This window comes from Pogoniulus pusillus, chromosome 20, assembly GCF_015220805.1.
Source record: "Pogoniulus pusillus isolate bPogPus1 chromosome 20, bPogPus1.pri, whole genome shotgun sequence".
Taxonomy (NCBI): Eukaryota; Metazoa; Chordata; class Aves; order Piciformes; family Lybiidae; genus Pogoniulus; species Pogoniulus pusillus.
In genome coordinates this window covers 1,319,110-1,551,175 of record NC_087283.1, presented here as the reverse complement: position 1 = coordinate 1,551,175, position 232,066 = coordinate 1,319,110, and the positions used below count along the sequence as shown (strand labels likewise).

The 232,066-nt window shown below is 48.0% G+C and overlaps 8 protein-coding genes and 1 long non-coding RNA gene across 16 annotated transcripts; 3 read left to right on the top strand and 6 right to left on the bottom strand.

Annotated features, from left to right (window-relative positions):
• The first annotated feature begins 222 nt into the window (after positions 1-222).
• Positions 223-17,151, top strand: CMTM3 (CKLF like MARVEL transmembrane domain containing 3). Its single transcript, XM_064159927.1, has 5 exons — positions 223-339; positions 9,670-9,825; positions 12,208-12,303; positions 13,705-13,822; positions 15,108-17,151. The coding sequence occupies exons 1-5, from the start codon at positions 235-237 to the stop codon at positions 15,134-15,136; spliced, it is 504 nt and encodes a 167-aa protein (XP_064015997.1). The 5' UTR covers positions 223-234; the 3' UTR covers positions 15,137-17,151.
• LOC135184311 (uncharacterized) lies at positions 6,347-12,597 on the bottom strand. Its single transcript, XR_010305959.1, has 3 exons — positions 12,181-12,597; positions 7,139-7,214; positions 6,347-6,551 (listed from the first exon to the last, which is right to left on the bottom strand). It is a non-coding gene; the product is annotated as an uncharacterized LOC135184311 (long non-coding RNA).
• A 2,693-nt stretch (positions 17,152-19,844) lies between the features above and the next one.
• CMTM4 (CKLF like MARVEL transmembrane domain containing 4) lies at positions 19,845-54,411 on the bottom strand. 6 transcript variants are annotated; one of them, XR_010305957.1, is made up of 6 exons: positions 54,001-54,408; positions 35,176-35,352; positions 28,580-28,678; positions 26,385-27,302; positions 26,164-26,189; positions 19,845-21,329 (listed from the first exon to the last, which is right to left on the bottom strand). XR_010305957.1 is itself a non-coding variant. In XM_064159917.1 (4 exons), the coding sequence occupies exons 1-4, from the start codon at positions 54,184-54,186 to the stop codon at positions 27,129-27,131; spliced, it is 636 nt and encodes a 211-aa protein (XP_064015987.1). In that variant the 5' UTR covers positions 54,187-54,408; the 3' UTR covers positions 19,845-27,128. The 6 variants fall into 6 exon arrangements, 2 of the variants coding, with proteins under 2 accessions (XP_064015987.1, XP_064015988.1); XR_010305956.1 differs by having other exon boundaries at positions 26,164-27,302; XR_010305955.1 differs by having other exon boundaries at positions 19,845-26,189.
• Positions 54,412-61,599: 7,188 nt separating this feature from the next.
• DYNC1LI2 (dynein cytoplasmic 1 light intermediate chain 2) lies at positions 61,600-86,341 on the bottom strand. The gene is made up of 13 exons (XM_064159916.1): positions 86,135-86,341; positions 85,089-85,162; positions 84,543-84,659; positions 78,795-79,025; positions 73,689-73,855; positions 73,230-73,323; positions 72,282-72,417; positions 70,982-71,093; positions 70,663-70,722; positions 69,224-69,265; positions 68,674-68,791; positions 67,522-67,638; positions 61,600-64,642 (listed from the first exon to the last, which is right to left on the bottom strand). Exons 1-13 carry the CDS (start codon positions 86,227-86,229, stop codon positions 64,539-64,541), a joined length of 1,467 nt encoding a protein of 488 aa, XP_064015986.1. The 5' UTR covers positions 86,230-86,341; the 3' UTR covers positions 61,600-64,538.
• Positions 86,342-87,377: 1,036 nt separating this feature from the next.
• Positions 87,378-103,896, bottom strand: TERB1 (telomere repeat binding bouquet formation protein 1). The gene is made up of 18 exons (XM_064159915.1): positions 103,863-103,896; positions 102,219-102,329; positions 101,947-102,075; positions 101,578-101,709; positions 101,091-101,151; positions 100,874-100,989; positions 100,625-100,747; positions 99,862-100,014; positions 97,533-97,664; positions 96,042-96,167; positions 95,243-95,400; positions 94,239-94,600; positions 92,722-92,780; positions 91,408-91,500; positions 90,009-90,179; positions 88,940-89,050; positions 88,721-88,816; positions 87,378-87,860 (listed from the first exon to the last, which is right to left on the bottom strand). Coding segments are annotated over exons 1-18 (2,169 nt in total). The 3' UTR covers positions 87,378-87,858.
• Positions 103,897-108,713: 4,817 nt separating this feature from the next.
• On the bottom strand, positions 108,714-124,825 carry NAE1 (NEDD8 activating enzyme E1 subunit 1). The gene is made up of 20 exons (XM_064159914.1): positions 124,730-124,825; positions 122,906-123,009; positions 122,751-122,811; positions 121,268-121,298; positions 120,512-120,583; positions 120,130-120,209; positions 119,293-119,402; positions 118,444-118,553; positions 117,814-117,876; positions 117,505-117,568; positions 116,259-116,350; positions 115,688-115,747; positions 115,470-115,603; positions 113,809-113,884; positions 113,493-113,532; positions 112,066-112,152; positions 110,972-111,064; positions 110,059-110,173; positions 109,927-109,976; positions 108,714-109,002 (listed from the first exon to the last, which is right to left on the bottom strand). Exons 1-20 carry the CDS (start codon positions 124,816-124,818, stop codon positions 108,893-108,895), a joined length of 1,641 nt encoding a protein of 546 aa, XP_064015984.1. The 5' UTR covers positions 124,819-124,825; the 3' UTR covers positions 108,714-108,892.
• Positions 124,826-128,912: 4,087 nt separating this feature from the next.
• On the top strand, positions 128,913-138,170 carry CA7 (carbonic anhydrase 7). The gene is made up of 7 exons (XM_064159912.1): positions 128,913-128,975; positions 130,858-131,055; positions 132,978-133,096; positions 134,069-134,164; positions 134,388-134,450; positions 135,106-135,261; positions 135,506-138,170. Exons 1-7 carry the CDS (start codon positions 128,936-128,938, stop codon positions 135,626-135,628), a joined length of 795 nt encoding a protein of 264 aa, XP_064015982.1. The 5' UTR covers positions 128,913-128,935; the 3' UTR covers positions 135,629-138,170.
• A 4,053-nt stretch (positions 138,171-142,223) lies between these two features.
• PDP2 (pyruvate dehydrogenase phosphatase catalytic subunit 2) lies at positions 142,224-148,382 on the top strand. 3 transcript variants are annotated; one of them, XM_064159907.1, is made up of 2 exons: positions 142,224-142,433; positions 146,285-148,382. In XM_064159907.1, the coding sequence occupies exon 2, from the start codon at positions 146,344-146,346 to the stop codon at positions 147,940-147,942; it is 1,599 nt and encodes a 532-aa protein (XP_064015977.1). In that variant the 5' UTR covers positions 142,224-142,433; positions 146,285-146,343; the 3' UTR covers positions 147,943-148,382. The 3 variants fall into 3 exon arrangements, with proteins under 3 accessions (XP_064015977.1, XP_064015978.1, XP_064015979.1); XM_064159908.1 differs by lacking the exon at positions 142,224-142,433 and adding an exon at positions 143,909-144,189; XM_064159909.1 differs by lacking the exon at positions 142,224-142,433 and adding an exon at positions 145,655-145,670.
• A 67,235-nt stretch (positions 148,383-215,617) lies between these two features.
• On the bottom strand, positions 215,618-219,643 carry RRAD (RRAD, Ras related glycolysis inhibitor and calcium channel regulator). The gene is made up of 4 exons (XM_064159906.1): positions 219,285-219,643; positions 219,041-219,114; positions 218,069-218,273; positions 215,618-216,559 (listed from the first exon to the last, which is right to left on the bottom strand). The coding sequence occupies exons 1-4, from the start codon at positions 219,637-219,639 to the stop codon at positions 216,282-216,284; spliced, it is 912 nt and encodes a 303-aa protein (XP_064015976.1). The 5' UTR covers positions 219,640-219,643; the 3' UTR covers positions 215,618-216,281.
• Positions 219,644-232,066: the final 12,423 nt, after the last annotated feature.

The following is a 232,066-nucleotide window of genomic DNA, read 5'->3' as shown; positions in this document are numbered from 1 at the left end:
CGGGGCAGAGGCGGGGAGCGGCTCGCTGCAGCCGTCCGGGACTCCGCCAGCGCCGCTGCTGCGGGCAGCCGCGGGGCGCCCCACACCCCTGGAGCCGCCCCGCAGATGCGGGGATGCCGAAGGGCTCTCTCCCACGTTTCCGCAGTGTCACGATTTCCGCTTCCCTCCTTCACCAAAAACCCACCCCCGCCCCGCGCCGGCCCCGCCGCTCGCCCGCCCGCGGCCGCTGCAGCCATGGAGGAGCCCGCGGGGGCCGCGCCGCCGCCCGGCCTGCGCTCGCTCCTGCCGCCCCGGGAGCTGCTCCGCTCCCGCAAGGGCCAGCTGCTCCTCGCCGAGGCGGTAAGGGCGGGGGATCGGCGGGGGGAGGTGCGGGTGTGTGGCACGGAGTCGGGGGACGGTGGGGCCGGACCGCAGCCCTCGCCCCGGGGACAGGCTGGGGCAGAGCTGCTGCTGAGGCTGGGGGCTCCGGCCCGGGTCCCCCGTAGCGAGCCGGGGACAGGGGCGGTGCGAAGGGGAACCTTCGCCCCGCTAAGCTGAGACCTCTCGGTCCGTGTGCCCCACCGCGGCGTGGCGGCAGCCGAGGGGAATCAGCCCCACCGCTGTGGGTGAACCTCAGGGCCGGACCTCCAGCTGATTGTGGTCAGTCAGAGCAGGCTTCCTAAACCGAAATACGCTCAGGTTTGGCTTCCAGCACCGTAGCTGTGATCCCCTTTGTTTCAAAAGGGCTTTGATTTCATTTTAACGCCTCTGCAGCGTGGATCCAGTGACCGCTGCTGACCACTCTGCACCTTCTGCAGCCGGGGGGGACGCACAGGGTACCAGCATGTGCAGGAGAGCTCCTGCTCATGCACGATGTGTGGCATGATCTCTCTGCTTCTAGCCCCAGCGTGCTGAAAGCTGTGTCCACCCGCACCTTGGAGGTGGCCTTGAGGAGCCTGGGCTGGTGGGAGGTGTCCCTGCCCCTGGCAGGGAGGTTGGTACTGGATGACCTTTAAGGTCCCTTCCAACGCAACCCATACTTGGATTCTGTGAGTGCTAGAAACAAGCTGAGTCTGGTACTGGAAACACTGCTCCCCCAGAAACACACTCAAACCCAAAGGAGGCCTAAACTTCTGGAGCCCCTATTACAAGAGGGATGTGGAGATGCCGGAGCATGGCCAGAGAAGGGCCAGGAGGATGCTCAGAGGGCTGCAGCAGCTCACCTATGAGGACAGACTGAAAGAGTTGGGGCTGATGAGTCTGGAGATGAGAAGGCTCCCAGGGGACCTTCTTGTGGCCTTCCAGGATCTGAAAGGGGCCTACAAAAAAGCTGGGGAGGGACTTTTTAGGCTACCAGGGAGTGACAGGACTGGGGGGAATGGAGCAAAGCTGGAGGTGGGGAGAGTCAGAGTGGATGTGAGGAGGAGAGTGGTGAGAGGCTGGAATGGGTTGTCCAGGGAGGTGGTTGAGGCCCCATCCCTGGAGGTGTTTGAGGCCAGGCTGGATGAGGCTGTGGAGAGCCTGCTCTAGGGTAGGGTGTCCCTGCCCCTGGCAGGGGGGTTGAAACTAGATGATCCTTGTGGTCCCTTCCAACCCTGACTGATTCTGTGATTCTAAGTAATCACAAATTCCCTGGGGGCATTCAAGGCCAGGTTGGATGATGCCTTGGACAACCAAGTCTAGCTGAGAGGTGTCCCAGCCCATGCCAGGGGGGGCTGAAGTAGGTGATCTCCATGGTCCCTTCCAGCCTGAGCCATTCTATCATTCTGAGGTGAGGGCTGGTGGTAGTGATTGCAGACCTTTGATTTTGGAAAGGAAAGAGAAAGCTTCCTCTCATACGGAGTGAGCATTTGACACTCAAGTTATATTTTGAGAGGAGATCGTTTGATTGAAATTAGACCTTCAGCATCAGTTACACTGGAAATAAGGAGAAACACTGAGCTGTCTGTAATTTCAGCTGGAGTTCTGACACCAAGACAGCTCCAATTAGCAATCAAGTAGAGCACAGTCCACATGTGTCTCCAGCTATCCACTGTGCCAGCTCTGAAAGGAAACAAGGCAACTGAAGCAAGAAAAAAGGAAGGAACTGGCAGGAGGCAGCACTCACTGCCAGGCTCCCTGAGCAGCCCTTCTCCATCGGTGAGGCTGTGGGCACTGCCCTGTGGCAGACAGCACGGGGGACACCCAGGAGATAGCAGGCTGGCCTGGAAGGGAACACCCATCCATTCAGATGAGAATGACACCTTTGACAGGGAACGTGGCCTCAGGCTGGGTAGCAGCAGGCTGTGAGCACTACCAGATGCACTAAAACTGCTGTCAGATTTCCAGCCCCCCCCCCCCCCCCTTTCATGCCTCACAGCAGCTGCAGTTCACAAAGACACACATTTAGGAGACAGCAAGGCCCAGCTGACTTCTTCCCCTTGGCACCTGGCTCTGGTGCATACCACAATGGACTAGGGTTAGACTTTTACAAGCTGACAGCCAGTGAACTGGGACTTCCAGAGAGCCTGGAGCCTGGCTTTTTAAGATCTCCCAATGATGACATCTTTGAGGAATACTCTTTTGGTCATGGGATCAGACTCACCCTTCTGTTGTCATAGAGAAGTACTGATTATGCCTCCTTGGAGTAATAAAAACTGCTCTGTCTTGAACAAAACAGGGATTTATCCTTTGTAAGGCCACTCTGGGCTTTCTGAGGGTTTGGCTGGCTAGAGGCAGCTTTAAAGCCTCATCTGCTGAAGCTGCAGCAGAGCTCTCTGAGTGCTCCTCACTCTGCCAGGAAACGACATCCTGAACACGTGGGCCGAGGGAAGGCAGCAGTAGTTTTTCTCTCCAGTTTTCTCAGCTTCACCAGAAGAAATCATTGAAGACAAAACAGGCTTTAGAATAAATCCTGTCTGTGTACAGTTAGAGAAATGCAGTACCAAATCAAAGAATCAGTAACGCTGAAAAGACCTCTGAGATCATCCAGTCCAACCATCAACCCAACACCACCATGTCCCCAAGTGCCACGGCCACACCTTTCTTGGACACCTCCAGGGATGGGGACTCCCTCACCTCCCTGGGCAGCCTGTGCCAATCCCTGGCCACTTGTGCAGGAAAGAAATTGTTCTTAGTCTCCAACCTAAACCTCCCTAGGCACAGCCCTTACTGTGCTTGTGCTGGTTGCCCAAAATCAAATTAGTTCTCAGGCTAAAAAGGGAAATTCAAGAAGCCCAGCAGCTTCCTACTCCAAAACCCAGCTGAAAGATCATTGAACTTGAGTCCCAAGTCAAAGCTCTCCCAGTTTAAATCTGTGCTCCATCTTTAGCTTTGTGTTTCTTGTCTTGAATGTTTGTTTTTCCTTCTGACACAGCAGTGCTGTGGGGTGGGGTTAGGTTCTGCATCAATGTGTGTAGAATATTCATAGAGTAGTGTCACAGGCTCACAGATGTCATGGGTTGGAAGGGACCCAAGGAGATCATCCAGTCCAACCCCCCTGCCAGAACAGGACCACACAATCTAGCTCAGGGCACACAGGAACACATCCAGACAGGCCTTGAAAGCCTCCAGAGAAGGAGACTCCACAACCTCTCTGGGCAGCCTGTGCCAGGGCTCTGGGACCCTTACAGGAAAGAAGTTCCCCCTTGTGTTGAGCTGGAACCTCCTGTGCTGCAGCTTCCATCCATTGCTCCTTGTCCTATCCCAGGGAGCAGGGAGCAGAGCCTGTCCCCCTGCTCTTGAGCCTCAGCCCTCAGATAGTTATAGACATTTATTAGATCCCCTCTCAGTCTTCTCTTCTCCAGACTAAGCAGTCCCAGGCCCCTCAGCCTCTCCTCACCAGACAGTGCTCCAGTCCCCTAAGCATCCTCGTAGTCCTCCTCCAGACCCTCTCCAGCAGATCCCTGACCCTCTTCAACTGGGGAGCCCAAAACTGAAGGCAGCACTCAAGATGAGGTCTCAAAATGAGGTTCTCCTTGGCCTTACCCAAAGCCTCTCTCACATTATTACTGAGTAGCTTGGTAAGTCATGAGAAGTGCACTTCACTGCTCTGGCTTTAGAGCCTTGCAAACCTTTGGCATGTCTGCAGGTAGCTCAGAGGCTGTTAGCCATGGGAGATGCCTGTAGTCCTGCAGTTAGTGTTCTCTACAGGCAAAACCCAACCTCCCCAGACTGAAAACTGTCTCACTGCCAGTACAGAGCAGCAGCCTGCAGACGTATCTCAACCACGCAGATGGTTACACTTCTCCTTTTTGGCTGGGGCAGAAAGGGCACACAAGCTGGATTCAGCAGATCACTCAGCCCAGTGACTGTGCTGGTTGTGGCCCTGGTGGAAGGAATCCCAGTTAAGAGTTTTGCCCAGCAGAGCAGCTGGCACACAGTGGGTTGAGCAGTCTTCACTTACAGCACACACACTCAGACTCTGTCCGTTCATAGAATGGTTTGGGGCAGGGACACCTCACCAGCCCAGGTTGCTCAAAGCTTCATCCACCTTGGCCCTGTACACCTCCCTAGGCAACCTGTTCCAGTGTCTGCCCATCCTTACTGTAAGCTTTTCCTCTCTACTGTTTTTCAAATCAAGACAGCTGCCAGGCTCACCCCAGCCTGTCCCCTTCCCTTGCCCTGCTGGAGGTGCCTGGGAGCACTGGTGCCCGCAGCACAGCTCCAGGTGTGTCAGGGAAGGTGGGGGAGGCAGCAGGAGCTCAGCACTGCAGGCCAGGGGTGCTTTGGTCGGGCTGAGGGAAGCTGCTGCAGCCACAGCTTCCGAAGGACATTTGCACAGCTTTGGTGGTGGAGGCAGTGTGGATCTTTATGGTGCTGGGCTGCAGGCTTCACAGCAGCATTTGAGCTGCTCCCTGGGCTGTCAGTCAGCGTTCTAGTGCCTCCTCCAGAACAAGTCAGGCTGGTGATGAAGCCAGTTACTGTTGGAAGCCTAATTACCATCTCAAATTTTATTCAGAGAGAGAAGTTCCTCCCCTGCTCATTTTCCTTTTGATCTTCCTGCTCTATTAATTTTTTATTCCACCTGGGGTTAGCTACACACCCACAAAGCTGTAACATCAAGGACATGGATAAGCTCTGCTGTCTCTCTTGATCCTCTTTACCCTCACTGTCTGGTTCCTCCACTTTCTAATCACCATTCTCTGTTTCTGACTTTTTTTTCTCCCCCTTCTCTTTTTCACATCCTATTCTCTCCCCATACCATGACTTGTTCCCTTTTAACTCTGCTCTTAAGCTACTCATTTTTCCTAAGTACTTAAGTTGCAGTCTTGAAGGTCAGCATAGAATCACAGAATCACCTGAGTTGGAAGGGACTTCTGAAGGTCAACCAGTCCAACCCACATTCGAAATCCTTTCCCCTCTTAAGGATGCATGTTTCAGTTCCCTCTGTCCTGTGTTGGGGCCATTTAGCAGCCACTCTCGTGCCTGCCCCCAGAGCAAGGTCCACATTTACACGTTCTCCTGCTCACCTCAGCTGTCTTTTGTTTATCCTGGTGTCTGCTTCAAGTGGCATCTCCTTAGTCCCTGCCAGCAGCATGCAGCGACACGCTCCATGCTCTCAATCCAGCTGTAGCATGTGCAAGGTTGGCCGGTAGAAGGCTGTGTCAGTGACATAAAGGATGTACAATTCACTGTGCCTGGTTTTCTCTTCTCTTCCTGTCTCCTGTCTTTTCAGTCTTCTCTGCACTGACCTTCCTAACTGAAACCTTCAGCTGCTCTGTGTAAAGCCTCCTTGCAAGAAGCATCCCCGTGCCCTCCTTTGGTCTGTAGTCAGAAGGCAATTGAGGGGCAACCAACAGCTCCACCTCCATGACCAGTACGACAGAGAAGTGACAAACGGCAGAGCCCAGGCAGCGATCTGCTCTCTCTCTGCCAACAAGCACGAACTGAAAGCACTCCTGTCCAAACGATACCCACCAGTCACTTCTACAACTGTTTTGGCAAACCTTTTCCACGGAGCAGGCCTCTGGCTGCAGGGAGCAGAGGGCCCTGGGGTACTGGCAGCGTGCAGTGAGGTCAGGCACTGCCCTGCAGCCAGCTGCAGCGGGGCTGACCCTGCACAGGAGACACAGCAGGTCTGCCTCCACCTCTGCCAGCAGCTCAGCCCTCCCCAGGCAGCACAGTGCTCTCCAGCCCCTGCACCTAACTCCTTAGACTCGGCACTGCAGGCTGGTTGTGTGCTGGAGGATCACTTCCTATGCCTGGCCAGCCTAAGTTCAGCAACACCATCTTAGGTAATAACTGCATGGGAAAAAAAGTACTTTTTGAAACACAATAGCACAGAAAATTGCCTTTTAAAAAGTAACATGCAACAGTTCTTTCTCTTTCATGTACTTGCCCACTCCCATAAAAAGGTGCTCAGTGGAAAAATCAGGCTGCTGCTTCTGCCAGGATTTTTTATCACCTTACCACTGCCAGGCTACGAAGGGTCCTGTTCTCTTCATTGCTTCAGCAGAGCTTTCTGCATTCAAATCTTCCTCCAGTGAAGCTGGCAACCATCACACTGACCTTTGAACAGCAGTGCAGGAATAACTCCGACTCCTGGCTGCTATCAGTGTCCAGGATGTAATCCCATGGGAAGAAGCAGCCCCCTGTGTGAACACAGACAGAGTTGATAAAACTCGAGGGCTTGTTTTCTGCCAGAAGCTGCAGTGCTCTGAGACTCTGAAAGCACAAGAAATGGACTTGCAACAGCACTGAGCCTCACAAGCTTCCTCTTTAGGTGTTTGGGTTTTTTTTTAGCACAGAGCTGTTAGAGAAGTGACAAGATGCCATTGATTGACCTTTCTCTGACATCACCTTTAAACACAGAGCTTCAGGGAAGAAGAAAGTGCAGAACAAGTGTGATGTGCAGTGGATCATTTGATGGTCTCCAGGGGGGTCAGGATGAATTCTGAGGGTTGTGCCTTGGATCATTTGCTGGTGGCTAGATGTGGTCAGGGTGAAGGTTGCTTTTAAGTCTGTTGGGTTTTTGAGCAGCTTTCAGTTTCAAAGTCGTGAGGGGTGGAAAAGTAAGCAAGGAGGTGTTAATCATTTCTGGTCCCTGCCTGGCACATTGATGTTTGCACTGGGGGAAGAGAGGCACATTTGTAACAGTGCCACAGTATTAAGTGACACCAAATGCTACAGTTAGTGGCACTGCAATGAAATGGGCAGACCAGATGAGATGTCTACTCACCCTCAGAAAAGCGAGTGATAGTCCAGTGCTGCTCAGGCAATCTGTGCACTCCAGCTGTCAGAAGAAGAAATGAGCTCTAAAACAAAGAGAAATGACAAGCCTTGTCAAAAGCTGACAGGGCTGTCCTCAAGTGACCCAGCAGATCCACCACGAAAATCCACCTCAGAGCCACCACACAGCCAGATACAGAGTTAAAGACTGTTTGGGCTTGATGATCTTAAAGGCTTTCCCAACCAAAATGACTGTATGATTCTTTGGGCCTTTTCAGTCTCTGAATGCCTCCCAAATGAGGACTGATGCTTGACTGGAGATCCATCAGCACACTTCATGTCAGATCATAGAATCATAGAATCAACCAGGTTGGAAGAGACCTCCAAGCTCATCCAGTCCAACCTATCACCCAGCCCTAACCAATCAACCAGACCAAGGCACTAAGTGCCTCATCCAGTCTTTTCTTGAAGACCCCCAGGGACAGTGCTTCCACCACCTCCCTGGGCAGCCCATTCCAATGCCAATCACTCTCTCTGTGAAGAACTTCTTCCTAATATCCAGCCTATACCTACCCTGGCACAACTTGAGACTGTGTCCCCTTGTTCTATTGCTGGTTACCTGGGAGAAGAGGACACCCCCCACCTGGCTACAATGCCCCTTCCCTTTCACTCTCCATTGCAGTCAGGGGACTGCTTGCCAAGGGTTGCTTGCACAAGTAGCTGCCCTGATGACTAGGCTCTCAGACAGACAGTGTTTCCTCCGATGCCAGCTCCTCCAGGTCAGAGCCAGCTGGCAAGCTGGAGTGCTGGCTTTTGCACCTTCCCTTGCACCAGCAGGGATCCCATGGGCGCACCTAGCAAAGCAAGAAGTTTCTGCTTGCACCCTGAGCTGTTACAGGAGGGCCTTGGGCACTGTGCTGCATTCAAACCACACAGGCCTGCCCAGGGCCATCCCAGGGAGGGGAACATGACAGAAACCCTGGATTACCATAAGGCTGATGGTGAGAGAAGACAAAGGCTCTTGGTTTCACCTAACAGTTCATCCTTCTGCCAGCAAAGCCTTTCCTCTGCAGGGAGGCAGGCAGAGCAGTGGAGTTACTGCATCAAACAGAAGCAAGATCAAAGCGACCTCCACTGTGCATCATCAACTCACACATCTGAAAGTGGCCTCCCTTCCCCCCCCCACTGCTGCAGCATGATGCAGCGTTTAGCACTGCATTTAATTCTCTCAGGAGAGACCCACCCAGTTCAGCACAAGTCTAACGTTCTGCTATTGAAAGGGGGTTGGTTGGTGGGACCTATCCTGAACGTCTTTCTGCAGCTGTTGGTCCCTGCATGCTTCTGTCTCCACACACTTCCCTTTAGCCAGAGACTAAGATTTATTTCCTTTCTATAATACCAGAACAAGAGAGGAAAACTGTCCCAGCTCCACGCTGATTTCTTCTAAACCAAAAAAAGATGAAGCCATATCTAAACTGTGCCCCACAAATGCAAGGGAAGGAGATTCTCAAGGTCAGGTCCTTTGGGGTTTGTTGCGTGGGGGTGGGGAGAGAATAGGCAGTGATAGGAAGAAGTCACAGAATCGCAGAACTGTTAGGGTTAGAAAAGCCCTCTGAGATCATTGAGCCCAGCCATCAACCTACCACCACCATGCCCATTAAACCCTGGCCCCAAGTGCCATGCCCACAGGTTTCTTCAACACCCCCAAGAATGGTGACTCCAGCACCTCCCTGGGCAGCCTGTTGCAATTCCCCAACTCCAGGGAAACCTGCACAGGCTCTGCAGGCATTACCCAGGGAGGTGGTGGAGTCACCAGCCCTGGAGGTGTTCAAGAAAAGTGTGGCCATGGCACCTGGGGACATGGTTTAATGACCAAGGTGGTCTCAATGGTTGGACTGGATGATCTTCGAGGCCTTTCCCAACCCAAACAGTTCCAGGTATTGAAACTGAGTGGGAGAACAAATGCCATTGTAGTAGTCTGCAGATAGGAAACCTCATGGAGCTAGATCTAGGGAAGTTCTCCACCTAGCACTCTCTGGAGCAGCTGTCCACACAGAAGAGCAGAGCCAGAGGCTTCCAGAAAAGGCAGAACAAGTCACTCTCAACTCTTTCCTATCCAGCAACAGCAGACACTTATCCCTTTCAGTTCTAAGAAGGTTATAAATGCTGAGCTCCTTTGGGCCATCAGAGCAGTGCTTTGGGTTTCAAAGGAAAACTGTCAGGCTCGACAGCTTAAAGCCCTGTTTGGCTGGCAGTGCCCCACTCCACGTTCAGCATTATGTTGTCAGAACAGTTTACAGCCTGGAGCAAACAACCCACTGCCGGAGCTGCGAATCCACTGAGCTCTCTGCAAAGTCAATTTCACAGCCATTGAGACAAACACCATCACTTGAGATGCATTCCATGCTAGGTAAGCCAATTCCTCTGGCCCAGGCACTGACAGTCCAGCATCACTGACAGGAGCACACAGCCCCAAAGCTGCTGAGCTGCCCGAGGCTCCGCTGTTCCATGCCAATAATGAGAGTTTTCCCTTTGCTCTAGGTGTTGTCATTTATCACCTTCCTCTGCTACATTGCATCTCTAGCTGCCTCTTTCATGACGGCACCACTCCTGGAGTTTCTGCTGGCACTCTTTGTTCTCTTTGCCTACACCATCAAACTGAACGAGAAGTTTAAAAGACTGCACTGGCTGCTGAAGGTAAGTGAGAGGTGCACCACAGAGGGCATCAGGCTGCTGTGCTGCACAGGGGAACCTTCAGACTGGTGATAGGAAGGGGGGAGACACTGGTACAGGTTTTCCAGGGAGGCTGTGGAGCAGAGAATCACCAAATGTGATCTTTAATCACATTTGGTGATTCTCTGCTCCACAGCCTCAGGTGTTCAAGGCCAGGTTGGGTGAGGTCTTGAGCAACCTGGGCTAGTGGGAGGTGTCCCTGCTTATGGATGATCTTTGGAGTTCTTTCCAACCTAAACAGTTCTAGGATTCCATGAACGTGAGCAAAAGGATCTCTACTGGAGTTCAGGCTGTTAACAGCTTCCCCCCCTCATTAGGGACTTGTGCTTGCAGGCTCTGATGCAGAAGGTCCCAAAGCTCTCTGGAAGCTGTGCTGCCACAGCTGACTGGGTGCTGGCAGACACTATGGCTCTAGTCAGGCACAGAACTGACGGCCAGTTCTTGGCAAAGGGCTCGGGCTGGATCTCCAGAAGCAGGCAACATCACAGACTCAGAAAATGGCAGGGGGCAGAAGAGACCTCTGCATCCAGTCCAACCCCCTGCCACAACAGGGGCACCTAGGGCAGGTCACACAGGAATGCATCCAGATGGTCTGGAAAGTCTCCAGAGGAGATGAGTCCACAACCTCCCTGGGACAGCCTGCTCCAGGGCTCCAGCACCCTTACAGTAGAGAAGTTTCTCCTCATGTTAAGGTGGAGCTTCCTGGGTTCCACTTTGTACCCACTGCACCTCCTCCTATCACAGGAGACCACTGCAGCTAGCACCTTCCTGACACCCGGACTTCAGATTTTCAGAAGCATTAATGAGCTCTCCTCTCAGCCTTCTCTTCTGCAAGCTAAACAGCCTCAGGGCTCTTAGCCTTTCCCCATCAGGAGCCTACCAGCAGCCTAACTAAACCTGACCACAGCTGGGGGCTCCTCAATATTGCCTTAAGTAATGCTGCTGCTCTGCCAAAGTTTGCTCAGTTACTCAGATCAGTGCTGTTGGGATGCAGTCCTCCCGAGCCGGAAGCCCTGCAGCTCCTGCCCACGCTCACAAGGGGCCACAGGATGGCTCTGTTGCTTCAGAGAGACATTGTGAAGGGAGCATTTGTCCAGCCACACAAACGCCTCCCAAACACTGCTCATCTGAGCCATCTGGAGTCTCTTCCAGCACAGCCTGGCAGCAGTTTGTCACAGTACTATTTGAACTGGAGCTCCCCATGGATAAAAATAGCATTAGCAAGGCCACTGGAGGATAAGACAATAGCAGTGGCTACGGCAGTGTGGATTTCCAGCTGGAAATCCCAGTTCCATCATTTTCCTGTCTTCTATGTGTGTCTGGTTGCAGAGCCAAGCCAGGAAAGCACTTCCATTCTTATGGCATCAGCACTCTAGCAGAGCCACCACAGCTCACCTCGTCCTGACTGCACAAGCCTCAGGTTTTTGGAGGACTTGTGTTTTGGGACAAGATCTTACCCAGCTGCTGTGAAAAGGCAGAAGATCCAGTTGTGAGCAGAGGTGAAGATGCCATGAGTGAGCCAGGCCCTGGGGATCACAGCTCTTTAATAGCAGCGCAGAGGTGCTCCAGCACATCACTGCCCTGGCACAGGGCATGGCCCCTGCCCAGCAGAGCTACATTCCCAGCACAGAAGCACACATTTTAGTGATAGCAACAGGCAGAATCACAGAATTGTTTGGCTTGGACAAGCCTTCTGAGGTCATCAAATCCAGCAGTCAGTCTAACACCACGGCCATTAAATCACGTCCCCAAGTGCCATGGCCACACCTTCCTTGACACCTCCAGGGATGGGGACTTCACCACCTCCCTGGGCAGCCTGTGCCAACCCCTGACCTGCACTTTGGGCTAGCTGTCAGAGTTCCAAGTGGGCATACCAAGCACAAATCATGGTCTTAAACACCAACCATTGTGTTCAGTTCCTAAATGAGGAGTTGCTAGAGAGGCCTGCTGCTCTGCAGAAACCAGCACATGCCCCTTCCCCATGGCACCTGCTTTGTTCCTCCAGAGCCCGGAGTGCCACAGAGGCTCTGCTTCAAGATGAGATTTAAGGCATTTCAGAGGTTCTTCCAGGAGAGCCCTTGCTGCACAGTGAGGTGTCCATCCCAGAAGACAGCCCCTTTTCACCCTGCCTGACGCAAGTGTGTCAGGAGCAGGATTTATCCCAACACCTGTAGGAGCAGAAGCCTGTGCCAGTATTCTGGGCCCCCTCTCCTGTCTCCCAGAGGACTGATTCAGCCGCTGCAGCACACCAGGCTGTGGCCACACCAAAGGCTGCCCTGGACTTTGGAGGAGTGTGTGTGCTGGGGTCCCCTGACTAACCTGAGGACATGACTGCCTCTTTTGCAGGACTTCCTGCGCTGTGTCACTGCTGCCATCATTTACTTTGCCATTTCCATTGCTGCTGTCTCAAAATACAGCGACGGAGCATCCAAAGCGGCAGGAGTAAGTAGACCTCAGCCTTCCACTTCAGTGTTCTGGTCAACTGCATGTAGAAACAATTTCATTTTGACCCCATTGCAAGGAGTAGAAGTTTCTTCAATTAGCTGAGAATTGGATTTGCCTGAAGCAAGAAAGAAATGGTCAATTATTTGGTAGCACAGGATCTGAACCAAGGAGTTGGTTTTTGTCCTAACAGTGCTGCTCAGTGTTTACTGCTTAGGGAAGGCTCCTGTCCTGCTTTTTCATTTCACTAGCTGTAAAATTAAATCACAGGATCCCAGGTCGGAAGGGACCCCAAGGATCATCTGCTCCAACCTTTCTAGGTGATAGTGGAGCTGACATGAGCTGGCCAATGCACCCTGGCAAGCTGAGGCTTCAAACTGTCCAGTGGAGGGGACTCCCCTCCTTCCCCTGGGAGATGATTCCAATGGCTGACTGTGCTCATGGGGAGAAGTTTTCTTCTGGATAAACTTCTTTTTTCCTGCAAAGAATGTAAAGATCATGAAATGGAGGAAAATAATAACAAAAGAAATCAAATCTGTAACTACCAAGGACAGTCTCAATTAAGTAATTTCAGCCCCCTGCCTCTAGTGCTTAATTTGACTTGGATGAGCTAAAAAGAGCAGGGTCGTTTTACCCTCCAGGGTAAGGCCTGCCCAGGAGAGAGCCTTGGGCTCAGGATTTTGTGTTCAGAAATAAGACACCAGCCTCTCCACCTGCAGCCTGCCTCTAAGCATCAATAATGCATCCAAGGCAAAATCTGCATAATCCTTTTAAAAGCCAGGGAGGAACAACCACAGCAGTGTTAGCCAGCAGCCTCAGCAAACCATCCCAAGGCAGCTAGCTTCAGAGCAAAGGCTTTGTCCTAGGCTTTGTCACTCCATTTAGATGTGGAGCAATCCCACACAGCATCTCCCCTGGCTCCCCAGACTGAAAACATACCTGTTTGTGCCAGGCTGCTGCTGCTGCTTTGACTCTAAATAGGTCACCCCAGAATCAGTTTATCTCAGCCTAGGTTGCTCTGCAATAGACACATCTTCCAAAGCAGGAAAACAAGATTTGCTGAGAAATGGAGCTGGGATGATGGAGGTGCAGCTTATGTTCCCCTGTAGCACAGGGCAATGCTGATGTCTGGAACGTGCCCAGAAGCAGAGAGGGATGTAGGCTGGGGCAGGTCCAAGCAGAGCAGCTGCAGGGATCCACTCTTCATGCTTCCAAGTCAGCTGTAATTTAGTTGATGCCAGGGGGTCACAAAGACTCTTCCCTTCCCTGACTTTTTAGAAAGGCACAGACCAAGAAGCCAATCGAGGCCAAGTTGTCTCAGAAGTTTTCTTGTGTGAGGCTTAGTTTGGTTTGTCCTGGACAGACACAACCTGTCGTTAAAGAGTTCTTCTGCCACTTCAGGTGTTTGGCTTTGTGGCCACCATCGTGTATGCCATTGACTTCTACCTAATCTTCAACGACCTGGTGGCTTTTCTCAAGCAAGGCAGTTCTGATGCCCCTGAAGAGCACAAGTCAGAAGGTAGGTGAAATTCCCCAGCAGGAGATTTTCCTCTCATTTCCATCCTTCACAGGGCAGCAGGAGCACTCACTCCCTAAGAGCAGTTTCTCTTCTTGGCTACCTTGCTTTTGCATGCCACAACTCTGCTGCATTCTGAAGCTGCTCACTCTTCAACACACCAGCTGGAGCTTCAGGGAGTCCCGAAGACAGCTAGCAAGCCAGGAATGGGAGTTTTGCACCAGCTAACTCTGAGAGGCCCCCAATGCAAATCCAATTATAGCCATTCTTGTGCAGCACAGACTTTTGTTCCTTCCACCAATATTTTCTACTTCAAAAGCAAACACAGACCTACCTCTCCTTTAATAACTTAATAAAATAATAAATGGACACCCACCAGTCCACAGCCTCTCATCACCAACTAGCACTCTTCTCTTCACCATCTCTTTAGCATGACTGCCTCTTACGCCAAGTCAAGCTTTGACCATCTGTGAGAAAATAGGGCCACACAGCATAAAACTAACAGGATTGTTACCAAGTTTCTTTGTCATAGATTGCCTCTAACTCAAATCAGAGCAAGCCCCTGAGCCAAAGATCAAGAGATGTGCTGTTGGGCGTCCAAATCCATCTCGAGCCAAGTCAGGACGCAGGTAGCCAGGGGCCCAACTCAGGCATCACAGTACCACAAAATGGTTTGGATTGGAGAGGTGTTAGAGATCTCCAAGTTCCAACTCTCTGCCATGGGCAAAGACCCATCACATTAGCCCAGGCTGCTCAAAGCACGCAGCCACTCAGCCTTGTGCTGCTGAGCTGACTGGGCAGGAAGGGCTTTGCCCTGTAGCGCTCTTCCTCCAGCACCAGACTCATCTTCACACTTAGGGACTCAACGGCTGAGGCCAGAAATTCCTCCTTGCAAGAGGAGTCTGAAGCTTGGGCAAGATGAATTTCTATAGCCCTGCTGAGACTTGATAGCATCTTGAAGCTGCTGGCTTGTAGAGCAGTGCAGAACTGTGACCCACAGCACACAACAACATTCTGCTCCAGGAAGGATGTCCTCAGCAGGCTTCCTTTTGCTGCTCACGCTAACAATAATCTCTCTGCAAGTTCTTTTGACTATGTTGCAGTGGTCTAAGTGCCTCCCAGCAGCATTGCTCAAATCCTCTGAAGCCACTTAAAGCTCCCTTCTGTTAGGAGGAGCTGTCATTGTACAATGACAGGTCCTTCGAAGCAGACACCTTGCATCCAGCAAGAGTTAAAGCTGACATAGAGGTTTCCAGTTCTCACTCTGGTTCCTTCTTTCAAACTGCAGATGAGAACTCTGATTCTGACTCAGACTGAAGAACCAAAGACCAGCCAAGTGTGAAGGGAAGATGATCAAGGACTTTCCTCTGCTGAATGCACTGCCAGCTGAAGCATCTCCCTCACTGTGGCCTTGGCATCCTCTGCCCACCTTGCTGCCTATGGAATCACCAGAGCACAGACAGGGCAGTGATGTGGGACAGCAAACAATTCCCAGTGCCAGCAGACACTCCTCAGAACTACAGATTCTGCCCCACAGGTCTGTATCCAAACAGCACATCTCAGTTCTCCATTGTCCCTCCTTGCTCAGCACAAGGTCCTGAGTCCTGGGGGAGGTGGTATTTAGACACATTAAGTAGAGCCTTAATATGCTTTCTTCATTCCAAGTCTTTTAACACTTAGAGCTTTTGTACTGCCTGCTGTGCCAAAGAAGAGAGGCTTGGAGTGCCTCCACTTCAACTGTATTTTCCTGAATTACCTAACAGTATTTCTTGACCTGAAGTCTGACTGTTCCACTCTCCCAAGCACTCAAGGTGTAGGTTGTAGCTAACCTGTTGGTTTCAATACATTTACATCTCCTGCCTACCTGCAACAAGAAAAAGTGACAACTGGAAACCTGCAGCAAGAACAAAGCTCAGGAGTGTCCTTGTGCCACAGGCTGGCTGGCTCATCATTCATTATCACTTCTGCAAGCTGCTGGGATGGGCTCACATCCCATCTTCTGCAATTTCCATCCCAAATAGGAGGTAGATCATCATCTTAGCCGCCCCCTTCCTACCATTTGCATGGAAGCCCTTGCATGTGTTTGCAGACACAGGCAAGGGAGGTTTGCCAAATAGCAGCTAACAGCACCTGCCCAGCCAAGCCTGCAGGTACCACAGCAGCACTGCTACAGGTACAGACAGCATTGTGTCCTGCTCTGTGTTGCAAACCCTGGTGCAGGAAGGGGAACAGTGCTGGATTCACAAACCAGAGCTGCTTCTGTAAAACTCAGGATACCTGGGCCCCAGGAGGGCAACACATCCTTCCCACTGTGAAAAAGCAAACCACCAACCTCCAGACTAAAGGACGGCTGCAAGGGAATTCACTTGCCCAGCCCCCCTGCTTTGGTGCATTTTGGGTTGATTCTTCCCCCTGGAAGGACATTGCATAGAATTGTGTCAGCTGGAAAAGACCTGGGCAGCCTGCTCTAGGTGTCCCTCCTAGCTGCAGGAAGGGTGGGCAAGATGACCTTTGAGGGTCCCTTCCAACCCAATGCAATCCGTGAATCATCCAGTCCAACCATCAACCCAACACCAGCGTGGCCAACAAACCACGGCCTCACCCTGCTGGAACAGCTCTGGGGATGGGGGCTCAGGGCTGGGGGCTCTGGTGGCAAACTCTTCTGAATTTCCAAGAAGGCATTCTGATGGATAGCACAAGCTACCTTGCAATACTGCTGCCCACCTACGAACACAAACTGCTTGGCAAAGGCAGGGCATGCTCCTCATGCATGGCACCAGGCAGGCCTGTTCCAAAGAAAGCTGGAGATGCTTCCAACAAAACACAGAGCACCAGCAGAGGCCTCAGCAAACAGCAACTGTCATCAGAGCAGGAGGTAGCAACAGAGGGGCAGAATTGCCCCCTGGGTTCCAGTTCCCTGCCAGCAGCTGGCTGCTAAGGGCAGAGCCTGGTTCCTCCTCACAGCCAGCAGGTGCTTGGGAAGGTGCTGGTCAGGGTCAGAGTTGTTTACAGGCAGCTCCTACATCTCCTGTTTCCAGACCACTGAGGGAACAAAAGCCAAAGAAATGGCTGCTTTCAAATGTGACAAATCATCTTTGCTTTTGTGAGGCAGAGCTCTAGGGACCTTTTCCTCTCAAATTCCGCCTTTTTTCCTTCTCTGTTGTCATATTTTACTGACAGGCACTGTGATGCCAGGGGACCTGGGCTCAGTTTCATATTCCATTGGTTTGTATTTCTCTTTTTTTAATTAATTAAAACATGTACTGCATGTCACGGCTGCAAACTAGAGCATGGGTTAGAAACCATGGTGGATTAAAGCTCTTTTAACAGAAGTGGTGGTGTCTGATTTTAAGACCTGGGTTTACTGCTTTGCCTCTGACCAGAGTAACAGCATTTGAAGAAACTCCCTGGAGGTGTTCAAGTAAAGCCTGGATGAGGCACTTAGTGCCATGGTCTGGTTGACTGACCAGGGCTGGGTGCTAGGTTGGGCTGGATGAGCTTGGTGCTCTCTTCCAACCTGGTTGATTCTAGGATTCCATCAGGCAGGATGATGGGGAGGTGGACAACAGCAGAGTCAGCACTGGAAACCTATCCCTCATTCTTACACATCTTGCAGGGAGGAACTTCAACCTAGGCACATAAGCATGGAAGAATTAAAGCACACAAAGCCAAAACGAAGCCACAAAGTTATTCAGCCTGGAGAAGACATCAGGGGGACCTCAGAGCTGCCTGCCAGTACCTAAAGGGATCCTACAGGAAGGCTTCAGAGAGACTGTTCAGCAGGGTGTCTAGAGACAGGACAAGGGGAAATGGTTTGAAGCTGAGGCAGAGCAGGGTTAGACTGGAGCTGAGGAAGAAGTTCTTCAGTATGAGGGTGCTGAGACTCTGGAACAGGCTGCCCAGGGAGGTTGTGGATGCCTCCTTTCTAGGGGTGTTCAAGGACAGGTTGGATGAGGCCTTGAGCAGCCAAGTCTAGTTGAGAGGTGTCCCTGCCCATGGCAGGGAGATTGGAGCTGATGAGCTCTGAGGTCACTTCCAACCTGAGCCATTCCATGGATTGCTTGTAGCACATTTAGCAGACTCTGGAGGTGCAGAGCTCTTTCTTGGCTCAGTTATAAATTCAGTGACATTGTCAACAACCACCCCTTCAGGTTTGCCCTTCACAGGCATGCTGCAACCTCAGATCTGCCAGGGCTTTTAGTTATTTTTTTTTCCCACATTGGAATACTCCTAAAACCAACAGAATAGACCAACAAAATTGCTTGTTAGTTGCTTCAAAAGTACTTCAGCAGGTCGGCAGTGAATTGCCTGTCTAGAGAATTCATTCATCTCATTTATTTCTAAGCAGTTTGCTTGTAAGATTCCAACCTTTTATTTCAAAGGACCTGTCCCCGTGATTGAAATAAAATACACTGCTGTGTTCTGTACTTAGTCACTTCTGATTTGGAGTGGACTGATTCAGCCTCCCCTGCCAGCAGTACTGAACTAAGCTCAGAGTGAGGCAGAGGAAAGGTCTGCTTGGGATTTGGGGTTTGCTTTTGTTTGCTTGGTTTTCCTCGCTTGACAAGAGCAGAAGAGCAGCAGTGCTGGGGTGCCTGCAGCCCAGGATACACCACACAAGCACCTTAACCCTTTGACTTCAACAGCATCAACTACCTTGAGGCCTGACCTCTAAGCAGGTGCAATGGAGGCAACACCGCAACAGCTCAGACTCTACCACAGAGGCAAAAGGAGCTGGCCCAGCTTGTAGCAGAAAAGTTGTACAAGGCTGTGACCCGGTGGAGTCTTCCACCAAAGTTCAGCAGAGCCTTTGTCTACCTGCACACACAACTCACCCCTAAGCAAGGCTCCAGGAGCACCATCCACATTGCCAAGTCTTTCCACTACACCCATTCAACCACCTCCACAACCCCACAGTTCGCACCCATATTGACTCAGTGCTTTTATTACCTTGCACCGAAAACATCCGGAGACCAAAAGTTCCAACTGCAGGGGCAGGGCCTGCAGCCTTGAGCCCATGAGGTAACAGCGTTACCTGCTCTGCAAAACTCTTTCAGTCCAGAACCTGATGCTGCAAACCACAGGATGCTTCATCTCAGCCTCTCACAGCCGGAGCAGATGGAGACGTTTCCACAAGAGCAATCCCACCAAGGCCACTTTGGCAATACAGCAGCTCCATCTGCTCTCTGCTACATAGAACCTCTCAGCAAGGACTTTTCTGCATGGCTGTTCATTAGCAACCTGCCTGGCTGTTCATTAACTTCCACATCCATGAAGTTTGGTTTGCTAGAGCTTGCCACAGCCCAGTCTATTGTCTGAAAACAATGCGTGCAGCAGGGCAGGGCTGATGGTCCCCGATGACTGTTAACACACACAATTACTGCCTCTTAGGGGTTGGAAAGGACCTCCAAAGATCATCCAGTCCAATTGCCCTGCCAGAGCAGGGTCACCTACAGCAGGTCACACAGGAACACATCCGGGAGCGTTTGGAATGTTTCCACAGCCTCTCTGGGCAGCCTGCTCCAGAGTTCCAGCACCCTCACAGGGAAAAACGTTTTCCCTCCTGTTCCCGTGGCACCTCCACTGCTGCAGCTTGCCCTCAGTGCCCCTTGTGCTGCCCTTGGCCACCCCTGAGCAGAGCCTGGCTGCGTCCTCCTCACACTGCCCTGCACATCTTCAGCACAGCCCTGAGGGCAGCCCTCAGGCTGCTGTGCTCCCATCTCCCAGCCCCAGCTCCCTCAGCCTGACCTCACAGGAGATGTTCCACTGCCTGCAGCAGCTTTGTGGCTCTGTGCTGGACTCTTTCAAGCAGTTCTCTGAGGTCCTTCTTGAACTGAGGGGCCCAGAACTGGACACGATATTCCAGATGCGGCCTCTGCAGGGCAGAGTAGAGGGGGAGGAGAAGCTCTCTCAATTCCCATGACAGAGTCAAGCTTAGGACGTGCACTTGCTGGGTTGTCAAATGGTTGGCCCCCAGGACTCAGTCTAAGGAGCTCCTACATTGCCTTTAGAGATGAAGAGAATGTTTCAGTATTTTCATGTCCATTTATTAAACAGGAAGTCCTTCACAAATGATTCCATATCATATTGATTGAGATAAGTGTTAGAAAACTACCATTTCCCTACATACAAAAATACAGACTTTTACCACTATGAAGACATGATCAGAAGAGTACCATGAAAACCCAGACAGCTCAAATCTTCAGATCTCAGAAAGAAAACAAAATAGAAAGACAGCTAAATTAGAAAAAAAAAACGATTTACAAAAGGCATTGTGCCCATATACAAGAGACTGGAAAAGCAAAACGAGGTTGAAAACTGATAAATACACCACTGAAATTATGCTACAACAGGATGGATTTCAAAACCAAGGCTGCTGTCTCCACTGCAAGACAATTCCTCAGCTTGTGGGTTTTGTTTGGCGTGAACACTAAGAGAAGAGAGGCACACAACAGACTGACAAATCATTTGTGGTGTAAGAACAAGTTGGGGGTTCCACGCTGCTGTAGAGCTGCTGTGCCTTTGGAATCGGTTAACATGAACAGCACAACTGTCACCCACAGAGCTGGAAGACAGAAGCTGGAGCTGTGGATGCTGAGCAGACAGTGATCACAGCTGGCAGGTGCTGCTACAGACATCACCTACTCCATCAGCTGGCCCTGGATGCAGCCTAACTTCCCGGAGTCACATCACAGCGTTTCCAGGCTGCACCGTGAACATTTGCTAAGGTGAGATACTCCTGAGCAGGATTTGGTGGGAAGAGGGCACCTGATCTGCAGTCAGAAATTTGCCTGAGGAAGGCCAACAGCCAGGCTCTGCGTTCAGGGTATGCTTGTAAACCTCCCCTTGGCAAAACACCACCATTTCTCTTACTTCAAAAGCCAAACACCAAGGGCAGTTCACAGCAGACCTGTGAAAACTGCACTGCCTCTGCTCAGCCCGGGACGGAATTCTCTCTGGTACCCCTGAGCCTTGGCAGTTACAAATCTGCTGCTGTAGGACCTACATCCCTGAAGGATAAAGTCTTTCAGACCTTCTCAGACACCCTAAGTCACAAATTATGAGCTAGTATCAAAATGTTTACCTTAGGCCTGCTGTGTTTTAACAGAGGACCCAGCAACAGCACCGAGGATAGACATTTCCTACACTGAGCATCTCTGGCCACAAGGACAGAAATCTGGAACACCTCCCAACTTCCACCAGCTTCATCTCCATCTCTCAGGCAGCAGCTGAAGGCAGAGCACAAACGACAGAATCCTTTGATTTGTCAGGAGATGAGACGTCACTATTTAGTGCACAAAGGGAAGGGGGATGAGTGCAGTACCCACACAACTGGGACCAGTGGAGACACAAGCACAGTGACACCAGAGCTGCTTTAGTGACACACGTTACAAAAATAGTGTTTCCTGGTTGAACACATTTACACTTCTGCTTTTGTGAGTGACAAGTGTTGATCTCACACATGGAAGGCACCCTAGGTGAAGCAGTTTTTCAGCACTTGTTTACAATTCTGTGGAAGAAAGAAGACATACAAAGTGTCAACTTGCAAATCAAACTTGAGCTCTGTGAGAAATAAATACATACTTTACTATTTTATTGGGGGTTCCTGAACCCTTACAAACTTCAACATATACAAATAGTTTCCAAATGACACTAACACAGGAGAAAAGTCTAGGCAAGAGATAAATGATCAATTAAGTGATTTGTTCTATTATACCATTAATGTGTTTTAGAAGCACAGAAATCCTTTTAAAACGCAATAAATTTGCCACAATATATAAATCAAAATCTTTTCTCACTCCAGAACTGTGACATTTGAGTTAAAGCTGGATGAGTTGTAGTGCTAGGATATGCTCTCCCTCCACAATAGCCAAAGAGTAGAAACCAGTAAACATTCACAATTAAAGTATAAACAGTAGAAAAATGAAGGTAGCAACTGTTGTAAGAGGAGGGTGCTGGCCAGAACCACTTGAACCTGCTGCAGACATCAGGAGAAAACTAACATCACTAAAAACATTAAGGTAAGACTGCTTTGGGGCTTAAAGGTAGCCAAGGGTTATACATCAGCCTAGTTAAGAGAGGGTCTTTTCTTCTGCACACATGAAGGTTTTAATTCCATGTGCCTAGCGAGACCTTTGTCCAAAGCAAAGACAATCCCCTGCCCTTTCCCACTCTCTCATCAACAGTCTGTGCTGGCCAGCAGAGGCAGGTGGTCAGACTTTGTTCTGTCGCTCACACACAGATGTTAGTAAAACAGCTGTAGGGACCAGCCCCAACCCACAAAGAAGAGAAAGCCCAGCTACCCAGTCATACAGTCTGGCTATTGCTTTTGGAAACACTCCTCTGTCCTCGCTCTAAATTCATCAAGAGAGTTCCTTCATCCTCTCCTCAATGCTCACTGGCGTCTCCAAACCTCCCCGGGGGAAGCCGACAGAGAAAAGCTTTGTAGTAAACAAACAAACAAAAAGCTCTAAGTTATAAATATGTCAATCAAGGTCATTCTGTATATTGCATATACAATTAAATACCTTCTCTTTGCCAAGCACCATTTAAAACAGGAATAGCTGTGGCTAGCTAGTAAAAATATTTCTTAACCCGCAGAGATTAAAGAAGGCAATTTCACTAATTCAGCCAGCACACCTCAGAGAGGGGCACTGGGAGCCTGGAGAGGTAACTTCACCTAATCACATTCTCCTGATAAACAGACAACTTTCATTTCTAGGCATATCTAAGAACACTTGAAAGCTGCACATCCCAAAAGAAAAATTAAGATTGTGCTGTAGACTCTAAATTAAAGGCTACCAGAAATCACAGTGTAAGCAGAACTTCTTCTTTAAGATGATTTTTACGACACAAATGGTTAGAGACATTTTAAAATAAGACAATGTAAAAAGAAGAATAGAACAAAAGGAACCCTTTCAGGTTGGAGAGCATCACTCTGACACTGAGCTAACCAGGTGGCCAAGTGGCTGACAGAGACAGTAACATGCTAGGAAAAGCCCGGGAGTGACATTCAGAGTCCTCCTGACTGTCTGGAGAAACTGGTAACTAACTCCCTCTGTTGAAACAAAGAGAGGACTCTGGCAGAATGCCCACAGAGTTTGTCCCAACACTGCTGGGTTCTCTACCTATTTCGCCTTACTCCTGACACTCGTCTGTTGCTATGGACATTCAGACACACACCATCTCTACCTGCAGAGTCTTTCTGAGCTTTGGTGGCCCTCCAAACAAGAACTGAGAGCCCAGCTGTCAGAAATGCTACATGACAGCTTTATTCATTTCAGTGGGGCTCTTCTTTCTAGAGCCAATGAAGTACAGCCAAAACCACAGCTCCTTCGAGGAGATGCAGAGTGAGACTCCTGTGACAAGCCCGTGAAGAAGCACCTCCACTTTACTGACTGCATTTAAACTCCCATAGGAGAAGCTGTTTCCAAGGCATGCTGATGCTACAAAGCCTATGAGGAATGCAGACTGAAACACAGGCTTCCCATCTTTGTAAAGGTTGGCTCTCAGAGGCAGAGATAGATGAGTGTCCAGTTCTCTCGACCTCTAAGCACATGGCTCCCAGCAGAAGGCTCTCACAAACGCATGCAGCATACAAGCTACCTTCCAGAGCACTAGGGGAAAGAGACAGACTTCCCCCAACACACCCAGCCCAAGCATCACAAGCTGTCAGAAAAGGGAGAGGTACCACACTTAAGCAAGAGGACATCAGGCACAGCATTCTTCTCTTCTGTTGAAGCATCCATTACACAGATCAGTGAAGAGGGCCCAAAAAAACTTAAACACTAAAACATCAGATAGATAAGGTGTGAATTTACTACAGGAACAAGGTCAGAGCAAGGAGGAAGCAACTTTACAAGGGATGAAACTGTCAAAATGAGTTTAGTCACAATCTTAGGACCACTGCAGCAGCATGTGGTAGACTAAGGCTGAAAACCTAGCTTCTTACAACAGCAGACAGCAGTGCTCCTCTGCTCCACTCATACCTCAGGCTTTCATTCATCTTCTGATGACTGTACATAGGCTGCAAAAATTACCTTCCTTCCTACATGCAGAAACACCAGGAGGCCTGCAGACTTGGTCTGATGCAAGAGGCTAAGCAGAAACATCACAGACTCAAGCATCCCACTCCTACAAGGCTCAAATGTCTAGGCTAACTTTAGCTGTATCTACAATGGGGTTTGAGTCCCTTTATGAAGATGAACACTACTCTTCGGGGAAAGAAATGACCCCTATTTGCTCAGCAGTTACAACTGAAACTAACTGGCTGGGAGAAGCAATTTCATCTGGCTTCCTTAAGCAAGTTTTAAAGAACAAATGAACTTTCTAGCCTATTTTCTTTCTCTCTAGCTTTTTTAGGATGACTGCAGTTTGGGTAAGTGTCTTCAAATATCCTCAGCTCCTCAATACACCAGGTACATTCAGCTGGAGGGGGCATGAAACAATCAATGTAACCATGCAGGTACCTGATGATGTTCATGGTTTAAATGCAGCTGTCTAACAGCTCCTTGAATTCCCTTCTATATCATTCAAAAAGTAGATTACATTCCTGTAGAGTTATAAATGCTTCATTTAAATTTTTAGAAAGCACAGACTGTACAAAACTAAAATTCTCTTTGGTCCCCAAAAGAAGGAAATTATAAATGCACATTTTTCTGGTTCACAAAGTCTGTAGTTTTTTGTTTTTAAACTCTTTCGGAATTCCTCCCTGAAAGCTGTGCTCAGCTCAAGCCATGGTGTCAATAATGGCAGACCACCCCAGTCCTTGCCATGAGCCAGCAAACAGGACACACTCCCAACAAGAAGCCTTCTCCATGCACTACCTAATTTCTGTGTCTTGATTTCTGGTAAGGCTTCCACTCTGAAATCATGGCTCTTCTGGAGGACAGTATTCTGCAGAGGAGCTGGGGAACCTGTTTGAGTTTGTCTGGTATGGTGGTTTAGTTTTTTTTGTTGGTGGTTCATTTGGTTTGGGTTGTAGTTTGGTTTTGTTGTATTTCTGGCACAGGCTGCCCAGGGAGGTTGTGGATGCTTCCTTCCTGGAGGTGCTCAAGGCCAGGTTGGATGAGGCCTTGAGCAACCTGGACTAGTGGGAGGTGTCCCTGCCCATGGCAGGGGGGTGGAACTGGATGAGCTTGAAGGTGCCTTCTAACCTAACCCATTCTGTTAATCTATGAACATGTTTGGGTGGTTTTTAAAGCAATCTCTATAGAATCAGCTTTAATGCCAGTACACAATAAAAAGCTTCTCCAAATAACTGACAGTATCTACAAACTCTCCCCACACTATGCCAAGAGCAGGCAGGGTACAAAGCAGCAGCAGGGCTGTAACAATTGCTGTACTTTCTTTCATACTGCACTGGGCACACAACTGTGGTCTGCTTCCCCTGCACTGCACAGCAAACCAGCTGAAACACCACCTCAGGCAGATGTGCCTGTTCTAAAGCCAGCACCGGAGCTCCAGCTTAACTGGTTCGACCTTTCTGAAGCAGCTGCTCCCTTTGCTGTCAACTTTCAGTGAAGCACAATAAAATGCTACTACAGCAACTGGTAAACCATTCTTCATTAAGAAAACGCTAGTGTTCTTTAACCTCATTAAGAGCTCTCTGACTTTCAATCTTAGCCACTAGGATGGAATGCACTGCAGACAGCAGTTAATTGAAAACGAGGAGACATCACTTTTGTCACTGTTTTTTTTTCTGGTGCTCGATTCCAGTGTTGCAGCAGTAGGTTCACACCCGTCACTACCCCAGGCACCTCTACTGATCTTTTGTTTGGTAGAACCTGTCTGCAAGGTTAACTGCTTTCATCCACCCAAGAGCCAAGACAACGCAGCCAAAGGTGAGATAAACGCAGGCATTCATGGCATAGCTCTCCTAGCTGCAAAGACTTCATCAGCTGACACCAGGTAAGAATTCAGCTCTAGAGATCTGCTCCCAGACACATTCTTCATGTAAGGCGCAAGCCGAAGGATGGATCCCATACATAGAAACCAACCCAAAAAATAAAATCATCAGTGGGTATCTTAAGATATCATCTGCTTAACTACATTATGGTATCATCTGCTTGCTGCAGAAGTAAGGAAAATATTATTCCCTTCAGTGGAATTAAAAGGAGAAAACTGCAGTTAGCTAAAATAGTAGGGGGGGAATAAGAAACATCCAATTAAGAAATATGTGTCCATAATAAAGATCAGTTTTACCTACTGTCAACAGTTCTAACTGCAGAAAAAACAACCAACTTTCCAAAAAGGAAAATACTTCTCTTCCGTGAATAGAGCACTGCAACTCTAGAAACAGTCTCTAAGCCCACCATCATTTTGCTTTGCTAGTTCCTGCTTACCCCTAGGCTCCTCCGAAAGGCTGGACCTTTAAAAGGGAAGGGAAAGAAAGAAGAAAAAAAGTCACGACTGGAATGCAAGTCCACTGGATGATAATCCCTTCTTTCCCTACTCTGTCCCTCAAGCCCCTTTTCCCCTCCCTGCCTCCCAAATGTATTTCTTTTCCCATTTCAGAACGAGAAATAAAAGGTACCCCAACATTAGCAGATGATCACAAACTCACACAGGATGCATTTGGTGACCTTTCAGTTCCAGCCTGGCCATGCTCATTCATGAACTGAATACAGCAATTTCACAGCAACCCACAGGGGAACTACCTCTGCTCCACATCCACCAAAGACTGGGAAATCGTTTGTCCATTCAACTCTGGAAGTGCACCAACAGTGAAACTGCAGGAGATCTTGCAGGTGAGGACTGAGTTGCACTGCACGAGGACAGATACAGAGCTTGTTGGACACAAGATATGGCTAAGGTTATTGCTATTTGCACCTCACTTCCTTTTCACCTGTATGGAATTGGGTTTTGGTGGATCTCTCTCCTAGATTAACCAACCAATGTAGTGCTGGTCTTAGTGTTTATGACAGATGAAGAATCAGTGGCAGAACACGCTTCTGAACACGTTGTATGGCAGAACAGGTGTATTAAGAGCTTGCACTTGGGAGAGGGAAGGAAAGTACCGTGCAGTTAATCCAAACCAAGTCTCCAAACCATATATACATTATATATATTATATAAGCTATATAATATACATGTATGTATATGTGAACATCTTAAAGGCATTCTGCTTTCAGTTGACCAACGGCATGAGAACAGCTTCTGACTCAGTGCATCTCTGCACAGAAGCAGGGCTGGGCATTGTTTACCACCATCTGATCTTCCTTTTCTTTAAATAAAGCCCAAAGCCCCAAACCCCTTTGTTCCACTGGCGAGCTGAGCAGCTCCAGGCAGTCCCATCTGGAGGCGGCTGTCACGCGTCGAGCCGCTGGATCTCGGGGCGATGATCCACCTCTCTGGACTCCGTCCGAGCTCGGATGTAGTCGCTGCTCTGCCGACTGCTCTGCTGCCTGCTGCTCATGCGCCATTTTTTAACAGCTAAATACGTGTTCACAGCATACATTGCCATTGCCAAGAAACCAAAGATCTGCAAGAAGCAGAAAGAGCTGTCAGAGGCAGTGCCGGAGACAAGACAATAGTCGTTTCACAATAAATTCCTCACAAGTCAGGGCTTTGCCTTTATTCACACTGACAAATGATCGTGGCCTGTAAAACTGATGTTTTCTTCTGCAAGGAGCTAAAGAATCTGCAAAAGCAACCAAGATCAGTGATGGCAGAAAAGGTTCTCTGTCTACAAGCATGACAAATTAATCCCGCAATGCAAGTTCAATGGAAGAAGCTCTTCTGAAGAAGAATGCAGCTCCCTCAGGGTGCACACAATGGTGAGGCACTGACAGAAGAACAGACACTCGGCCTGCAGAAGGAGCTCATTTGGGGTTCTTCTTGTATGCTTCTGCAGAAGTGCTCTAGGACTGGGGAACAGGCTGGGGAAGCTGGGGTTGTTCAGCTTGTAGAACAGTAAGACTCCAGGGAGATCTCATAGCGACCTTCCAATGCCTGAAGGGGGGCCTACAAGGAAGCTGGGAAATAACTTTCTTTACAAGGACAAGGGGGAAAGGATCTCAGCTGGAAGAGGGGAGACTTGGACTAGAGATTAGGAAGAATTTCTAGATGGTGAGTGTGGGGAGACACTGGAACAGGCTGCCCAAGGAGGTTGTGGATGTCCCCTCCCTGGAGGTGTTCGAGGCCAGGCTGGATGAGGTCTTGAGCAACTTGGGCTCTTGGGAAGTGTATCTGCCATGGCAGGGAGGTTGGAACTGGATGATCTTTAAGGGCCTCTTCCAACCCAAACCATTCTAAGGATTCTTTGATTTTCAGCATCCAGATGTGAAAGAAGAAAGGTTGCCAACTCAAGCACAAAATGATCTGCCTGACTCGCCTGCTGTAGATATAAAATCCTGCAGTACTCCCAGACTTTGTAACAAGCAAGAACCCAGCAAACGACGTGCACAAAGCTCCAATTCCCTGGGAATATTTAGCCCTGTTTTTTCTGTAGCTTGCAACAGAGAGCAGTATCCTCTAAGCTAGCGATGGGAAAAGGGAGCAAGGCAAGTTCAGCTGCTGAAGTGTTCTCTGCAAGGCATTTTTGTTTGTTCTTGCCCAAGCCTTAAGACAAACAACTCTAACAGGACGGCAATAGTTTTAAGATCAGAATTAGCTTACAGCCAACTGTATAATCAGAAGGCAATTGTGATGGGAAAATAAAGAGGAGTATTCAGGGAACACAAGGGAAGTTAGTCTTAGTTTTAATTGAAGAGTCATATATAAAATTTACAAAGTCACATATAAAGTTTAAATTCTTACCACAGCAGCAATTTCTGCTCCAGTTTTATGGTTTAAAGCAGCAAGTACTACAGAGGCAATGAAAAAGAAGAAAGTGCTGAGTCCAGTGTTGACCAGATCCTGATAAAAAGAATAAATTCATTAGCATGACTCAGCAATGATCCTTTGCTTGCTTTTATTACAAGTGATGAAGCAGAAGGTCAGAACAAGAACCGCAGCACTACTGCCCCACTTCCTATGCAGTTTGTCACTCACAGGAGGAGGCAAAGCCGGTTACAGAGGAAGCACAGCAGTGTGCACCTCAGTCTGAGATGCAAGTCACACAGCATGGACACACTGAGCATCAGTGCAGTCCTGCTGGGCTCCTCACAAAAGTGCTGTCAGCAGAAACAAGGAGGAAAGCTGTTCTAACTCAGCTTATCACACTGACACAGAATGGTAGGGGCTGGAGGGGACCTCTGGAGGTAGTCCAACCTGCCTGCCAAAGCAGCGTCACCTAGAAAAGGTCACACAAGACACGTCAAGGAGGCTCTGGAATGTCTCCAGATACAGACATTCCACCACACCTCTCAGGCAGCCTGCTTCAGTGCTCTGCCACCCTCAAACTAAAGAGGTTCCTCCTCACATTTAGTTGAAACTTCTGACATTCACATTTGTGCCTATTCGCCTTTGTCCTGTCACTGGGCACCACTGTCAACAGACGCGTCCCATCCTGCTCACACCCAGCCTTGCAGTATCGATGAGCATCCAAGAGATCTCCCCTGAGTCTTCTGCTGAAGTGACCTTACTACGCCAGCTGAGTGCTGCAGGCACCCCTTGAGCTTCCACAGCACAGCACTGCCCCATCCAGGCACTGCCCAGCTAACAGCCACCAACTTTTCTACCAACCCTTTAAGGCTTCACGCAGAACAGGGCACGTCCTGTGCTGCTTCTCTGGCTAACAGCCACCCGAACCGTGAGAACACACAGGTGATTTCATATTTACTGCATGGATGGATGCTCCAAGCAGGCACTTCAGAACATTTGCACAGCCACACCCCAGGGGCAACTAATTTTTATGCTATTAATAATTGAATCATATTCACACAACAAGGCTGAGTTCTTAAAATGCTGAGACTGACACAACCTTTCATCTCCACAGATCAGATTAGCTGGCTCCTAAGAGCAATGACTCCAACTATCATGGAGCTAACAGTAACATCACAGATAGAGGGGTTTAATCCAAATCTTGGCTCTTACACTTGGAGCAGAAAGACAAGAGCAGCAAAAACAATGGGCTGGGATGAAATGAGAGCAGAAACAAATAGAAGGAACTACAGCAAGAACCCCAGAAGTGAAGGACACTCCCTAAAATAATGTAGCTATTTTCCACGTAAGAGAAAATGAATAACGGTGACAATAAAAAGAATAAACTAATTGAAAAAAGATGAACCACTTCAAATCTGGCCATGATGCAGCTAAAGTTCTTGCTACTATATTTATAGACAAAATAAAAACCACATCAGAGGGAAGAATCTCTGCTGAAATGACAGCAGCCTCAGGAGACAGGGTGCTGAGCCATAAAACACTGTATGGGGCTGCCATCCATCACAGAACAACAGCTATGCACTCAGTCACATCCCCTCTCCAGGCTGCTGCTGCTTCCTTGCTCCCCTCCAAAATCATTTCAAATCCAAGCCTGACTTCTTGTCACTTGCTAGTTACTTGCAAGTCATTCTCTTCTGTCACCAATGGTCCTGTAAGCCTAAAGCAGAGTATTCAAGAACAAAGATTTGCCAGTTCTGTCCTGCTCAGAAGGGACATCTCCAACTAGAGCAGGCTGCCCAGGGTCACATCAAGGGGTTTTATTCTTACTTATAATGATTTTTGAGTTTGGAATATAAGCTCTGCTAGACACAACAGCTCTGCTGCAAATGGCAAATCAAGTTCCTCAGTGAATGCTTCCACAATCTCCACTTCATTCTGATTGCTTGAAGGCCACCTGCCTGTTTCCTGCTCAGGTCTCTCTCACGCTCCTGGCTGCTTTCCCCACCAGCAGTGCCGCGGACAGGCCAGACCAGCAGTCACTGCCACAAAGCAACAACAACCGAACCACGCAGCGTACACTTGTGCGTGTGTCTGACCGAATGAAGCCTCGTTCACACTGTGCTGCACTACAGCAGAACTGTCCCTGAAGAGCACCAACCCAGAGGAAAACTGACCTGACCTTTCAATTATAAGATACTCATTTCTGTCCTTCCTAGGTGTTGCTGTTTTGACAGCAGAGAACACTGAAGGACAATTTCATTTCTCACTCGGCAGCCAAGCAAGCCAAAGCAAGCCAAGATGTTTTTTTTCAGAGCAGAAGGGGAAAACATAAATTTACAAAAGACTGCCCTGTGCAGGGCTTTGATGAACTACAGCTTTGTAATTACACTCTTCAGAGCCAAGGCTGGAACAAGACAGTTTCTCATTCTGGCACCACATCAAATTTTCTGCCAGCTAATTCCAGTATCAGTTGCTTGCACACAATTCCATCACTGCAACAAGTGAAAAACGTCCCAGCCCTGCACAGATGATGCAATCAGTGCCTGTGTTTTGTGCTGCCTGAAAACTTAGCTTTGCTTTCTAAGAGACACACCTGGTTCTTCGGGCTTCCTCCTCCCTCTAGTAGTGCTTCCCTGTGACTATCTCCAGGCTAAGCAGCTGGCAAAACACTTAACCAAATTTCTACCGTGCTCAGTTAATAGAATCACAGAATGGTTTGGGCTGGAAGGGACCTTCAAGACCACCCAGTTCCAACCTCCCTGCCATGGGCGAGGACACCTTCCACTAGCCCAGGTTGCTCAAGGCCTCATCCAACCTGGCCTTGAACATCTCCAAGGAGGGGACATCCATAACCTCCTGGGCAGCCTGTGCCAGTGTCTCAGCACCCTCACTGTAAAGGATGTCTAACAGTTTCTTTCTAACTCCAGTATTCTCAGCTATTTGCCATCACTTCCCCTCCTCCCCAAGTCATCTCAGTTGTCAGCCCCGACAAAAAGGTCCTGCAGCATGAGGGAGGCTCCACTCTGCAGGGAGAGGAATTGTCAGAGCGCCTGGCAAACCAGATGCAAACTTACCAGAACACCGAAGTTAATGCAAACAATTCTGTACTGCCCTACCCCAAACCTACTTCCAGGGGGCATGCACAGATGTCATGCACACACTTGGGCTGCAATAATATCTTAAACTCTCCCTGTAGATCACACAAGATACAAATGATTGGAATAATTTTGCCAAGCAAACTTATGGCAAATAGTCAGTTATTAGCTAAGTCTGAAAACACATTTCATTTCACAGCAGCAGCTTATCAGGCAGACAGGGATCTCTGCTCTAGTTTGCCCTTCACTCCCCTCTGCTACTTGCTAGGCTCCCTGCAGAACAGGCTCCCTTTTGAGCTGGGAAGTATAAAGGAAATGGAAATTTCCACTGACAGGTTCCCCAGCTTTTGCATTTTTGCATAACATTGCTAGCAGTGCACAGCACAGCCAAATGACTGTCCTTTCATCTGCTTCTTACAGCCCTGCCTCCTCCCAGCACATCCCAGCAAGTTTTGTCTCATCTCCATCTTTCATGCCTGTTCAGCTCAGGAAAACACAAAAATTGCTGGCAAGTCTCTAATTAGGACCAAACCTAAGCCTCTTTCCCCCAAGTGGCTAAAAATATCTATATTATTTTTTTAGAAATTGTAGTCCATTTACCTCTCTGTAAGCTGCCTGCCAGGATCTACTCACCCCCTTTGTCATCCAGCCAGGGAGGGTGGGGGTCAGACAATATCCACAATGTGGTAGAAAGAAGAATAATTCCAAAAAGAGTTCCTCTAGGAAGCAGTCCTGTGTTGGCCAAGAGCAGCTGCTGGCCTGGTGCTTGGGTTATCATAGAGTCATCTGACAGCAAATGGTTTCAAATGGTTCCTAGGAGGTTTGCCTGAGTGCTGTGTTTAAAGACTTCTTCCTAAACGTGAGACCTTTGAAGTCTTTCAAGCACAGTAACAACCTCCGCTTCCCACACAGCCTCTAACAGCAAAGTTTGAGACTCCTCACACGGGGAGCATCTATTACAAAATCTTGTCTACTTTTTAACCATGTGTGTTAATGAATTTACACATCAGCAGAATCACCTCCTCCTAAAGCCTTTAGAAAGTCTGTTGGTCAGCTTCTCATCCAGCAGCACCCCTGGAGTCTCTGCAACCACAAACCAGGAGAATGCCTATGACAAACCAACAGGCAAACAAATCAAACAAACCACACTACAACTGGCAGGAGTTTGAAGCCCTCTTTTCTCTCAAGACCTCTAGCAGAGTGCCATACAGACAGGTACCACTGACACTCAATGCAGCAATTCTTCTCACTCTAATGCCATAAATCAGAGGCTGAAGCAGCCTACCACTTACACACTGAGATCTCCTGCATTATTACAGAATCACAGAACCTTAGAGGTTGGAAAGGACCTCCAGAGATCATCCAGTCCAACCCCCCTGCCAAGCAGGATCACCCAGGGTAGTTTGCACAGGAACACATTCAGGTAGGTTTTGAAAGTCCCCAGAGAAGGAGACTCCACAACCTCTCTGGGCAGCCTGCTCCGGGGCTCTGTCACCCTCCCTGTAAAGAAGTTTCTTCTTGTATTCAGGTGAAACCTTCTACGTTCCAGTTTGTAGCTGTAGCTCCTTGCCTTACTGCTGCTGCCCACCAAAAAGACTGTCTCCCCATTTAGTGGGGAAAGGCCACACCACCCTGCAGCCTCTTGAGAAAGTCTTGGTCAAAACACATCAGCAAAACTCTCACAGGTTGTGTGTGACACTGAGGCACTTCACACACTTGTTATGCTCTTCTGCATCCTAACAGTGTGCACAGAACTGGTGGTATGAAAACAGGGTCTTCAGTTTCTGGTATCAGCTGCCACGCTGCTGCAATGCTCATTGAGCAGCCAAACTGGCAACAGACACAGAGACCACCTTCTCTCTGCAGCTCACAACAGAGGTAAGTGGTGACATCATCACCAACACGGAGACAAAAGGAGCAAAGGCAGGATAATTTAGTAACATTCCAGTGGTTCTACGGATTTTTGTCTTGCAAGCCACCTGGATCTCTCCCACCCCAGCTACCTGTTCAGTTCTCAGTCTTATTCTGGCTCTAGATCAGTTATAGGATTTGGCAACTAGAAGTGCTGTAAACCTTACTGATTATCATATCATGGTTTGGGTGCAAGGGACCTTAAAGACAATCTAGTTCCAGCCCCTGTGCCATGGGCAGGGCCACCCACCACCAGGCCAGGTTGATCAAGGCCCCATCCAACCCAGCTTTGAACACCTGGCTTGGAGCCTCCACAGCTCCTCTGGGAGAGCTGCTCCAGTGCCTTGTGACCATCATGGTAAAGAATTTCTTCCTAATGTCTAATCCAAATGTAGCTTCTTCCAGCTTGAAGCCATTGCCCCATATCCTGTTACCACATACCTGTAAACAGTCCCTCTCCTACTATCCTGTAGCTCCCTTCAAATACCGGAAGGCTGCTCTAAGGTTTCCCCAGATGATCCTAGCTCCTAGAAGACATTCACCTTTTGTCTTTGAAATCATTTCCAGTAATACATACAATAATCTGTCTAATCTATCTAGTAAGCACTCCTAGGGAGAGTTCAAGGGATCACACATAGACAGAACACAAGAGAACATCTAATTCCACACTCAATCTCATTTCAGACAAGTCATTTAGGCTTATAATCAGTCACTACAAATGTTCATTCATTCATTCATCTATTATACTGAAAAAGATTACAAAGAAAAAATAAAATATCATGCAGAAGTCTCAAAACCTCAGAGTCTGGTCTCCAAGAGCACTCACAGAAGCCCTGCTCTACAGCAAACCACAACACAGGCACATACGTATTGGTACTACCCCAGAGCCTTGACATAAATATTGTCCTTGAAGCTGACAGCTCTTTTTCTAGAGTGACTTATGTTGATTTTGTGACCCATGTTTATGCAATCCAATCTGAAAGCTTAGCTCACACTACAGTGTGGAAAGAGAGACTTGTACAGAAGGAATGTGCACTGCCAGCAGTTCCCTTCCTGAAACCCCTCCTCTCCGAGGCTACACTAAGCAGTGCCAGTCAACGTACAACAGTTGGGTAAGCAATTCAAAACACCTGATCTTCACACAAAGCACACCGCTTCTTACACTGCTGCCCCATGATTGTATTCATCTGGGTAAGAAAAGCTAGGTAGCATGGCTGCTCTAGCATAGGAAAGAGAACAGGGGGCTACTGTAAACACCATCTGTCAGAGTTAAATAACTACAGGCTGCACATTTATCCACTTCATCCACAAACAGTAATTGCTGGCATTAGCAGCACTTTTCCTTCCAAAGAGAATCTACCAGAAGACAATTTTAGTTCTATTTAACATAGTTTAATCTTGCTACATTTCAAAGCTTATTCTGCTGCTGGCATTCAAAATAACTCTAAGTAAAACATCTCCTTTAGTTAGCATAAAGAACCCTCACACGCAATCGTAAGCAATGGCAGAAAGCAAAGTTCCGAGAGCAGAGCTGAAAAGAGATTTGCAGCTATTTGAAGAGAGTGAGGAATTGTCTGAACTTACAGTAAGATTCCAGTTGATCTGTGGTATTCTTGTGTGCAGATTTAGACTGAACATAAGCAACAGAACTCCAGTCACCACCAATGCACTGCAGCTCACAAACTCAAAGAAATAAAGGCCTTCGCAAGGGGAGCATTCCATGATGGTCTCTATGCAGATGAAGGCAATCAGTGCCAAAACCTAGGAAGAAAAACAAGTGGAAAAAATATAAATAGATTTCCACAGTTTGAAAGTAGCCACAAGTATTCCTGAAATTTCCATTGGGACATGATCGGTTTACGCTCAGGAATGTGTGATTTTGGTTGAGAGCAGGGCACTGTCTAAGCAGCAAACACAAAAGCAAATGCACACAAGACTTTCTGGCTATCTACTGCCCAACAGCCTGGGTTTCAGCAGCATCGCAGGGACGCTGGCACCAGAATGGCTGAGACACCCAGGAAGGCATGGAAGCCTTCAAATGCAAACAGCACCTCAAACACTTCATTTTTCACCCCTGATCTGCCACTCCAGAACTTGCACATGGAATGCATGTGTCTGGTGAGCCAACCTCAACCTCAGTACCACAGCATCCATGTAATGTGACTGGGAAAGACATTTCAGTGAAGCTCCACCAATTCAAACTCTACATCAGCTCAAAACACAGATTCAGCATCTTTATCAGCCTCCATCAAAGCCTGCCTGCATTTTCATGGCTTTTTATCATCATATTTCATAAAAAGATGTATTTTTTCATTCCTTCCTAAGAGAATAAGCCAAGCAGCTGATAGGTGAAGGAAACCACTCCTGGTGCTCCAAATTAATGGTTGACTGTGGGAATTCTGCCCATTTGCTCTGCTCTAGTGAGAACCCACCTCAAATACTGCCTCCAGTTCTGGTGTCCCCAGCATAAGGAGGACACAGAGCTGCTGGAGTGATACACAGAGCTGGACAATCTTTGCTATGAGGATAGGCTGAGGGAGATGGAGGCATTCAGCCTGGAGAAAAGAAGACTCCAAGGGGACCCCAGAGCTGCCTTCCAGCACATGATGGGATTCAACAGGAAGGCTGCAGAGGGACTTTTGCTGAGGGTGTCCAGAGACAGGCCAAGGGGGAATGCTCTGAAGCTGAGGCAGAGCAGGGTTAGACTGGAGCTGAGGAAGAAATTCTTCAGTATGAGGGTGGTGAAACTCCAGCACAGGCTGCCCAGGGAGGTTCTGGATGCCTCCTGCCTGGAGGTGTTGAAGGTCAGGCTGGATGAGGCCTTGGGCAACGTGTTCTAGCTGACAGCATCACTGTCCATGGCTGGGTGTTTTGAGCAGATGCTCTCTGAGGTCCCTCCCAACCTGAGCCATTCTGTGGTGCATGGCCAGTCTGTAAAATGAAGCTCTTCTGCAAAGTGTATTTATTTCTTGTCTGTCACTGCTGAAATCCTAGTTTCAATTTGCATCTGGTTTTCTCAGTGCTCTATTTCACTGTGTATTCTTGTGTTTCTCCCAAAGCCATTCAATGTCAAATATGAAATCTGAAGTCTTTTATCACCAAGTGTCCATTCAGAATTTGTTTGATGTGAATTGCCTGCTCTGTTAGCTGGGAAAAACTAGTGTGGCTTGTGCTGTCTTAGAGTGTGCCAAATGAACTGGGAAAGAGTTCCTACCAAAGTGTGAGTTTTGATTAAAACAAAGAAAAAGAATTTTAATCCGTTTTTGAATTTCAATTAACTACTACATTCTGAAGCATGCAGCAAGCAAAGTGTGTGGGCTGTTGTCCTTTACTGCTGATGTTCATGACCTAAGTGGTCACTTCTTAAAATCCTGTTTCTTCATTTTGCTTGGTTTGGTGTAGGAGGCCAAGACAAAGCCATGGGTGAAGCATGAAAAGTAAAACCTTACTGAAACTGGCAAAGAGAGGTTTAGCAGAATTGCTTTGTGTTGTGGCTTCTGTCAATCCTTTAAACTCAAGTTTTGCTTGTGCAAACCTCTGAAATGATGGAATATTTGGCTCTGGGCAGCCTATCTCCCCAGCGTCTTCACCCTACAGCGTCATTAGACTTTTGCATCAGAGCAAAAAAAAATAAAGTGACTTATTTCTAAAAAATGTAAGTGGGTGGGAAGGAGAGATGTGGTCTTGAAAACCAAAGTAAACCATTCTTAAGGCCTTCCTTGTTTCCCATGGAGAACCCAAAGAGAAAAACCTTAAGCAAGCAAAAACCCAAACAAAGCAAAACTCATCCACACATTTTTTATTTTAACCACTGAAAGAGGAATCAGAAATTCAGACTTGCACATCTGAGCTGCCTACCTGAGGCAGCTGATCAGTGCTAGCTAATGGTCTTCAGCGGGAGCTAACACTGATGTGTGGTAAATTTTTAAGGATGGAGAGCTTCCCAAAGTCTGCTTTTGTGCTAAAACTACTACCAAGATGTCTTTTGAATTCTTAGAATCCTAGAATGGCTCAGGTTGGAAGGGACCTTAGGGATCATCTGCTCCAACCTCTCTGCCGTGGGCATGAACCTCTCTCAACTAGACTCAGCTCTACACCACTGCCTTGCCCTGCTGGCAACACCCCTCTGGATGTAGCCCAGAACACTGCCAGTTCAGGATGAGCTTCTCATGTAATGAGTTCACCTTTTCCCTGAACACGACTCATGACAGGTAACATAAACCACCATTTTTTCAAATAGAAGCAAACCTCTTAAATACTCAAATCTTAGCATTAATGCTTGATCCTGCTAGAAATGGCTAAATGTTAGCTGGCACAACTCACTTTCCCATGTTCCAATAAAGCCTCCACTGCTCTTGCCACTATTTTTGAAATCTGGCATTTCTAAAATATTTAGTCTTTTAAAAGCAAGGATTCTGCAATCCTCTCCAGCACTACGGCAGTACAAACCCAAACAATATCAGGTTCATTTGCTAACAATATGGATGGCTGTGACTCGGGTAACCAATACGAGGCTGAAGGAGCCAAAGTCTCTGGCACATCAATCACTGTACCGGACAGTGTCTACTGAGAAGTGTCCCTGCCAATGCCAGAGGGGTTGGAACCACATCTTCAAGGTTCCTTCCAACCCTGGCCATTCTCTGAATCTGTGAACTGGCTCTTGGCATCTCAGGTCTGTTATGCTGATCAAGATCTTACACTGATGCCTCACCATACTGGGCAGCACTGCTTCTTCAAAGCTAAATGCACCAATCTTAGCAGTCAGTGCTCAAAATGATGAAAGAGTTTCTTACATGGAGCATTTTGAAATAAATTAGGTAAGGAAGAGGCATTTGGAGCAATGAGCTCTCACCATCATGTCTTATGTATATACTCCAAAGCTCAGAATTCATAATTAATAAACTTCAGAGCAGCCCAGAGCCAGGCTGCTGCACTGTTATTTAACAGCGCTGAACCCCCACATAAAGGCTCCATTCAGAGGGAAGCAGCAGCCTCCACAATTTGGGGCCATTTAAGTCCTAAAAGAGAGCCTCCAGACTGGGATCCAATGTCCTTTAATTTAGCCACATTTGCCTCCTGCCATTGCTGTATCCATCTCGACTTTCCTGTTGATTCCCCTGGAGAAGGGCTCTTGATGAAGAAATCATCTGCCTGAGGGCTATGTAAATGGCTTATATATTTACATCACTCTCCTGGCAGCACAGGCACAGCAGACAAACCCCTGAATCCCCCCTAAACAGAGAGAATGTGCCAGGACAGGCAGCGGTGCTGAAAGAGCTTTTGAGGAGCTTGCTAATGGTGTCTTTTCCTTGTCAGAACATGTTGTGTTTTATTTTTTTGAGGAAAACAATCAGACGACTGCACTAAAAATAAGAAAAGAGTTCTGCAATGAAAACGAAGTGAAAAAAAAAAAGGGAAAAAAAAGGGGTTTCCTGTTTATCTAAAATGTTGCCACAGAAAAGCCTTATTGTGTGGTTAAATGACATAATTACAGATGATTTCCAAAAAACCCACAACATGGTCAGCATTTTTTCTGCCTGAAAAATACCCACAGAAATTTAGGAAGAATGTCCTACTACCGAGCCATTTTTACATCCAGACTGTTTAAATTAATGGTACAGCAGAATACACACACGTACAAAACACAGAAGAAATAAACTGCCTTCACACTGCTTCAAGTTTCTGAAGACATTAAACTCTCTTGAACTAACATCTAGATTTATTGTCCTCATTTAGCTGGCCCAGCAGTCCCAACTTAATGTACGAAACCAAGTAGGTCTCATTCCTTGCAAAGCACATGCATTTCCCACATCTGAAACAGCTGGCACAGACAGGAATATTTGGGATCATATGGCTTAAACACAGTCCTGCTTCTCCAGCAGGAAACCATCTTTTACCCTAAGCAGAAGAATGACTGATTTCCCTCCTGTTCCTAGTCTGCATCCTTAAGGCTGGAAGAAATGTGTCATTACCTCTGGTAATTAAGACTGCAAGGAGCCCTCAATCACAAACGAACCTTTCTCACAGGCAAGAGAACCGAGGAAAGCAACACTCAGCAGAGAGGGAAGTTAAAGCACCACCAGCGATTCAGCACCCTGGATAAACAAAGCTGTGCTCTAATGGCACAAAACACAACACTGAGTGAACCCAGAACTCAAGCAGACCTCTGGATTCAGCTTGGACCGAGGGGTTGGTGGGGAGGACAGGAACTAAAGCAGAATATTTCAATTTCAACTCCTCACTGCACCTCTGGAGTTTCCCATGTAGCTGCAGCCCTTGTGTTTGCATTATTTCTCAGTTCATTCTGAGCTATAACATGGCGAAACTTTAGTGCATTAAGTACTACATCACCTGACTTCCAGCAGCTTTCAATAGTCCCTGAAAGAGTCAGCTACTGCTGCCTTCCCTTTCTCCACTCGGGCAAACAGATCAATTCTAACTGCAGAGCACACTTCTGAGGCCAGGCACAGTATGAGAAAGGGTCATATTTAAAAGCAGGGTACTCAGCACTTAGAGGCAGAATGATAGCTGCTTTGAAACCAAGAACAGCAAAACTAACACTTTTTCTTAACAAAAAAAAACCAAATCACAGCACTTAACTGGGCTGAAGTAAGCTGAATAGGAGAGATCTCAATTGGCTAAAAGTGAAAGGTATAGATTTTAAAGGTAAATTTAACCACAGAATCTAGAATGGCTTTCACAAGCTGCAGATGTGAAGCAGTGCCTTACTGCCTGTTAGCTATGCATTAGCAAAGCGTTTTGCTTATTGCTTGGACACACCTACACAGCAAACATTCTTATCTGCTAGAGAAGTGCAAACCCAATTCCAGTCCAAATGCCATTAAACAAATAGTGGTTTACAGCACAGAAGTATTTTATAGTTTGGGTTCTTCCTGTTCTCCCAAATAAAACTAGTTCTTCCTGTTACTCCTAAATAATGAAAGATTTTTCATGTTACATTTATACTGCCCTCAAAGTAAACCCATTGTAGCATTTGAAAGAATAATTGAACATGCAGGCAGCTGTGAAGTCCTGGTTTGCAGAATTCCCATGTGGCTCATGCCAGACTTTGCAGAGTTTATTTACTCACACCCAACCAAAACAGAATCATCTTCCTGATGAAACAAAAATCAAAATAAACCAACCACTCTGATCTGGGTTTAGTTCCAGTTTTACCCAAGCAGATGACCAGAAACTTCTGAACAGAATCTGAAGCCAAGGCATGTCGCAAAGAGGTATTTCTTTTAGGCACATTGTATTGTCTCAGAGGAACTTGAATGAGATTCAACCACATCTTCCAGATGAGCTGAAAGAGGAGTGTAACGTGGCACCCGTCCCATAAACTAACACCCACCAATAGCTCTGCAGCAGCTCCATCCTCTAGGAGCTCATCTTCATCATTTGAAAATCAGAGAGTGCCACACTTCAAACACAGGCAAACAAAACATGCAAAAAGTAACCAGTTTCGACCACCAAGCTCCTCCCACAGAAACCTGTGCTTCCAGTCCCCAGAAAGTACAATTCATGTACCATACTCAAGGTATTTTCATAAGCAACAAATTCTACAAGTCAGTAATGAGCAAAATCCCAACACACTGAGTAACACATGTCTAACTTTGCCACTTACAGGCGGGATTGGTCACTTCACTGCTGTGCAGCCCTGTGAAATGGACCGCTCAGAATTGGAAAGGCTTATTTATTCTGCATCTACAGCAGACTGAACTGTGCCAACAGCTTCACTGAGTGGACATACAACAGTAAATCAGAGGAGGAGGGGTCTTTTCCTGCCTTTTCATCATATCCTGACATTGGAGGCTTAATTTTCCCATTTACTGTCTCACTCCTTTTGACAGGCATCTGTAAGCTGCTCTTTTCACAGCCATTTCTCTCCCTCCAATTCCCAACCATCACAACCATCACCAGCTTCTCCAGCCATGCTGCCTGCTGCAAGACTTGGTAGGTTCCTCACGGCAGCTGCAGCTCACAGAGGTCAGACAGGAACACTCTGTGAACACCTACTTGCTCAAGCCCCTGCATACTGGTGCCTACACCAGGGGAGCAGAACACCTCGCAAAGCAAAGGCAGCTCCTGCAGACTAACCACTGCCACACCTCCGCAAGAGGATCCAGAACAGCACTCTGGAGCGCTGCTAAAAACCACAATAAAATCATGCACAGAAGTGAAAAGTGGAAATTCTTAAACAGTAGAATTACTCAGCTATGTTTCTTCAAGTCCCACTTTACCCCAAACTGCCTAGCATTTGCATACCACACTCTGACAACAGCTACAGAAATCTAGGTCAGAAAAACATCAGAGATCTCGTCAGTGCTGCACTACATTTTGTATACATGCCCTGTGCATCTTCCTCAGCCACTGCCAGCTGCACATAGCAGAGGCAGAAGGATGGGAGGAAAATACATTTTTCCATTAGTCTCATTTGCTGCTAGTCCTACTCGTGCAGGCTTTACTACAGCGACCCAGAGTAAAAACTGACTGCAGGGCGAAAACCCAACCTAGTTTATCAGCTGGGTTCAAGAAAGTTTAGTAACCCTCACTTCCAGTCATCAAGGACAAAGAAGATACAACTGCTGGGAATTTGGGTAAATTATCTTTAAGATAGAGTTTTACAGTGGCATTTGCTAGTTCCAGAACTCTGCAGGATGCACCCAGGAGAGGAACCTCTCCGTGCACTGTCCATCTTGCCACGGCCAAACTTCGAGCAAGGATCCAGCATCCTCTCTCCAGTCCGTTTCCTAGTGCCTCCTAGCAAGTCAAGCTGTGAGAACTCTTCACTGCTCCCGTCTTTGCTGTTCAAACACAATGGCTAGAAACAGCTACCCTGAGTGGCACACACACAGGCTCTCTTACGGAAGCGGGCAAGATCCTGAGGCTCTCTTACGGAAGCGGGCAAGATCCTGAGGCTGTGTACGAGGTTTAAACAAAGTGAACACATAACTGGCTATTGCTTCACTTAGGAGAATTCTCTACTCAGTTCTTAAAACAGAAAGAGAAAAATCACTTCTGACCTGGTTTTGTGCTCCCTTTCACATTCAAAGACCAACCTCTGTCAGAAATCAGGCTAGCCAAAACAACACTGAAACACGGCACTGTAAATCTAACAAAAATATAGGGAAAGCTGGGTTTGAGGAGTACAGGCAGAGTCATAAAACCTGTCAAGTATCTGCTCTGTGCAGCCTCCTGTTTAACTAGCCTGTCAGGCTATTTTTAAAAGTGAAAGTTCCTTTTTAAGACTACCAGAATCAGCCTGCATCCTTCCAAACCCCATCTAATCCCAATTATGAGTAAACATCAAACATCCCACAAATACTAAAACAAGAAAGGAATTTTAATGAGAAAACAATCAAGGATTTAAAGCAGTCCTAGCGAAGCCATTAAAAGGTTTGGGGGTTTGTTTTTGTTTAAAGGAAATGGTGCAAAACGTCCTCGCAGTCCCAACGTTCCCAAGATCGCAGTCTGAAGGCCCCCTTAGATGCCATGCCTTAAAAGGCAAAAAGAGGCTAGACACAGTGGTAAAACCGAGCATGGGAAGAAGAGATGGAGGCCAGCAGGCTAAAGAGCACTGCCAGCTGCACTGGGGAACGCACCAAGCCTTCCAGCCTTGCTGTTTGGGCTGTCTCAGCAGCGCTGCACAGTAGTACTGCAACTCCAACTGAAAACAGCCCACAAGCTTCCATTGCATCACTGCAAATCCACCTCCTCGGCATTTTATAACTCAGGAACAGCTCTGCCCAAGGACTGCAAACAAACTTGGCAGACTGTGAACAGAGGGCTATAAAAGGCTGTTAACAATGCAAAGGCCCCAAGACTCTGGCAGCAGGGCCTTTGCCTCTCGGTGGTGGTTCTCACTGAACTGCCACCATGAGCTGAACAACCTGAACACAGAACGGCTTAGATTAGAAGGGACTTCAGAGATCAGCTACTGCAACCTTCCTGCCATGGGCAGGACACCTCTCAACTAGGCTCAGCTGCTCAAGGCCTCATCCAGCCCAGCCCTGAACACCCTTAGGGAGAAGGCATTCACAGCCTCCCTGGGAAACCTGTTCCAGCCTCACCACCCTTATACCGAAGAGCTTCTTCCTAAGATGCAATCAAAACTTACTCTCCCTCATCTTCATATCACTTCCCCTTGTCCCTTTTATGCTGAGGACACCAGAACTGGAGGCAGCATTCAAAAAGTGGGGTCTGAGCAGAGCAGAGTCAGGGGGCAGAATCCTCTCTCTTGCCCTGCTGCCCACACTCCTCTAGATGCAGCTCAGCATGCAGCTGCCTGTTGGGCTGCTCGAGGGCACTGCCAGCTCATGAGTTTCTCAGCAACCAACACCCCCAAATCCTTCTTCAGAGCTGCTCTGAACCCACTCTGCACCCAGCCTGGATTTGTGCCTGGGACTGGTCTGACCCAGAAGCATCCAAATATTTAGCAGATGACCCTGGAGCTCTCGAAGAGCACTTCTTCCAAAGGGCTTTTTAAGTGCTTTTAAGTGATAACATTATCTAAGATTTCCAAAAGACTTCAAAACTGTTTCTAGGTGATATGCTCACCTAAAACTGAAAAATCGCCTTGCTTAATACACATTTTCATTAAGTATGTTACTGTGCATTAAAAACAACAATTCATTTCTTTTAGAAGTGGATATGATCAAACTACTTATTTTATTAACAGCATTCAAGTGGCAATATCAGTTCTCAGCATGAAAATCATCTTGCAGAACAGAAGTTATTGGAAAGTGACCAAAGAAAAGGCTCAGGGCAGACCTTATCGCCATGGACCAGCACATAAAGGGTGCCTACCAGGAGGATGGAGACTCCCTTTTGACAAAGAATCCCATGGAAAAGACAAGGGGTGATGGGGACGAGCTCCCACTGGTGACATTCCCACTGGACTCCAGGAGAAAAGGTTTCTCCATGAGCACAGTCAGACATTGGAATCATCTCCCAAGGGAAGCAGTGGATTGCCCTCCATTCACTTAGTGCAAGCTGAACACTTCGTGCATGTACATACTGCTTTCAATTTTTTTTAGCTTGTATCACAAGCAAGCCACTCAACCATCAGCACCTGAATATCAAGTGACCCACTGAAACAAGCTGAGGAGCAGGCAGTGCTGAAGACACTTGTTTTGGTGAAACTGCATCATATCCTGCCACAAGCTAAGGCATGAAATGCCCAAGCCTTCAGTACAATTCAAGTCAGAAAGCAATACTCAGGGTTCTAGTTCTCAGTTTAATTTGCACAGAGTGATAGTAAAACGTTACAAGTGACTGCTTCCCTGAAGCCACCTTTCAGGCGTGATGAAGTAACTCCAGTCACACAGCAGAGCATGAGTACAGATTTCACCCTGGATATCTACTAAATAATACAATACCTGAGACCTGTCCCTAGGAGGAATACATTACTTGGTTCATGCTGCTGTGCACTGCAGGGGCAATTGCTGCACCAGCTCTAACACCTCTTTGCCCATAGCCAGTAATATTTTTGACCCATCTTTCTTCTCCTCGTGGCTGTGTGTTCTTATGTCTATTCCACATCAGGTTGGTGTTATCGAGCTTCCCATATTCTGAAGAGTTGATGACAAAAGTTCCAGAGAAACCTAAACATGACCTGGATGTTTTGGAAGCCACTGACTACAGAAATCAGCTGAGAATTAGGTGTTTATTTTTATTACAAGTCAGAATGCAGATTTTCTTGATCCAGCTCCAATTTAGAATTAGCAACTGCTACCACTACAAAGTAACAGCTGTTAAGGAGCCTGTTCACAGTGCACTGTTGCTCTGTGTAGACAATTATTTGTTGAGGTCTAGAAGCAAGACACACTTCTGACAATTTTGAGCACAGGATGACAATTATCAGGAAGTGTGAAAGCTGATTTGCCAAAGTGATGCATTCCCTTGCGTCAGAAAGGACAGAACCAGGGCACATAGTCTCAAGTCGTGACAGGGGAGGTAGAGGCTGGATGTTAGGAGGAAGTTGTTGGCAGAGAGAGTGATTGGCACTGGAATGGGCTGCCCAGGGAGGTGGTGGAGTCGTTGTGCCTGGCTGGGGCACTTAGTGCCATGGTCTGGTTGACTGGATAGGGCTGGGTGCTAGGTTGGGCTGGATGAGCTGGGAGGTCTCTTCCAACCTGGTTGATTCTATGACTCTATAATTCCTGGACTGGTTATGTCGCAAGGAAAGCACCACCACTGCCATTGCTAGGCACAGAATCACACAGCTGTTTTGGTTGGGATAAAACCTCTCTAATATCAAGTCTATCAGCTTAACTCCACCAAGGCCACTAAACCATGCTCTGAAGGGCCATGGCCACCTATTCCTTGGCCAGTTCTCTTTGTTTTCTGATGTGAGAATGATAACGAAATCACAAGAGAGGCTCATCACCAAAAAAGTATGTCAAGGCAAGAAGGCAGCTTCCCAAACCATACCACCAGAACTGTACTTCTTACGGCAGCACATGCAACTAGCACAGTGCAGCCACCACTGTGGCACTGGTTCATAATGGGAGGGGAAAAAACAGAGCATCCTGATTAGAGAGCATAGACATCTCTGCTGAAAGGGGAATTTGAAACAACCCACCACCTCAGAGAGAAACACCAAACAGGCATTTGGAGCTAACATGTGGACACCAGCCCATGGCCAGATGGCAGTGAAGAGGCACCACGAGAGAGACCAAGACTCATGCACCTTCCTGTGGGAAGGCAACACAGCCTCTCCTTTAGCTGCACACAGAAATAATCCAAAGCAATACTAAACCACTTCTCATCATTCCTCCCTCTATGGTAAATGTCAGAACAAAAATATCCCCCCAGTGGCAACACAGATCTGTGGCTTTCAAGAGAAATCCTTCCAAAAAGAGACTGAGTTTCAGAGACACTGAAGGGCCACAGCTCACCTAAAAAAAGGTTTCTAAGTACATCCGTATATTACAAATTCAGTCCTTTTAACAGGATGTTCTAACAGGCTTTTGGCAAGACCGAACGCCACAGATCACCAATACTGACTGCCATAATCCACGTCCCCTCTGAACAAGCAGCTGCACCACTGAGAATGGAAGCTCAACCAACACAGGTGGTGACAAGGACTTCTTACACAAACTCACACTTGTTTGAGAATTACGAGACAGCAAGAGACAGAAGATAATCACAGAATGACTATAAAATACTGATGCAGTCCTAGGGTGCAATAGGAGAGGTATCTGCAGCAGAGGCTTGCAAAGTGACATGTTTCCATACAGCCTGGCACGACACATTTGAAAGGTTACCCAGTGCTCAGGCTGTACCTCCTGAGCAACAATCCCTCCAGGCAGGGATGGTGCAGGGAAGGGCCCAGGAGCAGAGAGCCCCTCTCACAAGCAGAGTGCAGCAAGATGAAGGCTGGCTGGGCAGGGACAGGAGTAAGAAGCAATGCTAGCGCAACAGCAAGTGGCTACCAATCTGCTAGAATAAAGTCCCTACCAGAGATGAGGAAGGTTTCCACACCTCCAAAGTGCAGCCCAAAGGAACAAAAGCTGACTCTAAGGTGAAACTATCACTCAATGGAAAACGTGTCAGGTACAGGGCTGCCTGTGACATTGAAGCTGCCTTAGAAGGCTCAGATGTCTCCTGCTGTGCTTTGCTTCTCAGAGACCACTGAATGCTTTATGTCAGGACCTGACCACCACAGAACAACCTCATCACAAAGAGAATAATCTGCTGGCCTCTATTAGGCACAGTCTGGTTTTCTGTACCTTAGTTAACACCCCTTACATAAACCCAAACTTTACAGCAGCTGATATGAAAGAGTCTTCATTTAGTCACATTGCATTATATGGCCAACTGCTATCTCCTGCCACCCAGAGAACGGCAAGCGCCTGTAAAGCAGCCAGCTCCCTGCTCTGACAGCGCAGGAGCACAGCACATCAGAGGGCACTGCACAGGAGTGCTGCAGAGACACCCAGGGAGAGAAGAGCAGGGAAACACTGCAACAGGCTGCCCAGGGATGTGGTTCAGGTCACACCCTTGGAGACATTCAAGCTCGGACTTCATGTGGTCCTGGGCAGACTGCTCTAGTTGGAGATGTCCCTGCTGACTGCAGTGGGGGTGGACAAGATGACCTCTGAGAATCCCTTCCAACCCAATGCAATCTGTGAATCTATGGAAGGGAACAACATGCCAGACTGGGGCGGGAGCATGGGAACTGCCTCTAATCCTCCTCCCAGAAGTGATCAGAATGAGATGCTGAGCTGAGGGCACAAGAAGGCCGCGATAATTAAATATGAGATTCCTGAAAACCTCCTAGTAGTTTTCAGCCAGATTCTAATAGCTAGCAATTAACTCACTCCACCAAACATGAATGATATTACTCTAATTTTTTAACATAATTAACAATGAGAATTCTCAGCAGCCTTACTCCCCACGCAGGCTTGTATTACAGGCTGTCTGAGTTGTCTTCTTCAATGCAGTAGATCCTGATAGCACAGAATTTGACTGCAGTCCTAGCCTTAATCCAGATCTGGAAATGCAGAATGACAATAAGCCATGAAACAACTTTTCCCAACATTAAGCTGCTCTCCCTCAATGAAGATGGAACTCTGCATTCTGAAAATTGTGAACATATGAACTGCTATTCCCACCAGATTTCATCCAGCCCAAGATCTTGCCTGCACTGACAGGCAACAGCACATGCTATAGAGAACCAGGCGAGAGCAAGCATGCACTGATACTTCCCAGTACACTCATCAGCCACTTCCAGCTCAGAGACCTCCCAAGCACAAGTATTATCTGCTTTACTAGGAGTCTCTGATGGATTTTTGCAGTATTTGGAACAGACACATGAAGACAAGAAAGCCAAGGGCTGTCTGAGCCACGGAGGCCAGCACCAACCACCACAAACGCCATTCTCTTTCAAGCTAGTATGTGATAAGGTTTTTCTGACACAGCAGAGGGTTGCTCTAGGGGCTGCCTGCTCCATGCCTACCTACTGACAACATCACAACAACTGCCCACGCACAATTTTTCACATCAGTTTCCCAACTGTTAAAAGGTGATATGGGTTACTCCAAATCTATCACCTGCCAGGATCTCAGTGAGAACCAAGGAGGTCCCAGTAGGACCCTACCTGGTTTCCTCACAGCTCACCGGGTGGCCTGGTAACAGCCTACCTGAAGCTTCAGTTCCCAAAGAAACCAGGAAGCAGACCATGGGAATTTCAGGGGGAAATGTGTCTCTGCACTCAACATTAGCAAGCTCCGTGAAGGTGCAAAACTGTAACAACCAAGATAAAATACTAACACATTGAGAAACGCTGAAGGGACAAATGAGGGACAGAAGAACCCAGACCACCCCATCAAGTGAAAGAATTCTCAGAAAACATATGGTACCTGCTGAGTGGTCTGTGGCTCTTGGCTACAGGATTCCTCACACAGCAAACACCTTTATTCACCAAACACAGAAAAGGAGAAACTCTCCCAGAGAAATTCAAGGGAGTGGGGAGAAGTACTAAAACGGAACAAATCATTTGAGGAAGTCCACAGGGAAATACTCTGTGGCTATTTGAGTGCTGTACAGTAACCTCCATGGGAGAAACTGAAGCCCCCAAAAAGCATCAGAAATATTAAACCATGCCAGAGAGCAATGAAAATAAACTCTAAAGAGCCTTTCTGCTCCAGTCTCCAAGGACAACTCTCTCATCTCTCTCATCTGCTACATGGAAAGGTACTCCTCCATCCAAGTGCTGGCAGCCAGCTAAGAGGATTTCAACCTCCCCAAAGGAGGTACTAACCAAACATTTATTTGGTTAGTACACAAGGGTGCTGGCTTCCCCTGACTCCCATTTCAAGTTCAAATCCTCCATTTAAAATAAAGCACAAACCCAAAAGTGGCAGCATCCTACCACAGCACCCTCAAAGCCTCCACCTCACACATTTCCCTTCACACTCTTCACTTCCCGCCTGCCTGATGAGCTTCCAGCAGGTATAGCTCAGCCAGCCCAGTAGCCCTGAAAACTCCTTTGTTGCTATCATCCAACACCCACCACCTTCCTCCAAACTTCTTTAACAGAGGCTTACAGCCCCAGCAGTACTTACAGCAGATGTTTCCTCACAGATGCAAATAAACAGGCAGGCAACTCTTGCAACAGAACAGCAAGACGCAGGCAAAAGCTACTTTCTGAAAAGCTCACCTAGCCAGCAATAAAACCTTCAAACAGAGGAAAATGGCTTCAACACTAAGCTGTTCCACATGGGTATTTTTTATTGCTTCCTCACTATTCTTCGTATTGAATACTACTGACCATTAGCAGGCAGATGTACACACTGCAGAACTGTGCAACTCCACCTTAAACATAGAGCCATAGAAAGGTTTGGGTTGGTAGGGACCTACAAAGGTCATCTGGTCAACCCTGATGCACTCAGCAGGGACATCTTCCACCAGATCAGGCTGCTCAGAGCCTTGCTGAGCCTGACCGTGAGGATACCTCCACGGATGGGGCCTCAAGCACCTCCCTGGGCAACCTGCTGCACCCTCATGGTGCAGAACTTGTTCCTCACATCCAATCTCAATCTACTCTTCTCTCATTTCAAACCATTGCTTCTCGTCTTGTCCTTGCCGGCCTTTGTAAACAGTCCCTCTGCAGCCTCCTTGTAGCTCCTTTCAGGTACTGGCAGGCTGCCTTTAGGTCTCCCTGGAGCCTTCTCCAGGCTGAACCACCCCATCTCCCTCAGCCCATCCTTTGAAGACAGCTCTTACAGCCCCCGGGTCATCTCCACGGCCTCCTCTGGGCCCACTCCATTAGGTCCAACACTTTTCTTAGTTCACACACCCTATCTAAAAATTAACAAAACCACCATAATGCAGGCCAATCCTCTCTGGGACTCAAGGGAGAGGAAACCAAAGTGAGACTCAAAGCCAGGCTGCACATGAATCATTATCATAACCCATTGTGTGGCTGCCTCTTGAAAGGACACTTTGGGGCACGCTCTCCTGAAATATTAGTAAGGAGTTAAAACTCTTCTCCCCTTTAGCAGCACTGAGATCACTCCATGTGCCTAAAATGCCAGACTGTTGTCTAGCTCATAACAACTCCTTTAACAATGTTTTGAATGGATAAAAGACAAAGCTACAGCAAACCAGCCCTACAATCACCTGTTTTCAGTCTCTTGGGCTCGTTTGTATGTCTCCCTTCCCTGTCCCTTCTGCTTTTCTCCATAAATGGCGATTTGGAAGCAGAGCCATCTCAGTCACAACACCCAGCAGTCGGCCCTCATCCTCAGCACCACCAACTCGCTTGTGGCAAGACCTTCAGCGGGAGATTAGAAAACCCAGCACTGTTTGTCTGCAGCTGATAATTCTGTCTGCCAATCAGCAGTGTATTTTAAGACAAATTCTGAAGTCCTCGCACCGTAATCTTTCCTGTAGGCTTTTTCACTGGAATATATTTAGAGACCTTTTCCTCTCACCCAGCACTTGTCTTTTTCATTATTTTTCTTTAGCTTTTCCTGTGTGGAGTTCCTTCTCATTTTCAAGAGCTACAGCTCTGTTTTCTGCACTTGAATACATTCTGGTTCCTCCACGACTTTTGGAAGGCAATTACTAAGCAATATAATTAAAATAATTATACTTGGCAAATAAGCAAATTAAGTGCACTGTGGATTGTGCTTCTCTCTTTCCTTTTTCTTCCAGAACTGCTCAGCTTTTCATCCATTGGCAAAATTCCACAGTCTGCTCTATAAGTCACAGACACAGAATTGGTGCAGTTAGAAGAGACCTTTCAGACCATCCAGTCCTACCATTCTCTAACTCTCCCACATTCCTCAGCACATCTCTGCCTCTTTTAAACACCTCCAGGGACAAAGGAGACTCAACCACCAACCTGCACAGCCTGTTCCTGTAGTTCAGAACCCTTCAAAGCTTATTCTAGAAGTCTGACACAAACTTCCCCTGGTGCAACCTAAGGCCATTTCCTTTCATCCCAGCACTCGTTACCTGGGAGAAGAGCCCAACTCCCACCTGGTTCCAACCTCCATTCAGGGAGTTGTAGAGAGCAATGAGGTCTGGCCTCAGCCTCCTCTTCTCCAGGCTAAACAGCCCCAGCTCCCCCAGCTACTCCTGTTCCTCCAGTCCCTACAGACAGTAAAGAAACAAGCTTGGGTTGGGTTTTTTTTTTTTCATTCTCCTCAATTCCCCTCTTAAAGTTTATCATTACTATGAGATAGAGCTTCCTTAGAGCACAACTGTGCAGAAACCAAACACATCCAGATGGTCCATAGGCTATGCTACCTAACAATTTGTTAAGTTCTGACCCACGGAATTCATACTGTCCATAGGAACTGCATGCAATAGCTCAGCTCACTCTCAATCAAAGGCCATAAACCATCACTCAGCTCCCCTGAGGACACTCCTCTGTCTTCCCATCGATGACCTAAAAGTTGGAACAGGTTGCCCAGAGATGTAGTTGAGACCTGAAGACAGTCAAGGTCAGACTTGATGGGGCTCTGAGCAATCTGATGTATCTGAAGGGGAGCTCACTACAGGGGGGTTGGACAGGATGACTTTCAAGGTTCCCTTCCAATCTGATGCGTTCTGTGGAGTGGTGAGGCCTTTCCTCAACATACACAACACTTCCCTCACCTGCAGCTCCAGCAGCAGAGGCTTCCCCTCCATCTTTCTCTACACGACTAATTAAGATGTACTTCACCTCATCTTGGAACTTGTCCCAGGCAAATCAGAGTTTAGTAACAAAGGATTTGCCTACTCATGATCAGTAATCATTCATTTGAATGACAAGCTTTTCATGTGCCCTGCCACAGCTATTAGACTACTACAGAAGGGATCAGCAGCAGGAACAGAAACAAAAATCCTGAGGGCACATTATTTCAGTGTATGAGGCAGCACCACCCCAGGATTTCTGCCACACAGGCAGCTTTCGACAGCTCAGAGACAGGTAGAGGTTGCTCAGTGATGACAGATTCTTTGGCTCCAGTCCTGAGAACACAAAATGCAAACACAGCTACTACTCCTTGTCGTTAGACTACTCAGGTGATACACTCGTTGCTACCACTGGCAGACCAGGTTCTGTTCTACACTGAAGAACACAAATCACTCTTGCAAATCCTGTCTTTCTCACTAGGTATTGGTAAAAAATAATAACAGATTCACCACTGCAGTCCTCTATAAACTTGCATCACTGTGGAACCTTGGATGCTTTGAATGGATCTGACACAGAACCTGCACATGCAGGCTCAGTCTTGTAGTAAGCAGCAGTGGTTTGAAATGCTGCAGTTCCATAGACGAAAACACCTATTTTTAAGCAGCCTGAAAACACATACTTGTTGATTTTAAAAGTCATTCATGTCCAAGTGACACGGAAAGCAGACCACACGAACAGCACCGTCAACACAAAAACACAACCCCCGCCTCTTGCGTTCCTACACCCTTAGCTACTGCGGTGCCCCAGAACTCCAAAGAACCATCAAACGAAACAGCTCACCGGGACGTGAAGAAACACGGTTTGCACTTTATGTCCGATCAGAAAAACATGGGGTGGTTGTGCTTTGTTTGGGTTTCCCCAAGGCTCTGCGCACGTAGGAGTACCTCAGCCTGCTACTCTGCTGGGTCCTTTGCAGGCACTGGAACGGTGGCCCTAGGGTCATTCCGCGCCTGCAGCTCCTCACCTGGACACTTGAGGTAGCTTCCCCCACTACACTGCGGCCCTCATCGGGGTCATGAGAGCCGCCACAGGCCCGCCAGGCCCCGCGGGCGGCACCTGGGCCCGGGGTCACCTGCCCGGGGTCGGTGCCCGCCTCCGGCCACAGCCGCACTGCTCCTGTCCACGGTCACTCCGCCACAGCCACCAGCACCGAGGATTTAAGCTAAACGCTGACGTGCCGAGAAGCTGACTTTGGGGATCTTTTTAACCCGTACAAAGCCTGCAGCGGAGGTTTGTTACCCCTGCGATCTTAGCGCACAGACAGGCCCCGGCACGCAGGCTGAGGTGAAACCTTTCCCTGAAGTCACCCGGCAGGGCTGGGCACCCCCACAAGCCCCCGGCACGGAGGCCTCAAGCGGGCCGTTTGCCGCTGCACGGCGGAGCCACGGTACCTGACGGCAGCGAGCCGGCACCTACCCCCGCCTCTCGAGTCGGCAGCAGGGCAGCGCGGCGGGAGCCCGGACGGCAGGTCCCGGGCCGAGCCGAGCCTTGGCACAGCGGGCTGACACGGCCCCGGGCCCCCCCGGCTGCCTGAAATGGAGGACGGCTGGGCCGCCGCCAGGCGCCGCGCCCGCAGGTACGCACCTCGCCGCCGGGCCGGCGCGGTGGGAGCGCCTTCGACCGCTTCCCGCCCGCACCCGCACGGAGAACCAGCCCGCCTAAGAGACTCCCGAGCGCAGGCGGCCGCGGGCCCGCTCCCCGCCGGCGGTACCTACCACCTCGGCCAGCTTGATCTTGCCAAAGGTGCCCCGCAGGTAGTCCAGGTCGCAACGGAGACCGCCCAGACCACGGCGCTGGCTGACGGGCTCCGTGGTGGGCTGGTAGGGACTGCTGGCCCCAGATATCATGGAGGTGCTGGACGCCTCGCCGTCGAAGCCCTCCAGGTCATCGCCGTTCCTCATGGTGCCGGTGCCGCCGCGCTGCTGAGGGACTGGCCGCGGAACTCCAGCCCAAGCCGAGCCGCGCTCACCTACCGGAGCGCCGGCTGCATGGCTCGCTCCGTTCCTCGTCAGGCCAAGCGGAGCCGGGGGGCCGGCGACAGCAGCATGGTGCTGGGCCCCGGCCCGGCCACCGCCTCAGCCCCTGCCCCGCGCGGGCGCAGCCAGTACGAGCGGCCTCGCGCCCCGCCGCTCGGGGGCGCCCTGGCCCCACACAGGGGCGCGGGAACCGCCGCGTCCCGCCCGCGCCGGGCTCGGCTGGGCTAGCGCCGCCGGGCCCCCACCCGCCGCGACGTGGCCACCCGCGCGTCGCTCCCCGGCCCCGGCGGGGAAGCTCAGCTCCGACTGAGAACGCCGCTGCCGCTGCTGCCGCCACCACCGCTGCTGCTGCCGCTCCTCCCCTTGCGCTCAGCGGAAAGGGCGGAGAGAAGTTGCCTCGGAGGGCGCCGCCGCGGCCGGGCGGTGCCTCCACCGGCCCGTAGCCGCTCCGCCCCCGCAGCCGGCACCTGCCCCCGGCCGCGTCCCCGTCTCCGCCCCCAGGCCGGTTGCCCACCGCCTGCCCGCCGCCCCAGCAGGGGCAGGCACCTGCCCCCAGCCCGCCGGCGGCTTCCCCGCCCCGAGGCCGGCGCCGAGCCTTGCCCGGGGCCGGCGGGGGCGGCCAGCGGGTCACGGCACTCGGCAGGAGCCGTCTGGAGATGGCTTTGTTGGCTCCTGACGGTTTGGCAGTCGAGAAGGCATTAACGGTCTGTCGCCCTAAGGCTTTCTGGCTGTGGCTTGCAAAACGCATCGCCGTTAGCGCTAGCACCGAGAGAGCTAGCGGCACCGGCACGACGCCCTGTCCCTAACCCGCCGTTAAACCTTCGCGACGGAGCCGAGGTTGCCCCTGCTCGGCTGCACGCCCGCGCTGTTAAGAGCATCGCACGGCGGGAGCTGCAGCATCGGAACGCTCCAGAGCATCCTTCCGGGAGCGTCAGACGCGCTGCAAAGCGCAGGCTGAAAGAGGGAAGTTTCCCAAGCAAACGGTTGGTTCCCGCAGGCTCGGAGCGGCTCTTGCAGTGCCACCGCAAGCGACCAGGAATTGCAACACGAGCTGGCAAATAGAGGGGGAGCAAAGGCAACTGCAGGGTTTGGAACACGGAGACGCAGGCAGCCTGCTTTGCACCGCAGCCCCAGCCCTGGCCTCCTGGGACCTGCGGGCAGCTCCCTGCCCTTGCTCTCTGCATTGATGACCTACGGCGTTTTCTGAGGTTGCCCAGACAGGTGGTGGAGTGTCTGTCTCCATCTCTGGAGTCATTCCAAACCCACGCAGCTGTGCTCCTGTGCAACCTGCTCTAGGTGAACCTGCCCTGGCAGGGGGGTCGGTCACTTCCAACCCCTAACATTTCTGTGACCTTCGGTCTGTTAATTCTTCTAGGCTCAAACAGTCTATTTTACCACTGCACTTTTTGTATTCAATGACCACGGTGGATTATCAGCCTTGTGACTTCCTTGCCAGTTATCTTTGTCTTTCATCTAATCTTTCCCTTTCAGTTTTCCTTGAGATCCTTTAATCCTTCTTCCTTCAAAGGGTTCTGCCCATGACCATGTGACTTAATTGCAGGAGATTTTTCTCCTTTTCTTTGGCCTCTGTCTAAATAGACCCTAAGAAGAGAGACTTAGAGAGCACACCACGAATCCTGGAAGAAGAAAGACTTGGGATGTCTACCCTGAACAGTCAGTGCTTGGTTAATCTCAGACATCATTGACAGTAGGCAGCCAACTGAAGCATTTCATAGCTCCTCTGGTACACCCTGGTCAAGGCCAGGCTGGAGGAGGCCTTGAGCAATCTGCTCCAGTAGGAGGTGTCCCTGCTCATGGCAGGGGGTTGCAACTGAATGATCTTTAAGGTCCCTTCCGACCCAAGCCCCATTCCACAGGTCCATGTTCTCAGCCAACATACTGACAGCAGCATGGACCATGGGTTTGCAGATGCTGCAGGCAGCTCCTCAATCACCCAGAGCCATGCTGTCCCCTTTGGCACCAGGGTACAGTCAGCACCCCCCTTGCTGGAGATGGCCCCGTGCCAATACCAAGCCATACTCTGGGAGTTTCTGGCATCCTCCTGTATGGGTGGATGGGCAGGCTGGATGGAATTGGCAAGGGCTTGCGAGGCTGCTGCCAGCAGTGAACAAAGGAATCCTTTACACACTTTCTTGCCTGCTAAGGCACCTTTTCATCCTGCGGCATACTACTTGAAGGAACAAAAATATGTCTACACTGAACAGGTAGATAAAAGCCCTGCTGCAGGCAAGGGCACTGCACCCTCCAAGGCACAGCTCCCTGCTTTCAGAAAACTTTTTCACAAGTTCCTGAGCTCTTCCAGCACAGCCTGACATTGTGTGGATGCACACCAAGACTAGGAAATGGGGAACCAGGACAGTGATCACCACTCGACAGCACAGCTTCAAGCTGATCTGATCACAGAATCCATCAGAGGGCTTCAGATCCAGCTAAAATCTGACTGAGTAGTGAAAAGAAGAAAGCAGCAGCACAGAGGGGAGGAAGTCCAAGGATGCTGTTCCTAGACATGATAATTAAATGATCAAAGATCTGCATCTTTACAGAACAGCCCAGCTTTGACAGATTTTCAGTTCCCCATCATAAAGCACCCCCAGGAGAGCAAGAAATTAAAACCAACTGGTGGTGTGAAAAAAACAGTGGAAAGAGAATCCCAAATGTTCATCAAACCGAGCAGCACAACCCTCATCTCTCCCTTTTCATCTCTGCTTTTGCACAGCCTTTAACCAATCTGGCAACTTCTTGGGGTTCACCTCATTAAGCACAGCTAAGTTTTTGTTTCCAGGATTAAAGCATGTGCTGAATAGGAACCTCAACTTAGACCTAGCCTTTTAACACTGCATCTGTGGAGTCTTAACACACTTTAAAGTATTTTAATGTATATATATTAAAAATAAAAGAAAGGTGTAGATCTGAGTGGTGCTTACTACAAATGCTGCTTAAATGGAGTTCAGGGTGCAAAAGGCAGGAAAGTTACCTCAGTGCAGGTACCTGAGCAGAGCTGGGAGGTTCTTTCAGAGAGTGCTTTAGTGTTTGCACATGACCTAGCAAAGGAGCGCTGGGGTGCTGCCAAACTCCGGCAGAGCTGAGCAGTGATTAGAGGGTAACTCCAGCGTCGGAGAGGGAGGCTTTTTCAAAACCCCCTTGGGTTTCTCAACATAAAAAATGCTGAAGCTTTTTTCCTAGATGTTTCAGTTGGGAAAACACACAACAAACTAAACCCCACCCTGAGGAGCTAATAAAAAACTTGTTTGGGGAAAACATCTGTTAGTTTGAAGTGCCTGAGCTCAGTAAGCTGTCCGTTGTCAGAGTGTGGGAGCGTGGCACGCTCGCTTTGATCCTGGAGCCATCAGCAGCTTGGGAAGCAGGCAAAGAACTTTGCTGAGTCAGAGTTAGGAATAAGCTGCAGTCAGGTGTCTCTGACTGGCAGAGGGTAACTGCAGCTGAACAATGCCACGATTCCTACTTCACCAGGGCCAGCCTTCAGTTGAAGTGGCACCTTGCAGGGTAAGGCCACTCAGCATAAAGGTGCCTCAGGATGCAGAACTGAATTCCTCAGCACAACCATTTCAAATCAATACCAAGAGAAGCAGAGGGGAGGACAAGGAAAGAACCTCACTCTGATGAGTAAACTCTAAAAGTTTCTTCCACTGAACATCCCAAAGTTCTGGCTGGCAGTACAGTGCTTGCTTCCCAAATCTGACAGCTTGGGCAGGGTACTCTGGACACAGGGTGACAGAGCACACTCTTGGCTTTTCATCTGGTTAGAAAAGCACAGCTCCAGTACTAGAAAGTGTTTGTGAATCCTGTTCCTACCCTCCAGTCATGCTGTAAGGTACCTGTTACACTGCAACATCAGCCCACGCATGCTTTCAACACTTTCACCTCCACCCCAGCCTTTATCCAGCCCTGGAAGCCCCACAGGCCTCCCATGCTTGTGGCACCGATTCCTCCACTAGGAGCACCCTGGGACTGCCACAAGGTCTCACAGCCAGGACCAGAAGGCAGCAGCAGCTGGAAATCACCACAAAACCTGTCCCAAGGAACTGTATGGGGTTGGCTTCACCTTTAAGGGGACAGGTAAAGTGTCCCTGCTGGAATTTCACCATCAGGAAAAGGTGGTGTCCCTTCAAAAGCAAACCAACCACAAGGAAAACGTCCTCCAAAACCAAACTCGAGACGCAGCACTGCCAATGCAGTGAGTTAGATGCCGACCCTGTGCTGGGCTGCAAGAGCAGTGTGGCCAGCAGGGCAAGGGAGGGGATTCTGCCCCTTTACTCTGCTCTCCTCAGACCCCACTTGCAGTCCTGTGTGCAGTTCTGGAGCCCCCAACACAAGCAGGACATGGAACTGCTGGAGCCAGTGGTGTTGGAACTGGAGGAGGTTTGAGGTGCCTTCCAACCTAAACCCTCCTGTGATTCTCTGATTCTATGCACTCTGCAAGCAGCAGAGAGAGGCCTCCTTACAGCCAGAGCTGGGCTGAAGGGCAGCAGCCATTCTACATAGCAGGGAGGTGAAACTAATTTCTATTGAAGAAAAAAAAAGCAGCAAACCTCATATTCTTCAGGAAAGTGCCAGCAGAGCCTCTAATGGTGCTGGGATGCAGCCAAGGCTGTGGGTTACATTTCTTTTGGAGGAATCCTGTATAATGAAGCACAGTGAAAACTAAGCAGAGAGGCTGACAGCAGTGTTTATTTTATTCATCGCACTACATTTATTCAGGGAACAGAAGAGGAAAAAGAAGGCCTGAACTGAGTAAAAAAAAAAAAAGGGGCAGTCTTATTCCAATAATCCACAAAAACACAGAGGGCTAGAGCAGGTCAGCAAAACCTGGCTGCCTCTGGAGTGTTTGGGCACGGTCACACTGCCCAGGGCTGCAGAGTGCAGAGTACAGCAGGGCTCTGGGAGGGGAAGAGCTGAAGTGTTGAGGTGGGAAACTGAAGGGGAGGATGAAAAAATGGTATAAACCTGTTTTATAAGCAAAGTTTTAAAGGCCTCTTTGCAGGCTTAAACAAACCCCCACCCCCGAGCCCAAGCTGAGGTGGACTCACTGCATTCCTTCTTTCCAGGGGTGCAATGGGCCAGTGAAAACAACTGACCTCAACTGCTCTGAGACTGGGGCTGTCTTGACGTAAGCAAAGCAGGCAGCAAACCCTGCCCTGCTGCTGGGCAAGCCTCCCCGAAGTCCAGTTTTACCCTAGCCTCCTGAACTCCTTTTACTTGAAGCTAAACTGCAGCTTGTTGCTAACATGACAACAGTCCCAGGGCTGTTCCTTGTTTTCAGCAGCACTTCATTCCTCCACACGACAGAGCTTTACATCCAGCTGCTCTGGCTCCTTCCCTCGCAGAGCACTGCTGCGGTTACACAGCTCTGCTACACGCAGGGGAAGCTCTGGGCTTTTTTTTCTCTCTTCTCTTTTTTTTTTTTTAAAGACAGGAAAAATAATTTCAAGTCTTCCATCACTGGCTATAAACTCCAGGCAGGCAGATGGCCCCAGCGCTACAAAGCCACTCACAGCGGAACTAATAAATCCTGATTCCTTGCAGACTTGTGTCTTCTCCTCCTACCTTCCCCACCTCACCCCTCCCACCGAGCCCAGTGACCCAGCACCCTCCCCGGGGTCCCTTTTCACACACAGCAGGCTTAGCTCCTATTTATGTCCTCCAACTACTGCTGCAGCAAAAGGAAGCGAGCACTGTGCCAGGTTCCATGTGTGCAGACCGACAGATTGCTGCTTGGCCTGGCTCTGCTCTGAGCCAGCCAAACTTCCTTGGCAATCCTCACCTAGAGCAGAGGAAATGTTGGGATTTATCCTCTCCACCAAGGCGCTCACTTTCATGCAGCTGGTATGAAGTCAGCTCTCTGTCACTGAAGCAGGCCCAAAGATGCCAGTTAGTTCTGAGGGGGAGGGAGAAGTTGCAAGTTCCTTGTGAGGACAGAGCACAACTGCAGAAGCAGAGGAAGCCATGCTAGAGATACTTCAAGTCTGAGAGCATTCCCTTCATAGCTGTGCTGTGCTTCTGTGCAGCTCCAAGGTAACTTGGGGAGATTTTTGACAGGCTGTTGCTGAACTTCAACTATTTGAGATCCTGCCAGTTCCTCCCCACATGCCAAGACAGCCAGCTAGAAGCTGCAGATTACAGCTGCCTACTGACAAGCCGGTTCTGGGGTACGGGTAACAAGCCTGTGTCCAGCAACTCAGCTTTGTAATGCCCCCAGATTCCAGTACTCACTGAGGAACCCCAATCTCTTGGCTGTATCCAGCACTTGCTTGCTCTGCACCCAGCCCCAAGGGGTTGAAAAAGACTTCTAACACCATCGAGTCTGTCCAGCAACCCAACACCACCACTGCCACTAGACCATGTCAGCATCACCTACAGGTGCTGACCCCAAGTCTGTCACACCCTGCACTTGGGACAGTTCAGCTCCAGAAACCTTCAGCAAAACAGAACTCTAATAAGAATGAATTGTCAGGGAGAGAGGAGCCAACGATCTTTCTCCTCAGATAAAGAGCTGTGCCTAGCAATGCTGATGCTTCCAGGTAGGGAATCTGTAAGCAAGAGCAAGAGAGAACCAGTAATTGCTTCCCTTGTGGCATCACCTCACAGATTGCTTGCATGGAGTGTAGCTCCAGCTCTTTCAGAAGGCACCAGTGCTAACTGTCAACTTACAGTGCCAAGCCAGGCCTTCTGCACCAGTCAGCCCCAAACATCCACACCTGACCCTGGGGGCACTGCCATACTCTGCAAAGTAAATGTCTAAGGGGATATCACCAGTAGTATTTAAGCCAGGATTGGGTCCTCCATACCTAACATTTAAAGAGGCCTGCATGATTTTGAAGTATTTTAACACCACATTGGTTACCACCACTTCTGAAGTGCTTCACTTAAGGAAATGAACTTGCTTCAGCTTTTTAAAAGCATTTGGATTTCAAGAGGCATCAAGTCAGAGATTCACAGAATGGTCAGGGTCGGGAGGGACCTTAAAGATCACCTATTTCAAAACCCCCAGCCATGGGCAAGGACACCTCCCACTAGCCCAGGGTGCTCAAGGCCTCATCCAGCCTGCCTTGAACACCTCCAGGGAGAGGGCATCCACAACTCCCTGGGCAACCTGTTCCAGAGTCTTACCACCCTGACTCTCCATGTGCAAGCCACAGCTGGCTCCATTTCACTCTTCAGAGCAAAGCACTTTGCCAGGACGCTGTCATCAAGGCACATGACTGTACAAACCAACTTCATTCTCCTGTTTACAGCACTCCCTACTATTTTCTGCTCTGGAAGGGGGGCTCTGAAAAACAAGAAAGCATCACCAGCAGAAAGCAGTCTGGATTCGTGTTTATTGAAGCCAGTAATTAAAGACGTCCTCATTTTGCCAGCACTAAAAAGCAAGATTCCACATGACTGCATACTGCACCTGGTTAAAGCCATACAAGTGGTCTAAGGGTTGGGTCATACATTTGCAGTTCTAATTGTTAAGTTGGGAAAAAAAATAAAAAAAACCCAAACAAAAATAAAACAAAAATTAAACAAAAACATATAAAAAATAAAGACCCAATCTGCTTAGTATACAGGACAGTGAACTTCTCACTTACAGCAGGGATGTTGGTTAAGTTCAGGATGTACAGAGCAGTCACTTTCCACAGAGTTAAATTAAATAAGATAGGAAATTCTGTTCAGTTTAAACAGTATTTTAAAATGCCAATAATAATAATAATAATAAAAAAAATCCCAAACCCAAAAAGTGCAAACCTAAAAAACAAAACTTAAAAAATAAAATCAAGCAGCATAACCACAGCATTTTTATGGAGGGCCAATCTTTGACACTTTCTCTATTTGCTTCAAGTTGAATGAATGCTTTCATCTCTTTGTGTTCCTAGTTTAAACATGAACAGTAGATGCAGTCGCTATAATGCATATAAATATAGTCTTATAATAGTTTCAACAGTCTACCATACAAGTGTATCTGCAAAGAAAAATGAAGTTTCACTTGAAAATGTAAAAGGCTGTTTGCAATTTGGCCTTTGGTTCCAATGCTTGAAGACACCAGAATAACAACTGTGCAGCTCACCAAAGTTGACAGACTTTGGCAACCACAGGATGCTACATTACTTACAGCTTCCTTCCGAGGAACTAGGAGCATTCACTTGCAGTTAGAAACTGGAAAGCTGTTTCTGTTTTGTCAGAAGCATCTTCCTGCAAAGCTGGGAAGTTATCATACATCACCAGTTTGGATCAGTTTTAGTCTATGTAACATCGTTATACAACTGGAAAGTACTTAAAGGGTAAGGTTTAGCTATACTGCTAAAGAAAGTGCTTATCAGATGACCGAAAAATGCAGTTTCAGACTGAGGTTTTTGAGCTCCATCCCATCACAATCACACACTTTTTCAGTTTTCCTGTTGGGTTTTGGATGGTTTAGGCTCCAATCTCAATTCTCAGTGTGTAATTACTTCCTCACAGCAGGAAGCAGATCCACATTGCCCATCAGCCAGCCACAGCCTCAGCCTACCTGCTATCTAGAGAACTTCAGAGCATACTGTTTATTTATCAAACAGAAAGTAAAAAACAAACCAAAGAGCATTAAAAAAAACCCTGGCACAAACAACAGAGTCGTGTTAATGTTTGTCAGAGAGGCAAGGAAATACTCTTAGCTTTCTAGAGAACATTAGACAGACAAGAACAGCCTCCTGGTGCGACACAGGATCTGAAGTTAACACCCAGTAGTGTGTTAGTGGTCAGCCTAGTTCTGTGTATTTCAGTAACAACGCAGATTAGGGAGGTTATGTCCAGACATCAGGTTTAGTACGACGAGTTCATAGCAACAAAAAGTAAACTCTGCGTAATTCACCTTGTGGTTTTTTCCCTTCAGCATTAAGAGCACAGAATATGCTTGGGTATTTTTCACTTCTGGTAGTGTGGCCATGTAAGACAAGGATACAGTCTAGAGAACCAAAGTGCCATCCGTGTTAGCAGAGCTTCGCCCCTGCGCGGCCGCGGTTGGGTGCGACTGCGGACAGAGCAGTGAGGACAGCCACAACCAACCCTGCCCAAGGAAGCGCTGCACTGAAAGGAAACGCAAACCAAGAGATGGAGTCGTGCTCATGCTGTAGACATTCAGACTTGCTGGGTTCCCTTCTGACTGGAGTTGGCTGTGCCCGCAGCAGGCGCGGTTGGGACTGGGCCCTCGGAAGGCTTTGGGCAAAACCTCCCCAGGTGTAAGGCAGGAATCCATCGCGGCTCGGGAGCTAGTGTTTAGTTACAGTCAGAACAAAAGCACTGCGGGTGCTCTGCAGCACGAGTCGTTAGGGGAGAAGGACACCTCCCACCCACCGTTCTTCATAGGCCAGCCTCTTGGCATACAAAAACAAAGGCAGAAGCTCTCAGAACACAGGAGTTAAAATTAAATACAAGTCGCCAAGCTACTGAGTTTAAAATCAAACCAAACAGTGACCGTTTGTACTACAGTGCACAAGAAGTTCAAGCACCTTCTAAAGACACATCACACGCTGTGCCAGGCACTTGGATCTAAACAAGTTACAGTCTCTCCCTTTGCAAGCTACACCAGAAAGGGCATCCCACACTCTGAGACTTCTTGACAAGCTAAGCCGAGATTTCTAAGAAGAATGAATTGCCCATGATGCTTAGTGTTTGGCCTGGAATTCTCCAACGGGAAGTAGTCTTCTTAAAAACAGTGATTATTTACCCACAGGATCGAACAGCATCGCTCCTCTCCACTCCCTTCAACGTTCTAGTTTCTCCCTGTCCCAAACCTGTTTCCCTTTTTAGGGCTCCACTCCCTACCTGGGCTCCTTGCACCTAACTCACGCTCAGTTCCGCCACCCACCCCCCTTCCAAGAACATAATACTTTTGCAAACATACAAGTAGCCGATTCCAGTAACTCAAAAGAGGATTTCCTTCCTCTTTCTTGCCTCGTGTGCATCAGTAGCAGTTAATAAGGATTCTCCATTTGGCTTCTCTGTGCTCTCCACAACAGGAAACGCAGCTGCACCTGCTCACTTCCCAACCCAAAGAACTGCCCTATAGAAACTCTAAATGGTTATCTTATACAGAGGGATTTTAAATGCAAACTTCCTGAATGTGCACTTTTGGACTGGGACAAGGCAATGATGTAGTAAGCTCATTTCCCCTGCCCCAAGAAAAACGGGTAGCATCTGCCATGGCAGAAGGTTCCTGGTCTGATCGGATCAATGTACAGAGTTATTTGGTCACTGACACCTGCGGCCGCTGCGCGCTGTCAGGCTTCGTTCTCTGTTGGGGAGTTTGCTGTCACCAGCGAGTCTGGCTTGCGGGTCATCCTGTCCAGCTCCTCCTGCACGTTTGTCAGAACTGTCTTTTGTCCTAAAAAAGAAAAGAAAACCAGGGTAAAGCAACCCAATGGCAACAAAATGTGTTCACCCGTGAGTACAAGCCCTCCTAAAGATCGCTTTTCTGTCACCGCCTGTCCGCAGAAGGGCGACCAACTGGTGAAGCACCTGGAGAACAGGGCTGGTGAGGAACAGCTCAGGGGACTGGGGTCCTTCAGCCTGGAGGAGCCTGAGGAGAGACCTCATTGCTCCCTACAGCTCCTTGAAAGGAGGCTGAAGCCAGGTGGGGTTGGTCTCTTTTCCCTAGTATCAGGTGATGGAATGAGAGGAGATGGCCTGAAATTGTGCCAGGCAGGTTTGGGCTGGAGATGTGGAACAATGGCTTTGCTGCAAGAGTGATCAGGCATTAGAACAGGGTACCCAGGCAGGTGGTGGAGTCACCACCCATGTTCAAGAAACCTGTGGCCATAGCACCTGGGGACATGGCTTAATGGCCATGGTGGTGCTGGGTTGCTGGTTGGACTGGAAGCTCTTGGAGGGTTTTCCAAGCCAAACAATTCTGTGGTCTGACAAACATAAGGCCTGACACAGTGCTGGGCAACATCCATGTGTGGACTCACTCATATCAAGGTTTGATTCAGCTTTAAGAGATGAAATGGTGAATGCCATAGAGCATAAAGCACAACAGCAGCTAAGATTTGGTTGGACTCAAAGATCTATGGCTGAGCTCAATGACCTATAGCTGGACTCAATGACCTTCAATGGCTTTTCCAACCCAAACAACTCCATGATCCTAAACCACTTCTATGATTTTAAAAGCAACCACGTTTAGAATTTTATATAACTAAGAATCAACTACACCAATCTATTATTCATCCTGATAGCAAGGACTTTTAAACCCAGATTTTAACCCCAAGTTTTCCAAGGTCCATGGGATGCTTGCTGTAAAACTCCCATTGGATTGGCCACACTTCTGCTTGCTGTGCTTTACTACTGAACATACAGGAGGAAGAACTCTGTTCTGCCTGCAGACAGTGCTGGCCTTCCCAAGAGGAGGTGAATTGCATATTCATGCCATATCTCAGAGCACTCATTTCAAAGGCCTTCTCCAATTGGAAACAGACACACTCAAGTATTCCAGGGACCTTACATTTTTAGATCAGACTCAAAGCTTTCACACAATTCCCTAACTGAACCATCAGGTTAATTCTCTCCTCCTGCAAAGTCTAACCCCACAGACAATGAATGGCTACAACTGGGACAACAGATTCCAATGCATACAAGCATTTAAGATGAAATAGTTGTATTTTTAGACCAGAAAAAAACCAGCCCAAAGGAGATTATATAACCATGTACAGCTTCCTCACACAGCCAAAGAATTTAACAAGCATCTGTTTTCCAGCTCAAATGTGTGTGAAATATTAGGTGGATTTCTTCCAGGGTACATGCTGAAAACATTAAGGCAGCAAGATTTGACTCTGGGAGGGTTAAGTGTTTTTTTTTTTCCCAAAGTACAAAGAAAATCAAGGTAAAAGGTGACCTTTACTCACTGTAAAGGTTTGAGATATAAGCTTGAGTTGTAAGCCAAAGGATTCCTCAGAGTGCTTATTTTGGAAACAATTTAAAAATTCATAGAACCAGCACAGAATAGCTGAGGGTGGAAAGAACCTCAGAGCTCATCTGCCCCAACCTCCATGCCACGGGCAGGGACACCTCTCAACTAGACTCAGCTGCTCAAGGCCTCATCCAGCCTGGCATTGAACACCCCCAGGGAGAAGGTATCCACAGCCTCCCTGGGGAGCCTGTGCCAGAGTCTCAGCACCCTTGTACTGAAGAACTTCTTCCTCAGCTCCAGTCTAACCCTGCTCTGCCTCAACTTCAAACCATTCCCCCTTGGCCTGTCTCTAGACACTCTGATGAGAAGTCCCTCTGCAGCCTTCCTACAGGATCCCTTCCTTCCAGCTATTGGAAGGCAGCTCTAAGGTTCCCCGGAGCCTTTTCCAGGGTATACACCCCCAGCTCCCTCAGCCTATCCTCATAGCAGAGATTCTCCAGCCCTTGGATCATCTTTGTGGCCTCCTCTGGACTCACTCCAACAGCTCTGTGTCATTCTTGTGCTGGGGACACCAGAACTGGAAGCAGTACTGGAGGTGAGGTCTCAGCAGAGCAGAGCCCAATCTTAGAACCTGCAAGAATCCTCTTAGGAATATAAAAGAACTAAGTTCTTAGCCTGAGAGTCCATGTGGAAAAAATAATCTGCCACAGTAATCACTACCCAAGTTCCCTGAAATATCATGGTCTACATGTGGGAGAGAGACAGTTAGGAAACATGAGGGCAAATAGGATGGGTGAAGAGTTCCACAGCCTGGAAAACAGACATGACATTGCAGCATCTGCCCGGGCAGCACAGGCACACACACAGAACAAAGCCACTTGAGAGGTGTTGTCAGTGGTGCTGCATCACAGCAAACGTCAGTGTTGGGACAAGAACCTCAAGCTGTCACAAGAAGTCATTTATTTGAATTCCAGCTCTGGAGAGATTTCAATAGTTTGACTGGAAGCCACAGGCCACACCCAGTAAGTACACTGCACTTCCTTCAAGCAGCACTTAAGTGTCAAGGAAGGAAGGGATTCTGAATCCATAAAAAGCAATGAGCACTTTCTGAGCACGACCGAGGTCCAGACATTATTCTATCCCAGCAGTGCCATCTCACTCAGACAATCAGGTTCTCTCCAGGCTTACCAGATGCCCTGGATCCATGAGGTTGCAGTAGTTTAGCTCATTTTCAGACTGCACATTTTAGCACTGTCCTCTGTCAGACTCTGTCACTTACTGACCAGTTTAAAATGCACAAGCAGTGTGGGCCCACTAAAGCATGACAAATAAGTAAACCAGCCTGAGAAGCTCAGTACCTGATTTCTTGGCTGTACTTTGCACTCCTCCAGCACCAGGACTCCCAGGAGAGCCAGTCTTTTTGCTCAGGAGACTGTTAAAGAAAGTAGCCAAGACACCTTCACTTGCAGCATTATCTAAATGAAAAAGAGAGCACAGAATGGTTACTGCTGGCGATGGCAGAAGCAAAGCTCACAGCAGAGTTTCAAGACGCTAGAGCTGTGCATTCTTTCAGTCAGTCTTCAGAGCATTACTGCTCTTCTGAACTGGGGCAGGGCAGCATTATTTTAATCTGTATGGTTTGAGTTTTCCTCCAAATGAAGCCCAGACACAAAGCACTAAGCATGGCTATGCAAGGCAAAAGTTTATAGGAGCAGTAACAAACTGCACAGATGTTTTAGGGCAGCCCTTCAAGCCACACCACATTTCCCAAGTCAGAACTTGGGCACACAGCAATGAAGCATGATCCAGGACTGCATGAGTGTTTTATTCCCTAGAAGTGAGGTATGGGTGACACCTGAGTGCACCAGTACTGGCCTATCAACATCCTTCATGCAGAGAGAGCAAAGAAGCCCCTCAATTACATGTAGCTCCATCCTGGGGCTGAGACAGGGTAAAGGGGGTCACTGGGGCCAGATGGTCTGGTGGTCATGGAGGTGTTGGGTAGAAGGTTGGAGTTATCTTAGAGGTCTTTTCCAACCTTAAGGATTCTGTGATCTCCAAGTTACTGATGTGTTTGGAGAGTTTAGTAGAAGACCAGGACGAGTGACAGCAGAGCATAAAAGAGCATTCTGGAAGTGGATGGTCTTTAGAGTCCCTTCCAGGCAAACCTATCTCAGTCTATGTAGCTTAAAGCAGTCTCCACTCTACTAACCCAACTGGGGCACAATAATTGCATTTAGGAAACTTTATTTCTTTAAGTATTTGAACTGTAACTGCTCAGCAGTGAGAGAACTCTACTTGAAGTCACAGGAATGACCAAAAAAAAAAAAAAAAAAGAGAGGGAAAGAGGAAAAAAAAGAAACAAGAAAATCAAATCTGAAGTTTTGTGGTAAATTAATTCCTGTTATTAAACTACCAGCGAATGAATTCCAACATCTGTTCATAAAAGAGGACTTTGGGGTTGAAAGAGAAATAGCACATGATAAAACCAGTAAAATGTTGATTCATACTTTTAATATTTGGATCTGGTTTCTTGACTGATGTTATTGGCGAGGCACTGGGGACGTTGGCGGAACCAGCTCTGCCTTGGGTCCTTGGGGATCCTGCAGGGCCTCTCGCAGGAGACTCCTTAAAAAGAAGGCCAGAGCAGACAAATCAGAGCAGACCTCACAGGATTGGGTCTGTAAAACAGGCAGAACGTGGCATACAAATTCCTCCATTGACCTTTACACTGGCACCGCAGAGGAAGCACACTGGGGCTAACCCAAAGCAAGCAGCAGGTGTTCTGGGCAGGTGCCTCCAAGGAGAAATGACCCCAGGGAGTTTTCAGTTCAACACTCATCAGCTGTTTCTGTTTCCACAGTCAATTACAACAAAGCAACTGTCAAGCAATGTCTTAAAACATTGCCACTTGAAAACCAAATGCAAACAAACTCCTTTCTGAATGCTAGGGAGATGATGTGGTTTGCATTTACAGAATGACCCTCTGTAGGTTAGAGCCATTCCCTCTTCCCCAGAAGGAGCCAAAACAGCTCCTGCTCTTCTCTTGGACATACTTACTGATGCTCTTGTAGGCGTTGCTGGCTGTTTGGCAAGGAATGACTGCAAAAAAGCAGCATATGAAGAGTATTAAACACACCTCAGAAAACAAAGACACAGAATACAGTCAAGCAGACAGCCATGACAGGATGAGGGGCAATGGTTTAAAGTGAGGTAACAGCAGATATAGACTGGGTGTGAGGAACAAGTTCTGCACCATGAGAGTGCTGCAACACTGCAATAGGCTGTCCAAGGAGGTTGCTGAGGTCCTGTGCCTGGAGATTTCAAGGTCAGGCTAGACAGGGTCCTGCTCTAGTGGAGGATGTGCCTGCTGAGTGCAGGGGTGGACTGGATGAGCTTTGGAGGTCTCTTCCAACCAAACTAGACCTTTCTATGATTTCTTTTTCCCCTGATATTTACAGACCTCCCCTTTACCACCAGAGGACAGATTTAAAACGAGTAAGTAAGCAATCTTCAGTCCTTTGTCTCACACAGCTGTTCCAGAACTCTAAGCCAGAACCAGGGAGCCTTAAATCTGTAACCTCTATGATATTCCTAACCCACTCAACAAGAAAGTGCCATTCCTTCTTTCAAACAACAGAGCAGTAAAACAACCAAGATGCAGCAGAGCCTTTTGTGCTTTGAAAGCATTGGTATTTTACAGATGAATCCACCTGTGCTGTGACATTTCAATTCAGTTTCCTGCGCTTCTCCCTCAGAACACAAATTACTTGTGCTCACAGCACATCTGCATAGAATGGCTCAGACTGGGAGGGACCTCAGAGATCATCTACTCTAACCTCCATGCCATGGGCAGGGACACCTCTCAACTAGACTCAGCTGCTCAAGGCCTCATCCAGCCTGGCACTGAACACCCCCAGGGAGAAGGTATCCACAGCCTCCCCGGGGAGCCTGTGCCAGAGTCTCAGCACCCTCATACTGAAGAACTTCTTCCTCAGCTCCAGTCTAATCCTGCTCTGCCTCAGCTTCAAACTATTCCCCCTTGGCCTGTCTCTAGACATCCTGATGAGAAGTTCCTCTGCAGCCTTCCTGCAGGATCCCTTCCTGAAGCTACTGGCAGGCAGCTCTAAGGTGCCCTGAAGTCTCCTCTAGGTTGAACAATCCCAGCTCCTTCAGCCTGTCCTCAGAGCAGACATGCTCCAGCCCTTGGATCATCCTGGTGGCCTCCTCTGGACTCACTCCAACAGCTCTGTGTCGTTCTTATGCTGGGGACACCAGAGCTGGAGGCAATATTCAGCTTTTCAAGGTAAGTGGCCATACTTTTGTATTGGTCAAAACAAAGAAAAAAAGTCTTATTTCACAATCACATCTGAGTTTGCAAAGCTGCTCAGTGGCCATCTGCTGATTCAAATGAGGAATGAAAAGGTGAAGGCAGCAATGAAGTGAAATTCTATCTATCTATCCACCCATTCATCCTCTTTTTACTCTTCCACTCTTACCTGCTGCTTCATAAGAAACACTTGTTCATCTTCTGCTGCCAGCTCTTTATCATGGACTAACTGTGGAAGAAAGCATTTTGTTACCAGAAGCAAAGCCAGTCACTGCCCTCTGTTTTGGAAAGCAAAAGAGAAGAAAAAAGAGGCAAATCTTCTCTTCTTTTCTCTCCCAAAACCGCCCTCTTTCTTTCACACTTAGAGCAGCATTCAAGGTGTCATTACAGATACACTCTAAGGGCACGAAGTGGCCTGGCACTGCTGCCAGCCTGGGGGCATTGCAACAGACAGGTGAGTACTCGGTGAGTACTTTGCTCCTTCTTACCTTTCTTACAGGAGGCTTTACAATGAAATCTTCATAGGGATCCTCTGGCTTCACTGTTGTGAAGTTTTCGTGTAAAATGGCAATTTTCTTCTCATTGTCCCAACCAGCAGGTCTAGGAGGAGAAGGAAAGACTTTTAGTCACAAAAAGCACTCTCTGCAGAGACCATCTCTGTGCTGCCCTCTACCTCAATCGGGCGATGGTACCACGGGCAAGGCCTAACTCTCAGCTAAAATGCAAAGCTCCTAAGAAGCTGGATGTTGAGTCAGGCAGCCCAAGGAACATGCACTGGCTTCTGGTTTTTAATGCAGGCTTTCAGAAAACTCAAGAGCAAGCTTTTGAACACCACCAATCATTCCATAAACCATAGAATCAACCAGGCTGGAAGAGAGCTCCAAGCTCACCCAGCCCAACCTAGCACCCAGCCCTATCCAGTCAACCAGACCATGGCACTAAGTGCCCCAGCCAGGCTTGGCTTCAACACCTCCAGGCACAGCAACTCCACCACCTCCCTGGGCAGCCCATTCCAATGCCAATCACTCTCTCTGACAACAACTTCCCCCTAACATCCAGCCTGAACCTCCCCTGGCACAGCTTGAGACTGTGTCCCCTTCTTCTGTTGCTGGCTGCCTGGCAGCAGAGCCCAACCCCTTCAGGCAGCTGCAGACAGCAATGAGCTCTGCCCTGAGCCTCCTCTGCTGCAGGCTGCACACCCCCAGCTCCCTCAGCCTCTCCTCACAGGGCTGTGCTCCAGGCCCCTCCCCAGCCTTGCTGCCCTTCTCTGGACACCTTCCAGCACCTCAACATCTCTCTTGAATTGAGGAGCCCAGAACTGGACACAGCACTCAAGGGGTGGCCTGAGCAGTGCTGAGCACAGGGGCAGAAGAACCTCCCTTGTCCTGCTGCCCACACTGCTCCTGAGCCAGCCCAGGATGCCATTGGCTCTGCTGCCCACCTGGGCACTGCTGTCTCATCTTCAGCTCCTCTCTACCAGCACCCCCAGGTCCCTCTCTGCCTGGCTGCTCTCAGCCACTCTGTCCCCAGCCTGTAGTGCTGCTTGGGGTTGTTGTGGCCAAAGTGTAGAACCTTGCACTTGGCCTTGTTCAACCTCATCCCATTGGCCTCTGCCCTCCCATCCAGCTTGGCCAGGTCCCTCTGCAGGGCTCTCCTATTCTCCTAGCTTGTTGTCATCTGCAAACTTACTGATGCTGGACTCAATCCCCTGGTCCAGACCATCAATAAAGACAGTGAACAGGAAGTGCTTAACAGAAAGCAATCTACAAGCTTCTCCAATGGACTTACATAAAAACTGCATCCTTCTCTACCACTAAGGCAGGGCTGGTAAACTGAAAACCGTAGGTTTTATGTACGATGTACTTATACAGCAGGTCAAGGTTCTTCTCCTCCTTAACTGATGTATAAATCAAGGCAGCCCCATCTGATTCTTTCTTTAAGGAAAATGATGTCAGAGAGCATTTTTCAACTAGACTAAGGATTTCACAACAGCAGTTAATGGGCACAGATCTACCAGGCCTGATCTTGAGAAGCAGTTTGAAGCAAAAGCCATAGACTTGTAGTATTCAGGGAGAGGAAAGGGCTGTAACAGGATGCTCTTTGACATACACAGAACTTATTCACCCCCCTAAGCACTTAGAAAAAGTCAAACCCCTGAGACAGCCAAGATCTCAGGTTTACAGAAATTGCCACTTCTGAGGTGAAAACCAAGGAAAAAACACCTCAAAAATGCAACCCAAATTTTCAATAAAGGAACAAAAGCTCCAACCCATGCACACATCTTTAAAGCTCTGAAGCTTGCTACATCTCTCAACATTTTCACAGTCACAAAATGGTTTGTGTTGGAAGGGGCCTTAAAGATCATCCAGCTCCAACTCCTCTGCCATGGCAGAGACACCCTCCAGTAGACCAGGTCGCTCAAGGGCTCATCCAACCTGGCCTTGAACACCTGCAGGGAGGGGGCACCCGCAGCAACCAGTGTTCCAGTGTCTCCACATCCTTACTACAAAGAATTTCTTACACCTCCATTCCCAATCAGGCCTCCTCAAGCTTCAATCCATCCCCTCTGGAACTACCAGCTACAAACCCCTGTAAGAAGTCACTTCAAGCAAGAAAGGCTGCACAGTCAGTACTGAAAGCCCAAGCAGTTTCCAAAGGCAGTTTCTCAGACTAACTTTTATGTGCAGCTCAACACCCAGCTGGATTTTGTGCTTGCAGAGGCACAGCAAAGGATACACTGTAAGCAGAACCTGCGGATGTGTGACTGGATGAAGTCAAAGTGCTCTTCTCTGTAATCGTGCTCCTTCTCTAGCACACTCACTGCATCACACTGGAGCAGAGGGAGGAAAAACAGAGCCCTCAGTAATTCAGTCCCAGCTCATCTTTAAACCTCTGCCTCAACATGACACATCGTGCTCACAGCTTCACAGACTGCATCGGGCTGGAAGGGACTCCCAAAGACCATCTCGTCCAACCCCCCTGCAGCTCAGTCAGGCTGCCCAGAGCCACAGCAAGGCTTTGGCTTCAAAATGCCAGCAGGAAGTGAAAAAGGCAAAGTAATTAACATATAACTGCTAAAGTTATCACCCAGCATTAAAGACTGACCCTGATGGCAGAAGCTGGCTTCTGAAATAGATCCCTTGAGCACTGATTTATTTTGAAGCAAGAGAACTTTTTTCCAGAGCAGCAACTCACCTTTGTACAAACTACCAGCACAGGAATACCAAGGTTGTGGGTCAGCACGTTTTCTCCAAGAGGCAAGGACACATGTTCATCTTCTTGGCCAGAGGAGGGGCCTCTCCTCTGGGGTGAGCCTTGGTAGCCTTCTTCAGGTTCTACATACTCTTGAAACTCCTTTATAACTTTCAAGAGAGAGATCTTCTTAAGGTACAACAAAGGAACTCATTCTCCTTTTTAAGCCATAACTGATGGATGACTAAGCAGAAAGGGTTTTTTTCCTTTCCCACTCCACAGAATCACAGAAAGTTAGGGGTTGGAAAGGATCTTGAAAGCTCAGCCAGTCCAACCCCCCCTGCCAGAGCAGGGTCACCTAGAGCAGGTCACACAGGAACACAACCAGATGGATTTTCAATGTCTCCAGAGAAGGAGACTCCACAATCTCTCTGGGTAGCTTGCTCCAGGGCTGTGACACCTTCTCAGTGACAAAGTTATCCCTCCTGTTCCTGTGGCACCTCCTCTGGTCCAGCTTGCCCCCAGTAACTCTTGTCCTGTCCTTGGCCATCCCTGAGCAGAGCCTGGCTTTGTCTTCCCAACACATCTTTATCACAGCAGCGAGGGCAGCCCTTAGGCTCCTCTGCTCCAAGCTCCCAGCCCCAGCTCCCTCAGCCTGGCCTCACAGGAGATGCTCCACTGCCTGCAGCAGCTTTGTGGCTCTGTGCTGTACTCTCTCAAGCAGTTGCCTGTCCTTTCCAAAGTCCAGGGTTCTCTCACATGCCAACCTTGTCTGAAGCCTCCTCCTTGCTCAGCCCTAAGGCAGAAGTCAAGCCAAGCTCCATGATTTGGTCCCATGAAGGCATCTTTATTTCAGACCCAGTGGGAGCAGGCTGACTGACCAAGCAGTGAGGGAAACCCTTTGAAAAAGCTGCCCATCTCCTGCAGAGCCACAAAGAGAGTGCTGTTCAGCAACCCACATCCATGAGGAGGGAAGGAACTGAGCTGTACTGCAGGGCACCTGATACTTGTGAGGTTTAGGAAGCGGTGAAAGCTTAGGGAAGTTTCTGATAGCAATCTTGCAGCAAGCAGTCACTCTATCTTTTGAAAACAGGAGCCCTTCCTGCAAGAGCATGGGCAGGAGGCAGGCAGAACAAAGCAGCAAAGCTCACTGCTGCTCAGTGCTGCACAACCTCCAGCTGTCATCAGATCCCTGTGCAAAACAAGAGAGCTGCAGTCCAGGGAAAGCTTTTAAAAGCCACATCAAACGCAGGCCACGGGAACTCCAACCACCAATCCAATAGATCCCAAGGGCCAGAGAACACTGCAGAGCAAATAAGTAAATAAATCTCGTAGAAGGCCTTTGCTTTTGAAGCGAGGGAAGCAGTGCCTTCTGCTGGAGAGCAAACCTCAGTGCTGTCAGACCTGCCCTCCCCTAGCACTGCCCCACGTCCAGCAGCTGGAATCCAAAGCACCATTGCGCACACTGCACCCGAAAAGTGTTTACTGCCTGTTGTGCAGGAAGCAAATTCATTCCTGGGTATTTAACTAAGAAAGGGGTTTTAAGAGTATTTTTTTTCTCAGCAGGTGATGAGATGCCAGAACAATCACACCTCTGCTACCCTGTGCTGATTTAGCTACCCAGGTAAAAAGCCTCTTCTGCAGACTTTTGCATTTCACATAGCAAACAAATGCAAGGTTCCACTGAATTGTTTTGTTCTCATCTTACTGCTCGTTGAGACAGGCTACTGGAAGCCAACTACAACAACAGATGGAGCATTCATCTCACAGGAGCAACTGACTCCAAGCACCACCAAGAAAGCCATCCATAATTATTCCTAGGCTTAATTGTTCTGGTGAGGATACAACCCTCAGCCATGGAGTACTCCTACTAGCAGGACAGGCAGGGACACTTCCCACTAGCCCAGGCTGCTCAAGGCCTCATCCAGCCTGGCCTTGTATACCTCCAGCGAGGTGGCATCCACACAACCTCTTTTATCTTAAGTTTCTCAGCTGTATACAAGAGTGGGAAAAAAATGGCAGAGAATTTGAATCTAATTGAGCTTGAATGGGACACTACTTCATTTTCAGAGCAGTATGTTATTGTCCTTCAATCTTCACTTTCAGATGCTCCAGAGCACATTAATGCTTTAGCCATTTTACCAGTACACTTCCTTCCTGCATTCCTTGCTTCTTGACAAGTCCTCTTGCCTGCTCTGCTGTCATAAACAGGGAGGCAAAGTTTAGAACTTCCCTGAAGGAATTACTCCAAGGTGTTTTTTTTAAACAACCATTTCTCATAATGGATTGAAACAGAATATTTGCACTGCCACCACTTATCTCAATCCTCACTACCCAAGCCTTTAGCAAAGGATCTCCAGAGCAGCTCAGTGACAGGGGTGAGTGTAAACAATGCTCCTGGTATACTCTGAATGATTCCACTTCTTTCAAAGCAGCTTGTTGTTTCCATGTGTGTGTCCTGCCTCCTGTTCTGGAAGCACTTCAAGACAAAAGGAAAGCTTCTCATAGACCAGATGGAGCCTAGCCTCATCCACCCCATAAAGCCAAGAGCTGGTATCTCAAATAGCAAACACAAGACAAAAGGCTGGGTGGAGAAAGGCCACGACAACCTTGACAGCAAAGCCAAGCAGTCCAAAGTTCGATGCCACTGAGAATGGGGAGCTAAGAACTGGCTTGCTGCCAGCAAGGCCTCAGCGATGGAGAAGGAACGAGCTAGCAGCACTGCAAATGCATGCTAATGGGTTAGGCCTAGAGGTCTCTCCTGGGTCAACAAGAGCTGTGTGCTAGTGGAATGGCTGGGGCAGACACCACAGACAGTCAGCTTGGCCCGTTTGCCCCAGCCCAGATCTAGAAGCAAGCAGCAGGGAATGTGCTTCTGCAAGCTGGAGTCAAGGCTCATCCATATGGCACTACACTGCAGTGGGGCCTGGCTGGAGTGCCCTCAGCAATCCCTTCACTCTGTGCCCTGCTTCTATGTTCTGACTGCCTGCTTTGCATATCTGCTTTACTGGCCCAGTTCTGCCAGTGCTGGGCTCCTGCCACACAGTGATTTTCCTTTCCCCACCTCGGGAAGTGCAGGCAGCAGTTTAGAAACACCTTCCTGGTGGTATATCTTTATTGATGGAGGGTCACAAGGGGGCAATGAAGCTGCTGAAGAGTCTGGAGAACTGGTCTGGTGAGGAGACTTGAAGGTCCTCGTTTCACCTGCAGGCTGACACTGGACCAAAGCTCAGCACTCAGCCATAGGATGGCAGCAGAGTCACAGACTCAGCACTGTTTGGGTCGGACAAGCCCTCTGAGATGGAGCCCAACCATCAAGCTAACACCACTATGTCACATCCCCCATCAAACTACATCCACCAGTTTCCTCAACAGGTCCATGGACAGGGACTCCAGCACCTCCCTGAGCAGCCTGTGCCAGTGTCTGACCAGTCCTGCGGCCGTGCACTGGGCAGCTCCCAGATTTCCCTACTGCCTGGCCTCTATTGAAGCTCAAGAGGAACCAGCAACTTCCACAATAAACCACCACGTCAAAGCTACTGGAATGGCCAAGTTCCTCAAACACAGTGCTAAAGCTCTGCTGTAGCTCTAAGTGCTTCTTCCATGCAGTGCACTCGCAGTGAAGGATGAAAACACTCCTCAGAAGTAAAGCTGAAGTGCACAAACTTCACAGGCATTTGGATTGCCATCAAAGTTGGTGTGGCTCAGAGATGTGCAAATTGGGTATTTAGAGTCCAGAGCTGCCATCGTTCCCCCAGTGCCACAAGTTTCTCTCCTATAAAAAGACAATGCTGGCCTGCCTTTAAAAATCTCCTCTTTCCCCTATTTTAATTTGCTCAAATACAGCATGGTGAGCAAACCCAGAAGGTTTCAAACATGAAGCTTAAACTCCAGCTAGTAAGTTGGTGGCACAAGCCCACAGGGAAGGCAGCATGCAACATTCAAAAGGGGAATCAGCTACACAAATGCACCTGGATGCTCAGGCCAGAGAGCTGACACTGCTCCCTGCAGTGAATCTAAGGAAGCTACCAGACACTTCTTGCAAGGTTTGGACACCCCAGTGCAGCCAGCCACCAGCCCTGAACAAAAGCAACAACTGGGAAGGGTCAGTCTCACCCTGTAGATCAGCTGAAAAGGGCTGCCTGCTGCTGAGGTCTTGGCCACTGAAGGAATTCATCTTTATTACCCAGTATCATAGAATCCTAGAATGGATGGGTTGGAAGGCACCTGCAAAGCTCATCCAGTCCAACCACCTGCAGTCACCTCCACTAGAGCAGGTTGCTCAGGGCCTTGTTCAGCCTGACCTCACCAGCAATGGGACCTCAACCACCTCCCCGGGCAAACTCTTCCAGTGTCCTACCACCCTCACGGTACAGGCAACAGGAAAGACTTTGAGGAAACATGCAAAACTATTTTAGGAAAGAAAAGAAGCTGCAAGAAACACTGCTGCAGGGACTGCTGCTTGCCAGCACCAGGTCCTTCCTGCCAGAGATGTGCCAGGAAAGAAAGTCAATTTACACAAACATTCCTGAAGTCACAGGGCAGAAATGGCTGTAGTGAGAGACCAGGAGATGCGGCAGGATCACAGCCTGAGCCTCGTGAAATGCAAGGACAAGGAGACCTACCGGAAAACAGAGTAGGGGAATGGGAGCTGGCTTAGCACAGCAGAGCAGGCAGCTCACTTGGGTACTGGATTTTGTCACTGTTTCCCAATATCTGGTTCTGATGGAGTGATTTTTTTCCCCCAATTGGCCTTTTGAAAAATCAAATTATCAAAATCTTACTTAGATTGCAGGGGACTGAGATGATGAAGTCACCTGCTCTTTTGTTAGCACAGCAGAACTGGAGCAGCTGCTTTATAGCCTAACAGCCTATGTGAATCTGCTTCCAAACAATTCTTACCCAAACTGTTCTTAAAACACTCATCTGAAGAAATTAGATCCCAAACAATTCTTACCCAACCCATCCTTAAAACACTAACCTGAAGACATCCATCATTAACCAAATAAATTTGCAAGAGCTAGAAAAACCAACCAACCAACCAAAAACCCACAACAATGAAAGCAGTCCCAAAAGGGGACCAGAACAGCTGGATGCACAAAGACTTACACTTCTGCTCCATCTCTCTCATCTCTTCTGGAGGAATTTTCATCTTGTCAATATGTTCTTGCAAGACACTGGCCCATTTCTGTAAAGACTCCATAACAGTCCAAGGTCTAGACATATCTGCAACGAAGACTACAATGGTGTCTTGCAGGGACTCTGCAGAGACTGCAAACTTCAACAGCCCTTTATGGTACAAGTCTCCATCCAGGATCCAAACGTTACAGCGAGTGTGATCTGAAAGGAAAAGGTCCAGTTGTAACTCACCCAATGGCAACTCTTTGCCTTGCTGGTCTAGGATTAAAGAGGTGAGTAGAGTGGTGTCCTCTTTTGGAAGACCTGCAGCCCCTGAGTGCTTCTTTTGAGGTGTAAGTGCCCACATCACTTGGCAGACGCTTCCTGTGAGCAGCATTTTCTCCTGGTTCCACACCTTTTCATTTAAGAAATACTTTCTGTTCTTTGGCTCTACTACAGACAGCTGAAACAACAGGGCTGAGAAACTGCACAACCTTCCTGATTCTGAAGCATGTCTACTCCACGTCAAGCCAGAAGTGCCATAGGTGACTCCAAGTTCAGAAGGGGGTGGTTGCAGCTGAGTCCAGCAGGGAAGCACAGACATGTAAGCTGGCTTAACACACTAAAGACATCTCACAACAGAAATAAGCTGCAAACAAGATACAAGCAGTAAGGAGCTTATGTTTCTAGCACAGGAATAGAACGATAAAATTACAACCTACTCAACTTTAAAGTTGTGCTACCTGCTCCTGATTCACACTGACTGAACACTGGCTTCTACTTGCAGACTGAGGACTAGAGAACGAGTGAATGTTTTCAGTTCTTGTGCTTCTCTCACCCAGTTTCTGACAGGGACTGGATGCTTTTTGCTGAAATGCCAAGGTGGGGCTGTGTGGGAAAAGCCATCTGGAATAGACAGCTGGCATGAGAAGTTTTACCCCAGGCCTGAGCTTTGGCAAGAACAGCCTGGGAATGGAGCATCATCCAGGAACAATGGCTCAGGAACTCTGAGCAACCAATTCCGGTCACATTTAGAAACAAAAAACATCAAAAAAAATACACTATCCTCAGATTCCTCCTGCAAGAAACAACTCCCCTTGTTTCTGCCTTCTACACTCTACCTGCTCCTCTGCCAAAGTGTTCCCTATTGCACTGCAGCTGCCCAGAGGGCAGCACCCACAAGATCCATGAATTCTGAAACACATGGGTCAGCAAACCAGCCACTGCAGAGCTCGGGTTTTCAAAACACGCACTCAGCTTGTAATTCCTCTGCCCCACTGGAGGCAGGATTGGGGGTGGGGGCTGTGCAGAGCAGAGTCGAGGGGCAGAACCCTCTCTCCTGCCTGCTGCCCATACTCCTGTGGATGCAGCCCAGCTTGTGCTTTACCTTTGCTATTAATATGAAACTCACTTCGGACTCCAGTAGCAGTTGTTGACAATCTGGCAAGGACTGGATGGCAAATTCAGCTTTGTCAGCACCACGTCAAGCTCCTAGTTAGCCAAACCAGGGGAATGCTAACTGGGCCCTTCACCCTGGCTACGACATGAGACACCAAAACAGAACAAGCACTTTCCAGGTCCTGTCGGAGGAGCAGCTGCTACTTATTCAAGATTATGAGAAGAGTTGCTAACACTCCTAAATGCTGTCAGTAGTTATTCCTTCAGCCACTAGAAAGACTTTCCAGCTTCAATGGCTTTCACTGCAGATGGCTGACTTTGTGAACTGCCACTACAGCTCCTACATTTATTCAAGAGGTCTCAGAGGTAATGATATACTCCTTGTCCAAGCTGTGAAGAGAAGCAAAACAGGGACATACAATTCAAGAGAACTACTTTAAAGCTGTTGAGAATAAAGGCCATTTTCCCATTAGAAACCAGCACAGCAGTAGCACTTGGCTGAGTCTGGAACAACCAGTTCAACTGCACCATGTAGATGATATGACTGAGGTCAGTCCAAACCCCAGGCAAAAAGAAACCAAGGCTGCTCGATTTTGTGGCAAGCCAGAAGACAACAACAGAATGGTTCTGCTTCATTGGCACATTTGGCACAGCCCAGATGACTGCACTGCATCTGCAGGGTGAGGCAGCTCGGCTAGAAGTTCTCTGTGGTGTTTGCAACACCCAGCAAACCCACACAGCACTGCTACAAAGCCAGCCTGTGCTGTCTGCCTCACTGCCTTGCTGTACTGGAACTCTGCCCCAGCCCTGCAAGAGACTCTGAAAGCTGCTCTAGAAATCTCACAGAGTCCTAGAATGGTTTGCCTTGGAAAGGACTTTCAAGATCATCCAGTTCCAAACCCCTGCCATGGGCAGGGACATCTCGCATGAGCCCAGGTTGCTCAAGGTCTCATCCAACCTGGCCTCCAGGAAGGGGCCATCCACATTCCAGTGTCTGGCCACCCTCACTCTTTAGGATTTCTTTCTCACCTCCAGTCTAAACCTCCCCTCTTCCAGCTGAAAGCCACTGGCCTTCACCCTATAACAATATTTCCTTTAGGAAAACCAAAGCCTCTCTCCTGCCTCCCATGAATTGATACTCTCAGCACTCAAGAGCAGAATGACCAGCACAGACACAAAAAACCTGCCCACCACAGAAGTAAAAAATGAGAAGTGGCCACACTCCCTCCAGGCCCTTCAGTATTCCACTTAACTTCACACTGGTGCTGTAAGTGCTTTCCTCCAGCTGAAATGAGGTCTATCATGTATGCATGTTCCAGGGATGTTGTTCCTGGGGCTAAGGAGCTAGGAGAATCCTCTCTCTCAGGACTGCTTCTTGGGTGTCCCCAGGCCTCTTCTTGAACAAACGCCTTAGCCTAGGCAGAAACTGGGACAGCAGCCTAGGAAGGAGATTGTTCAGGCAGAGATTCAGCAGTGGACTTGCTCTAGACCTAGGGACTGAAGCTCTGCAGTTCCAGTGAACAGTTAACACCCAGCAGGACTGAACCTCCACAGTGCTGCAGTGCACCTTGCCATCCAAACCAGCTGGCAGTCACTGCCACCAGACCAAGTGAAAACCAAAACGCGAGTGAGCATCTTACCAGCCATGTGGGGCCCTCCAAAGAGCTGCTTCTATGCATCTGTTTAACTTCCCTACAAGCTTCCCAACAGTTTACTCACTGATCCATTCCTTAGGGAAAACTAAAAAGGAACTGTAAGCCAAGAGATGCACCTGGCAAGCCAAAGCAACTCTACCTCACAGGCAGGAGGAACATCCCATAAGGAGGAATGAGGAGGGGGTGTGGAATGATGGAATGGGACAAGAAGCAATGCAGAAGCTTTCCCTTAAGATTTCCAAAGGGAGGTGGGAGGTAAATAATGACTCAGCACTGTGACCAAAATATTTCTCCTGGACAGAATAAACTCTTCTGAAATGAAGAGGAAAAAGACAAAAGACAGCAAAAAAATCTTCTGGCACCTAGGAAAGAAGCTGAAAAGATCTTTTCACTTCACCACAGACCTTCAGTTACAGTGCTGATCTGACATTGCTGGAAATCCCTCTGGTTTGGTGGTTATAAACAGGTTTGGCTCTAACAAAAAGCAGACACTCTCAAAGAGGACTAAGTGCTGGTAAACTGCTGAATGCCTCTCTTGAGTTTCTTTATGGCTTCCAAGGATTTCAAGTCAATTATAAAGGCTTTGTTCCCAAACTACAGCTCCGAGCACACACACATCGAGAGCACACAAAGAGCTTAAAGAAACAACCCCAAACCTGTCCTAGAGAGGGAGGTGCTATCTTTGCCTGCTGGGAGGTCCTGACCCACTTTGCTATTTATTTTGCTTGCTGATGACACTAATGAGACAGAAAGGAAGAAGGCATGTATTATTAGATCCTCACACATCCATTAATGGGATGCACGAAGACCTGAATTCTCCATCTGAGTCTGGCAGTCAAAAAGGTCTTTTTTTGTCTCCTAACGCTGTCCAAGTCCTTGTAACAAGCTTCTCCTAACCCCCTCAAATACCCAGCACTTCCAGATACTCAGGTATAGCCCCAAAAGATTTTTACAGCAGGCAGACAGTTGCGGTTTGATGGACAGCACCAGGAAAAGCAGCACGCCTGCCGCATCCTTCGATGCTGCAAGCAGCTGGTGCCACAGGTCAGTCTGACACTCCTAGCTGTAGGGGGCTTTCCACCCTCCCTAAAGAATTTATGCAATACCAAAGGTGAGGAAGCACCTACACCAAGAACCTCAGGAGACCAAGAATGGCTCAGCACTTAAAAACTAAGGCACAGAATACTTTTAGGAGCTGCAAGATTAGGTGGCCACTGAAGACACAGGCAATGTCCTCATCCTTTCATTGCACCTAACTTAGTATCCAAAGACAGTTCAGTATCCTGTGAGCACAAGACCAATCTCCATAACAACCAGACACATCTGGTACTTCTCCACTTGTGCAAGCCTTCAGTACATTTCCATTCCCAAGACACCATTACAAGACCTTCCTAGTTCATTCCTTGTCAGGAACGTGGATAAGACACCATCACTGTTCCCCTCTTCTGAACTGAAATCTCGGGAGGCCATGGACAGGAAGATGTCAGTCCCCACTTCTGAAGATGACAACTAACCCAGAGATCCAGCAGTTTGCCCAGAATGAGACAAGCAGAGGCAAATTTAGGAGCAAGGATAAACTCATTCCCCATGCCTTCCTGAAAAAAAAGAAGCATCTAGATCATTAAATCTGCTTTTAAATGGTCTCCTGTTGTCATCCCCCCTCCCATACAGCAGAGATGAGCAATCATCGACAGCAACAATCACAGAAAGTTAGGGGACCTCTGGAGATCACCCAGTCCAAGCTTCCTGCCAGAGCAGGGTCACCTACAGCAGGTCACACAGGAACATATCCAGATGAGTTTTCAATGTCTTCAGAGAAGGAGATTCCACGGCCTCTCTCTGGGCAGCCTGCTCCAGAGCTCCAGCACTCTCACAGGGCAAACATTTTCCCTCCTGTTCCTGTGGCACCTCCTCTGCTCCAGCTTTTCCCCAGTGCCCCTTGTGCTGCCTTTAGTTATCCTGGAGCAAAGCCTGGCTGCATCCTCCCGACACTGCCCTGCACATCTTTAGCACAGCACTGAGGGCAGCCCTCAGGCTCCTCTGCTCCAAGCTCCATGTCCCAGCTCCCTCAGCCTGGCCTCACAAGAGATGTTTCACTGCCTGCAGCAGCTTTGTGGCTTTGTGCTGGACTCTTTCAAGCAGTTCCCTGAGGTCCTTGTTGAACTGAGGGGCCCAGAACTGGACACAAAGATACAGACAAAGAGACACACTCTGATTTGAGAAGACAAAACACTAATTCTGACTCTTTTAATTCTGTTCTTCACTCAGCTTTAACAAAGCATGTCACTTACAGTCAGAATTCTGCACACAGCCCCCAGATGAAAAACCCCAAATTCCCACCCTAGGAATTCATAGTGAGAACCAAATCACTCAGTTCCTATGGCTATGGAGCAGTCACACCAAACAACTATCTGCTGTAAGTCAACATCAGCAAACACATCTGCCCTAAAAGTAAATGGATCCTGACCGCTGCAAACATCTACTTGTTCCTGACAGAGAGGTCAGGAAGGGCAAGAGACAAAAGGTACACTGGGAAATGCATTTTTGCTTCTGAGAAACTGATACAGCTTCTAACACACACAGAACAGTGCTGGGGCCAGCTCTTTGGGTGTAACCCAAGACACGCTCCAAAAAGCGTATCAGCTACTTCAATACAGCACAGAGATGCCACATAAAATAAACTTACCATCTCTGTCCTCATCGTGGATATTTAGGTACAAGTATTCCAGCCCTCTTCCTTTCTTGCCGTGCTCTGCTCCCTGTATTTTGGCCATGAGTGTGGTTTTACCTGAACCGTCATCACCTGCCAGTAAGTTTCCACAGGAAAAAGAGACACTTTCAGAACAGATTTTCTACATGCTTTGGAAAAATCTCTTCTACAAAGCTAAGCAATTAAAAGTATCCCTTGCATGTTTTTGGACATAGTTATCTGTTCCTTCAAGTACTTCAGATAAACTAGAGATCAGCTTCAGTTAGAAAAGATTACCCAGTCCAACACCTTACATCATGACAGTAAGAATGAAGCACTTAACCATTCTCTATTAGACAGCATTTGTTTGAATACGTGTTATAAACCTAAGAGTGTCATCAACCAAACCCAGGGTAAATCTGTCGGCCCAGAGACAGCACCACCGCAGATGCCACACGACCTCATTTTATCAAACTCATGTCAGGGAGCCCATATCACTGTTTCCAACAAAAACCACCAGAGCTGCTGGCATATCTTACTTACCAAAAACCAGAATATTCTTGCCTGAAGGCAATTTAGACCTCGATCGAGTGGACACTTCGCTCAGTATGGAAGACCTGGAAGGACAGCAGAGCTCCGTCAGGCTGCGAGCGCGGATGTGCGCACACGGCCCAGGCGCTGCCGCCTGACAGCTCCGATGAGCTCAGCAGGGCTGCGCGGGCCAAGCCACTGACACTCCTTCTATTTACACCCGGGGACGACGCTGCCGCCAAACACAGAACAGGCCTCTAAGACCATCCAGGCCAGCGTTCGGCCCAGGACCACCGCGGTCATTAAACCACGTCCTCGAGGGCCTTGACCGGGTCCAGGGACGGTGGCTCCACCACCTCCCTGGGCAGCCCGTTCCACTCCCGCGGAAAAGAATTCTGTTTCCACGCCCGGCCCAAAGCTCCCCCGGAACACCGCCGCCCCTTCCACAACAGCTCTCCACTACCCAGGCCACAGGCCGTAACCACTGGCTGTCCTCCCTCGCACGGGGTCCCACTACTGCGAAGCATCGCTCTCGGAAGGGCAGCGAAGGCTTCCCACAACCCATCCCCGCCTGCCATGCCTAATTTCTGCTGCCATTATGAGCATTTTTAAAGCGTGACTCGGGACTAGGGGACGGGCAGGGCAGCCGCCGGGAGCCTGTCCCGCAGCGCTCCGCACGCCTGCTGCCCCCAGCCCCGGCAGCGATGCTGGCTGTGCTCCTATGGCTGCGAGGCTCCCCTCATGCACGCCCCGAACCCCCTCCGAGCCGGCCCGGGCAGTATTCCTCACCGGCCCCAGCACCGCGGCCGCCGGGAGAGCCGGCCCCCGCCAGCCGCCCCTGTCAGCGGGGCCTGCCGCCTCCGCTACCCGGCCCGGCCGAAGCGGGGGCTCACACCCACCGCGGAGGGGCTCACACCCACCGCGGGAGGGCTCAGGGGGCGGTCGGAGCGAGGAGACCTGGCCCCGACAGGCACGGGACGCCCGAGACCAGCCGCTCGCCCCCGTCCCCGGAGTGCCGCAGGCCGGCAGCCGCCCCCCTCAAGCTCGCTGCAGCTCACCAGAGGTTCTGCCCCTCCTCCTCCTCGCTGGGGAGCTCGGCGCCGCCGGGCCCGTCCGGCCCCAGCAGCTTCTTCTCCACCAGCACCGGCGCCATCTTGCCAACTGCAGCCACAAAGAGTGACCTCACCCGGGCCCGACAAGGACCCCCGCTCCGCCCTCTCCCGGCCCGCCTGTGCGGGCGCCCCACGCCGCCGGCCCCGCTGCCGGCCGCCGCCCTCGCTGGCCGCTCCGCCTCGCCCCGCCACTCCCGCGCCGCTTTCGCTCAGGCGGCGCCCGGGCAGCCCCGGCAGCGGCCCCCGCCCTGGGCGGGGCCTTCAGCGCACAGCGCCGCCGGCAGCGCCCCCTGCTGGCGCCCCGCAGCACCGGCCCGGCGCTGCTCGCTAAGCTCCAGCAGCTGGCGCGGCAGGCAGCACCGCCCGGCGCTCCCGACGGAGGTCCGGGACGTGTTACAGCTTCACCATCCATACGGAAAAGCAGCAGTAGGAAGTAATCTGATGGTTTCAATCAGCTTGAGAGTTTCCTGGTGGTATCTCTTATCCGGGCTCCTGGAAGGCAAGAGACTTCCCTACGAGAAGGGTCTGCCTGGCCTACCGGACCCTGTTCCTGTCAGAGGAGAGCCACTTGTAACTGATCACCTCCCCCTCTTCTTTGTGAAGGTGGTGATCATCCTAAGCGATGTGCCCTTTCTGCCAGTGTACACCACGGTTAAGCATCTTCGCTGCTACTGAACTTGCTGGCTTACTTCTGGGCTAGGAGAGATTTCACCTAGTCTGCACCAACTGCGGCTGCTACCGCTGCAACCTTCCTGCCACACTGCGGCCTGTTTGCCCACTCTGCTTACTGGTTCTCCCCGGGGACATTCCTTGTGTGATAGCAGCACCAAGATACTAAAGCTGTCACTGCAAAACCGAATTACTCAGGAAAGTGTGGCTCTGCTCCATTACTGGAATAATACACCCCAAAGTGTGAAGAGAAGCCACGTTGTGTCAGTACCTGCATTCTACTTAGTTCAACCAAGCCATATTTTAGGAAGGTCCAGGGATGTCACTGACATCAGCCAAGAGCTGCTGTGGCTGAACCATACTCACACCACACCCACATGTTATGACCTTGCCACAAGCTTCCCATTTCCTGCACCAATGTGCCCACTGCCTGCAGCAGTGTCCAACCACATGCTTGGTGGTTTCTGTCACAAGTGTTTTTTTTCTTGCACATACAACACAATAAACCCACCCAAAAACATTAATTGCTTTAAACTTTCATTGATTAAGAGAACTCAATTGACACAGCACTAACATGTATCAGGTTCCAACAGAAAAAGAGTCATTTTAACACCACAGCCTTTTCTTACAAATGGTATTATGCATGAACTGTAAGATTCAGATCAAATGTTACATAATTTAACCTTCCTGAACACTAAAGTTCAAAAAAGCCCACCATGAATTTTACTGACAAAGATTCTGATAGCTATGGGAACATCCTTTTTGTTGAAACCCTTATCAAATAACATGTAATTTAAATTTTCAAGGCATAACAACTCTGTCAGTGAAGGTTATCGCTGGAAAAACACGTGTCCCAGCCAGACTAAACTCTCCAAGGGGTGGTTGTGGTGACAATACCTCATGGGTAAAAATGCTGCTGTTCTACGCTCTACAATAAACCCCAAAACACTCTTGAAAGATGTTCTTAGGATTTTCTTTATCATCTTTGGATTTTTTCTTGCCTCTGTGAAATGGAGACAAAAAAAAGGTATCAAGGCTAATAGAGACACAAAACACTGCAAACCATTCAGAGACTCACAGAATGGGTTGGAAGGATCATCCAGTTCCGACCCTCTGCCATGGGCAGGGACACCTCCTACTACACCAGGTTGCTCAAGGCCTCATCCAACTTGGCCTTGAACACCTCCAGGGAGGGAGTATCCACAACATTTCCAGGCAGCCTTTTCCACTGTCTCCCCCCACTCTCTGTTATCTCAGTTTTCCAAAATTTAAAAGAGAAGGAAAATGTAGGCACAAACTACTGCACTAGTTGAGAAAATAGTTCAGTAGAACCCCACTGAACACCCCTACCCCAAAGCCCAGCAGAAATGCTTCAGACCCCATCACAAACAGCACCACTGAGTAAGGATGTGTTAAAGCTGGGGAGAACTGCCTGAGAGATCTGTGCAGACACCAGCTCCCTCAAACACATTCATTTAGCATCCTTAACTCAAATTCTTCTCCTCATGTCCTGTCAGGTTTGAAGTAAAATCTACTGGAAAACTGAACCTAGTCTTATAAAGGAAAGTTTCTTTGATGAACTTGACTATACAAATATGTTAATAGCAACAAGAAGATTTTCATTATATCTTTTTCTCATTGTTAACACTTGATGATTATTTACACATTGGAAGCAACAGCAAACAATAAGCATTAACTCGTGCATCACTAATGCTAGCACTGAAAGCACAAGAAGGGAAATTTGTAGCCATTTCTCTCTGACAGCAGCACAGGTGCTTTTCTCCCTGCCTTGCCTTGACCTAAATTCAAACCCTGATCTTTAAGCTACACTAATTACAGAATTAATTTTCTGGAAACACTCACACTTTTTGTATACAGGTACCAAGTTATAGTCAGCAGTCCAATGAACGCTCACATCCTCTTCATCTCTCTCTGAAGTACCTGAGATGTTGTTTCTTGCTAGAGTGGAAACACATTAAAAACCCCAAACAATAAAATGTTATGCATCTTAAAAAAAACAAACCACAAAGCAGATGTTTTATGAATTTAAGACAGAACCATCTTTTGAGCCGCACTACTCACACTTTTTACACGTAGGTATCAAGTTATAGTCAGCAGTCCAACTAGTATTTGTACTGTGATCAGCTCTCGTTGAAGTATCCAATGTGAGTTTTTTAACTGGAGTGAAAATGCCTTAAAAAAGACAAACAATAAAATGTTATGCATCATAAAAAGCAAACAAACCCAAGAGAAAACAACAAAAAACCCACCCAACCAAACAACCTACACCACAGAACAAAAGTAATGGTTTAGGCACTGTAATTTAAGACAGACCCATCTTTGGAGCCACATTGCTGTCTGGTCTTGGAAGACAGACTGGAGAATTCAGTTTACTTCAGATGTTTGCCTGCTGAAGGTAATCTATTAGTGTAAGGGGCTTTTAAAGAGAAACCAAGCTGTTGGGGGTTTTTGGAATTTTATGACACCTCCACAGCTATCAGTCAAATTAATTTCCCAGTCTCTTTTTTGGGAACAGGAGACTGAAAATAAATTCCTGATGGATGAGCTGCTTTTAGAACATTAGAATGAAATGACCTTGTTATGATGCCATACAATGAATCATAGAATCACAGAATGGTTTGGGTTGGAAAGGACCTTAAAGATCATCTACTTCCAGCCCCACTGCCACAGACAGGGACACCTGCTAGAGCAGATTCACACCTTTCAACTCTATCTGTTGCTTCTATGAGTACTTGACTAACTCTGCCAAAAAGAGTCTCATGGAAGCCTGTGATGATGATAGATCTCTACTGCCAGGAAATACATGAGTTACAAGGAATGTGTCCCTGGAGATATTCAGGGTTAGGCTCAACAAGGCTCTGAGCAACCTGATCTAGCAGAGGGTGTCCCTGTTCACAGCAGGGAGGTTGGACCAGATGACCTTTGGAGGTCCCTTCCCACCCAAACCATTCTATGGTCTTCAAAACCAAAGTGTTTAGTTCCGATTTCACTTCGTATAAATCACTGCTAAATAAAAATCAAAATGAATGATTTTACAAGAGCAGGATGACCAAAATCAGGCCAAAAGAAGTTTAAATCTGTTTTAGAAGCACAGGTAGAACTACAAAAAGATGAATTCAATCTTCGTTACTCCCGTAAAGCGCATTTCCACCGCTACTACAAGCGGTCAACGTGCGAAGCTTTTTTCTGTATCTTTCTTCAGCTTCCAGCAGGACTTTGTGATGGTCACACTGGTATGGACAGCTTTGCAACATCTTGGTAAAGGTTTTACTGTTGAAGGACTGGCCTCCTGCTGTACAACCTGGGGGGAAAAAACAACATACACATTGTAGAAAGTGCAAATACGAATAGTAGAGAACTCATCACTAAGTCCAGCATTTTAATTTGCTCAGTTTGACTTCCAGTTTTCCATAAACATATCTCAAAAGAGGTTACACTTCAAGGTACCATCTTGAAACTGGAACTAAGTTACAATACTGCACTTCAACTCCAGAAGAACTGAAGCACCAAAGGAGGCACAGATTCTCTATAGAAGTAACAGTATTAGTGGGATGTGAAGAAAGGAGTCTTGGGTCCTTTGGCACATTTACCCAAAGTATAAAACATGTCTTTGCTTGCTGTACTGTGTTTTCTCTACATAGTAACAGTTCTCTGCATCAACCTGAATACCATCTTAAGTCTAGCCTAAGTATAGATTCCCTCACAGGAAGCCTCCCCATTGATTTTTGAGGGCGTTTCTAAGGTAATTTGTGGTTTAGCCCTTCTTGGATGTTCTGACAGTTAAGTTACATCACTTGAGGAAACCTGCACCATGAGGAAATCACAAGAGCAGCACTGGTACATACCTGCAATATTCTAGCCTAAGATAACACAGTGCTAACCCTCAGGTTGAACTTGGTTTGACAGCTTGGTTCCCTATGCCTAAGTGCTGCTCACAGGCAGGTTACAGATTTTTTTGGGGGTGGGGTTAGGGATAAACCTGGAGTCTTCTGGTTTGGTTTTTTGAAAATTATTTTGCTTCAATGAAGACCCCCAGGTTTGATTACAAGATCCACTTAGAAACCCTGAATACCACCAGCATTCTTAGAACCTGCTAATAGACCATGCTCAGAAAGAGGAAGATGGAGTAACTGAGGGCTGCAGTCATGGGCCACTATAAAACTGACCACTTGCTCTTCTTAAGAGCAGCAAGACAAAAATAACAAAAGGGCTGCAGAACAGTTGGGAGGAGGAAAACATCCACTTCTAAGTAGTTTTTGTAAGTAGTATGGCATCTCTTAAGCTATTGTATCTTCTATCTGTATATTCTATCTGTTAGTAAAAACTCACATTAAGAAAACATACAAAACCAGAACTGGAATATGGAAGCCTTATTTCAATGTTCCATTTTAGGGGCAGAACAAGGAAAGGAGGTCAGCATTACAGAATAGGTAATGCAACATTTCTGCATTGTCAGTTCACTTACTGCATTGCTGACTCTAAGACTTTCTTTGTAGACTCTTGAAAGGAAGAGCTAAGGTAATATTTACCTAAACACCTTAAACCTGCCATTTTGTGGGATGCAGATGTAGATGAAGTACTTCCTTCCTCCTTGGCTATCTCTGAGTGCAGTGAATAGGCATCTAAATAAGGAAGAAAAAAAAACATTAAGAAAATGCAACCTGTCTTCTGCTGTGGCAAACATGAATCAGCACCCATAGATTAAATGTCTTTCTATTAGCAGATTATTAAAGCTTCCTTCAAGTAACAAATGGAATTCCTGAAGTGAAATAACATTTATATTTTCATAAATCTATAATAAATACATTTAAGTTAGTGTCTTTTCATCACTCTCCCAAAGCACATTGCTTCAACTTGAACAAAGCAAGTTAACCCTGCAAACTTACACTGCTTAACTAAACTCTACAAACTTCATTTCTGCTCAGAGTCAAATGTTGAAAAATGACCTGCTGGAATAGTAATTATTCTCCATTTAGATGGGTATAACCTGCAGAACAGCTTGGTGACCTATAAAGCTACAAGTTGGGTTAAATAATAACCTAATTAGAAATTCTTAGAAAACTAAATTCCAAGTAAAAATGTGACAGATCCCACTTCTGAAACAAATGTGTCAGCTTAAGAAGATCAGTGCAAACCTGAAAAACATTTGTCTTACACATATGTTCAACATGTAGGAGCAGTACATGTTGATGTAGCTATAACATGTAGGAGTAGCTACAGGCAAAAGTAACTCTCACAGATAGGTTCTATCCCTCAAATCTTACAAATCCTGTACCCTTATGCATTCTCCATTGATGGCTTCTGTTGTTCAGTAAGGATTACATTCAGACTGAGCCTAAAACATTTATCTGCAACACATTCATTTGAATCATTAAAATCAATTCAAAAAAGACAGCAAAAGTCTATTTTAGAATAGAAATACACTAAATCGCACACAGACACATGGACCAATACAGGTTGGGAGGGACCTCGAGAGACCATCCAGTCCAAATCCCCAGCAAGAGCTGGTCACACAGCAACCCTCCTGCAGCCTTTCCTCACAGGAAATGTTCCACTGCTTGCAGCAGCTTTGTGGCTCTGTGCTGGACTCTTTCAAACAGTTCCTTGAGGTCCTTCTTGAACCGAGGGGCCCAGAACTGGCCACAATATTGCAGAGACAGCCTCATCAGGGCAGAGCTTCTCTTCCAAACCTATGCCAACTGCTCAAGTGTATTACATACAATGTACTCTGCCATCTAATGACACACAACACCTGATAAAAAAGTAGTGATAAAAACAGGCAAAACTAATTGAAATCTCATCAAGAACAAAATTCTTGAAGGAAGATGTTTAATGCTACGTACCTGATGTGCATTTCTGTTTCACACCTCGAACCTGTTCACTGGGAAGATCAAAATGTGAACTGATCAATCAACCTTAACTGCAAACTAACACACATTCCAAAGGCAAAACAAACCCCACATCAAATATATAAAACTTGAAAAAAGTCACTCTAATTATCCCAAGTGACTAAGCTTGTAGTATCCAGCACTGTGTGTCAGGAATCAGTCTGCCAGAGCTCTGTAACCAGCACCCTTGCAGTGCTGCTCCAGCCTTAGGACTGCTGGATGCTGGCCATTTGCAACTCTAATTCATGTAAAAAATTACTTAGATGTTCAGGAAAACTTTGGAAGTCTGTAGCCTTCATTGGATACTGCAATTGCTCTAAAACACAATTTCTTTTTTTGCCTTTCTTGCACTGATTAACTTTTATACAACATGCTATGGTTATCAAATATTTTTCTTTATCATCGATGACCTGAATGCCACAGGACCAAAGGAGCCTAATTCCTTGGGTTTAGCAGGTAACTCGTGTTTTCACACAAATAAATAGGCCAGGAGAGAGCACAGAATGCTAGCTTGGAATTTTTAACAGTCTAATTTCTTAATAGTTCTGTGCTTCAGAGGTTGGAACAACAAAGAGGATGTGTGAAGTTATGCTAATCAGTAGCAAACCAAAGTTTACCTGAATGTACCACAAAACATATGCTTGATAATCTCTGTAGTAGCTGCAAAGTTACAGTATAATTCATGCAAGAAAACTGCCCAACAGCAGGGTCCTGACAGCCCCATGAAAAAAAATCTAAGAGGAATGTGGAACTCAAATATTTTAAGGAGAGGTGTAGTTTTCTTCATATTCTGATTGCCTGTCTGGAGGGATATTCCAGATCTAAATTCAAGATAATGGAATCTGTATTAATCCTTGCAGGTTTCCTATAACTGATTTTTTGTTTGTTTATGAAAAATAAATGTAAGAAAAAAAACATGAAAGTAAGAGTGTATGTGAAAGCAAGTAGCACAAGAACAGCAAATGACAAAAGAAGGCTCTACCTTTCTCTTTCCATGCAAGGAAGGAATTTGATATCAGGGGGGAAAGCCAGGGAGGACTTTTTCCCGAGTTTGAAGGCAGCCCAATTTCATTTCTTTACAGAGCAGCTGTGTAACTACTACCCTCATAGTCGCTGCATATTACAGAAAACTTTGTCCTTTCATCCAAACCAATGAGTCACAACTTAATCTGCTGAGTCAGTGAGAATTTTGAGGCAAAACTTCACCATGCTGAAGGCATTAGACCGTGGCCCATAAGAGGCTCTCTACACAAGCCATCAGGAGCTTGCCATTCAGAGAAAAGACCAGAATGCCTATAAAGCTTGGATCTGGGATGGCAAAAACACCAGCACAGAATATTCCCTAGTGAGCTATGTCTTTTCACTAGCAGAAAAAGACACAGTTAGTTACAGGTCATTTAAAAGGCTGACATAAAATATAAAGCCACTGAAGAAAAGGAATTGGTGCTTCTGCTTAGGTGTGAGCTACTTACCTTACTTGGAGAACAGCCTGGTTTTTCACACAAGCAGTATTTTCATTTATAGTGTGACTTGGAAGTAGACTTTCTGTTTGCTGTTTAACAGCTGCACAAGGAGCGTTACTTAGTCCACATTGTCTAGAAGAAACATTTCCTGAACCCACAGTGTTCACTGTTTCACTTTTCTGTGGAAATGAATTTACAGGTGGAGCAGTAAGCTGATCACCTGACTTAGAGGCCACCTGAGGACAATGTACTTGTTTCTGTATTCTTTTCATGTGAGTTTTTGGATCATCAGGATTCACTTGATGGTATTTTGATGCTTCAGTATTGGCTTCTGGCGATCTGTCTACAAATACTGCTCCTTGCAGTCTTTCCTGTGTTGAGAAATACAAGTTAGGGACTGTACAAGCTGTCTCTCAAAGTAAGTTCCAGAGAAGCTTCAAAAACCCCCGAGAGAGCTGAGAGCCAACAAGACAGCTGTGCTGTTGAAGGGGTGGTTAAGTGATAATCTCAGGCTGAAACAATGGATTTCTACAAGACACTTGCAGAAATTAAAAGATTTACTTAGGAGTCAGCTAAACGAGGGAGAAACTTGCTGCTCTGCACCCAGAGACAGCAGTTGCACAGCACAAGGAGAACGTGAAACAACTCCACTGCAGTTTACCCTCACATTTTCCGTTCTCATCCATCCCATCACAGCTGTACATCACAAGCATTTAATGAGTGCAGATAGTTCAAATGATCAGCAACTAAAAACAAATCCAGCTCTTGCTTCTCCAACCTAAATGATCTCCCTTTTCTAGCAAATAGTGGTTTGTAATGAACTGCTTCACAAAAATGCAGATGCCTGCATTCTCTGGTTGCCCTGCATACTTCTAACGGCACAGCAATGGTAAAAGTTGCAGGCTGTAGCTGGATGGGGCACATCCAATGTCTAAGTATATTAAGTATTTCCTTTCTCCATAAACTCTGGAAAGATTTGCTTAGTTTTGTCCTACTGTGGTAAATGGGCCAACCTCATCATGTTCTTTTTCAAGCAAGCTTATTCTGTGTAAAATTTCTTTTGCTTTCCTCCAGTAGTCCTGTAGATTTCTTTTTCTGACTTGTGCCTCCAGCTCCTCTGCATTGCTCACATTTAGTGAATTATTGTTTGTTTTCAGGGACAACTGCTCAGCTTTATAAAATATAAAACAATGTTAACATTCCACAAGTTGTCAGCAAACAATTTCATCAGAAAAGATGACCACAGCCCCTCTACCTTAAACAAAACTCTTGCTTATGTTTTCAGGACAACACCAATCAGGTACTTCAGAGATTGGAGGACAAGCTGTCCTTCTGTTTCATTGGTAGTATTACATAGTCAATTACAAAGAAAACCTACAATAGCATACTTCAAAATATACCCTACTTGAAAAAATAAAGATCAGCATATTGTAATATTGCAAACTAATTGTAGTCAAGGTGATCAAATGCTTGATCACTTACACTATGGTACATACCCAGGAACTGAGTAGCAACTGCATGTCAAAGGACAATGTCAATATTGCACAAATAATTTATAGACAGGGAAGCTTCTACAAACTGATCCTACAAATAAAGGCTGCACAAACGCATTACTGAAATTTTAAACTTTGAGTTTGTTCGTGCCTGAATGCTGTTCGTGCCGCCAAATAAGCGACTTCTCTGTAAAAACTAAATATCTCCTCGAGTACATAGAATTACAAAGCTGCTGCAGTTGAAATCATTAGCAAGCCAACAGAACTTAGAAGACTGAAATCAGCTCTGTAACGTGTAAAGCATTAACAGTAAGCTTACTCATTCGTTTGCAGTTTTGCAGCACAAAAGTAGCAGCTTTGTTAAGTTCCTCATCCTGAGACTCAGTTAACACCTGAATCATAAGCGGCAGACCATTGTTCTGGAGCAGTTCACATTGGTTTTGTTCTAAATAGGGCGTTGTAAAGAAAAATCGATTGGTTTCAGCTTCACACACACTTAAGCTTACAGTGATTTTAGAAACTAATACTAGTAACTTTCAGGAAATTGTGAAAAACAGATGTTTCCACTACAGATCCAAGCATACTGCAAAGCCCTCCTCCCCAGGTCGCAGCAGCAGCAGCACTCTAGATCACGCAGCATGGTTTCACCGCAGCTCCGAGCTCTTGTCAGAGAACTGAAGGAGAACTGAGATAAATCATATGACAGAGCTCCAAGCTAATTTCATTGTCACCTAAAATATTTGCATGACGACTTCTCTATTTCTTTTCCACGGCTATATACTTCTAAAGTATACATACTTCATTTATGTGAGCCTCGAGATGCAGAGATAACAAAACCTTCAAGTTGTTATTATTGCTCTGCTAATTATAATTAGCAGTTTCATCCTGGTCTAGCTCATCTGTTCCTCACTAACTATGCAGTTAGCTACATTTTTTTATTGTGATCTCATTTGCAGTATGCATTCGTATCTGACCACTTTCTAAGAAGAGTTCTCATTTAACTTGATAAAACAAAGGTATCAAAAGATTAATTATTATTATTTTGTCAGCCTTGACATTTTAAGAATGCTTATTCCATTGGTTTAATCAGATTTCTCCTTGCAAGCCCTTTTCCACTGAGCTTTGGTGCAAACAATTCTTCATGAACTGAAAAAAGCAGACTTATTATCTATTGAAGTTGTTATTGACATTTAGAGGATGATAATCCACAAGGATTTTTTTAACATAATCTCCTTTTGTTTCTGAAGATACGCAAGACAAGCAGCGTAAGTAAACAATGATCACACAACTTCCCATACCGATTGCCTGCACAACCATAAAACATCAACTTCAGTGTTATATTTTCACCAGATTTGCTCTGGAAAGTCCTGAGGAGTCTGGCAAAGCCATTTCAGAGTCACCTACTGCTTCTGTTACTTCAAAACCAATACTGTTATATAGCTTTAAAAAGACTAACAGCCTTATAAACAGTGACCAGAAGCAGAATATAACAAGGGCCACTAAAACAAATCCCAAAAAGACTTATTTGGAATGTAAGTATTGGAGGAGATCTCAGGTCTGAATGAATTTTGCCCTGTAATACCCAAGCCCAGCTCTGACTTCTTGCATAATCGTCTACTTTTTCTAAGCTCTTAAAGACACCATTAAAAGGCTTTAACGTTTAAAGAAGGGCCATTATAGTGATCATTTTCCTGTATTTTATTACATTATTCAAATTTCTCTCCTGTTCCAGTCTTGATGAAATGACACCACTGAAGTAGTGTATGAGAATGTAGTAGAAACAAAAAAAAGGAACATAAGAAAATCTTACCACAACCTTCAGTACAGTGTCCAATTGCTAGAATAATACTGATTTTTTCTCCAATATCCAGAGTGTCGTTGGACAGCAGCTTCAGTAGCTCTGACACAGTGTGATACTTTGTCAAGACAACACCCATGGCAGCTATTATGTTAAAAATTATTTGAGGAAAAATAAACTAGATAGCAAGGATACAGGCATCATAAGCAGAAAACGCTGTTCTTCAGGGGAACTCTACAGACCTTTCAAAGCTTTATGTCAGCTCAGTCCTGCTCTCTTTAGCGCTTGACATTACCACACCCTTCCTAGGGCAGCAGCTCTGCCCATGCTACTCCCCATATCCAACACTGCCCTTTCTCCCAGATTGTGCTGCATGGGAATCACAGAAAACAGCCAGTTGGAAGTGACCTCCAAGATCATCCAGCCCGACCCTTGACCCAGCAATGCAAGAGTCAACAGTAAACCATGTCCTTAAGCATCAGGTCCACAGGCTGCTTGAACACCTCCAGGGACGGTGACTCCAGCACTCCCTGGGCAGACCATTCCCACATCTGATAACCCTCTCTGTGAGGAAAAGTTTCCTAGCATCCAGCCTGAACAGCCCCTGGCACAGCTTGAAACCATTTCCTCTGGTCCTGTTGCTTGACACCAAGCAGAAGAGGCTGCCCCCTCCTCAGTCCAACAGGTAGTTGTAGAGAGCAATGAGGTCTCTCCTCAGCCTCCTCCAGACTGAGCAACTCCAGCACTCTCAGACACTCCTCATAAGCCAGGAACTCCAGGCCCTTCACAAGCCCCCTTGCCCTTCTGTGAACACGCTCCAGCTCTTCAATGTCCTTCCTGAAGCCAGGGACCCAAAACTGAACACAGTACTTGTGTTGTGGCCTCACCAGTGCTGAGCAAAGGCAGATGATCACTTTCCTACTGGCCACCGTGTTTCAAACACAAGCCAGGATACCACTGGCCTTCCTGGTCACCCTGCTAACTCGTATTTAATTGACTGTCAACAAGAACCACCAGGTCCCTCTCAGAGTCAGTTTCCAACCATATACCCCTAGTCTGTAGCTTACCATGGGGTAGTTGTGACCCAAGCTAAGCACCTAACACTTGGCCTTGTTGAACTTCATACATTTAGCTTTGGCCCATCGGTCTAACCGATGGGGAGAGACACCTGTTTCACCGTGCAGGAACCTGCTTCCATTCACCACCGGTGTGAGATCGGATGATTGCATCTGCTTTGGGGAAACCACCAGCTCTGCCTCACACTCCCGAATGTTTCTCAGCCTGCTCACCTGCTTTGGGAGTTGTGTTTCAGAGTGGATGAGCTCCTGTAGCTGGGTATGTCTCCCACAAATGAACTCCGTACTGCCCTCCCGCACTGCTTTAATTGCTGCCCACGATGCCCGCACGGGTGAGTCCTTTCCCTCGAGTTTAGTCTGGGTAGCTGCATCAACGAGACGGGGGCCAGCAGATGCAGCAGCCATAGTCATTTTCCGAGTAGACACCATTGGTCCCACAACGAAGCTAACCTCCAGCCGCACACCTCCCTCACCTGCTGCAACTGCGGCGCAACCAGCGGCGCCAGCCGCCGCACCACGCCTTTATCGCCGCGCCGCGCTCCTCTGCCTGGCGCCCCCTAGCGGTGCCTGAATAGCCCCCGGAGCCTGCGCCCCCGGCCGAGTTTCGCAGCTCTCTCGCGAGAGGAGCCGGCTGAGAGGCAGGGGCTGGGGTCGGAAGGGGGCGGGAAAAGGGCACGTGTGGACATGGCGCCTAGGGACATGGTTTAATAGTCGTGGTGGTCTGCTGATGTTTGGACTCGATGATCTTAGAGGTATATTCCAGCCCATTCTGTGATTCTATGAGTAGCACAGATTCCTCAGCAAGATCAGAGGATTCTCAGACTCTTCTGATCCTCATCAGGATAGCCTTATCCAGGCAGTAAAGCTGTGTTAGGCTGACACACATTTGCCCAGCTCTGTGCCCGTTTCTAAAGCTTCCAAAGGCAGGGACCTACAGAAACACAGCCATCTCCAGGATCCAAGGAGACTACCATGCCCAGCTCTCAGCTTTACTCACACCAAACCAGCTCTAGCTCCTTATTTGTAATTTCCACTAGTTTCCATGTCACTGTTTGTTTGAGCAGCCATGGGAAAGGAACCCACCTCAGATGAACTGGATCACTTCCCACATAAATGTTCCATGTCCACAATATAAACTGGCATGTATCTAACTTCTTATTTTTTTTTACTATCAATTCATATCCCTTCTCCACCAAATCCAGGCTTTACAAACTGCATCTTAAGATGACCATATATACAAAATAGCAAACAGACTTTTCACTCACAGTCATTAGCAATGCAGGCATCCAAAGTCTTTGTTATTACTACTGCAAGTTTTGTGCTTGAGTGACTCATACAGGAATGGTCCATCAGCCTGACCAGAACTTTAGCTAATGTGTCCAATCCTCCAACAGATACAAAGTATTGCTGTACATATGCTTAGAGAAAACAAAAAAGGAGGGAGGTGTCTTAAATAATACAATTTGCAAACTATTTTAGCATGTTATCAACCACCACAAATTTCCTGTGCATGCATTAATCCTTACATTTGCACCCATACAACAGAACTGAAGTTGGATATAAATTAATCTCAAGAAATGCATCAATTGTCTTACACAGTAGTTACAGGAAACACAGAGCCCTAATGCATGCATACAAACAGCAAACATCACACCCGAGTTCTACCTAAGTCATTGATTTCAGAGATGTGATAATGGGAGGTATCCCTGCCTATAGCAGGGGCTTGGAACTGGATGATTTTGAGGTCACTTCCAACCTCAACCATTCTATGACTAACATTCATAAAATAATTTTAGCCACACTTTCCAAATAGTTTTCACAGACCTTACCAAATGCAGCTTGTGACAATTTGTGCACTTAAGCACAATGAAGCCTAAGTAAAGAAGAATATGGTTTTCAGAGTAAAAATTGGAAGAACAGCCAATAAATTCATAGATACTGTCAAAAAGATATAAAACATTTAACTATTGATTTAAACTTACCAAAAATAAAGCAGACAAAACTATTTAAAGCTTACGCTGCACTTACTATTATTTGCAACTGTGAGAGCAACAAATGAACAAATAGGCCGAACTATCTCAGGCTCTGTGCAACTGTCCAGCCACTCTTTAGCATACAGAAATACTGAACAGCAAATGTTTTGGTTATCTTCTGGAAAAAAAGTAAAACCAAATAACTGCAAATCAGAATGCAATACGAATAGCAAAAATGACAACAGACTCTTGTCACATGTGAGACTACTTTGAACTTTCTGTCGCGATTTTAAGAGCAACTCACCGTTCTGAGGATTGTTAACACAGGCACAGAGAGTGCTGCAGACTGAAGACCACAGCTGGTAGCACTGATTAGGGGCTTCATCTGGCAGATTTATCTCAGATGACGAAAGAGTTGTTCTGTTACAAGCAAAGGAAACCAGTCCCAGATAGTCAAGCAAACCTAAATGGAACCTACTTAGTCTATCATTTTTCTGTTTCAATTGCAACTGTTTGCTTACCTAAACAACTGTAGCAGAAGGCCTATGCAGCCTGTGTCCCTGACATAGGTTTGCCCACTTTCTGAACAAGAACACACACAATACATGCAACTTGAGAGAAAATTTAATGTCAAGTTTAATTTATACACCTACATTCTAAGCATATAGCTAAAATACCCCAAACCAAATGTAACATCACACTAACACATAGGCCAAAATATTCCATTTCTTTCTATGTCTGTATTTTTCTGAACATTGTCAGTAACTACTTGTTTGCTTTTACTTTTTAGACTATAATTTCATTTATAGAACTAAAACACTTTGCTAGTTAAGAAAATCCCAGCGAGCTATGATCTATTTACACACTTCAGGTTCAATTCCATGCAGCCATTCATCTTTGTACGTTAACTTTACCAAAGATTTATTTAAGTGTTCCAACCCTTGGTAATGCAGATTGGAAAATAGCAAAACTTGGTATTACAGCATAGAAAAAAAGAAAACAACTTACTATTATTTGAAACTAGTACTAAGATGACATAAACAGCCATCCTTTTCAACTTCACACCAGAATCCTCATTAATTAAAAATAAAGTGAGGTCTTCAAACAATGCAGAAGTACATAAGGTTTGTTGACAATAAACTGAAACCATAAAATAAAGACCATTAATCATAGAATCATAGAATCAATCAGGTTGGAAGAGACCTCCAAGAGGATCCAGTCCAACCTATCCCCCAGCCCTAGCCAGTCAACCAGTCCTCAAGCAAGCTATTCATAACCCTAAAAAATAAAGCCAGAAATAGTAGAGAGACAGCACAAGCAGAAGTAGTAAGATGGGATGGTAACTGACTCAGAAAAACAACTGATATTACCCATTACCATTGCTCTCTATTATCATTCCTAAGGTAAATAAAGCTGCTTCCTTTACTATGCAATGAGCACTTGACTTTGCAAGGTCATTGATAAACATCAAACCACCAATTTCTCGAAAATATTCACTGGCTTCACCTAGAACAGAGAAAAAAAATAAACTTTTGCTTTTGTTTCTCTGTAGAACTGAAATTCCAAGATGTTACAGCTTCTCAAGCCATACATCCTTTAGGCAGGTTATTTTACATTGTGAACAGACACAAGGAAAAAAAGCTTCTTACAGTTTTGTTGACAAATGGAATAAATGGTGATCAAAGCTTCCTTCTGAGATGTGGGACAGTCCATCTGATATTTAAGGCATTCAAGCAGTAAGTTCAGATCTGTTTTCATATCTGTAGGAACAAACCACAAAAGAACTTGATGTAAATTGTTATCTTTTAGTTATATGAATCTATTTAGTATTGTTGTCCCAAAACTGGCTTCTTTACCCAGTGTGCAAAGACCAATCAACTCACCCAGTTTGGGGACAACAGTGTTACAGTACACCCCTGAGCAAAAATAAATAAATAAACCCCTGAGCAAAACCCGAGACTCTGTCCAGCAGATAGAGGGAGGTTCTCCTCTGCCCTGCTGGGACCACATCTTAAGTACTGCCTTCAGTTTTGGGCTCCCCAGTTGAAGAGGGACAGGGATCTGCTGGAGAGGGTCCAACGGAGGGCTATGAGGATGATGAGGGGACTGGAACACTGCCTGATGAGGAGAGGCTGAGGGACCTGGGGCTGCTTAGTCTGGAGAAGAGAAGACCGAGAGGGGATCTAAAAATGTCTGTAACTATCTGAGGGCTGGGGGTCAGGAGTGGGGGGGACAGGCTCTGCTCACTTGCTCCTGGGGATAGGACAAGGAGCAATGGATGGAAGCTGCAGCACAGGAGGTTCCAGCTCAACACAAGGGGGAACTTCTTTCCTGTAAGGGTCCCAGAGCACTGGCACAGACTGCCCAGAGAGGCTGTGGAGTCTCCTTCTCTGGAGGCTTTCAAGGCCTGTCTGGATGTATCCCTATGTGACCTGAGCTAGATTGTGTGGTCCTGCTCTGGCAGGGGGGTTGGACTGGATGATCTCTTTGGGTCCCTTCCAACCCCTGGCATCCTGTGAGCCTGTGATCCTGGGATCTATAAACAGCAAACAGAATCTAAACAGTTCTGCCTCATGGTTTGTTCTTTGAGCATGATTTCCTTTGCTAAAGTAACAACTCACTTTTAGTCTTTCTGCACTTCAAATACTTTTAGTATCTGTTAGTAAAAGTGATGCACATGGCTAAACATTAAATTCACAGTTGCAAGGCACATGAAGTGTATTTAAGTGCATAACACAGAACCAGAGTGAAAATGCAGTTGAAACTCCACAGAGTGAACATGGAATTGAAAGGAGCAAGACTCCCTGTACAATATTTTGTTTAGTTACAGAATACTTCATCTCTTAGCACAGCAGCTAGAGGCTTGAATCAGGTTGCTAGGTTAGTAAGTGAACACAAAGCATTTTCTGGGCACTTATGTCCAACTTTAGGCCGGCAAATCACTTTGAAAAAAAATTTTCTTAATCTCCTGAGTACAATAAAAATGCTTATTTGATATTCATTTGCGACAGTAAAATCAGATATTGTACAGTTTAACAACTTGTAAGGTTTAGCTATTCTCTATGACATTACAATACAACTAAAAAGTGGGTAAACAATAGCCAAAAAAGGTGAGTTTGTGGTGGCCTAATTTACTGTTTGGAACTTTGCCACTCAATTTACCTTTTAGGAATACAAAAATCTGGCATCAAGGAAAGAGGACATTTCCCCAACAGCTCAGCACTCCATGTCAGCCCTACCACAGTCTAAAAATGCTTGAGATAGTGAATGATAAATTATTTTGGGTCTCTTACCACACTGTTTTGTCTGCACCTTTTCATTGTCCATTTTTGCCGTGTCACTGTGTTCTGCAATGGCAAGGGAAAGTGTTTTCTTCTCTGCTTACACTGGCAGTGTTTAGAACATATGCAGTGCATATTTTTCCCCCAAACCACTCCAATTTCCTGTTTTTACACTATCATCTGACACACAGTGTAATGTGCTCTTGCCTGGCAAAGGTTTCTTTGGAAATGCAGTGGTTTAGAGTCAGACTGCATTCATAACTGCTATGGTATTATGTTTTCAAAGCAAACATTTTGCATAAATCAGGTGATTCCATGCTGCTGCTGCACAAAAAACATTGCTGGCATTAAAAACACACCTAGATCTATGCCATTTATCAGAATAAATGTGATCCAATTGTCCTTAAAATAGGTTGCCACCTTTTTCATTGGCCAGCAATGGGCAGTAAGAACTCGAAGTAGCCTTATGTGAAGGATCAAGCTCAGGGCCATGAGCTACCTAATATCAGAGGACAGAGATGATATTTACTCCTTCTAGGGGGCAAAAATGAAAATGCTGCACACTGATCAAAAGTTTAAAGGGCCTCCACCATTACCCTGGACAATTTGTTCTGGTGTTCCACCACCCTCACAGTAAAGATCTTCCTAATGTCTAAACTGTAACTATGTTATTGTATCTGTATTAATCAAAACCAAAGACAATGAGCAAACCAAAGACAATGAGTGTGAACTGCTATGGGACACCAAACTGGGAGCAGCAAGACCTGTTGAGGTTGGAGAGCTAAGCAGGGAGAAATTGAGGGAAATCCAACAAGGACAAGGGTAGAGTCTTACATCTGGGAAAAGAACAACTTCATGGACCAGTATAGATAGTAGGTTGATGTGCTGGAGAGCAGTGAAGGGGAGAGGGACCTGGGGGTCCTGGTGGACAGAAGGATCCCCATAAGCCAGCAGTGTTCCACTGTGGACAGTGTTATTGTGGGCTGGATTAGAAGGGATGTGGTTAGTAAATTGAGAGAGGTTCTCCTCCTCTACTTTGCCCTGATGAGGCCACATCTGGAATATTATGTCCAGTTCTGGGCCCCTCAGTTCAAGAAGGACCTCAGGGAACTGCTTGAAAGTGTCCAGCACAGAGCCACAAAGCTGCTGCAGGCAGTGGAACATCTCTTATGAGGCCAGGCTGAGGGAGCTGGGACTTGGAGCCTGGAGCAGAGGAGCTTGAGGGCTGCCCTCAGTGCTGTGCTAAAGGTGTGCAGGGCAGTGTCAGGAGGACATAGCCAGGATCTGCTCAGGGCTGTCCCATGACAGCACAAGGGGCACTGGGAGCAAGCTGGAGCAGAGGAGGTGCCACGGGAAAAGAAGAGAAAACCTTTTCACTGAGAGGATGCCAGAACCTCGGAACAAGCTGTCCAGATAGGTTGTGGAATCTCCCTCTGGAGACTTTCAAAACCTTCCTAGATATATTCCTGTGTGACCTGCTCTAGATGACCCTGCTTTGGCGGTGGTGTTGGACTGGATGATCTCCAGAATTCCCTTCCAACCCCTAAAATCCTGTGATTCTGTGATTTGCTGCAACAGACTTCAATATTGCATGTAAAAGAACAGATTATCTTTTTAACATCCATCACGGAAAATAACCCTCTAACATTCCTTCAAATGCCAAGAAAAGCACCTGAAGAAAAAGGTACATTTGTTTGCCCAGCAGCCTGAATACACAGGAGGGTAGGGAGCTGATGTGCAGGCTAATGGTCCCCAGTCAGTCAAGGCCGGGGCTGCCACTTGCTCCCACGCAGCCACACCGGGATAGAAACAACCCATCCTGGGGATGGTTTTCCTTTCTGAAACCCATCCATTAGAAGTCCAGACTGTTGGAGTTCTATTGAAATCAAATTTCACACAGGAGCTGAGGATGTGGCCCTTGACTTCTGATAAACACTTTAACAGGCCTTTGAAGCCTTCCAGTGCTGTTTTAGCACTCATCCCATCCCTCTTCTCTCTCAAATGAGCCATGTATGATTTGTAGCTCATTACCACAGGTTGACTTTGAAGTAGAAATCTTAACAAGTACTCCAGATGATCCCAAATTCCAAAAGGAAAGAACATATGAGAGGTGGTTGTCTGTTTTGGTGGGGAGTTTTTCGGGTTTTGTTTCTTTAAAGCACAACAGTCTAAAGATAAAAGAGCAAAAGCGTTCTTCTGCCAGCTTTTGGGAGAGGAATATCAAGAGGATGGGAAGTAGGGCACGGATTAGCTACCTGTTGATCTAGCAGCGGGATCCGCTCAGCCACGAAGGCAGCCTGAGGCTACCGGACGCTGCTCCGCAGTGGCTGCCCGGACTCCGCCCGAGCCTGAGGCGGAAAGAGACAGCGCCGCGGCTCCGGGCCTGAAGCAGCAGCAGGCTGTCCGGCGGCCGCGGCGCCACGGTCCCGGCTCTGAGGCAGCCGGTCGAGGTCCCGGCCCTGAGGCAGCAGGTCGCGGTGCCGGCCCTGAGGCAGCAGATGGCGCCCCGCGGTCCCAGCCCTGAGGCAGCAGGTAGCGGTCCCGGCCCTGAGGCAGCCGATCGCGCCCCGAGGTCCTGGCACTGAGGCAGCAGGTGGCGGTGCCGGCCCTGAGGCAGCCGGTGGCGGTGCCGAGCCCCAAGGCAGCCGGTGGCGGTGCCGAGCCCCACGGCAGCCGGTGGCGGTGCCGAGCCCCGAGGCAGCCGGTGGCGGTGCCGGCCCTGAGGCAGCCGGTGGCGGTGCCGAGCCCTGAGGCAGCAGGTGCCGGTGCCGAGCCCCGAGGCAGCCGGTGGCGGTGCCGGCCCTGAGGCAGCAGGTGGCGGTGCCGGCCCTGAGGCAGCCGGTGGCGGTCCCGAGCCCCGAGGCAGCCGGTGGCGGTCCCGAGCCCCGAGGCAGCCGGTGGCGGTCCCGAGCCCCGAGGCAGCAGGTGGCGGTGCCGGCCCTGAGGCAGCAGGTGGCGGTCCCGAGCCCCGAGGCAGCCGGTGGCGGTCCCGAGCCCCACGGCAGCCGGTGGCGGCGCCGGCCCTGAGGCAGCCGGTGGCGGTGCCGGCCCTGAGGCAGCAGGTGGCGGTGCCGGCCCTGAGGCAGCAGGTGGCGGTGCCGGCCCTGAGGCAGCAGGTGGCGGTGCCGGCCCTGAGGCAGCAGGTGGCGGTGCCGGCCCGGCCCTGAGGCAGCCGGTGGCGGCGCCGGCCCTGAGGCAGCCGGTGGCGGCGCCGGCCCTGAGGCAGCCGGTGGCGGCGCCGGCCCTGAGGCAGCAGGTGGCGGTGCCGGCCCTGAGGCAGCCGGTGGCGGCGCCGGCCCTGAGGCAGCAGGTGGCGGTGCCGGCCCTGAGGCAGCCGGTGGCGGTGCCGGCCCGGCCCTGAGGCAGCCGGTGGCGGCGCCGGCCCTGAGGCAGCCGGTGGCGGTGCCGGCCCGGCCCTGAGGCAGCCGGTGGCGGTGCCGGCCCGGCCCTGAGGCAGCAGGTGGCGGTGCCGGCCCTGAGGCAGCCGGTGGCGGTGCCGGCCCGGCCCTGAGGCAGCCGGTGGCGGCGCCGGCCCTGAGGCAGCCGGTGGCGGCGCCGGCCCTGAGGCAGCAGGTGGCGGTGCCGGCCCTGAGGCAGCCGGTGGCGGTGCCGGCCCGGCCCTGAGGCAGCCGGTGGCGGCGCCGGCCCTGAGGCAGCCGGTGGCGGCGCCGGCCCTGAGGCAGCAGGTGGCGGTGCCGGCCCTGAGGCAGCCGGTGGCGGTGCCGGCCCGGCCCTGAGGCAGCCGGTGGCGGCGCCGCCGCCCTCAGCCGCGCGCCCTTCCCGCCCCGGCGCAGCGCCGCTCAGGAGCCGCCGCCTCAAGGCTGGGAGGCAGCGCCGAGCGCGGCTGGCCTGGGCTCCGCCACATCCCTCCTAACCTCCTCTGGGCGCTGTCCGACCTTGGCTTGGTCCTAGTTCAAGGCCGGGGGACAGCGCTTGACTTCCCATACAGCTCTGCACTTCCACGCCTCTTGCCGTTTGCCATTGCTTGGCATTTGCCACACACAGAGTGCAGGAAAAAGCCTTTTACTAAGTGAACACAGCCGAAAGGATGAAGCTCCTAAGCACACGAACCCTTTCCCTAATGACATAGAACCGCAGAATTGCTTGGCTTGGGATAGGCCTCTAAGCTCATCGAGTCCAGCATTCAGCACATCACCACCTGGGCCACTAAACCATGTCCCCCATCAACACCTCCCAGGATGGGGACTCCAACACTTCCCTGAGCAGCCTGTTCCCATCTCTGACCACTCTTGCAGCAAAGAGATTTTCCCTAACATCCAATCTAAGCTGTCTCTGGACAATCTCAGGCTATTTCGTTTAACACCTGATCCTAGGGAGGAGTGACCAACCCCACCTCACTGCAACCTCCTTTCAGGGAGCTGTAGTGAGCAATGAGGTCTCTCAGCCTCCTCCAAACTGAACAGCCTCTGCCCCTTGAGGTGCTCAATTTAAGACAGTCATTGAATTCAAATAGTATTACAGCTTTCCCTAGCTCTTGTCAGACTCTCTCATCACCACAGTTACCTTAGCTTCTTTCAGCCTTGTTTCAAGCCCTCCCCATCTCAAACTGCAGAGCAGCTTTCAGAAAAGATTCAGCTCTGCTGCAAACCAGTCCATTGGACTGGAGGATCTTGGAAGTCTCTTCCAAACTGGCTGATTCTATGATTCCATGACTTGTAGATGCACTGCTGGATAGGTGTTGGGGAGAAGGCTGGACTTGATGATTCCATGGAATGGTTTGGGGTGGAAGGGACCTTAAAGATCCCCTAGTTCCAACCCCAAATGCAACTTCAGCTGCCAAACAACAGCTGCTGGTTTTCAAAGTTGAATTAGAAAATACTAGATTGCAAATAAATAAATAAATTCAGGAGTTGGTATGAGTTTATTTGTCCCCAGGGAAGGGAAAAAAAAAGAGATAAAATTGTTACAAATAAAACGACTTTAATTTGCAGGTAATCCAGAAGAGTCCAGCCAGCTGCAGAACACCACGGTATTTACAGGATGCAGCAGTGCCTGGTGGCAACAAAAGCAAGACCATTACCCTACAGCTGGAAAGTTGCTGAGGTCTGTGACATTCCATTGTAAATGTAGGTGTTATTAAAAATGACAAACTGCCCTGTAATGACTTTGATAACCTCCTGTGCAGCAGCTCCTGGAAAAGAGAGAACAGAAGGCACTTAGCAAGTGGTATTTTACAAACCAGTAAGCAGCTGTTATTTGCCCACAACTCACTACACTACAGTTATTTTGGAAGTGTCTGATCCAGCTCCTAAGAGGAGCTACTTCAGAGGTTAGCTTTACATACACTTTGCTCTATGCACTTCTCTCTCCATGTACAGAGTACAAGTGTCTGAGCAGACAGCCCCATGCAAGGAGTGCATAAGAACTTGAGTTTAAAGGAAAAAAACAGTGTACAGTTAAAGTAAATGAAAGGCTCTCTTCACTCTGATCCCTCTGTGTCCACTAGCACGGAATATTCTGTCATTTCCTCAGAGCTCTTCTCTAAAGCACTGCATGTGCCACATTTCACTTGATCTGAAAAAAAAATCCTGCATCCACAGCCTATTTCATATAGAATTATCTTCAGCACCACAGTAAGCCAAATTGAAGTTAACCAAGGTATCAGTTTTGAGCATCCATTAAGATCTACTTAGTTTTGATAATGTCCTCAAGTTGAATTAAACTAAGCAGTCAAAGCTGTTTCTGTTTAACAGACACTGAAGTGTTTTGTGTTAATTAAAACAAAGATGTTCAATTTAATATTGCTGCCTTACTCTTTGTTTTTTTTTTTATAAACTCAAAGCCCCTTTCATCAAGCATTTTATTTCTACATTTCTACTGAAACTGACCTACTGATGATGCTATTTTGATGCTATTTTTTCCTGCCTTTAAACTCTCACTGTATCCACTTTTTCTATACACCCTAGGAGGTCACATCTGGAGACTCACAGTCTGTGCTTACAGTCTCTGCCCTGACAACACAAAGTAATTGAGCCACTGGAGATTCTGACTCCAGCATGAAGTAGAGCAGGATGGTTGGCTTGTGAGGACTTTGGAAAGGCAGTGATTTTCTTACCTCCCATGAAGGCAGCAATAGAATGTGGCTCAGCAGCTCCATAGCGACAGCTGGACAGCAAAGTGAAAAAATTAGTGTTTTCAAAGCAGTTTTACTGACAAAATGACACTGAAGATACAAATTTATACTTACAACTCATGAACATAGTCATCTTTCACCAACACAGACAAGCCGTGTTCTTGTAAGAGACCAGTAAGGCATGACTTCAGTTTCCCAATGTCGTCTTCTACCTGATAATTGTAGACACCTGGAAGAGAAGCGATTTGCCACAGAGCTGTGTGAAGCTAATGCATTGAGAGGGCAGCTTAAGGATTTTATTTTACTGGAAAGCTTCTAAGACAATGAATAACTTGATAGTAGACTAATAATGATCTGACATTCTCTTGATGCTACTCGTGATAATGACAAATCAGTGCAGAGCTGAACTGGTTCACAAGCCATGCATATCACAAGCCCTACGAGGAGAGGCTGAGGGAGCTGGGATTGGTTAGCCTGGAGAAGAGGAGGCTCAGGGGTGACCTTATTGCTGTCTACAACTACCTGAGGGGTGGTTGTGGCCAGGGGGAGGTTGCTCTCTTCTCTCAGGTGGCCAGCACCAGAACGAGAGGACACAGCCTCAGGCTGCACCAGGGGAAATTTAGGCTGGAGGTGAGGAGAAAGTTCTTCACTGAGAGAGTCATTGGACACTGGAATGGGCTGCCCGGGGAGGTGGTGGAGTCGCCGTCCCTGGGGCTGTTCAAGGCAGGATTGGACGTGGCACTTGGTGCCATGGTCTAGCCTTGAGCTCTGTGGTAAAGGGTTGGACATGATGATCTATGAGGTCTCTTCCAACCCTGATGATACTGTGTGATACTGTAATTCAGATATACTCCTTAAGTTCCTGAAGAGAAACAATTCTCAGGAACTTTCACATTCTTAAAGTTATAGTAATATGAAAACAACACCAGAATTAATGCTCTAATTGTAGTTTATAACTAGTATTAAAGTAACTATTGCATTTTAATGGCATCAGCAAAAACACACAGCAAGTCTGGTATTAACATACCTGGGTATCTACCATGCTGCTTGTAAAACCGATCTACAGCCCGCAGCATCAAGTACAGCACTACTTCACTGTCTGGGTTATCCATGTGAGAAACTGGAAACAGCAAGGGAAGTGGTTAGCTGGTACAAAGGGCACTGGAAAGGGAAGGGTCTGAATTACTTGAAATCAAGTATTTCCTTTGTGCTTAAAATTGTAAGCTCTGCAGTAAAAAAAAGGCTGAGAATGTCACTGAGTCAACTGTGAGGTACAGAATTCTGACTCCAGAGGGCATGACAAAGCCATACAATAGGTATCTGATACCAGCTGTTCCCTGAAGATACATTTCAACTGTGGCAGCTACTGTAACATTAAGTGGGATAATTCTTAGCCATAATGTGGATTGAAAGGCCTGCTCCATATTTAACTGTAATTATGGATCAGGTCTCCAATGCCTTGACAGACAGCTCAGCAGTCTTTCTATACACTAACTACCACTTAAGTCTCATTGCATAATAGCAACTAATTCCAGAAGCTTTCACTTCAATTATAATTATTCCAAAGTGTCTGTACAGACAGAATGTGGACATTTGGAATACGTATTTTGTCCAAAACATCTGAAGGACTTACATAAGCTTAAACAAACTTTGATTACAAATATCTTCAGCTTTATTCTTTTTTGAAATTTATGCAGGCTTAAAAAATAAAACGTAGCACTAAGTAACTTATTTGCTAGTTGATGTACTGAAAAGATACACTGAGAGGGGCTAAGGCAATTATTCTCCTATCTCAGGTCAGGCGGAAGCACCTTTCCAGCTCTGTCAGAAATAGCTGAAGCACAGAAAACAGAAGTTTGAAGAACACAATGTTTGATTTATGTGCTATCAAAAATAAAACCTGCAAGGAAAAAACCCAAAGCAAACAACCTGAAACAGGCCTCAGTCTGTAAGGCCATTTCTGAATTTTCCCAAGGCAAATGCAACTCAACATTCTAAGCTGAAAGCCAAATTACAGAAGTGCAGAATGAAACAGAAGATGTAACAGAATTCTTTTTGATCACAAGAAACAACTTCAAGTTGAAGATACAACAGAAGAATGTGCCAAAAAGGAGTACTCACTGATTTCATCTTTGTTATAGGTGTTCAAACCATACTCTTCAGACAGAGACCTACATCGTATTACTCGGAGAAAAGCTGAGTTGCTGCCTAAGCAGAGCGAGCAGAAAGGACAGAATTACCCCCATGAACGCCTCCCCATCTGACAGAGCTCAGTAAGTCTGATATGTTAAGATGCAAACTTAGCAAAACTTAGCATCACTTCATTTAACACTTCTCTACTTCTGATGGCCTACAGTAACAGAATCTATTAAATGACATTTAGGGCTACGACCATAAATATTTCAGTGAAATACTCTGTGCTTATTTACTTCTAGAATCTCAATAGGTCTTGTGAGTGGCGGCTGAGGGGACTGGTAAAGAAAAGGCTGAGGGGAGACCTCATTGCTCTCTGCAACTCCCTGAAAGGAGGCTGCAGTCAGGTAGGGTCAGTCTCTTCTCCCTACTATCAGGTGATAGAACAAGAAGAAATGGCCTGAAATTGTGCCAAGGGAGGCTTAGGTTGGATGTTAGGAAAAATTTCTTTCCTGAAAGAGCAGTCAGGGATTGGATCAGGAGATGGTGAAGTCACCATGCCCGGAGGTGTTCAAGAAACCTGTGGGCATGGCACTTTGGGACATGATTTAATGGCCACAGTGGTGTTGGGTTGATGGTTGGATGGATATCTTGGAGGGCTTTTCCAACCCAAACAATTCTATGATTCTCTACCTGCCACATTAATGTTGCAGCTCATGGCTATAGCAATTCAGCAATTCACAGGGCCCTCTCCCTTGCTGCAGCACGGGCACTTTTCATCTGCTGCTGTCTCACATATCCTTCATTCATACTCTAGCAGTACGGCTGTGAGTAGGAAAAGGTCCTGAAACAGCCCAACCTGCAGCTTTTGTCTAGTGCTCAAGACCGAGGGACTGTGAAGTTGTCAGAAGCTCCCAGCACAGGACGCACAGACAGGGCCCATGTGCTCTTGGCTACCTGCCTGCAGCAAACTTTTCCAGCTGCAGGGAGGCTTTGGCAGGCTGCTGTAAGGACACATGTACACATCCAGAACAGATGTACCCTCAAATGCCATCCACAGTACTACCCACTGCTCAATTTTACCTTCTCAGGCTACCAGAAGTTTACAGAGCCTGCAGTCTCAAGTCACTATCACAGAATGGGCAAGAGCGCTTAAGTGCTAATCATAGAAAGCAGAGGACATCAGCTACCTGTTGTTTGGATTGAGAAAATATATCTTCTAAAAGCCACCCTTTACAGACTCATCACTGAGAGATGTTGAACATCTGTCACTTCCATCGAAGATAAGGGATGCAAATGCTAAGCACTCATTTGCAACATTCAGAGACTGAGCTGCTGAGCTACATCCTCACACAAGAGGTTTTCATTACTCGATCATCTGCATAAAGACAGCAATAAAATCCAGGCATACTCACAAAGCAATTTTAATTCTCTCTCTGAAATAGATTCTGGTGCCTAAAAGAGAGAATATACTCATTCATGTAACTCCAGAGAATTTCTGTTTTCATTAAGATGTTCTTGTTAAAAAATCTTCAACTGTAACGCATACATCCCTGTGTGTCATTTGGCATGAACTAACCAAAAGTGACCAGAGCACAGACAGTAAATTTCATTAGTCTTACTGAAGCCTTTTGAAGAGAATGAGGTAATTAAGCCTTCTCTTTTCATTCTCTCTCTCCTGTGGTCTGTTTCCAGCAAAATGTGTCAGAATGGCCAAACATCTGTAATTACCTTGCCCAGGGACTGTAACAGTTTGGCAGCATGGTTCCCCACAGCAGCAATATCCTTCTTTGCTTTCTCACGGTATCTGATCACAAGAAACAAGGCTTAATAATTACAGCACAAAGCCATCAACTCCACGGTGGAGACCATTTCTTTTTGGTTTAAAGACAAAACAGAAACCAAATGCATACCCTGAATACATCCCTCTGTGGCTGCTGGGCGCAGCCAAGCTTAGAAACTCGTCAAGATTCAAGCCAGCAGTACTAGAAATGCTCAGAGGAAGAACATGAAGTAGTTTCAGAGCAACAGCTCCACGCCCTTCATTGAGCTCCTAGGATTCCACCCATTTCTGCACTTTACTACTGGCAGCCATGACATATCAGTTTAAGACCCATGACAATGCAGACACCTCAGGGACATGGTGTTTAATAACGCCCCCTTTCAGAGTCCTTCATGGCAACTGCTTATATCTGGGACTTGAAGCCCCTGTAACACCTCCTGGCACTGAGAATAATGTTAGATCAACAGTGATACGAGTGCTGGGCTTCACGGTGGCTATCCAGAGTAACTGCCAGGGAGCGACCCGTTCCTTCAGATCTGTAAGACCTGTATTTTTAGATCCATCTTTTTAGTGCTATTTGTCACAGTGCTGAGGGATGCACCTCTAAAATCTGACATTGAAATGGGCTGCCCAGGGAGGTGGTGGAGTCACTGTCCCTGGAGGTGTTCAAGAAAAGCCTGGATGGGGCACTTAGTGCCATGGTCTGGTTGACTAGGTAGGGCTGGGTGCTAGGTTGGACTGGATGAGCTTGGAGCTCTCTTCCAACCTGGCTGATTCCAGGAAAATGACAGGTTTTACTGTGATTGCTAAACACTATTAAGGCCTTTTTTTCTATCAGAGGTTGTGCTTCAGAATCTGTGGAGAAACAGAACCTAACAGAAACTGTATTTTCCTATTTGAACAATTCGAGAGTGCCACTGCACAGGCAGTAAATTTAACAGTCTTCTGCAAGATGCTGCCTCACAGCACCACAGAACATTAGGCTTCATTTGAAAGACTTAAAAGGAGGAAGAAGCAGTCAATGACACAGGTGGTAACACTGCAGCAAAGGCATTTGGGTCCAAAACGTGGTGTCTGGGATGCACAGGAATAGCAAGCTCAAGATGCCTGTTCTATCACCTTGATCCACATGATGCTGTTTAGATTCTGCAGTTAATGTTCATCCACACTCATCCACCAAGTAAGCCCTTCAAAGGGCATTCATTAATTAAAACTAAGTATCTAGGAAACTAGAATTTCTGTAACCAGGTTGACATACACTTTGAAGGAGAACAACAAAGGCTGTGGTTTAAGCAAAGCTTTGCTTTGGACAGCGGGAGCTGGGCTGTGGGATCTACTGTCAACAGGGAGGTCTTCACTAGATCTGAAACTAGGAAATGGGATCACTTCCTGCCTTAGGGAACTGGAAAGTCCTGAAGGCTTAGGCTCTGTCTCCAAACAGCAGACAGAATCTGCAGGGTGAGCAGACAGCCTCAGGCTGCCATGCTTCCCACCCCTCTCCTCACCCTGCTACCACAGACACAGTGCTTTTCAGTAGAGGAATCGATGCAGTTGCGGAGGTCTGAAGCCATCACTGTGTAACTACTGAAAACACGAAAGGCACACTTACACGTTTTGCAATTTGATGAATTTACTGGAGTCTGCTATCATATCAGGAATGGTGCCCCGGAGAGGCAAGCTTCCTTGTCCCTCATTTGCCACAAATTCCTTCACAGCTCGAGCCAAAATCCAGAAGGAGGGTGACTGTAAATGTAGGAGAGTCATGCAGACATATGTCAGTTGTGATGCTTCTTCTACAGTTCAGTGCTATCACTAATCACACATTACCTGCTCTGTGAGGTTCATGCAGCAATCATCATTAAAAATCTCTTCAATGCATCTTGGAATCTATGAAAAAAACCCAACAAAATCAGGCTTGTGTTTACTTGATTTCTTGAATTACCTCCTTCCACGGGTGAGGCAACTCTTCAGAGACCTCAGGGTTTCATACCAAGAGCTTCTCAGTCTCACAGCCTATTTAGTGAGGAGCAGAGGAACCTGAGGGCTGCCCTCGCTGCTGTGCTAAAGATGTGCAGGGCAGTGTTGGGAGGACACAGCCAGGCTCTGTTCAGGGATGGCCAAGGACAGGACAAGGGGCACTGGGTGCCAGGTGGAGCAGAGGAGGTGCCACAGGAACAGAAGGGAATTTTTTTTCCCTGTGAGGGTGCTGGCACCCTGGAGCAGATTGCCCAGAGTCTGTGGAATCTCCTTCTCTGTAGACATCCAAAACCTGCCTGGATGTGTTCCTGTGTGACCTGCCCTTGGTGATCCTGCTCTGGCAGGGGGGGTGGACTGGATGATCTCCAGAAGTCCCTTCCAAGCCTTGATATTATGTGATTGTGTGAAATGTTTATTTTACCTCTGTGGTATTTAATGCTGTGTTCACATTCTTTATAGCTTCTTCAAAGTTTTCCTCATCTTCTGGGGTCCCATTTTCGTTCTTTAAGATACCTTATTGAAGAAAAAAGCACCACACGATCAAAAGAAACCCAGCCCCTGAACTACAGACCTTCTAGGCCTTGCTAACAGAGCAGGCTGCTTCTGGATGCATTCATGGCATGATGAACAGGAGTTGGCAGGAAGGTGTACTGACAAATCTGTTCTGTACGGGATGGATTTTGCTTTGATGTTGAACAGAAGTTATTTAGCACAGATGCCAGTTAATTTCTGTGAGAAAGAGTTAAGCTGCCCAGGGAGATTGTGGATGCCCTCTGTCTGCGGTGTTCAAGGCCAGGCTGGATAAGGCCTCAAGCAACTTGGGCTAGGGAGAGGTGACCCTGCCCATGGCAGAGGATTGTAGCTTGCTGAGCTTCAAGATCCTTTCTAACTCAAACCATTCCACTCAAACTTTGTGATAGTCACTAAATGAACATAGATAGTGGTGAAAAGGCAATTTGATTCTCCTTCCCATCTGCAGTCCTGTTCTGCTGGGTTATTCTGTCAAACACTTATGCACCCACATAGGAGGGCAGGCCAAAAAAACCAGAATCCACTAGAAAACTAATTTAACCAAAGGTTATTTATAATTGCTACAGAGCAGATCAGTTCCCTCAGCCAACCTGGAGATCAGGATCACAGAGCCATGCAGCAATCTGCACAGAGGCCAGCTCCACATGAGGACAAACCAAACCAAAGCTCCATCATTTAAGAGAAAGTTTCATTAGTTTTAGCACCTGTAAAAGGTATTAGATTGATGCAGCAGCTGCACAATCCTTCTCTCTCCCTAGACATTCAGAGCTGCAGGGACTACCAGCAGTTTCCTGAGTCCACTGACCAACCAAATACTTACAGTTAACAACAATTTCAGTGTCAAAAGCCATTTGTCACATTAGCCATGGTAACTATCAACAATTTCTACAAGGCTTTCTCTTAGGGCCTCTTCTCCCACCCAAATCAAAACATACTCTTGATCTTGAACAGCACCCTACGGAACTCTGTCAAGCTGCATTTATAAGCAGATCTGGTATTTAAAGATACACCTACATAAAACAGTTCTTTAGCAGAAAAATCACAGTGTATGCCAACAGCTTCGCAACAGTTAGCCCTGAGAGAACTTCTGGTTTTGAGCCCCTGCCTCCGTATTTGTGCAGTGTGACATACATTACCTTGCCGAATCAGCTCTCTGAAGGCTTCTTTTTCTTTGTAACTCTTAGGCAATTGATCACTTTTCTGAATTTAAAAACACAAAAACATGTTGTCTTAAAAATTATCTACCACTGACCTCACTGTGTTCAGACTGCTGAGCTCTAGCTCGCCACTCTTCACATTCCTTCACTTGGGTTTTCATTTGTTTGGTTTAGGGGTTTTGGTTAACAATTCCATCTTGGGTTGTTTGTGACACATTGCTAACATAATCCAGTTTAGAAAAGTAGTACTAATAGCCCATCAATAACTTAGCCAGTTTGGCAACGTACCTCACTGAGCCATTTTGTTAGGTACTTGGCTACAATCACAATCCATGGAGTGTGGCTATGGTCCTGCAATGGAAGTGCAGAGAAAACTCTGTCAAGTTGAGAAAAGATAAAAATAGGAGCCAAATGAAAAATTTCTCTTCAGTGTAAACTCCTAACCTCCCAGCATTGTAAAAACACAATTTTGATTCAGAAATAATTCTCTGCCTAGTATAAACCAAACTGCTCAGTTCTTATTGCCTGATTTAGAAGAAGGGTGGCTGAGCCAACCTCTCCAGTGTTCTTCTGGAGTGGGACTTACATTAGGCACAAATGCCCAGCCTGCAAAGCTCTAGGGCAGCAGGTAACCATGAAAATAAGAGAGAGGAGAGGGGGAAATCAAGCTTACAAAAGATCAAGCTGTCCAAGAATATTCCCTATTTCCCAAGACCCTCCCACCTGCTCAAGATTTAAATACAGACTGCACCATGTGGAACGGAGGCCCAGAAAAGTCCCTCGTGACTGACTCTACAGTGCCTCTGCTCAGATGAGTCTCAGCACCTAAAAAAGTCATCTGCCAAGAGCCATTTTCACACAGTCCCTGTTCTATGACTGTGTCTGTCTCAGAGCAGCCAGCACAAACCACACACCAACCTTTTTGTCCATATGATCCAAGTCATAAGACTGAATGTGCTCCCTCAGCTCTGGAAACGGTTTGTCCAGCCTCAGATCTTCTAATGTGTTGTCAGGATGAGATTCAATAACTGGGAAAACAATTCCACAATGTCTTCAAAACACAGCTGTACATCACAGGCAGGGCAGCTCCTCTCATTAACTGCTGCTTTCTCCAAAGAAAGGCTTTGTGTAAGCTGACTTGAATGTCAGGATAATCTCCAATGTTACTGTTTGCTACAGTCCACAATTCCTATACATTCACATCATGGAATCCGACCCCTCTGCCAAAGCAGGATCACAGGAACACATCCAGGTGAGCCCTGAAAGTCTACAGAGATGGAAACTCCACCACCTCTCTGGGCAGCCTGCTCCAGAAGCATTCCCCAAAGAATGCTCCCAGTGATGAAGTGCAAAATATCTGAGATTCAACGAAACAACTGAAAGAGTAGTGAAAGGTTGGAACAGGCTGCTCAGGGAAGTGATGGAATCACCACCCCTGGAAACGTTCAACAAATGTGTAGATGTGATGCCTAGGACATGGTTCTGTGGTGAACCTGGCAGTGTTAGGTTAATGGTTGGACTTCAAATCTTGAAGTTCTTTCCTAACTTTTATGGTTCTACTGAAAAAATGGAATATTACATACTCATCTTAATATTAAATAGAGAGGGGAGAAAGGAGGGGAGAAAGGAGAAGAGTGGAGCAGGGAGAAAGGAGAAGAGAGGAGGGGAGAACAGAAAAGAGGGGAAGGGAGAAAGGAGAAGAGGGGAGAAGGGAGAAAGGAGAAGAGGGGAGGAGGGAGAAGTCTCTCTTTCAGAATCCCCTCTAACCTGTATGTTCTTTAACAACGACTCTCATGTACCCAACCAGTCCATAGGTCCTGCAGACCAGCAGAGGAATGTTGGAATTCCAGAGCAGCTCAGCCAGGCGCAGCAATGTGCTGTAGGGAAACATTTTACTCTTTTTCAGCTGTACGAGAGGACTCTTGTGAAAGAAGTGTCCACAAGTGAGAGAGTTTGCACTAAGGAATGCTCTGGTATTGTCATGACACTAAGCACACAAAGGGATTCATTTTCTCTGTGAGTTTACAGTAGGTTAGGAAAGTATTTATCTGCTGGTTCACTTAGATTTAGCTCTATCCACCCAAATGCTCCAAAGATGAATTAAACAGCAAACTTCAACAAGTTGTGAAAGAACACAGCTGCATGCAAATAGCCTCTCAGAAGGAGAAGACTTGAAACAATGATGAAATAGATCACTTCTGGTCTTGACAAAGTTTATGCAGGCAATGTAATTATACATGTGGGTAATGTGCAAAGAACTACACAAAGGATAAAATGCACTTGCAAAAATCTGAAGGCATCAGAGACCTTTTTATCTATTAAACGTTTGCCAAAGAACAAAATCTGTTACAGCAGTTTTGGACCAGAACCAAGTGTCAGCACAGAGAGAGTACCTGACACAGACAAATACATCTGGGAGTCAGTTGCGGGTCTGAGAGACTGGAAATGATGCACGGACATAAAATAAGTCCGTGGGAAAACGCTGTCATTCCTGCCTTCCCTGACAGTGGCAGAGTTCTGTGCACACATCTCCCTGCAGAAACATGCCTGCAGTTGAAATCTGCTCTTACAACTGAGAACAAACTACTTGAGAAGATTCTTTACCTCTCAGGTAGCTGCGTTGCAACCACCAAGTTAAAGCGAGTGAAAAACGAAGGGTCGTTGTCTAGAAGTTGTTCTGGGCTCTACAAACAGCAAAGAGAGAGCTAGAATTAAAACATCAGGAGATGCTGAAAATGCCTGGATGCACAGCAAGCCTGTTCAGCACCCCCTGTGAAGGGAAAGCTAGAAAATGATCATGATGAAGTTAAAAATCAATGTTACAAACACATTAACTGACTTCCTGCAAATAATTTCTCCCCTCAAGTGGAGTTTTCTCATGAAGCAACTTAAACTGCAACATCTCAAAGACAACCCTGAGCTATCACTTCACACTTTCACCACAGAGTTTAACAAGAAGCACCACAACTGATCAAGGAATACAAACCTCTTCAACAAAGTTTCCAGAAACATCGTTGTTCAGTTCTTGCAAGAGCTCAGTGGCACTCTGGGCACGGTTCTGTCTCAAAACAATCAAAGCAATGCTTAGCTTCATGAGATGTAAGGTAGGAAGGGCAGCAGTACAGCACATGCTAAACAAAGAAAAAGGGGGGGGGACACAGAGCAGCCAGGAAGGGAAAAGACACAGCAGCAAGGGGGAGGGGGAAGACCAAAATGGGAGGAGGGAAAAGGGGATTTCACCATAAGCTAGAGTTTCTCATTCCAAGCCTTGCTTGTCTGCAGACAGTATCAACCCCTCGAGAGCAGGCACTCGTTCCAGAGCACTTTTACCAATGTAAAGTAAAAACCAAGGGTTACATCACAGCTATTTGTTCATTTCCAGGAGTAACCTATGCAGTCTCTACTCCAACACCTACTCATCCTGCGAGCCTTTTCCCCCCACATCCAACTCTCTCTTAGCTTAACTCCTTCAGCCACACTTCTCTTCCACCTTCTCCTTCCAAAGAGAAGCCACATCCCATTCATTTTCCCCAATCTTGCCAGAACTGAGCTTATCTTCTCATTTATGAGCAACTGAAAAAGTAAGCATGGGGAATTTTGTCAGAGGATCAATAGATCTTAACCTATAGCTACACATTTTTAGTGTCATACTACATTTGAGTACTTCCTCCATGTCTCCATGTGTCCAGGTTTGCAGTGAAAACCCCACACACCAAAGCCACCATTTCTGTCATCTCCTTACCTGACCAATGTGGCTTTTTTGTAGGAAGAAGCTGAAAAGGAAACCAGAAAGAGAATTACAGGCGAAGCTTTATTCTGCAGGAAAACAACACCAAAGCTCCAAGTGCAGGTGTTGCTCACTCTCACAGAATCAGAGAGTCAGGAGTTGAGAGGGACCTCCAAAGATCATCAAGTCCAATCCCTTGCCAGAGCAGGTCACAGAAGAACATAACCACATGAATTGATAACTGTCTCCAGAGGAGACTCCACAACCTCTCTGGGCAGCCTGCTCCAGGGCTCCAGCACCCCCTTACTGAAAGGTTTTCCTTTCTGTTCCTGTGGCACCTTCTCTGCTCCAGCTTGCCCCCAGTGCCTCTTGTGCTGTCCTTGGCCATCCCTGGGCAGAGCCTGGCTGCATCCTCTGGACACTGCCCTGCACATCTTTATCAGCAGCAATGAGGGCAGCCCGCAGGCTCCTCTGCTTCCAGGTCCAAGCCCCAGCTCCCTTGGCCTGTCCTCACAGGGAGATGTTCCACTGCCTACAGCATCTGGACTCTTTCAAGCAGTTCCCTGAGGTCCTTCTTGAACTGAGGGGCCCAGATCTAGACACATTCCATATGTGGCCTCTGCAGGGAAGAGTACTTTGGGAGGAGAACCTCTCTCGACCTACTCACAAGAGCCTTTCTAATCCAGCCCAGGATGCCCCTGGCCTTCTTGGCCACAAGAGCACATTGCTGGCTCATGGGCATCCTTCCGTCCACCAGGACACCCAGGTCTTTTTCACTGCTCTCCAACAGGTCAGCCCCCATCCTTGCCTGATACGACAACAAACTAAACTCCTTAAACCTGCTGTTCTTTTCCCCACCACTCTTACATGTCCCTCCTGATCAGTTTCTTAAGGAAACTTTCACATGCCTGAGCCACAAATCTGAAAAGTAAGATATGCCAACTTCTCTAGAAGCCAGGATCACACTGCAGATTCTCTTTCACTTGGCTAATTAAAGAGCCATTAGTAGTTGTTTCTTCATGTAATGGAATAGCCTTCCCCTTCAAGTAACCCTGTAAGGAGACAGGTATTCGGAGGTGTCCACCCCCAGAGAATATGATCCACTAGAAATGCTAAACTTTTTTAAACAGGATATCTAAAGGATTTCTTCTCCTTCACCCTGCTGCACACAGCCCCTCAAAGCTCTGAAAGCTACCAAAGCACCATCATCAGTCACAGTCTCACCATATAAACTCATGAGAAGTTACTTTCCCCAGCGAAATGAGGGAAAATAGATTTAACCATATTGAAACACACTGATCACATTGGGTGATTCTGTGCTTCACAACCTCCCTGGAAGTGCTCAAGCCCAGGTTGGATGAGGCCTTGAGCAACCTGGGCTAGTGGGAGATGTCTCTCCCTATGGCAGGGAGCTGGAACCCAACTCAAGCCATTCTATGATGAGATGAAACTGCTCTGTTACTACTCAGTTTGTGTCAGAAACAAGTAATAAACCTACTTATTGCCAACATCTTCTCCAGAGACCTGATTCCCATCGACGATTGTGAATGAACCAATACCTTGGAAGAGGGGGGGAAAAACAGACTGTGACTACCCAGGCATTGAGAAATGATCATCTGCGCTGCAAAGAACACAGAAGAGAGTTCCACTTACCTGGCAGCACCAAGTTTTTCAGTATTTCAGTTCCTGTCGCCGTGGCATTTATCACGCAAACGTGGGCAGACTCTAAAGCTTCTTGCCCGTGGTCACCCCACAACCTGTATTGGGATGAAAACCAAAAAGTTAGGAAATCATTTGCGTTGTATAGCCAACACCAAGAAAGGAGAACAATCACAGATGGAGGCTAGGATGCTGCTTCTCATTCACTGCTGAGAGAGGCTAAATAGCACTAACCAAAAATCACAGAATCACAGAATCAAGCAGGTCGGAAGAGAGCTCCAAGCTCATCCAGCCCAACCTAGCACCCAGCCCTGGCCAACCAACCAGACCATGGCACTAAGTGCCTCATCCAGGCTTTTCCTGAACACCTCCAGGGATGGTGACTCCACCACCTACCTGGGCAGCTTAAGAAAATGATTGTGACAAACTTGAAGGTTCCTAAACAGCAACACAATTCTACTGGCATCTCATTTTATAGAATCATAGAAAGGTTTAGGTTGGAAGGGACCTCAGAGCTCATCCGGTTCCAGCACCCTGACATAGGCAGCAACACCTCCCACTAGAGCAGGTCACCCAGGGCCTCATCCAGCCTGGCCTTGAACACCTCCAGGGAGGTTGTGGAGCACAGAATCACCCAATGTGACCTTTGATCTGGGCAACCTGTGCCAGCGTCTCACTACTCTCACTGCAAAGAACCCTTTCCTAACATCCAGTTTCAATCTCCCCTCTGTTAGTCCAAACCCATTCCTCCTCATCCTGTCATTACCAGACCTTGTCAATAGTCCCTCCCCAGCCTTCCTGTAGCGCCCTTCAGATACGGGAAGGCCTCTCCAAGGTCTCCTGGAAGCCTTCTATTTCTGCAGGCTGCAGAACCCAACTCTTGTAGCCTGTCCTCTGCAGAACGACCTGGTGGATTACAGCAAGTGATGCTTCATCTTTACACTGTATGATCACATACATCTTCTTCTGTTGCAACCTGTTTCACCGCCTAGAAGTCCGCATGGGTCAAAGCACTCCTCACACAGCTTCATGCCACAGCTGGATGCTCTCTTTTTGGTGAGTTTTATGACAAACAATACGTTTATATTTTATAGTTGCTATGGAACTCGGTTTTACATTTGATTCAGATAACACAAGGGCGCTGCGATGTACGAGCAGAGGGCAAGCTGCCTGGATGAGCTTGGGATTTAAGACACCGCGGGCATATTCCTCGGGCTGCTGTCGGGGCTTGACCATAGCGGGTCACAATGTCACCGACTGCACGGAGGCAGCATCTGAACCTTCGGCTGCAGGAAATGAAGTCAGGTAGCGCCCCGGCAAGGCAGGGTAGCTGCTAAGGCTTTCGAACCGTGCGAAGATGAACCTGTAGCCACACTCATAGGGCGGCTGGCTCCGGCGCCAGCGCTTCTCTCAACAAGCTTTGCTCTTTTCCGCCTTTTTAGCCTTCCTCCCGCGCCAGCACATGCCCGAGCCGCCCGGCAGAGCTGTCCCTGAGCTGCCGGCCGGTGGGGACCTGGCCTCCCGCAGCCAGGGCCCCTGCGGCGGGCGCCGGCTGCCCCCGGGAGGGCTCAGCCGGGCGGCGAGCGGCCCCGGCCGCACAGCGCAGCCTGCACAGCGCAGCCCCCGGCCGCGGCCCGCGAACGGCAGCGGAGGAGGCCGGCGGCTGGCACGGGCACCCGGAGCCGCGGGAGCGCGGTCTGCCGGCCCGACCCGGCCTAGCAACGCAGCGCCAAGCGCGGCGGCAGCCAGCTCCCCGCCCGGCCAGGCCGGCGGCTGCACCGCGGCACCCAGGCCCCCGCAGCAGCCCCGCCGCGCTACCTGAGCTGCCGGTCGTATCGCTGCTCCTTCAAGCTGGCCCGGCCCGGCTGCGCCATGGCCGCACGCTCCCTGCCCTGCGCGCTGCGCATGCGCGGGGCCGCCGCGCCGCTGGGGGGCGCTGGGGGCCGGGCCGGGCTTAGCGGCGGAGTCCCCATGCCGGGAGGTGTTCCGCAACTCTGCGGCCGCGCCGCTGGGGGGCGCTGGGGGCCGGGCCGGGCCTAGCGGCGGAGTCCCCATGCTGGAGCATCTCTGCTGTGAGGAGAGGCTGAGGGAGCTGGGGGTGTGCAGCCTGCAGAAGAGGAGGCTCAGGGCAGAGCTCATTCCTCTCTACAACTACCTGAAGGGAGGCTGTAGCCAGGTGGGGTTGGGCTCTGCTGCCAGGCACCCAGCAACAGAACAAGGGGACACAGCCTCAAGCTGTGCCAGGGGAGGTCTAGGCTGGATGTTAGGAGGAAGTTTTTGTCAGAGAGAGTGATTGGCATTGGAATGGGCTGCCCAGGGAGGTGGTGGAGTTGCTGTGTCTGGAGGTGTTGAAGCAAAGCCTGGCTGGGGCACTTAGTGCCATGGTCTGGTTGATTGGCCAGGGCTGGGTGCTAGGTTGGGCTGGATGAGCTTGGAGGTCTCTTCCAACCTGGCTGATTCTATGATTCTTTTGTTGCTATGATTCTATGATCCTAAATCCTTCCTTCCCTTCAAATTCCAGTGGCTGTTGTCACATTTGCAGGAATGTTCTATTTACCAGAAGCTGCCTTGTTCTGTTCTTGTTGTCTGCTACAATTACCCAGTTTCAACTGGACAAACCATAAATGATAGGAATTATTATTTCACCTCCAAGATATAGTCCCCATTTCTGGTGCAAAGCTTTAGAAGTTGAAGACAAGCAATAATAAAAAATGGCATGTGAAGGCTGGGAGAATCCTAGAGAGCCATGCACTCAGTTCCCTTTTTTTGCCCCACTTTCCCAGGAATCATAGAATTACAGGATCATAGAATGGCTTAGATTGGAAGTGACCTCAGACATCATCTACTCCAACCTCCCCACCATGGGCAGGGACACCTCCCAAGTGGAATGGGTTAGCCAAGATCTCATCCAACCTGGCCTTGAACACCTCTAGAATGTTCCAGATAAATTCCTTCTTTCCTCATGACCTTCTGACCCATATTTCATTCCAAAATTTCCTCTTGCAAAATTATCTGTTAAATTTATGCCTACACTTACTGTTCTTTTATTCCAAATCCCTTCTTTGCATAGGGACCCTTTTTACCCCCCTTATGCCAGCCAGAGATTCCCCATTCTTCCCCTCAGAAATCTCCTGAATTTCACTGTGTAGCTGTGGGAGAAGAATTACCACTTTCAGCTCATGGGAATCTCGGTGTGCAGGCATCACATTTGGGTGTTTGCAAAGAAGAGCTTTGGAATATAAAAAATGAAGATTCTCTTGTCAATCCACAAGTCACTTTGTAAATGAAATGCTACCAACTGCTTTTCAATGCTCAGAGCTGGCAGCAGACCTTCCTGTTTGTGCTTCCCTTGTGAAGGGCTTTTGTACAGCTTCTGGCTTCCTTCTAAATGGCTTTCCTGCACACATACAGAACAGATGTCACCTTAGCAGAGCTGCCACTTGGAAAGTGCCAGCATCAGTAATGGCAATGTAAGAGGAAAGATGAGCTGCCTGCATAAACAAGATACTCTTTTGAGAACCTGAGGTGTAGGCAAGCTCTGGAGTGATGAATGTTTTAACATTTAATCTACTCCTACCTATTGTGCTTCAGAGGCTCTGGAGCGAGCAGCCTGTACCCAAACTGATTGTATTGCTGCCATGTTTTTGTTAGCAGGCAGTGACACATCAGACACACTCATAGGCATTAAGGAAGGCACATGACACCTCGCTCAGATCTGTGTCAGCATTGCTGAAGATGCTCAGCAAAGATAATTGCCAAGCTACTTAAGTGAGTACACTTAGAGTGCCATTTAGCCATTCAGCCTGGAACCAAATAACTGTTCTTTCATTTTACATCTACAGTGCAGCTCTGCCCTTCTACAGTGACACAACCATGGGTAGCAACAGCATTATCCTTAAGTGACACCTTCTCCTTGTGTGAACACCTCCCAGAGACTCTACATCTGTATGACAGAGACAGCTTGCCTCAGAGTTCCAAAAATCCAATCTCCTTGGATCTGCAGAGCTTAAAATGCTCAACTTCTGTTTCATATTGGAAGTGTTCAAGTCCAGGTTGGATGGGGCCTCGAGCAACCTCGTCTAGTGGAAGGTGTCCCTGCTGAACTAGATGATATTTAAGGTCTCTTCTAACCCAAACCATTCTTTGATTCTATGATTCCAATCGTGCTTGGAGCTTTCTAGCAGTAGTAGATAGTTCTTGTATAGCAATTCGCAGTCACAGAATGGGTTGGATTGGAAGCAACCTTGAAGATCATCCACTTCCAACCCCCTACCATAGGCAGGGACACCTCCCACTAGCCCAGGTTGCTCAAGGTCTCATCCCACCTCACCTTGAACACTTCCAGGGAGGGGACATCCACAGCCTCCCTGGGCAATCGGTTCCAGTGTCTGCCCACCCCCACTATAAGGAATTTTCTCCTAATCTCCAGTCTAAACCTCTTCTCCTCCAGCTTCAATCCATTGCAACCCATCCTATCACTACAAGCCCTTGTAAAAAGTCCCATAGAAAATGTCTCTGCCAGTGCTTTTTTCACTGCTAAGCTGGTACTTTTTGTACTTTCTCCCATGTCTGGAACAGTTTTCCAGACTATTTGCATCTAACTCTGTCTATATCTGTTTTCCCTGTCTCCAAGCACAGCACAAAGCTACACAAGAAGAACCAAAGCATCACAACTTCTCACAGCTCCTTTGTCCTGCTGAGCAGCAAAGTGTTTGGACTTGAGGGCAGTGCTGCTGTGCTGCTTGCAGCCCCTGAGTCACCCTGAGGACCTGTGTGCAGGCTGTTTGGCCAGGGACACACCTGCAGAGTCACTGCCTGTGTCAGGCCTGAGCAGGGACCTGGGCAGATCATAGTAGTTTTACATAAAGAAATGGAGAAGCTGAGTTGTCAAGGGCTGAAGAAGAGTAGTTATTACAGAACTACTCTGTGGATACCTTTACATCCTTTACTGACTGATTCAACTTGCATCAGTGTTTCTCAAAGGTTTTGTAGCTGAATCCTACGGAAAGCTCCTGAAAAGGGAGATAAATTCTTAACCAGGCAATAACATAATATAAAAGTTGCATCAAATGCTTTTATTGATTTTATTCCTTACATTTTCTTGATGGCACCACAGCAGAAGCCACATTTCTATGTGCTGTTGTCTTTGTAGAAATCAGTGTATTTAGGAAGTGTAGCCCTGACAGGCAGCATTTGCTCCGATCTAACAAAATGACTACCAAGGAACTATCTTTTCTTGCCACAAAGATGCCTTAAAACATTTCACAGCTGCAGATTGGGTATCTTACTGCAGCTTCTTCAGGGGTTCAGTAGGGTGCCAGCAACTGCTGGATCATACCAGATAACTGAGGCTTCCCAGAGCAGCTCCTCTCTTTAGTGTTTGCTGTGTTCTGCCCCCTAATACAACAACACTTTTACTTTTGCCTTTTCCATTTAGGCTTGCAAAGGAATACAAAATTGCATTGGGAATGTCTCCTCAGCTGGTGTGATTTTTATCTTGTTTCAAAGCAGCATAAGTAAGTTTTTCTTGATGAGAATGTTCCCCATCTCATCCCAGCATGGATTCTGAAGGTTTAATTACAAATTGGACAGAAACAGAATGCAGTTTTGAAGAAAAGAGAGGCAGTGATGTTTCATAAAACAGAAGAGTTCCCATTGCAGTCTGTACATAACTGTACCCTGCTGCTCTTGCTCCCTTTGGGAAAATGCTTCCTCCTCCTCCTCCTCAATTTGAACCCCATGCCACCTGGACAGTCTTGGCTCCTCTCTAAGTCCCGAGTTATCTCTGTTTTACATTTGCCTTCTCCTGTGCTGAATTAGCGAATAAAGGAAGGAGCAGAAGCAAGGAGCCAGTAGCAGCAAAGCCATGAGCAGGAGAAAGGCTGTCTCTGTCCTTCAGGGATTGCTGTGGCTGCTCTGTATCTTTAAGGGGCTGACCCTATCCCACGCTTAGCCGTTATAAAGGCAGGTAAGCAGCAGAGCCCCCTCAGAGCTGAGAGCGAGGCAGGGTGCAGTTCCCCGCTCATGACTGGCAACCACAGTTGGGGATATGGGCAGGATGACGGTAGGTTCCAGCAGTTCTGTGCTGCATCTCTCTGTCTTCTCCCACTCCTTTTCTTTCTAGAGCTGTTGCCTGAGCCCTGCAGAGCTGCCTGCATTAGCATGTCTGCCAGCATCAAGTATATACGGCAGGTAATTAATGGCTTGATTGATGGTCAATAGCACAGAGAAAGTGTCACCAGAAGATGCACAAACTTACAGCTGCTGCTGCTGCCTTTCTGTGCTGTGATCAGTGCTCCTGGGCTGAGGGAAGCAGAGCTGAGTGGGTTTTTTTCAGGCTGCAGATATTATAGATGGGTCCTGTTCCAAGAAGCTGTTATGAAAAGAACTGACTGTGTCTGTCTCTCCAAGAGCAATTCTTTAAAGTAAAGAAGGTCTGGTAACACAGCAGTAGATCTTCTGATCCTGTGCAGCTGCTGCTATGTGATCTCCAAGCTTCTATGGCAGTGCGGGGCTGTGCTCTGCCTTTCTGGAGCATCACTCAGTTGTGCAGACCAGTATCAGAGCTCTCAGACAGAACCGTTTATGCTTTCTGATGTGACAGGTTTTCTTTTAGTCATCGTTCTTTGCTTCCCACCTCCAAGAATGTGTCACAAAGTGAGAGGCTATGTGAAGCTACTGGAGGGTTCCTACAAGCCTGTTTTACAGCACTGCCATCCTTTGTGGAGGAAGCATGAGTGACTGATGTTCTCCAAGGAGACCACTTTCTGCAGAACTTTCAGCAGACTCTCTTTTGCCAGCGACTATTTTAGCTGCTGAGTGTCCTGCAAGAGTCTTTGGCATAACCTTCAGGAGCCAGTCCATCTCTTCCCAGTGATTATTTTAGTTTCTGGGAGCGCAAAAGCAAGTCTGAGTGCTAAGAGAAGCTGGTTGGTGCTAGTTTTGTGTTTGGGTAGCTGGGGACTGGTTATCAAACCCAGGTATGCTCTTACAGAGCTTCTTAGAGACAAATGATACTGCCTGAGCTTGTGTAACAGCATTTAAATCCTACCTCTGCTTTATAGGCAAGCTGAGAAAAGAGACTATTTTCTAAGTTTAGCATCTGAGAAGATGCCCAAGACAAACAAGAGCACAACAGACCACTGACTTTGTTGCATAACCTCAAGGAAGAAGATACCTGTGCCTGATTAAAAAAGTTCCCACTTGTGAAAGTGTGTGAGAGTGCTACAATTAAAAATGTGCTTCTTGAGACCCTTAAATTGGTGCTGCTAATAGGTAATTAACATAAGAGCAGAAGTATTGAATTGCTTCTTGTACTGCCATACAGAAGTAGAAAATAAGTGTCAGAACAAGGAATTTTTGGCTACAGAGAAGGTTTTGTTGAACAGGGGAGGAATGTTCCAGCTCTGGCAGCGGGGAGCTGTGTTATTAAATTGCTCTTTCTTCCTACTCTTTTGGGGTCAGAAAGTCCAAAAATGTTCATGATCACACTGTACCCTTCAGCCAGAGTAGAGAGATGCCATAGTGGGCATGAGTGAAGAATGAAGCTGCCTCAAAGATTTACTGCAGGCATAAAATGGTTTTAAAAATAACTGCATAGTCAGTAGCTAAGAGATCGAGTCATCTGCATCTAATTTGAATCACTGGAGCTTTTACACTATCTATCCCAGGAAGAATTCAAGGCAGCTCCTCTGGGGGTGTGTGTAAAGTGTGTTTACACCTGCACCCACCTCTCATGGTCTCCAGGTACCTTTCTTGCCTCACCTACCCAGCTGCCTCTGAGCACCAGATCTAAGGCCCTCTGGAAGGTCTGATGGGGATGTGGATGATAGGCAACCTACAGCAGAAGGTTCAGCAAGCTTCCCTGCAAGCCTCTCAAAAACCTGCAGTGATTTTGTGTATAGCAGGAAAAAAATAATGGTGCTTTCCTCTCTTTCCTTTTGAAGGCCCTTCAGAGTGGCACAAATCCTACCCTATTGCCCAAGGGAGCCGCCAGTCACCCATTGATATAGTTTCTGCAGGAGCAGTGTACGACCCTAGCCTGAAGCCACTTCTCATCTCCTATGAATCGTGTACCTCTCTCAGCATCTCCAACAATGGCCACTCAGTTCTGGTTGAGTTTGAAGATACTGATGACAAGACAGGTGAGAGTGACACCAAGCCAGCAAACATGGAGTACCACTCTATGACTTAGCGTGATAGAGTTGTTTGGGTTGGAGACCTCTAAGATTGAGTCCAAACATCAGCCCACACCATCATGGCCATTAAACCATATCCCTGAGTGCCACAGCCACAGGTTTCTTGAACACTTCCAGGGATGGTGACTCCTCCACCTCCCTGGGCAGCATGTTCCAATCCCTGACCACTCCTGCAGCAAAGAAAATTTCCCTCATCTCCAACCTAAACCTCCCTGGCACAATTTTGGTCTATTTTATCTCACACCTGATCCTATGGACTGACCCCCACCTCACTTTAAGCTCCCTTCAGGGAGTTGGAAGACCTCATTGCTCTCTACCTCAGCCTCCTCTTCTCCAGACTAAACAGTCCCAGCTTCCTGAGAACACTTAGCAAGAGTAAACAATGAAGTCCATCCTGTATGGTGCATTTTACATGATGATTAGAACAAGGCTCTGACCACAGCTCTTTATTTTGTACTCCAGAGCCTCCCATTGCTCATCTTCACTTAAGTCCCTCTAGCAAGTAGTAATGCACAACTGGAAAGTGCTTCTGCATTAGGAAAGGCTCTTCCATCAGGAGGATCAGAAGTTTGTAGTCCTTCCCTTTTTAAATGGGGGTTGTCATCTAGCTAGACAGGGAGCCTGTGCATCTCTCCAGCACTCCCAGACCACATCCAGCATGCACATTAGGTATGCACTCTCCTGGCTGCCCCTTTTCCATCATCAGCCAAATCAAAGATGCTAACACAGATGCCAGCTCGGGCTCACTGCCCAGTTTCCACCCACAGGGATAGGGAAGAGAAGAGGATTAGCAGAGATCAGGTCGTATAGTGTAGTCATTGCAATCATAGTCACTACCCCAGGTTCTATCTGGAGCACTCACTGTTACCTTCTGCCTCCTAGCAATTAAGTTTCTCCAGCTAATTCTGAGGTGGCTGCAGCTTGTAACTGTTGGACTGTCTGCAGCTGTGTATTGCTCTTGGCTCTGGGCAGAGAGTAGAAATGCTTTAAGTGATTGATTACTTCTGTTAATTCTACTTCCACGGTAAGACCTTGCTTTTACATCTTGAGGGCAGTGAAGATCATTCAAATGAAGATGACAAAGTAGTTGGTAAATGTGCATTTAAAAAAACCATTCTGAACAATTTTTAAACCCATCTGCTGATTTTTTGTCTTCTGTTTGGGTGTGTTTATTGATTCTAGCAAAAGGGGAAATAGGATATATGAGATACTCAAAACAAGTTACTCTGAAGTGACTTGTCTGTGCCAGCAACCCTTTGAAGTAAAGGCTGGGGCTTAAAATGCCAGCTGCTTTGTTTGAAGAATGTATCTTCTGGAGTGACTCCAAGGAAGTGCACAACTGACTGGCCAAGTTTTCAAGCACCTCTACTGACTTTGAGAGGAGGACTGGATGTGCATTTCCCAAAGCCTTACAGCACAGAGCCAGCAGAAACGTTACCCTACAAGGAATTTGTTAAATACAGCTGGAAGTATTACCTTGGCTTGCTAATTATAGTCATAGAATTGTTTGGGCTCAGATCACTGAGGCTAACTGTCACCACCATGGCCACTATACCATGTCCCCAAGTGCCATGTGCACAGGTTTCTTGAGCACCTCCAGAGATGGTGACTCCACCTCCCTGGGCAGCCTGTTACAATCCCTGATCACTCTTGCAGTAAAGAAATTTTCCCTCATCTCCAACCTAACTCTCCCCTGGCACAATTTCAGGCCATTTCCTCTCATTCTGTCACCTGATCCTAGGGAGAAGAGGCCAACTCCCACATCACTACTGTGCCAGGAGTGGTTAGCTGTTGCTGCAGAAGAGAAGCTAAAAAGCCAGAATGATGGAGCTTTCCCCTCTTTTGTTTGGTTGTGTTTTTATGCCCAGCCATCAGTGGTGGTCCTTTTGAGAATCCCTTTCGGCTGAAGCAGCTCCACTTTCACTGGGGGACAAAGCAGAGCCAGGGCTCGGAGCACACAGTGGATGGCAAACCTTTTCCCTGTGAGGTAAGGGCTTGGCTTTGCAGCTGGCATTGATTTATGCAAAAGCTGCTGGCAATGACTTTGCAGTGAGGACTGCTTGCTCCTCAGCACTCTGCTTCCTCACCTTGGTTAGGTCAGCACAGACTTCAATGACAATTAAGTGATCATGCTGGTGCTATCTGTACTTTAAAAATGGTTTCATCTAGGGGCTCTTGAGAAAGTCCTGCAAAGCTAGGGCAAGGCTTAGGCCTTTTCTAGCAGAATCCATCCCAAATACTGCAGTAGTGCAGTATCCTGGAGCCTACCAGTAAATCCTCAGTGGAGCAGGGGGATGGGGAATGAGGGTTGTGCTTAGTTCATCATATGCAGTCTCTGCTGTTCCTCCTCCAAGGGAGGAGTCCTTACACTCTTTCCCTACTCCAGCATGGAGTTGCTCCCATGGACTGCAGTTCTCTATGAAAGATCTCAATGTTGAGTCTTACCTACAGGCTGCAGCTCTTCACAAACCACTCCTGCATGAGTTCCTTCCATGGGTGTAAGCCTTCAGGAGCAGTGGGCCTCCATAGGGTCACTAGTTCTGCCAGCAAACTTGCTCCAGCATGGGCTATTTCTTCAGGAGGCCACAGGTCCTGCCAGGAGCCTGACCCAGCACAGACTTCCCACAGGGTCACGGCCTCCTTCAGGCATCCACCTGCTCCAGCATGGGGTCCTCCACAAGCATCTTTTTAGGATTAAACTGAGAGGGAGATGAGACACTGGAATGAGTTGCCCAGAGAAGTTGTGGACACCTCATTCCTGAAGGTGTTCAAGACCAGGCTGGATGAGGATTTGAGCAACCTGGGCCAGTGGAAAGTGTCCCTTGCCTGTGGCAGGGGGTTGGAACTGGATGATCTTTAAGGTTCCTTCTAATATAAGCCATTTTATGACTTAGCCTGTGATATGTGAACAGGCATTATCTTCACAGCTTCCATCATGACTTGTCATTTCTCTTTAAAGCTCCACTTAGTCCACTGGAATGCCAGGAAATATGCAACATTTGGAGAAGCAGCAGCGGCTCCAGATGGCTTGGCAGTAGTTGGTGTTTTCTTGGAGGTAAGAATCACAGAAATAGCCATGTTTACATGATGAAAAGCATGATGCTGTCAAGTGTTTGAGAAGCAAGCCACATATTTAAGTAGTGCTGGAGGCAAACATGACTTTTCAGAAGCAGTAACTGCTGTGAAACTTATTTTAGCAGGAATGTTGAGATTCAGGTAAGAAAACAACGGCTATAGCTGCAGTCAAGCTGGTCTCACCTGTCTGTTCATTGTTTCAGATTGGGAAAGAACATGCCAATATGAACAGGCTCACTGATGCTTTATACATGGTAAAATTCAAAGTAAGTTTGAAGCTTCTTGCATTTGTTTCTGGGATCACCTTTTAAACTCAGTATCTAAACCCAAAAGCTCCATGACCCTTCAAGCTCAGCTCTTAGACTCAGCAGAAGAATCATTTGCTGTAGAGCCTAGCCCTGAGCAAGTCAAAGCTGGCTCTGTCTTCTGCTGCAGTGTTCTGTCAGAGAGCAGGCTTAATGGTGTCCTGAGCTAGTTTGTTCTTGCAGTGAGAGCCGAAGGTGGTAACCAGATATGTGTGAAAGCTTTGAAGACTGATACCTGCTGTACTTGAGAAAGTGCAGACTGATTAGACCACTACAGATCTTATCCTGACCATGGTTTAGGTTGATGGTTGGACTTGATGTTGGAGGTCTTTTCCAATGAAAATAATTTCATGATTCTGTGATCCTAGCCTCGGGAACTTTGGTAGAGGCTATGGGACAAGAACTTGGAAGTTGAGTAAGCCAGCAGCAGGCATCACAGTTGCCATATTACTCTTGGATAACAGCTGTTATAAGGCAGTTAAACCTTGATAGACTTTTCCTTTACTCTGTTTTTTAATGTTACTTTAGCATTTATTTTTTTCTGTTTCAAGCAATGTTCTTTACCTCATACTTAAATGTGAAATGTTATATTTCAGGTATCTTTTCTTTTTACCAGGGAACAAAAGCCCAATTTAGAAGCTTCAACCCCAAATGTCTCCTGCCTTTGAATCTAGATTATTGGACATACCTTGGTTCTCTGACAACACCACCCCTTACTGAGAGTGTAACATGGATAGTACTGAAAGAACCCATCAGAATTTCTGAGAAACAGGTAAACTTGTGATAATTCCTTCAGGACTTAGCATGGCTGTTTTAAAGATGGTGAAGCTAAAAGACAATTAGCCTGTCAATTGTCCATTTGTTCAATAATCAGGGCTTCGATTTTTTCTATCAGTACTCCCTAAGATCTTGGCTTGAACCTGTTTGATTAGCAGATTAAAAAAGGCTGAGTCCTTTAAAAAAACCATTGGTATGGATTGCCCTCGAGCAGTAAATCATTGCACCTGACTTTACAGCTGGAGAAATTCCGCATGCTCCTCTTCACCACTGAGGAAGACCAAAGGATCCAAATGGTAAATAATTTTCGTCCTCCTCAGCCTCTTAAGGGGAGAGTGGTTCGAGCTTCCTTCAAGGCCTGAAGAAAACAGTGGCCCTGAGAGGTCCAAGAGCTTCCACATCTGAGACACCCGAAACAGAAACCCTGGTCTTCAGATCACTCATGGAACGCACAAGGTAGCTGTTTCATGAGTGTTTTACTTGGAGGGGGACAACCTTCTGAGGTTACTTTTGATTAGGATTACTCATTCTTTGAAGAAATGGGATCTTTTTGATATAAGGGGTAGTTGAGTAAACCTGAGGTTTCTACAGGACCTGAAACTCTGAAAAATGAGGTGAAATTAAAATCCCACTTAATATAATTTGGGGAATTATGTAATGAGCTACTGGAGCTGATGGCCACAACTTCCAATTGTCTTCTTTAACCCAGGATGAAACAGTAGTCAAGCAATTTGGACAAATTTGACTTAATTTTCTTTGCTGATTGGTGTGGTTCAAACCACACATAGCTGCTTTCTTGCTCTCCCCTATGCTGTGGAGTTGGAGAGAATAGGAGGGTTAGAGGTAAGGAGGCTCCTGGGTTGAGATGAAAGCAATTCAGTGACTGAAATAAAAATTAGTTGTCATTAATAGTAATAATGGAATATCAAATTAGTGATGCACGGTGCAATTACTCAGCCCCTGCTGACAAGGCCTAGCCTGTCCATGGTTAGTGGTTCCAGAGGAGGGAGGAAATCCAACACTGGCCATCTTGGAGCAGTTACTCAGCTTCCCAGCCAACCCTCAGCTTTACACTGGGCATGATGGATGGCACGGAATAGTCCAGTGAGGATTTGGGCTGTTGCTCTGGTCATGCTCCCTCTCAGTTCCTTGTGCACCTGCACACTAGCAAGGCATAGGAAATTAAGAAGTCCTTGATTTCTTAGCAACAACTAAACCCATAAGTATGTTATCAGCATTCTTCCCATACCAAATCCCACACTGAGCCCAAAACAGTGTTATACTAGCATCTAAGAAGAAAGAAATAGCTCCATCTCAGCTGAAAGCAGGACATTGATCTCTTGTTAGCATTTGCTGAGTCCCATGTGACATAGAGATTGCTTTCACTGGATCTTTGCTGTCTATCAATGCACACAGTGCGCAAATAGCACTAGAAGAAGTTTTTTGCCTGCAGCAGGCACTGGTAAGAATTAGATATCTATTTTACATTTCCTGTGCTAAGATGCTGGTTTATAACTAAAGTAAGTGTAAATGCTGTGTTTAGAACCAGGCCATTCTGTTGTGGAGTTGTTCAGACCCCTATTCTTGTAGCCCATGCAGCATCCAAACTATAATGCCCTTGCCAGCTCTGTTGACAAGAGGATCTCCAGCAACCCCGGGAATGTGTGTTGTGGTTCTTAGTCGTTTGAACCCTACCTCAGTTAAGTGATTTGCTCTGCACTATGAGCTCCTTTAACCTAAACAAAGTAGGTATCTTGTCTACTTTAGGGACCTAGCTAACATGGGTAGAGCTTGACTGCACTGAATGTACATCGCATAAATCATCACCTCCTTAAGGCAGTCTGTCAGAGAGGCTCCATGCAGATGCAGGCCTGGATCCTTTCACCTCTTCAGAAGAATGCTGCTTTAGAAAAGCTATGTGTTAGTGTAACTGCTGCTGCAGCTCAGTGACACAACTCTGACTTGTCTTCAGTACTAAGCACCAGTTTATCTGCAACTACCCACAGTATTCCGGTTGATTTAATTCTGAGCTTCATATGTTTTGCATCATCTGTGTACTTCATGTAGAAGTTGGTGATGCTGATCAGTTTTTGTCAGCCTGGACAGAAGCTGAACATGTGCAATAAGAAGGAAAGCAGGGGGGAAGAAGAACAGCAGCTGAATGGGCTGTTCTCTTTCTGACAGGCAGAAGGTTGGAGCAGATGATCTCTAAGATCCCTTCCAACCTAAGCCATTCAAGAAAGACACTGGATGTAAAGCCCAGGAGGAGGAATGGCAGATTAGAACTCTAGAGCTAACTCTTCAATGGCTTTCTTGGTGCACTGACCTAAAGCTTCCAGTTCCTCAGTTTCCTCCTACATAAAATGAGGGTAATGCTGACCTACCTCACAGGGATGTTGAGGGCTAATGCAACATTGTTTTAGATGGGACATTCTTCTCATACAGCAAAAGCTAAAGAAAACAATCACTGCAAAATGCAATGATTTTAGCTCTCATGAACGTGACTTTGCTAGTGATGCAAACCGCTGTTGCAAAAACAATCTCCTTAATGCATCTGATTTCTTTAACCAATTAAAGATACCTTTAAGTCGAGTGTGGATTTGTCTTAGCTCTCTCGTTTGAATAGACATACCTCTCTCTGCTCACAGTGCTGGGTTTTCTTGGACAGGCACTAAAGGAAATGCTTTTTCTTCTATTTGACTGCCTCATCTATTCCAGATGAAGGAATGCTTTGTTTACCTTCAGTCTCATGGAACCCTTGCTTATGCTATTGTTGAGTAATCTAGATACAAATAAGAGTTTCTACTTGGGATTGGGTTGTGTGGGTGTTTTTTGTTCTAGAAAGTCCCTTTCTGTTTTTTCTCCAGCTCTAGCCATTTTTAATAAAAGGCTTCTTCATTCATAGACTGTGTCCATTCTGTGACCTTCACCACAGTGCTTAAGCTTCTTTAAGTGTGGTTTACTCACGAACAAGAGCAGGATAATGTTTAGCTCACAAGGTTATTGTAAAGACTTAGGTATTGTAAAGAGCTTTAAGTCCTGAATCCCCCAAGCTAACCAGTTTCTGAGATGCACTCAAAAGGTCTCTTGCTCAGCTAACAAATGTTACTCAGCAGAGCTCCCGCATCAAGGTCACTCCAGTGCTGGAGCATATGCATCCTTATTTTCTATCAACTCTGAAGAGAAAGAGCAGGGTGAAGAGGGTCTGATCAATAGCCAAAGGGCAAGTGGCACGAGGATGAGGGCAGTCTGTTTTCAGTGCTGCCCAGTGACAGGACAAGGAGTTCACAGGCACAAACCTGGAACTAGGAAGTTCCATCTCAACAGGAGGAGGAACTTCTTTAATTTAAGGGTGACAGAGCACTGGAGCAGGCTCCCCAGAGGTGCTGGAGTCTCCATCCCTGGACCTATTCCAAACCCACCTGGGTTCTTGTGGTTCCTGTGTGACCTTCTCTTCGTGACCGTGCCTTGGCAGGAGTGTTAGACTCGATCTCCAGAGGTCACTTCCGACGCCTACCATTCTGTGTTTCTGTGAATCTGACTCCTCCAGCAAGACTTAGCTTGACTCGCCACAGGGACACAGTTGCGATGGTAAGAGGAGTGGCTGAAATGGCAGAGCTGTGAAAGCTAGACTGAAGATGCCCTCTAGTGGTTCTCTGCTCCCAGCTCTTACCGCAATTAATTACCACAATGCTTAACACAGTTTGTACGGGCCAGTTCAGTCACAACACACCACACGAGAAAACGTGCCTCTGATCGTTGTTATTTTTAAAAGTATGGGTGAATGTAATTGAAGTGCCTGGGCTGGCTCTACATACACAGTCCTTCAAACTCCTTCATCAGATACGTTTCAATCCCATGAAAGAAACACAAGCACTTCCATTCTTGTGCCTCCTCTCACTGATAGTGTGCAGAGGATGTCCCCACACTCTGAACTTTGACTTTTTTACTTTCATAGCTATAGCTCAGGTTCAACTTAGGACTTTCTTTTTTTTCTTCTCCATAACAGTTTATTTTTTAGCTTTAGGCTGTCTCAGTGATCTAGTTGATGTGATCTAGTAATAAAGATGAATTTAATGATGACTTTAAATCAACCCAAATATAAGCATCAGGGGGGAAGTGTCACAAGGTACCTTGTCACCAGATGGTGCTTTTGTTAGCGTTCAAAGGTCAAAAAGATAAAAAAGGGAGCATTTCAGGGATAAACAGAAAAGTGATAAGCCTGGAAAACTCAGATGTTATCTTACACCTCAGGGTAGCTGGTTTCCTCTGAATTCTTCCTGCGTGCAAACCCGACCATTTAATAATAACACCACCTCTAAGTGGGGGTCTCACATTTTTCCCTCTCTTAACCTCATGTAACTGCAACATAGTGACAAAGCCTGGCTGACTTGAACAGAACTATTCCCAGTTTGCCTGGCAGTTAGGCAGAGAGTGTTTATACCTCTGCTGTTCCACTTGCACTGCTATTTGCATGACGTCTGAATATTAGTACATGTTCAGCCCCTCACTCCAGGCTGCTAACAGTAATGCATACCCTCATAGTGTTTCATTTCACATGACTACAGTGGAATAAATTCAGTGCAGAAATTCAGGAGTCAGCTCAGCCTGTTCATCTGCTGGAGGTGAAGAAGGTGACAGGAAGAGAAGGAGGAAAGGAATGTAAGTACTTTTGCTCACATGACCAGTTCACTCCAAGCCAGAAGACTCTCCTGTCCTTGAGAAATACAAAGTGGCACAGGCCTTAACTGACCAGGTATTTCAGTTTAACTTGATCCATTTTGAAAGCAATGTCTGTTAAGAATGATCTACCTGGATTTCAGATTAATTGACAGCAACTAGAGAGCAACTCCATGTCTGGACACACTGCTCAGCCTCAGGTTAGGTTGGAGAGCTGGGATGGCATTTTCCCTGCAGTTCATTGCATTTACCTCTGTTTATTGACATTCCTTGCAGCTTGTTTGCTTCCCTAGCATGTGAGTATTTGGTTTAGGTTATATAAGAGGGTCAAAACCTGGAACCTGCTGTATCCAAACTAGGAAAATTACTTTAACTTTCTTCTCCCAGTCTCATTCTTTATTTATAAGACAAGATCTCTGCATCTAAGGTGCTAATTTGCCTTTGGAGAAAATGTGATATTCATCAAAAGAAATGTGTGCCAGCACTCACAGGGCAAAATACATCCAGTGAACAACAGCTGACACTTCTAAAGGCTCCCAGCAGGTGGATAGCCAAGCGTTTTGTAGGTGGCCTTGTATTTGTTTCCTTTCAAAAAGCTTGTTAGCCACTCTGCTGTGCTTTTCTTACAAGGCAAGGTCCAGCCCACTCTATATTCTTCAAGATGGACCAGACAGTCAACTCATTCAGTTCCCATTTGTCAGAGGAATAAAACAATGTCAAATTTAAGATTTTTTTTCATGTGTGCTAGTATAATGTCCTGGTTTCTTTAGGGTAACCTATTTTTTTCCCCTATGGTCTTTTTTCTCTTGGTCTTTTATTTGACTTAAAACTGTGTTTCAACGTATTCATAAACCCAAGAAACGAAATGAAAGCTAAGACTCACTTAGATGATTGCACATCCTTCCAGGTGAGATGACCTGGGAACACACTTATCTCATCTGGGATACCTGCAACACATTATTTCAAAGGAAAATGCATCAGCATACAAAAAAGAACCTCAAGAGAATAACAAATGCACTGGCAACATCAAAGTCTTGTGACTTCGAAGCCTCTGCTTTTGCAGAATCACTGCTGTGGGTTCAAGCAAGGACTGCTTAGTAAACCAACTCAGGATGCCCAACAACTACTTATTAACCACTCTGCCCTTTGGGTTCATTCCTTGTCTTGTTATGCAGCACAAAACCACCCAGGAGGAATTTTAACCCAGCCAAGCAGGTATGTAACACCAGAATCCCCACGAGGCAGAAAAGGTGAGTCCTTAGTGCTCCGTAGTTTATATGGCCTCTCCTTTTCAAAAGGGCTACAAAGACAGTTAGGGACCTGTAACACCTCCGGATGGGGAAGGAGGGAGAGTTGGGGCTGTTTAGTCTGGAGCACTCTGAGAGGGGTCTCGTCCATGCTGGTCAGTATTTAAAGGGTGGGTGTGAGGAGGGTGGGAGTAGGTATTTTTCAGTGGCGCCCAGTGTGATAGGATGGGCACAAACTTGAACGTAAGAAGTTCCATCGAATCATGAGGAGAAACTTCTTTAATGTAAGGGTGACGGAGCCCTGGAGCAGGCTGCCCGGTGAGGTCGACATTCCAAACCCGCCTGGCCGTGTTCCTGTGTGACCTTCTCCAGGTGACCCTGCCTTGGCAAGGGGGTTGGACTTGATCTCCACAGGTCCCTTCCAACGCCTACCATTCTGTGCTGCGTGGTTTTGAGCCTCACCGGCTGGTGGCCTCAGCACTGAAGCATGCAAAATTGTATTAAAAACCCCAAACGAGCCAAACCGAAGTCCCCAGGGCCCTCCCTCGGGAGAAAAGCACGTTTTGTACGCTATGAACGGCAAAAACACCACTTTGCTGACGCGTCTTCCCCTAACGCTTCTCAGCGCCTTGCTCCCATCGTTCTCGTTATTGCCTGCTTAACGGCGGGCGGGAAAGCGAGAAGCTCAGAGCTGCTCTCAGGCAGCCGAGGGCGGGCACCGGAGGCAGCAGAGGCGCCGGGAGTCGCCAGGGCCCGCCCCCAGGATCACCTCAGCGCTTGGCCTGGCGGCAGCTCCGCACATCACCGCACTTCGCCAGTGGGCAGAAAACCGGCTGCGGACACAGGCGAGCGCTGAGAAGATGGCGGAGGGGAGCGCGAGCGGCCGGGCGCGGCGCCAAGCCCCACTCCCGCCCCGCCGTGCCCTGACGGGAACCCGTGGGCCGCCCCACGGCGCGGCAGGAGGGCGGGCCGGGGCGGGGCGCCGGGGGCGGCTCTGCAGGCGGCGGCGCGGGTTGGCCGGGGGAGCTGTCAGTCAGCGGCCACCGCCCGCGCTGTGCCGGCGAGTGCGGAACCTGCGGGCGGCGGGAGGTGCGTGGCGGCTGCTGGGTGCCCGGAACCCGCGACCCGCCTGAGCGAGGACGGGACGGGACGGGACGAGACAGGACAACCGAGGACAGCACAACACAGGACAACTCAAGCGCTGCCGCCGCTGCTAGGGAGACGATTCAGCCGCCTCCGGGTGAGCAGCACTGGCGAGCGCCGCGCCGCGGAGGCTCTCTTGGGCGGCCACCGCCGGCCCTTCTGCTGTGGCAGCGGCTGAGCCGGGCCGGGGCGATGTCATAGGGGAGGAAAAAGCGGAGCTGGCTCAGACGTGACGAGCCTGCTTGAGGGGCAGCCCTCCCGGCAGCAGGAGGACGGGGCCGTGAAGGCAGGAAGGACGTGAGGCAACTCTGAGAGGAAAGGCCCACGGGAGTGTGTCAGCGATGAGGGCTGGGAGCGAGGGGAAGTGGGAACTTGTGTGTGGTAAGGGCTGTGTGGGTGACGGGAGTGTGGGGAAGCTGTGTGAGGCAGGGGATGTGGTAGGGATGTATGAGGGCTGTGTGTGTGATGGGGGTGTCACAGGGGTGTATGAGGGCTGTGTGTGTGATGGAGGTGTCACAGGGTGTATGTGGGCTGTGTGTGTGATGGAGGTGTCACAGGGGTGTATGAGGGCTGTGTGTGTGATGGAGGTGTCACAGGGGTGTATGGGCTGTGTGTGTGATGGGGGTGTCACAGGGTGTATGTGGGCTGTGTGTGTGATGGGGGTGTCATGGGGGTGTATGAGGGCTGTGTGTGTGATGGAGGTGTCACAGGGTGTATGAGGGCTGTGTGTGTGATGGAGGTGTCACAGGGGTGTATGAGGGCTGTGTGTGTGATGGAGGTGTCACAGGGTGTATGTGGGCTGTGTGTGTGATGGAGGTGTCACAGGGTGTATGTGGGCTGTGTGTGTGATGGAGGTGTCACAGGGTGTATGAGGGCTGTGTGTGTGATGGAGGTGTCACAGGGTGTATGTGGGCTGTGTGTGTGATGGAGGTGTCATGGGGGTGTATGAGGGCTGTGTGTGTGATGGGGGTGTCACAGGGGTGTATGTGGGCTGTGTGTGTGATGGAGGTGTCACAGGGTGTATGTGGGCTGTGTGTGTGATGGAGGTGTCACAGGGGTGTATGTGGGCTGTGTGTGTGATGGAGGTGTCACAGGGTGTATGTGGGCTGTGTGTGTGATGGGGGTGTCACAGGGGTGTATGTGGGCTGTGTGTGTGATGGAGGTGTCACAGGGTGTATGTGGGCTGTGTGTGTGATGGAGGTGTCACAGGGGTGTATGTGGGCTGTGTTGTGTGATGGAGGTGTCACAGGGTGTATGTGGGCTGTGTTGTGTGATGGAGGTGTCACAGGGGTGTATGTGGGCTGTGTGTGTGATGGGGATGTCACAGGGTGTATGTGGGCTGTGTTGTGTGATGGAGGTGTCACAGGGGTGTATGTGGGCTGTGTGTGTGATGGAGGTGTCACAGGGTGTATGTGGGCTGTGTTGTGTGATAGAGGTGTCACAGGGGTGTATGTGGGCTGTGTCTGTGGTGGGGGTGTCACAGGGTGTATGTGGGCTGTGTTGTGTGATAGAGGTGCCATAGGGCTGTCTGTGTGATGGGGTGCCATAGGGGTGTGAGGCAGCGTGTAAGGTCATCGTGGAGCGTGCCAGGTAGGGGCTGGTGTGTGTGGGCAGTGTCAGAAGCATGAATCAGGGGAGGGTGAAGATGCAGAGACTTGTACTGGGGCAGGAGGGGTTGTGTCTGTATAATGAAGTATAGTGGACGGCTGTTACTTTATTGGTAAAGGGATGCTTTCTTCTGTGAGAGCTTCCCCCAGTAGTCCAGCAGCAAGGGAGCTGTGACTGGAGGCAGTTAGAGTTTCAATAACTGCACTGATCCAGCTGAGGTGAAGGTCTCCTTTGGTGCTGAAGGGGTAGATGAACTCTCTTCCCACGTGGAGAACATGAGGTTTATGTAATTGGTGCTTACATAATGGGCTTGAGCACATTGCTTTTATTAGCACTGCTACTGGGTTTTCATGGGGCTTGTGGTGGATGTGAGTGGGTGTCCTGGGCAGAACCAGTCGTGTCTGCACACTGCTACTGGGTAGGAACCTGAGGATGTGAAAATGATCCTGACTGGCAGTGAGTAGGGCTGAGAAATGCCCTCCAGGACTGATTGGTGCTACCAGACCTTAAGAAAACACAGTGTGAGGTAACTCTGCAGCTAGGAGAAAGAACACCCCCATACTGTGTCTGTCAGCTAGCTGGTGTAAGCAGGGTACATTTGTTTGGAGTACTGTTTACATCAGCTTTTTGAGTCAAGAACATGAAAGTTGTCTTTGTATTAATATTATGTGGCTCCGAAGGGCAGGAAGAGAAAGAAGGGAAACAGGATGGAAAGTGGCCTGGGAAAGGTTGGCAAACATGAAGGCTTGGCCTGCACTATTGGTGCTTTTTGGTTTTAGCTGGTGCTGGAGTTACCGGCCTTCCTACCAGCCTTATTGTGGGTGTGTTCTCTCTGCAGTACAACAAAAGCTGTCAGCTGTAGTGGGAGATGTTAGTGTCCTGGGAGACAGCAGGTGAGCCTGGAGCAATGAGCTGGCCTTGCCTTTTGCATCTGTTCTCCTGGCATCAGCAGCAAAACTGCCGACTCTCATAGGATCCCCAGAGTTAGAGTGGTGGGGTCCTTGCTGGAGTGGCTTGTTCGTGGTGTGAAGCATGGGCAGTGTACTCCAGAAATGTTTTGTGGTACACTGCTTTTGTCATGCAAATATGATTTCAGGGCAGTCCTTGGGTTGTATCAGTAGGCCTTTTGTTTAGAATATGTCAATGTTTTTTAGCTCCTGCTGGTTTCTTTATAAACATTTTCATGCAACTAGGCAGGATGGCCTGTTGTTATTTCTCATGAAATAACATGCTAAAAAAAACCAACAAACAGATAGCATGTAGCATCTCTGGCCTGAGACTTAGAGCATGTAGTGCTACAGGCTGTTTGAAAGGTGCAGAGCTCATGGAAAACTATCCTGTAGCTGGCTGCCGCCATGACCTTTTAAGGGTACTTGTGCTACTGAAGTTAGTTTTGCAAAATCCATGGGGCAAAATTCTGTTGTGGACTAAACACCTGGTTGCACTTAGCAATTTCTTACAGCTTGAGCACCATATTTAACGTGTGGGCCAGAGTGATGAGCCTCCCTCATGGCAGCTGAGGAACTTCTGCTGTTCAAGGTGCCCTGGGTTTTGGCTCTATTGGCAGCTGCTTGTTTTTATTGCACCCCAGTGAACAAGCCAAGCTGTAAACTTGTAGAAGTTGTCAGTGTCACTGTGCTTTAGCTTTCACTGCATCTGAGTGCACAATGCCATGATAAATTCATGAATTGACCAGCAGTAGAATCTGCCTACAGCTGTGCAAAAGGTAGCCTAGTTTGGTCTGGGTCTGAGGATTGTGGCAATTCATATGCATCACTAATTTGCCACGTTTCAGTTTTTCTGTGGGGTTTGAGTGCTGATCTTCTCACGGCTTTGGTATTCAGAGTGTTTTAACAGACTTGTACTTTAGCAGTTACTCTTTGTATGGTTTATGATTCCATTTTTTGTAATGCTGGAATTTATTCTTTGTCTTGCCTCAATGAGGAAGAGCATTCCTAGAAAAGAGAAAACAGCTTTTCTGATGAGTTAACTGAAGAGGGACAGTCTTGTTTTACCCAGGGAGGTGGTGGAGTCACCATCCCTGGAGGTGTTCAGAAACAAGTAGATGTGGCACTCTGGGACATGGTCTACTGGTTGTGGAAGCATTGGGTGGAAGGTTGGACTTGATGAACTTGGAGATCTTTCCCAATCTTAATGATTCTGTCCTAAAGTTATAATTAAGTGATGGAAATTGTAGCACTTTTAAGATGCCTGTAGTGGTCTTTTCTGGAATAGAAGTTCTGAATATTTCTGCAAGCTCTCAACTTGCTCTTGTGTAGCTGTAGAGGAGGCTTCCCGATAGCCTTCTGAATTTTATACCTTTCCTATTCTGTGTTCCAGGCTGTAAGAACATTCTGTGTGACTGAAGAGAGGTAGCGATACTTGCAGTGTTGCTTACGATGTCAAGAACTGTGTCATCCTGGATCTTAAGTTCAGCAAGAAACAGCATTGTTTTACAAGGGAAAGGACGTTTGTACTCCATCTGTGTCCCAAACAGAAACAAGGTAAAATGGAAACTTCTTTCCAAAACACATCTCTACCCTGCTGGAAGCTGCACCTTAAATGATCCTTTCCCCTTAAAAAAAGTTTTCCGACACACTTCCACCGAAGAAGAACATTTTTCCTTCCAGTTGTCTCCGTCACAAATCAATGATATACTCAGAGCAGGTGAATTATCCCACAAAACACTGGATTTGGATGGTAAAAATGCAAATTCAGTGTTGAGGTTTGAAAGTAACCAGTTGGCATCCAACAGCCCCATCGAGGACCGCCGGAGCGCAGCCACTTGCTTGCAGACGAGCGGGATGATGTTTGGCGTCTTCGATGGCCACGCGGGCTCAGCCTGTGCACAGGCAGTCAGCGAGAGGCTGCTCCATTACATAGCAGTTTCCCTCATGTCTCGCCAAGCCTTGGAGGAGATCGAGCTGGCTGTGGAGTGCATGAAACCAGTTCGGCCCATTCTGCAGTGGCACAAGCACCCAAATGACGTTGAGTATAGGGAAATCACTTCACAGTACTTTGAGAACCTCCGGGTTTACTGGCAGCATTTGCTGGACCTAGACACCGAGCTGGGGTTTAGCTTAGAAGAGGCCATGATAAGTGCTTTCAAAAGGTTGGACTCAGACATATCACTAGAAGTTCAGGCTCCCCAGGAAAATGAGCTGCTGAGAAACATTGCCCTTCAAGTAGCTTTCTCTGGTGCAACAGCCTGTGTGGCTCACGTTGACCGCATTCACCTGCATGTTGCAAACACTGGTGACTGCAGAGCAGTTTTAGGGGTTCAGGAAGAGGATGGAACGTGGTCTACTCTGCCTCTAACCCGAGACCACAATGCCTTTGATGAGTTTGAAATTAGGAGACTGAAGAGAGAACACCCTAGATCTGAGGAGAAAACACTATTTGTGAATGACAGGTTGCTGGGAATTCTCATGCCCTCCAGAGCTTTTGGAGATGTGCAATTGAAGTGGAGTAAAGAGTTGCAACATAGTGTTCTGGAGAACAGCTGTGATGTTGAGGCTTTAAATATTTATCAGTACATTCCTCCAAATTACCACACCCCCCCTTACTTAACTGCAGAGCCTGAAGTCACATACCATAAATTACGAAGCAAGGACAAGTTCCTAGTTATTGCTTCGGATGGACTGTGGGAGATGCTAAGTAATGAGCAGGTTGTAAAACTTGTTGCTGGGCACCTTACAGAGCTTAATGTTCAGAAACCACAGCTAGCTTTTGAGAAACCAGTTAATTTGGGTTATATGCACAGCCTGTTACTCCAGAGGAAAAACAGAGGCACTACCTTGCTGGACCAGAACATAGCCACTCATTTAATAAGGCATGCAATTGGAAGTAATGAGTATGGGGAGGTGGACCCAGAGAAACTTGCTGCCATGCTGACGCTGCCTGAAGACCTTGCCAGGATGTACAGAGATGATATCACAGTGACTGTAGTGTATTTTAATTCTGAAAGCATTGAAAATTACTATGGCAATAAGGAGTAGAGTCTTGCACTGCTGCTGTTCTCGACACCGAAACCATCGCAGGTTTGCTCTAACAAGCTGCTACCAGTGTTATGGTCTGGAAGTTCCTAAATCTTCATGTTGCTTACTAATCTTGAGGAGAACTTTCTAGAAACAAGTTTGGTGAAAGTTCCCTGGGTTTCCAGGTCTGTACAAGCTGAAGAAAAGTATTTTGATACAAGTTCACTGAAATGTGACCGAGCTAAGGATCGCTGACCTGGTTCTGATTCCACAGGACCTGCTGGCAAAACGTTCCAGATGAGCAAACAAGACAGATCTCGGCAAGACTGGTACAAGGGAATAGAGAGGTGGATAATCCTCGTAGCTGCATGGAATGTAAGAAAGGCTTTGTTCTTGTGAGGAAAAATAGTCTCCTATTGAAGCACTGTAATTGAATTAAATAAAGAAAATACCCAACCTTCCTTTGATGTAACAGTGTCAGCTGCTTTAACAAGTTGCCTTCTAGATGTGAAGAGAACACTGAAGAAAGCTTCTCAAGGGGCTCTGCCCTTAGCAGCCACTTTTTTTTCCCCCTGATTTTTAAAATGTATTTTATTTTTCAATCTAGGAAACAAAATTGTGTCACTTTCATGGCTCTTCAAGACATGGTTTGGTGGTCTTAGGTTGAAGCTGGTCTTAGATTGAGGGCTGAGCTTGATGATAGAATCTTAGAATGGTTTGGGTTGGAATGGACCTCCAAAGGTTGTCTCCAACCCCCCTGTAGTCAGCAGGAATGTCCAGATTATGTTTTCCAGAGCCTTGTCGAGCCTGACCTTGAATATCTGCAGGGATGGGGCTTCACTAACCTCCCTGGGCAACCTGTTGCAGTGTTCCACCACCTTCATGGTGCAGGACTTGTTTCTCACGTCCCATCTAAATCTGCTCTGCTCTCAATTCAAACCATTGGCCCTCATCCTGTCCCTGCAAGCCTTTGGAAACAGTCCCCCTGCATCCTGCTTGTAGTCCCCTTCAGGTATTGGCAGGCTGCTATTAGTCCTGCCTGAAGCCTTCTCTTCCCTATGTTGATCGACTCCAGCTTCCTCAGCCTGTCTTCATAGGAGAGGTATTTGAGCTCCCTGATCATTTTCATGGCTTTCCTCTGTACCTGCTCCATGAGGTTCATGTCCTTGTGTTGAGTGCTCCAGAGCTGGTTGCAATACTTAAAGCTGATCTTAAAGATCCCTTCCAATCAAAACAATTCTGTGGTTCTCTGTTTTCTCCCACTGTTATTTTGAAGTGTCTGTAGGCTTCTGTGACAATCACATGAGAGATGTCATGATTCCCTGTTTTGGAATTAGCAGTACTAAGCTTCAGCAAATACCTACCTTGTTGCAATTTCCTCTAAGCTTTACCCACAAGCACTCAACCTTAGCTATCACAGTTGTTAAGTTGTACACAATCCAAACACTCCTTGCTGTACAGTGCCACTCCACCATTTCTTCCCTGCCTAGCCCTTCTAAAGAGCCATTCGTGGCAGTACTCCAGTCATGACAGTCATCCCACCTTGTTTCTGTGATGGCAACTATGTCATAGCTGTTCTGCTGCACAGTGGCTTCGAGGCTGGGGGCTGACCTGTTGGAGGGCAGCTTTTGGGAAGCGGAACTGGGAGTCCTGGTAGGCAGAAGGGTGCCCATGGGCCAGCAATGTGCCCTTGTAGCCAAGAAGGCTAACACCATCCTGGTCTGGATTAGAAAGGTTATGATTAGTGGGTTGAGAGAACTTCTCCCCCAATACTCTGCCCTGCTGACGCTGCATCTGGAATATTGTGTCCGGTTCTAGGCCTCTCAGTTCAAGAAGGATGTCAGGGAACTGCTTGAGAGAGTCCACCACAGAGACACAAAGCTGCTGCAGGCAATGGGACATCTCCTGTGAGGCCAGGCTGAGGGAGCTGGGGCTCTTGAACTTGGAGCAGAGAAGCCTGAGGGCTTCCCTCATTGTGCAGGACAGAGCCAGGCTCTGCTCAGGGATGGCCAAGGACAGGACAAGGGGCACTGGGGGCAAGCTGGAGCAGAGGATGTGTCATGGGAATAGAAGGGAAAACCTTTTCACTGAGAGGGTGCTGGAGGCCTGGAGCAGGCTGCCCAGAGAGGTTGTGGAGTCTTGTTTGGAGGCATTCATAAACCCTCCCGGATGTGTTTCTGTGTGACCTGCTCTAGGTGACCCTGCTCTGGCAGGGGGTCTGGGCTGGATGATCTTTGGAGGTCTCCTCCCACCCCTGACATTCTGTGGTTCTGTGTTTTTCTGTGATGCCTCTTGCTTGTTGCCCATGCTGCTTGTGTTGGTGTGGATGTGCTTGAGCTGGGCTTTCAATTTGCCAGGAGTTTCCCTCTGAATTTCACTTAGAAGTGATACCCTTCCACAGCTTAGCAGATTAAAAAAGTACTTCAGTTTTTCTCAAGATCTTAGGATGGTGAAATCTCAGGCCATAAACTGGCAGCAGTTGTGGATTTGGGGCTTTTTGTGAGCTTCAGAGAAAAAGTCTTAGTGCCTTTTTCAGTCACTTAAATAATCTCCTTTGAAGATTGATTAGAAGGGAGCTCAAACTGTGTTAAGCATCCATGCTTTTGGCTCTTCAAGGCTGATTTCTAAGTCGGTGCTAGGATTGCCATCACTGGGAGCATCCTTAAAAGCCCTCTGTTCTGGACAGTTTACATGGTCTCAAGGGCTGCCCAGGGAGGTGGTGGAGTCACCATGCCTGGAGATGTTCAAAAGAAGCCTGGGTGAGGCACTTAGTGCCATGGTCTGGTTGATTGGACAGGGCTGGGTGCTAGGTTGGACTGGATGAGCTTGGAGGTCTCTTCCAACCTGGTTGATTCTATGATTCTGTAAGTTTCTGGGCTTGCCATCTAGTCCATATTGAAGTGCATCCATTTCAGCCTTGAGGCAGGTGGCCCTGTTCTTCAAAACAAAATGAACAGATCTGTTCTCCTTGATACCAGCCAAACAGGTCTGCCTGGAGAAATGTTACATTTGGATTTCAGTGACAGGGACTGCAGGAAGAATTTACTTATGCTCAGGATCACAGAATTTTAGGGGTTGGAAGGGTCCTCAAAAGCTCATCCAGTCCAACTCCCCCTGCCAGAGTGGGATTGCCTAGGGCAGGTCATGCAGGAACACATCCAGGTGGGTGTGGAATACCTCCAGAGATAGAGACTCCACAACCTTACAGGGGTTGCTGAAACTCTGGTTGGTTTGGTCTGACTTTAAAGTGTATGCTCATCCTCGAGGCTGGCACTCTAGAGATTGAGACTTTATCTGCCAGAAAAAGGCCAGCAGTGAAGGTCAGGCCCCGTGTTAAGTTGGGGAAGAGTCTTGTGCTGAGAATTGAGAGCAGGACTGTGCACAGCCTGTGATTTTGTCACATCCTACTGGTCCCAGTGGCAGTGTCTGCACTTTCCTGCCACAGGCTTCATACTTTGGTGGACAGTAGAAAGTGAAGAACCCAAGGCATGTGTTTCTCTCGTGCTTTCAAAGCATTTTGTAACACGGGAAAGAAGAAAAGCTTGTTCATTTTTGCACCTCTTGTTGAGAGGTTATCCTTCACAGAAGTGTTATTGTCCAATGAAGCACCTGAAATTTCACTAAAGCTTTGTCTTTACTCTACAGAACTGGTTCAAGCTGCTCCTGCCAGCAATCTGCTCTTGACAGTCAGGTAAGAGTCTTTTTGTTACCACATCAGTTGCTGTTAGCAGTTGTTAGTTGTTTGCAGGCAGTTAACCTGCACTACAGCATCAACCAACGAATGATGGGTGTCTGCTTCAGGCTGCCTTTCAGCCTGTGCTGTCAGAGGCTCAAGAATGTTCTCGCTGGTTTCTCTTTGGGTTAAACAAACAGCTGGGCATTTGTCTTTTCTGAAAGAGAATCAAAGTCCAAGCTTTGCCTTTTGGTGAGCTTTTGGACCACATTTTCCCCCTCTGCACTCTTTAATTTCGACAAGCAACACTTCCCAGGGCCCTGGAAGCCTTGGCAGCAGGTGAGTGGGTTGTAAAGCATCCTGCTCATGCCTCCCTGCCAGCGTTCTGGATTTGTTCTAGAGTGGGTCGGTTTGGACTCTGAGTTTGTGCAGTCAGTCAGGAGATGTGGAAGTCGTTCTTCCTACCCCTAGGCTTCAGAGGTGCATTAGAAACCAGCAGATTGCTCTCAGCTCAGGGGGTTCTGGGCTCTGCTGCAGCCTTTCACACGGTGTTTTTGTGTTCAGCCTGCTTTACTTCCTGCTCTCTGGAATGGTCTTTGTTGTCCTGAGGTGGCCCTTGTATCCCTGCTTCACTCTCCAGTGTTCTGGGATGGGTTCCCTAACAACAAAAAAGGTTCCGGTTTCAGTGCATTCCTTTAGCTGGCATCTGCAGAGCCGAGCTTGGCCAGAAGATGGCATCTGAGTTTTGCAGGAGGGCTGTGGCACCACCTCCCTGCTACCAATGTGTCCTTCACAAATCCCTGATGGGGTTGAAACACGGCGAGGAACCCACCGATCACCTAAACGAGTCTTAAAAATGCCGTGTGATTTATTGGTGCTCCCAACTGGGTGATCTGAGAAAGGCTTTGATTAACTTTGGTTTGCCAAACCCAAGTGTTAATGGCTCAAGTACTCTAAGTGGATGTGTTTACTGCTAGGTACACTGCGATGGTTTGGGAGTTACCTGCCCCCCAGCTCTTGTGAAATCACCCAGACTAGACTCAGCCAGCTGGCAGTTAAGGAATGAAGCTTTATATTCACAGCTTAGCACAAGATACAAGCAGAGGTTTACAACATATCACAAATATATACAGAAATCATAGAATCAACTGGGTTGGAAGAGACCTCCAAGATCATCCAGCCCAACAAAATATACAAGTTGAAGGTAGCACAGAAACACAGCAGCTCTCTCAGAAATCAGAGTCCCCAGGAGGGGCTCCCAACCTCCCTTCCACCTTCTTTCCACCCCTCTACCTTATCCCAGAGTCTGCTTTATGGTCAAGGTGAGCTGTGAGGATTGGCAAGGGAGGGTTAGAAGCAGAATTAGTTAGGTCACACAGCAAATGCCCAGTGAGAAAGCACAGACACTGACAGACACACACACACTCTTATCTGTATTTGTGTCCTTGCTTTTATCCATCTCAGCAAGCCTATGAGTGCAGCAGACATCAGCATTGTTTCCTTTTCACAGCCTACCATCTAATTTCTCAGGTTATTCCAATTTGCCCCAAACTATCACAGTACACAAACAAGAAAGTGAAGCCAAGAGGCACCTGTCTGAGCTTCCTAAGAACCTTCACTTGCACCAGAAGAAAGGATGCTTCCTAAGCTGAGGAGGGTTTTGTGTCCACTCCCCGAGGTCGTGCGGCTCAGAAGCTGCAGGTGGCCACAGCTGCCTGATGGCTATGCTATGGGTTAGGTAAAACTCTTTTCATCTGGACAAACCTCTAGTCCAGTGTCTTTGGAATCCTTGGCTGCAGTAGGACAGATAGGAAGTAGTCAGTAGTCCAAACGTTTCCCTAGTGACATTCTGCAGGAGAGTGTAGAAGCCGCTCTGAAACCCACACAAATAATGGACATTGCTGCCTTTCCCCAGCTGCCTTACAAGAGGAAGAGGGGCTCTCAATTTCATTTCTACTTCAGTTTCTGTGTAGTTTTCCAGCCACTTAACATAAAAATGGGCATGCTCAGTGATCTTCCTTTCCTTTTCTGGAGTGCAAGTTAATTTTCCACGTGTTGGGAGGCTTTTTCAGTCAGGCTTTTAGAGGCATTGCAGTGTCATTTTCAGTGAATGCTGGTTATAAATATCTCTACCTTATTCACCTGCCAACTCATCTTTTATTTATCCTGCTGATGAAAACAAACTACCCTGAAACTTCTGCTGCTGAAGGAGTTCAAAAGCTTTCCAGTTATGGATGAGGCAGATCCCTTTTCAGCTTAGGGTAAGAATGTTCTATTACTTCATCATGCATTTTTGAAGAGGTTAGGAACTGCAAAGCTGTGGTGTTTAATCAGAGCAAGAGAAAGAATGCAGGCTAGCAAAGGTAGCAACAGGTGAGCCTCACTTTCTGGTTTTGCTGTGAAATGCCTGTGTTGTACCAAAGTGCAAGTTGCTTGTCCTGACACTTCCATGGAACATCACAGGTATGGACTGGTGCAGCTGTGGCCATCACCTCTGAAGTCAGCAGTCAAAGTTCACAGAATCCTAAAGTGGCTCAGGTTGGAAGGGACCCCAGAGATTATCTACTCCAACCTGGAGTTGAGGGACACCTCTCAACTAGACTCAGCTGCTGGTGGCTTTGTCCAACCTGGCCTTGAACATCCCCAAGCAGGAGGCAGCCACAGCCTTCCTGGGCAGCCTATTCCAGAATCTCACCACCCTGGTGCTGAAGAAGTTCTTCCTCAGCTCCAGTCTAACCCTGCTCTGCCTCAACTTCAAAGCATTCCCCTTTGTCCTGTCTCTAGACACCCTCAGCAAAGGTCCTTCTGCAGCCTTCCTGGAGAATCCCTTCAGGCACTGGCAGGCAGCTCTGAGGTCCCCCTGCAGCCTTCTCTTCTCCAGGCTGAACACCCCCAGCTCCTTCAGCTTGCCCTCTCAGCAGAGCTGCTCCAGCCCTTGGCTCATCTTTGTGGCCTCCTCTGCACTCTCTCCCACAGCTCTATGTCCTTCTCATGATGTGGCAGTGAATGAAACTGGCAGAGTAGGAAGTAAGAAAAAGTCCATCTCTAAAAATTGATTGTGCTCTCCCTTGAGGTCACACAAAAGGTCATTACTGTAACAACCTGGATCCAGAGCCAATTGACCTCTCCTTGAAAAGCTTGGAAGGCACAAGAGTGACAGCTCTGATGTGTACATTGGAACTGCAAACAAGGTAGTGGTTTAGATGTGCAGTGCTCACTGCTCTGCTCTCCACAGGTCCGTATTGCTATAGCTGGGCAGGACTACTTTGGCTGCTGGCTGATATTTCTGGTTATTGCTGACCAGGTTTTGAACTTTGGTCTCTCTTTTTTTGTAGCAGAAAGAAGTTAGATCAATAACCTACTAATAACCTATTCAAGCCTGAAGTTCCATTCATCCTCACTCTCCAAACAAGAGAATTTCCATTGTTCACTATTATGTGCCACTTGCATTGCAACCTTGAGCTCATAAATCATAAATGAGCTTCAAGTATTCATTTCCCTCTTTCAGCCCTACCTTTTTCTGGTATTTGCTGACATGGCTCATTAGAACTTATTTTGAGCACAGTCAGACCTTGTTTTCCAAACAGATGAGTTCATTGTTGGAAAGGACTCTATAAATAGAATTTAGGGGCCACCAAAATGAGAAATTCCTGTTCATTAGGATCCCAGCTGAAACAATGTGATCTGCTAGACAGACATTTGGAGCTGAGGAGATAAAAGCAAAGGCATAGCTAATTGGTTCTAAATGTTTAAATTACCAGTGGGCTATTTTTGTGTTACTGGTAAGGGTGATAGGAGCCATCTGGAAAAGAGATCCAAGGCAGCATAGATTGGAAGGAGAGGAAGGAAGGAAGGAAAATCTGGAGTAGTTCATACTAGGGAGAAGATATGAGTGTGTGTACAGTGGGATAAAAAAAAAGTGACTTCTGCCATCTTCTGATATTCTGGGCTATCTTCTTTAGGTGAGGCTCACAGAAAATTAAAGTCTTGTTAACCTCTGCCTATCTTCCTGGTGTAGAATAGGCAGATCTGTCTCCTCTGTGCTGAAGTGGAGAAGTAAGTTTATGGATAAGGAACTCTTTCAGTATCTCAAGTAGGATTACTAATGGGAAATGCAGGTACCCTGCTGAAACTATTAACCAAGCTTCCCAAAGAGTTCTCTAACTCCCAGACAGGTTAAGTCACAGCCACAGTATGAAACAGTGCTTGTAAGACCAAGTTTTAAGGCAGCTCGTAGCTGGTCTACAGAGTATGTCCAAACAGGATGCTGATTCCAGAGTCGGCTGTGTCTGATGTTACAATGCCATTCTGTCGTGCTGCAGGATAAAGGTTACATTTGTGACTAAACATACTCAAATTGGGCTGCTGTAGTCTCTCATTTAGCATTTTAAATGGTCAAATGGCAAAGGAGAAGGAGATTACCTACAGGGGGAGAGGGACAATTTGCTGGTTGGATTAGCATGCCTTAGGAGGGGAAGTCTAAAGGACTGGGGTTTTGCTTAATGACCAGAGGATGTTAACGTTTGTGAACTGCTGCAAGGGGTAGGTAAGCAAAGCTCTGGATTCAGCCATAGCAATTGCTGTCCAGGCTTTGAGCCTAATCTGCTCAGACTTTCAATCCTTCCCAAGTAATTTTGAAAGAAATTGCATTCAATAGTCTCAAAAAGTATACCTTGAGTATAGCCTGCTGAAACAGGACAAGTTGGAATCATCCTGCTTTCAGCCTTAAGCAGCCTTAATGCGGTGGTATTTAGGACCACATTTACTTACAGAAGAAATGAGGCTCTGTTCACAGGCTTCTTGTGGAACTAACTTCTAAAATTATATCAGATATTGGCAAAGTATCCTTAGGCCTGACTTCTTGCCTTGTTGATAGCAAGGGCAAAATCAGGTGGTGCTGCCAAAACGTCGTCGTTAGCCAATTGTACTGAACAAATGTGGAGTAAGATAATGTGAGGCTTGACTGTGCTGTGGCTTCTAGAGCTGTTCAGGAGAGCTGTGCTAGAGCTAAATTATGACTTTGAAATTATATGCTTGGGTAAGGACATCTTTGATCTGCACTAAGAATAAACAGTGAACCCCTACCTGCCACGGGGTGAATGTGGCATCTGCCATTAGTGCCACATCCTCTCATTGAAGTAAGTAAACCCAGTAATTGTCCAAGTGTTAAGGGAGGAAATACACCAAAGTCAGCCCATGATTACAATTCACTACCAGTTAATTCAGGTCCAGATAATTCTTTTCAGCTGCATTAAGGATCAAACTATCAGGTGACTTAGAACTGCTCCAGGTGACAAGTCCTTAAAACCTCAGCAACAGCTGGAAAACTCATGTGATGGCAGAAGGTCAGTTTTCTAGGTTGGCAAGTGCAACTATCCAGCAGAACAAATGGGTTTCTTGGCCTTTCAAAAGAGCCACAAGTCCACCAACAGCACCTGAGCTGCCTGTGCAGAAGCAGCCATATAGGCTAAAGATCATGCAAGTTTCCCCAAGCCTCTGTGCCAAAAATAGCAAATGTTTGGTATCTGAAATCAAAGGGTTGCTATAAAAAGCTGCCTGTAAGCCTGTGGAGTATCCATGTCATTCGTCAGGAGGGCTTATTTTTGGCCCGAGCGTTGACACTGCCACTTAAAATCAAGGCAGATAGAAAGTTAGTGAAGCGTGAGCTCCAGGAGCAGGGCTGCACGGGGAGCACTGTGACTCTCCCGTGAGGAGAGGCAGGGAAGGTGACTGTCTGAGAGCTTTGTCTGGCCAAGCAGGGAGGTAATTATATAACACCCAACTGCGGTGCTCTCGGTGAAGTCTCCTCAGCTCTGGGCTTGCCGGAGCGGCTCCGAGGCTGTGCGTGCGGTGCCCCTTTCCCTAGGCTGCAAGGACAAGATGCTGCCTTGTTTATCAGGCAGGAGTGGTTGTCTAAGTGTCAGAAGACATGTTCATTACCCAAGGGCAGAGTTTGAAGGCTCTCTGTTATCGTAGCCTTTTCTGACCCCCATACTTGAACTCTGGTGCAGTTGGGGTTTTGATAGCTGGAGCAGAAAGCTGTCTTTCAAAAAACCCCTCTGTCCCTGGCCACTTTTCTGGCCCTCAGCACCACTGCATTTGAGAGCTTTGCAATCTTACCTTCAAGAACACAGGCAAATATTTTCCAGGCAGCAAACCAAAGCACAGGCAACCCAATTAATTGTTCAAGGTCACAGAAGAGATCTCTGATGGAGCAGGATGTGGAAGTGAGTTTCATGAACGTAGTTGTCCTCTGTGAGCCTGCCAACTTGAAACAAAGGGCATCCTTTGGTAGAAGACTTTATTCTGACAAATAGGCTGAGCCAGTTTGTTTTGTTGGACTTCTGGAGTGCAGCTGTATCCAAATGCTGTCTTCTGGCCAGAACGTGCTGCAAATGGCAAGATGCCACAGCAGTGTGCTGGGGAGAAGACATAGCAGTGAGAGCAGAGGCCAGGCTGGCAGCTCAGCCAGCTGTTCTCCTTGGGCACTGCTGCGTGGTGTATGCTGCCCAACACTGTGTGTCTGGGGAGGAAAAGACTCTTGGTGACCCTAGGCTTTGTTTCATAGAATTGTTTGGGTTGGAAAAACCCTCTAAGATCATTGAGTCAGGGACTGGAGTGAGCTGCCCAGGGAGGTGGTGGAGTCACCCACCCTGGATGTGTTTAAGGGTGGTTTGGATGTGGTGCTTAGGGCTGTGGTTTAAGATGAATCTTGTAGAGCAGGGTTCTAGGTTGGACTTGGTGATCCTGAGGGGCTTTACCAACCTGCATGTTTCTGTGATCCTGAAAGTTCAGTCATCAACCCAACACCACCATGGCCATTAAACCACATCCCCAAGAGCCATGCCCACAGGTTTCTTGAACACCTCCAGGGATGGTGGCTCCAGCACCTTCCTGGGCAGCCTGTTCCAATGTCTGACTACTCTTGCAACAAAGAACTGTTTCCAACCTAAACCCCTCCTGGCACAGGTGTGGTGTAAGGTACAATCTAGGCCTTACTCCTTTTTGTGTTCCATGAAACTAATGAATTATCTGCCTTGAAATCCCAGTTTCATGCTGAGGCTGAAAAAGCTGGGGAGGCCTCAGTGCATAGGAAACAGGCAAAAACCAGCTGCTGGTGTCACAGCAAATGTCTTGCAGTGCATGCCACCTGTATATATTCTGCTTTCAGGATACACAGAATCCTGGAATGGGTTGGGTTGGAAGGGACCCTCAAGATCCTCCAGTTCCAACCCCCCTGCCATGGTCAGGGACACCTCCCACCAGCCCAGGTTGCTCATGGCCTCATCCAACCTGGCCCTGAACACCTCCGGGGAGGTTGTGGATCAGAGACTCACAGAATGTGATCACATTCTGGGATTCTGTGATCCACAGCCTCCCTGGGCAAACTGTGGCAGCGTCTGTCCACCCTCACTCTAAATAATTTCTTCCTAATCTCCAGCCTAAATCTCCCAGCTCAAAGCCATTTGTATTCACTGAGCTTCATACCTGAATTTTACCCACGTTTTTGGATCCCCAGAGATATTGGAGTCCCCTCATCCATTTATTGAGGCTATAGTCAGCTTTTGCTGTTGGCAGTAGGTAACTCTGCTCCTGGTTTTTCTTTTTTCCCCTGTTCAGCCTTTAGAAAGCCAGCCTCATCCCTGAAATCAGGATTTCCCTGCTCACAGCTCTTTCCTGCTCCCCACGAGCACCGCAGCTTTTCCCACTGCCTGTGCTGCGCTGTGTTGTTTCATAGGGTTTGGTCAGAGCTGGCAGCAGCATTTGAAGAGCCTGCTGTGATCACACAGACTGAGAGCTTTGCAAAGATCTCCACTGCTTGGTTGTGTTCAGTTTCCTGGCAACGTGCCTACCCTGCACAAACACTCCGCAGGACAGCAGCTAAGGAAAATGTCAGAGCAAGGGCAAGAAGCAAAGTGAGTGTGGAGCTTCCCTCTTTCCTATGGCTTGTTGGAAGCAGAGACATAGCTCTCTGATCAAGTCCCTCCTTCCTGCAGGGTTCTGTCTCCACTTAGAGCCAGCCCTCTGTTGCTTATGTTTCTCTGGCTTTCACAAAATGTTTTTTTAACACCAAAAATATTGGCATCGAGTCCTTGCATCTCTTTCTCTGTGTTTCCCTCCAGCCTTGATGTTAGCATCTTTAAACTGATGTTCAGTTTTTTTCCCCCTATCAAATAATTAAATAGACTAAAATAAATCTGGGTAGTGTGAATCCAGCCTACTTCTAGTGCAAAAATAAAGCAATTCTACCCAAGTTAGTGAATTAAATTAAGCCTAAATCAATTCACTGGGCTTGGAATACTGCTGACAGTAAATTTCCCATTATGGGTTAGTAATAATGGGATCATAGAAGCAGCCAGGTTGGAAGAGACCTCCAAGCTCACCCAGCCCGGGCCAATCAACCAGACCATGGCACTAAATGCCCCAGCCAGGCTTGGCTTCAACACCTCCACCCACAGAGACTCCACCACCTCCCTGGGCAGCCCATTTCAATGCCAATCACTCTCTCTGCCAACAACTTCCTCATAACATCCAGCCTAGACCTCCCCTGGCACAACTTGAGACTCTGCCCCCTTGTTCTGTTGCTGCTTGCCTGGCAGAAGAGACCAACCCCACCTGGCTACAGCCTCCCTTCAGGTAGTTGTAGACAGCAATGAGCTCTGCCCTGAGCCTCCTCTGCTGCAGGCTGCACACCCCCAGCTCCCTCAGCCTCTTGACACAGGGCTGTGCTCCAGGCCCCTCCCCAGCCTTGCTGCTCTTCTCTGGACATCTTCCAGCACCTCAACATCTCTCTTGAATTGAGGAGCCCAGAACTGGGCACAGCACTTAAGGGGTGGCCTGAGCAGTGCTGAGCACAGGGGCAGAAGAACCTCCCTTGTCCTGCTTCCCACACTGCTCCTGAGCCAGCCCAGGATGCCATTGGCTCTGCTGCCCACCTGGGCACACTGCTGCCTCATCTTCAGCTACTCTCTACCAGCACCTCCAGGTCCCTCTCTGCCTGGCTACTCTCAGCCTGTAGTGCTGCTTGGGGTTGTTGTGGCTGAAGTGTAGCACCCTGCACTTGGCCTTGTTTAATCTCATCCCATTGGCCTCTGCCCACCTATTCTGCCTGCAAATCTCCTTCTGCACAAGCCCTGGAAAATATAGATCAGTCTAAACCCAATACCACTAATTTGCCTCTGAATTCTGGCAAAATTAAAGCCCTGCCAAGTTTCCAGGGAATGTGTTTGATAAGGCCTGGGCATCCTTATGACCTTACTAAATACTCTGCTGGCGTGGGAATAGCTCCTGCAGGCCGTGCCGGTAAGAATAGCAACGCTGCTAACTTTGTAACAGATAGCTAAAAACAGCCTGCTTCACACCTTGTGGAAATTATTCCTGTATCTAGGGGATGATGTGCAAAAAGCAACGTCTGAGACCCGGGGTTTGATTTAAAAATGAGAGGGTATGAGAAGTGAGAGCTGCAACGAAGGCTCTTGGGTAACCAAAGCTGCCTAATCTGGCTGCTTTCTGACTCTAAAGTTACGCAGGAAGGTTTACGTTGCCACTCAGCCCATTAATGATGGATAATTAGACAACTGAGGAGCTCACATCACTTTCTTTCCATAGGTCCTTGGTGGAAAAAATAGCACTTCAGAGATTAAAATTCAAGTGACACAAAAAGCATAGGTGAGATCACTCCACAAAAATACCCTCAAAAGCCCCTCCACGTTATGCTGAGGTCTAGCAACTCTCTCCTTCCTCCTCTCCTCCCTTCCCATTTAGCTTATATTTTTAGTGGACTGAAACACTGCAGAACCTGATACGTGGGTACAAAGGCCTCAATGCTCTGCTGGCAGTGGCAACAACATTAGCAGTCTGTAAAGAAACGGAACGAATCACAGAATTAACCAGGTTGGAAGAGACCCCTAGGATCATCCACTCCAACCTATCACCTAACCCTTCTAATTAACTAACCCATGGCACTAAGTGCCTCACCCAGCCTGCTTTAAACACCTCCAGGGACGGTGAATTTTTGAATCCCCATTTCTAAAGCAAGCACAAAAAAGGTGGGTTTGAGGGGAAACTCTTTAATTCTACCTGTCTAAACTCAGCTGAAGGGAGAGCAAGGTCTCAGAATCACAGAATGGTCTGGGTTGCAAGGAACCTCCAAAGGTCATCTAATCCAACCCCCTTTGCAAGGTCTCAGAATCATAGAATCAGTCAGGGTTAGAAGGGACCACAATCATCATCTAGTTCCAACACCCCTGCTGTGCCCAGGGACACCCTACCCTAGAGCAGGCGGGCCAGAGCCTCACCCAGCCTGGCCTTAAACACCTCCAGCCATGGGGCCTCAATCACCTCCCTGGGCAACCCATTCCAGCCTCTCACCACTCTCATGCTGAAGGACTTCCTCCTCATGTTCACTCTGAATCTCCTCACCTCCAGTTTGGCTCCATTTCCCCCACTCCTGTCACTCTCTGACAGCCTAAAAAGTCCCTCCCCAGCTTTTTTGTACCCACTTCAGATCCTGGAATGCCACAAGAAGGTCACCTGGGAGCCTCCTCTGCTCCAGACTGAACAGCCCCAACTCTTTCAGTCTGTCCTCACAGCAGAGCTGCTGCAGCCTCAGAGCATCCTCATGGCCCTTCTCTGGACACACTCCAGCATCTCCACATCCCTCTTGTAACAGGGACTCCAGAACTAGATGCAGCACTCCAGGTGGTGTCTCACTAGAGTGGAGTAGAGGAGGAGAATCACCTCACTCAACCCTCTGCCACACTTCTCTTGCTGCAGCCCAGGATCTGATTGGCCCATCACAGAATGGTCTGAGTTGGAAGGAACCCCCAAAAGATCATCTAGTCCAATGGCCTCTGCAGTAAGCATAGCATCATAGGATCATAGAATGGTTTAGGTTGGAAGGGTCCTCAAAGCTCAGCCAGTTGCAGCCCCTTCCCATAGGCAGGGACACCTCCCACTAGAACAGGTCGCTCAAGGTCTCATCCAACCTGACCACCTCCAGGGAGGTTGTGCAGCAACTCTGCTCTGAGGACAGGCTGAGGCAGTTGGGGCTGTGCAGCCTGGAGAAGAGAAGGAGATCTTGGAGTGGCCTTCCAGTATCTGAAGGGGGCTACAGGAGGGCTGGGAAGGGACTATTGACAAAGTCTTGTAATGACAGGATGAGGGGAAATGGGTTTGGAGTGGCAGAGAAGAGATTGAAACTGGATGTCAGGAGAGGGTTCTTTGCAGTGAGGAGGTGAGACACTGGCACAGGTTGCCCAGGGAGGCTGTGGCTGCTCCCTCCCTGGAGGTGTTCAAGGCCAGGCTGGATGAGGCCTTGAGCAACCTGTTGTAGTGGGAGGTGTCCCTGCCTGTGGCAGGCGGTTGGGACTGGATGAGCTTTGAGGTCCCTTCCAACCTAAACCATTCTTTGATTCTGTGATTGTGGGAGAGTATCTCAGACCAAAGGCATGAGCAGCCTGCTAAAAAGACTAAACCCAGTTACTCAGCAGAAGGGAAACCTCCTTTCTCCCCCGCTCATCTTTAGTCTTAAAAGTCACCTTGCACATTGCAGGAGCTTCCACTGCCTGGCTGACAGCTTGGCAGCCCTGACAAGATCAGTTTGACTTTGGATGGAGGCTGGAGCTGTGGCAAGCAGATAGCTACAAAATAAGTCACGCTTCCCTTCCATCGAGTGCTTGTTCTATTTATAGCACATTCCAGATTATGCAAGGATTCCCAGAACACTGCAGCCTCCAGTTGAAAAATTCTCTCTGCATAGCACGGACTACATCAAGCAATAATTTTAAAAAGCCCCTGGTTAGCAGAAGGAGCATCTTGGCAGTGGTATTTATAGAAAAGCTGGGGGAGGTTTGGAAAGCTCCCATCTAGTAATGAGGAGCAGCTCCAGCTCATCTTGGAGTGCTTGCCAAATCAGCTGGATAAATCGTGTCTTTGGAAAAAAAGCAAAAGGGTAATTGCATTACAGGGAAAAAAAAAAGCCTGAATAGCCAAGGGAAATAATTCACTTGATTGAAAAGGGAGATTTTTGTTTCTGATGTTTGAGAGAGGAGGTGCTTTAGAAAATACGGGGGAAGGATTGAGGACAAGAATATCTGAATTCAGAGTTGTGACAGTACAGGGGCTTTGGGCAATCTGATCCAGAGAAGGAGGCTCCTGCTACGAAGAAGTTCTTTACAGTGAGGGTGGGGAGACACTGGCACAGGTTGCCCAGGGAGGTTGTGGAGCACAGAACCACCCAATGTGGTCAAAGAGCTTTTCACTGACCCAGACCCAATGAGAGCAGACTGATCACAGAATCACAGAATTAACCAGGCTGGAAGAGACCTCTAGGACCATGAAGTCCAAGCTATCACCTAACCTTTCTAATTCACTAACCCATGGCACTAAGTGCCTCATCCAGCCTCCTTTTAAACACCTCCAGGGATGTTGACTCCACCACCTCCCTGGGCAGCCCATTTCAATGCCAATCACTCTTTCCGTGAAGAATTTCTTCCTAACATCCAACCTAAACCTGCCCTGGCACAGCTTAAGGCTGTGTCCCCTTGTTCTGTCCTTGGGCAGAAGAGCCCAACCCCACCTGGCTACAGCCTTCCTTCAGGTAGCTGTAGACAGCAATGAGCTCTGCCCTGAGCCTCTTCTGCTGCAGGCTGCACACCCCCAGCTCCCTCAGCCTCTCCTCACAGGGCTGTGCTCCAGGCCCCTCCCCAGCCTTGCTGCCCTTCTCTGGACACCTTCCAGCACCTCAACATCTTTTTTAAATTGAGGGGCCCATAACTGGACACAGGACTCAAGCTGTGGCTTGACCAGTGGCGAGTACAGGATGGTTCAAGAGGGTTTGATAGACACTGTCCCGTGTTGAGCTGCCCAAGGAGGTGTTTGAGTCACCCACCCTGGACGTGTTTAAGGGCCATTTGGATGTGGCACTTAGGGAAGTGGTGCTTAGGGGTATGGTTTAAGGTGACTCTTCTAGAGTAGGGTCATAGGTTGGACTTGGTGATCCTGAGGGCTTTTCCAACTTGGATATTTCTGTGATTCTGTGAGTTATGGTCTCTATTGGGTCCCTGTTGGTACTGAAAAGAGCTGAACCTTTGCAAGACATTGAGTGATGAGCATGCAATAAGTGGGCAGCTGTGCCTTCACCCTCTTTCTGTGCATCATTCACAGCCACTGCTTTGACAGGGGAGCTGGTTAGGTCTTCCACAGGGAAGAGCCATGTGGAAACCACTACAACCTTCTTAGCCACCTGTTCCTATGATGCAGTGCAGCTCCTAGCAAGGGGGACTCCATTCCTCCTCAGGATTCTTATCTGAGTCTTACTAGAACTGGTGACAGGAGCAGAGAGAGGAGGCAACTGCAAAGCAGGGGCCAGTGTCCAAGTCCAGATTTCAGTCTGCTCCATTGCTTGTTTGGTTACTTTTTGTTTTCCCCAGGACAATGTTTGGAAGGTGTTTTGGAGGAAAAAATCTGTTTCTGTGATCTGTGACCTCATCAGGATTTGTGTCTTCCTTAGGTCTGCTCTTTTGAATCTTTCTGAATCCATATGGACAATGTGCTTCTGCTGTCACCATGGAAAGCTCTGAGACACAAATCTATTTGTCATCTTTTTATTTACTCTGCCTGTCAAAGCTGATTCCTTCTCATTCTCTTCTGTGAATGCTCCTCAGTCAGGTCATCAAATAATTGCAAAGCCTTCATTCCCAACAAGCTGAACAGAAAAACCCCTTCAGTCTTTCTTATCTACTTTCTGCAGACCTCATCTTAAATGTTGCTGAAGCATAGATCAGGTTGCAGGGTGACAGAGAGATGGAGAAGCAGAAATTCATTTGCTTATCCTGGCTCTCTGAGTGTGTCACTGAAGTGACTGAATTGTGGAGCTAAGGAAAGTGCAGAGGAAAATCATTCTGGGATTCTCTCTTCCTTGGTGAATGAAGTAAGATGCAGCTAAACCATGACTACCAAGCAGCCCCTGGTGCTGAGATGCCGACAGCAGAGGGAATCCTTATGACCCTGAAATCGATGTCACAGCTTGAGTGCACCTCTTTTCTCTCCTGCCAGGAAAATGTTGTGTGGCTACACCACTTGTCTGAACTATTTCTATTTTTAATAGGCCTCTTGAGTTTACTGGCAGTTGGTACTCCTGAAAGCAGACCTTATCCCACTGCACCCTGTGCTTGGGTGCCTTTGGGCAGGTGTCCAGCGCAAGCGGGAACACAAGACCTGTTCTGCAACACTGCTCAGTTGGAAGCTAGACTGCACTGGCTTTCTGGAATGATGTTACCAGATACATGTCAACTCCAGAAATAAGTTTGGGAACACTAATTGGAAATCAACTGGTTGCAATCGGGAGGAATCTGGATATTTTTTCCCAGCTCAGTGTTGTCCTGCTCAGGTGCAAAGAGAATTAGCCACCAATTCCAAATGAGTGCTGTGCAAGTCCCACCTCAAGAGAGGAGGGCTTGTGCTTAAAGCACAATTCTAAGCTACTAGGAAAGTGTGGTTGGAGTAAAAGAGAGGTAAATGTTGGCTCTTAACTGAGTAAGATTTCACTGGTTCAAGGGTTTGGAAGCTCCAGGAAACATCTGTAGAGCTATTATTAGCACTGAGCCTTTCAGCCTGAGCAGTCAGCCCCCTTCCCTAGATCTAGTCTGTTCAAATCAGACACTCCCAGTGATGCTGTGTTACCTGAGTTTGTCTGGTCACAAAGTTAGCACAAAACATAGCCCTGAACAAACCATGCTGCTGGCAGCTCCTGTTGTTCTTTTCTTACTGTTTCTGGGCAGCATTTGCATTTAAAAAAATCAGATGGGGGCTCTAGTGTCAGAAACTTTTCTTCCTCTTGCTTCTAGTAAGTATTTCTTACTCACTGCTGTAGTGCTTTGAATTTGATCCAAAGTACCAAGAGGTATAGCAAAACAGCATTTGGGGATGGAGCTGACCTTAGAAAATAGAAATCCCTAAACAGCTGGGGGCTTTGTAACAGTTTTTATTCCCTTCGCTTTTCTGAGACTTCAAATAGGGGCATAGCACTTCACACAGCTGGACCCTCCCACGGTGTCTGCTTTGAGGAGCTCACACTCCCTCAGAAGCTTCATAGCTCCTTTGAGAGGCAGGAAAACATTTCCCACAGTACAAGAAGGGCAGAGTGAGGTACTGAGCAACTCGTGTGCAGTAAGCCTCAGCTGCCTGTGCTTCTGTTCTACCTACAAGACACACCTGAAACGTGATCACACAGAGCACATCGGGTTGGAAGGGACCCTCAAAGGTCATCCTGTGAAAGGCTTGTGAGAGCTCCTGGCGTGGTGCATATTGCATTGAATCACATCAGCAAAAGTGATTTCCTCTGAGATTGAAGAGGAAGAAATATTGCATCAATGTACCCTCAGGGGTCGGTCTGGGGATTCATGAGAACCTGTGGAAAGCTGTTCAAGTCTCAGACAGATCCTGTTTGAATTGGTGAAAGGCAGTTAGTAGGTAGGACATACATGCTCGTTGTAAGAAGCACTTGGGAGGAGTCCAGCAAACAGACATTTGGTTTTTTGAGGCTTGCTAGCATCAGGCACTAGTCAGGTTTTATAGCAAATCACTTGTTTTCTGGAGACTTTCAACCTGTTTTCACCAACATCCAAGAAAGGTAAAAAAATGGAAAGAGAGCATGAGCTGCATCCAGGAAAGCTTCCCGCGGCGCAGAGTGAACTTCTCCCTTCCATCTGTCTTCTGTCAGTGGCTCTGGAAACCCTACGGACAGCAGAAGTTGTCTGGAGCCCTCCTCTGAATTCTTCTCACCTCGGCAGCAGCTTTCCTGAAGAGTGCCCCCCAGACCTGAGGCCCAACGTGTGTTGCAGCCACTTCCCACATCTTCTAGGCTACACTTGCATTGGAATTTCTCAGCAGGCTGCCTTCTGGTTTTGGTGGCTGCCCTGGCAGCGCTGACCCATGTGCAGCCTGTGAGTCACGGAGGCTCTCAGGTTCAGCACTGGTGCCTCCTTCTCCTCTGTTCCCCATCCCTTTCTGTTTGCAGCAGTGCAGCACTTACTGCTATCGACTCGCATTTCTCCGTGCGCCGCTGTCCAGATGTAGCCCATGCACTCCGAGTCTCTCTCAGCATGCCAGCGTTTGCAGCTTTAGTAAACACAGCTCCTACTCCATCCTTCAAGTCCCTCCAGTGAGCAGTGCTTGTCTGGGACGGGCTGCTGCAGAATCCAGCCTGCTAAGCTCTTTGGTTTCCACTGAAGATTGCAATCAGACCTGCACACATCCCAGAGCAGCTTCATCTAGAGGATACTTCCCCCTGTTTATGTTATATGAGACAATGATCAAAGCTTTCCTAGAGCCAGGGTGTTTTGTTGCTGCTTCTCCATTCCCAGGACTGGTTACCTTTGACAGAAGCCAACTAACATTGCCTTGACAGAATTTGTTCTGGATAGATCTCGGATGCTTGTGACTCTTTGGGATTTCCCCACATGCTCTAATCCCAACGTGTTTGGAAACACTGCAGGTTTTGTCCAGGGTGTTAATTCAGAGACATGCTTTCTAATTCCCACCTGCTAACTCCTTCACTTTTTCTTGCCTAGGAGCTATGTTTCTTTGCCTTTCCTTTTTTTTACTACACACACACCCGGTTGGTACCTTTGTGTACCAGTTTTATAGAGAGAGATCATGATCTGTGAAACTACTTCCTTTGCTTCTTTCACAGAGTGGTTGGGGGTTGGAAGGCTCTCATAGGAGAGGCTGAGGGAGCTGGGGGTGTGCAGCCTGCAGAAGAGGAAGCTCAGGGCAGAGCTCATTCCTCTCTACAACTACCTGAAGGGAGGCTGTAGCCAGGTGGGGTTGGTCTCTTCTGCCAGGCAAGCAGCAACAGAACAAGGGGACACAGCCTCAAGTTGTGCCAGGGGAGGTCTAGGCTGGATGTTAGGAGGAAGTTGTTGGCAGAGAGAGTGATTGGCATTGGAATGGGCTGCCCAGGGAGGTGGTGGAGTCACCATGCCTGGAGGTGTTGAAGCCAGGCCTGGCTGGGGCACTTAGTGCCATGGTCTGGTTGATTGGCCAGGGCTGGTTGCTAGCTTGGGCTGGATGAGCTTGGAGGTCTCTTCCAACCTGCTTGATTCTATGATTCTAAGGGACCTCCACAGATCACCTAGTCCAAGCCTGAAGCAATAGCATTTTGAAAATCTCTTTGCCTGTCCTAACAAAAATCTTAGTCCTGAACTGAGAACATCACTCCTGAGTGCAATTTATATAATTAAAGACAGAAAAAAAAGAGTTTGCTTTAAACCTCCACTTAATTGTGTGCTCTTCAAGAGGCAGAGAAACATTCTTTATATTGTCAGAGAAAATAAGCAGGAGGAAATTAAGAGATCATCTTTAGAGAGATCATGAATTTAATTGCAGGATTGCTCACTAGAACACAGATGCTGGAGAGTCGTGTGGAGGATGGCAACATGCTCATCACTGGGCTAATGGCAGCTCTGATTGCTGTCCTTGCTTACTACCAAAATTGAGTCAGTGGAAAGGATTACAGTTTAGCTCAGTTTCTGGCATGAACAAATCCTGCTCATGTTTTAAACAAGATAAGCTCCCAGGAGAGCATATGCTGCATTCTCCTATGGCCTAGGAGGGACATCCTATGTTCTCCTGCCTAGGGCAGAGCATAAGCTGCAGTGGTATTCTGTCCAGGACAGGGAATGGCTCATTCGGCTCCATGTAATGCATGAGTGACCAAGGAAATGTTGGCTTTGCCTGGACAACTCCCTTCTGCCAGGCATCTGCCAGCCAGTGAGAAATGGTGGGGCCACAGCAACACAGCCTGAGGGGCTGCTTTCTTCTGCCGAGCCTTATCCCTCTCACTTTGCAGACGCAGGCACAGTGAGCATCGAGTGATAGTGGTTTACCTGAGATTCCATGTGAGCTTCAAGCTGGGTGGAATTGTGGCTGGCCTGCAAGGTCAGATGCAATGACAGCTCTGCTCCTAAATCTTAAGCACTTGATCTCAGGAGCAGACTTCCTAATGCAGTGCTACAGGAGGATTTGGAAGAGCAAGCAGCAGGGCCTCTGGGGAGCTGCGCGCTGAGCAGGGAGCTGTGTGCCGGTTGGTAGGGAAGTGGTTGAGAGAAGCTGGATCCTGCACTCCGCATCACAAGAGATTTCATTTGCTGCAGTCAGGGAGGATCTTCTGTCCAGTCAGCTCCCACAGCCCTGGTCCCTCTTCTGAATGCTGCCCTTCTGCACGTTCACTCACACAACACGGCAGGGCATCCCTTTTTTACCCTGAGAAGGAATGTATTGGGTGCACCTCCTTTTGTGGTAAAGGCAGTTCCTCAGGTAGGAGGACACGTGTATTATTCATCCTTCTTGCTTAAAATATGTTAAAGAGCTCCAGACTGGTTTCCATATTCCCTCTGCTACAGAGCTGTGCTATCTTTATGCCTTTAGCAGAAGAGTAGAGAAACTGATAACTAAAAATGTCAGTCATCTCCAGATGGTTACAAAAATCCCAAAGCACTGTTTCACTGCTGGGTTTCAAATTAAGCCAGATATTTATTTTGGGCATCAGAGGTCTGGATCCTCAGGAATTTATCTCCCTGGAACCCATTTGACTTCTGTGGGAGTTTGACGAGAGCTCAGTGGCAAGACACTCTCATCAATCTGGGCAAGTGAAGTCCTTGGTTTGCTCTGGCCCTCAGTTTTGAGCAAAAGATAGTTGGTGTTTTGCAAGGTCACTCCTGGAGTGGCAATGTAGGGACAGGAGTAGGTGTTTTGTCCTCCCAGTCTGGCTGCCTCTTACCGTTCCCCTTCAGCTGTGTGAGCTCCACGTTCCTCAGCTCCGTTGGAGCAGTCTGCATGTGGAACTGGTCTGTTCCAGCGTACCCTGGGTTGGCCTAGGTTACATGTTCCCTTCTGAGTTGTTTGTGTGCTCTTCCCTTGTCTTTGCTCTTGGGCAAATGCTAAAAATAAGAATTTGCTTATCTAATTTGTATGGATCTTCACAGTCTATGTGATTTTGCTGTCTCCTTTCCCCTCAAGCAGTGGACAGATTTCCCAGACCTTATGACTGTGGACTGTGCATTCATTGCTGTCATAAGTCAGAGGATTTGTCATTTCCATACTGACATGTCAAATTAAGACACCCCAAATTTCTCCATAGGGAACAGCTAGAGATTACAGCTTCTGTTTGTTCTGATCAGGCTCTGCATCTACTAACTTTGATCTGACTGTATTTATTCCCAGTCCTGGAGCTCTGATTAACACCTTGTGAAACTGTTTGCTCTAAGTGTGCCTGAAAATGTGCTTGTGCTTGTGCACTGATTTTTGGGGGGTTCTTTCAATGAGATGGGTAAATTGTGTTTGGTGTCAGCTGAATATCTGACAGGAGGAGAATCAGGGTAAGCTCCCCTTTGTTGTCAGCTGGAAATGCCATCTCAGGGAAAGCTCAGCTGATTCTGCCTCCAAGCCCTTCCTGTCACTGCCCATTCTACCCCGACAGCTCCACAGAAGCTCCTGCTCATCAGCTGCAAGCCTGCTTTTGGAAAAAGCTCTATTCCCTTAGAACCTTACAGATGGTAGGGAGGATTAAAGCTGCACTGTGATGACCTTTGGAGCTCCCTTCCGAGCCCAGCCATTCTGTAATACTGAAAACCACCAGAGCAGCAAGCTGTGTTTTGAGACCTTGGAAGTTCTTTGCATCCTTACTTGGGCTGTAGAATTGCTTTCTCCCTGAGCTGCTCAGCATGTGTGCAAAGCAGAGCAGAGAGCAGCAGAGTGGCAGTGCTGGCTGGCGAGGGACACGGCCCTCTGGGGGCCAGGAGTGGCTGGAAGCTTCATCAGGGCCAAAGGACAGAAAAGAATTCCTTGTGAAAATAACAAAACCAGCTAAGGGAACAGTCAGGAGCAAAGGACAGGGGCTACACAGGAGAGATGGATAAACTGTGATATGGAGGAGAAGATATTTGGGGCTGAGGGAAGAGAAGGAAAGATCCTGGAGGATCCTAACCTAAGCCCAAAGAAGGTGAAAGAATCAGGGACAGTGCAGGTCTCCTGGGCTTTCTGGAACTGTGCTGTTAAATGACTTAACAAGCACCTGTGTGGACCTATTTACTTCTGTAATTCTCTTGTCTGCTGTTGGGAATTTCGCCCCCGAAGGAGCAGAACTGACACTGAGTAACTAGAGGTGTTATGAGCTGCACACACACATCTAGGCCAAATCAAACGTAAGAGCAGAGGACTTAATTAACATCGAGGGGCTCAGCTTAGTAACCAGTTGGCAAAACTTGTCATCTGAGAGTAGATCTTTAGCCACATCCTGACTCCATTTGCACCAGTATGGAAACAAAGCCTCTGGCTGCATTTGTCCAGTAGGTTCATTGTCCCTGAAAACAGGATTGGGTGCTTCCTGGGCAGCCTCAGTTTTATTCTAGGTTCCTTGAGGGCATGAAGTCCTGGCTGACAATGGCACAGTGGTGAAACAGGTGAGTGGAGTTCAGGGTTGCTTTTGAATCTGAGGCAGGAGACACAGGAGTCCTTTCTTGTGTGGGGAGAGCAAATCCTAGGGAGAGTGAGATCAGTTCTTAGATGGAAGACAGAGAAGTATGAGAGAACTCTAAAAAATACATTAGAAAGATTCTAAGGCTGTGAACCCAGACAAGATTAAGTGAATGAAAAAGCTGTTACCAGTTCAATACAGTGTTGCTGCTGTTCACAAGAGCTGGAAGGGCAGCACAGTTCCAATCTACAGTACAGCACAGTATATAGTGTATGTGCTAGCAGAGTGTACAACACACCAGCTTAAACCCTTCTGGACACATTAGCACACTAAAATGTAGGGAGGAAAAAAGCTAGAAAAGGAAGGAAGAAAAGGGAAAGTTTGGAACTAAAAGGTAAAAAGGAGGGAAGTAAAAGAAGTAGTGGTTTAAGGACTGTGTCCTGACAGTAGCTTCTGGAGCTGTCTGCAAGCAGATACAGCTTGCAGTATTTCAAACCAGCAGACACTGCCCTGCCTTTCACAACAGGAGATTTTCCTCTCTCTAGCTAGAGAATCAAATCCTGGTTCCAGAAATATGGTGGTGACTTTTGAGGCTGTCAGAAGCTATCCATAGCTTGCAAGAGTAGATCCTGAAGATAGGTCTGTGTTGAGGAAGCGTAGAGCCTGTCCACAAGGCAGCCCCAGAGACTGGGGGAAGTCAGTTTAGTGAGAAAGTGCAAGAAAAATAACAAGTAGGTGGAATTAGGCCAAGGCCTGTGACAGAATATCTGGTTTGGCTGCAGTGAAGGGGCCTGGATTTCTCCTCTGCTGTTTATCTGGGCACTACACTTGTCTGCATTTATCTCCCCTTCAGAGCTGCTGAGAAGAGCTGCAGAGACACATTTCAGCACACTGTGGAAGCAGCCTATGCTCACAGCTCCTCATGGAGGAATCATGTAATTAATTGCTGTGATGTAATGGCACTTGGCAAATTAACATGGGCTGCTAGAGAGTAAATAAAAGCTGGGGCTGCTTCTGGAATACTGCTTAGGAATGTCTGGACCACGGACCCAGAGCATCCAAGCCTCTGAGTGACTTCTTTGAACACAGCAAACATTGGCATCCACAGCTGCTGGTTACAGGTGTTGTAAGGAGGGCTCTGGAGATCACAGAGCTGTAGAATCAGACAGGATTGGAAGGGACCACAAAAATCAGCCAGTTCCAACCCCCTGTCATGGGCAGGGAGACCTCACACTAGATGAGGCTGGCCAGAGCCTCATCCAGCCTGGCCTTAAACACCTCCAGGGATGGGACCTCAACCACCTCCCTGGGCAGCTCATTCCAGGCTCTCACCACTCTCAGGCTGAACAACTTCCTCCTCACATTCACTCTGAATCTCCCCACCTCCAGCTTGGCTCCATCCCCCCCAGTCCTGTCACTCCCTGAGAGCCTAAAAAGTCCCTCCCCAGCTTTTTTGTAGCCCACTTCAGATCCTGGAAGGCCACAAGAAGGTCACCTGAGAGCCTCCTCTGCTCCAGACTGAACAGCCCCAACCCCATAGCAGAGGTGCTGCAGCCCTCTGAGCATCATTGTGGCCCTTCTCTGGACACAGCCTGGGTAAGGACAGCATCTATCTGCCTCTGTCACAGTCCTGCAGTCCCTTGGCTCCTGCTGTCTCTGCTAAGCTGGCAGGGGCTTCCACCAGCTCCTGGGAACAAAGTAATGTGGTCACTCACTGCACAGGGAGCACCAAGCACAAAACCCTGCACCTTGAGTGCTGTGTCCAGTTCTGGGTTCCTCAATTTAAAAAAGATGATGAGGTGCTGGAAGGTGTTTGGAGAAGGGCAGCAAGGCTGGGGAGGGGCCTGGAGCACAGCCCTGTGAGGAGAGGCTGAGGGAGCTGGGGGTGTGCAGCCTGCAGAAGAGGAGGCTCAGGGCAGAGCTCATTCCTCTCTACAACTACCTGAAGGGAGGCTGTTGCCAGGTGGGGTTGGCCTCTGCTGCCAGGCAAGCAGCAACAGAATGAGGGGACACAGCCTCAAGTTGTGCCTGGGAGGTCTAGGCTGGATGTTAGGAGGAAATTGTTGTCAGAGAGAGTGATTGGCACTGGAATGGGCTGCCCAGGGAGGTGGTGGAGTCACTGTGCCTGGAGGTGTTGAAGCCAAGCCTGGCTGGGGCACTTAGTGCCATGGTCTGGTTGATTGGCCAGGGCTGGGTGCTAGGTTGGGCTGGATGAGCTTGGAGCTCTCTTCCAACCTGCTTGATTCTATTCTATTCCATTCTGCCTTCCCCTGGGATGCGTTCTTAGCTGCAGCCACAGAGCTGTGTGGGGGAAGAGACCACTGAGTCCAGCCAGCAACCCAAGAGGATCGTGGCCTGAGGTGCCACATCCAACAGGTTTTGTGGAGACCTGTAAGGGCCTTGCAGTGGCTGCTTGCAAGGGGCCAGCTGCCAGAGCCTTTCCTGTGCCAGGTTCCACGCCCACTGAGGGCACCCAGGGCTGGCAGAGAAACTGTGTCTGCTCTGCCTGGTTAAAGAGGCTGCTCAGGGAGTGCCCGCTGGGAGAAGAGCTGTGGGTGGGATGAAGTCGGGAAGGCTGCCAGGATACCCTCTGACTCAGAGGGGGAGCTCCCACCTACATAGGAGGGGATTTGGAGCCAACAGGCAGGAAAGAGGAGGCACAAATCGTGGGTGGCTTAACTGGCATCATTCTCTTTGGAGATCTGATACTGTACTAGCAGAGCCTGATGACGTTTGCCAGTCCTTGCTTCTATCATCCCCATCTTTGTCCTAAAATCTAACCCCAAATTCATCTGGCAGAGATGGAGCTGGGGGTACTGGTAGAGAGTAGCTGAACAGGAGCCAGCAGTGTGCCCAGGGGGGCAGGAGAGCCAATGGCAACCTGGGCTGGCTCAGGAGCAGTGTGGCCAGCAGGACAAGGGAGGTTCTTCTGCCCCTGTGCTCAGCACTGCTCAGGCCACACCTCGAGTGCTGTGTGCAGGGCTGGGTGCTAGGTTGGGCTGGATGAGCCTGGAGGTCTCTTCCAACCTGGTTGATTCTATGATTCTATGATCCCATGAGTAGGAGAGGCAGGTAACCTCTCTGCCTTGGTTAGGACATCTGAGAGTAGATTAAAGTGTTTGTAGTTATTACTGCACACTCATGTCACAGACTCACCAGACAAAGATGTTAGGAGAGGATGGCCGAGGTTGGTTTGCCTTTTTTTCCCCCAAATTAAGGCTTATATAAAATTCCTGTTAGCCTGTTACAATTTCCATCATGCTGTCTTTACCTTTTCCATCTGCATGTTCACACTGATTTTGAAGTGCCTTCTTCCTTCCTCATTTGAATAACAAGTCCCAGGCACCAGCTTTGAAGTGCTGTTTATGAAATGCAGTGCCTGAGTTGGGGCTTTTGCTGATTACAGTCGGGAGTTTCTCAGGCGCTGAGCCCTCGCATTCAAGCAGTAATTGTTTCTCGCCTGTTAATCCTATCCGAGCAGAAAAGCAGCAGCACTGCAAACAAAAGCAGTTAGGTAGCTCTGGTTTTACACTGGGGGTCTGCTAACCTCTAGTGTGATGCCTGATTATTTGCTTTTGACTTCTGGTGTTTCCTAGGCTGCTCTGCTGCCCTTCACTAGCTCTTCATTGCATTTGTCAGAGCTGAGAGTGCATTTTCTTACCTCACATTTCTACCTGAGTGTAGTTCCTAGGCTGATCAATCATCTCTTGTGAAACTGGAACATAAGTGTCTGTGTTTGTGTAGGTACACTCAAAATCAGAGAATCACAGAATGGCTCAGGTTGCAAGGGACCTCAGAGCTCGTCTGCTCCAACCTCCCAGCTATGGGCAGGGACACCTCTCAACCAGACCTGGCTGCTCAAAGCCCCATCCAGCCTTCCCCCCTCTCAGGGAGGAAGCAGCCACAACCTGGGCAGCCTCTTCCAGAGTCTCACCATCCTCATACTTCCTCAGCTCCAGCCTAACCCTGCTCTGCCTCAGCTTCAAACCATTCCCCTTTGTCCTGTCTCTAGACAGCCTCATGAACAGTCCTTCTGCAGCCTTCCTGTAGGATCTCTTCAGCTATTGGCAGGCAGCACTAAGGTCCCCTTGGAGTTTTCTCCAGGCTGAACACCCCCAGCTCCCTCAGCCTGTCCTCACAGCAGAGATGCTCCAGCCCTTGGATCATCTTTGGCCTCCTCTGGTCTCACTCCAGCAGCTCTGGGTCCTCCTTATGCTGGGGACACCAGAACTGGAGGCAGGATTGGAGGTGAGGTCTCAGCAGAGCAGAGTCAAGGGGCAGAATCCCCTCTCTTGCCCTGCTGCCCACACTCCTCTGGCTGCAGCTCAGCACAGGTCCTCAGCTGGTGAACCTGATGAGACAGAAAACATCCAATGGTACTTTCATGGCTCTGGATGTAGGTAAATCCCACTGATTAGTCCTGTGCCATTTGCTCTGGGCAGCCAGGTGTTGTTTATTCAAATGTAACAGGAGTTGCTCTACCAGCATATCTCCAGGACATCAGCATTCTGCTGCAGCCATCAAGAGGAAACTCCTATTTTTAGCAGTCCAGAAAGCAGATTCTGCCAGGATTACCTTTCCATTCAAGCAGCAAGCAGTCAGGGGAGCTGAAACAGTCTTTGCTAAGGCCTCAAGCCTGACAGTTCAAATGTCAGACGTTGATAGGGGCGTGCTGCTGCCTCTGACAAGTCCTCTCAAGCTCCTATCCATCGTTTTTAGCATTCTTGGTGGAAATGAGCAATGCTTACTCAGAGCCAGAAATAACACCAGCTAAAAAGGGGCCAAATCAGACGAGTTTCCAGCCCAAAAGCAGCTTAAAACTGAGCAATGACTGATTAAATAAACGAACCAAAAATGAGAATAGAGGCACTAGTGTACAAGGAATGTAAACATGAAGTATATTTTTAAACATTTTTTCCATCCCCAGGCTGGTGCAACACCTTAACTAAGGCAAATGTTTGCTCTGGAACTGAAAGAGGGTTTCTAGGCATGAGCTCGACCCACTGCAGGTGACACACAGGTGAATTTAACTGCCACACCTGCTCTTGGTGCACCAGGAATGATCCACTAGCATCCAGTCTGTGCAGGTGTAACACAGTCCTAGCTGTACACAGGGAGGACACACTCCTGGCTCACCAGGAGCCAGCAGTGCACTCATGCAGCCCAAGTCCTGTGCTGGGCTGCAGCCAGGGGAGTGTGGGCAGCAGGGCAAGAGAGGAGATTCTGCCCCCTGACTCTGCTGAGACTCCACCTCATATGCTGTGTCCAGGTCTGGTGTGCCTACCATAAGAAGGACACAGAGATGTAGGAGTCCAGAGGAGGCCACAAAGACGATCCAAGGGCTGGAGCATCTCTGCTGTGAGGACAGGCTGAGGGAGCTGAGGATGTTCAGCCTGGAGAAGAGAAGGCTCCAGGGGCACCTTGGAGCTTCCTGCCAATAGCTGAAGGGATCCTACAGGAAGGCTGCAGAGAGGGTGTCTGGGGACAGGACAGGGAAGATTCTACTAGCGCAGGTTGCTCAAGGCCTCGTCCAACCTGGCCTTGAACACCTCCAGGGAGAGAGCATCCAAACCTGTTCCAGTGTCTCCCCACTCTCACTAGAAAGAACAAGTCAGGACAGACAAAGTGTTGCTGGTGTTCCAGATGAAAGGCAGAAGCTGGCATGACTAAGTGTGAGCAAGCCTGAAGTCTGGCACCCACACAGGGATTTCAGTGACAGGAAAGGCTCCCTGGCCATTTAAACCTTAGCATTAGTACATGTCCACATTTCCATGCTTACTGGTGGCTTGCTTCATGATGGTTTCTAGCTGTAGAGAGCAATATGGAATAAGAGAACTTTCCTCTCCCTGGATTTCATTATTAGGAATGAGGGTAGCTGCCTTCACTTCTTAGGATGCTGCCCTGAGTGCAGTTTGGGAGCGACTTGGGAAATACTTTAGTGAGCAGCTTAGCTTACAGACCTCTTACTGGGTAAAAGCAAAGGGGCTTTTAATTGCAGGATTGAATAAGCTTTATTGGACTGGTGCAGTTTGTAGAACAGCAGCACCCATGAGCCCTCAGCAGCAGCAATTGCTTTGTCCCACAGTTTCACAGTGGGTGCAGAGCTGCTAAAGGGTGTTGCAAACGAAGCTGCAGCTCTCTGAAGCAGTTTTGACTGAAGCCAGCGTCCTCATTTCCCACTTGTAGCAGGCCACGGAGCACGAAGAGCAGAGGAGGATTTTTTTCAGCTTTTGATCTTGTCAGTTGATAACTCGGAGCAAGAAGTGAGGGGATAAGGAGGAGAGATCCCTGCTCGAGGGAAGGGATGGAAAGCTTTTCACAGAAGCGTGCTTTGTAAGAGTGCAGTCAGACAGAGAACGGAGAAGGGCGCAGGTAATGTGAGCAGGATGCTCTCTTGTGCCGCCACACGCAGCAGTGCCACTTCTGCCACCAGGGCCCGGGGCTGCTCCCTAAGAATAGGCACCTCGTGTGCCAAAAGCGGGAGCAAATGCTGCTGAGTTAGGCTGCCATGGAGACCAGACTGACTTCTGCCTTGTCTGGCTTCTCTCTGGTTGCGTCCAAGCTGAGAGGAGTCCTACCTTTGACTTAAGTGGGACTAGAGTCATACATCCTCGTTTTCCCTGTCTGCTTTCGGGGCTCTGGTGCCTGGAGAGAACAGAGGAGTGACACTGGCTGTGCTGGGAACGGTGTAAACTCTGACACCCAGACTCTGCCTTTTCCTGCCTCTTACCTTGCTGTCTTTACGAGCAACCTGAAGTTTCTAGCTAGGCTGACCAGCAATCGCAGATCTAGTCTTTTTCTTGGCTTCAGGATTTTGTTTGGATGATATCTAAGTTTGTCTTTTAACTTTTGCATGCCACACTTCCATCCTGAAGTGAGTGTAGTGAGTTTGCTGGTCCATGCATTCATGTGTACTTGTGTAAAAGAGACCACCCAGAGCAGGTCATATGAGAACATGTCCAGGTGGGGTTTGAGGATCTCCAGAGAAGGAGACTCCACAGCCTCTTTGGGAAGCCTGTTCCAGGGCTCCATCACCCTCACAGTAAAGTTTTTTTCTCATGTTGAGATGGAATTTCCTGTGATTGAGTTTTGGTCCATTGCCCCTCTTCTTGTCTCTGGGTATCACTGAAAAGAAGCTGTCTCTGTCCTTCTGAGAGCCACCCTTCAGGTGCTTGTGGACATCAATAAGGTCCCCTCTCAGCCTTCTCTTCTCCAGACTAAACAGCCACATATCTCTCAGCCCTTCCTCATAAAAGTGACAGTGAGGGATGCAGTAAAGAAACAGCTGGTAAAGTTGCTTTAAAATAGTAAGGAACTTCTTCAGCAATAACAATTTTCCATCCCAACTTAGCACAGTCAGCTGTATAAACCAACATTTTTGAAGCAGGAGCTTGGATTAGGCTCAAGTTTATACATAGCAGCCAAGTTACAGTTCTGAGAGTGAAGGTTTAACTCTAATATGGGCTAATACCAGATACTGTTAGACATAGAGGAACTACTATTGCCACTGGAATGGGCTGCCCAGGGAGGTGGTGCAGTCGCTGTCCCTGCAGGTGTTCAAGCAAAGCCTGGATGAGGCAATTAGTGCCATAGTCTGGTTGATTGGACAGGGTTGGGTGCAAGGTTGGACTGGATGAGCCTGGAGGTCTCTTCCAACCTGGTTGATTCTAGGATTCTATGATACTTGGAGCAATTAAATGGTGAATTTTAATTCATACATTGTCTGCACTCATAAAAACTTGTCAATCACAAAAGTTCAACCACCTTGAACAGCTGCCCTTCAACACCTCCAGGGAGTGGGACATCCACAACCTCCCTGGCAACAGGGCAACCTGCTCCAGCATCTCACCATCCTCACTGTGACGAATTTCTCATCTTTAAACCACCACTTGCGTTACCAAGTCAATTACTGCTGCGTTTTATTGCTTTTAGTGCTGTTTCCATCCTGCAGCTTTTGAAGTGATCTAATATTACGTGACTGAGGCACAGCAAAATAACACAGCATAAATATGAAGTGTCTCCGTTCACCCTTTCCGTGTTCACACCAGGGATGTTCCACTTAGCAGCCCTTAAAATAGCCCCTCTGAACCACTGCCTGCCAAACAAAGCAGAGCAACAGGCAAGTGAGTCACCGGAGCAATTTGTGTGGCAAACACCAAAACATCACAGGGAGCACTGCACCTGAGCAGCTGCTGCATCCTGGGCTCTTACAAACGAGTGCCTGCTGACCTTGTATAATGGGGCCTTGGAAGCCTCTTAGGGACTCAGCCAAAACACAGTGCAGAGCATCAGCTGGAAAAAACCCCACTCGTTACGCTGGCAAACTCTATTAGATCATCCTGCAGACTGATCTGTCTCCAGCTCGTGCAGAATCTGGCAACAGGGTCCTGACCCTCATGCAGGAGAGAGCTCATGAAATAATGGAATTGTCACCAAAGCTAATGTGTCCTCACTGCAGATCAGGCCCTGGGGAACTGCTATGCTTTCTGCCAGTCCTTTCCACTCACTTTGTCATCCTAACTCGTAGATAATTCATTAACAGAGCAGATCTAGACTGGATGTTAGGAGCAGGTTCTTTGCCATGAGGATGCTGGAACACTGCAACAGGTACCCAGGGAGGTGGTTGGGGCCCCATCCCTGGAGATATTCAGTGTCAGGCTTCACAGGGCTCTGGGCAACCTGATCTGGTGGAGGGTGTCCCTGCTTACAGCACAGGGAGACAGACCAGGTGGCCTTTAGAGATCCCTTCCAACCCAAAGCATGCTAAGATTCCCTGATTCTATACCCACAGCCATCACTGCCAGATCACACCACACCCATGCCAGACAAGGTCTGGTGCAGAACTTTCTCATGCTCAGCTTTGTCAGCAAGCAGTTGGCACCTGATGCAATGGCTCTCTTAATAATGAGACCTAGCCCTGCCAGAGCATCTCACAGGCACACAACTGCTGTAGAAGGAAGCTTCACTTGTTCTTCATGTCCAGTCTACAGGTGCTGCCCTGGGCTGAATAATTACTGCTTGCTCATAAGTGTTTGCTGCTGCCACACTTGCTGGTTAGTGTGACTGGGCTGCTTTTCAAGAAGGCTCTGAAAGCTCATTGTGTACAATTGGGTCTGGTGCAAGTAGGGGAAGAGCAGCTGAATCACAGGATATTAGGAGTTGGAAGGGACCCAAGGAGATCTCTGCGAGAGAGGGAGGGGAGAACAAGTTTGACAACAAGATTGACAACGAGACTGACAACAAATTTGTTCTCTTCAGAAGCTTTATTTTTGGCATATTGCTTACTCACTGAGTAAAGGCACCAAAGTGTGATCCTTTGGAATGGGAGCTTAATATGACCTAAAAGATAACAGTTCTGGTTTGCTGTGTGCTACCTTGTCCAAAGGAAAAAGCTGTGCCTCATTCCAACAGGAATTCTACATCTCCTGAGTAGGTAGATGGCTTCAATCTCACAGGTGTCGCAGCAGAGCTTGCTTTTGATTTGAGTCCTTCATGATGACTCCCTCATGATTACTGCCCCTCATGATGAGACCCTCATGATGGCTGCCAGGGAGAGCAGACCCCATGGTTGGCACATGCCTGTGAACTGCTGTAGGTATGGAGAAATCAAGCATTAATAAGCAATGTTCTGGAAATAAGGAGTGGAGAACGTGGCAATAATGTAGGAAATTACATTTTAGATGGACAATGTTCAATACTCAATGGAGATTGTGGAGATAATAGGCTGGATATTAGGAAGAAGTTCTTCACAGAGAGAGTGATTTTCCATTGGAATGGGCTGCCCAGGGAGGTGGTGGAGGCACCGTCCCTGGGGGTCTTCAAGAAAAGACTGGATGAAGCACTTAGTGCCATGGTCTGGTTGATTGGATAGGGCTGGGTGATAGGTTGGACTGGATGCTCTTGGAGGTCTCTTCCAACCTGGTTCATTCTATGATTCTATGATTCTACTGTGATGCTGTGATACTGTGATGCTGTGATGCTGTATGATAATGATTCTATGATTCTATAATGGATGTGTCTGGATGTGTTCCTGTGTGACCTGAGCTGGATTGGATGGTCCTGCTCTGGCAGGAGGGTTGGACTCGATGATCAATTTGGGTCCCTTCCAACCCCTGGCATCCTAGGATCCTGTGATCTTAATTTTACACTTTAGTGTTACCTTCAACAGAAGCAGATCTGAGGTCTCAACCAAGGACGCTCAGGTTGGCTAGCAAAAGAGCAAAGCAGGTTGCTGCCCTCTTCTCCGAGTGGAAATAATTCTCTTCAGCAGTGCTGCTGCAGTAGCAGTCCTTGGCCTTTCCACCCTGGTGATTAAGGGCCTGCAGAAACTTGTGAGCAGTATTTATAAATGGATCTTGCAGGTCACTGACAACAGCAGCAAAAAAACAACCCAAAGGTTGGCAATCTGTTCTTAACTCTATTTTAAGATGCCATCACTTCCTCAACAGCAGGTACAGCAACTTAGCCCTGCAAGGCCTGAGGCAGAGATCACCACGGTGTAAACTGAAGGCTGCTTTCCTCAGACTGGTGGGGTAGAAATGATGAAAGCTGCTGCTGCTGCAGCAGGTCCAGCTGGTGACTCATCCCCTATTCTTCCTGTGACTCCTTTTCCACTTGCTCGGTGTTGTCACTGTTCCTACCTTCCCTTGCTAGCCCATCAGGCTAGCAGGCAGCAGGTGCCTTTTCGTGGGCGTGGGTTCTGTCATTTCCTGCTTCCCTCAGCCTCCTGTGTCCCTGCTTTACCCCTTAAATAGGTGTCACTATGTCTGACAAACAACATTTGCTATTTACATAAACTTGGCTTTAACAGATCATCTTTTGGTCTTAGTTTGATGATTTAGTCTCTTATGCACGTGTCAGGGACACAGCCAGCAACAGAAAGCAACCTCTTGATTTCTCCTTCTCTGCTTGTTTAGTAACTCCCTTGTCCTCTGCAGTCCCTCTCTGAAAGTGCATACTGCTGTTGGAAACCCTTGCCATCATGCCAGCAATTTCTTCCAAATTCCCTGGAGCTGCTTCTCCTCCCAGTTATCACCAGCTGCACCTGAGTCTATGCTACAGCAGCAGGCACTGGGGCACTGCTTGCTGCCAGAGTGATTCAGTAAATAATTGCCACAAACAGGTTTTTGTTAGTAAAATGTGGGGTTTTTTCAATTGAAATACAGCAGCTGAGCAGAAAATTACAATAGGGTCCTCTGAGGCATTGACTGGACCTAATCCAGTCTGACTCTTGTCAGACCCCACCTGCAGTCCTGGGTGCAGTTCTGGAGCCCCCAGCACAAGAAGGACATGGAACTGTTGGAGCCAGTCCAGAGGAGGCCAACAAGATGCTGAGAGGGCTGCAGCAGCTCTGCTCTGAGGACAGGCTGAGAGAGTTGGGGCTCTGCAGCCTGCAGAAGAAAAGGCTCCCAGGAGACCTTGGAGTGGCCTTCCAGTATCTGAAGGGGGCTACAGAAGGTCTGGGGAGGGACTACTGACAAGGTCTTGTAATGACAGGATGAGGAGGAATGGGTTTGAACTGGCAGAGGGGAGATTGAAACTGGATGTCAGGAAAGGGTTCTTTGCAGTGAGGGTGGTGAGACACTGGCACAGGTTGCCCAGGGAGGCTGTGGAGTGCAGAAGCACTGAATGTGATCTTTGATCACATTGGGTGATTCTGTGCTCCACAATCTCCCTTGAGGTGTTCAAGGCCAGGTTAGATGAGGCCTTGAGCGACCTGTTCTAGTGGGAGGTGTCCCTGCCTATGTCAGGGTGTTGGAACTGGCTGAGCTTTGAGGTCCCTTCCAACCTAAACCACTCTGATTCTATGAAAGGTGCTAAAGGTACCTTGAACAAGCTTTATTCTCTTCAGTTATTTCTTCTTGGAACAGAAACAAGGGCAAGGAAATAATTAGCTGTCTGTACCCTGCCTGAAGTTGCAGGTAAGCTACTAAATGCAACTCAGCAGCAAAACAAAATGAAGCTTTTGTTCTTGGCAGAAGGCAGGAGATAGCTTTCATGTACATCTTGTCAGAGTAATCAAGCTGCTGTTCCTAAAAGTGTATTTTGGCAGGAAGAGCAATGTGAAAGAAGGATGCAGAAATAGCATAGTGAGAATGCAGGGAGCAGCCTTAACAAGAGCATGCAGGGAGACAGGGATGTAAAATTATAGAGTGGTTTAGGTTGGAAGGGACCTCAAAGCTCAGCCAGTTCCAACACCCTGACATAGGCAGGGACACCTCCCACTAGAACAGGTTGCTCAAGGCCTCATCCAGCCTGGCCTTGAACACCCCCAGGGAGGTTGTGGAGCACAGAATCACCCAATGTGATCAAAGACCACATTCAGTGCTTCTGCACTCCACAGCCTCCCTGGGCAACCTGTGCCAGTGTCTCACCACCCTCACTGCAAAGAACCCTTTCCTGACATCCAGTGTCACTCTCCCCTCTGCCAGTTCAAACCCATTCCTCCTCCTCCTGTCATGACAAGACCTTGTCAGTAGTCCCTCCCCCGCCCTCCTGTAGCCCCCTTCAGATACTGGAAAATGCAGCACTCTGAGGCAAGGGAGGGAGGGGGAAAGCCTTTGGTCTATAACCAGTGACACAGTTCAGCATGGTAACGTGGCATCCTTTATAGTAATGGGCTGCCTTGCAGAGGTGTGATATAAAACAGGCTTGTAGGGAATGTCAGCTGTAATGTTTCAGGTTAGAAGCCTGTAGGTGTTATAGGAACTCTGAAGAGCACCTAAACCAGTCATAATTTTGGGAGACAATTCAAGCCACTCTGTTTTAGAAGGCCCTAATAATCATAGAATGGTTTAGCTTGGAAGGGACCTCAAAGATCATCTAGCTACAGCCCCCCTGTCATAGGCAGGGACACCTCCCACTGGAGAACCATAGAATCAAACAGGTTGATCCCAAGCTCATCCAGTCCAACCTAGCACCCAGCCCTGGTCAATCAACCAGACCATGGCACTAAGTGCCCCAGCCAGGCTTGGCTTCAACACCTCCACCCACAGAGACTCCACCACTTACTTGGGCAGCCCATTCCAATGCCAATCACTCTCTCTGCCAGGAACTTCCTCATAACATCCAGCCTAGACCTCCCCTGGCACAACTTGAGACTGTGTGCCCTTGTCCTGTTACTGCTTGCCTGGCAGAAGAGACCAACCCCACCTGGCTACAGCCTCCTTTCAGGTAGTTGTAGACAGCAATGAGCTCTGCCCTGAGCCTCCTCTGCTGCAGGCTGCACACCCCCAGCTCCCTCAGCCTCTCCTCACAGGGCTCTGCTCCAGGCCCCTCCCCAGCCTTGTTGCCCTTCTCTAGACGCATTCCAGTACCTCAGCATCTCTCTTGAATTGAGGGGCCCAGCACTATGGTAGGAAGCAGAACGTCTTTGTTATGTAGAAATCTGTGGCAAATCCATTCCTGAGTATACTCAGAGCACAACCAGAAAGGGCCCTGAGAAACTAGGCTCAGCTTTGAAATTAGCCTTGCTTTGAGCAGGGGATTGGTCCCTCCCAGAAGATGACCTTCTGAGAAGCTTCCCAAGCATGAATCTGCAGTTTTGGAGTCAAAATCCTAACCCCTTTCCTTACTGAGACTCATTGCAGACTTCCAAGTGCAAAGTTCTCAACTGCAGATCATGTGCATGGGTGGAAAAGACTGCAGCAGCCTTATGCAGAACACCAAGTCTGCAAGAGTGCTTCCTGACCTGCTTGCACAGATGTCTGTTGTGCTGCGAGCAGAGGTTTGGAAGCATCTGGAAATGCAGTCTCTGCTGTGTCATTGAAACAGTTCTAAAAAGAAGAGTGACAGTGTCTGTGTGACTCATGTCTCAGGTGATATCATGTCACGTCTGCCAAACGGAGGCTCTGAAGGAGTAGCAATATGATGCCTTTTGTGTTGTGTTGATTCAACCTCATTTAAGGCAATGGGCATAATTTTAGCCTCTCTCACACACACAAAAGCCCTTTATGAAATCAATGCAGAAATAAGGACAGAGGAAGAAAGATCAGAGAGTTGCCAGAGAAGTCTCATCTGTCTGAGCCTGTGAATTCCAAAGGGTTGAATTAGTGCATATAACTCATGTTAGCATTTCTCAGTTTCCAAATGTAAATGATGTGCCTAAGAAATCTCTTCCAAAGGGAACAGACAAAACTTGATTCAAAGGATCATAGAACAGGTTTGGCTGGGAAAGCCCTCTAAGATCACTGAGTCCAAACATCAACCCAACACCACCAAAGCCATCAAACCACGTCCCCAAGTGCCACCTCCAGGGATGGTGACTCCAGCACCTTCCTGGGCAGCTTGTTTCAATGCCTGACCACTCTTGCAGCCAAGAACATTTCCTAATCTCCAACCTAACCCTCCCCTGGCACAACTTCAGGCTGTTTCCTCTTGTCCAGCCTGATACCAGGATGTGATGGATTCCTCTTACTTGAGAAGAGGCCCAAGTGATGGCAGGAGTAAGGTACTGCTTGCCTTTGAATCTCACACTGGCACTGATGTTTCGGGCAGGCAGCTGTGCATGAGTGAAAGAAACAAGGCAGTACCTGCACGGTCCTGCTGCCAACAGCCAGCACTGGCAGGCTGGCAATGGCACCCCTGACACCAGCAAAGAGAAGCAAAGATGGTAAAGCCGAACCATCGAAGCTGTCGAGGCTTCTCATATGAGAGGTTAAGCAACTTCCAGCCGCGGTTTGCAAGCTGCTCAGGACTGGGCTCCAGGAGTGCTTGAGGCTGTTTATAGGAACGAATCAGCTCATTTGCTTCTCACTGGAATCATCCATACAGAAGCGTGATCGTAGCCATCTCGCTGACCTGGCCCTCCTCGATCCACCCGGCGGTGCAGCACTCAGCAGCTGGCTCAGGGCGCTGTGGGTGCCAGCCTGTGCCCAGCGCAGCCTCCCGGGCCGCGGCGGGCAGCTGCAGCGCCGGCGCTTGCCTCCGCCTGCTGTCACCGCCGGTGTGACTCAGCCGGGCTGCGAGGAGCCCTTCCCGTCCAGCTGCTCGGAAGCGTTTGAGGTAAAGGGGCGGTGACGCCACCGGAGTGTGAATCACTGCGAGAGGCAGCTTCTGGGGCACGACTGCTGCTGCCTGTGCTGCCCTGCCCGGCTGAGCAGCTCTGGCTGCTAGCGACAGCCTGCTGGCTCTCACAGCTCGGCTGCTCCCCAGGCTCAGCTCATTTCCAAGTAGTTTTTGGTGAAGAAAAGTCACGACGAAGTTTTGCTCTCTGTGACACTCGTTGCCAGCTCCATTATCTGGATGGCACCCCCCCAGGCACGCCCGGAACTGAGGCAGTTGCTCACCGGCAAGGCTGCCATGCGTGCATCTCCATGCTGCTCTTCAGTCCCTGCCTTGTGTGACAGCACAGGCTTTGGTCGCCCTGCTGTGACAGATGGCAGTACATGTCCTCTGCTGCAGTCACCAACTCCATTCTGCAGGGTCACACCAGGTACCCAGTAGCCCTGGAAGTATCCACCCTGTGCCACAGAATCCCCTTCATAGGTCCAAGGGTGCAGGCTCTCTGCTTTTCAGTAGCGAACTGGTGAAGCCAGCCCACAGGAGGCCACCAAGAGGCTGAGAGGGCTGCAGCAGCTCTGCTATGAGGACAGGCTGAGAGAGTTGGGGCTGTGCAGCCTGCAGAAGAAAAGGCTCCCAGGAGACCTTGGAGTGGCCTTCCAGTATCTTCAGGGGGCTACAGGAGGGCTGGGGAGGGACTATTGACAAGGTCTTGTAATGACAGGATGAGGAGGAATGGGTTTGAACTGGCAGAGGGGAGATTCAAACTAGGTGTTAGGAAAAAGTTCTTTACAGCAACAGTGGTGAGACACTGGCACAGGCTGCCCAGGGAGGTTGTGGCTGCTCCCTCCCTGGAGGTGGTCAGGACCAGGTTGGATGAGGCCTTGAGCAACCTGTTGTAGTGGGAGGTGTCCCTGCCTATGGCAGGGGGGTTGGAACTGGCTGAGCTTTGAGGTCCCTTCCAGCCTAAACCATTCTGTGATTCCATGAGTGAGGAAGTTTCATTGAAAGAGTATTTCAGATTAGGCATGAGGGAAGGATCAGTTGTGGCAATTCAGTCTAAGGACAGGCATTTGAAGCCAGATACCTCTATCTTCATGTTGCCTTCAAAACAAATGGATCTTTTGCCCACCTCTTTGACATGGAACTTAGACATGCAGGATATCCAAAACGGTAGTGAGAAGAGTAAATCTGTGGCTAAGGCAGCAGGAAGTTGAATTGAGAGGCTTGGAAAGAAAGGAGCTGTGCTAAACAGTCTAGGAAAAGAAAGATCAATGCTAACACACTTTGAAGCTGGGGTAGGATACAGATGTGGTGACACTTATAGGAAAAGCTGTGCTGTGAGCACTGGCTGGAAACAAAACCCAGCCTGGCTTTGTTTCTGATGGTAGCAGCCTGCAGAAGCTGTGCTCTTGCCTTCTGCTCTGCCTAGTTACGCCGTGGTTTATCTGCCTGGGAGAGCATCTCTGCTCTCATGCTGATGTTGTTTGGGTACTCATTGCCAAGGCAAAGGAAAGCTCATTAGAACTGCAGGCTGTGCTTTGGAAGAAGTTCTCTATTAGCTCTTCTGTGCTTGCTTGCTTGCTGGCAGGGTGCCAGAGCATCTGTTACTGTGTGGCCATCCAGAGAGACCTGGACAGGCAGAGCTGGGCACAGAGGAACCAGATGAGGTTCAACAAGGACAAGTGCAGAGTCTTGTACCTGGGGAGGAATAATAAACTGCAGCAGTACAGGCTGGGAGGGGATCTGCTGGAGAGCAGTCCTGTGGAGAGGGAGCTGGAAGTGCTGGGAGAGAGCATCCATGGCACAGCAATGTGTCCTGGTGTCTAAGAGGCCAGTGGGATGCTGGGGTCATTAAGAAGAGTCTGGCAGATCATGGGAGATTCTCCTGTCCCTCTACTCTGCCCTGGTGAGACCTTATCTTGAGTACTGCCTTCAGTTTTGGGCTCCCCAGTTGAAGAGGGACAGGGATCTGATGGAGAGAGAGAGCTACGAGGATGCTTAGGGGACTGGAGCACTGCCTGGTGAGGAGAGGCTGAGGGACCTGAGGCTGCTTAGTCTGGAGAAGAGAAGACTGAGAGGGGATCTAACAAATGTCTATAACTATCTGAGGGCTGGGGGTCAGGAGTGGGGGGCACAGGCTCTGCTCACTTGCTCCTGGGGATAGGACAAGGAGCAATGGATAGAAGCTGCAGCACAGGAGGTTCCAGCTCAACACAAGGGGGAACTTCTTTCCTGTAAGGGTCCCAGAGCCCTGGCACAGGCTGCCCAGAGAGGTTGTGGAGTCTCCTTCTCTGGAGGCTTTCAAGGCCTGTCTGGATGTGTTCCTGTGTGCCCTGAGCTAGATTGTGTGGTCCTGCTCTGGCAGGGGGTTTGGTCTGGATGATCTCTTTGGGTCCCTTCCAACCCCTGACATCCTGTGAGCCTGTGATCACTGCTTTACTGCCTCGGAGTTAATCCCATTTCTGGGCTGGTGCATTCGCAGCGTGGGGCTTGTTTCACTCTTACCCTGGGTGTTCCTTAAACAGAGGCAATGCCCACTCCATGTTCTGAAGAAGAAATGAAATACCAGTTTGCTACACTGTCAAAAAGCTTTTGCTTTTAAGGCTGGCCACAAGGCACTTGACCATTTCCAAAGCATCCACATCTTCTTCATACTCCCTCCTCAGAAGGTACCACACAGATTTGGCTGCACACAGTTCCTTCTCTTGTGTTCATTTGCCTACCTCTCCAGCATCATTAAGGAAACAAAGGCCACATGTCCTTATAAACAAAATTATCTCTCCATTAGCTTTCCTCAGAGATATTTTTGGGGTTTATATTTATTTGACAGTGAAGCATGTGAAGCTGTGTGTGCTTAATAACTAATAACACAGCAGCAGCACAGCACTGGGCTATCACAACACATTGGTGACCCTAGCCACAACTCAGCACTGTAATTCTCACATTAAAGTTCTTGCCAGGACAACCTGTATGAAAATGATTTTAGAGTAGGTTGTAACTGGTTTTTATTTGTCAATGTCATGCTGAAACTTCCCAAGAGTCTGTGGAACAGATGCATGGTTTTGGCTGGATGTATTAATCAGCAGGTAGCATAAGGGGAGACCTCACTGATCTCTACAGCTCCCTGAAAGCAGGTTGCAGTGAGGTGGATTGGTCTCTTCTCCTTAGTATCAGGTGACAGGAGAGGAAATGGCCTGAAATTGTGCCAGGGGAGGGTTAGGTTGGGGTTAATAAAAAATTCTTGACTGCAAGAGTGGTCAGGGACTGGAGCAGGCTGCCCAAGGAGGTGCTGGAGTCCCCATCCCTGGAGGTGTTCAAGAAGAGTGTGGCCGTGGCACCTAGGGCTGTGTTTCAGTGGCCATGCTGGTGTTGGGCTGGTGGTTGGACTCAATGGTCTTGGAAGGCTTTTGCAACCCAAACAACTCTGTGATTCTCTAAAGCTGACATGTTTCAGCCAGCACTCACTCAAGCTGCAAGGTGTGGTTGTCAATGAGCTGGCACAAAGCCTGGCCACAGCTGTCAGCTCTATTTGGCTTTTCTAGGGGAACAGTTTGAGGTTTCACATCCAAAGCTTTTAGGTTTTTTGCTTTAGGCTTTATCTAGCATTTACTGATTAAAAAAACAGTCTTTGATGAGCTCTGATGTTCTTCCACTACGTTTCTCGGGAACAGACCTTACAGCTAAGATCTAGAGAGGTTCCTGCTTTCCTGGCTGAGTCAAACCCAGCCTCAGATCCATCTGGACACCAAGCCATTTCTGGGGCCTTCTTTTCTTTAACTTCTTGGTGTTTCCCTTTGCTCTTGGTATCCATGGGCCACACTGTTGGGTGTGTGACAAGAATCTCTGCTATTTCTCCAGCTGTCAGATCTGCTGAACTGTTCTGTAGGGATCTCCTGGTGCAGAGCTTCCATTGCAGGCCAGTGAGCGGAGCAGGCACAGACTCACATTTACATGCAAGGTTTCCCTGGGAGTGGAAGTCTCCTTTTCCCCCTCTTTGGCCAGGGCCCAGTTCCCAGTGGGTTCTCTGAAGTGTGCATTGCTCTCTCCTGCTAAGCATCTAATTGGTACTGCAAATAGCAAGTGGAGCCTGTGGAGCTTTTGGCACGTGGCCTCTGCAGTAGTGAAAACATGACAAAATCGTTAAAAGGAAGATGTATTTTCACAACAATAGCTCCAAGAAGTCAAAAGAGTGCCACTTGATGATGTTTCACTCCTGCCAGGGAGAAAGAACCTGGCACTCTGTAGTGGACAGAGCGAGCCTCAGCTCCCAAAGGGGAGAACTGAGGCAGGATACAGATACAGAGAAGAGCCAAGGTTACAGACCTCTTTTTTTCCTTGGACCTTTCTTCTTCATTTCTGGATGTAGTTTATATAGTTTTAGTAATTCAGTGAATTTAGTGTTTTTTCAGACAGTAGATCCCAATTAAGGATTAAAAGCTCTGCACCAAATGAAACACCTTCATTCCCTCTGTCTGGCCTGTACCCTTTCCAGAAAGACATCCCTCAGAAAGAGGAAAAATAATAGAGTCATGTAATCACTGAGGTTGTAAAAAACTTCTGAGATCATCAGAGGCAAGCTGTGACCCATCACTCCATGGCCATTAAACCATGTCCCAAAGTGCCATGGCCACACCTTTCTTGAACACCTCCAGGCATGGTGACTCCACCACCTCCCTGGGCAGCCTGTTCCAATCCCTGACCACTCTTGCAGCAAAGATATTTTTCCTCATCTCCAACCTGAACTTCCCCTGGGGCAGTTTGAGGCCATTTCTCTTGTCCTGTCATTAGTTACTTGGCAGAGGAGGCCAACACTTGTTTCACTCCAACCTCCTTTCAGGTAGCTGTAGAGAGCAAAGAAGTCTCCTCTCAGCATCCTCCTCTTGAGGCTAAACAGTAAAGCAGTTGGATGAATATCTCCCATCTGAGCCAAACTGTGACTGCAGATGATCAGAAATAGTAAGGACCACACTAATTTGGCAGCCACTTCAGTTTCCAGCTGTCTTGGATGTGGTGATTCACTTCCAGACATGCCTGGCTGACGTTGAGAGAGTGCACAAACTTCAGTGAGCTGTAGAGACACAGGGAAGTTCTGAGCAGCCTTGATGGGTTACCAACCACTAAACCAATGTCAGTGTTTAACTCAAGGGCTTCAAAGGAGATTATGATAATGTAATCATCATCACTCTTTAAGGGCTTCTGTATAAACACAGGTTAGACAAACAGATCCGTGCTCTGAAGCAGCACCCTGTGCTGTGCCCAGTGGCTGTGCCCTTTCCTGGATGGTCACATTTGTCACTGTCCATAATCACCTCTGGGGCTGTGTGCCTCTGCCAAACAGATTGATGAAATAGTAGAAAGCAGTGATTTGCTGAGTCTCTTTGCTGGATTAGCCATGGCTGTGCTAGCAGTTACCCCAGAGCGTGTGCTTGCTCTGTGCCTCTGCTTTAACTCAGCTCCACCGCCGAGGGTACGGAGCAGGCAACATAGTGCTGGGGGTCCCTGCTAGACACTGTGAGAGCTTGGGCCACCCTTGTTCCCCTGCTTGCAGCTCTCCACCTCTCATGCAGAGACACAGCCTTGCATTTTTGTAGCTTTCAGTGGCAGGATGGGTTGAAAGCAAGTCCCCAGTGGAACTTGTTTCCAGAAATGTGTTGCTGTGTTGGTCGATAGGGAATCAATTATTTCTTTCTTGGAAAGTGAAGAATTAACCCTTCAAATGACTTCCACTGAGGCTAGCTCTTTGAAATCAGAGAGTTAGTTTGAATTTGCCTGAGCCAAACACAGTATTTTCTGGATCACTGCTTTGGTGAGACCTCACCTGGAGTCCAGCATCCAGGTCTGGAGACCTCAACACAGGAAAGACATTGTCCTGAGGGAGTAGGTCCAGAGGAGGGCCACAAAGATGATTAGAGGCCTGGAGTACCTCTGCTACAAGGTCAGGCTGAGGGAGCTGGAGTTGTTCAGCCTGGAGAAGGCTCCAGGGAGACCTAGTAGCAGCCTGCCAGTACAAGGAGGCCACGAGAAATGACAGTATGAGGAGCAATGGTTTGGAGTTAGAGAAGAGCAGATTTAGATTTGCTGTTAGGAACAAGTTCTGCACTGTGAGGGTGCTGGAACACTGCCACAGGATGCCCAAGGGTTGAGGCTCTTTCCCTGGAGATATTCAAGGTGAGGCTGGACAGAGTTCTGGGCAACCTGATCTGGTGGAGGATGTCCCTGCTGAGTGCAGAGGGGTTGGCCTGGATGAGCTTTGGAAGCCCCTTCCAACCCAGACCATTCTGTGATTCTGTGCAGAGTGGCATCCATACTCGAGCTGAGCAGAGAATTAAAGCCTGGAGAGCTCCATGGAGCACAGGTGATGCCCATATCTAAGGACTCTGAGGAGTGCTGGCTCTGGAGAAAGCAAAACTGCCAGAGAGAAACTGGTTTGCACTTTTTTTTCTCCCAAAGATTTTTCGAGCTCAGCCTGTGTGCCTCAGCTATAACGTGACCATACTCCTCTTGTTTAACTTCAAACTCATGGAATCATACACTCACAGACACGTAGAATCAGCCAGGTGGGAAGGGACCTCCAAGCTCATCCAGCCCAACCTAGCACCCAGCCCTGGCCAATCAACCAGACCATGGCACTTAGTGCCCCAGCCAGGCTTGGCTTCAACACCTCCAGGGACGGTGACTCCACCACCTCCCTGGGCAGCCCATTCCAATGCCAATCACTCTCTCTGCCAACAACTTCCTAACATCCAGCCTAGACCTCTCCTCATTCTGTTGCTGGTTGCCTGGGAGAAGAGCCCAACCCCCAAGGTCTTGTCTGGAGCCCAAGCCTTTCCTGGAGCCCCTGCTGGGACGCAGTAGGTTGTGCTGTGTGTAAAGGACAAAATGTCTTTCCAGGAGGCTCCTCACTTTCACAATCCAAAAGCTGGATAATGCAGTGCTTGACCTTCATTAAACAAATCACTGCAGAGCCTGATTCTGAACTGACACCTTCCACTTGTGCTTTAGACAGAGGTTGCACTCACATGGATGTTTGCTGATGATGGCCAGGTCTGGCCCTTGTGTCTTATTGAGTCCAGGGTACCTAGCTTGGAATATTCTGGTTTGCTTTATGCCACTTTGCTCAGAAGCTAAAATTTGCCTGTGACAAGGCAATGACTATAAACCTGCTGTTGCAGCTGACCTCACTGGGAGGATATTATCACTTACATGGCTGCTTGCTTAAGAGTATTAGCACTTTGACTGGTGCCACTAAAGCACCCTTGGTGACGTCAGCAGAAAGGTAGGGCTGCTTTACCCAGAACTAAACCAATAAGGATGTGCTGCATCAGACAATTGCTAGCAGATAATGTCTCTTTTTCATTGCCTTTATTTATTAGTGACTCATGTGGTCCCAGGACCAAAGCCATGCTGTGTTGTGATGGCTTCTGTTGTTACCTCTTAAGCCTGGAGAAAAATGCGTTCCTGGAGCTCATTTCACAGCCCTTACCAAGCAGTGAGGAAGAGGTTAGCTTTAGGAGTGTAAGAGCAGGTCTTGACAACTCTATTTTCTTTTAATGGAGGTGACTGGAGAATTAATTCGTGCTATTTTTACAAGTGCAATGACTTAATTGTTCACTTCTCCTGGAGGGTCACTTCCTACTTTAGTTGCAGCCAAATGGCTTGGTTAAAGGTGAGGGGAAATGCTGATTTCTGAGAGCTGAAGGCTATGTTTTAAGAAGGAGATAATTTCATTTGAATTTAAATAAATAAATGTTTGTGTTTTCTTTTTTCCCCTCCTCTCTGGCTCTGTATCACATTGTGCTGAGCTTTTCCAGACAGGAAAAGAGGGAAATGTCTGGTTTTGATAGGAAAGAGCTAAACAGAATTACTTCTCTTTCATTTTAATACTGTTTCAGCTCCATGGAAGGTCATAAGGGTTGCCTGTGATTCCAGCAGGCATGGGGTGAAAAGCAGATGTGATATTAGGGAAAAAATTCTTTCCTACGAGAGTGGTCAGGCAGTGACACAGACTGCCCAGAGAGGTGGTGGAGTCCCCATCCCTCGAGGTGTTAAGAAGCCTGTGGCCATGGCATTTGAGGACATGGTTTAGTGGCCCTGGTGGTGTTAGGTTGACAGTTGAACTCGGTGATCTTTTCTAACCCAATGATTCACTGTTTCTGTGTTGCAAATACTGTTAGTGGGAGGTGTCCCTGCCTATGCCAGGGGTTGGAACTGAATGATCTTGAGGTCCCTTCCAACCTAAACCATTCTGTGATTCTGTGTAAAGCTCAAGCCTGGAGCTTCACCCTGTTCTTATCCCTGTCTTGCAAGAATCCATTCAGTGATGGTGTCTGATTTACTCTCCTGGAGAATTACTGCAGCTTTAGATTGCATGGAACAGAGAGCTTGAACCTGATCCTTCAGGTCCATGTCCTTCCTGTTGGGTCTTCTGGAGCTGGACACATAGTCCAGGTGAGGTCCAGCACAGTGAGACCAAAGTGTCTTTTCTCCACTGCTTTTGTCTGGTTTCTTTTCTCTTTTCTTTTTTACCTCAGAACCATAGAATCGACCAGGTTGGAAGAGACCTTCAAGCTCATCCAGTCCAACCTAACACCCAGTCCTATCCAATCAACCAGACCATGGCACTGAGTGCCTCCTCCAGGCTTTTATTGAACACCTCCAGGCACGGTGACTCCACCATGTCCCTGGGCAGCCCATTCCAATGCCAATCACTCTCTCTGGCAAGAACTTCCTCCTAACATCCAGCCTAGACCTCCCCTGGCACAACTTGAGACTGTGTCCTTTGCCTTATATTCAGGGAGAAAAGAAGCATTTCTAGCAGTGAAAGCAAAGCTCAGTCATTAAGGGATTTTCACAGCCCCTGGTTGCCTTAAATCTTCAGATTTATAGGTCAGATTGGGCTGCTTCTAAATAATCCTTATTAGATCTTCTATTGCCCAATGGCAAGAGTGCTGCACAAAATTAGTCCACAGACTGGTAAATGGTTGAGAATATAATTTGGTTTGTCAAACTACATCATATTCAGGCAATTCAGTGCTAATTATACTTGCCTTGTCATATGGTACCACAGGAAGAGTAGTCTATGGGCAGTGCTGACTGAATACAAATGTAATTACAACTCCCCCTCCACCAAAAAATACTCATGCAGCCATTCCTATTGGTTTCCCATGCATCTGCTGCTAGAAACAGTATTTCTAGCTCTGCAGTTTGCTACCAGCAGCCTGGACTTCATTAGCTGAATGTTCTAATGTCTGGGGTGAAAACACAAACTGTCAGATTCTGTTTGCAATGTCCAGAGAAATCCAGAGTTACAAAACTCATGGCTACTCTGGGTTGCTCTTGCTTTATTTAATGGACCTGCCTATTATTTTTTAATGAAACTTTCTTTCCCCCTTCTCCTCCTCCTCCTCCTTCTTATCATAGGGTCTTATAATAGAATTAACCAGGTTGGAAGAGACCTCCAAGCTCATCCAGCCCAACCTAGCACCCAGCCCTGGCCAATCAACCAGACCATGGCACTAAGTGCCCCAGCCAGGCTTGGCTTGAACACCTCCAGGGACTGTGACTCCCTCTAGCCCAGAGCTTTAAATGCAAAGTTAGCTCATTCTGACCTGTGAATTATCCTAGCCAGAAGTACCAACTTTGTAATACTGACATAATTGTGAACTTTTTGTGTACCACCACACAATTTTTAAGGGACTCTGTGTACATCTGTAAACAGCTCCTGGGTGAATAAAATGATTATTTCAGTGTGTTATAGGCTCTTAATTTGAACCAGTTTTAAACCACTGGTTCACAAGACTCAAATTACTTCTTCCACAGCTAAAATCCTGTGGTGCCTTTCCAGAGCAAGTGCTGGCAGTGCCAGCCTGTGGCTTGTTGAGACTTTTGAAGGTTCCATCTTAAGGAAAAGGAATGAACTTGAGTATCATTACTTTAATCTGTTTTGGTCATAGTTGTTACCAGTGCACCTGCTTCTGCAACTGCTTGCAAAATGAGATGTCTCTTTCACATTGAAGAAGCTCCTAAAAAGAGTAGCTTTTGCTCTGCTTCTGGTTTAGGTCTTGAAATATGTCACTTCTGAGCAGGAAGGAGCTTGGTGCAATCTATGAGCCTCACTAGCGTGTGATATACTGTGCCCACCAGTACCTGATGGACATTTCTGCCCCCACTCTTACAAACTGACAGCTAGCTAATATTATTTTGACGGCATTGTTGTGGAGCCCAAGTGGCCAAAATCCAGCTGAGCTGTGAGCTTTGTCAATGTGTCCAGTTAATTCTCATGTTTTAGCCATCCTAGAATCACGACTTAGGTAAATTGACCTTGTGAATCGAGGAGGACACAAGAAGCAGCACAGTAAGGGGAAGATGTTGGCTCAGGAGTGAAAAGAATCCAGCAAAGTAGAGAGAAGAAGGGAGAGTAGGGAGAAAAAAGCATTTTTGTTCTATACCTGAAATGAATAATATTCCATGCACCGCATCCATCTCTCCCTTCCAGCAGCATTTATGCAACATTAATCAGATCTGCAAATCAATGAAGTAATCTTTGTGGCAATCAGACTACAATTAGCCTGATTCTCCTCCTAGTGAAACCAATGCAACTTTTATCAAGGGCTTTAGTGGGAACAAAGTTAGATCTGCCTTTAACCTTTGTCACAGCTGTCTGCATATGGAAGTGATGAAGCTGCTGAGTAACTGAGCATTATTCACTGCTCCCGAGTGCAATTCTCTAAGCTGTCAGCACTCCTTTGGCAGCTACCTCTTAGAGTAAAGTTTCCAAGCCTGCTGTGTTAATCTGTCCCCTCTGAGATCAAGCATTGCACCTTCTATAATAAGAATGACAACATCTTAACGGGCCAGATAGTTATCAAGGGTGCCTGGAATCACTTCTGTGTCTTGTGCTGTGCTTATCTCAGCCTTAAGCCCTCCCAAGCTATTCTAAAACCATCAGAGAAGCACAGAAATTGCAAGCAAAAGCTGTCAGTCTGTAATGGTGTACAGTTGGCAAGAGATCATCGCTTAGGATTCAAGATCTGTTCTCAGTCTGATTACAGCAGTCAGGATAGCAAAGGTGGAGTGAGCTGCCCAGAAATGGATGCTCTGTACCAGTTTTAGGTGTGAAATCATAGAATCAAGCAGGTTGGAGGAGACCTCCAAGCTCATCCAGCCCAACCTAGCACCCAGCCCTGGCCAATCAACCAGACCATGGCACTAAGTGCCCCAGCCAGGCTTGGCTTGAACGCCTGCAGGGCCGGCGGCTCCACCGCCTCGCTGGGCACCCATTCCAGTGGCAAAGGGTCTCTGTTGTGAGTGTGTGTGTGGATACTCCACGCAAGACGCACCCTGACACCAAACCGGTGGCTCCGCGCTGAATGCCATCGGCGTTTGTAAAGCCCCTGCAGAGGTACCCATGTCGCTGCAGCTGCGATCCTGCTGTCACTGGGGGAGTCCCTGCGGCACCCCTGTGAGCCGTGCTGATGGGCAGCATGATGAAGCTGGAGGTGGCAGTGACTCTCTGCCGTGCAAAGCGGACAAGCTGCGGTGCTAAAGCCATTCAGGAGGGCTGCAGCCTGGGCACGGCGGCCGGGGGTGCTCCCCAGCCCTGCCAGCCCAACTGTAATCCTGCCAGGTTATCACTCCCGTTTCTTTGCTTATCATTCGAGTTCCTTTGCCAGTATGAAATGAAAAGCCATTTGATGCCCGAGGCTCCTGACTCAATATCTCATCAGCAATTTTAGAATTATTAGTCTTTGCCCTTTTCTCTGCTCGTGCTGTGCTGATCTCACCTCTTGCAAACAGGAAAAGTACTGAGATGAGAGGGAACTGAAAACCCCCACGTAAATAGAGCAGTTAAGAAGGTTGCTTTAATGAGGAGTGTGTTTTTATCACTGCTCAGGGGGTAAAAAAATAAGTTGTTTAGAATTGAATTCAATTGCTTTTCATTTCAGTGTTTGGAGGCAGCTTTTCTTTCATGTGTGTTATGTAAAGAATGTGGTAATGAGTTTGTCTTGCAAGGATGCAAATAAGATGTTAAAGCAGAAGGACATGAGAATAGGGAACGTACAAGTACTGTAGATTCCTGTCAGACTAAGGCAGGCTTTCATACCTTTTAATGTGGTTTTTTACCCACTACTGATCCCTAAACCTTTTCCCTCAAAGGTTTCATGTTGCTTTCTTAGTGCTCATGCCTCCTCTGGACCAAACCCTGAGTCTTTCAGGTGCTCTGCAAAAAAGAAAAGAAAATTACAAACCAAAACAAAAGAGTGGTTTCAAATCATAGAATCAGCCAGGTGGGAAGAGACCTCCAAGCTCATCCAGCCCAACCTAGCACCCAGCCCTATCCAGTCAACCAGACCATGGCACTAAGTGCCCCAGCCAGGCTTGGCTTCAACACCTCCAGGGACAGCAACTCCACCACCTCCCTGGGCAGCCCATTCCAATGCCAATCACTCTCTCGGCCAACAACTTCCTCCTGACATCCAGCCTAGAAAAATTAATTGTTTCATTTATGAGGTAAGATTTTCCCTGAAGTAGAACATGTTGCAGCTGAGCCCTAAGGAAATTAAGTTTCTTTCTCAAGCCCCTGGTGGACTCATCATAACTGTGCAGCCTGTGTGGCTGCATAAGGAACGTTCTCACGCCTGGCTGTGTTCTCCTTGAATGCCATCTGATGAAACCCTTTGGTGAATGCTAGCAAGCTGTCATTCTCGGCCATCATTGTTATCAGCAGTGTAAGTGGATCATGTAGAGCAGCATGTTTCCAGCAAGAACCTCAATCTTGTGCTGACACAGCTCAAACCGATGAAAAGACCCCAAACATTTAAGTAATATGATTGAGGCTGCCCAGGGAGGTGGTGGAGTTGCTGTCCCTGCAGGTGTTGAAGCCAAGCCTGGCTGGGGCACTTAGTGCCATGGTCTGGTTGGCTGGCCAGGGCTGGGTGCTAGGCTGGGCTGAATGAGCTTGGAGGTCTCTTCCAACCTGCTTGATTCTATGATTCTCTGATTATTAATCATAGAAGAGTTTGACATAAGGATCTCCCCTCACATCAAACCTCAGCTATGGTCTGCTGCATAGATGTGGGATTCAACTCCTCTTTAATACTAAAAAAATAAGAAAAAAGGAAAATACTTGGGAAAATTCTAAGGATGTGGAAGAGTGGAAGGGGTTAAGCTTGGTAAAGTTCTGTGTTGAACTGCACTGGCTGCTTGTAGCTTCTCTTAGATACACTTTTCAGGCAGGGTTTTAATGATTGCACAAAGCCTGGTGTTTGACTAGCAGAACTAAAGGAAACAAGGAGAGAAGAATACAATAATGGACACAAAAAGTCCTCCTTCTTCCCCTCTGCCTAATGTGTCTTCAGCTAAATTAACTCTCAGGCTACTCACAGAATCACAGAATTAACTAGGTTGGAAAAGACCTCTGAGATCATCAAGTCCAACCTATCACCTAACCCTTCTAATTAACTAACCCATGGTAGTGAGTGCCTCATCCAGCCTGCTCTTAAACACCTCCATCCACCACCTCCCTGGGCAGCCCATTCCAATGCCAATCACTCTCTCTGACAAAAACTTCCTCCTAACATCCATCCTGAACCTCCCCTAGCACAGCTTGAGGCTATGTCCCCTTGTTCTGTTGCTGCTTGCCTGGGAGAAGAGCCCAACCCCACCTGGCTACAGCCTCCCTGCAGGCAGTTGTAGAGAGGAATGAGCTCTGCCCTGAGCCTCCTCTTCTGCACTCTGCACACCCCCAGCTCCCTCAGCCTCTCCTCACAGGGCTGTGCTCCAGGCCTCTCCCCAGCCTTGCTGCCCTTCTCTGGGCATATTCCAGCACCTCAACATCTTTCTTCAATTGGGAGGCTCAGAACTGGACACAGGACTGGATGCAGCCTCTAAACTTTGAACTGCTAGCTAGTTTGGGAAGGATGCATCACCAAAACAAGCTAAGCAGCCAGCCTTGTCTGGAAGCTGGGAATTTCTGCCACCAGCTAGAGCACGAAAGCAGAGCTAAGATGACTTTCTGCTTGTAAATTTCTGACAAGTATTGATCACATTTCAAAGCAGAGCATTCCAATTGACAGTTTGTCTGCAGAGATCTTCAAATAGGACTTCACTGCATGAACTGCTCTCAGCTTCATATATTCCAAAGGAATATATTCCAGAGGAGGTGGTGCTTAGGGCTATGGTTTAAGGTGAATCCTGTAGAGTAGGGTCATAGGTTGGACTTAAGGTGAATCTTGTAGAGTAGGGTCATAGGTTGGGCTTGGTGATCCTGAGGGGCTTTGCCAACCTGGATGTTTCTGTGACTCTGTGAAAACCCAAAGCCTACAGGTAAAGTCTGTTATCACTGACATAAAATCGACTTCTGAGTCCCAGATGGCAGCCTGTGGACTTTCCTGCTCCATGCAAGTCCCAAGGCTCTTTCTATAATTATCCAGGACCATATGTTCCTGCACCACTGAAACATCAGTAAAGTCTTTTCTGCTACATCCCTTTGGACAAGTGGGACAGTAGCACCGTAGTGAGGACATCCAAAAACACCAAGACCAGCCAGCACTGACAATGATGAGCTCTGTCCCCAGCTCAACCTTTAGCTTGGTGTTCTTCTTTAACACTGTTGTTTATGGGCTGGTGGACTCTGGGATCCTGTTAAGAAGACATGATGCAGTGTTTAAGGCACAGATGTGCTTAACGGTGCTGTAGCCAGACTCACCTTGCTGCAGGAGTGCCCAAGCTGCTTTCTGTTCCCACTTTTCCTTCAGAGGTGTCTCTGCAGCACCTTTGGCCCATAACCTGCTCCTGTTCTCAGTGGGCCAGAGGCTTTTCAGGTAAATTGCAGCTGGTTTCTCTGGTGTTTGAGGGGGATTCTGATGAATTGCATAGTGAAAGATCATGAGGTTTAGTCTCAGGAAAATAACAGTGGAGGAAGCACAAAGGAACGGAATGATGTAAGAATCTAAAGTGAGTTAATGCTTCAAATCAGATGAGACTTGGAGTCCAAGTCAGTGGTAGTTAAGCAACCACTGGTTTTGTAGTTGGGGATTAAATCCTTCTCCTAATCCAGCACAGTCTTTCTGTACTGGAAAATAGAACTATATCCTGCAACTGATATTGGCAACTTATTCCTCAAGGGAGGAGTGTGATGGATCAGGCAGTAACAGAATATACTTCCTCAGTTAGTCCAGGCTGCCTGTATGAATCTGGGCAAGTGACTCTACCTAGTGTCTTTGCTTCTTCTAGGAGCAGGCAAAAGGATTTCCCCCAGCCTGGTCTTACCTTTGAAAATCCTTTGCCTTTAAAAATCATGATATTTCTTATATGGCAGCAGTCTGCATTCACCTCCTGCCGACTGCAGTCTTCTGAGCACTGGTGGAAGAATTTCTACCACAGCTTCAGACTGATTGTTCCTTATCTTTACCTCTGTCAAGCTCTAGTGTTGCATAAAGGTTTCCAGATGGATCTACTGAGAGAAAGACCCTGAGGGGAATTCCCCTTCAAACAGTGGATCTCTCTGCCACTGAACCTGAGGTCACAGGAAAAACACTCATGTGAATGCAAATACTCCAAGTTTATTAAATATGTATCTATATATAAATGGTTGAGGGTCAAGGAGAAAGGGTCCCTCCCATTACCTTTTCGCTGGCAGCTACAGAAGGTTGCTATTAAGAGCAAGCAGGCAGAGAAGTGAAACTGCCCTTTAAAACTCATCTCCTCGGAACGCTGTCCAGGCACTTTGGGTGCACATTAGGAAAGTCTTGTGCTATCATTTCAGCTCCTTGCCTGTCTTGAGAACGAGCCAAGAAGCTCAGAATTGGCTCTCATCAAAACAACTTCATCCTTGTTACTAATTATTCCTTCTAGAGGATGAGCCTGGAGCTCTTGCTGTGGTACAGTATCAGAGAATCATGGAATGTCAGGGGCTGGAAGGGACCTTGGCAGATCATCTGGTCCAGCCCGCTCAGGCAGAGCAGTATCTGCCCTTAAAGCAGCTGTGGTTGAAGACTCTGCCAGTAACAGGCTTCTTGAACAGCTTACACTACCAAAAGCTGCTGAGGTATGGTCTTCTAGCTGTAGAAGGCAGCTAGGAATCAAGACATGATGAGCTTGGAGCTTGCTTTCTGACAGACTGTCAGTAGGCTCTGAAGAGAACTGGTTTCTCTTGGCTGCAGCTGGATTTAGTTATGATTGAACGCCTAAATAACCAGCCCTCGTTAAACTCTGCCTCAGTTACTGTCAAATATGGTGATTTATGAATGAACACCTAAATAAGCAACCCTTGTTCATCCCTGCCTCAGTGACTGTCAAATAGAGTCGTTCATGCCTGCTTCCTGCAACATTGCAGGACTTGCATGTGTATTTTTCACTCTGCTTGGATATCTTTTGAATGTATCATTATGTTGCTCTTCAGACTTCTGATGGCACAGTGCAAACCTCCACAGCTCCCCAAACAGCAGCATCTTATGTCAGATAAATTCAAAAGGCTACTAATTAAATGGAAATGAAATAATGGAATAACACAATTCTTCTGGAACTTCAGGACACGTTTCCTTGCTGCCTGGTGTAATCTTTCCATCACCACAAGCCCAAGCCAAATTAAATCAATGAAAGGTTTGCCTGACATCCCTTGACAGGCTGAAATTTGCCTCATTTTCATATTGATTTAAATATGAAATTGAATTAACAATGCTAAAAATATCCCAGCAGTGCTGCCCTGTTGAAAAGAACAAACACTTTCATGGCAGATAGTCTGAGGAAGAGTGGACAGCAAGCTCTGGAGAAAAATTGGAACCCATTTGTGTGTGTGTGTGTGTTGCTGTTACCATGGAAATGCAGCTACAAACAGTTGTGTTTAGACTGGGCAGTCCTGGTGAAATACAGCCTGCCAGCTGTCTTTATAAGATATAAACCCTTTCCACTCCAGGGGTGCAGAACAGCTCCTAACAAGGAGAAAGCAGAAGGTGGCTGTTACAAATGGGATGTGCACAGTGCTTCAGCAGTCCTCGAAATAACAGGGCAGCAAAGCCATTATGGAGCCCTCCTTCTAATTTAAACACAAAAGTGTTTCTTGAGTGATTTTGTTTAGGTTCTGTGCCTCTTAACCCCTCTGACTTTATTCCCAAAGTATGTGGATAGCCATGAGACTCAGCCCCCTCGCTGCACTCCTTTGCTATGAGGAAAGAGAGTGCTGCCTCTAATCCGTGGGTAAAATAAGATTGTTATTTTAAGCGACCTTCTCCTAGCCCTTTTGCATCTTTGCATGCCTGAGGGATTCCCTTTGGAGGTCCAATAAACAGAAAAGCAGCACTGGGCAGCTCTGTCTTTCTGGTAACGCTCCAAACGAGAGCTGAGCAGGCAGTTAGGGATGGCCCAAAGAGCTGGGGAAGTGCAGCACTGATCATGGAATCAATCATAGAATCATAGAGTGACAGGGGCTGGAAGGGACCTCCACAGCTCATCCAGTCCAACCTCCCTGCCAGAGCAGGAGCACCTAGACCAGATCACACAGCAACACATCCAGGTGGGTTTGGAGGATCTCCAGAGAGGGAGACTCCACAACCCCCCATGGCAGCCTCTTCCAGGGCTCTGTCACCCTCACAGTGAAAAAATTCCTCCTCATGTTTCCGTGGAAGTTCCTATGCCTCGGATCTGAGGTATTCCCCAGTGAAAGTGTAGAGGTGTGGCATTTGGCCTCGCAGGGAGCAAAACAAGACTGCCAGTCCTGTAAGCTGGTGTCCTTGGAACACACAGCTGGCACGTGGAGATCAGACACCTGAGATCCATCTCCTGACCTTCCAGCTGCAGCTGGCCTGTTGCCACACACATTTCCCTTTTGCTTTCCAGTGTGCAACACACAGCAAATCAGCTTTCCATCAGGAACCTGTGCACACACAGCAGAGCTCCTGCAAGTACGCAAGAGGAGGCTGGATTTAATGGGATCATTCATAAGCCTGAATTAAACCCAGGTTGGCAGCATCAAAGCTGGTGCTCCTAATCCAAAGGAATTACCCAGAGTAAAGACTGCAGGAGAATCTCATCTCCTCTGAGCTGATTGAATGAAGCTGTTGAGGGGTTTGGAGAGCAGGTCTTAGGAGGAGAGGCTGAGGGAGCTGGCATTGTTTAGCCTGAAGAAGAGGAGGCTGAGAGGAGATCTTACTGCTCTCTACAGCTACCTGAAAAGAGTTTGGAGTGAGGCTGGTGTTGGCTTCTTCTCCCATAGCTAACGACAGAACAAGAGGTAATGGCCTCAAACTGCCCCAGGGGAGGTTTAGGTTGGATAATAGGAGTCTTCAAACTGTCCAGCAGAGGGGAACCCACTGCTTCCCTTGGGAGATGGTTCCAGCGTCTGACTGTGCTCACGAGGGAACATTTTCTTCTGGAGTCCAACCGGGATCTCCCAGGAGTAACTTGTGCCCATTACCCTTTGTCTTTCCCAAGCTACGTTACACCAGCTCCTAAATCCTTAGGCACCAGGCACCCTGCTCTGCCTGGCATGCCAGCATGGTGGGCACTACTGCCAAAAGCTGCAGAGAGGTGATGTCAGGCTGGCTGCTGCTGCTGCTGATCGGTGTTTCTTGGCTGAGGACAGTCTCAGACCCCTGAGAACTCCAGCAGTTTGTCACTGAATTGCAGGCTGCCTCCTGCCTTTTGCCTGGAATTTGAAGGCAGTTTGAAGACTCAGCTTGAGGGGTGCTGTATCAGAGGGTGAGGCATGTGTCAGGTTGCTGTGCCAGTACGAAGGAGAGAGCAGCCAGCAGAGAGAAGTTAGGAAAGCCTGGTGTTCAGTCCGTACGGGTGATGTGTTTCACTGTCAGCTGCTCCTGGAAGAACAGCCTGGCAGCTGCGGTTTAGACCTCAGAGGAGCAGTATCAGACTGAAAGAAAAGCCTGACTTCATCTGAATCTTTCTTGTTGGAGTTTGTTGCTTGTGTTGGAGCAGGCTTTCTGTGACAGTTTAGTTAAAACAGCCACAGAGGCTGTGGAGTCTCCTCCTCTGGAGACTTTCCAAACCCACCTGGATGTGTTCCTGTGCAGCCTGCCCTTGGTGATGCTGCTCTGGCAGGGGCTTGCACTGGGTGATCTCTGGAGGTCACTTCCAACCGCTAACATTCCGTGATTCATGTACAACAAAGCTATCCATGTTGATCACTGTTTCTGACTGTTACTCTGACCTTAGCCTTCATCTAAAGTCTTCTTAAGTGATGGGAAACAGCTATTTTCCCAGGGGAAGAGAGCCTTCTTTTCCTAGTTCTGTGAAAACACTTGGGGTGGCTGTCTCATTCAGGCCACACCTTGAGTGCTGTGTCCAGTTCTGGGCTCCTCAATTCAAGAGAGATGTTGAGGTACTGGAATGCATCTAGAGAAGGACAACAAGGCTGGGGAGGGGCCTGGAGCACAGCCCTGTGAGGAGAGGCTGAGGGAGCTGGGGGTGTGCAGCCTGCAGCAGAGGAGGCTCAGGGCAGAGCTCATTGCTGTCTGCAGCTGCCTGAAGGGAGGCTGCAGCCAGGTGGGGTTGGGCTCTGCTGCCAGGCAGCCAGCAACAGAACAAGGGGACACAGTCCCAAGCTGTGCCAGGGGAGGTCTAGACTGGATGTGAGGAGGAAGTTCCTGGCAGAGAGAGTGATTGGCATTGGAATGGGCTGCCCAGGGAGGTGGTGGAGTGGCCGTGCCTGGAGGCGTCCAAGAAACGCCTGCTTTTCAGTGGCAGCCTGCAGGCTGGAATCCCTAATTCCCGAACTTACAGTTGTTTTCCAAGGACAGGGAGAGGTGGGCAGGAATGCACCTCTGTGTGCCCTTGTGAAAGGCTGCTGAGCAGAGGCCTTGAGCAGCCTGGGCTTGTGGAAGGTGCCCTTGCCCATGGCAGGGGGATTTGAACTGGGCAGTCTTCAAGGTCCCTTCCCGCCGAAGCCATGCTGTGAATCTGTGCAGTACCTCTCAACAGAGCAGAGTGACCTTTGTTAGCTCTTTGCCTCCCTAATCCATTCATTCCCTTACTGCTTCTGGGCTGTCGTGTTCTGCTGTTCTATTTGCAGGGGATTTTGATCTGTACCAATTGTCACCTGCCAAGTGCCTGAGCAAGGGCAGCCCATTGAAGCCCAAGCCAAGGGGCTTCAGTCAGTCCAGCCTGTGAGCGAAAAGGCTCTCAGGCTGGGGATTGTTTTCAGGGAGCAGACGCCCAGCCTTTGTGGCTCTCTCCTGCAGTATTCCAGATGACTACATCTGCTGTAGCTTTTCAAGGGAAAGGAATTTTCTCCCTAAGTCTTTTTGCTCTCTTTCCTTTCCTACTGATGCAAAAGCAATGTGCACAGTTTGACACAATTCCAATTTATGGGCTCACACAAAAGTGTCTTTATAGATTTATTTAATCCCCTCCCCATACCTATTGACTTTTTAGCTGCACTTTCCAAATTTTCTCTCCAGCTGTTACGTCAGTCTGGGCTTAGCCTTTTGAGAATCGTTCACACAGTACACAATGAGTGCAGGAACACAAAACCCTTTCTTTGCACCACAAAAAAACCCAACAAAACCGATCCAACCTGTCATTATTGGAGATGCACCATGTGGGTACACACAATGCTCCAGGCACTGCTTTTCCACCCTAACTATTTGCATGTTCTCAGCTGTACTTTGTAATCTACAGATCTGGGGGGGGGAGCAAAGGGGGAAGGGGGGGGGAAGGAGGAAAAGGAAAAAAAGGAAGAGAAAGGAAGAGGGGGGGAAAGAGGGGAGGGGGAAAGGAAAGAGGAAAGGAAAAAGAAAGGAGGAAAAAGAGGGGGAGGGAGGAAAAATAAAAGAAAAAAGGATTTAAAAAGGAAGAAAAAGAAAGAGGGGGAAAAGAGAGAAGGGAGAGGGAAAAGGAAAGGAAAAATGAGGGGAAAAAAAAGTAAGGAGGAAAAAGAGGGGAAGAGAGGAAAAAAAAGGAGGAAAAAAAAGGAAGAAAGAGGGGAGAAAAAAGGGGGAGGGGGAGAGGAAAAAGGAAAGGAAAAACCAAAGGGAGGAAAAACCAAAAAAAGGAAGAAAAAGAAGAGGGGGAAGAGAAGAAAAAGAAAAGGAAAAAATGAGGGAAAAAAAAAAAGGGAAGGTGAAAGGAGGGGGGAAAGAGAGGGAGGGGAGAGCAAAAAGAAAAGAAAAAATAAGGAGAAAAAAAAAGGAAGACAAAGAGAGAGGGGAAAAAGAGGGGGAGAGGGAAAAGAAACTAAAAATTAAACAAAGAAGACCTCATCGTCCCTGGAGGTGTTCAAGAAATGTGTGGCCATGGGACGTGGGGACATGGCTTAAGGGCTGTGGTGGCGGTGGGCTGACAGCTTGATCACCTTAGAGGGCTTTTCCAGCCCAAGCGGGTCTGTGGTTCCATGCATCTGAGGGTCAGCAGAGGTCCCACGATGTGTGGCAGGATTGTTCTGTGAGGAGTAATCTAAGGCACTGTATTCCATTGGCAGGGAGTGGAGACAGGTCATGTAGGGGCTAATATTTGGACCAGCAGAACTAGTTAGGAAACTGCATTAGGGAAGCTCGGTTATTTGGAATGTCAGGCTGAGAGGCATTTCTCCACCTCTTTGTTCCTTCTGCTCCAGAGCTGTTGTCACAGATTGGAGCAAGTGACAAGTACCCATTAAAACTCTTTCAGCCTTCACACCCTGAACCTGGCTGCTGCTGTGGCGGGCAGTAACTCCTGCCCTCTCGCAAAGGCATGGAAATGTGCAGCAAGCCTTTTGTAGCACCTGCAGTGCCATGAGGACTGCTGCTCAGAGCCCCCTCCTGAGTCCTGACCGGCAGCGTGACCAATGCAAGCCGGAGGAGCGCATGGAGCAAACCATCCTGCTGCAGGCAGCTAAGTCCTTCAGACAGAAAGGCCTTCTTGGAATTGATCAAGGACCTCATTCTCTGGCTTACACCTCGTCTTCGTCAGCGTTAGAAGCCAGAGTGCGGTGGAGTTACTCATGACTTACGGCAATGTGAGAGGCACATAGCACCAACCAGGTCATGTTCTCTGCTGGTTGCTGCCTTGCCTCATGACTGCCTGACATCCCTGCTGCCTTTAAAACGCTGCCTGCTCATGCAGGAGCTTTTGATGCCATTTGTACTTGCTGTGCAGGGGAGAGGACAATTAACTGCAGTCTAAATTAAATCCCTTTGGGATGCATTTAGATATGACTAAGGACTTCCAAAAATATGTTAACGTGCTGCAAAAGTCTATTTGGGGGGTGGGGGGGAATGAATATTCGAGTATATATCTGCAGGTAAAGGTGATCTAGAGACTGAGTGTGCCTTTACAGCCTCACCTCAAGAAAATGGCATCTTACCTTGTCTGGCACTACTCAGGTCTTTGATGTGCACAGAGTGGTCTAAACCCACTTCTTTTCCTTTGTGGTCCCCACACATCCTTCTGCGTTGGTTTGGCTTCTTTGTGGCATTGGGAGAGCATAAGCAGACACAGAGCTACTCTGATAGACCTTTTTGCATCGGAGCTGGGCAGATCCCTTCAGTTTAACTTGCCAAAGTGTTACCAAAAGATGAGTGCCATGCCCTCTGCTTACTGGCTCAAGCATCATTGCTCTTGTGCCAAAGCAGTGACCACAAAGTGCCTCACCAGGTGCCACCAGTGCCAGTTACAAGGTGGTTCAGAACAGCGGACAAGCTCAAGAACTGGCCCTATGTGAACTAAGTGGAAGGTCCTGCACATGGGTCAGGGCAATCCTTGGTATCGAGACAGGCTGGAGGATGAGGAGATTGAGAGCAGCCCTGTGGAGAAGCACTTGGGGGTACTGGTGAATAAAAAGCTGGGCATAAGCCAGCAACAGAACAAGGGGACACAGTCCCAAGCTGTGCCAGGGGAGGTCTAGGCTGGATGTTAGGAGGAAGTTGTTGGCAGAGAGAGTGATTGGCATTGGAATGGGCTGCCCAGGGAGGTGGTGGAGTCGCTGTTGCTGGAGGTGTTGAAGCCAAGCCTGGCTGGGGCACTTAGTGCCATGGTCTGGTTGATTGGCCAGGGCTGGGTGCTAGGTTGGGCTGGATGAGCTTGGAAGTCTCTTACTTTACTGTCTTAATGATCCCAAATGGCAAATCAAAAGAGTGCCCTAATCCCAAAGAGTGAGGCATGGTGCTGCTGCTCCCCACATGGATGGCTGTGGCTGTCTCTGGGGAGGGGAAGGCAATGCAATCTACACTTGCTCTTTTGACAGCATTCCAGCCTGGGAGCAAATCGTGGCTGCCTTTCTCATATAAACACTGTGTCATTTCTGCACCTTGGAGAACTTTAGTCAAATAGGTAATGGACCAAGATCAGCACAGGTGATCTGTGCAACCTTTGGCTCTGAGTGCAGGAGGAGACCTTCTTAGGAGAGAGCCAGGAAGGTTGGCGTTACCTTGATAAGTTTGCTACGAGCTGCAGAGGAGGCATCTTCAGCCAACACTGCCATGGTGCCTCGTTTTATACAACCCTAGAATGGTTTGGGTTGGAAGGAGGCTGGATGAGGCACTTAGTGCCATGGCTTTAGTTAATTAGAAGGGTCAGGTGATTGGTTGGACTTGATGATCTCTTTTCCAACCTGGTTAACTCTGTGATTCTGTGGAAGGGACCTCCAAAGTTCATCCAGTCCAACCCCCTGCACTCAGCAGGGACATCCTCCATTAGAGCAGGTTGCTCAGAGCCTTGTCCAACCTGACCTTGAGGATCTCCAGGATCCTCAACTACCTCCCTGGGCAACCTGCTCCTGTTGTTTTACTGCCATGGTTATGGTCATGGAACTCAGTTCTGTGTGCTCACCTTCAGCTTCTCACCATGCCAGTTTTGAGGACATGTTTTGTCATGCTCCCCATGTTAGTGGAGCACAGGAAAGCCTCTAATAGTTGCTATTAATAAAGGATGTGATGTCTGGATTTAAAATCTATTAAAAACATACAATATTTAAAATACAGGGGAAAGAAACAAGGTGAGTTGTGGAGATAATCTTCCTGTCTGAACTTCTGTCCCTCGTACGCCAACAGGGAGACAAAAGACAGGCTCCTGTTGGGGTCTCCAGGTCTTGCTACTGCTGCTAGCAATTTCTCAAGGTCAGCAGTATGGAGTTAAAGCTTTCTTTGCCTACAGATACCAAGGAGGTGATGATTTGGGGGTTTTTGCATCCTCTTAGTAGCTGCTCAAGCAATATCCAGTATGCGTCTGTGAACAAATCTGCACATTCATCAGACATCTATTTCAGTGCAGAGGAACTCGACCTTGCATGCACAGCTGGGCAGTTGTGTGCTCCAAGCACTGAGGTCCCTTCCAGCCTAAGCCGTTCTGTGAACTCTAACTATAAAAGCCACACTCGTGTTTTAGAGCAGCCAAGCCTCCAGTAAGCAGAGCTATCTAGGGATGCATTTATAAGGAATCTCAACTAGCAGAGATCCCTTAATTAGGAGAATGAGCTTCCTGGTAGCGTTGCTGCTGCAGCCAACAGGCACTGTAACATTTCAGCCAGAAACTAGAGCAGTGTAGCTCTGCAGGCACAAGCTGGAGAAGTGAAGTCTGACATTTAAATACCCCAGTAAAAGGTGAAAGGATTGTAGGGGAAAATAGGAATTCATTTATACTAGAAGAATGGAAGTAGTGATTCTATCAAACTAGACCATTAAAGGAGAAAAATACAATTGCTGTCAATAGTTTTGGGTTTTTTTCAGTGTAAAGATACTTACTTGAGCTGTATGGAAATGTTTCTGTTTCTTGGCAGGTGAATGGTGAAAAGATGAGATGATTCTGTGGAAAATGATATGCAGAAAAGGAATTTTTATAGCCAGCTGTGCCTGCTGTCTGGCTCAGGGACAGAGAATTGGCTTAACCGCATCCCTGCTGTAAACTACCTTAAAACAATTGACTAAATTTAATTGTCCATTGCCATGATAAAAAGCAACAAAATCCAACAGCAGACAAAAGGTTTGATCTCTCTTATTTTAGTCTAAATCCTAGGCACTACTTTAATCTATCAGGATTATCCTGATGTCTTTTATTTAAATGATTGTGAGGAAAGCAGTAGTGGTTTACAGAAAAAGAAGAGGAACAGCACAGTGGATGTCCTGGTACAACAGTGAGCCGTTGGAGCAGGAGCTCTGCAAACACAGAGGCACGTGCTACTCTGAATGGCAGCCAAGGAGGGCCACACACATGTCTAAATGTCACCAGCTCATGGAAGGAGCAGTGTGAAATTTGCCTTTATTCAAGCAGTTTGTCAGTTGCAGTTTTGATTTGTTCTTTAATACACAGCAGATTGTAAAGGAGGGCTCTGCTTGTTGGAATGGTTCTACACTTTGGCCACAACAACCCCAAGCAGTGCTACAGGCTGGGGACAGAGTGGCTGAGAGCAGCCAGGCAGAGAGGGAGCTGGAGGTGCTGGTAGAGAGTAGCTGTACAGGAGCCAGCAGTGTGCCCAGGGGGGCAGGGGAGCCAATGGCATTCTGGGCTGGCTCAGGAGCAGTGTGGGCAGCAGGACAAGGGAGGTTCTTCTGCCCCTGTGCTCAGCACTGCTCAGGCCACACCTTGAGTGCTGTGTCCAGTTCTGGGCTCCTCAATTCAAGAGAGATGTTGAGGAGCTGGAAGGTGTCCAGAGAAGGGCAGCAAGGCTGGGGAGGGGCCTGGAGCACAGCCCTGAGAGGAGAGGCTGAGGGAGCTGGGGGTGTGCAGCCTGCAGCAGAGGAGGCTCAGGGCAGAGCTCATTGCTGCCTGCAGCTCCCTGCAGGGAGGCTGTAGCCAGGTGGGGTTGGGCTCTGCTGTCAGGCACCCAGGGACAGAACAAGGGGACAGAGTCTCAAGTTGTGCCTGGGAGGTCTAGGCTGGATGTTAGGAGGAAGTTGTTGTCAGAGAGAGTGACTGGCATTGGAATGGGCTGCCCAGGGAGGTGGTGGATGAGGCACTTAGTGCCATGGTCTGGTTGATTGGCCAGGGCTGGGTGCTAGGTTGGACTGGCTGAGCTCGGAGGTCTCTTCCAACCTCTCTCTACCAACATTGATTCTATGATTCTATGAAAGCTGTGATAGAAGAACTTCCCTAGATTCTGCTGTGGCTCTTTAAAATGTTGCTGTCCAATATGGATGGCAGCCCTTTGCTGAAGAGCATCCAGCTCTTAGCTTGGCTCTGCCTTCCCTGGTGGCTTCAGCTAGGTCAGGCAGGTGGCTGGGATGCAGGACAAAACTCGCTGGCAAAGAGGTGCTGTGGAGGGTAGGCTGGGGGTCAGCTCTCCAAATCTCCCAGCATAGTTTTACTGTCCTGAATTAAAATTATTCCTTTGAACTCAAAGTTCTCCTGCAGCATAAGAAAAGTGTGGCAGCAGCTTATGCCTTTGAGGGACTCTGACCTCTGCTCCGTTTTTAATCAGATAACATGAAAGACTTTTCCCCAGTTTTGTTGTTGCTAATTGCCTCCCAGACATAGAAACATAGTTTTGCATTTAGTCACTCAGATACTTGGGATGTTGGAAAGAAAAATAAACAGGGAACCTTTACTGGATCCGTTTGCTTAATTTCTCTGTCTGAATGCATCCATCTGTCAAAACATTCTTGTGCTAAACATGTGGTAGGAGGCACAGGTTTTGCATTCTTTCTGTGCAGAGTTTGTGAGTTGGTACCAAACCCACCTAAAATAGAACTACTTCTCCTTTTTGTGCATTTTCCACTTACTATGTCTGTAATGAGAGAGGAAATACAGCACTTGGCTAGAGCCAGGTCTAAGGGAAAACTTAGTGGCCTCATCAGGGTTAGCATTTAGAATCATAGAAACAGTCAGGGTTGGAAGGGACCACAAACATCATCCAGCTCCAACGCCCCTGCCATGGGCAGGGACACCCTACCCTAGATCAGGCTGGCCACAGCCTCATCCAGCCTGGCCTTAAACTCCTCCAGGCATGGGGCCTCAACAACCTCCCTGGGCAACCCATTCCTGGCTCTCACCACTCTCATGCTGAGGAATTCCCTCCTCATGGCCAGTCTGAATCTCCCCACCTCCAGCTTTGCTCCATTCCCCCCAGTCCTGACACTCCCTGATAGCCTAAAAGGTCCCTCCCCAGCTTTTTTGTAGGCCCCTTTCAGATCCTGGAAGGTCACAAGAAGGTCACCTGGGAGTCTCCTCTTCTCCAACCTGAACAGCCCCAACTCTTTCAGTCTGTGCTCACAGCAGCAATGAAGGTGCTGTGCATTCTCTGCCATGTAGGTAGGGATGAAGTCAGCAGTACTAGGAATTTCAGCTGGATTTTTTTCCTGTTTGTTCCTGTGGGAACTCCAAAGGATGAATGATATGCAGATATTTAAACACAGTTAGTGCTCTTCATTATTATTCCCCAAGTGACTTTAGTAAGCCCTTTTGAATGTCATGTCCAATGTTTTAGAGATTTAAATGGTCTGGGCAGCTTCTTTCGCAGACACAGGCAAGTTCAAGACAGAGTACAAAAACCTGCCTTGGTTGACCAACCTCAATGAGGATTCATTCACTGAAATGGATGGGATTTTGCAGGATTAAGCTAGTGCCAGGTGGAGTTTTAATTAAATCTCTGTCCTGCTGTTGGAAAAGGAAGCTTTACAATGAGTGGATAGGGAAGAGCTCTTTCTTTAGAGGGCAGGGAAGGGAGGAAGTGGGGTGGAGGTGCTTTGAGATTGTGGAAGTTTCCCACCAAGGACAGACTCCTTCTTGAGCAGTTCAGAAGTTTTTCACTCAGTCATGTTCAGCAGAGGTCCTTGCTGAAGTCAGTAATCCCCAAGCTGCCTTTCCTTCTTGAAGCACATTACAGACAAGGAGTTAGTACAACTGAAGTTTTTCTTCTTCTGATTGCCCTCCCTTTCTCTGCTTCAGCTTGAGAACCCTTGCATTTGGCTGCAGAGTTTGGGAAGAGGTGGCAGCAGGGGACAGTCAAAAATCCTATGCTGCATCTGGACCCACAGATCTTCTCTGGCCCATTTGTCCACTCTGTCCCTCCCTTGCAGTCTCAGCAGTGAAGCCAGAGGCAGTTTGCTTCATAAATAGGACCACAGAATCATAGAACAGATTGGGTTGGAAGGGGCCTCGAAAGCTCATCCAGTCCAACCTCTGTGCACTCAGCAGGGACATCCTTCACTAGAGATCAGGTTGCTCAGAGCCTTGTCCAGCCTGACCTTGAATTATCTCTAGGGATGGGCTCCGTCTTGTCACTATAAGCCATTGTAAAAAGTTCCCCTACAACTTTTCATGTAGGTCCCCTTGAAGTATCGAAAGGCCCCAATAAGGTCTCCTCAAGAGCCTTCTCTTCTTCAAACTGAACAGCCCAAGCTCTGAGCCTGTCTTGATCAGGGACCTAGGTGCTGTAGGCTTCAACTTATCTGTACACACCAAACATCTGTTGAACTAAGGGCATGACTGAGAGACCTGCTCCTGCCAGAGCTGACAAGAACCAGGTTGAAGATGAACAATATGAAGGGTAAAGGTGTTCATAAAGGCAGGGTCTACCTCTCAAAGCACACAGGACATTCCTTTCATCTTGTTCCTGAGCTTTATCCCATGTAAAGCTGCATAATCTGCAAAGAGTGTTTTGTACAGTGAAAAAAAAAAAGTCAGTACAAAAATACTGCTCTCTTTATTGACCCATACTCTTGAGAAAAGCACAGTTTATTGTAACAGGAAATAATACTTTATTATAAAATCTGCATGTAAACAAGTACCAAATTAATCGAGTAACAGTTAATGGAAGTGCAAATTAACTTCATAAAATGCTGTCTGCTCTGGATTTAACTCTAGGTGGAATCGGTTTTCTCCCCTTCTAGTGTGGTTCTACTCCACCCCCCACACACACTTTTAAGTTTAAAAAGGTTTATCATTGCTTGCTTTATGCTAAAAAGTGTACGAGCCTGCGTACAAGTTGAAGTTTTGCTCTGCAAACGAGAGAGTCTGTGGTGATACTCATTGGCGTCCTTTGTCTTCGCATCTCTGCTACCCACAGGACAGGAGCATCTACGACATATGTACACAGTGAAAACGTGGCCACCTCGAGCCACTTAACATCAGTTCATCCACTTGCAAACACTGAAACTGAAACCATTCATCGATGAAGCAGACATCGCAGTGTAACTCCCGGACTCGCTTGCACATCTTAAGGCATTGATGAGTCTCGGTTGCTAAGTCGTTCTTGTTAGCGCCATGAGGAGCAGCCACACACTTCTCACAACAGTCAAACGCTTGCTCATCCCCATGTGCAACATCTGCTCTTGCTGAAGGCTTCTAAAGCACTGACAAGTCATGGCAAGACTTTGATTTTGCCTTGAAAGCCATCTTCTTATTGTTCTTTGCCACAATCCTGCCCAGGAAGCGCTTTGCCTTTTTGCCTATGCTCTCCCTTCTCTTCGTGTTGGCCATTCTCCTGGCGTTGTCCTCTTTACTGTCCTTGCGAAGCCTGATCTGCCGAACAATGCCTTCAAACAGGTCCTTCACGTTGTGGTGAAGAGCAGCTGAGGTCTCGATGAACTTGCAATCAAACACGACAGCACAGGCCCGGCCCTCTGGGGGGAGAGAGAAAATGGGGCATGAGCAGACAAGAACACCTTCTCACCATATATACTGGCAGGAAAAAAAACAAGAGTAGACCCGAGCTAAGGAAATGCCTAAACCAAGAGTAGACCTTAGGTAAGGAAATGCCTTCAATGACACAAAAGAGCTGTACTACATAGTAGCCAGAGTCCATATTTGCACTCGTGGTTTTGCCCCCATACTCTTGTTGAGCTTGTGGTGCTGTGCTCAGGAACCTCATTTCCTCAATGGCACTGAATACAGGGCAACAATAGTCCTCTAGGCAGAACATCCCAGTACTGTTTGGGACCTAAAGGTGATATGGGAGAGGCACTTGGATGAATACTTGAGGCTTGATAGGAAATGGTGTGAGGGATAGGAAGAAATCAGTTATTTCTGGTGGAAGCTGAGCAGTTAGGACCCTCTGCCTTGCTATAACAAGTGAGAGTTGTCCACACTAGCTACAAGTGAAGCTGATACAGTCCCAGGGTCAAGTCACTGAACAGATTACTAGAGGTCATGAAGATGCAGACCACTGGATTTGCCTAGGAGTGAATTCACAATGCCAGATGCTCAGTGCTCCAGTGTAAGCACACAACTGTGACACTGCTGCAGTGCAAGTTACCCTGCTCGGATGGTGGTAAACAGCAAAGCTGCAAACCTGAGCAAAGTCATCATGTCATAACTATGACAGGACAACCATGCAGTGCCACTGGCCTGGAAAAATGTGCTAATCTCCTGCTGAACTCCACTCAATTCCCTGTCCAGGCATTTAACACAAGGAACATGGCAAAACCAGACCACCTGAGATGGTTCATCAGCATCAAGGCACCAATGTTTCAGAGTACTCTTGCCCATGAAAAAAAAAAAAGGCAAACAACAGCAAAAAATTAAGAAAGCCCCAAACTATTGAATGTTTAAATGAGTGAAATGAATACTGAGGTGGTGGCAGTGGTTACTGTGCTCTGGTTATGCTAGATGGAACTAGCTGAGAAAATTCTCTTTGATCAACACTGGAGGACAAATACCAAAAGACTCTGAATTGTGTGAGCCTGCTCAAAGATGATGGAATCACTTCCAGAAGGAAGAGGACTGTACAGGATCACCCTTCCCAAAGGCTGCCTGGGTTCTGACAGGGTCTTGACAATCCCTTCAAAAGCACAGCTTGAACTGTCACATCTTGAGCCTAGCAAGTGCTGTTGCTGCTGCTGCACAGAGAAGACCTGTTCAGTTAGGAGTGGGTTTCACTCAGCACTACACATAGCAGCATGCTAAAGCTGCAGCTCTGCTGCGTTTGTCTCTCCTGGACTGCACAGTCACACATCTCCCACCACCCTCTCCACTGCTTTTGCTGGCTCCAGTATAAACCAGCTGGCTTGATTTGTCCGGTGTGCCTCGAATCATACACTTCTCTCCATCAGAACCAATCCATTTCTGCTGGCCATGATCCTCCACAGCCCTTGCTAATTGAGACATTCCTGCAAATGAAGAGTGTCCCTTACCATCAACTGACACTTCCCGGGATCTGACCAGGTCGCTTTTGTTGCCCACAAGAATAATAGGAATGTCTTCTGTCTGCCTTGCTCTTCTTAGCTGGATTCTTAGCTCAGAGGCCTTTTCAAAGCTAACTTTGTCTGTCACTGAGTACACAATGATATAGGCATCTCCCATCTTCATACAGTGGTTCTGAAGCCATTGGCTGTCGTCCTAAAACAGAAGCCAAGAAACACATTTAATGCACTGAAAAAAAATCTATTCAGCTCTGATAAGTGATTTAATTACTGTAAGCACCTTAAAGGGGTTTTCCTTAGCTTTATCGTAGAGTCAGTAGAAGTAAACCAACTTCCCTAAGATTGCTACTAAAATATATTACAAACCCATTTTCTTTTGTTTCCAGAGATAATCCCAGCTCTGCACTGATCAGATGGTGAATCACTCTTTTTACAGCAGTTCCCTGGGCTGCTCAGGGAATCCTAGAATGGTTTGGGCTGGAAAAGCCCTCCAAGATCATTGGGTGCAACACCTAACCTAACTCCACCACGGCCACTAAACCATGCCCCCAAATGCCACAGCCACTCATTTCTTGGACACCCCCAGGGATGGTGACTCCAACACCTCCGTGGGCAGCCTGTTCCAATCCTTGACCACTCTTGCAGAAAAGGAATTTTTCCTAATATCCAACCTAAACACAAGTCCAGGCCATGAAAGCTGCTGCTTATTCTAAACATTAAGGGGTTCACGCTCCAGCACTATTCAGGTTTCTTTAGTTGCCTGCCTTAGCTTTGCGAAATCGCAGGATAGAAAAGAGGCAGTAGGAACGCTAAGGTTTTAATGATATGAATCGGCTCAAAGCTGATATGAATCGGCTCAAAGCATCAGCAGACACAGCTACTGCTACGGAACCGCAAGGCGACAATTTCTATTGTTTTTCAGACCACTGAGCAAGCCATTAAGAAAAGAAGATCTGTAAGTACCTGCTCCCAAATATCGAACACCACGAGAGAAGCTTCTTCTCCGTCAACTACAATCGATCTGTCGTATGTATTTCCTACGGGGAGAGAAGTTCAGAACAAAGAAGTTACTCTCCTGCATCCCTGCCGGCAGCCTGGGAGAGGGCGGCTGCAGGAGGTGCCCGAGGAGGCACGGCCGGGACTCTCGGTAGCGTGACCGCGCTTCCCCCCCCTACGGGGCGCATCTGCAGGTGCCCCGCGCCCTCACCGGCTTCTTCCGCGTCCGCGCAGTCCTCCACGCCGCCGAAGATGCGGGCCAGGCTGGTCTTGCCGACGCCGTGCTCGCCCAGCAGGATCACCTTGTAGAGGCTGCTGTCGGAGTCGCTGCCCGAGGAGGTGATGGAGTCGGAAGAGTCGGAGGCCCAGCTCTCCCGCTGCGGCTCGCCGGGGCTGTACGAGGTGCAGCGAACCAAGCCGGAGAGCTCATCCTGCGGCAGAGCAGCCCGCAGGTCTCGCTCGTCCACCGGCATGCTCCGGCGGTGCAGCTGCTGGTGCACGGAGACGGGCATGGTGCCGCGCCGCTTGTCCAGGTAGCGCAGCTTGTCGCCGCGGTTCAGAGTCATGGGGGTGCCGGGCTGCGGCCGGAGGGCAGCGAAGAGCCGGCGCTGTCTCGCCGAGTGGCTCCGGCTTCGGGTCGCTCCGCGACTGAGCGAGAGAAGCAGCGAGGGACGAGGCGACGGCACCCGCTCAGCAGCGCGGCAGAGGACTCTGCCACCACGACGCTTCTCGCCCCTATTTATGGCTCCGGGGCCCGGCTCGGCCCGCCCCGCCGTGACGCGCGGCTCCCGCCTTGCCAGCGCGGCCGTGGGCAGCTCGCCCGCCCACCGCCCCCCGGCTGCCCGCCGCCGCCCGCCTGCCAGCGGCACGGCTCCCCTCGGCGGGGGCGGGAGCCCGGCGCGGGGAGCCCCGCCGCGGGAGGCGCGGCACGGTTCGCTGGCGGCAGCCGAGGGGGCGGCCGCGGGGCTCCCCTCGGCGAGCAGAAGCCGCCGAGCGCCTTGGGGAGGCGAGGGAGGACCTCGGAGCGTTGCACTGGGTGCCGCCGGTGGAAGGCTGAGCGGGCGGGCTGGAGGGTTTGCTCTACCTCGGAGCGCCTGCCTGGCCCGGGATGCTGTTCCCCATACCCTGTGGAACCCAAGACGGCGTTCGCTGTATGCGCCGCTTGTTCCTACTCAGACCCCTGCCTTAAGAGAGCTGTGCGTGGGAAGTTCCCTCGGCTTGAGGCACCAGGTCATTGTCCAGGAGCTCAGGTGCAGGCCTGGTGTGTGCAGTAGCGTTAGGGGCAGCATTCCCCAGATGTGCAGTGCTTGCATTACTTCGTGCTTGCATTGCTCCGTGTGCAGGAGCAGACTGTGTGCCGGCTATTGCACATCCACGGTAAGCCTGCCAGCATGGCCACGTGTGCCATGCATTGCACCAGTGTAGTGCTGATGGTGATAGAATGAGAGAAGTGGCCTCAAATTGTGCCAGGAGAGCTTTAGGTTGGGTGTTTGGAGAAACGTCTTTACTGCGAGTGTGATCAGGGATTGGAACAGCCTGCCCAGGGAGGTGATGGAATCACCATCCCTGGAGGTGCTCAAGAAATGTGGGGCCATGACACCTAGGGATGTGTTGTAGTGGCCACAGTGGTGCTGGGTTGAAGGTTTAACTAAAATGACTTTAGAGGTCTTTCTAACTCAAATAGTCCTGTGCTACTCCAAGAGGGCAACGTAAACCATTAAGGTCAAATTCTTCTCTTGGTTTCACCTGAGCAGCAAAGCAAGGCAGTGAGAGCCTTATCTCACAAGTGGCACTGTCATTGCCGTGTGACCGGGCGAAGAGGCGACTAACCAGATAACTATACTTGTGCTCTGAATGGCTCACCCCAGCATCCTGTACACACTGGATTGTTTACCTAGCAACCAAAACAGGAGAGACATTTTACAGCCAAAATAACTCTGGCTCCTACCCCGAGAAGATTAGAGCCTGATGAGTCCGGGAAAATCCCTGTGACTGTACTGGGACAGTTGCCATCACATTTGTGAAAGTTTAAGGGTTTACAAATCAGCTGCAGAAACAATGCTAAGGAAGGCAGGAGACACGGAGGTGATGGAAATGAAGTATCGGTGCAGGGAATAATGGAGGGGGAGGACAAGAATCCATGGGATTGGGCTGTGGCGTTGCATAGCCAATAAAATACAGCACAGGCAGAACACAAACACCTCTTTTCTTACAACAGAGTAAACTTCTCCGGCTACTTAACTGCCGCAAAGATGAACATGAAACCTACCTTTAAGGGACTCACCACAGAGAATGGGTATTTTTCCCCCGTGAACTTAAATGAGTGAATACTCTGTTAATTTTCAGGAGCCAGTTCTAATTCTCCAGCCCACACTCTTGGAGTGGTGGTGGCCCCTTTTGTCCTGATAACTGCAGTTGGAAGTGTTAATGTGGCAGTTAAAGATCACCAAGTGCTCGCAGCAAAGTTCTCCCTGCCTGTCTCCCAGAGCAGCAACCAAAATAGCCTTGTCAGTTTAAATAGGCAGAGTTTGGAACTGCGTGTTTTGCTTAACTGAACTGAATTATAAGCCTCTGGTTAGTATTTTAAATCGTATTTGAACAAATCGTGGCTGGCATTTGAAGTATGCTCGGGTTACTTCGCTTGGATGAACTGGAGTCTGCCAAACCACCTCGATTAATCTGAATTTATGTGCAATTAATTATGTAAATACTCTTCCAGATGCAGTTTGTCTTCAGGTAACTGTAAAAATTAGAATGTTTCTGCTAAAAATTCTCACCTGAAAATATTCTGAGTGGGTTCATAAATCTTTTGGACCAATCTTTCATCCTGTATACCAGGGTCAAACTTTCAAAGCTGACATGTAAAGTGGGGGTGTTTTTAATTAATTCCTGTGTGAAAGAAGGGAAATCTGAGAAGCCCCAGAGCCAGAAACACGGTGCCACTTTTGTGCCACATGGAGCAAAGGTTGACTGGAACCAAACTAAAAACAGGAGTTGCACTAACAAGACTTCAAGAAGCAATTTTTGTTCCGGGCCTTTTGCTGATGCGAGTTATTAATATTTCTATGATATGAACGTGAGACAGAGCCTTGCTAGCAAAAAAAAGAAACCACCAAAACCTAGCAGGAAAGGCATGTGGAAAAGTGGGAAATACAAAGTTTGAAAGAGCAGTGTTACCGCAGGAAAAGTGACTGAAAGTGAAGTGATACCTAACAGAAACCAGACAGAAAATACGGGACTCTGTAGCCAGCTCTTGGTTTGTGCCAGCACCCAGGTACGGCTAAAGAATTCCTAGTTCTGCAGTCCCACCACGGGGCAGGCACTGGGTTCTGCGAGTTGTCCCACAAGGGAAAGTGAGATGGCCTTGGATTAGGACCCTGAGCTTCCTGGAGGGATAAGCACAGGTCGCAGAGGAGCACTGTGCCAAGGCACCGTGGTCTGTTCCCGTCTGCCCCAGGATCTGTGCCTGGAACCAGAGAAGGGAAGATCACCGGGGTCATGTAGCTGGTTTATCTCCTTTGATCTTAATAGGTCCAGCTATTTCGTGAAGTTGGAAGGAATTAGCAGATAATTCAGGTTAATCGCTGGGGATACCTAATGTTTCATATAGCCTGTAATCCTGGCTGCTGTTAGTTACTGCTCTGGAGCCCTGTATACGTTACGGTGGCACCTGCTGGCTTCAGCAGGGTGCGTATGAGACCACGGGCTTGAAATGCTGATTTCCCCCCTTTCTTTGAAGGATTTTAACACCATCTCTCTTCTCACTTGCCTTCCATTTCTGCTTCTACGTGCCTGTGCTTCTAAAAGATATGTTAACTGTAATTAATTTCTATTGTTGTGTCTTGCTTTTCTACTCTTCTACTGTTCTGCCTTCTGCTGGTCTGGGGTTTTGGTTAAACGAGCGCTTCAGACACATGCGGTAGGCTCGGTGGTCTCAGTAGGCTAATATGCCACTGAAATTGAAACAGGAAATGTCAGGATTTTGCTGGATTTTACGTAGAGCCAGACCAGGAGTCTATCGAAGTTGAAGGTAAAAGTCTCCTCCAGGCTGCGTGGCAGATGGTAAAGAGTGTTGAGGCAGGGTTATCACAGGAGCAGTGGTACCATCTATGGCTCTTGATTCACAGGTGGCTCCTAAACAATTCAGGTGTCTGTCCTCTGCACTGTGTCATCTAATCAGCAGCAGAGCTGCAGCCCAGGGGCTGCTGTCTAACCCAGATCCTCACTGCATGAGGAGGTGCTGCTTAGCAAAAGTAGCAAGCAAATGCTGCTGAGGCCAGGAGCATTAGGGCATTTTTGGTCTCAAAGACACGAATCAGCTATGTCCTCATTATCAGGTCATCCTGGTGGAGCCACCCTGACCTCCTGTTTGTGAATCAGCCCACAGAGGTCCCTTCGGCTTGGCTGCCCAGCCACCTCGGGTGTGTGTTCTCATGGAAGGGTTTGATCTGAGACACAGAAAGAAGGCAACACTGATGTCCTATATTGTGTGGAACAGTGGGCACAGTGCTCTCTTCAAAAGGGATTTTAATGGTTTCCTTTTTTAAGTTTAATTTGATTTTCCCTTATTTCGTATGCTGTTCACTTCAGGTGCCTTGCTTAGGATTTTCCTGTTGTAGTATACCACTTTCTTTTTTTCCCTGTTAGTCATTTCTTACTCTTTTCCTTTTCAGTTCTTCTCTAGCTTTGGAGAATTGTCTCTGTTCATTTCTAGAGCACTCTCTTGGCTTCCACAATAACATGTTAGAAACATGATCTTTGGAGCTGATAGAAACTGACATAGCTTAGAAAGCTCATATAGAGTGCCAAGGGGGAAATGCAAGCTAAATCCATGCTTGTGTCTACCAAATTAAGCACAGGTTGGTTCCTCTCATGGCTGCTGTGCTTTCTCGCAGCTCCGGAGCAGACATTCCAAGGGTCACTGGTAGGCAGTGCAGCAGAGTGCAGCCCTGATTGTGCTTTCCGGGTGGACAATGACAGAAGAGGGACGTTGTGAGCCTGTTGCATGTACCAGAAGGCAGAGGCCTGTCTTTCTGAGGCTCCTGCCAAAGAGTGCAAAAAAGAACTGGGGATAAGAATAACTGGGACTGTGGTTGGGCTGCCTGCTGCTCTGGATTTCTCACTGCTTTCAGTAAGCTCCAGAATTTCTGCGAGCAGCTAATGTCATGACCAGCTGAACCAGGTGAGTCAGTGCTCTGGAAACGACAAGTTGCACAGGTGGCAGATCTCATTTCAGTTTTGCCTCTGCAGTTCCCCCACTTCTTTTTCACAGGGTGCACCACACCATTTGTGAGCTATCCCATCAGAATGTGCTGGGGAAAAGCATGTGGCTCAGCCTGACTTCAAATTGGTGCTGGTTTTTAGGATTCCAGATTGGAGTTTACTTCTTACTGCCATGGTAACCAACCTGCTACAGGAGTCAGAGTCTGGATGCCCTCCTAGTTTGTCAGCCTCGGTGGAATGGACTCATTAGCACGTACCCTGTGCCATCAGCTGTTTGCCCCTATTGCATTTCAAGTCTGGAGTAAAATCAGAACATGACCTAAGATATTTCTATAATTATTTTCTTTTATCACTTCTAATTCCTCTTTTTCAGTCTGAAACCTGTCAGGGCTGATGTGCATGACGTACATCATCCATCCGCCGGCGGAATGCTAACTATCCCGCTGCCATTCCTGCGGCATGTGTACTCCTTAGAGTGGATTTCAGAGGCCCTTTGCAGACATACCTAGAAGTCTGATACCATGAAAAGGTTTCTGAATTTACAGATTGCACCAGACAGTTGTTTTAAGGAGTGGGCAAAGTAGCTGGCTGCCTGGCTGGCTCACTGAGACGTGCACAAACACTAGGGAAACAGATTGCAAATGTAAGAGTTATTGTTTGCCAGCAATAGCTCTTGGCAAGAGGAATGAATCTATTTATGATAACAAATTAGAGCTGGGTCAGACCCAACCTGCAACCAGTTTCCAGCAGCTGCCAGTAGTGGGTACCTAAAGAAGAATCATAAAATCATAGAATCAGACATGTTGGAAGAGACCTTGAAGCTCATCCAGTCCAACCTAGCACCCAGCCCTGGCCAATCAACCAGACCATGGCACTAAGTGCCCCAGCCAGGCTTGGCTTCAACACCTCCAGGCACGGTGACTCCATTCCAATGCCAATCTCTCTCTCTGCCAACAGCTTCCTCCTAACATCCAGCCTAGACCTCCCCCAGCACAACTCGAGACTGTATCCTCTTGTTCTGTTGCTGGGTGCCTGGGAGAAGAGACCAACCCCACTTGGCTAAAACCTCCCTTCAGGTAGTTGTAGAGAGCAATGAGGTCTGCCCTGAGCCTCCTCTTCTGCAAGCTGCACACCCCCAGCTCCCTCAGCCTCTCCTCACAGAACGTGGCAAAGACAATGAGAGCTCCCCCCGCACAACTTCGAGGCTGAAAGTGTTGCCTTTGTTCAGAGGCCTTTGATGTGCTGCTTTTGCAGATTTTTCTAACTGCTTCTTAACCCTCGATGATTTTCCATACCCTGCAATGTCCCACTCACTGGGAATAAGATCTCCCTCCTGTCTTCTTCAGGCATGTAATGGTGTTAATATCTTTCTGCAGTAATTATCTCTCTTGGCTGAGGAGTTCAGTCACTCCTTGCATAAAGGGGATGCTGCCTTGCCCTTCTCTGTATCTTTTCTAACACATCTATGTAGAAGTTAGGGGACAAGAAACAAACACATTGTTCAAACTGCATGTGCCCTTGGACTTCCACAGTGGACAGTGATGCTTTCTTTGGTAGCCCTGAGAACTCCTAGTATCTGTTTATGCTGTCAGATGAGCACTGTGTAACATTGTCATGGACCTCTGTTATTGATGAGCTAACGATTTAATAGGAGATTAGGTAGAATACATCCTAAAGCTGCCCTTGGTAACCCACAGAGCCTATTTCTTCCATGTGCCTGCAGGGCAATGCCTTCAAAAGTTGCCTGTTAGCAGGCATCTCCATACAGTAGTGCAGGAAAAGCAGAGGAAGTTGCAGAAGGAAAGTAAAGTTGTTAGGGAAGACTCTAGCAAGAGATTGCCGTGAGAGTGCTGGGGTACAGCAAATTGTGCTGGGACAAAGCATGGCTTACATTTCAACCCAGAGAGACAGCAAAGGAAAGAAGATCTGGGGATGTGGGTGTCTGAAAATCTGGATAAAGTCACCATGTGGCAGATGTTTCCATGAACACGACAGGTGAGCAATGAGATGTCTCCATGCAGTGAAAGCCCAAAGGCAGGAGCAGACCTATGGCTGAAGGCATGGGCAACAGGCTTCCACCACTCACTGATCCATCACCAGGGGAAGGGCTTAAGAAAAACCCAATTTATAATGTTTGTGGCATCATCAAGGGAAACATTAACTGTGCAGCCCTCTTCTGTGTACTGGATAAAAGGACAAGGATTTTTTTCATTTATCTTTTCTTGCACAGAGCACTTCAGTGTTGGCTCCAGATGGGCATTTCCTCCTGACAAGAATTAAAACATAGCTGCCTCTTTGCTTTACCCCTTTGAGGAGGCAGACTGAGACTGCAGATTAGGAGGAGGTCCTTTACAGTAAGGGTGGTGAGACACTGGCACAGGTTGCCCAGGGAGGTTGTGGATGTCCTCTTCCTGGAGATGTTCAAAACCAGGTTGGATGAGCCCTTGAGCAACCTGGGCTAGTGGGAGGTGTCCCTGCCCATGGCAGGGGGTTGGAACTGGATGACCTTGAGGTTCTTTTCCAACCCAAACATTCTATGAATCTAGGAGACTATAAAGTCTGACCTTGTTTACCTTGTGGGGAAAATTCCATTTCCTTTTTGTTTCAAGAAAAGAAAGGTTGAAGCAGGGACTAAACTTCAGTCACAAGGGAAACTTAGGAGTTGGAATGAGAAAGGTTTATAGCTCCTTATAACCCAGCATGGAGCTGATGTGCCTCGTCCTGTGCTGAGTGGTGCCACAGAATTGTTCATGTAATATGTGTGGGAACTGGGTGTGAGAGATGCTAGGATCTGTTCCAGGAGAAACTCAGGTCTGGTCTGGTTGGAATGTGCTGTGTTTGGCAAACTCTGCACTTGCATCACAGCAGCAGTAGGCACCCCTGCCTCTTTGAAACGTCTCCCTGTGTAGCTGTGCCTCTGCTGCTACCCCAGATAGTCCTCTGAAGACCTTCTTAATGTAGAATTAGACTGGAATCAGGTAAGCTGTCTTGGTTCCACTTTAAATTGTCCAAGTTCTTTCTGATTTTACTCTTGAGAAAGAAGGTAGCAATAATCATGATGGTCAGAATGTGCTTCATTATCTACCACTTTCTCTCAAAAAATGATGGCATGAGCAGGATCTAGGCTCAGGATAACACACAAGGAGCAAGCACCAGCACAGACTGAAGTAGTGGAATGGTCTGAAGTGTGTACCTTATATAAAGAGGGTTGTAGACAGCAGACATTTTTTAGGATATCAAATGCAAATTGGAATTTCAAAGCCAGCCCTGGCTAGAAAAAGCTGAATCAAAACTCCAGTGCTGAAAGTCTCTCAGTCCCAACGATAGAACTGCCTTCATGAATATCAAGGTCTTTCTGCACCCAAAGCAGTTACTCTGAAGCAGGCAAGAGATAACTTTATTTCCCTGTTCATCTTTTCGCTCCTGCAAGCAGCTGCCTGCCATCCAGCGCCCCTCAGTGCACGGAGCCCTCCGGGGAGGCAGCAGCCGCCGAGCTGCTGGTCACAGCGGGAAGTGCCAGGGAATCAGTGCTCAGCTGTCAGCCTCTGCGTGGCTCCTGGGAGGGGGCAGAGGGCCCTGTCGGAGCTTTCTTTACTACGTTACAATGAACATCTTTGGGCCTCGGGCATTGTGAGCGGACTGTCTTGATTTCCCCACTCGGCAAAGCCCCTCGCACTCCAAGGGCAGGGTGAGCATCCCATTCTCCGGCGGTGCTGAGCTCCAGCAAAGGGGTTGCTCTGCGTGGCAGTTTCTCTGTCTGCGGTCCCGGGACTGCGATCAGAAGCTGACAGTCTTTTTCCTTCTCCACACTTACTCATAGCCGTAATTAACATGAAGCAGGCAAAGGCTGCTGGTGGTGAAAGCGTCACGTCTGTGATCTCACTGCCTGCTCAGGCACCCAGGGCCATGGAGGGAAACGGCCTTTGTTCGACAGCTGATGTGGAAAGAATACCTTGAGTACAGCCATTTGCCTTTCTGCAGGGGCTCTTTTCACTCACCCCTTCCTTTCGTACTCTTTACCGAAGGAGGGGTCATGCATTACTCCTCTGCTCGAGCACAATCAGCTCCAGCAGAATCATTCAGCCTTCTAAGGTAAGAGCAGCACGTAGCTAGGCAACAGAAAGAAGATAGTATTTTTCAGAAGGAGGACTTTTCTAGATGAGCTCATACAGATGCAGTGCTCGAGTGCTTCTTATTTATTTCTCTATTTTTGCCTTATAAGAAGAAGATGGCTCACTGGAGAAACCAGGCTGCCATCCTGCCACTGTCGGGTCCTGTTGCTGCATAGGCTTCCCTTCAGCTGCTGTGACAGACAGACAGACAACAGGAGGGGCCCCAGGCATCATCTGCTCCAGCCTTTCTAGGTGACACTGGAGTTGCAACGAGCTGGCAAGATGAATCTTCAAACTGCCCAATGCAGGGGGCTCCACTGCTTCCTTTGGGAGATGATTCCGGCACCTGACAGTGCTCATGGGGAACCATTTTCTTCTAGAGTCCAGTGGGAATGTTCCCAGCAGTGACTTGTCCCCATCACTCCTTGTCTTTTCCATGGGACTCCTTGTCAAAATGGAGCCCACATCCTCTTGGCAGCCTCCCTTTCTGTATTGGGCCATAGCAACAAGGTCTGCCCCAAGCCTTCTCTTCTCAAGGCTGGACAGCCCCAGCTCTCTTAGCCTTTCCTCACGTGGCAGGGCTGCCAGGGTTGCCAAGCCTCCGAGCATTCTCCTGGCCCTTCTCTGGACACTTTCCAGCCTGTAATGGGTTACTTTTATCTGGTCTCTATCTCTCTGGAAGGTTACACTCCTGCTTGTGCCAGCAAAGGGAAAGAACAGGGAGCTAAGCACACAGGGCAGCTGCTGCTTGCAGCAGTTCCAGCTTACACACAGCCACAGGAGCTTCTTTCTTACTGTGACATTATTCCCACTGAAAGATTAATCTGTGACCCCTCCTGGGAAGGAGAGGTTCTGCTTTAAGAAGGCCTCCTTCCCGATAGAGAACAAACCCCCAGAGGAGGGCCTGTTGTTTCTCAGGCTAGCAGGAACACTTGGTTGCCTCTCAGGAAGGCTGAAGCACACCTGTACCCCTGTATCTCAACACTGACCTGCTGCCTGCAGCCAGCTCTCACTAATGAATTCCAAGAAGTGCAACAGGCTGAAAACCTGCTGTGACCTAACAGGTACAGGGTGGGAATTGATGTCTTGATGCTCCAGATAAGGGCAATGAACCCTGCAAATAGAGGATGACAGAGGGACCAGGATAGCTTCTGGGCACTGGGGGAACTCTTTCTAGCCTCAAGAGGCAGCAGGAGCTTTGAGATGCTGGATGAAGACATCTGCCCAAGTTTGTGCTGGCCAGGTGTCAGGACAGCTGCTGGCCTGTGTGAAATCGTGGCACTATCTGCCAGGGTGCTGTTAGCAGCCCCTGAGCCACACTGGCATTCCTGATCTCAGGAATTTCCCATTTCTCCAACGTTCCCTTTTGTGCACCAATCTGACAACTTCGCTGAATGTGCAAAAATGGATTCAACTTGCAGAGCTTTCAGCTCTTCCTCCCTGTGTGAGAGCAGCAGGGCAGCCTGTGTGGCTGGCACTGGGGACCTGGAGGCACCAGGGCAAGCCACTGGAGCAGGGCAGCCCCACTCAGCTGGCAGTGTCTGAGGGCACAGGCTCTCTGCAGTGCAGTTTCTGTGGCAAGTGTCTTTTCTGGTACAGACCTGAATGTAGCTACTCAGAGACACTGCATCAGAGCCTTGGCAGCTCTCCTGTGTGCATTCCCTCTCCTTGGCATGATATTTGTGTATTCCAGAGCCTGTTCTGTGGGATGCTTCCATTCTTCCCAGCTGAACCGAGGCACGATTCCTGCCACATTGCCTCCTTCATCTTGTCATTCATCCTGGGGAAGCAGGGAGTGCCCAGCCAGGCATGCCAGCACCACCCCCCCAAAAAAGGCATAAATAATTTCTAGTCAGTGAAAAGCTCAAGTGACTTTTAAGGGATGAAGCCTGGATCACAGGACAATAATGTCAGGGGAAGGTAAATCCAGAGCAAAGTTCCTGCGGTTATAAGGATTAGTAGAACACATTGCTAGTGCTAAACAAGCCTGATCACATTGCACACAGCTTGCAGCTGAGCTCTAGTGTCAATTTAATCAGCCAGAAACCACAGAAAACTATTCATTATCTGACTTGGTAACTGCATGAGTACATCTTCTCTGGAGCTAAGTGCTTAGACTACAGATGAGCTGAAATGTGTACATGGACATTGCACAGGCATTTAAAGGAAGGCTTCTGACTGAGGGTAAAGCTGATACAGTGTTTGGGGGTTGCTGGAAAAATGAACTACCTGTCACTTTTTAAACCAGGAATGGCTCAATGTTCACCTTACACACAAAACCAAATGTGACAAGGCTTCATCACTTCTACCCTAAAAATATAAGCCAGAGTATAACCTCGACTGGGATCTTTGCCATGAGGGTGCTGGAACACTGCAAGAGGTTGCCCAGGGAGGTGGTTGAGGCCCCATCCCAGGAGATATTCAAGGTCAGGCTGGACAGGGCTCTGAGCAACCTGCTTTAGTGGAGCATGTCCCCGCTGACTGCAGCAGGGTTGGGCTGGATGAGCTTTGGAGGTCCCTTCCATCCCAAACCATTCCATGATTCTGTGATTCTATGAATAAAGCTCTACGTTTGCAGGATCTAACCCAGAAAGGTGAGCTTGAAGGGGGAGAAGTTGTTTAAATAAGAGCTCCTGTTTCAAGCTGCTGGTCAGTGTAATCACTAGTAAGACTCATCAACAAACCAGAATTTGACAGGCTCTTTACATGATTGACTTAGGTTTCCAAAGCCACTGTCTCAAATGCAGTGTTGTGAAAACAAGTCAGAGAAACAATTTCTGTGAGTCACTGCTGAGGTAATGATGGTTTTGAAGAAGTCTGGGGTAGTGTTAAGGGACCTGACTTTCTGTAGGGAAACCAGTGGTGTTCTATAAAACTGTTACCAAAAATAGCTGGACTCTGTTGGCATTTGTATTTTTCCCTCTGCAAGCATTTCAGCCTGCATGGGTGACTTCTGTGTCACTTTGCAGGGGAAAGGAAAAGAATTGCTGCTTAGATACTTTGATAATCCTTAGAGAGAGCATGTGCCAGCTCTTCCATTAGCTACACTGGAGAAATCAAGCTGCCAGGCAACCTGGGGTTAAAACAAGCCCTTGACAACCTCCTGAGGTTATTTTGGTCAAAGCCATGTGTGACACATCTGATGGGAAACCAGATGAAAGTAATTTGGGTAGATGAAGAGGAAAAAAAGTTGCTGTGCTAAACCATCACCTCAAAGTTACATCAGCAGCATGGGGAGGATCACACCCAGCATAGAGAGCTCGGCAGTGCTGACTTGCCAGTCACTTGGGTCTTCCTGCTTGGCTCAGTGAGGACACCACAGGGGTGGGAGATGTCTGTCGTTAATGGGAGCTCAATCATTTCCCCTGGATTTGGAGGACAAAGCCTGCAGTGCTCTCCATGGTGCCACACGCTGAGGCTAGCAGCAGCACCACAAGGTGTTGTATGCCTCTGCCTCTTTCCAGGGGACTGGAACATCTCTGTGATGAGGAAAGGCTGAGAGAGAACTGAGGCTTTTCAGTCTATAAAATAGCAGGTTGAGGGGGATCTCATCAGCACTGAGCAGTGCTGCAAGAGTGGCCATCAGGGTGGGACCAGGCTGGCTGCTTTCAGTGGCACCCAGGGACAGAACAGGCACAAACTCAAGCATCAGAAGCTC

Bases quoted from the DNA above. Each gene is read 5' to 3' on its own strand.
- CA7 (XM_064159912.1), top strand. From the start codon at position 128,936: ATGACTGGCAACCACAGTTGGGGATATGGGCAGGATGACG. The intron at 128,976-130,857 runs GTAGGTTCCAGC...TTCCTTTTGAAG, and splicing joins GGGATATGGGCAGGATGACG to GCCCTTCAGAGTGGCACAAA. The intron at 133,097-134,068 runs GTAAGGGCTTGG...TTCTCTTTAAAG, and splicing joins GCAAACCTTTTCCCTGTGAG to CTCCACTTAGTCCACTGGAA.
- NAE1 (XM_064159914.1), bottom strand. From the start codon at position 124,818: ATGCGCAGCGCGCAGGGCAGGGAGCGTGCGGCCATGGCGCAGCCGGGC. The intron at 116,351-117,504 runs GTAATGTATGTC...TTCTTCAATAAG, and splicing joins CAGAGAGCTGATTCGGCAAG to GTATCTTAAAGAACGAAAAT. The intron at 110,174-110,971 runs GTATGTTAATAC...CTTCTCTTCCAG, and splicing joins GCAGCATGGTAGATACCCAG to GTGTCTACAATTATCAGGTA.
- CMTM4 (XM_064159917.1), bottom strand. From the start codon at position 54,186: ATGAGGAACGGCGATGACCTGGAGGGCTTCGACGGCGAGGCGTCCAGC. The intron at 28,679-35,175 runs GTAAGTTCAGAC...TCTTTTTATCAG, and splicing joins AGATCAACTGGAATCTTACT to GATCTGGTCAACACTGGACT. The intron at 27,303-28,579 runs GTAAGAATTTAA...TGCTTCTTGCAG, and splicing joins GAGCAGAAATTGCTGCTGTG to ATCTTTGGTTTCTTGGCAAT.
- DYNC1LI2 (XM_064159916.1), bottom strand. From the start codon at position 86,229: ATGGCGCCGGTGCTGGTGGAGAAGAAGCTGCTGGGGCCGGACGGGCCC. The intron at 79,026-84,542 runs GTAAGTTTATTT...TTTTCCTTTCAG, and splicing joins CCACGATGAGGACAGAGATG to ATCACACTCGCTGTAACGTT. The intron at 69,266-70,662 runs GTAAGAGTGGAA...GCTTTTTTGCAG, and splicing joins TGTTTCTTATGAAGCAGCAG to TCATTCCTTGCCAAACAGCC.
- PDP2 (XM_064159907.1), top strand. From the start codon at position 146,344: ATGTCAAGAACTGTGTCATCCTGGATCTTAAGTTCAGCAAGAAACAGC.
- RRAD (XM_064159906.1), bottom strand. From the start codon at position 219,639: ATGACTCTGAACCGCGGCGACAAGCTGCGCTACCTGGACAAGCGGCGC. The intron at 218,274-219,040 runs GTACTTACAGAT...CTTCTGTTTTAG, and splicing joins TGTTCGATATTTGGGAGCAG to GACGACAGCCAATGGCTTCA. The intron at 216,560-218,068 runs GTAAGGGACACT...CTCTCCCCCCAG, and splicing joins CCGGGAAGTGTCAGTTGATG to AGGGCCGGGCCTGTGCTGTC.
- TERB1 (XM_064159915.1), bottom strand. From the start codon at position 103,896: ATGGACAATGAAAAGGTGCAGACAAAACAGTGTG. The intron at 102,076-102,218 runs GTAAGAAGCTTT...TCTCTGTTCTAG, and splicing joins TTCCATTTGTCAACAAAACT to GTGAAGCCAGTGAATATTTT. The intron at 88,817-88,939 runs GTGAGTAGTGCG...TTTCCACTCTAG, and splicing joins GATACCTACGTGTAAAAAGT to CAAGAAACAACATCTCAGGT.
- CMTM3 (XM_064159927.1), top strand. From the start codon at position 235: ATGGAGGAGCCCGCGGGGGCCGCGCCGCCGCCCGGCCTGCGCTCGCTC. The intron at 9,826-12,207 runs GTAAGTGAGAGG...CCTCTTTTGCAG, and splicing joins GACTGCACTGGCTGCTGAAG to GACTTCCTGCGCTGTGTCAC. The intron at 13,823-15,107 runs GTAGGTGAAATT...TTCAAACTGCAG, and splicing joins TGAAGAGCACAAGTCAGAAG to ATGAGAACTCTGATTCTGAC.